Source organism: Tachyglossus aculeatus, chromosome 2 (genome assembly GCF_015852505.1).
Source record: "Tachyglossus aculeatus isolate mTacAcu1 chromosome 2, mTacAcu1.pri, whole genome shotgun sequence".
In the NCBI taxonomy this organism is placed as follows: domain Eukaryota; kingdom Metazoa; phylum Chordata; class Mammalia; order Monotremata; family Tachyglossidae; genus Tachyglossus; species Tachyglossus aculeatus.
Genome location: NC_052067.1, coordinates 69,765,506 through 70,053,863, shown reverse-complemented (window position 1 = coordinate 70,053,863; position 288,358 = coordinate 69,765,506). Strand labels below are relative to the sequence as shown.

At 42.7% G+C, this 288,358-nt stretch overlaps 1 protein-coding gene and 2 non-coding genes across 3 annotated transcripts; 2 read left to right on the top strand and 1 right to left on the bottom strand.

Moving 5' to 3' along the window:
* Positions 1-14,216: 14,216 nt before the first annotated feature.
* LOC119925022 lies at positions 14,217-14,354 on the bottom strand. The gene has a single exon (XR_005449694.1). It is a non-coding gene; the product is annotated as a small nucleolar RNA SNORA7 (small nucleolar RNA).
* Positions 14,355-39,667: 25,313 nt separating this feature from the next.
* LOC119925113 lies at positions 39,668-39,805 on the top strand. Its single transcript, XR_005449782.1, has one exon. It is a non-coding gene; the product is annotated as a small nucleolar RNA SNORA7 (small nucleolar RNA).
* Positions 39,806-83,055: 43,250 nt separating this feature from the next.
* SASH1 (SAM and SH3 domain containing 1) lies at positions 83,056-288,121 on the top strand. The gene is made up of 20 exons (XM_038761304.1): positions 83,056-83,209; positions 136,533-136,661; positions 180,258-180,308; positions 180,436-180,485; positions 203,410-203,450; positions 204,909-204,995; positions 207,856-207,968; positions 211,344-211,445; positions 241,466-241,598; positions 247,211-247,557; positions 254,172-254,246; positions 255,930-256,073; positions 264,823-264,958; positions 266,476-266,645; positions 268,311-268,520; positions 269,470-269,620; positions 273,090-273,203; positions 280,551-281,686; positions 283,194-283,325; positions 284,666-288,121. The coding sequence occupies exons 1-20, from the start codon at positions 83,084-83,086 to the stop codon at positions 284,927-284,929; spliced, it is 3,711 nt and encodes a 1,236-aa protein (XP_038617232.1). The 5' UTR covers positions 83,056-83,083; the 3' UTR covers positions 284,930-288,121.
* The last annotated feature ends 237 nt before the right edge of the window (positions 288,122-288,358 follow it).

The following is a 288,358-nucleotide window of genomic DNA, read 5'->3' as shown; positions in this document are numbered from 1 at the left end:
TACCTCACCTTTCTATTCTCCTACTACAACCCAGCCTGCACACTTCACTCCTCTAGTACTAACCTTTTCGCTGCGCCTCCATCTCACCTGTCTCACTATCAAAACTTCACCCACATCCTGCCTCTGGCCTTGAGTGCCCTCCCTCCTCAAACCCGACAATTACTCTGTCCACCTTCAAGCCTTATTGAAGGCACATCTTCTCCAGGTGACCTTCCCTGACTAAGCCCTTCCATCTTTCCTCTTCACCCACTCCCTTCTTTGTTTCCCTGACCTGATCCTTTGGTCCATCCTCCCTCTCAGCCCCACAGCAGTTAAGTGCATATCTGTAATTTATTTATTGATATTGATGTCTATCTCCCCACCTCTAGACTGTAAACTCATTATGGGCAGGGAATGCATCTGCTTATTGTTGTATTGTACTCTCCTAAGCATTTAGTACAGTGCTCTGCACACAGTAAGTGCTCAATAAATGTGATTAAATGAATGAATGAACATGTCAAAACCAAAACTTCTTATCTTCCCAACAAACCCTGCCTCCCACTGACTTTCTTGTCACTGTAGGCAGCATCACTGTCCTTCCTGTCTCCCAAGCCCTTGTCCTTGGTATTCTCTTCTACTCCTCTCTCTCATTCAACCCACAAAATCAATCTGTCTCCAAGTCCTATCAATTCAACCTTGACGGCATCACTGAAATGTCCCCTTTCCTCTCCATCCAAACCATTATCACATTAATCCTAGAGAAGCAGCATGGCTCAATGGAAAGAGTATGGGCTTGGGAATCAGAGGTCATAGGTTCTAATCCTGGCTCCGCCACTTGTCAGCTGTGTGAGTTTGGGCAAGTCACTTAACTTCTCTGTGCCTCAGTTCCCTCATCTGTAAAATGGGGATTAAGACTGTGAGCCCCACATGGGACAACCTCATCTCCTTGTGTTCCCCCCAGCGCTTAGAACAGTGCTTTGCACATAGTAAGTGCTTAACAAATACCAACATTATTATTATTATTATCATTATTATTATTATTATATGGGATAATCTGATAACTTTGTATCCTCCCAGAGCTTAGAACAGTGCTTGGCACATAGTACGTGCTTAACAAATGCTATTATTATTATTATTATCAATCCAAGGACTTCTCATTTCCCTCCTTGACTACTGCACTTGTCTCCATGCTTACCTCCCTGCCTCCTGTCTCTTCTCACTCCAGTCTCTACTTAATTCTGCTGCCAGAATCATGTTTTCACACACAAAAGACAAACAAAAAACCCCATTCAGTCAATGTTTCCCCACTCCTCAAGAACCTCCAGTGGTTGCCCATCCACCTACACATCAAACAGAAACTCCTTAGCATCGGTTTTAAAGAACTCAATCACCTTGCCACCGCCTACTTTACCTCCCTGATTTCCTGCTACAGCCCTGCCTGCACACTTCAGTCCTCTAATGCCAATTTACTTACTGTACCTAGATCTCAACTATCTAGCTGCCTACCTACTCAGTGAACCTCAGTCTCATCTTTTTTGCTGCTATCCTCTTGTCCATGTCCTGCCTCTGGTCTGGAACACACTCCTCTTCATATTCCACAGACTATCACTCTCTCCACCTTCAAAGCTTTATTGAAGGCACAACTCCCAGAGGCCTCTCCTAACTAGGCACTCATTTCCTCCTCTCCCACTCCCTTCTGTGTCTCCCTCATACTTGGATTTTCACCTTTTATTCACCCCTCCCTCAACCCCACAGGACTTGTGTATATAGCCATAATTTATTTATCCCTTTCTAGAATGTGAGGTCATTATGGTCAGGAAACATGTCTCCCAACTCTGTTATGCTTTACTCTCCCAAGGGCTTAGTATAATGCTCTGCACCCAGTAAGCGCTCAGTAAATATCATTGATTGATTGATTGATTGATTGAGGCAGATTTTAAGTGACTTGCCCAAAGACACAGCTGATACGTAGCAGAGCTGGGATTAGAATTCACAACCTCTGACGTCCAAGCCCGTGCTCTACTAAACCATGCTGTCATGTTTTTTGGTTGAAGGGTGAGAATGCTAATTTTCTTGACTGCTCCACACATTTCAGGATGTCTGTTCACATGAGAATCAGCATTGCCTAGTGGTTAGAGCACAGGCCTGCGAGTCAGATGGTCAAGGGTTCTAATTCCGACACCACCACTTTTCTGCTGTGTGACCGTGGGCAAGTCACTTCACTTCTTTATGCCTCAATCCCTCATCTGTAAAATGGGGATTACATTCCTGGCCCAGGAATCAAAGTCCTGGATTAGCTAACCTGGAGGCCAGAGATTTCTCTGGTTTGGAGCAGCACATTCTGGTCCGGTTAGGTTGCCAACTTGTACTTCTCAAGCGCTTAGTACAGTGCTCTGCACACAGTAAGCGCTCAATAAATACGATTGAATGAATGAATGAATCTGTTGGATTTGGCAAGAAGGAGGACGTTGGTGACCTTAGAGAGAGCAATGTCTCTGGAATGGAGAGGGCGGAAGCATCTGTATATGCCTCTATCAGACTGGCTTATCTGTGTCCATGGAGGCTCCAAGTCTGTTTTATTTCTTCCTGTCTGAGTGCAGCCAGGAGAGTAACACACCCATTCACACACTTTTTATAGCATCTCCACTCTCCATCCGTTCCTCCCTGTGAGGCTGCCTCAGGGCCAAGTTGAACCCCTAGCAAGGATGAGATCCATAAGCATGATGAAATACATTATTAGGCCTTCCCAGACTAAGCCTCCCTTTTCCTCTGCTCCCCCTCTCCTCCCCATCTCCCCCACTCACTCTCTCTGCTCTACCCCCCTCCCCACCCCACAGCACTTATGTGTATATATGTACATATTTATAATTCTATTCATTTTATTAATGATGTATATATATATTAAAAACTATAATTCTATTTATTTATATAGATGCTACTGATGCCTGTCTACTTGTTCTGATGTCTGTCTCTTCCCCCTTCTAGACTGTGAGCCCGTTATGGGCAGGGATTGTCTCTGTTTGTTACTGAATAGTAAGTGCTCAATAAATACAATTGAATGAATGAATGAACATTATGATTTTGCTCCCAAAGTGCTTATCCTCCATCTGCTGTTTCCCTCATAATAATAATAACAATTGTGTTTTTGTTAAGCGCTTACTATGTGCCTGGCACTGTACTAAGCGCTAAGGTGGATACAAGTAAATAGGGATGGACACAGTCCCTGTCTCACGTGGCCATTTTGCAGAGAAATCAAGCAGTCAACGCAGTCTTAATCCCATTTTACAGAGAAGTGAAGTGATTTGCCCAAGGCTACACAGCAGATCAGTGGCAGAGCCGGGATTAGACTCATGTCCTTTTGACTCCCAGGACCGTGGGCTCTATCCACTATGCCATGTTCGTTCTCCCAGTGTGGCTTTCCCACATTGGGACCCCAGGCAGTACACATGCCCTCACCTCCCCTGCACTTTTGCATTCCAAACCAAGGGCTGCAAGTGGAGGGGGAGTGGACTTCCAAGGGTTTGCCCTTGGGATGGCATGGGGGCACAGGCCGTGAAGGATTCGTCAACACCTTCTTCCCAATTTCCAATCCTCTCCTCTCCCACACCTCCATTCACAACTTACCAAAAGTAAAAATCAGAATCCAGGCAATCGTAGATTACAGGCCGTTGGATAGGGTGGTGGAGTTTGTGTTTTACCTGCAAGTTCCATTAATGGCAAGTCCATTGTTTCACAATACAACAACGTTGCCATGTTCTAAACTGAGTAAATCATCCATGGGCATTTTTCAGATTGTCATGAAATTGTTGTCCATTACAACTACTGGGTTTCAGTACATACTCCTTTGAAAGTTCCATCTTCAAGATTGATTTCTCTGCTCTATCAGCTCCAGTTACTTTTTTCCGAGATGTTTATTCTCTGTTCCTATTTTTAGCTTCTCAAGTTCCTCTAGGAATATATTTTTTGTTTCTGTCTGCTACTCGCAACACCTCTCAATTGAGTATAATTGGCAAATTTTGTTAATGAGCGTTTTAACACATTCCCTTTAATGAAGCTGTTAAAACTGATTCCCTTTGGCACCCAGCTGGGACACCTCCCCCATCTAAACAGTTCCTGTTTATTCTCGGTTAACCATTTGTTTGTTGTTTCTTATTTATTGGCAAAATACCCAACTAACCTGTAAACCTGATCTTCTCCCTGGAAAAGAAAGTGCTTATTTTAGGTAGGAAAATATTTAAATGAAAGTAATCGACTTTTCTTCCGTTTTTGTCCAACTAAATAAACTGAAGATTAATGTGAGAGGGGGTTTCACCGAGTAAACATTCCATAATTGTCATAACCGGTGATGCATGCTGCAGCTAGACATCATCTATGGCTGTCGGCTTATGAAACACCAAATACCGAACTCCAAAGCTGCTGGCAACAGCTGTCGTAAAGCGTTTTTGTGTATTTAATTATAACTTGATCTCCGAGGAGGGCATGTGAGTGTTAAGTGTTCATTTCAATCAGAGCAGTAAGAATAAGGATCCCAGGATTTCTCAGTTTCTCATATGTAGTGGGTCCTTCATTATCTCAAATCCTAAGAAACAACATGGAAATAGCAGTATGACGTAGTCACAAGCTAAAAAGAGCGAACTGTGACCAGACATATATTTTCTTCTAAATTGTCATAAAAAGAAATAGAACACTCCCAATTCACTGAGTGGTGTTAAAAATAAAAATAAAATGAAGTAGGACTGTGTAGTCTGCAGTCCCTTTCTGTTTTCCGTTCAGTTGTTGCTTGGGATACTCTGACTGCCTTGTCTTTCCTCCATTCCTTATCTGAGCTCCCCTCATCCAGTGAACAGTTTCGCACTCCAAATAGCTTGTTCGGTGTTACAAGGCTTGGAGGAATCTCTTTTCCCCCAGGCTAATTGCTTTGACAAACAGCTTCCTGTTCTTCTATTCCCTTTTACCTCTGCTCCGGCTCTCTCCCACATCCTCCCTAGAAAGGTCAGGAAAAAGTCCTCAGAATCTGTGAAATTAAGATCTTAAATCTAAAGCATCAGGTTTGACACCAGTCTATGTGGTGGCTCAGTGGAAAGAGCACGGGCTTTGGAGTTAGAGGTCATGGGTTCAAATCCCGACTCTGCCAATTGCCAGCTGTGTGACTTTGGGCTAGTCACTTAATTTCTCTGTGCCTCAGTTACCTCATCTGTAAAATGGGGATTAATAATAATAATAATGACATTTATTAAGCACTTACTATGTGCGCTCAATAAATACGATTGATGATGATGATGCAAAGCACTGTTCTAAGCAATGGGGAGGTTACAAGGTGATCAGGTTGTCCCACGGGGGGCTCACAGTCTTCATCCACATTTTACAGATGAGGTAACTGAGGCACAGAGAAGTTAAGTGATTTGCCCAAAGTCACACAGCTGACAATTGGTGGAGCTGGGATTTGAACCCATGACCTCTGACTCCAAAGCCCGCACTCTTTTCCACTGAGCCACGCTGCTTCCCCAGGGACAACCTGATCACCTTGTAACCTCCCCAGCACTTAGAACAGTGCTTTGCACTTAGTAAGTGCTTAATAAATGCCATTATTATTATTATTATTATTATTTTATTTGTGATCACAGCATATTGTCCTATTCATTTACAGCAAAGGCTAGTCTCTTTAATCAATGGCATTTATTAAGTGCTTACTGTGTGCAGAGCACTGTACTGAGCGCTTGGGGGTGAGTACAATATAACAGAATTGGAATGCCAACAGGGAACGCTTTAACTTTCTCCTTTCTACACATACACATATCTAGGGGTTATTCAGAATAATAATTATGGTATTTGTTAAGCTCTTATTATGTGCCAAGCACTGTTCTAAGCGCTAGGGTAGATACAAGGTAATCAGGTTATCCCATGTGAGGCTTACAGTCTTAATCCCCATTTTACAGATGAGGTAACTGAGGCACAGAGAAGTTAATCAATCAATCAATCAATCGTATTTATTGAGTGCTTACTGTGTGCAGAGCACTGTACTAAGCGCTTGGGAAGTACAAGTTGGCAACATATAGAGACAGTCCCTACCCAACAGTGGGCTCACAGTCTAAAAGGGGGAGACAGAGAACAAAACCAAACATACTAACAAAATGAAATAAATAGAATAGATATGTACAAGTAAAATAAATAGAGTAAATAGAGTAATAAGTGGCTTGCCCTAGGTCACACAGCAGACAAGTGACAGAGTCGGGATTAGAACCCATGTCCTCTGACTCCCAAACCCGTGCTGTTTTCACTAAGCCATGCTGCTTCTCTGCAATTATTTGGTATTACACAATGATTGATGACCGTGAAGCAAAAATTGAAAAATGGTCATCATCATCATCATCAATCGTATTTATTGAGCGCTTACTGTGTGCAGAGCACTGTACTAAGCGCTTGGGAAGTACAAGTTGTCAACATATAGAGACAGTCCCTACCCAACAGTGGGCTCGCAGTCTAAAAGACTGTGTCATACCTTCACAGCGTCTACATAGCACAACTCTGGTTAAAATGTGTTTTATTTCATAGGCCATTAAAGCACCCTCCCCTTCAAGAGCAGCACCAAGGTAGGAATGTCTGCTGTCACTGAGTAAAGGTCTCCATCCTTTTGCAAACTGGTGATCCACAAAACGAGTCTAACCAAGAGAAAACATAGGTTTAGTTCAAGGGTGAAGTCCTACTACCGCCTCCTGGCCTTCCTGCCTTTAAAGTGTTTCACAATCTCAAGTCTATTGCGCATTAGAGCTTTTCTTTGTTAATGTTTTGATTTCCTGTTGACTTTGGGTATTTGCTGTGAAGTGGCACGGGGGAAAGGGCTTCCATCAATTTTAATAGCCCCTGCCTGGCTCAAAATGATTTTGTTTTTAGCAGGCTCAATAGGAGGTCTTTATTGTAACCAATGGTTGTCTTCCCAGCGGGAGGGTCGGCTTAGAACTGAAGGCTTTTATGCAAAGATTTCTTTGAAAACTTAATTAACCCCTAGAGGCATAGAAGAGTGTTAACGATAAGGTTCTGTATGACACAGATAACATCAGAAAAGTAGGAGCTCATAAAGTATTGTGAGTTTTCAGGGAGAGAGGAAGTGATAATATCTTTTCTAACCTGAAATAGATTTAGCTGTCTTGTAGGTATTCAGCAAACTTTTTTTTTTTCCCGGAAATACTTGTTTTGTATGCCACGCAACAAGCATACCCTTTGGCTGTCTAATTTCTAGGAATTTTATTATAAGAATTTTTCTTGTTCAGTGGGACTTTATGGAGAAAAAAGTGTTTGTTCTTGGCTTTAATGTGATTCTTTGAAGGCCTATGAATGTTACTTATTCTTCCATTGGGTCTGATTACTTCCATTGTCCCTTTTGCTCATTTACCTTTCCGTATTTCCCTAACTCTGATTACAGTCACATATAACAGCCCTAGGTTATTATAGAGTAACAATCAGAACCGATACCTATTAATGATAGTATTTCAGAGCTACACCATTTTCTGTATAGAGAAATTGGAGTCACAGAGGATTACTCTTGCAGAAGTATCCCAAGCTGGACAGTTTCTCAGCAGAGTTTTCTATGATTTTAATCAGTTTTAACAAAATACAGATATCATTGTAACTTTGTGTGTACCCTAATACAAGTCGGGGGACTTTGTGAGAATTACCTAATTTTTAACATGGGGTATTTTATGCATAAATTCTTCTGACTAGCTTGAAAGGAAACATATTTGGGCAGGGAGTGTGCTTTTGCAGGCATTGCCAATTGCCAAATTGGTTGTAAATGTGCAACCAATAATAAATTATAGTGGTGGTGAAATTTTGATGCCACTCACCAAGTTAACAGGCTTAAAATGCAAACAGACCAGTAACAAAAATATTTTTCTTGAGCAGTTGAGTAGCAATAAAATGATAAATAATCCAAGATATGTTCACAATGCCATCATAGCAATAGAGTACTATGGGAGAGGTAGGGTGAGTTGGAAAAGTTGGAGACACTAAGAGGAGGATTTTATTTTATTCTCATTTCAACCAAATTGGTGGATGGAGGTTCCAGCTGCTCCTGTGGTGAATGGTAGAGCAAAAAAAAATCGGAGTCCAAGTGTTCTTATTTGGGAGCGTTTGGCCTTTTCCTTCCATTAGCATATTTCCTTTGTGAATGAGATTAAATCAAACTAGGAGCTAATGAAGGGCTGAAAGACAAACAACTGATGGGTTATTTATTCAATGAGAGAAATGAATAGAAAATAGAAAAAAAAGAAAAGCAAACATCTTGTTCAGACCTGGGTGCCTTTGGATAAAAATACAGGAAACTCAATTATCCAGCTGTGGTTGAGTTGTGCTGTTGTGCTGTGGGGGGCATGTTGTGTTCTTGGGGGGAGGAGGGGAATTTGTAAAGATGGAGTGTGCTTTTTGTCATTTGCCTGGCTGCCCTGCAATCAATCAATCAATCAAGTGTATTTCTTGAGCAGTTACTGTGCGCAGAACACTGTGTCTCTTTGGGAGAGTACAATAGAGCTGGGAGACACAATCCCTGCCCACAAGGAGCTTACAGTTAGAGGAGGAGCTTACAATCCAGAGCACTTTATAATGCAAAGAAACTGCTCAACTCGAAAGCACCATTGTAGCAGGAATACCTCCCACTGCCTGTGATGTGTCTTGAGAAATGGACCTTCAGTCAATCCTGGCTAGGCCACTTGTCTGCTGTGTGACCTGCTGTTCTCTGTAACAAATACCACTTTTTAAAAATCCGGAGGAAGGACTCACACTGCCCAGCAGCAAATGTGATGTTTTGCTTGAGCCAAAAAGCCCTCCAGCCTTCTGGTTTTTGGTTTGTGTGTTTGTGTGCTTGCTTTTTATGGCATTTGTTAAGCGCTTACTAGGTGTCAGGCACTGTACTAAGCGCCCTGCTCCAGTCCATACTTCACTCCGCTGCCCAGATCATTTTTCTACAAAAACGTTCAGGACGTGTTTCCTCACTCCTCAGGAAACTCCAGTGGTTGCCCAGCCACCTCTGCATCAGACAGAAACTCCTCACCATTGGCTTTGAAGCATTCAATCACTTTGGCCCCTCCTACCGCACTCACCTCGGTACTCTCTTACAACCCTGGTCACACCCTTCACTCTATCTGTGCCTCCATCTCATCTATCTCTCTCCGCCAGTCCCTCACCCACGTCCTGCCTCTGGCCTGAAATGCCCTACCTCCTCAAATCCGACAGAAAATTACTGTCCCCCTGTTCAAAGCCTTATTGAGAGCATGTCTTCAGGAGGCATGCCTGACTAAGCCCTCCTTTCCTCTTCTCCCATACCCTTCTGTGTCACCCTGATTTGCTCCCTTTATTCATTCCTCTTTTCCAGCCCCACGGGGATTATGTATGTAGCTGTAATTTATGCACTTATATTAATGTCTGTCTTCCCTTCTAGATTGTAAACTCGTTGTGGGCAGAGGATGTATCTGTTTATATGGCACTCTCCCAAGTGCTTAGTAGTACTGTGCACTGCACACTGTAAGTGCTCAATAAATATGATTGAATGAATGAAGATACAAGCTAATCAGGTTGGACACAGTCCACATCCTACATGGGGCTCAGTCTTAATTCTGATTGTATAAATGAGGTCACTAAGGCCCAAAGAAGTGAAGTGACTTGCCCAAGGTCACTCAACAGACAAGTGGAAGAGCCAGGATTAGAACCCAGGTCCTTCTGACTTTTAGGCCTGTGCTCTATCCACTAGACCATAAGATGTCTGTGTGACCTTGGGTACATTACTTAACTTCTCTGTGCCTCAATTTCCTCATCTGCAAAATGGGGATTCAGCATCTCTTCTCCATCGTACTTAGACTATTACCTCCATGTGAGACCTGATTATCGTGAATCTACCCCAGTGCTTTTTTTAGGTTATTTGTTAAGCACTTACTATGTACCAGGCAATTTACTAAGTGCTGGGGAAGATGCCAGCTAATCAGGTTGGACACAGTACACATCCCACATGGGATTCAGTCTTAATCCCCATTTGACAGATGAGGTAACTGAGGCTCAGAGAAGTTAAATGACTTGCCCAAGGTCACACAGCAGACAAGTGTCAGAGCCAGGGTTAGAACCCAGGTCCTTCTGACTTCCAGGCCTATTCTGTATCCATTAGGCCATGATGCTTGACATATAATAAATGCTTATGAGCAGCATAAGCAGTATAAGCAGCAGTGCTGAGCTGCGTGGCTCAGCAGAAAGAGCCCAGGCTTGGGAGTCAGAGGTCATGGGTTCTAATTCCCGCTCCACCACATATCTCAATGCTCTCCGCTACTCTCCCATCCTTCCCAGCAGTATCCTCAGAGGAGCTCTCCTCCCTCCTCTCAAGTGCTACTCCGGCCACCTGTGCTTCTGACCCCATTCCCTCTCATCTTATGAAATCTCTTGCTCCGTCCCTTCTCCCCTCCTTAACTTCCATCTTCAACCGCTCACCCTCCACTGGTTCCTTCCCCTCTGCCTTCAAACATGCCCACATCTCTCCCATCCTAAAAAAATGCTTTCTTGACCCCACCTCACCTTCTAGTTATCGCCCTATCTCCCTCCTACCATTCCTTTCCAAATTCCTTGAATGAGTCATCTACACGTGCTGCCTCGAATTCCTCAATGCCAACTCTCTCCTCGACCCCCTCCAATCTGGCTTCCATCCCCTACATTCCACGGAAACTGCCCTCTCAAAGATCACCAATGACCTCCTGCTTGCCAAATCCAGTACTCTGCACACAGTAAGCGCTCAATAAATATGATTGAATGAATGAGTGAATATCTGCTGTGTGACTTTGGGCAAGTCACTTAACTTCTCTGAGCCTCAGTAACCTCATCTGTAAAATGGGGATTAAGACTGTGAGCCCCATGTGGGACAACCTGATCTCCTTGTATCCCCCCAGCACTTAGAACAGTGCTTTGCACGTAGTAAGTGCTTAACAAATGTCATTATTATTATTATTATTATTAATTACCAGGTATTGTTACATATAAAATTAGGTGATAAATTTTGAAGAATTATGACAAAATGGAAATTTTTGTAAGCATTTGCACACTTAGATTGTGTGGAGGCTGTGCTATTGTTTGGGTCCCGCCCCCTAGGTGGAATGAGTTAATCAATCAATCAATCAATTGTATTTATTGAGCACTTACTGTGTGCAGAGCACTGTACTAAGCACTTGGGAAGTACAAGTTGGCAACATATAGAGACAGTCCCTACCCAACAGTGGGCTCACAGTCTAGAAGGGGGAGACAGAGAACAAAATCAAACATATTACAAAATAAAATAAATAGAATAGATATGTACAAGTAAAATAAATAGATAGAGTAATAAATATGTACCAACATATATACATATATACAGGTGCTGTGGGGAAGGGAAGGAGGTAAGACGGGGGGGATGGAGAGGGGGATGAGGGGGAGAGGAAGGGAGGGGCTCAGTCTGGGAAGGCCTCCTGGAGGAGGTGAGCTCTCAGCAGGGCCTTGAAGGGAGGAAGAGAGCTAGCTTGGCAGATGGGCAGAGGGAGGGCATTCCAGGCCCGGGGGATGACGTGGGCCGGGGGTCGACGGCGGGACAGGCGAGAACGAGGCACGGTGAGGAGATTAGTGGCAGAAGAGCGGAGGGTGCTCCGCTGGGCTGGGCTGGGCTGTAGAAGGAGAGAAGGGAGGTGAGGTAGGAGGGGGCGAGGTGGTGGAGAGCCTTGAAGCCCAGGGTGAGGAGTTTCTGCCTGATGCGCAGGTTGATTGGTAGCCACTGGAGATTTTTGAGGAGGGGAGTAACATGCCCAGAACGTTTCTGGACAAAGACAATCCAGGCAGCAGCATGAAGTATGGATTGAAGTGGGGAGAGACACGAGGATGGGAGATCAGACAGAAGGCTGATGCAGTAGTCCAGACGGGATAGGATGAGAGCTTGAACTAGCAGGGTAGCGGTTTGGATCATCATCATCATCAATCGTATTTATTGAGCGCTTACTGTGTGCAGAGCACTGTACTAAGCACTTGGGAAGTACAAATTGGCAACATATAGAGACAGTCCCTACCCAACAGTGGGCTCACAGTCTAAAAGGGGGAGACAGAGAACAAAACCAAACATACTAACAAAGTAAAATAAATAGAATAGATATGTACAAGTAAAATAGAGTAATAAATATGTACACACTAATCAGGTTGGACACAGTCCACGTCCCACATGGGGCTCACAGTCTTAATCCCCATTTCACAGATGAGGTAACAGGCACAGAGAAGTGAAGCGACTTGCCCACGGTCACTCGTCAGACGACTGGCAGAGCCGGGATTAGAACCCAGGTCCTTCTGACTTTCCAGGCCCCTGGAAAGTCCCCTAGCGGTTTGGATGGAGAGGAAAGGGCAGATCTTGGCAATGTTGTGGTGCTGAGACCGGCAGGTTTTGGTGACGGCTTGGATGTGAGGGGTGAATGAGAGAGCGGAGTCGAGGATGACACCAAGGTTGCGGGCTTGTGAGACGGGAAGGATGGTAGTGCCGTCAACAGTGATGGGAAAGTCAGGGAGAGGGCAGGGTTTGGGAGGGAAGACAAGGAGTTCAGTCTTGGACATGTTGAGTTTTAGGTGGCGGGCAGACATCCAGATGGAGATGTCCTGAAGGCAGGAGGAGATGCGAGCCTGGAGGGAGGAGGAGAGAGCAGGGGCAGAGATGTAGATCTGCGTGTCTTCAGCGTAGAGATGATAGTTGATGCTGTGGGAGCGAATGAGGTCACCAAGGGAGTGAGTGTAGATCGAGAACAGAAGGGGACCAAGAACTGAACCTTGGGGAACCCCCCCTCAGTTGTGGGGTACTAATGGAGTGGCCTTGAGCAACTTCACATCCCAGCACTGAGGGATGGCTATGACATGTGGGACCATCCACCACTTCAGCTCCCTTGAATTGCTTCCTCCTCCATCCATGCCAGGGGAGATTGTTGGACCCTAGAATCAATGTCTCCTGCTCTCAGTCCTGGAAGGGGGTGTCAAGGACCATAATTATTGGACTTGCTAGCTCCACTTTCCCATCTTCCTCTGCCACTAATAAATTCAGGTTTACCCCAGAACACTGACCACTCCTACTCTGTTTTGAATTTAAGGTTTTTCTCTACTCAATTAATACCTTGTCCCCAACTTCCACAACTGTTAATTGTACTCTCCCAAGTGCTTAGTACTGTGCTTTGCACACAGTGCACAATCATGTGTCATTAGCCATTCTGCCAGTTCTTCTTTTCTCATCTGGCTATTGCCGGGAACTAGATTCTGCCCATTTTCAAAATTGTTTCCCATATTTGGAAAGTTTGTTCGATTACTTGCTTCAGAAAATAGTCTTATTAACATAGATGCTGGCAGCATCTGGCAGGATTTAGTCAGATTTTGGCAGACCTGAGAAACCTATTAAACATTGCCTTGTTAGTACTTTTTCCAAGGGGAGAACCACACAGTAGCAAGGTCCTAGTTATTTTCCCCCTCTATACTGCAAGCTCCTTGTGGGCAGGGAACCTGTCTAGTAATTCCATTGTATTGTATTTTCCCAATAGCGCTCTGCACATAGTAAGCCTTCAAAAATACTATTGTTGATATTCACTTGGTGCTCTGCTATTCTGGGAAGAACAGGGCCAAATTAAGACTTCAATGAAGCTACAGCTATCAGTTTGTAGCTAATCGTTTTAAAGTAAACAGCTGTAAATAATCTCACTTAATTATAAGGAGCAACTAACAAATGCAGATTAAGGAATGCAACAGTCATTGTAGCTGTATTTTTCCCAACAAAAGGCTAATCTAAATGATCTCTTTTAGTAATAACAGTAATGGTTTCATTGGGAGCCTGCTGAGTGCAATTTCCTGGATTAAGTATAGCAACAGCCAAAGATGCGTTTCCTACGGATGGATGCCTATGATCCATTCCTATGGATGCCTGTGAATTTTCCATGTATTTGTATCTCATCAATGCTCACTATCTGAGAAATAATAGCATTTATAGAATACCCCACTTGATGCAGTGCACTGTCTTGTCTTTATTATGCTGTTGAGTCATCTCCAACCCATAGCGATGTCACAGACACATCTCTTCCAGAATGCCCCACCTCCATCCTCAATCATTCTGGTAGTGGATCCACAGAGTTTACTTGGTAAAAATTTGGAAGTGATTTAAGTGGAAGTGGAAGTGGTCTCCTTCCTTGGCTCTCTCCCATGCCACTGCTGCCCAACACAGGTGAATTTTGACTTGTAGCAGATTCCCTTCCACTCACTAGCCACTGCCCAGGCTAGGAATGGAATGGATATGCCTCTTCTTGACTCTCCCTCCCATAGTCAAGACTGGTAGAGTACTGGAAACTCTCCAAGTACAACCCTAAGAGGGGCACTGCACTTACTAGTATAGAATAATGAAGTGACACATTCTCTGCCCACAAGGACCTTACAGTTTAGAGGTACCGTGAGAAGGTAATGCATTAGAGGAGCGAAGTGCGGAGGCTGGGTTGTAGTAGGAGAGTAGTAAGGTGAGGTAGGATGCGGTAAGGTGATTGAGTGCTTTGAAGCTAATGGTGAGGAGTGTTTGTTTGTTGCTGGGCAACCACTGGAGTTTCCTGAGGAGTGGGGAAACAAAGTGCTTTGGAGAGTACAGTTAACAATAAACAGACATACATACACATACATTCCCTGCCTACAATGAGCTGACAGTCTAGAAAGGGAGACTGACATTAATATAAATAAGCAAACGAAAGGGAGGCAAACAAAAAATGTTTGCAACTATAGAAAGTTCAAAATAAAATCTGCTGAATGGACATATATACAGAGTGAGAAGGGGGATGTAAGTAAATTAATAGATGCTGCAGTGACTGAAGGGATGATGTGCTTCAGGGCACTGGGTAATTAATGAAGGAAGGCATGTTAGAAGAGGTGGGATTTAAGAAGGGATTTGAATGGGGGGTGGGGGGGAAGGCTGTGGTCTGCCTGAGGTGGGGAGGGAGTTGGGAAACAGCTTAAGTGAGGTGAAGGAATAGGTGGGAGAGCTGAGAATCAGGTACAACTAGAATCTTGGCTTGGTAGGAATGAAGGCCACAAGTTGTGGCATAACAGGTGAAGAGAACAAAAAAGTAAGGTGGGGACAGATGGTGGAGAGCCTTGAAGCAGATTGTGAGGAGTTTTGGTTTGAGTGAATTATTCCCAGAGTGTTTACATTCCCCTTGACTTCTCTCAGACTGCACCTGCAGGCAAACAGTAGTTCTTTCGTGGTCTCCCACATCACTCAAATCACCTCATTCATCTGGAATTATCTGACGTGTTACAATATATTTTCCATACTCCTGCTCCTCTCATAGTGCAATGAACATATTAGAAAGAGCACAAATGTGGATAATGTGAATAGGAAGAAGACCAGAAGTAATGATCATAATAGTTTGCCAATTACCAAAGCCCCCGCCTTTGACCTTGTCATATGTAATAGAGGAATAAAATGCAGCAAAATACATGTAATGAGTTTATAAACATACATGTATTTGATTATAGAAATGATGCAATTTTTATAAACTAAATAATAATTATAATTATAGCTAAGTGTTTTATCACTGAAGGGCCTGCTGAAGGACGTCATACAAATTAAAGTCATAAATCATGAACAAAATATTGCAAAACAATGATCATTCAAGCATTACACTTCAGCTATTTCCGTAGACATTGCAGTTTCACTACTTATATCTGTCTCTACCTTGTTAACATTTTATAGCTCTTACAAAATGCATTGCAGTTCTCCTTTATTCTTTCTTGATCTTCCTATTCATTACCTTAATACCCAGGCCTGATGTTCAAATAATGTGATATTCCTGGTTATCTTTCAGGTCTGTACGCAAATCTGAATTTAACCATCCATCCAACTTATTTCCTGACCCTTAATAGTAGTGAATTTGTTTGTTTAAAGATCTTTCAGCTCTTTTAAACTTCATTAGCATAAACTTTTCTCCTTATAGGTCCTTTCTTCCCATGTCCTAAGCGTATGGAAATGTCTTCTGAAATTCATTTTTCTTCTTCTTTCTTGCTTTGTGTTTGTGATCTGGTTTCTTGAGATTCCACCAAGCTTGCTGTCCACCTTTAACCTCTCAAATCTCCATACCACTTCAAAACATTGTGTAACAATCGGTTTTTCTATTTACTTGCTGTGTAGAATGAGGATCCCCCCAAAATCCAGTTGGTGATAAAGAAGCATGGGACCTCAAAAATAAGCTGAAGTGTCAGCTTTAAAAATCCTTTATTTTCCTACTGGGAAAAGGCATGATACTCTGAGGTGATTGTGGTTTCCTTTATCATATGTCTGATTGAAATCTTGCTGATTCTGGACACAACAAGTTAGTTTTTTAGCACTTCTATAGTTACATATAGTAATAGTGTAAAGAGAATAACACAGTTAAATATGATCTGTTCCAAGTTCCAATAGCTTTGCAGGTATACATGGAGGATGTGGAGTATGTAATTTAATTGGCAGTGTGATAACTTCTATGATGTTATAACCATAGCCCCAGGCCTGAGTGTTGGGTATAAGTGAGTGATCCGTGAAGATGTGCTTTGTTCAATCTCTCTGCTCTCTAGTAACCATCAGTTCCAGAAATATGCCTGGATAAATGTTTAGTTTAAAATCAAACTCAGTTTGCTCATGTATATGGTCAAGTGTAAAGCACACAGCTCTGTGAGTCCAGAGACCTGGGTTTGAATCTTAGCTCTGCAAGTCAATCAATCAATCAATCAATCAATCGTATTTATTGAGCGCTTACTATGTGCAGAGCACTGTACTAAGTGCTTGGGAAGTACAAATTGGCATCACATAGAGACAGTCCCTACCCAACAGTGGGCTCACAGTCTAAAAGGGGGAGACAGAGAACAGAACCAAACATACCAACAAAATAAAATAAGTAGGATAGAAATGTACAAGTAAAATAAATAAATAAATAAATAAATAAATAAGTCAGAGGCCTGGCCTTCAGTGGTGAAGGTTTCTGGTGGAATAGCCACCTAAGGTGTCCCCATTCATTCATTCATTCATTCAATTCAATCATATTTATTGAGCACTTACTGTGTACAGAGCACTGTACTAAGCACTTGGAAAGTATGATACAGCAAATAAAGAGAGACAGTCCCTGCTCACAATGAGCTCACACAGTCTAGAAGGGGGAGACAGACATCAATACAAATAAACAGGCATCAATATAAATAAGTATAACTATAGATATATACATCTATACATAAGTGCTGTGGGGCTTGGGGGAGAGCAAAGGGAGTGAGTCAAGGTGACACAGAAGGGAGTGGGAGCTGATAATAATAATAATAATTATGGCATTTGTTAAACACTTACTATGTGCCAAGCACTGTTCTAAACACTGGGTGGGGGATACAAGGTAATCAGGTTGTCGCACATGGGGATCACAGTCTTAATCCCCATTTTACAGATGAGGGAACTGAGGCCCAAAGTCACACAACTTTGATGAGCGGTGGAGCCGGGATTAGAACCCATGACCTGCCCGGATCATCTTTGTGCAGAAACGCTCTGGGCATGTTAGTCCCCACCTCAAAAATCTCCAGCGGCTGCCTGGGCTGCCTGTCAACCTACGAATCAAGCAAAAACTCCTCACTCTCGGCTTCAAGGCTGTCCATCACCTCACCCCCTCCTACCTCACCTCCCTTTTCTTCTTCTACAGCCCAGCCCGCACCCTCCACTCCTCTGCCACTAAGCTCCTCACTGTGCCTCATTCTCACCTGTCCCGCCGTCAACCCCCAGCCCACGTCCTTCCCCTGGCCTGGAATGCCCTCCTTCCACACATCCACCAAGCTAGCTCCCTTCCTCCCTTCAAAACCCTACTGAGAGTTCACCTCCTCCAGGAGGCCTTCCCAGACTGAGCCCCCTTTTTACTCTCCTCCTCCCCATGCCCCCTGCCCTACCTCCTTCCCCTCCCCACAGCACTTGTATATATACTTGTAAAGATTTATTACTCTATTTATTTTACTTGTACGTATTTACTATTCTATTTATTTTGTTAATGATGTGCATATAGATTTAATTCTATTTGTTTTGACAACTTGACACCTGTCTACATGTTTTGTTTTGTTGTCTGTCTCCCCCTTCTAGACTGTGAGCCCGTTGTTGGGTAGGGACCATTTCTATATGTTGCCAACTTGTACTTCCAAAGCGCTTAGTACAGTGTTCTGCATACAGTAAGTGCTCGATAAATGCAACTGAATGAAGGAATGAATGACCTCTGACTCCCAAGCCTGTGCTCTTTCCACTGAGCCAAGCTGCTTCTCTGCTTTTCTCTTGATGAGAAGTGGGGCTTAGTCTGGGAAGGCCTCCTGGAGAAGGTGCACTTTCAGTAGGGCTTTGAAGTGGGAGAAAGTGACAGTCTGGCAGATTTGAGGGGGGAGGGCATTCCAGGCCAGAGGAAGGACGTGGGCCAACGGTCGGCAGCGAGACAGGAGAAATGGAGGCACAGTGAGAAGGGTAGCACCAGAGGGATGGAATGTGTGGACTGGGATGTAGAAGGGGAGAAGGGGAGTGAGGTAGGAGGGGCCAAGGTAATGGAGAGCTTTAAAGCCAATAATGAGTAGACCATTAATTCATTCAATCTTATTTATTGCATACTTTATTGCAGAGCACTGTACTAAGTGCTTGGAAGAGTACAATATAACAGTAAATAAACATATTCCCGGCCTACCATAAGCTTACAGTCTAGAGGGGGAGACCACAGCAGCTATTGAGCCAACTGCCAGTTCATGTCACAGTTTGGCAACATGCTGTGGTTCTTAGGCTATAAATATCCTTGCATATAAAAATCAGTTGTGGGCACTTTAGACACCTTATTCCTCCTCCCGCTTAACCCCCAACTGAACCACGTGCCTTTTGTGTGCCCTTGGGCAAGTCACCTAACTTCTCCATGCCTAAGTCTCTTCATATGTAATATGGGGATTCAATTCTTGTTCTCTTCCCCCTCTTAGACTTTGTCCCACCTGCTTATCACCCCTAGTGTTTAGTACAGTGCTTGGTGTGTAAACAATAAATCCTGCTATTATTATTGTTATCAATCAATCAGTGATATTTATTGAGTGCTTACAGTGTCCTAAGTGCTTGGGAGAGTACAATATGTCAGTTCATAGACATGTTCCCTGCCCACAATGAGCTCAGAGTCTAGTCTAGCGAATGTTACTCATTCGCTTCCTGTAGTCCAGGACCCAGAGAGAACACAATTGGCGGGATGAGAGAGAGTGTGTAAGTGGTGGTGGCCTGCACAAACCACTATCATTACAATTAATTACTTTGAACAGGTTCTCTGTCCTGAGATCAGTTCTGAAGTCTCAGGACCAGGCTCATCCATCACCCTCAACGAGAGACTCCATTATCATATTATCATCATCCTTGTCACGTTTAGATAGTTGTCCATTGCATTCAGAGTTGCTTCCATTTACAGTGAATCACTCACCATGTGTGCAGGTATGGCTCAGAGATCTATGTGCAAAGACAGTCCTTTCCACATGATTCACATGTGAAACATGAATTTACTGAATATTTCACAGGGCACATAGCACTGAATAGTGTACCTGGGGTGGGTGGGGAAAGGGACCATGCTTAAACACACACTCCTACCCTCAATTCTCTTTCAAACTACTACAATAACAGGGACAAAACAGACAAACACACATCCAAGATAAAAATTTCCATATATTCATTCATTCATTCAATCGTATTTATTGAGCGCTTACTGTGTGCAGAGCACTGTACTAAATGCTTGGGAAGTACAAGTTGGCAACATAAATGATGAGAATGAATGAATAAATAGTGCCTGGCAGGTTGGAGACTGAGGGGGATCATTACAAAACTTCCAGTAGAGGGAATGAACATTTCAATGCTCAATGTTCACAAAATTTTCCTTCAGCCTGCTCATTTGTCCACTCTGCAAGTCTGGAAGCAGAGTCCCTTACAAAATTATTATTGCTGCAGTTTCAAACAAGGCAGTGAATTTAGATTCAGCATGTCTGGCTCAGGATACAGTGAGCCACTGAGAGAGGGTGCTTACCATGATGTACTCTGGCATCCTGAACCTTCCTTTGCAGCTGCTATTTCCCAGACAGCGTTTCCCGAGAATTTAGTTGGAAAGACAGTTAGTCCTGGAACACAGGATGAGTGTGAAACTGCTTCATACTGGTTATGTCGCCAGCCTTGTAATATGGTTCACGTGAGCAGGCATTTTAGGAAATGAACACCACCTTCCTGCCTTACCCCAGAGTCAGTTTGCGTGCACCAGTCAGGAGGTCACAGTGTCCTTGGATTAGTCATAGGAACCTTAAATGGGGCTCCATTATTTGTCTCATTCTGTGTCGTTATTTTGTTTACCAAACAATAACACTCCATCAGTTTTTGTGGGGACAGAAATGCCCGATTTCTTTCTCACCCTGAAGAATTGATCCTATTACTTACAAATTATTTACTAGTATATATATATATATATATATATATATATATATATATATTATGTGTTTCATGATGGGCACTCCAGGCTTTTAACTATGAATAGTGCAAATCTGAGTGGAAATATTCCAAATTGGAGAATGCTTTTAAATCACTATGATCTCTCCATCTAGAGTTCTCATTAGAGAAGTAGCGTAGCCTAGTGGGAAGAACACAGGCCTGGGAGTGAGAGGAGTTGGGTTCTAATCCTGGCTCTGCCACATGTCTGCTGTGTGACCTTGGGGAAGTCAATTAACTTCTCTGTGGCTCGGTTGCCGCATCTGTAAAATGGAAATGCAATCCAACTCCCTCCTACTTATACAGTGAGCCCCATGCAGGGCGGGGACTGTGTCCAACCTTATTAACTTGAATCTACCCCAGCACTTAGAAGAGTTCTTGGCACATAGTAAGTGCTTTAAAAGTACCACAATTGTTATTGTTATTATTATTTGATCAAGAAGTGGATGTCTGTTTGTGCCTCAGCATTACCCAGCTGGGGAAAAGAGATTCAGCTCTGTAGGAAAGTTTTCTTTAACTGTTGAAACTGGGAAAGGGATGAAGAGACCCTCCCTTTTCAATTTTTCTTTTACTTTAACGATCAATTATCTACTCAGTGTTTAAAGAATTGCTGTGAGCTTGGCAGTCTCCTGCCACCAGGGAATTGCAGAGGATTTAGGACCCGGGATTTAGGGAAGCAGCTTAAAATCAGTAGTGTTAGTCAAAAGCTGACTAGCAGGGTTGAGCTGCTGGCCTGGTCATAAACCTGGCATCTGAGTCTTTAATCCTGGCCAAAAGCAGAGGGTCAGAGCCCATTGCCCACCGTATCAAATAAACACATGGTTGCCTTTGGCCCCTCTGATGTATAAGTGCTGAGGACTAAGAAAATGCCCGTGGATACAGAATGGGCATTTTACTCTCAAGTATCTGCTGATATAGCAAAGAGCTACAAGTTCAGGTTTTCAGGGCCTAATTTTGCTTGCTAATCCTAGGATCTGACTCCTTTAAAGATTGCTTATAAACTGCCTCAGAAAAGTACCTCTCCATCCATATAACCCTTATAGCGTATAGATATGTGAAAAGCACTCTGTGCCTAGCACTTAAGAATACGATCCAACGTTTTACTTTGTTCCCAATGCTCTGATCCCAGCCCCGCAGTGAAAGAGCTGAAGTAAACAAATCAACAATAAAGGCATTTTTTTTTTAAAGAATAGATCCATTATTCTGTGGGTTTGCAAGACCCAGATTTTGATTTCTGGGTTTAACACAGCTCTTTCTTTGCAAAGAAAAATAGAGAGACCGAGTAGAACAAGAAATTCTGCACACGAAAGCTAGGCCCCCTTCTTTTAAGTCAGATGGAGAGAAATGTTTGCTGGGATTTGGAAATGCTCGCTGGAATTTGGAATCTGTTGTTTCAGCAAGCAGCTCTGTAGCTCTGAGTGATCTTGGCCAACTTCTCTGGGCCTGGAATTCTTCCTGATGAAAAGACATACGGAAAGCTGCTCACTACGGCATCAGTTCAGCCCCCGGAACCACTGTCTCCAGGGGCTTGTTCTGTTTTGAGGGGAGGCATTTATAGGCACATCAGCTAGTAATGCTGCTCTTCAAACCCTTCCCCTTCCATCCCAGATTGGCAGCCCCTAACCCCTTTAGGTCCAACCTTGTCACCAGACTTCCTTTGGTTTGTAATGTGAATGACAGTCAAGATCATAACACATTCAAGAAAGTGAGATTTTAGATTTTGCCTATCTTATTCTTAGATATAAATTGTGTTACAAAAAGAGTGCAAGAGAGGAATTAAGTATTTATAAAAGTGGAAAGAGAATTGTATTTTAGGATTCAGTGTCAACTTTTCTAAAGTTGTTACTCAACTTGTTTGGCCCAATTGGGAATCTGAATGTTTTCATTTTTCTTGCACACTTTAATGACCTTTGTCCCAAGACATGAAAAGTACATCTAGATAGAGTTTGGCTAGCTTTCATTTAAGACTCAAACAATCCCCTCTAAAAATCAGTCAAAATAAACATAAGATGAGAATTACAGAGAAAGTATTCAAATTGTATAGGAATAGTAAAAACTCAATTCAGGGTGTTAACTTTCCACTAGGCCTAGTTGATAGAGCACAGGCTTGGAAGTCAGAAGGATCTGGGTTCTAAGTGCACTTCTCTACCCCATCCTCAGCCCCACAGCATTTATGTACCTATCTGTAATTTATTTATTTTAATGTCTGTATCTCCCTTTGGGATGTGTCTAACAACTTTGTTGTACTGCATTCTCCCAAGCGTTTAGTATGGTGCTCTGCACACAGTAAGTGCTCAATAAATATGATTGACTGATTGATCAGGATAAAATTTTTAAAATCCCAGTGTCCAAGAAGGACTAGTTTCCTCTGCCCTTCATAGATAAAAGGAAAATTTCTCCCAAACAATATCTGACAGCAGGATAAAAGTCTAAGGCAGAGAAAAATGTTAAGTATTAGTTGATGTAGGCTCTTAATAATAATAATAATAATGGCATTTGTTAAGCACGTATTATGTGCCAAGTGCTAAGGGCTGGAGTAGATACAAGGTCATCATTTGGTCCCACTTGGAGCTCACAGTCTTAAACCTCATTTTACAGATGAGGTAACTGAGGTACAGAGAAGTTAAGTGGCTTGCCCAAGGTCACACAGCAGACAAGCAGCAGAGCTGGGATTAGAACCCACTCCCGCTGACTCCCAAACCCTGCTTTTTCCAGGGTTTCCACACTACACAATATTTCTACCTTGAAAATGATCAGCTTTACCTTTTTAATATTATTATTTTTTTAATGGTATTTGCCAAGCGCTTACTTTGTGCCAGGCACTGTACTAGCCACTGGGGTAGATACAAGGAAATCATGTCCCACATGGGGCTCACAGTCTTAATCCCCCTTTTATAGATAAGGCACCCCTTTTCCCAGACTGAGCCCCCTTTTTCCTCTCCTCCTCCCCATCCCCCCCGCCCTACCTCCTTCCCCTCCCCACAGCACCTGTATATATGTTTGTACAGATTTATTACTCTATTTATTTTATTGTACATATTTACTACTCTATTTTGTTAATGATGTGCATCTAGCTTTATTTCTATTTATTCTGATGACCTGACACCTGTCCACATGTTTGTTGTCTGTCTCCCCCTTCTAGACTGTGAGCCTGTGGTTGGGTAGGGACTGTCTCTATATGTTGCCAACTTGTACTTCCCAAGTGCTTAGTACAGTGCTCTGCACACAGTAAGTGCTCAATAAATACAATTGAATGAATGAATGAATGAAGTTAAGTGACTTGCCCAAGGTCACACAGTAGACAAGGGGCAGAGGTGGGATAAGAACCCAGCTCCTTCTGACTTCCAAGCCTGTGCTCTATCCATGTTGCGTGTTGCACGGTAAGTAGGAGTTAAGGGTTGACCATCAGAGAGGTTGCCAGAATAGGGTATCTCAAATTATGAGCAGTAGTTCCCCAGGAGCCTATGGCCAAACATTGCCAAAAACAGCACACCACCTCCTTCAACTCAGCTCTCTTCCCTCTTAAGATATGGCCTCTCATCTCCCATTCATTTCAGTCTGACTTTCTCTTTACAGAACCGAGTGTGGTTCTGCTGTTTTGGCCTTTTTCGGGAGGTTGGGGAGGGGAGAAGGGACAGTGTGGGTGAAGCATGAGGTGCTTTAGAAATTTGAGATTGTTCCTCAAATAGTAGGAGAGCTTTTAAGTCAGAGAGAAAGGAACCCTGTCATCTTGTGAAAAAGGGCCCTTAGAACACCCAGAAAATTGCCCAGGCCAATGTCCCTGGGTTCTAATCCCAGCTCTGCCACTTTTCTGCTTTGTGACGTTGGGAAAGTCACTTAACTTCTCGGTGCCTCAGTATCCTTATCTAGGTACTCTCCCCTCCCCCCCATCCCCCACCTAGACTGTGTGTCCCATATAGGAAAGGGACTCTGTCCAACCTGATAATCTTTTATGTACCCCAGCACATAGTACAGTGCTTGGCACATAGTAAGTGCTTAATGAATATCATAATAATCATAATTATAATAAAGGCAATTTCTTCTGTGCCTTTTGCTCCATCTGATTCTAGTTAACAGTAGAAATGGATTGGGAGAGAATGGGCTAGAACATATTCCTTCCTCATCCCAGGAGGCATGGCAACAGGAATCAGGTCAGAGATCCAGCCCACCAAGATTCACTCTGGCTGGAAGATTGGTGATGGAAGCAGCTTCTCTTCCTCCCATAGCCACCTGGGACTGCCCACAGCTTCTCAACCACCCCCTCAAACTGTGGCAAACAGAGCCTCTGGACACAATTGGGGTCGTGGCACGATGGGCTACTCACTTGACACGAGGCAGACCCAACACTAGTTAGGATCCTGCTCCTGCAGGCAACAGTGCTTGGCCTGTAGTAAGCACTTAAGAAATACCATCATTAACCATGGCCCGGCTGCTTCTTCCCTCCCTTCTCCCTGCTCTTTGCTCAGGCAGCCTGGCAAAAATGCAACCTGGCATGGCTTACTAAACTTGGTAAGGGGGCCTCAAGGCAAAATTTTCCAACCCTCAGTCTAGGTGGGAGGGACTAGAGAAGGCACTGCTTCTGCTTCCGTAGCAAGAGGCTGTGGCTGAAACCCACCCGGTACTCTTGGGAAGCTCACCGCAAGATTGTTGTTCTAATGCACTCTCCCAGGTGCTTAGTACAGTGCTTTGCACACAGTAAGTGTTGTTGTGAGCTTGAAAGAGGCTGGAAAAGATAGGATATGCCTGTCTTCTCTTAACTGTTGTAAGGTGACCAGGGCTCACTCCATGCACCACCGTATTTTCTTGAATGTGCAAAGGAATCTCAGCCAGACATTCACACCCTTAGATACAATCTCACCCTTAGCAGAGTCACCTTCACACCAAAAGGCAACTCTCTTTCATCTCCTCATGCCTTGAGTGTCCCATCTGTTAAATGGGGCTAATAATATCTCTCCCTCCCAACCTCTGGGGATGTGGGGTAGAAACATATGTCAAAAATACATGTGAAAGGTCTTTGAACCTGTCAGAAGAAAGGTGCCATATAAATACAAGGTATTTTTATATGCGTGTGTATAACAATGTTTGACGTGACCATTAAAGGTTTGAAAACTTTCACAAAGCTGCATTGGATCTTCTTAATTAGTTTTTTTAGATTGGGTAATGAGAGGCCGTGTTTATTTTTTCAATTCCTTAGGACTGTAATTAGCTGTAACTATACAAAGTTGAAGAGATTCTTTGAGTTTAGTCAGAGAATGACTGGCCCTTAGCCTTGACGAGGCTTGCTGGAGGATTGGTACCCCAGGAAAAGAAATAAACTCTGTTTTCATCAAACATTGCACAAGACTGAAAGGTGTGAAGAGTCTTTTTAAGTCTTGAACATATAAGTTATAAGATTCAGCCGCAGGGTATACATTACTGGCTATATTAGCTGCCTTTTAAAATCTTGGTTAAATTTAAATGGGCTTTGCGTGTGGAAGTACTTTCCTTAACATCCATCCTCCAGAGTCTCTTGTGTTTCAGAAGGATTTCTCTTTAGAGTTCACAGATCAAATGAGGACAGAGTTTGTTTTTAAGCGATGAAGCCAGAAGTTTGTTTTTATCAAGTCCGGATCACTTTCTTGGGACTTGAAATGAAAATGTTGTGACCCTTGGCTGTTTGCAGCGGGGAGTCTCTGCATCTACTTTATCCTTAGAAGAGATGGTTGGATCACCATGGCTAATCAACAGTTGGCCCCCTAAGAATAGAGTGAATGTGTGAGTTTTCATGGGAGGTATAGCTCCTTACTTCACACTGGGCTTTTTTGATGCGAACTATCCTTGGATCTTTCTGAGAAGGGACAGAGTTATAGGACTAGGAGCCAAATGGTGTCTGAGGTTTTTGAGGCTTGACAATGCAGTAGTAGTGTTATTTATTGAGTACACTCTGATTACCATACACCATATTAGATACTTGGAAAGGACAACAGAAGCACAAGACACATCCGAAGCAGTGTGGCTCAGTGGAAAGAGCACGGGCTTTGGAGTCAGAGGTCATGGGTTCGAATCCCGACTCCGCCACATGTCTGCTGTGTGACCTTGGGCAAGTCACTTAACTTCTCTGAGCCTCAGTTACCTCATCTGTAAAATGGGGATTAAGACTGTGAACCCCACATGGGACAACCTGATCACTTTGTATCCCCCCAGCGCTTAGAACAGTGCTTTGCACATAGTAAGCGCTTAACAAATGCCAACATTATTATTATTATTATTATTATTATTAAACTCTAGGGCCTTTCCTAGGTTCCAAGTCCATCAAGAGGAGGGGATACAGTGGGCCCAAACTGAGATTCTGGACCTGGAGCACCTCAAGTTGGGGGCAATACCAATATGGCACATTGTTCTAACACCTACTCAGATTACTCTTTGCCATAATTTACTGCTTCCCAGACCTCACCTCCACCTTTATGAACAATTGCAACACTTTTCTCTCTTTCCTTCTCCATCCCTGCATGGATCCTTGGGGACTTCACCATATATGTGAATGTTCCCAATGATGTTCCCACTACCTGCTTCCTCTCACTTCTCAACTCCACCAACCTCCTGCCCCACCCTACCTCACCAACTTGGCCACATGCTCTAGCTCGTCATCTCTACTCACTGTACAATCCCTAACCTCACCAACTCTGAATTCTCACTCTCTGACTGCATCCTTTTGACCTCCCTTCTCTCCCATACTACCCTTCCCCCCAACTATGTCCTCTTCCCCTACCAAGTCCTCTGATCTTTTGATTTTATGAAGTCATCATGCCCAATCTAGTCTCCATACCCAACCCATCTTCTTTATACACAGAATTCCACTATGCCCTCTCAAGTGACCTCAATTCCCTCATTCCCCTGTCCCTCAGCCAATCTCGGGCCACCTATCACAGCCGTGGATTACCTCTATAGTATGCTTCCTCTACTATTGTGCATGTGCTATTGGGTGCTGCTGGGAGAAATCAAGACACCAGGCCAACCTCATCCATCTTAATTTTATCCTCACCAACTTTAATTCTGCCCACTCAACGGCCTGGCAACAATACTATTCCAACCTTATTGACTCCTATGCTCATTGATGACAACAGCTGTTTCAGACTTTTAACTGCTTTCTCAAACCCCCACAGTGCCCCAGACCCATCTCTTGCCACTAATGACCTGGCCACATTCATCATCAATAAATACCACTGATTGATTGTTCCTTGAGCATATACCCGTCATCATTCATTCATTATTCATTGTTAAAAAATACTGTATTAGTTGCTATTGTGTGTAGAGCACTATCCTAGGCACCTGGGGAACTTCTTTTTTCAGTGGTACTTGTTATGTGCATACTGTGTGCCAGGCACTGTACAAAGTGCTGGGGTAGATACAATCAGGTTGGACACAGTCCTTATTCCCATTTTACAGATGAGATAACTGGTGGAGCCAGGATTAGAACCCAAGTCCTTTTGACTCCCAAGCCTGCTGTATCCACAAGGCCATGCTGCCTCCCCAGAAGGATAATATGTGATCTCTGCTTTCAAGGATTTTACAGTCTAAAGGAGGCAGTAACATAAATGGAGGTATCTTTGTGCCAATCATTCCAGAGCACCTTGGGAGTGATGAAAACCATTTGTGGTAGCAGTTGGAAACCCAAGCGAAAGAACCAATCAGCAGCAATGAACGAGAGCTGCTTTTGAGTATATGTGGAACTTCAGGAAAAATATATTCAGCAAATCTGACCACAATTAAGTGATGTCATTTACTAGGAGAGTTGGGCAAGGCCTAACTGGCCTTCAAACCAGAAACCAAGGACTAGGTAGGATCTAAATATGAGCTACAGAAGTATGTGAGGACACCACCAATCAATGGCTTAATTTGGGTTAGGTTTGTTGGTACTCCACTGGCACCAGGACCAAGATGACATATTTGTTAAGCACTTACTATGTGTCAAGCACTATTCTAAGTGCTGGGGTAGAAACCTCATGAGCTAGTGGAAAGAGAACAGGCCCGGGAGTCGGAGGTTCTAGGTTTGAATTCCCGCTCTGACATTTGACTACTGGGTGACCTTGGGCAAGTCACTTAGCCTCTCTGTGCCTCAATTACTTCATTCAATCATATTTATTGAGTGTTTACCTCATCTGTAAAATGAGGATTAAGACTGTGAGCCACATATGGGACAGGGACTGTCTCCAATCTAATTATCTTGTATCAACCTCAGTACTTAGTACAGTACCTGGCACATGATAAGCACTTAATACCATAAAAAACCCATTATATGTATGAAAGCACAAGACTTCCCTTCATGACAACTTTCTTTTTTCTATAACCTTTACTTGATGATCATTTCTGCCTAGTTACTAAGCCCGCTGGATTGAAAGTCAGTTTTTAGCCCTGTTTTCATCCTATTCCTACAGTGAACAGAAGGGAAGTGCCTTCTAACCTCCTCACTTTACCTCATTCTCGCCTGTCCTGCCATCAACCCCTGGCCCACGTCCTTCTCCTGGCATGGAATGCCCTCCCTCCACACATCCGCCAAGCTAGCTCTCTTCCTCCCTTCAAAGCCCTACTGAGAGCTCACCTCCTCCAGGATGCCTTCCCAGACTGAGCCCCCCTTTTCCTCTCCTCCTCCCCATCCCCCCACCAGCCCTATCTCCTTCCCCTCCCCACAGCAATTGTATATATTTGTACAGATTTATTACTCTATTTATTTTACTTGTACATACTTACTATTCAATTTATTTTGTTAATCAATCAATCATATGTACACATAGCTTTAATTCTATTTGTTCTGACTATTTTGACACCTATCTACATGTTTTGTTTTGTTGTCTGTCTCCCCCTTCTAGACTCTGAGCCTGTTGTTGGGTAGGGACAGCCTCCATGTTGCCGACTTGTACTTCCCAAGCACTTAGTACAGTGCTTTGCACCCAGTAAGCGCTCAATAAATACGATTGAATGAATGAATGAACTCTGTAATGAAAGCACGGTGAGCATAGGATGAAATTAACTTAACTCCAACAGCATCACTTGAAGCTGTTGATGGCACCACCATCCTTCCTGTCTCACAAGCCCATAGCCTTGGCATTATCCTTCATTCCTCTCTCTCATTCAACCCACATATTGAAGCCATCACTAAATCCTGTCAGTTCTTCTTTCACAACATTGCCAAAATCCTCCCCTTTCTATCCATCCAAACTGCTGCCACATTAATGCAAGCCCTTATCCTATCTCACCTTGATTACTGTATCAGACTCCATGTGGACCTCCCTGCATCCTGTTTCTCCCAACTCCAGTCCATACTCCATACTGCTGCTTGGATCATTTTCCTTCAAAATCATTCAGACCATGTTTCCCCACTCCTCAAGAAACTCCAGTGGTTGCCCATCCACCTCTGCATCAAACAAAATCTCCTCACCGTTGGCTTTAAAGCACTGAATCGCCTTGCCCCCTCCTACCTCAGCTCGCTACTCTTCCACTGCAACTCAGCCTGCTCATTTCTTTCCTCTAATGTTCTTTGATCTCATCTATCTCACCACCCCTCACTCACATCCTATCTCTGGCCTGGAACACCTTCCATCTTCATATCAGACAGATAATTGTCTCCCCAACTTCAAAGCCTTATTGAAGGCACAGCTTCTCCAAGAAGCCTTCCCTGACTAAGCCCTCCTCTCCTCTTCTCCCACTACCTTCTCCATTGCCCTGACTCACACCCTTCATTCATCCTCCCTCGTATCTCCACAGCACATATGTAGATCTCTGTATATAATTGTAATTTATTATTTATTTATTTGTATTAATGTTTGTCTCCCCCTCTAGACTCTGAACTCACTGTGAGCAGGGAATGTGTCTTGTTGTTATACTGTACTCTCCCAAGCCAGCTAAATGTTGTTTGTGAACCTTGAAGACATACTGGAGGTTGTGGAGAGATTAGTGGATTGATGGAATATCAATCAATCAATCAATCAATCAATCGTACTTATTGAGCACTTACTGTGTGCAGAGCACTGTACTAAGCGCTTGGGAAGTACAAGTTGGCAACATATAGAGACAGTCCCTACCCAACAGTGGGCTCACAGTCTAGAAGGGGGAGACAGAGAACAAAACCAAACATACTAACAGAATATCCTTAGTGAGAGAGGAAATAAAGCAGGTTTTTGAACCCTTACCCAGGAACTCTCTTCAAGATAAAAAGGCATCAGAAATATTTTGGTTCTTGGGGGATTGCTTGATCTCAAAATGCCAAATGAGGAACCATCAAGTTAATAAAACAAAATGTGGAAGAAGGAATAAGAGAATTGCATTTTTGTACGGTGATTACAACATCATGATCCCTTGGGGTTGAGCTAGGCATGGAGTAGTTATTTTTCATAATTTTGCCAAGACCTTAGAATGGTACGACTTCTCTCTGAACTCTTTGAGGCCAAGAGCTTCAATGCCTACCTAATTAGTTGTGGTATCTGTTAAAGTGCTTACGATATGCCAAGAACTGTACTAAACGCTGGGGTAAATACAAGAAAATCAGATCAGACATGGTCCTTATCCTACATGGGGCTCACAGTCTAAATAAGAGGGAGAACAGATATTTAATATTTAGTTCCCATTTTACAGATGAAGAAGCTGAGGCACAGAAGTTTAGTGACTTTGCTCAGGTCACCTAGCAGGCAAGTGGCAAAACTGGGCTTAGAACCTAAGCCCTTTTTCCACTAGGCCATACACTGTAATTAGCTGAACAGCATGATCATATATAGTGCTTCAAAATACTTTTCAATTTGCATCATCTCTGAAAACATTAGAAGAGTCAGGCATCGCCTTTGAACTACAAAGGGAGAAAATGACCCCTCTCAGCAGGGGTTTAATGATGCAATCTGGTATTCAGTGCACTAGTGCAAGCGCACACATGCACACACACGAAGAGCACAGATGAACACTCCACCAAGAGATGATGTTTGGCTTACTGAATGATGTTGGCTAATCAGCATGTTGGTTTGGGTGGCAGCAGTAGCAAGAGCTGGTGTTTCCCTTCCTCTTTGTCGGTGGATGGTGGAAGGGAAAACACTTTCCCACTCACGTTGTTTTTCTTTGGGCTTCTCAAAGCACAAGGTTCACGTTTTTGTGACCTTTCCCCTCTTAAGTTCAATTTTGAGAAACCACCGGGGACGCTGCCAAGCTCAGCTGTAAGCAGAAGTCAAAGATAATGACTACAAACAGGTTCTCCTGGTGATTTTGGCAGGATTGTGGGAATAGATTTTTCATAAGGGGAAAATCACAGCTCCACCCTAGCCCCAGCCCAAAGAAAAATATTTTTTAATTTTTTTTTTATATTTTCTAAGCGCTTACTATGTGCCGGTGACTGTTCTAAGTGTTGGAGATCGTTACAAGTTAATCAGATTGGATATAGTCCCTGTCCTACATGGGGCTAACAGTTTGGGGCTAGGAGGGAGAATAGGAATTGAGTCCATATTTGACATATGAGGAAACAGAGGCAAAGAAAAGTTGTTACTTGCCCAAGGTCACAGGGCAGACAAGTTGAGAAGCTGGGATTAGAATCCAGGTCCTCTGGCTCCCAGATGTGCTATCCCCCTCTAGACTGTAAACTCACTGTGGGCAGGGAATGTGTCTGTTATAGTGTATTCTCCCAAGTGCTTCGTGCGGTGATCTGCTCCATAAATACGATTGCTGCTTGCCAATACTTCTTACTCCCTGTATTTTAAATAGAAATTTCTGCTTAGCATTTGGCCTGAACATTCAAATTCATTCATTCAATTGTATTTATTGAGTGCTTACTGTGTGCAGAGCACTGTACTAAGCACTTGGAAAGTACAATTCGGCAACAGACAATCCCAACCCAGCAACGGGCTCACAGTCTAGAAGTGGGGAGACAGACAACAAAACAAAACAAGTAGACAGGCATCAATAGCATCGAAATAAATAAATAGAATTTTAGATATATACACATCATTAATAAAATAAATGGAATAATAAATATGTACATATATACACAAGTGCTGTGGGGTGAGGAGGGGGTAGAGCAAAGGGAGGGAGTAGGGGCTATGGGGAGAGGAGGAGGAGCAGAGGAAAAGGGGGGCTCAGTCTGGGAAGGCCTCCTGGAGGAGGTGAGCTTTCAGTAGGGCTTTGAAGGGGGGAAGAGAGCTAGTTTGGCAGATGTGAGGAGGGAGGGCATTCCAGGCCATAAGTAGGATGTGGGTGAGGGATCGATGGCGGGACAAGCAAGAACGAGGCACAGTGAGTAGGTTAGCAGCAGAGGAGGAGTGTGTGGGCTGGGCTGTAGAAGGAGAGAAGGGAGGTGAGGTATGAGGGGGCAAGGTGATGGAGAGTTTTGAAGCCAATAGTGAGGAGTTTTTCTTCATAGTAAATGCAGACATTTTGAGGACATGGGTTCTAATCTCGATTCTTCCACTTGTTTGCTGTGCAACTAACCTTGGGCAAGTCACTTAACTTCTCTGTGCCTCAGTTCATCTGCAAAATGGTGATTAAGACTGTGAGTCTTATTTGGGACAAGGACTGTGTCCAACCGAATTATCTTGTATATAACCCTAGTGCTTAGTATAGTGCCTGGCACATAGCAAATGCTTAACCAGTATCTTAAAAAAAAAACCCTACACATTTTGTACCTATCCCTAATCTGGGAGAGGTCCAGGAAGATTGTCTCCACATAAAACATTTTCCTGCCTGTGGTACAAACTGAGTCCTTGAGCCACTTCTGAGGCCTCCCTGCAAGGCACTGAGGAAAGAAGGGAACTGCTCTCTTGGATGAGGCAGAACTAACACTATTTATTAAAAAAAATCATCCAAGAACTGCTCTCTTGGATGATTTTTTTTAATAAATAATATTAGTTCTGCCTCATCCAAGGGTTCAGGAATCTGAAGGCCCACACGCAACCAGGCTTCAAAGGAAAAACATTGGGAGTGCTGAGAATTTTTAGTTGGAGGACCTTCGAAAGCAAAACAATGACGAGCTTGTCTGTGCTCTAACTTCTGGCACTCAGCAAGTGTTAAAATTTTATAGTAGTAGTAGTAGCAGTAGTAGTAGTAGTAGTAGTTGTTGTTGTAGTAGTAGTAGTAGTAGTAGTAGTAGTAGTAGTAGTAGTAGTAATAGCATTATGGTTATCATACCTGTCTTTCTGATTCTGGGTTACCACTAATGAAAAAGGTCAGGCATGAGTGAGGCAGAACAATTTAACTGATTGTGAATTAGTGATGTGTATGAAGCACCAAACTTAGAAAAGAGGGTTTGATCACTCTGCCTGTGAGTTTATTAAGCTCCTTCTATGGTCTGAGCATTGTACAAAGTGCTGAGAAGACTTACAAAGGGCACTGAGGGCCAATCCTTGCCCTCAAGTAGCTTACAATGTTGCACAATGACCTGCTGAAATCTTCCTGTTGACGTGATTTGTACTCACCGGTTGAATCCTCAAATCTGGAAAGCTAAGTAAGTCTCTCTTGTCCCCTCTCCACATCCTCTGGTTCCTGATCAATCAATCAATCAATCATATTTATTGAGCGCTTACTGTGTGCAGAGCACTGTACTAAGCGCTTGGGAATTACAAGTTGGCAACATATGGAGACAGTCCCTACACAACAGTGGGCTCACAGTCTAAAGTGTAAAGTCTAAAGACTCCAGTCTTCCTGATGTGGCCCTCCTTCCCATCTCTGCACTCCAAATGGGCTCCCCCTCACACCCTGTCTCCCTGATCCCTCTCTGGAGCTTTTCTTTCTGTATTATTCAAAGAAAAAGTTTTAGTTGGCATGGCCACCAGCTTCCCACACTCCATTTAGTCCCTGGCAGAGGAGGCCTGAGAAAGAACCAGTACAGATCAACACCCGCATCTGGCCCTGCTTCCCTGGCTTTGGGTGGAGCTGAGTGGGGCCTGCAAGCTGGTGAAGAAGGTGGTACAGCAGCAGTGTATATTTTTTTATTTAAAAGCTGAGTCAGTTGGACTAAGCCCTCCAAGGGGATAGAAGAGGAGGGCAGAGGGCTGGGGTTGTGATGGCTGCCCTAACTTTGAACTAAAATAAAATCAAAGCAGAATAATGAAAACCACAGGGAAGGAAGTAGAGGGGAAACAGGTAGATAGGAGAAGGTTGACAAGTTTAGGGTGCAGAAAGGGGAGACAGGAAAGCTGTGCCAGTAACCTTGAACTGGGGAGAAGCAGGGAAGAGTGGGAAACAGCACTTAACTTCAGCAGGAAGCATGTCATAAATGAGGAAGCACTCTCATCAGATCATCCTGACCGTATTCCCTGATAGGTCTGAGACTTAAGAATTATCATCTCCTTCTTATTCTTTAGAGTGGATACAGGTGAATTGCTAGCTGTTTATTGCTAGGCTTATTACAACAATATTTTAATATGCATATTTTTAATCCACTTTGGAAGAATTCTGGTTGTATACTGACCACTCAGTCCTTACCTATGTATGTAAAAGTATGCTTGAATGCATAATTCGTTCTGATTACCCCACTGGTAAATATTTTTTCCCTCTCCATTAGAATTATGTTCCTTGTGGGGCAGGAATTGTGTCTCATGCATCTCTTGTTCTTTACCGAGTGCTTAGTGTACTGTACCCAGTTGGCAGTCAATCATTAAATACATTTATTACTCCTACCAAAATGTTGTTGAGCTTTACATTTAATCCTTGCAGTTCAGTTAATATCTATTGAGCACTAGGAAGTACCCTAGCATCATTACTGGGTGGAGGTTCATAGTTTAGAGGAGGTACAATCCCTACTTTCAGGGGGGGAAGACAAGCAAATATGCCCAGTATGAACATCAATTAAAATAATAATATTACTTGTTAAGCACTTATTATGTACCAAGTACTGTACTAAGCACTGGGGTATAGACAAGATAATCAGGCTGGACACCATCCCTGTCCCTCCTGGGGCCTCACGATCTAAGTGGGAGAGAGACTAGGTATTGAATTTCCATTCTATGGATAAAGAAACTGAAGCACAAACAAGTTAACTGACTTTCCCAAGGTCACACAGCAGGCAACTGACAGAGCTGGGATTAGAATCCAGGTCCCCTGACTCCCATGCTCTTTCCATGAGGCCATACTGCTTCTATAAGAGAGCATTCTGGAAAATACATAAGCGGTTGAAAACAGGAAAGAGGAATGCGCTTAGTACAGTGCTCTGCACACAGTAAGCGCTCAATAAATACGATTGAATGAATGAATGAATTAGTGAATGAAAAAGTAGAGTGTAACATGTTTTGTCCTTCTATTGTACTTTCAAAGCACCTAGTGCAGTGCATTGCACCAGTGGACACTTGGTGAATACCTTTGCTATTAATAATAATAACAATAAAAAAAAAGGTATTTCTTAGGCACTTACTATGTGCCAAAAACTGCACTAAGCATTGGGTTAGATACTATTCCCACTGGTAAAAGAGAACCAAGTATGGCCATAGGAACTCCTGTCACATGTGGCAAAATACTAATACCCCCACGATATCCCACCTGCTTTCCTTAAGGTGTATTTTCTTCCTTGTTGTCCATAGTCTATGAACTAGCAGTCTCTCCTGTTTCTTCTTTGTGTTTTGCTTTTTCCAAATGTGCCAGCCAGTTAGAATGCCCTAGCCTACACTTGGTAAAAGAAAGAAGTTATGGTGTCATGGATGCTAGATTGTGGCACCATCAAATCAACCAGGACATTACCCTATTTGGCCCTTTAAGGTTTAAGTGAAAAATCAAGTCAAGTTGTCAAGGTGGCTTTGACTGCTCTTAAATTGGTTCCTGCCTAGACCCCATGGGAAAGACCAAGAGCCTCATAAAGAAGCAGCGGGGCTCAGTGGATAGAGCCTGGGCTTTGGAGTCAGAGGTCATGGGTTCTAATCCCAGCTCCACCAATTGTCAGCTGTGTGACTTTGGGCAAGTCACTTAACTTCTCTGGGCCTCAGTTCCCTCATCTGTAAAATGGGGATTAAGACTGTGAGCCCCCCGTGGGACAACCTGATGACCTTGTAACCTCCCCAGCACTTAGAACAGTGCTTTGCACATAGTAAGTGCTTAATAAATGCCATCATTATTATTATTATAATTATTAAAGTCATAGAGTTCAGAGTCATACAGAAGTCTTGCCTCTTTTCCCTGTGTAAACAAGATAAAGTTCCAGATTAAATTCAGGTGTGCGACCTGTCATATTTCCCTGGCCTACCCCCGCATGCCTGTCTACCCCCAAAGTGCCCCCGACCTGACATTTGACCAATAGCAAGGTCAGAGTCTGTGGTAAATAACCGTGCCCAGGGCGGGCAGGACTTGGACATTACCATGGAATGTTGTGGGCAGAAATGTGGTAATCATCCCATTGGTACACGGTTGCTTTCTAGTGGTATCGAGCAGATTGTTGCAGGAAAGATGCCAGCCCCCTTTATCTTGCCATCAAAATGCCTAGGGCAAGGAAGCCTCATTAGCAATTTGTCCAGGTATAAAAGTTTCAAGAGTACCCTGCCAAGCCAGCTCAGGGACTATGCTGGAAGTGGAAGCCGATGTGCCAGCATAGCATATTTGTTGCTCCCGCAAATCAGGACAGATGATTGTTCAAATCCTAAGAGAAAGCTCTTCCAATATGGAGCAAACACTTTTGTGACCCTTGGTGTCCCACAGAGCCATCCAAGGTAGTTCTGAGTTACTTGGAAATCAGGGTAGCAGTCTGGCCTAGTAGAAACAGCGCAAGTCTGGGAATCAGAGGACCTGGGTTCTAATCCCAGCTTAGCCACTTGTGTGCTATATATTCCTGGGCAAGTAACTTCAACCTTCTCTGTGACTCATTTTCCTCATCCGTAAAATGGGAATTAAATCCTACTACCTCCTACTTAGACTGCGGGCCCTATAAGAGACAGGGATTGTTTCCAACCTGAATACATTATATCTACCCCAGTGCTTAGTATAGTGTTTGGCATACAGTAAGCACTTAACAATCAATCAATCGTATTTATTGAGTGCTTACTGTGTGCAGAGCACTGTACTAAGCGCTTGGGAAGTACAAGTTGGCAACACATAGAGACAGTCCCTACCCAACAGCGGGCTCACAGTCTAAACAAATGCCATTATCATTATTATTATCATTATCATTATTATTATTATCAATCTCTCACTCTGAATAACAATTGACACGTTCCTCAGTGACTTCAGGCCATTGGATTGTAAACTCCTCAAGGGCAGGATCCTTACCCTCTACTTTTATTTTACTCTTCCAAGTGCTAAGTGCGGTATTTTGCCCACAATAAGCAATTACTAAATACTAATGATTAATTTCAAAATAATCCCAAATCACTTTGCAATAGTTTTGTGGGAACCTGCTCCCTAAACTGCAGTTTACTGCAGTTTGGAAGAGTGTTAAGCTTTCAGATAACAGCAGAGTATTTATTAAGGGCCTACTAGGTACAGAGCACTGGGAAAGAATACTTGGGTGAGAATTCGACACTGTCCCTGGCTCCTAGGGACTCATAACCAAAGAATAAGGGGAGAAGGGAGATTGGCAGCAGATGTATGTGGAAAAGTCCAAAAATCACACATTAAAAATTGAGGCAGGACACCGATAAATACCAAAGCAGTAGGGCATTGTGGCTAGAGGAGCAGAGGTTAATCCTCCTTTGAGGCTCAGTCCAAAAATTCCACTAGTCACAGTCTCAGCCTTTGCAATGCTCTAAAAACTGGAGAAGACCTCCCTCCTTCTGGAGGTTCCTTCCACTTCCCAGACATGGGGGTCAGCTGTCTTCTGGCCAAGGGGAGCAGTCCGGGGTTTAGAGAATGCTATCAAAACCTTCAGGAAACCAATCATATTTACTGAGCACTTACTGTGTGCAAAGCACTGTACTAAGCGCTTAGGGGAGTACAATATAACAATAAACGGACACATTCCCTGCCCACAGTGAGCTTACAGTCCTTAAACCGTCTGGGGACCCTGGGGTACCCTACGGCCTTCCGGTCTGAAGGAATGGGTGCCCTAGTCCAGTGACTGAACATTTACTCTCAGGGCAACAATTTCCAGTGGCACAGTCCTCGTATTATTAATGTCACCAATAGCCTGAGCAATGAACCCAAAACAGTTCATTGCAAGACCTCCATTGTTGAGTTTACGGATAGTAGCCCCTCGTTTGCATCTCATGTACAGGAATGATACCTCTTGGGGCAGGTTGGAGAGAAAAGTTTGGATGCTCAGGTTAACTGGTTTAGTAAATAAGAACTTGAGAAATGGTGTTAGTGGGTCAGACCAGTAGACTGTTCACATAGTATTCCGTCTCCAAGAACGGCATCAAAGAATAATTGAAAACAAAGTGAGATCACCCTCCTTGTCATCTATCCTCATGACAATGGATTTATGATCTATCCAGTGCTTAGAACAGTGCTTTGCACATAGTAAGTGCTTAATAAATGCCATCATTATATGTATATATGTTTGTACATATTTGTTACTCTATTTATTTATTTATTTATTTTACTTGTACATATCTATTCTATTTATTTTATTTTGTTAGTATGTTTGGTTTTGTTCTCTGTCTCCCCCTTTTAGACTGTGAGCCCACTGTTGGGTAGGGACTGTCCCTATATGTTGCCAACTTGTAATTCCCAAGCGCTTAGTACAGTGCTCTGCACACAGTAAGTGCTCAATAAATACAATTGATGATGATGATGATCTAACATCCTTAACTTTTCCATTAATAATCTGTTGTGGACCTTTTGTCCATTAATTTATCCAATCTTCTCTTGAATGTATTGAGTGCATGCACTTTTTCCAGTGGTAAAGAATTCTACAGTCTTACTACTCACTGTGTGACTGTTTCTTCCTTTTTTTTGAGTTTTGAACTACCAATTTCAAGCTTCAGGCAATCAATGGTATCGAATGAGCACCTATTAAGTATGAAGAAGCTCTCTAGACTGTAATCTGGTTGTGGACAGTGTATGTGTCTGTTGTTGTATTGTACTCTCCCAAGTGCTTATTATAGTGCTTTGCATGCAGTAAGTGCTCAATAAATTTGAATAAATGAATTGAATGAATGAACGAACGAGGAAGCAGTGTATAAGTGCTAGGGGGAGTTCAACAGAAGCTAGATACATTTTTTTTTAAATGGCATTTGTTAAATCATCAATCGTATTTATTGAGCACTTACTGTGTGCAGAGCACTGTTAAATGCTTACTATGTGCCAGGCCTCCTCTGAGGGTTGCACCTGGAGAGTTCCCAGTACTCTTCCAGTCCTGAGTAAGAGAGGGAGAGTCAAGCAGAGGCATATCCATTCCATTCCTAGTTTGGGCAGTGGCTAGTATGTGGAAGGCAATCTGCTACAAGTCAAAACTCACCTGTGCTGGGCAGCAGTGGCTTGGGAGAGAGTTGAGGGTAGAGACTCAAGTTTATTGCACAGAAGGAGGCAATGGTAAACCACTTCCATATTTTTACCAAGAAAAAGCTATGGATATACTACCAGAATGATTGCAGATGGAGGTGGGGCGTTTCTGGAGAAATGTGTCCATGACGTCGCTATGGGTCAGACACGACTCGACAACATAAGACAACAACAACAATGTGCCAGGCACTGTACTAAGTGCTGGGGTAGATACAAGGTAATCAGGTTGCACACCATCCATGTCCCACATGGGACTCGCATTCTTAATCCCCATTTTACAGATGAGGTGACTAAAGCACAGAGGAAGTGAAGTGACTAGCCCAAGGTCACACAGCAGACAAGTGGCAGAGCTGGGTTTAGAACCTAGGTCTTTCAGATTTCCAGGCCCACGCTGTATCCATTAGGCCCTTCTGCTTTTCATTCATATTCTCCATTCTCCAGGAATTTACCCATGAAGAGTTTTATGGGAAGAATTTTTGAATTGTCTGTTGTGCTCTCCAGTTATGATGCTCACCAAATCCCCAAAGAACTATTCGTATTTTTGTAATCTTCAATCATGTCCCATCTCAGCTTTTACCTTTCCAGGGTAAAGAATCCTAATCCTATTAGCCGCCCCTACCAAACAGCAACTATTCCATCTATTTGGCCCTTCTGCTAAGTACCTTCTCTACCTTCTTTAGCTCTGTAATGTCCTCCCCAAGATGGGGCAAACAAAGCAATTTTAGATACAAGTTTACCATGAAATGGGTTTGTTTTCCATGCCCTTCCTGATGCAGCTTTTTCTGCCACTACACATTGAACACCTCTTCTCCCATTTCCTAAAAGAAGCAGCGGTAAGAGTAGGGGCCTGAGAATCAGAGGATCTGGGCTCTAATACCAGCTCTGCCACTTCATCAATCGTATTTATTGAGCGCTTACTATGTGCAGAGCACTGTACTAAGCGCTTAGCACTGTACTAAGCCACTTGTCTGCTATGTGACTTTTGGCAAGTCACTTAATTTCTCTGTGCTTCAGTTTCCTCATCTTCAAAATGGGAATTCATTACCTCTTCTCCCTCCTGTTTAGATTCTGAGCCCCATGTTGGAAGTGATAATTTTGTACCTACTCCAGCACTTACTATAGTGCTTGACTTACAGTAAGCACTTAACAAAGAGCACAATTATCATTATTATTAGTATTATGTCACTCCAGCTCACACTCTTCCCTCCTTTCAAGACCACCTACTTACTGGCTTTGCCTCGTTGTCATCGATCATGCCCTGCTCCCTATCTGGAACTCCCTCTGGCTCCATACTGGACTGACCAGAGCTCTCTCTTTCTTCAGAGCCCTTTTCAGCTCACATCTCCAACAGGCTTTCCCTGAATTAATATCTAAATTCCCTGGCTTTGTATTCCCTCAGTACTTTGGTTTTTGAATGGGGAGGTGATGAGTGCCATTGGCTCTGTGAGCCCATGCCTAGTGCAGAGTCCACTCTGGGGGTGCGGGAGTAAGCGTTGCTGGGCTGGTGCCCTAGACTCCAGAAATCTAATCATAGCCTATTGGAAAGAGCTCAGGCCTGGAAATCAGAGAACTTGGGTTCTCCCTTTCTAGACTGTAAGCTCATTGTGGGCAAGGAATGTGCCTGTTTATTGTTATATTATTACATTGCACTCTCCCAAGCGCTTAGTACAGTGTTTGCATACAGTAAGCACTGAATAAATAAGAATGAATGAATGAATAACCCCGGCTCCTCCACCTACCTGCTGTATGACTTTGGACAAGTCAATTAACTACCTCAGTTTCCTCATCTGTAAAATGGAGATTCACTGCCTGTTTTCTCCCTTTCTTAATCAATCAGTGGTATTCATTGAGCACTTACTGCGTGCAGAACACTGTACTAAGTGCTTGGAAGAGTACAATACAAGAGCATTGGTAAACACATTCTCTGCCCACAATGAGCTTGCAATCCAGAGGGGGAGATAGACATTAATATAAATAATTCATAATTTATAGATATGTACAGAAGTGCTGTGGGGCTGAGGTATTAAATGTCTACCAATAGGGATTGTGTAGCATTTCTCTTGCCCAGTGCAAGTTTTTGTGTTGTTTATATCTTCTTCTGCCACCCTCCCCAACCCATCATCAGAAGTGTGAATGGATGAGAGTACTCCATCCCCATGGTTTGGGAAGGAATTCACCTAAACCCTCCCACATGAGACAGATGAAAATTTATATTACTTTTTAAAGCCTTCTAGAGAAGAGAATTCCTTGGCCTTTATAACTCATTCCAAACAACTTTCACTGCCAGGAAATTTTTCCTGCTAGTAACTCAATCCCTTGTGCTGCCATTTGTCTGCTTCCTTTTGTTCTGAAATCAGCGAGATACAGAATAAGTACAGGCCAGCAATCCTAAACCAGGCTAGGCTTCTGCCTGTGGTTTTCTTCACATTTTTAAAAATATTGTTGTGGTCCATCAGGAAGGTGGGTCCATCAGGAAGGTGGTTAAAATGGGTCACTGATGGTTTACTTAGCCTCCCTCATTCCTGGGGAAAATACCACTGCAAAACTATTTCAGTGACAGCCAAAGATTTCTGTGTGTGGAAATTCTTCAAACAAGTGGTTCTTTGTTTGGTATAAGTAGCCAAACCTGTGGTAAGCCTATTTTCCTTCCCGTCCCCCCTCTCCCACCCCCACAACAGGTGCATAGGTTCTGACATTTGTAGAGCAGATGGGATATTGAATTAATTTAGGGTCTAAGTGACAAGGGCCATGGTGGCTAGCATTCTCCTGGTAACTATTATCCTTTCTTTTACACAGAAAAACAAGAGTGGTAACTGATTAACCAGATGGGAAACAGCATGGGAGTCAGAGGGACCTGGATTCTAATCCTGACTCTACCACTTGTCTACTCTGTGACTGTGGGCAAGTTACTTAACTTCTCTGTGCCTCAGTTACCTCATCTGTAAAATGGGGATTAAGACTATGAACACTACAGGGACTGTATCCAACACAATTATCTTGTATCTACCTCAGCACTTAGTTCAGTGCCTGGCACATAGTAAGCACTTAACAAATGCCATTTTAAAAAGAAACAAACAAAAACAGTTGCTGAACATTATGGAAATTCATACCATTCATTCAATTGTATTTATTGAGCGCTTCCTGTGTGCAGAGTACTGTACTAAGTGCTTGGGAAGTACAAGTTGGAAACATATAGAGATGGTATACCAAAGGCTTTAATTTGCTAATTTCATTTTCTCTCCCATCTGTTACAAAATCTTCAATTTGGGACAAAATTTGGACCTGAAAAACATATACAGTTCATTCATTCATTGATTTAGTTGTATTTATTGAGTGCTTACTATGTCAGAGCACTGTATTAAGCAGTTGGAAAATACAATTCATCAATAAAGAGAGACAAAGCCTGCCCACATCAGATGTCTGAAATTACCCTTGATATAAACTGGGGGGTTTTCCAACAGGATTTTCACAAGCAACTAAGACTGGGGTAGATTTACCACAGAAAAGAACATGTGTCATGCAGAAATGGACTGAAGAGGAAGTGAAAATGAGCGGAAGGCAGTCTAGAAGTCCAGCAGGTATTCTCATCAGCATCTAAACAACATCAGAATGGAAGTCCTTTCCCTCTGCAGCTGTAATTTATTTGATCCTTATTTTTATGAGCCATATGGTGAGTGACTACAGGCCTCTGTGCCTTGGGCCAACCCTCTGGGTCCTCCAGGAATCATCCCCTGCAGTCAAGAGCCACACTGTAGCCACAATTATCTTCACTTTTCTACCCCCAGAAAACCTGCGACCTAGCCCTTATGCTATCCCCAAAGAAGATCTGCTGATCCTTTACCAGTGAACTTAAAAAAAAATGAATTAGGTCTATTGTTCATACAACTCTCATCAAAACAAACAAACTGCAGTTATTAATCATGCCCCATTAGGCCAGGCTAGAAAACAATTAGTATGGAATAAGTACTTTAGGTCCTACATAATTTGCTGCTTAGTGAGTCTGTGCATATAGGCCTCTGGATGAGAGTGATTTGTATTAGGTATTTTTTCCAGGTATCTTTAACACTTCTGCCCGCTACTTTCTAGTTGTCCAGGTGAGCAGTGAAAAATGCTAACACCAGATTTGTTGAATGAAATTGGCAAACTGTTACTTTGGACACGCACATTAATTTATACTTTTCATTCATTTAGTTCTCATTATGACATAAGAATGTTGTGTTATTCCAGAAATCCATTTAAGCCATTTTTTTTTCAATATTCCAGTCATTGGCATAGCAATAGCCATCTGTGTGGCTACATTTTTAAAAAATTTGTCCCTCTTTAAAGTTGACCTATGCTGTACAAGGCATATTTTAATCACTCTTTTTGCACTTAGCTCAGTGACCTAAATCCAAATGTACACCAACAGGAATGACGATAATATATAAAGGTACCAAAACTATTCATGACTCACTGTAGCTGCAAATGCAAATCTCTGAGCACTAGAATCAGAAATTATCATAGAGAGAGAATTTTTTTTTACAATATTTGTTAATCACTTACTCTGTATCCAGCACTGTTCTAAGAGCTGGGATAGATACAAATCCATCAGGGAAGATAATCCTTGTCATTCATGGGGCACACAGCCTAAGTAGGACAAAGAATAGGTATTGAATTCCCATTTTACTTCTTGAGGCACAGAGAAGCTGTGATTTGCCCAAAGTCCCACAGCAGGTAAATGGAGAAGTCAGAAATAGAACACAGCTCCTCTGATTCCCAGCCTTGTTCTCTTTCCACTAGGCTACACAGCTTCATCGGAATAGGACAACAATTCTTTCTCTGTCCACACCGGGGGAAAAGTTCAGATAGAGGAGTGAGATTATCTTGGAATTACTCAATAAAACATATATAATTTTATCTCCATAAAGTGTAAAGGAAATTTTTGTTGGTTGTTTTCAATTTACTCTTTCTGACACTGGAGCTGTAAAAAATTGATAGTGCTCCCTGGCTTCTAAGATAGTTTCAGGTACACAAACAAAAGGAACTATGTTAGCATGATTGTTATTTTATGCAGTGGAAATTAGTAATGCAAAACAATTCAGTGACTGCCATTTACTTGCCAGTTCAGGTCTTTGACACAAATGGTGCCTGGACAATTTGTTTCGTAAATTGAAACACTGTTGGTTGGAACCAAATTTCCTACAGAACAATATTATAAATGGGGCATTAGGTCAGAACTAAGGCCCAATCAATAAATCAATGGTATGTATTGAGTACTTACTATGTGCAGAGTACTATATTAAGTGCTGCAAAGAGTACAATACAACAAAGTTGTATTGAGAAACCATGTGGCCTAGTAGAAAGAGCATGAGCTTGGAGTTCAAAGACTTAGGTTCTACCCCCAGCTTTGCTATTTTTCTGCTGTTTGACTGTGGACAAGTCATTTAACTTATCTGTGCCTCAGTTTCCCCATTTTACAGATGTAAAATCTGTAAAATGGGGATTAGGACACTGAGCCCCATGGGATAGAGACTGTGTCTAACCTGATTATCCTGTATCTACACCAGCACTTAGTACAGTGCCTGGCACATAGTAAGCATTTAAATACTTTAAAAAAAAAAGTTGGTAGACTGGTTCCCCACCTGTTCCTTTTGCCAAACCTGTGCAGTTTTGCATGTTTAATCAATTGTAGTTGAGTAATATGATCATATTAATGTATTTATATTGTAAGCAGCAATCATTGCAATGGCATAAAGTTAAACAGTACATGAATATATAGCATTTTACTATCAAATGATCAAAAAATCTTACCAAATTTTGAAGTGTTTAATTTTAGCACACAAAATAAGGGCAGGTCTGATTGGTGAGCTCCCTGGGATTGGTCCAGCCATTTAAAGCAAACAGACAAGTAGGCCGATAAGGGGTCAAAACATGTGTTTCAGTGCCAAGTTTTCTTTCTGAAATCCCTTCGGATCCAGACCAGCAGAGGCAGAAGATTGTGAGCCCCTTGGGGACAAGAGACTGTGCCTATAACTCCTCTGTGTATTTTTGTCCCAGAGCTTTTATCACATGCAAAATATTGTATTGCACTTAATGAGTACTATTTCTACTTAGTAGTAGTAATAATATTAATTAAATATTTCGTGCAGAGCAATGTACTCAGTGCTAAGAGACTACACAGGTGGAGGAGTAATAAAATTTATTAAGCTCTTATTGTGTGCTATAATAAGTGCTGGGAAAAGTATGCAGGTGAGAATTAGACACAGATTCTGGCCCTCAAGGGGCTCACAATCTATGAATATCAAGTCTCTTGAAAGATGATTTTTGTTCAATATCTCTATTAGTTAATCAGTATTTATTGAGTGCTTACTCTGGGTAGAGCACTGTTTACAATTCTATTTTCAGCTGTACTCTCCAGAGCACTTAGGACAGTACTCTGCCCCCACATAATGTAAGCTTGTTTTGGGCAAGGAAAGAGCCTACCAACTCCATTTGTACTGTAGTAATAATAATAATATTGGTATTTGTTAAGCGATTATTATGTGCTGTTCTTAGTGCTGGGGTAGATATAGTCCTTGTCCCACCTAGGGCTTAATCCTCATTGTACAGATGAGGGAACTGAAGCACAAAGAAGTTAAGTGACTTGCCCAAGGTTACACAGCAGACAAGTAGTGGAACTGGAATTGGAACTCAGGTCCTCCTTAATCCCAGGCCCAGGCTTTGCTTCTCTCTCCCAAGTGCTTAGAACAGTGCTCTGCACACAGTAAGTGCTCTATTAATACCATTGATTGAGTGTACACATTAGGCACTCAACAAATACCATTGATTAGTTTAATGAGGTCTGATCATAACTTTGAACATGCTCAGGACAGCAGTGGGAGGTCATTGGCTCAATGGAGGGCTTTAAGGAGTGACTGGCTCATCCAGGGCCAGTTAACACAGAAGGTTTTGGGGCTGCAGCCCAGGGCCTGGGGATCAGGGAGGGACCAGTATCTCTAGCTATGAGAGTCATCACAGTCACAGCCGGGTCCTGTAGCATAAGTCCTCTTGTGCCTCAGTTGTGCCCTACCTGGCACCAATCCTCCCCTTCCTGTTGGGACTAATGGTGGTGGACTAGAGGATGGGGAAGGGATGAGGGATTTTGTTTTGTTTTGTTTACATGGTAAGTGCTTACTACTAATAATAATAATGGCATTTATTAAGCGCTTACTATGTGCAAAGCACTGTTCTAAGCACTGGGGAGACAACAAGGTGATCAGGTTGTCCCACAGGGGGCTCACAGTCAATCCCCATTTTACAGATGAGGTAACTGAGGTACAGAGAAGTTGTGACTTGCCCAAAGTCATTTGAACCCATGACCACTGGCTCCAAAGCCTGTGCTCTTTCCACTGAGCCACACTGCTTCTCACTGTTCTATGCACTGGGGTAGGTACAAGCTAATCAGTTTGGACATGTATGCTAATCTAGTTGGACAGAGTCCATGTCCCACGTGGGCCTCACAGTCTTAATCCCCATTTTACAGATGAGGTAACTGAGGCACAGAGATGTGAAGTGACTTGTCCAAGGTCACACAGCACAGAGGCAGGATTAGAACCCAGGTCCTTCCGACTCCCAGGCCTGTGCTCTATCCACTAGGCCATGAGGGCTTAAGACCATCCTGAGGCATTTAGCACCTCAGCTGGGAACCATCAGGAATCGGACCCCCAGCTCCTTCAATTGCAGAAGTCTTTGACTAAGCAAGGAGGAGCGTGGGGACAGGAGAGGCAGGCGGGACAGGGTCGAGGGAAGAAAGTCTATTTAGGTCTCAGGGTGGAGGGGTCAGTTCCCCAGGGCTGCCCTTGAGCTCTGGCCAGTTTCTGGTGCCCATGTAGTCTCACTTCAGCCCGCCGACTGCCCCAGCATACTCAGAACATTTATAGGGGGGTCTGAGCCAGAGCAAGAGTGGAAGGGGTTGTCACCCCATGGGTTCACCACTTGTTGAAGCTGGGGGCTGGCGATGTGGGGCCTGGGGGAGGGGCTCATGGGGGCCCGGAGCCATCTGGAGTTTCCCATTTGGATGCTGGAATCCCGCAGAAGGGATTTTTGTCTACCCTCGCTTTGGTGGGACCCCAGAGGAGATGGGGTGTTTCACCCAATTTGGGAATTTCATTCCACCCCAGGCTAGACATCACTGAGGTTATTTGCAGAGAGGTTTGAGAGTCATGGGAGCCTCTGTCAAGAGCTCCTAATGAGCATTAGCAAATTGTTCTTTCCTTGCTAATTGGATTAATCAAGGGGATGGTGTTAATGAAGACCCAGGAGGGCAGTTGAAAAAATGAGTGGTTCTGTGGTCTCCCCACTGCCACAGAGAGAGCCCAGCAAGGTAGAAGTTGAAGGTGAGGCAGCATTCCCTTCTGTCCTTTCTCTTTCCAGTCTCCCCTCTCCCCACCCCAACCCCCTATGGATTAAAGTGTGTGTGTGTGTATGTGTTTGTGTGTGTGTGTGTCTGTCTGTCTGTCTCTCTCCCCTTCCCTGGTGCCTGCTCCAGGGAGCTGTTTTATCCCCCCATCCCACTTCCCCTTCCCACACTTCTGAAGTAGCAGCGAGGAGCAGGATCATTGATCCCACCATGGAGGAGGGACCCAATGTGTCCACATGCAGGTACACATCATCATCATCGTCATCAATCATATTTATTGAGCGCTTACTATGTGCAGAGCACTGTACTAAGTGCTTGGGAAGTACAAATTGGCAACATATAGAGACAGTCCCTACCCAACAGTGTGTGCACGGTCTGACCCCCATCCCTCTCTCTCTTTCTCACACACACACACACACACACCCCACACACACACACACATGTGTCCTCCCTCCCCCTCAGTGCACCCCCACCTTCCTCACACCTCTACCCTGTCCAGATAGGACAACAGGGAGCATGAGCCAGAGCCTTGCAGGGAGTGTGATCTCCACCATTTACACATATCCATGCCCTCAAACACTGCCTCCTTCCCATATCCAACCTCCCAAGCCACTGGCCACATGTGATGGATTTCCTCAGCTAGATTCCTGCAGCACAATCAACAACAACAACAATTATGGCATTTATTAACTGTTATTATGTGCAAAACACTGTTCTAAGTGCTGGAAATGTTACAAGGTGATCAACTTGTCCCCTGGGGGGCTAACAGTCTTAATTCCCATTTTACAGATGAGGCAACTGAGGCACAGAGAAGTTAAGTGACTTGCCCAAAGTCACACAGCTGACAATTGGCAGAACCAGAATGTGAACCCATGACCTCTGACTCCACAGCCAGAGCTCCACAGCTCTTTCCATTGAGCCACGCTGCTCAATCCAGTGATGTCCTATATCATGCATTATGTGGAAGTACCCATAATATCAACTAACGCCAGTCCATCATCATCATGAATAGTATTTATTGAGCGCTTACTGTGTGCAAAGCACTGTACTAAGCACTAAATACAACAGATTTGATAGACACATTCCCTGCCCACAAGTTTACAGTCTAGATGAGTGGATGGGCTGATGTGACCCCAGACATGTCTAAGAGACTGGTGTGAAAGACAGCCTTTATGGCAACCAGAAATAGAACTAGGGCCCCTAGGCACAGGCTGATTGTGGATCCAACACAGGTGGGTTGTCACACCTGTAAAGCCTGTTGCTGTCAAGCTAAATCCCTACCCCAAGGCCAACATTCTGTCAAAGAGCAGCTTAGTAAGGGCATCTCCCCTCCTGAAGAAATACCCCCAACCCTACTATCCCAGCCTTCCCAGGGCTTCACCTGGCCAAAGGTGAGAGAGGCCAAAAATCAAATAAACGTCATAATTAACATGGATGAACCCAAACTATTTGTTAAAAATATATCACCTGTTACCTCATTACTACTAATAATAATGATGGTATTTTTTACGTGCTTATTACATGCCAAGCACTGTTCTAAGAGCTGGGGTAGTTACAAGGTAATCAGGTTGTCCCATGTGGGGCTCAGTCTTAATCCCCATTTTACAAATGAGGGAACTGAGGCACAGAGAAGTTAAGTGACTTGCCCAAGTCACACAGCTGACAAGTGTCGGCACTGGGATTAGAACTGACCACCTCTGACTCCCAAGCCTGGGCTCTTTCCACTAAGCCATGCTGCATCTCCTAATGATGGCAAGTGACATTTTCTTAGACCAAAACGTGTCAACCTTTATTACACAGTGTCTAGGGACATGATTTTCTGTAAACCCTGTAAATAGAACTGTAAGGACTGGAGCTCAGAACCCTCACTACTCCAACTGTTTAGAGAGCCATGTATCGCCCTTCCCACTCACACTGCCAAAGGCACAATAATCCTCTCGTTTGAAAGTTTCCAGAAGCATTAATGTTCATATTAGAATCAAAACATGCTGAGACTTGCTGCTGCTTGTCCACACTTGTAATTTAACTGTTATTTTTTTAAAAAGTCGTTTTTGAAAACCATAGGAGATATACCATTTGAGAGCTATCTTTACTTTCCTCTTGAGCTGTCTTAACTGGAAGCAGGTAGGTTTTTTTTTTAATTATCATCTTCAAGCTTCTTTCTCTATTACCTCCATTTTAATTCTGTTCCCCTAACCTCAGACACTTTATTGAATCATCTAGTACACTAGAATAATAGAAAAGCAGCTGGTATTCAGTCTTTGAGGAAATGAGGAATATTGTCCTATGTTTTCAAATTGCTGGAAATTAAGGGAACCACTGTGTAGTTTATTAATCTAGATAGGATCAAATAAATTCCACAAATAATAAAATAATGTATTCTAGCCCAAGACAAATTAAGTGGACAGAGTACATAGATCCATGTCCTGCTCAAACTGCTTTTCTATCAATTAACTGATCAGTGGTATTTACTGAATATGTTGCTGACTTGTACTTCCCAAGCACTTAGTACAGTGCTCTGCACACAGTAAGTGTTCAATAAATATGATTGAATGAATCAATCAATCAATCAATTGTATTTATTAAGCACTTACTGTGTGCAGAGCACTGTACTAAGCACTTGGGAAGTACAAGTTGGCAACATATAGAGACAGTCCCTACCCAACAGTGGGCTCACAATCTAAAAGGGGGAGACAGAGAACAAAACCAAACATACTAACATGAATGAATGAATGAATGAACACTTACTATGTGCAGGACACTGTACTAAGTGCTTGAGAGAGCTCAATGAATTAGACAGATACATGCCTACCCTCAAGGAATTGACCTAGTCATTCAGACCACAGTGCCTGGGTTAATTGATTTCTTGCAAATGTACCTATGACAGCGCCTGGGTTAATTGATTTCTTGCAAATGTATCTATGATCAGTAAGCATTCTATAAACACAATTGAATGAATGAACTAAATTCTCAGGGATTTTCCTGCAACGTGTAGTCACTCAAGGATTTATTTTCTGCTCCTGAAATGCATTGGAGAGTGGGTTCTGGTGCTTAAATGGATGAGATTAAAAACTCACCATAGATGCTCAGAAAATATAAACTGTCAACAAAGGGAAGGGAGGCTAGGAACAAGCTAGTGGAGGGAGGAGCTTAATCCTGAGCCATGGGAAGGGGGAAGAGGTTTGGTCAGAGCAGGGTGGTCTATCCCTCTCCTCGCCTTCTTTCCTCTTTCCCCCACTTTTGGACCACCTTGTGTTGGGAAGGACTATGCCCCCTGCCAAACATGGCAGCTGCAGCTACAAGTCCCAGCAGCCCACAGAGACAACATGCATAGCCTTGTTCTCCCTTTATTCTCTCCCTCCTTCCCCAGGAGTGGTGTCAGGCCAAGCCAGGTGCTGGCTGGGGCCGGGCTCCCCACTCTGAGGGCTTGGCACAGACTTTGCCCCAGATGTTCAGTCTCTACCTGCCTCAACCAGCAGCTCTCAGTGTGTCTCAGCTCTCGTCTTTTGGACCAGTGGTACTAAGAAATCTTTCCTCTCCCTTCTAGATTGTAAGCTCATTACAGGCAAGTATCTGCTAATTCTATTGTATTATACTCTCCCAAGTGCTTAAAACAGTGCTCTGCACACAGTAAGCACTCGGTAAATAACACTAATTTCATTCATTCATTCATTCAATCATATTTATTGAGCACTTACCGTGTGCAGAGCACTGTACTAAATGCTTGGGAAGTACAAGTTGGCAACATATAGAGATGGTCCCTACCCAACAGCGGGCTCACGGTCTAGAAGGGGGAGACAGACAACAAAACAAAACATATTAACACAATAAAATAAATAGAATAAATAGGTACAAATAAAGTAAATAGAGTAATAAATATGTACAAACATATATACATATATACAGGTGCTGTAGGGAGGGGAAGGAGGTAAGGCGGGGGGATGGGGAGGGGGAGGAGGGAGAGAAGAAGGAGGGGGCTCAGTCTGGGAAGGCCTCCTGGAGGAGGTGAGCTCTCAGTAGGGCTTTGAAGGGAGGAAGAGAGCTAGCTTGGGGGATGTGTGGAGGGAGGGCATTCCAGGCCAGGGGAATAACGTGGGCCGGGGGTCGACGGCGGGACAGGCAAGAATGAGGCACAGTGAGGAGATTAGCGGCAGAGGAGCGGAGGGTGCGGGCTGGACTGGAGAAGGAGAGAAGGGAGGTGAGGTAGGAGGGGGCGAGGTGATGGAGAACCTAGAAGCCGAGGGTGAGGATTTCCATCCCCACCTCTTGTTTCGCTGCCAGGTCATACCCAAAGTCAGGATTTCTGAGCCTTCTTAACTTCAGAGAAGCAGCGTGGTTCAGTGGAAAGAGCACAGGCTTTGGAGTCATCATCATCATCATCATCATCATCAATCGTATTTATTGAGCACTTACTTTGTGTAGAGCACTGTACTAAGTGCTTGGGAAGTACAAGTTGGCAACATATAGAGTCAGAAGTCATGGGTTCAAATCCAGGCTCTGCCAATTGTCAGCTGTGTGGCTTTGGGCAAGTCACTTAACTTCTCTGGGCCTCAGTTACCTCATCTGTAAAATGAGGATGAAGACTGGGAGCCCCACGTGGGACAACCTGATCACCCTGTATCCTCCCCAGCACTTAGAACAGTGCTTTGCACATAGTAAGTGCTTAACAAATGCCATCATCATTATTATTATTATTGTCAGAGAGGCCCCTGATCATAACACTGTGTTGAGAAGAATATGATGCAACTGGTTCTTGAATTGTTTATTTATCTGGTCACTTCTTCAGGTGCTGAGTTAATTCTGTGTGCCAGCAGAATATTTCTTTCTGGAGGCTAGCTGCTGAGGGTAACCTTGATCATAGCTTTATTTGGGCGGCTCTGTTCTGGGCAGTTAAAGATTAGGACGGCTTTCCAAGGAAGAATGTCTGGCACTATTATTGCTGTACAGAGGGAAAAAAAATGAATGGAATTCTTTAGATCATCAGAGCTACTGAAATCTCCTAATCCTCATGAAGAAAGAAACTGTTTGTGCCTTGAGGTTGTGCCCTGGTAATGAAGAAGTTACCTTCAATCAATCATATTTATTGAGTTCTTACTGTGTGCAGAGCATTGTACTAAGAACTTGGTAGGATATGATACAATAGAATTAGCAGATACTTGCCTGTAATGAGCTTACAGTCTAGACGGGAGAGATTCATTCATTCATTCAATCGTATTTATTGAGTGCTTATTGTGTGCAGAGCACTGTACTAAGCGCTTGGGCAGTACAAGTTGGCAACATATAGAGACAGTCCCTACCCAACAGTGGGCTCACAGTCTAGAAGGGGCAGACAGAGAACAAAACAAAACATATTAACAAAATAAAATAAATAGAATATGCACAAGTAAAATAAATAGAGTAATTGATACATAAAAACATATATACATATATACAGGTGCTGTGGGGAGGGGAAGGAGGTAAGGTGGGGAGGATGGAAGGGGGAGGAGGGGGAGAGGATGGAGGGGGCACAGTCTGGGAAGGCCTCCTGGAGGAGGTGAGCTCTAAGTAGGGCCTTGAAGGGAGGAAGAGAGCTAGCTTGGCGGATGTGCGGAGAGAGGGCATTCCAGACCAGGGGGATGACGTGGGCTGGGGGTCAACGGCGGGACAGGCGAGAATGAGGCACGGTGAGGAGATTAGCGGTAGAGGAGTGGAGGGTGCGGGCTGGGCTGTAGAAGGAGAGAAGGGAGGTGAGGTAGGAGGGGGCGAGGTGATGGACAGCCTTGAAGCCGAGGTTGAGGAGTTTCTGCCTGATGCGTAGGTTGATTGGTAGCCACTGGAGATTTTTGAGGAGGGGAGTAACATGCCCAGAGCATTTCTGGACAAAGACAATCCGGGCATCGGTGTGAAGTATGGATTGAAGTGGGGAGAGACAGGAGGATGGGAGATAGGAGAGGAGGATGATACAGTATTCCAGACGGGATAGGATGAGAGCTTGAATGAGCAGGGTAGCGGTTTGGATGGAGAGGAAAGGGCAGATCTTGGCAATGTTGCGGAGGTGAGACCGGCAGGTTTTGGTGACGGCTTGGATGTGAGGGGAGAACGAGAGAGTGGAGTCGAGGATGACACCAAGGTTGCGGGCTTGTGAGACGGGAAGGATGGTAGTGCCATCAACAGTGATGGGAAAGTCAGGGAGAGGGCAGGGTTTGGGAGGGAAGACAAGGAGTTCAGTCTTGGACATGTTGAGTTTTAGGTGGTAGGCAGACATCCAGATGGAGATGTCCTGAAGGCAGGAGGAAATGGAGCCTGGAGGGAGGGAGAGAGAGAGAGCAGATGTAGATAAGATTCCTTAGAAAGCTGAATGTAAATAGTTCAAAATATTTCTAAGAAAAATATAGAATAAAAGAATAAGTGGTGAGCCTTTGGCGAGTTCTTCCCTGGGTTGCTTTGGGTAGTCTAGACTGAGGCTATGTGTAGATGTTTGTCTGTGTCTGGAGGGGCAGCCTGCCCCTCTGTCTCAAAATAAGAGTTGGATGGTGGATGGTGGTATTCTATTTATTTTATTTTGTTAATATGTTTTGTTTTGTTGTCTGTCTCCCCCTTCTAGACTGTGAGCCCGCTGTTGGGTAGGGACTGTCTCTATATGTTGCCAACTTCTACTTCCCAAGCACTTAGTACAGTGCTCTGCACACAGTAAGAACTCAATAAATACGACTGAATGAATGAATGAATGAACATGCTAATATATGTAGTGTTAGAGAGTTAAGCCAGTCTCTCTTGGGATACTCACGTGACTGCAAGACCGATGCCTACGGCTCCTTCCAATACGTGTTCCCATTAGATATAAATTAGACTTCTCTACCAAATGTGTTAGGGATTATCACTAGTCCCTGACCAATTGCACATATATATAATCTCAATTTGCTTCTAGGTGAACAGATCCCATAGAAGCTAAGGCAGGACTTGCCTTGGAGAGGGAGCTCTCTTCTGGCTATGACACCATTCTTACAGTGGAACTGAAAAGCCAAGAAAATTTGACTTGCTTTCAACTCTCCAAAAAGACCTGCCTGAATATAAGCTGCAGGCAACTCTCTATTATTAATAAGCATTATAATAAAAATCCTGGAGAGAGGTAAAGCGATGGATCTCTAAGGGTTCCTGAAAATATTGAAACTGGAGTTTAGAATGGTTTTGTTTTTGCTGGCTCTTTTCAGCACCACTTTGGCTTTCATTACAAAACATTTATGATTGGCTATAAAGTGCTCTCCTTACCTCAGCACAGCAAGTCCCTGTGGGACACTTGAGGAGAATGAATGACAGCAGGCTACCTAAATAACTTTTATATGGAGAGGTGAAATTTAGAATCAAAAGAAGGAGGGCAAAAGAGGCATTTTAAAGGCAAGGTAAACCAAGGCCTCAGACTGTATACCATCTCACCTGAAAACTGGGAGTTAATTGCCACAGTTAGACCAGCCTGGCTCACTGCTCTCAAGAAAGGAGTTACTCTTTTTGAGAAATGCTCTGTAAGGAACAAGAGACAAGGAGGCATAAGTGAAAACAGCAGCAGGTGCTGTGAACCTCAAATCTGACAAGAGACAACTTATTTGGATGAACCATTTGGCGGGGGGCTGTGGGTCCTGCATTAGTCTTTTCAGTCACTTATGTCACTCAAGTGAATTTCAAAGTCATTGTCATCTTTGAATACAAAGGATAGACAGACAGAGCACATTCCTTAACAGTCTCCTCACTGCACTCCCTGCCTCCAGGCTCTGGGTACTGGGATAGAGAGAGCTTTCTCTTTAGGAAAGAAAGATTGGGTGCACACTGAATGTAAATGTTTCCTCAGTATTCATTCATTCAATCGTATTCATTCATTCATTCAATAGTATTTATTGAGTGCTTACTGTGTGCAGAGCACTGTACTAAGCGCTTGGGAAGTACAAGTTTGCAACATATAGAGATGGTCCCTACCCAACAGTGGGCTCACAGTCTAGCAGGGGGAGACAGACAACAAAACAAAACAAAACATATAAACCAAATATAACCATATAACCAAATAAAATAAATAGAATAAATATGTACAAGTAAAATAATTCTCTGGGCAGACAAGGTGTACCCATTTTCATGGGGCTCACAATCTCCATCCCCACTTTCCAGATGAGGTGGCTGAGGCCCAGAGAAGTGAAGTGAACTGCCCAAGGTCACACGGCAGCCAAGCGGGGGAGCCAGGATTGAGCGCTTACTGTGTGCAGAGCACTGTACTAAGCACTTGGGAAGTACAAGTTGGCAACATGGCAACAAGTTTCCAGGTTGGTGGGGCTGGCTGTAGCGGAAACAGACATTCTGATTTTCATGGGGCTCACAATCTCCATCCCCGCTTTCCAGATGAGATGACCGAGGCCCAGAGAAGTGAAGTGAATTGCCCAAGGTCACACGGCAGCCAAGCGGGGGAGCTGGGATTGAGCACTTACTGTGTGCAGAGCACTGTACTAAGCGCTTACTGTGTGCAGCGCACTGTACTAAGTGCTTGGTGGGATGCAGGGATTGCCAAATTCAGACAATTGAGAAACAGCATGAGAGTGGCCTAATTAGATTGAGCACGGGCCTGGGAGTCGGTTCTAACCCCACCTCCACAATTTGTCTGCTGCGTGACCTTGAGCCAGTCATTTCACTTCTCTATACCTCAGTTACCTTATCTCACCCCCTCCTCTCCTCTCCTCTCTATACCTCACCCCCTCCTACCTCTCCTCCCTTCTCTCCTTCTACAGCCCAGCCAGCACCCTCCTCTCCTCTGCCGCTAACCTCCTCACTGTGCCTCGTTCTCGCCTGTCCCGCCGTCGACCCCCAGCCCACGTCCTCCCCCTGGCCTGGAATGCCCTCCCTCCACACATCCACCAAGCTAGCTCTCTTCCTCCCTTCAAAACCCTACTGAGAGCTCACCTCCTCCAAGAGGCCTTCCCAGACTGAGCCCCCTTTTTCCTCTCCTCCCCCATCCCCCCCACCCTACCTCCTTCCCCTCCCCACAGCACCTGTATATATGTTTGTACAGATTTATTACTCTACTTATTTTACTTGTACATATTTACTATTCTATTTATTTTGTTAATGATGTGCATTTAGCTTTAATTCTTTTTGTTCTGACGACTTGACACCTGTCCACATGTTTTGTTTTGTTGTCTGTCTCTCCCTTCTAGACTGTGAGCCTGTTGTTGGGTAGGGACCGTCTCAATATGTTGCCAACTTGTACTTCCCAAGTGCTTAGTACAGTGCTCTGCACACAGTAAGTGCTTAATAAATACGATTGAATGAATGAATGAACGATTAAGACTGTGAACCCTATTTGGGCCAGGGACAGTGTCTAACCTGACAACTTTGCATCTACCCAAGAGCATGGTACAGTTCCTGGCTCATAGTAGGGGCTTAACAAATACCATTTAAAATTTAAAAAACTTCAGTCATTATAACAACCAGACACTTCCCTGATGTGCCTGCCATTGGCCTTTACAAATGTTTTGGGATATTTTTGTTTTATTTTAAAATTGAGCAGCCTAGGTAGGAAGTGAAGGGGCCCTTGAACTGAAACTAGCTCCATATTACTCCCAAAAGAGGCTATGGCAATCTTTGGGGTCCAGGTGTATAAGAAAGGGAAAAGAGAGCAGCTTTCCTGCTGGATGGGAGACCAAACAGACCAAGCCAGGGATAGCCTTACTTTTTCATAATCATTCATGTAGTTTCCCATGAGTTTCCTGGAGCGACACAAACTCCCAGACTCATTTCACATCAAATTCACTTAGATCCACCCACTCTAGACTGTAAACTTGTGAGCAGGGAAAGTGTCTGCCAACTCTTGTATCGTACTTCCCCAAGTTGCTTAGTTTGATGTTCTCCACATAGTAACTGCTCAATAAATACGATTCACTGATTCATTCATTCATTAGCTCAGAAAGGGAGCTATGATATCTTTGTTCCACCATTCAGAATTACTGTTATGAAGCAAATTGAGTTGCTTTCTCAAGGTGTTTTGTTTTTTGTTTTTTAACATCACTGAAAGGCGCTCTTCCTTTTAACCATTTCTATTGTCTGTAATAGCTTCTTAACTTTTCAGTAATCAAAGGTTCGTAATTGTTTTTAAGAATGTTTTCTCATGTGTCTCCCATTAGATAAGGAAATTGACATTTAATCTCAGTAAACTCTGTCCAGATGTTTGTACACTGGCTGAAAGAATTATTACCTGCCTTTATAGGTGATCCCAGTTAGCAAAATGAGCTTTTCATTGTGAATAGACTAGTCAGTTCAAGTGACCTCATTTCCAGAATAAGGATTCTTTGTGGTTATCTTAGTACTGAAACCAGTGTCATTTAATATGGGGACAGTCCCTTTGATATAGAGTAAAATATGTGTGCTTCTTTAACAACAAGGAGAGTATTTTTGCTAGGGTAATTATTTTTTCCCTCCAGAAATGAGTTAATTTTGGTTTTTAGATACAAGAAAATCCAAGTTGTCACAAAAGCCCAGATTCTGCTAACATTAAGTACGACTCTCCATTTATGTTAGGCCTAATTTTTCATTATTATCATTATTATTTATAGTGGTAATAATAATAATAATGGTATTTGTTAAGTGCTTACCATGTGCCAAGCACTGTTCTAAGCACTGGGGTAGATGCAAGGTAATCAGGTTGTCCCATGTAGGGCTTACAGTCTTAATCCCCATTTTACTGATGGTTTAACTGAGTCACAGAGAAGTGACTTGTCCAAAGTCACACAGCAGAGAAGAGATGGAGCCGGAATTAGAACCCGTGACCTTTGACTCCCAAGCCTATGCTCTTTCCACTAGGCCACGCTGTTAAGCATTACAGGCACTATATTAAGTGCTAGGGTAGATACAAGCAAATCAGGTTGGATACAGTCCCTGTCCCACATGGGGCTCACAGTTTTGATTCCCATTTTACTGATGAGGCAACCAAACTGAGGCACAGAGAAGCTAAGTGACTTGCCCAAGGTCACCCAGCAGACAAGTAGCTGACCCAGGATTAGAATCTAGGTCCTTCTGACTCCCCGGTAATTTAAGCCTGCCTTGCATATTCCAGGCCAAGGTTTTAAACAGTGATTGTCATCTGTCACCTAACTTTTCAAGAGAAGGACAGAGACCACCAAATTTCTGTCTTCATATGAAGAAGTTGCATGGGACTCTCCTGATGAGTTTGCTTTTGAGTTCATTTACACTCATATTTAATTGTTTAAGAGGTTGGGTAATCAGAAAGAGCCCAGATAAGAGTGCCTTTGTGTTTTTGTTTGCATGTGTCACAGGAAATAAGCAATTTCTAAAAACACCAGAGGTGATAATTGCTCTTAGGGCTGGAGAGAGCAGAGAAGCCTGCTGTAGGTGTGAAGGGTGGAGTACCATGACATGAGGAAGAAGATTTGTGTTGATCTGGATCTTTTGTCAACAAGAATGAGGGAGACAATTTGTAATTTTCTACAGTTGTTGCAATATTGTGAGCAACCTGCTTCTGCAAGGCTATCTGTAAAAAATGAAAGCGAGATAGTGTAGGACATTTTAAAGACATTTTTCTCATAATTACACTTTCCATATTAAGTAATAACTATGTGTTATGGGAAAAAATAAAACCTGGTCCCACCTTTAAGGAGTTTACAAAGTAATTAAATGTCTACTTCTTTTGTTCAGGGAAACCAGGATGTTGCCATTTCCTTTTTTCCAGTGAGTCAATGAACATCAGTCTAAATAGGTTACAACAGACGATGTGATCTTCATTTAGATTTCTTTTCCTCTATAGTGAGTCAGATGTCCATGTCATTCAGCGTTCTAAACCCAAATCCCATGATGGTATTTTCAGATCTGTGGGTAAAGTTGTAATGCTCTTAAGTGTTTACAGCGACTTTTATAAAGCATTTTTGTTGGCCTAAGGGTGGGTACTAAGGAAATTCAAAATTGAGAAAGTGAAAGATGGATGGATTAATCTAGAATTTTCAAACCTTAATCAAAATAAAACAATTCATTCTTTATAACCACTTTCCAGTGGTCGAATGATATCAGCCAATTCATTTTGGTTTATGCTGGGGGCATGAATGCAAGTTTCTAGAAATAATGTGATATTCTATAGTTACAAGGTTAGCAATAATGTTTGAAGCTGGCTGCTAAACCTCTGAAATAATTAGTGAGAGATTTCTGCTTTCTCTGCGGAGCAGAGTATGTGGTCTGAATGGTAATTAAAAAAAAACAACTGAATGCTTATTGTCAAAGTACACAGCTTGTAAAATAGGCAAGATTGATGAAGTGATTGGATTGATGGGTGGCAAGCTTTTGAATCTTCACTGGAATGAGTTGAAAATAATTTCATCATCTTTGTCTTCTTATTGACATGGTTCTCTCCACTCTCGCTGAACAGAAAAGATAATATTAGGGACTTAAAAGATTGTTTCTTCTCCCAACTTATTGTTCCATCACTTTCTTTACCCTATTCCTAAATCTTCTCTCTTCTTTCCCCCTTCCCACTTACCTCCAAATAAAGTGTTTAAAATGATTTCATATACTACCTTTATAAAGCAAGGTACTCTGCTATTCTACAGGATTGGCCCTAATCTCAAGAATGATCTGGTGAGTTATATTAAGCCAAGCTTTCATCATAAAATAACTTGGTAGCATCTAGATCTAAGCAGACTAGTTTTTATTTCAGTTTTCCCCTCTTTGACATTGTCAAACAGTCCTCCAGGTTAACCATAATGTAAGGTGGCCTCAGATGTCCAGCATATATTACTGCTATGCACTATCTTGCAATATAGGCTAAGGTACTTTAGCATGTCTGACAAGGACATCCTATCCCGTCTGGACTACTGCACTAGCCTTCTCTCTGATCTCCCATCCTCGTGTCTCTCTCCACTTCAATCCATACTTCATGCTGCTGCCCGGATTATCTTTGTCCAGAAACGCTCTGGACATATCACTCCCCTCCTCAAAAACCTCCAATGGCTACCGATCAATCTGCGCATCAGGCAGAAACTCCTCACCCTGGGCTTCAAGGCTGTCCATCACCTCGCCCCCTCCTACCTCACCTCCCTTCTCTCCTTCTACTGCCCAGCCCGCACCCTCCGCTCCTCCACCACTAATCTCCTCACTGTACCTCGCTCTCGCCTGTCCCGCCATCGACCCCCGGCCCACGTCATCCCCCGGGCCTGGAATGCCCTCCCTCTGCCCTCCGCCAAGCTAGCTCTCTTCCTCCCTTCAAGGCCCTGCTGAGAGCTCACCTCCTCCAGGAGGCCTTCCCAGATTGAGCCCCTTCTTTCCTCTCCCCCTCGTCCCCCTCTCCATCCCCCCGCCTTACCGCCTTCCCCTCCCCACAGCACCTGTATATATGTATATATGGTTGTACATATTTATTACTCTGTTTATTTATTTATTTATTTATTTTACTTGTACATTTCTATCCTACTTATTTTATTTTGTTGGTATGTTTGGTTCTGTTCTCTGTCTCCCCCTTTTAGACTGTGAGCCCACTATCGGGTAGGGACTGTCTCTATGTGATGCCAATTTGTACTTCCCAAGCGCTTAGTACAGTGCTCTGCACATAGTAAGCGCTCAATAAATACGATTGATTGATTGATTGAAGGAGAATTCCTGGGCAATATTCAATACCGACTTAATTTGCTTGGGACAGAAATTAAAGTTGACTATCCCTGACCACAAGCTTTCCTAAGACCAAGGACACGGGAGGGAAGATGGAGTAGGACAAGGAAATGGAAAAATTGAAGGTCTGTACAGACAACTTTGCCTTACTATCAGCCCTTCCTTTCTCCCCACTCTCCCTCCAATACTCATTTCCTTTGCTTGTGTCTTCACCCAATTTCTCCATAGCTCTGGCTCCGTACCCCCTCAGCCTTGCTTAAGTAAACACAGGCTCCAAATTTAGATATGTGAACATCAGAAGGTGTAAACAAAAGCCAATGCTAATAGAAGACTTGAGGAGTAAGTTTTGAATTCAGGGGAAAAGGTAGCATTTTGCTTGGAATTGTAAAAAAAAAATGTTTTGGCATTTCAGCCTCTCCCTTCAGTGTTTTCTCCCTAATGTTGTGTCATTTCCCTAACATAGAAATACCAGGAGGTAGAACAGGCTTTTGGCAAAATAAAATCTACTTGTCTTGTTTTCATTGCTCAATTTAAGTGGTAGCCAAGAAACAGTGAGATTAAATAGATTATTGATATTCCTCAAACTCACCTATATTAGTAATACAGACGTATATTTCATGCTATACTTGGGTTATAATCATCACAACTGTATTGGTATAATGTGCTTTGATTTCCTGTAGACAGACATGCAATTAGTTAGGGCACACTCCATACCAACCCTGGTGTGAAAGATGCACTCTTCAGGTATGTAAGAATGCCTTGGTAACAATGCATCCTCCTCCTGGCACCGCCTCTCACCTTTTTCCCTTCCCTGTTTCAAGCAGCTTTGTTGCTGTTCCCCTCCCTCCTGTCTCACTCCCCACCCCACTTCAGTTTTTTTTTTTCTTTGAACTTTCATCATGGCAACGGATGTTACTGCAGGCCTGGTCACCACTGCCAACTCCATGTTACCTTCCTTTCCATTTCCCTTTTCTCTTCCCGGCTTATAACCCCAACTCTATAGGGATGGTTAGAATGGGGATAAAGATGATCTGGGCCTCATTCCCCCGTCTCCCCACCTTCCCAACCTCATCCCGTCAAGCCTCAATCCTGAGGTTTGGGCTGGGGCAGGATGATGGGGCTAAAGACTGGGAGGGGGAAAGGGAGGAGTGTTGTGATGCCACCAGTCTCTCAGCAACAACCACTGCTGTAATTACAGTTCTGACAAAAAAAAAATGCTAGAGTACAGGAAGTGGTTGGAGAGGGTGAGGTGAATTGGTGAGACAGGTGGGGAGGAGCCGGGTGAGTTCAAGATGTGGGAGGAGGGGCAGAAGTATCACTGGTAAAAGGGAGAGTAGGGAGGAGGCAGGATTGGGAGAAGAGGGAACAGAGGGAACTGACTTACCTTACCTAATATCAGAGCAGGGCTCGCTTTTGCTGGGATCAGTTAGGCAATAGAGTGGTCAGGGATCATGTCTACTTATTCAGTCATACTTTCCCAAGTGCTCGGTTCACTGCTCTGCACACACGAAGTGCTAAATAAATACTATTTAATGAGTGATTGATTATACATCCCTGCATTGTACATACTGTGGGATGGATGCAACCCAAGATATACCTGTACACCTACTAAAGTTTTCTTTAAAAAGAAACATTTTCACCAGGCATGATTCCAAAGATTGACACTATTCCTTTTCATGACTTAGCTTCCATCGTCTAATTTTTAGATATATAGTCATTCAATGTTATTTATTGAGCACTTACTGTGTGCAGACCATCCCATCATGGTAGATGATACCACTATCCTCTCTGTCTCAGAAGCCTGTAAGCTTGGCATAATCCTTGAACTCATCTCTCTCATTCAACTCACATATTCAGTCTGTCACCAAATCCTGTCTTTCTACTTTCACATCACTAAAATCTGCCCTTTCCTCTCCATCAGTGGTACTACACTGATTTCTCACCGTGACTATTGCATCTGTTTTGTTTTGTTATCTGTTGCCCCCTTCTAGACTGTGAGCCCATTGTTGGGTAGGGACTGTCTCTAATATGTTGCCAACTTATACTTCCCAAGCGCTCAGTACAGTGCTCTGCATACAGTAAGCACTCAATAAATATGATTGAATGAATGAATCAGTCTCGTCACTGACCTCTTTGCTTCCTGCTTCTTCCCACTTCACTCTGCTGCCTGGGTCATTTTTCTAAAAAAAAAAAATTCAATAATAATTGTGGTATTTGTCAGTCCATGTTTCCCCACTCCTTGAAAACCTCCAGTGGTTGCCATCCACTGCCTCATCAAAAGGAAACTCCTTACCATCAGCTTTAAAACACTTAATCATCTCTCCCCCTCCTACCTTACCTTGCTGGTTTTCTAGAACAACCCAGGCTGCAAACTTTGCTCCTCTAATTCCAACCTACTCACTGCGGGGTTTGATTGAAACAGTATCCCCAGTTAAACAGAACTGTTGGTGCATAGTACTTTCTGTCATGAGAATAGAATATTACATTGCTTATAGAAATATAATATGTAAAAATCATAGCTGATAATAATAATAATAATAATAATAAAATTATAATTACCTTGATCTCATCTATCTTGCCATTGACCTCTTGCCCATGTTCTCCCTCTGTCTTGACACTCCCTCTCCCTTCACATCCAACAGATCACCACTCTTCCCACTTTCAAAGATGTATTAAAATCACATCTCTTCCAAGAGGCCTTCTCTGACTAAACCCTCATTTTCTGTTCTCCCCTCCCTTCTGCTTCACCTTTGCACTTGGATCGGTACTTTTTAAGCACCTGGTATGCACCCGGCCCTCAGCCCCACAGGCAAAGACATATCCATAGTTCATTTTAATGTCTATCTCCCCTTCTAGACTGTAAGTTCCTTATGGGCTTGTCTAGCAACTCTGTTGTATTGTACTCTCCCAAGCACTTATTGCAGTGCTCTGCACACAGTAAGCACTCAATAAGTGCCATTGATACACAGGCTTTTTTTATTTTCATCTCAACCAAGGTACTTATTTCTGTTGTCCAAGATTAGATGAAAAAAACTAAGGAAGTTGTTCTTTTAATCCTGTGTGTTTTTAGCAAGCCTAGCAGCGGGAGAGAGGCTATTTGAAGAAGACCTCAAACAACCTAAACAAATAAACACTCAGATAAAGAGAGACAATGAAGACCACAGAGTTGAATAAATAACCAGAGAACTGACAGTGGTAATTTTGTTTGATTGCTCAATTAAGCTACCTAGTGTTGAGCTCTGCATCTAACCTTCCTTAGAATTTTGTTATTCATTCATTCATTCAATCGTATTTATTGAGCACTTACTGTGTGCAGAGCACTGTACTAAGCGCTTGGGAAGTACAAGTTGGCAACATACAGAGACGGTCCCTACCCAACAGTGGATTCGGTACTGTCTGAGTGGGCAAGTGGCTGAAAATGCTAATGTATGGATGGCAGTTCCTTTCACAGGTGCATATATGACCTTCATCCTTGGCTGTGCTATCGTATCTGCCACTTGCCAAATTTTGGACCATTTCTGATTCTCCCTTTTGCTCTGCTCTGGAAGAACCACACCATTTCTGGCTTCTGCCAGGCCAACTGTTTTGCCTGTTGCTGTTGCCTTCTAGCAGTCCACATCTGTGCCACATTGAGATGAAGCTATACAATGTCTCCTAGCCCCTCATCACCTCACCTTAAGGCAACGTCTTATCTCTCCCGCTGTCCTCCATTGCAGCTGGGATCCGACATGAATGACCTCAGTGCTGGTGTGCTGACTTCCAGGATCTTTCGTTCTGTCTTGAATCTGGTGTTTGGGATAGTGGAGGGGATCCTGCTCAAGAAGTTAGATGTGCTTTCTGTGGAAGACTGTTACAATTGTTCTGTAAACTTCAACTATTCTTCAATAATAATAATAATAATGTTGGTATTTGTTAAGTGCTTACTATGTGCCAAGCACTGTTCTAAGCACTGGGGTAGATACAAGGTAATCAGGTTGTCCCACATGAGGCTCACAGTCTTCATCCCCATTTTACAGATGAGGGAACTAAGATCCAGAGAAGGTAAGTGATTTGCCCAAAGTAGCAGAGCTGGGATTTGAACCCATGACCTCCGACTCCAAAGCCCGTGCTCTTTCCACTGAGCCACACTGCTTCCCAATAGTTTTAATAATTTCCTTAATCACCTACTTCCATCTTTTCTCTGCCACTCAATCAATACTAGCTATTTTTATTCATCCATTCCCTCATGCTGTTCCTTATTTTTGGTCCATTCTAGCCAGCGTGCCTGGAGTAAGTGTCCGATTCAGAGAGTCACAGCTCCCTCCTCACCAGCCAAAATGCTCATAACTGAGGTGGGGAGGTAAGAGAAGGGGTTTGTTGGCAAATTCTCTAGTCCCATAGGGCATAAGTAGATTCCCTTTCCATTGAAACTCAGTTCCTTTATTCCTTGACAGTCCGCCATTCTCACACCACCACCCCCCAGTGCCGGATCACCTCCACAGGACACTTCCTCCAGTTCTATTCTCATGCCATGGAACCCTGCTAGTGGAAATTAAAACACTAGGCCTACTTCAACCACTGTAGATTCATCCTTACGTGCTTTAATTCAGCCCTCTCTTCTGCTCAGCAATACTACTTCTCCCTCATTGACTCCCATGCCCATTACCTGCATCAAATCTTCTAGGCATTTAACTCCTTCCTGAAACCCTCACTACCCCCACATCTCACTTATTTCACCCCTGATGACCTTAGTCATCTATATTATTAAGTTGAAACCATTAGGGGTGAACTCCTCAAACTGTCCTCTCACTTCCTTCCCACTCTACATTCACTCCCATCTATCTCATCTCTCCAGAAAAGACTGACCATCTTCTTTGAAAACCTATCTCCTCCACCTGCATCTTCAATCCCATCCTTTCTCACCTTCTATAAACACTTGTGCTTACTCTTCTTCCCTTTCTGATCGCCATCTTCAACCACTTACTCTAGAGTAGCTCCTTTTCTCAGTCTTCAAACTCACCCACATATTTAAAAAACAAAACTAAATCCTTCCATACACCTTTATCATTTGTATTATATTTGTCATTATTAATAATAATAAAGACTGGTATTTGTTAAGCTCTTACTATATGCCATTCAGCTATTGGTCCATCTCTGTCCTCCTGTTTCTGTCCAAACTTCTTGAACAGATTATATACAACAGACAGCTGTTTCCACTTCCTCCCCTCCTACTCCCTCCTTGACCCTCCCTAGTTTGTTTCTGCCCCCTTCACTCCACTGAGACTGCTTTTATTAAGGTCACCAATAACCTCCATCTTGCCAAATCTAATAGACTCTAATCTGTCCAAATCCCCCTCAGGTGCTCAGCTGCCTTTGATACTGTGTACCACTCCTTTCTTCTGGAAACACTCTCTAAGCTTGTTTTTTCTGCTGACTCTCCTCTTACCTCTGACTGATCCTTTTGCCAGTTCTTCCATTGCCTCCCACCTCCAAACTGAGGGGATCCCATTCTTCTCTCAATGTACACTCACTCCCTTGGCAACTTATTGCTCCCACTATTTCAACTATCATCTATATGCAATAACCCTATCTTGTTATCCCTTATCTCTCTATGCAGGTCTCACGTTTCCTTCTGCCCCCAAGACATCTCCACCTAGCTGTCCCATCAGCACCTCAAAAGGTTGAGAACTGAGTGGGATGGACTCTTCTTCTTGGCATGTGACAAAAACAGAGAGGCACAATGCTGTTAACTCCTTCTTAGTCCTGAGCTTTAGGTGTTTTTTTTTTATAAAACTGCCTACTATAATAACACCTTGAATTTGTAAACTGTTTTATTTTTCAAAAATGCTTTGAAATCAATTTTCTCCTTTTGTCTTTATACCCTACCTGGTAATAAGGAGAGGCTGGTATTATCCCCATTCTATAGTGCTTAGAATAGAGTTCAGCACATAGTAAGCACTTAAGAAATATCATTATTATTATTATAGATGGGGAAATTAAGGCCCAGTGAGGCTAAGTAACTTGTCAGAGGTGTTACATTAAACCAGTGGTAGAACTGGTACTAGAACTCAGGCCTTTGACTTCTACAGTTGTTTTCCTACATTTTGAAGGAAGCTGAAACTTTTTGATTTCTTAATAATTACACCTCCATCTCCACATCAAGTGGAAACTCACCATTGGTCTTAAACCATTCAGTAGGCTCTCTTACTCTCCTACCTTACCTTGCTGATCTCCTACTTCAACCCAGCCTGTACACTTTGCTCGTCTAACTCCATCTTGCTCCTCTTTGTAACTCTAACTCCCCCTGGCCTGGAATGCCCTCCCTCTGCACATCCACCAAGCTAGCGCTCTTTCTCCCTTCAAAGCCCTACTGAGAGCTCACCTCCTCCAGGAGGCCTTCCCAGACTGAGCCCACTTTTTCCTCTCCTCCTCCCCAACCCCCCCACCCTACCTCCTTCCCCTCCCCACAGCACCTGTATATATGTTTGTACAGATTTATTATTCTATTTTACTTGTACATATGTACTATTCTATTTATTTTGTTAATGATGTGCATCTAGCTTTACTTCTATTTATTCTGATGACTTGACACCTGTCCACATGTTTTGTTTTGTTGTCTGTCTCCCCCTTCTAGACTTTGAGCCCGTTGTTGGGTAGGGACCGTCTCTATATGTTTCCAACTTGTACTTCCCAAGTGCTTAGTACAGTGCTCTGCACACAGTAAGCCCTCAATAAATATGATTGAATGAATGAATCTTGGCTTTGTTGCCACCAATCCCTTGCCAACATCCTCTCTCTTGCTTGGAACTCCCTCCCCCTTCAGATATGACAATACACCCCCTTTCTCCCCATCTTCTAAACACTACTAAAATCACATCTTCTCCAAGAAGCCTTCCCTAACTAAGCCCCTCCTACTTCATCTATGCGCTTGGATCTATTCCCTGTAAGTGCTCTGACATTCACCCCTCCCCCGGCCCAAAGAACTAATATACATAGCCATCTGAAATTTATTTAATATTTCCCACTCTAGTCTGTAAAGCTCCTTGTGGGCAGAAAATGTCCATATATATACTTTTCTTTATTGTACTCCCCCAAGTGTTTAGTATAGTGGTCTGCATATGGTAAACACTCAATAAATACCATTGATTGATTGAACTGTCCCTAATCCTTTCCTTCATCATCATCCACATCACCCTCTTCTCCATCTCCTCAACCTGTAAGCTTGCCCGCTCCTCCCTCTCTTTCAGTCCTATATTCAGACTGCTGACAAATCCTGTCTGTTCTTTCTCCAAAACATTTCCAAATCTGCCCCTTTCTCTCCATCCTAACTTCACCATCCTGTCCAGGCACTTGCCTTACTTAATTACTGCTTTAGCCGCCACACCAACCTTCCTGTCTCCAGTCTTCTCCCTCTATCCATACTTCATTCAACTTCCTAGATCATTTTTCTAAAACAAAGCTCTTCACATATCTTCCTACTTCAGTGATTGTCCATTCCTCACTGCATCAAACAGATACTTCTGACGATTGGTTTTAAGGCATCCAGTCAGTACCTCTGTCCCCACTACTTATCCACTTTCTTTTCCCAATACATCCATGCTCGCACTCTTCATTCTTATCTCATTCTCATCTGTCCCGCTGCTGGCCTCTTACACACAACTTTCCCCACTCCCTGGAACTTTCTCTCCATTTATGTCAGACAGACCATAGCCTCTCACATTCAAACTTTTGAAATAACATCTCCTCCAAGAGTCCTTCTCTGATTAATCTTTCATGTCCTCACTTTGTAGTCCCTCCAACTACAATTTCAACATCTCGCATTCAGGTGAGTATTTGGCTAATTCCAACCCCATTTCTATGCATATTTTATATACATATTTTATGTACACAAAATATTTATGTACACATTTTATGTACATGTCTTATACTCTATTACTTCCTCTTATCTATAATTTCCTTTCATGTTTATCTCCCCTGCTAGTTCGTAAATTCTTTGGGGGCAGGAATTATGTCTACTGATTCTATTGTACTCACCCAAGCTCTGTAGGGTCTCAACAGATACTATTGATTGATTTTATGATGAGTTAATCCCTCCTCCACCTTATGTAAATGTGCTTATTTTCCTAAGCCAAAAGGTGAGGGCTGTTTTATCTTGGGAAGGAACTTAAATATCTTCCCCTTGTTTGGGGGACCTTAGGCCTATGGCAGAAACCTGTAAAGTGCCATCAAAAGGCAACTAGCCTCAAGAAGATTGACACTTTACCAGTCTGCCTCGGGAAGTCCTTCCCACAGTCAAAGATCCTCACGAAGCTGACAGTCCTCACTGCTACTTCAGCAGCAGAGTGAAAAGTGCTAATAAACCAAGTGCTAATAAGCGAGATTGAAAGCTGTATCTTAGAGGCCACTTTCTTCCTTTAGAGACAATCCAACAGTGCCATTTGCCAGCTGTGTGACCTAGGGCAAGTTACTTAACTTCTCTGAGCCTCAAGTTCCTTATCTGTAAAATGAGGATTCAGCACTTGTTCTCTCTCCTACTTGGACTGTGAGCCTCGGGAGGAACAGGGTCTGTGCCTGACCTGATTATCTTGGATCTACCCCATCACTTAGTATAGTCCTTGGTCATAGAGAGCACCTAGCTGGTACCATGATTATTATTACTGAGAGGTTATTATGTGCAGATCAGAAAGTAAATTCTTGAGAAGGAACAATAGAGTAAGTAAAAATAATCTCTGCCCTTGAGGATTTTACAATCCAGTGGACTAGTTTGGTCCATGACTAGTTGTCACGAGACCAGACACTTGTATTCTGTGCATTAACAGCAGTTCCTGTGACCGAAAACGTTTTAAATGAATAGGGCGATTGGAAACTTGGCCGCTGAGACATATTTAAATATGAAACACTCTCTCTCTCTCTCTCTCTCTATCTCTATCTCTATCTTTATTTTATCCTAGAGGGTTATGTCTGGGGATTTCTGTGCTGCAAATTTCTAAAGCACCTTTATTTTTCCAAAGTGGTTTCCCATCAGCTAGCTGATTTTTGTCTTCACAACATCTTGAGAACAAGGAGAAGAAAGCTCATCATGGACAGGGAATGTGTCTTCTAACTCTGTTGTAGTACTCTCCCAAATTCTTAGTGTTCAGTACACATCAAGCATTCAAGAGATGCCACTGATTGACTGATTATTCAGATCATGGAGAAGAAAACTGAGGTACAGAGATAAGGATTTGCTCCAGGCCACACAGCAGAGTGAAGAAGCAGGAACTGAAACCAAGGTTTCATGGCTTCTAAGCACATGCCTTTACATCAAATTTGATGCCATTACATCAAATATGCCTTTCTGCATTTCACTCCCCGTTTTCTTTTTCTCACTCTCTCCTAGCTCACATACTCCACTTTCCTCCCTCCTCAACCTCTCTACTGAGTGGCACAAGTGGTAGTTGAGACTGCAAGCTTCTTGTGGGCAGGGATCTTGTCTACCAACTCTATTGCATTGTCCTTTCCCAATCACTCAGTACAATGCTCTTCACACATGAAACACTCAATAAATGCCATTTGTTGATTGAACTAATGTAGACACCTGAAACTTAACAGCATAAGGAGGAGTTGGGGATATTGAAAACATTGGGAAGCTGGTGAGTAGTGGGTGAAGAAGAAGCCAGATAAGTAAGAAGGAGAACACATTGAAGTCAGTGATCACCTCCAGGAGGCCTTCCCAGATTGAGCCCCCTTTTTCCTCTCTTCCTCCCCATCCCCCCCCACCCTACCTCCTTCCTCTCATTCATTCATTCATTTACTCATATTTATTGAGCACTTACAGTGTGCAGAGCACTGTACTAAGCTCTTGGGAAGTACAAGTTGGCAACGTATAGAGACGGTCCCTAACCAACAACGGGCTCATAGTCTAGAAGGGGGAGACGGACAACAAAATAAAACATGGGGACAGGAGTCAAGTCATTAGAACAAATAAAAGTAAAGCTAAATGCACATCATTAACAAAATTAATAGAATAGTAAATATGTACAAGTAAAATAAAGTAATAAATCTGTACAAACATATATACAGGTGCTGTGGGGAGGGGAAGGAGGTAGGGAGGGGGGATGTGAAGGAGGAGAAGAAAAAGGGGGCTCAGTCTGGGAAGGCCTCTTGGAGGAGGTGACCTCTCAGTAGGGCTTTGAAGGGAGGAAGAGAGCTAGCTTGGCAGATGTGCGAAAGAAGGGCATTCCAGGCCAGGGGGAGGACGTGGGCCAGGGGTCGACGATGGGACAGGCGAGAACGAGGTACAGTGAGGAGGTTAGCGGCAGAGGAGCGGAAGGTGAGGACTGGGCTGTAGAAGGAGAGAAGGGAGGTGAGATGCACTTGTGTATATTTGTACAGCTTAATTACTCTATTTTACGTGTACATATTTACTATTCATAGAAGCAGCATGGCTCAGTGGAAAGAGCATGGGCCTCAGAGTCAGAGGCCATGGGTTCAAATCCTGGCTCCGCCACTTGTCAGCTGTGTGACTTTGGGCAAGTCACTTAACTTCTCTGTGCCTCAGTTACCTCATCTGTAAAATGGGTATTAAGACTGTGAGCCCCACGTGGGACAACTTGATCACCTTGTAGCCTCCCCAGCTCTTAGAACAGTGCTTTGCACATAGTAAGTGTTTAATAAATGCTATCATTATTGTTATTCTATTTATTTTGTTAATGATGTGCATATAGCTATAATTCTATATTCTGATGATTTTCACACCGGTCTACATGTTTTGTTTTGTTGTCTGTCTCCCCTTCTAGACTGTGAGCCTGCTGTTGGGTAGGGACCGTCTCTATATGTTGCCAACTTGTACTTCCCAAGCGCTTAGTACAGTGCTCTGCACACGGTAAGCGCTCAATAAATACAATTGAATGAATGAATGTCAAGTTATTGTTTGACGCACATGGAAAATTGTATGCTTTTGAGGAATATTAAAAATAATGGCATTTATTAAGCGCTTAAGATAAAGATCTGGACAGAATGCCATTTAAAGAAGATGATCCAGATTGTAGAGTATAATTAGACTGAAGAGGGGAGAAATTGGAGTCAGGGAGAACAGTGAGCTGGCTGATATGGTAATCTAATCAGAAGATAAAGAGATCTTGAATGAGGATGATTACTCTCTGACAAGACCTGAGAGTTTCCAATCCCGGCTGAAGAAATTTGAAGGCTGTTAGCTCTTTGAAGTTTGACCTCCTCCCAGGCCTCACCCCACCTGAAAATCCATATACCTTTCATCCTTACACATAAAATGAAAAGTTGACACCTTGTATTCCATTTTCAATATTACTGTCCTAAAGCAAGACTTTTGACTGAAAATAGAATGTATGTAGCTCCAAGGGCTCCTTTTATTTCAGTAATGTTGTCTGACTTGTTTGACCATAATTTTGTCTTTAAATAGTACCTATCCTTTTAGCCAGCCAAAACATGATATCACCAGTGAGAAGGCAGGCAGTAAGTCTCATTGTACAGATGAGGAAACTGCAATATAGAAAGGTTACACAGGTTTTTCCAAAGGTCACAAGGTGAGTCAGAGGAAAAGTCAGGATTTTTCATCCTAGTTAGCCCTCTCTCCTACGCAGCTAACCAAAGTATGATGATGTTTGAATGGAAAAAGTCACTACCGCTTGCAAGGAAAGTTTGTCTGCACACAGTAAGCGCTCAATAAATACGATTGAATGAATATAGGGAATTATCATTCCTTGATAGAGCAGCAAAAAGTTCTTTTACCTAGAAGATATTTTCCATAATTTGTTGAACTCCAAAGAAAATAGCACATTTTTTGAATTAAAAAAAACCCCAAATACCTAAGGTATTGAAACCCAAAACTTAACTATCCAGGTTTACCTTTCTGCTGTATTCCTAACCCCTATTCCCCATCACTCGTATGTCACTGTGAAAAAACTTCAGTTTATTATTTATCTTGTCCTAACTTGACGTTGTTCTAATAGGTGTGGAACATTTAATTTCCTTTCTCTTCCAACAATAAAAATCTATCATTCGAACTGAAAAAAAGTAAACGAACATAAAGCAATCAAGAAAACAGTTTGTTAAATACTGTTGCAGTGGGTGTGAAGGGATGGATTGTAATTTTGAACTGCTCTTCAGTACTTTAGCATTAAAATAGTCTGGTACTTTAGCAAAAGAGGTTGGGGAATTCTGACTCCTCAAAGAGACAAGAAAGCATGTGTCTCCTCTACTGAAGGTTGAATTTTTACTTTTTAATTTCCAGCTCCCTAGGGCAACCTACATCCTTGTGCAACACACTCCCTTACGCATGCACACACATGTTGACTTGTGGTTCCCTGTACATGCGGTGATTAATTTACAAGCTCAAGTGCGGCACTCTCTTTAGAAAGACCACAATGCAGAAACAGCAAAAATAATCCCTTTTTAAAGGATCAGGAAAACCATTCCTTGCCACATATGTTTCCATAGGCTGCTTCCTTCAAAAAACGGTCCATCTCAGATCTTTCCCTGAGAAAAGCACACACAAATAATTGACTGTTGACCGAAAACGTAGCAACCATGGCATTTACTTCTAAAAATAACCCTGCCCGCTTCACATAAAGACACCATTGATCCTAAATGAATGCTTGCCCAGGTTAGGTGTGGAAAGTTGACCTAGCCGCGGTAATACATGTGTGGGTGCAGCAGCAAAAAACGCAACCCGATAATAAAAGCCGAAGGCTTCTCCATGCCTAAGCTTTCAGTGCTTGATATTTTGCAAACATCTTGCCCAACCAAGGCAGGGTTAGGATTATTTAAGCACAGTAGGGTTAGGAAGGTGGGGAATCGCCAAGGTGGAAGCAGCATGGCTTAGTGGAAAGAGCACGGGCCTGGGAGTAAGAAGTCATGGGTTCTAGTCCCGCTTCCGCCACTTGTCAGCTGTGTGACTTTGGGCAAGTCACTTCACTTCTCTGGACCACAGTTACCTCATCTGTAAAATGGGGGTTAAGACCGTGAGCCCCACGTGGACTAGACTGTGAGCCCGTCGTTGGGTAGGGATCGTCTCTACATGACGATTTGTACTTCCCAAGGGCTTAGTACGGAGCTCAGCACACAGTAATAATAATAATAATCATGGCATTTATTAAGCGCTTACTATGTGCACAGCACTGTTCTAAGCGCAGGGGAGGTTACAAGGTGATCAGGTTGTCCCACAGGGGGCTCACAGTCTTAGCAGTAAGCGCTCAATAAATATGTACGATTGAACGAATGACAACCTGAGAACCTTGTATCAACCCCAGCACTCAGAACAGTGCTTGTCACATAGTAAGCGCTTAACAAATGCCATCATCATTATTATTATCGAACGACACTAAGTCCCTTGTTAAGTCTGCAGCCGGCGGTAGTTTAAAGATTCACTTTCCGCAAGTTCTTCTGACCGAGCGGCGCTTAGAACAGTGCTTTGCACATCTCTGTCTCCCCCTTTTAGACTGTGAGCCCACTGTTGGGTAGGGACTGTCTCTATATGTTGCCAACTTGTACTTCCCAAGCGCTTAGTACAGTGCTCTGCACACAGTAAGCGCTCAATAAATGCGATTGATTGATTGATTGATTGATAGTAAGCGCTTAATAAATGCCATCATTATTATTATTATTATTAGTGAGCCCACTGTTGGGTAGGGACTGTCTCTTTATGTTGCCAACTTGTACTTCCCAAGAGCTTAGTACAGTGCTCTGCACACAGTAAGCGCTCAATAAATACGATTGATTAATTGATAGTAAGCGCTTAATAAATGCCATCATCATTATTATTATTATTAGTGAGCCCACTGTTGGGTAGGGACTGTCTCTTTATGTTGCCAACTCGTACTTCCCAAGAGCTTAGTATAGTGCTCTGCACACAGTAAGCGCTCAATAAATACGATTGATTGATTGATTGATAGTAAGCGCTTAATAAATGCCATCATCATCATTATTACTATTAGACTGTGAGACCACTGTTGGGTAGGGACTGTCTCTAGATGTTGCCAACTTGTACTTCCCAAGCGCTTAGTACAGTGCTCTGCACACAGTAAGCGCTCAATAAATACGATTGATTGATTGATAGTAAGCGCTTAATAAATGCCATCATCATTATTATTATTATTAGTGAGCCCACTGTTGGGTAGGGACTGTCTCTTTATGTTGCCAACTTGTGCTTCCCAAGAGCTTAGTACAGTGCTCTGCACACAGTAAGCGCTCAATAAATACGATTGATTGATTGATAGTAAGCACTTAATAAATGCCATCATCATTATTATTATTATTAGTGAGCCCACTGTTGGGTAGGGACTGTCTCTGTATGTTGCCAACTTGTACTTCCCAAGTGCTTAGTACAGTGCTCTGCACACAGTAAGCGCTCAATAAATAAGATTGATTGATTGATTGATTAAGCGAATAGAGCAATTGGAAACTTGGGCATGCCAGGGGCTGCTCTTTTCAACAGGCGATCTGTTCTCCTGTCCGGGGCTCATTTCCATGCAAAAAGCCTGACATGAGAGTACCTTTTGTTACTAAAAGCTTTCCTTAGCTGGGGGGGATGGAGGGGAAAGGGAGCAATCATGTGAAGTTGGAAGAGCTCATTTTGAAGACAGGGGTCCTGGGGAGGGAGGGGGTCCCTAAAAGTTGCAAAGGAGGCCCCGGGCGGCCCCCTATTTCTCCAGGATTGCCGGGAGGGGTTGGAAAGGGGTGGCACTGGGTTGAACCTCAGTTTCCCTTCCAGTCCCTCGGAGAGACGCCTTGCCGGGGGCTTTGGGAGGGCCCCTGCCCACGCTTCCAGCCCCTTGGCCCATCCTTTGCCTCCGGCTACCTTGTCACCCGGTGTGGCACACGAAGGAAAGTGGTTTTTTTGTGGTGGGGGGCAAAGGGAAGGTGGGATCCTGATAGCTGCCATGCCCCAAGGGGCATGTTGGCCTGGCCAGGCCCGGGGGGAATTAAGGGCCTGCCCTAAGGCCGGTTGACCGGAGGCTCGGCGTGTGTGTTTGTGCTTGTGTGTTTTTGTGCTTGTCTGTGTGTGTGTGTGTGCTTGGGTGTGTGTGTTTCTGCTTCTTTCTCTGTGTGTGTGCTTGGGTGTGTGTGTTTGTGCTTGTCTGTGCGTGTGTGTGTGTGTGTGTGTGCTTGGGTGTGTGTGTCTGTGCCTGTCTCTGTGCGTGTGTGCTTGGGTGTGTGTGTTTGTGCTAGTCTCTGCGTGCTTGTGTTTGTGCTTGCCTCTGTGTGTGCGTGCTTGGGTGCGGGTGTTTGTGCTTGTCTCTGTGTTGGGTTTGTGTGTGTGTTTGTGCTTCTCTGTGTGTGTGCTTGGGTGTGTGTGTGTTCGTGCTTGTCTCTGTGTATGTGTGTGCTTGGGTGTGTGTGTTCGTGCTTGTCTCTGTGTGTGTGTGTGCTTGGGTGTGTGTGTGCGCGCTTGGGTGTGTGGGTTTGTGCTTGTCTCTGTGTGTGTGTGTGCTTGGGTGTGTGTGTGTGCGCTTGGGTGTGTGGGTTTGTGCTTGTCTCTGTGTGTGTGTGTGTGTGCTTGGGTGTGTGTGTGTGCTTCTCTGTGTGTGTGTGCGCGCTTGGGTGTGTGGGTTTGTGCTTGTCTCTGTGTGTGTGCTTGGGTGTGTGTGTTTGTGCTTGTCTCTCTGTGTGTGTGCTTGTCTGTGTGTGTGTGTGTGTGCGCTTGGGTGGGTGTATTTGTGCTTGTCTGTGTGTGTGTGTGTGCGCTTGGGTGTGTGTGCTTGTCTCTGTGTGTGTGTGTGCTTGGGTGTGTGTGTTTGTGCTTGCCAAGCAATCAATCGTATTTATTGAGCGCTTACTGTGTGCAGAGCACTGGACTAAACTCTTGGGAAGTACACAGTCTAGAAGGGGCTCACAGTCTGTGTGTGTGTGATTGTGTGTGTGTTTGTCGCTCTGTGTGTGTGCTTGTGTGTGTGTGTTTGTGCTTGTGTCTGCGCGTGTGTGCTTGTCTGTGTTCATCCACTCAATCCTATTTATTGAGCGCTTACTGTGTGCGGAGCCCTGTACTAAGCGCTTGGGAAGTACAAGTTGGCAACATATAGAGATGGTCCCTCCCCAACAGCGGGCTCACAGTCTAGAAGGGGCTCACAGTATGTGTGTGCTTGTCTCTGTGTGTGTGCTTGTGTGTGTGCTTGTCCCTGTGTGTGTTTGTGCTTGTGTCTGCTTGCTTGTGTTCATCCACTTAATCGTATTTACTGAGCGCCTACTGTGTGCGGAGCCCTGTACTAAGCGCTTGGGGAGTCCAAGTTGGCAACAGATAGGGGCGGTCCCCACCCGACAGCGGGCACACAGGCTTGTGCTTGTCTGTGTGTGCGTGTGTGTGTTTGCTTGTGTGTCTGTGTGTGTGTCTGCTTGTCTGTGTGTGCGTGTGTGTGCTTGCTTGTGTGTGTGTGCTTGTGTCTGCTTGCTTGTGTTCATCCACTTAATCGCATTTACTGAGCGCTTGCTGTGTGCGGAGCCCTGTACTAAGCGCTTGGGGAGCCCAAGTTGGCAACAGATAGAGGCGGTCCCTCCCCGACAGTGGGCTCACAGGCTTGTGCTTGTCTGTGTGCGTGTGTGTTTGCTTGTGTGTGTGTGTCTGTGTGTGCGTGTGTGTGTTTGCTTGTGTGTGTGCTTGTGTGTGTGTCTGCTTGCTTGTGTTCATCCACTTAATCGTATTTACTGAGCGCCTACTGTGTGCGGAGCCCTGTACTAAGCGCTTGGGGAGTCCAAGTTGGCAACAGATAGAGGCGGTCCCTCCCCGACAGCGGGCTCACAGGCTTGTGCTTGTCTGTGTGCGTGTGTGTTTGCTTGTGTGTCTGTGTGTGTCTGCTTGTATGTGTGTGCTTGTGTGTGTGTTTGTGCTTGTGTCTGCTTGCTTGTGTTCATCCACTTAATCGTATTTACTGAGCTCTTGCTGTGTGCGGAGCCCTGTACTAAGCGCTTGGGGAGTCCAAGTTGGCAACAGATAGAGACAGTCCTCACCCAACAGAGGGCTCACAGGCTTGTGCTTGTGTGTGCGTGTGTGTGTTTGCTTTGTGTGTGTGTGCTTGTGTGTGTGTTTGTGCTTGTGTCTGCTTGTTTGTGTTCATCCACTTAATCGTATTTACTGAGCGCTTGCTGTGTGCGGAGCCCTGTACTAAGCGCTTGGGGAGTCCAAGTTGGCAACAGATAGAGGCGGTCCCTTCCCGACAGCGGGCTCACAGGCTTGTGCTTGTCTGTGTGCTCGTGTGTGTGTTTGCTTGTGTGTCTGTGTGTGTGTGTGTCTGCTTGCTTGTCTTCATCCACTTAATCGTATTTACTGAGCGCTTGCTGTGTGCGGAGCCCTGTACTAAGCGCTTGGGGAGTCCAAGTTGGCAACATATAGAGACAGTCCCCACCCGACAGCGGGCTCACAGGCTTGTGCTTGTCTGTGTGTGTGTGTGTGTGTGCTTGTGTGTGTGTGTTTGTGTCTGCTTGCTTGAGTTCATACACTTAATCGTATTTACTGAGCGCCTACTGTGTGTGGAGCCCTGTACTAAGCGCTTGGGGAGTCCAAGTTGGCAACAGATAGGGGCGGTCCCTCCCCGACAGCGGGCTCACAGGCCTGTGCTTGTCTGTGTGCTCGTGTGTGTTTGCTTGTGTGCTTGTGTGTGTGTGTGTTTGTGCTTGTGTCTGCTTGCTTGTGTTCATCCACTTAATCGTATTTACTGAGCGCTTGCTGTGTGCGGAGCCCTGTACTAAGCGCTTGGGGAGTCCAAGTTGGCAACAGATAGAGGCGGTCCCTCCCCGACAGCGGGCTCACAGGCTTGTGCTTGTCTGTGTGTGCGTGTGTGTTTGCTTGTGTGTCTGTGTGTGCGTGTGTGTTTGCTTGTGTGTGTGTGTGTGTCTGCTTGCTTGTGTTCATCCACTTAATCGTATTTACTGAGCGCTTGCTGTGTGCGGGGCCCTGTACTAAGCGCTTGGGAAGTCCAAGTTGGCAACATATAGTGCCGGTCCCTCCCCAACAGCGGGCTCACAGGCTTGTGCTTGTCTGTGTGTGTGTGTCTGCTTGTCTGTGTTTGCTTGTGTGTGTGTGCTTGTGTGTGTGTGTTTGTGCTTGTGTCTGCTTGCTTGTGTTCATCCACTTAATTGTATTTACTGAGTGCCTACTGTGTGCAGAGCCCTGTACTAAGCGCTTGGGGAGCCCAAGTTGGCAACAGATAGAGGCGGTCTCTCCCCGACAGCGGGCTCACAGGCTTGGGCTTGTCTGTGTGCTCGTGTGTGTGCTTATGTGTGTGTTCGTGCTTGTGTCTGCTTGCTTGTGTTCATCCGCTTAATCGTATTTACTGAGCGCTTGCTGTGTGCGGAGCCCTGTACTAAGCGCTTGGGGAGTCCAAGTTGGCAACATATAGAGACAGTCCCCACACGACAGCGGGCTCACAGGCTTGTGCTTGTCTGTGTGCGCGTGTGTTTGCTTGTGTGTCTGTGTGTGCGTGCGTGTGTGTTTGCTTGTGTGTGTGTGTCTGCTTGCTTGTGTTCATCCACTTAATCGTATTTACTGAGCGCCTACTGTGTGCGGAGCCCTGTACTAAGCGCTTGGGGAGTCCAAGTTGGCAACAGATAGGGGCGGTCCCTCCCCGATAGCGGGCTCACAGGCTTATGGTTGTCTGTGTGTGTGTGTGTGTGTGTGTGTGTGTCTGCTTGTCTGTGTGCGTGTGTGTGTTTGTGCTTGTGTCTGCTTGCTTGTGTTCATCCACTTAATCGTATTTACTGTGTGCGGAGCCCTGTACTAAGCGCTTGGGAAGTCCAAGTTGGTAACATATAGTGCCGGTCCCTCCCCGACAGCGGGCTCACAGGCTTGTGCTTGTCTCTGCGTGTGTGTGTTTGCTTGTGTGTCTGTGTGTGTGTGTCTGCTTGTCTGTGTGCGCGTGTGTGTGCTTGTGTGTGTGTGTGTTTGTGCTTGTGTCTGCTTGTGTTCATCCACTTAATCATATTTACTGAGCGCCTACTGTGTGTGGAGCCCTGTACTAAGCGCTTGGGAAGTCCAAGTTGGCAACATATAGTGCCGGTCCCTCCCCGACGGCGGGCTCACAGGCTTGTGCTTGTCTGTGTGCGTGTGTGTTTGTTTGGTTGTGTGTCTGTGTGCGCGTGTGTGTGTTTGCTTGTGTGTGTGTGTGTGTTTGTGCTTGTGTCTGCTTGCTTGTGTTCATCCACTTAATCGTATTTACTGAGCGCTTGCTGTGTGCGGAGCCCTGTACTAAGCGCTTGGGGAGTCCAAGTTGGCAACAGATAGGGGCGGTCCCCACCCCACAGCGGGCTCACAGGCTTGTGCTTGTCTCTGTGTGTGTGTGTGTGTGTCTGCTTGTCTGTGTGTGCGTGCTTGTGTGTGTGTTTGTGCTTGTGTCTGCTTGCTTGTGTTCATCCACTTAATCGTATTTATTGAGAGCTTACTGTGTGCGGAGCACTGGACTAAGCGCTTGGGGAGTCCAAGTTGGCAACAGATAGAGGCGGTCCCTCCCCGACAGTGGGCTCACAGGCTTGTGCTTGTCTCTGTGTGTGTGTGTGTGTGTTTGCTTGTGTGTCTGTGCTTGTCTGTGTGTGTTTGCTTGTGTGTCTGTCTGTGTATTTGCTTGTCTGTGTGTGCGTGTGTCTGCTTGTCTGTGTGTGCGTGCTTGTGTGTGTTTGTGCTTGTGTCTGCTTGCTTGTGTTCATCCACTTAATCGTATTTATTGAGAGCTTACTGTGTGCGGAGCACTGGACTAAGCGCTTGGGGAGTCCAAGTTGGCAACATATAGAGGCGGTCCCTTCCCGACAGCGGGCTCACAGGCTTGTGCTTGTCTGTGTGCGCGTGTGTGTGTGTTTGCTTGTGTGTCTGTGTGTGCGTGTGTGTTTGCTTGTGTGTGTGTGTGTCTGCTTGCTTGTGTGTTCATCCACTTAATCGTATTTACTGAGCGCCTACTGTGTGCGGAGCCCTGTACTAAGCGCTTGGGGAGTCCAAGTTGGCAACAGATAGAGGCGGTCCCTCCCCGACAGCGGGCTCACAGGCTTGTGCTTGTCTCTGTGTATGTGTGTGTGTGTGTCTGCTTGTCTGTGTGCGTGTGTGTGTTTGCTTGTGTGTTTGTGCTTTTGTCTGCTTGCTTGTGTTCATCCACTTAATCGTATTTACTGTGTGCGCAGCCCTGTACTAAGCGCTTGGGAAGTCCAAGTTGGCAACATATAGTGCCGGTCCCTCCCCGACAGCGGGCTCACAGGCTTGTGCTTGTCTGTGTGTGTGTGTGTTTGCTTGTGTGTCTGTGTGTGTGTGTCTGCTTGTCTGTGTGTGCGTGTGTGTGTTTGTGCTTGTGTCTGCTTGCTTGTGTTCATCCACTTAATCGTATTTACTGAGCGCCTGCTGTGTGCGGAGCCCTGTACTAAGCGCTTGGGGAGTCCAAGTTGGCAACATATAGTGCCGGTCCCTCCCCGACAGCGGGCTCACAGGCTTGTGCTTGTGTGTGTGTGTGTGTGTGTTTGCTTGTGTGTCTGTGTGTGTGCTTGTGTGTGTGTGTTCGTGCTTGTGTCTGCTTGCTTGTGTTCATCCACTTAATCGTATTTACTGTGTGCGGAGCCCTGTACTAAGCGCTTGGGAAGTCCAAGTTGGCAACATATAGTGCCGGTCCCTCCCCGACAGCGGGCTCACAGGCTTGTGCTTGTCTCTATGTGTGTGTGTGTGTGTCTGCTTGTCTGTGTGTGCTTGTGTGTGTGTGTTTGTGCATTTACTGAGCGCCTACTTTGTGCGGAGCCCTGTACTAAGCGCTTGGGAAGTCCAAGTTGGCAACATATAGTGCCGGTCCCTCCCCGACAGCGGGCTCACAGGCTTGTGCTTGTCTCTGTATGTGTGTGTGTGTGTTTGCTTGTGTGTCTGTGTGTGTGTGCTTGTGTGTGTGTTCGTGCTTGTGTCTGCTTGCTTGTGTTCATCCACTTAATCGTATTTACTGAGCTCTTGCTGTGTGCGGGGCCCTGTACTAAGCGCTTGGGGAGTCCAAGTTGGCAACATCCAGAGACAGAGGGCTCACAGGCTTGTGCTTGTCTGTGTGCTCGTGTGTGTGTGTTTGCTTGTGTGTGTGTGTTTGCTTGTGTGTCTGTGTGTGTGTCTGCTTGTCTGTGTGTGTGTGTGTTTGCTCTCATCTGTGTGTTTGTGTGCGCGCGCGCAGGGGCGTTGTGGTGCGCTTGGGGAGGTTGTGCGGCGCCGGGCGGTTGCGAGGCGCTGGGGGAGGAGTGGCCTCGGACATCACCGGGAGCCCCGGGCGAGCGGGCGGGCCAGTGGGCCACCGACCATGGACGACGAGGAGGAGGAGGCCGCGACGGCCCAGCCAGCCCCAACGGAGCCGGAGCCGGAGGAGCCCCACGGCCTCATGGCCGAGGCTTTCTCCAAGCTCTGGACCGATGTCATGGGGATACTGGTGAGTCCATCCATCCATCCATCCATCAATCCTATTTATTGAGCGCTTACCGTGTGCAGAGCACTGGACTAAGCGCTTGGGGAGCCCAAGTTGGCAACGTATAGAGACGGTCCCTACCCGCAGTCTAAAAGGGGGAGACAGAGAACAAAACCGAACATACTAACAAAGTAAAATGAATAGAATAGATATGGACAAGTAGAATAGAGTAATAAATATGTCCAGACATATATACAGGTGCCGTGGGGAAGGGAAGGAGGTGAGTCGGGGCGGGGGGACTGGCTCAGTGGAAAGAGTCCGGGCTTTGGAGTCAGAGGTCGTGGGTTCGAATCCCGCTCCGCCACCAGTCTGCTGTGTGACCTTGGGCACTTCACTTCTCTGAGCCCCGGTTCCCTCCTCTGTAAAAATGGGGGTTAAGACTGTGAGCCCCACGTGCACCAGTCTGCTGTGTGACCTTGGGCAAGTCACTCCACTTCTCTGAGCCCCGGTTCCCTCCTCTGTAAAAATGGGGGTTAAGACTGTGAGCCCCACGTGCACCAGTCTGCTGTGTGACCTTGGGCAAGTCACTTCACTTCTCTGAGCCCCGGTTCCCTCCTCTGTAAAAATGGGGGTTAAGACTGTGAGCCCCACGTGCACCAGTCTGCTGTGTGACCTTGGGCAAGTCACTCCACTTCTCTGAGCCCCGGTTCTCTCCTCTGTAAAAATGGGGGTTAAGACTGCGAGCCCCACGTGGGACAGCTTGATCCCAGCGCTTAGAACAGGGCTTTGCACATAGTAAGTGCTTAACAAATGCCATAACTATTATTATTATTATTATTAGGACAGGGTTAGCCCACTGTTGGGTAGGGACCGTCTCTATGTGTTGCCAACTTGTGCTTCCCGAGCGCTTAGTACAGCGCTCTGCACACAGTCAGCGCTCAATACTATGGGCCAAGTAAGGATAGCTCTATAAACAAAACATATTAACAAAATAAAATAAATAGAATAAATATGTACAAATAAAATGCCAACCCCTCTCCATCCCCCCCGCTTTACCTCCTTCCCCTCCCCACAGCACCTGTATGTCTATATGTTTGCGTGTGTTTATTACTCCCCCTCGTCCCCCTCTCCATCCTCCCCATCTTACCTCCTTCCCTTCCCCACAGCACCTGTATATATGTATATATGTTTGTACATATTTATTACTCTATTTATTTATTTATTTATTTTATTTGTACATACCTATTCTATTTATTTTATTTTGTTAGTATGTCTGGTTTTGTTCTCTGTCTCCCCCTTTTAGACTGTGAGCCCACTGTTGGGTAGGGACCGTCTCTATGTGTTGCCAACTTGTGCTTCCCGAGCTCAGCTCTTAGTACAGTGCTCTGCACACAGTCAGCGCTCAATACTGTGTGCCAAGTAAGGATATCTATATAATAATAATGATGATGACATTTCTTAAGCGCTTACTATATGCAAAGCACTGTTCTAAGCGCTGGGGGGATACAGTGGGATCAAGTTGTCCCACGTGGGGCTCACAGTCTTAATCCTCATTTTACAGATGAGGGAACTGAGACTCAGAGAAGTTAAGTGACTTGCCCAAGGTCACACAGCAGACAGGTGGCGGAGCCGGGATTCGAACTTATGACCTCTGACTCCAAAGCCCGTGCTCTTTCCACTGAGCCACGCTGCTTCTCTATATAAACAAAACATATTAACAAAATAAAATAAATAGAATAAATATGTACAAATAAAATACCAACCCCTCCCCATCCCCCCCGCCTTACCTCCTTCCCCTCCCCATAGCAAAATAAAATAAATAGAATAAATATGTACAAATAAAATACCAACCCCTCTCCATCCCCCCCGCCTTACCTCCTTCCCCTCCCCACAGCACCTGTATGTCTATATGTTTGCATGTATTTATTACTCCATTTCATTTGTACGTATTCTATTTTATTTTGTTAATATATGTATATATGTTTGTATTTATTACTGTATTTCATTTGTACATATTCTATTTTATTTTGTTGATATGTTTTGTTCTCTGTCTCCCCCTTCTAGACTGTGAGCCCACTGTTGGTTAGGGACCGTCTCTAGATGTTGCCAACTTGTACTTCCCAAGCGCTTAGTACAGTGCTCTGCACACAGTAAGCGCTCAATAAATACGATTGAATGAATGAATGAATGAATGAATACGATTGATTGATTGGTTAAGCGCTCAGCAAGTACCGGCGATGGAGGGTCCAAACAGCTCCCCCGACAGCACCCACCTTTTGGGCAGGGAATGTGCCTGCTAATTCGGTTGTAATAATAATAATGGCACTTATTAAGCGCTTACTATGTGCCAAGCACTGTTCTAAGCGCTGTTCTAAGGTAATCAGGTTGTCCCACGTGGGGCTCGCGGTCTTCATCCCCATTTTACAGATGAGGGAACCGAGGCACCGAGATGTTAATGATAATGATGATGGCATTTGTTAAGCACTTACTGTGTGCCAAGCACTGTTCTTAGCGCTGTTCTAAGGTAATCAGGTTGTCCCACGTGGGGCTCGCAGTCTTCATCCCCATTTTACAGATGAGGGAACCGAGGCACAGAGAAGTTAATAATAATAATAATAATAATAATAATGGCATTTGTTAAGCGCTTACTATGTGCCAGTCACTGTTCTAATGGTTACAAGGTAATCAGGTTGTCCCACGTGGGGCTCGCAGTCTTCACCCCCATTTTACAATGAGGGAACTGAGGCACCGAGAAGTTAACAATAATAATAATGATGATGGCATTTGTTAAGCGCTTACTATGTGCCAAGCACTGTTCTAAGCGCTGTTCTAAGGTAATCAGGTTGTCCCATGTGGGGCTCGCAGTCTTCATCCCCATTTTACAGATGAGGGAACTGAGGCACTAAGATGTTAATAATAATAATGATGATGGCATTTGTTAAGCACTTACTATGTGCCAAGCACTGTTCTAAGAGCAGGGGTGGATACAAGGTAATCAAGTTGTCCCACTTGGGGCTCCCAGTCTTCATTCCCATTTTACAGATGAGGGAACTGAGGCCCAGAGAAGTTAAGTGACTTGCCCAAAGTCACACAGCTGACAAGTGGCAGAGCAGGGATTAGAACCCATGACCTCTGATTCCCAAGCCCGGGCTCTTTGTACTCTCCCAAGCGTTCAGTACAGTGTTCTACACACAGTAAGTGCTTAATAAGTACCATTGCTTGATCGAGGAGATGAAGTCCAAACATCTCCGAGATCAGCACCCGCCTTTTGGGCAGGGAATGTGTCTGCTAATTCTGTTGTATTGTACTCTCCCAAGTTCTCAGTGATAACAATAATAATGATGGTAATTGTTAAGCGCTTACGATGTGCCAAACACTGTTCTAAGTGCTGTGTTCTGCACACAGTAAGCGCATAAGTATCATTGATTAATCGAAGGGATGAAGAAGCAGCGTGCTTTAGTGGAAAGACCACGGGTTTGGGAGTCAGAGGTCATGGGTTCTAATCCCGGCTCCACCACCTGTCAGCTATGTGACTTTGGGCAAGTCACTTCATTTCTCTGTGCCTCAGTGACCTCATCTGAAAAATGGGGATTAGGACTGTGAGTCCTACGTGGGACAACCTGCTTACCTTGTATCTTTCCCAGCGCTTAGAACAGTGCTTGGTACATAGTAAGTGCTTAACAAATACCATCATTATTATTATTACTATCTCCGTGATCAGCACCCAGCCTTTGGGCAGAGAATGTCTACTAATTCTGTTTTATTGAACTCTCTTAAGCGTGCAGTACAGTGTTCTACACACAATAAGCGCTTAATAAGTACCACTGATTGATCCCACCTCCCCCACATGTCTGCTGTGTGACCTTGGGCAAGTCACTTCACTTCTCTGTGCCTCAGTTCCCTCATCTGTAAAATGGGGATTAGGACTGTGGGCCCCACACGGGACAACCTCATCTCCTTGTGTTCCCCCCAGCACTTAGAACAGTGCTTTGCACATAATAAGCACTTAACAAATACCAACATTATTATTATTATTATTATTATTATTATTATTATTATTATCATCATCGAGGGGATGGAGTCCAAACATCTCAGAGATCAGCACCCAACTTATGGGCAGGGACTTTGTCTGCTAGTTGTGTTGTATTGTACTCTCCCAAGTGTTCAGTACAGTGTTCTGCATCCAGAAAGCACTCATCAATCAATCAATCAATCGTATTTATTGAGCGCTTACTATGTGCAGAGCACTGTACTAACCTTTGGGAAGTACAAATTGGCAACACATAGAGACAATCCCTACCCAACAGTGGGCTCACAGTCCACTCATGAAGTACCATTGATTGAGGGGATGGAGGGGAGAGTCCAAACATCTCCGTTCAGCACCACGTTATTGGCAGGGAATGTGTCTGCTAATTCTATTGTAGTGTACGCTCCCGAGCGCTTAGTACAGTGTTCTGCACACAGAAAGAGCTTAATAAGTACCATTGATTGACGAGTACAAACCTCTCCGAGTTCAGCACCTACGTTATGGGCAGGGAATGTGTCTATTAATTCTAATGTATTGTACTCTCCCAAGCGCTTAGTACAGTACTCCACACGTAGTAAGCGCTCAATAAATACTATCAATTGATTTATATATGTAGTACTGACGCCAAAGCCCTTTGCTTTTACGCTCACGGTCAGCGTGGTCATACTTTTACTTTGTTTGAAGAGCAGGATGGGCGCTTATGAGGTTTAACCAAGTGGAATTGGGTGTCGGTCCCTGAAAACTGACCATCCTCCATAGATCATTGGGAGATCAATAGGTCTAAAGGTCTTTAAAGGAGTGGGAGTGGAGAGTGTTTTAATCTTGCAGTACATGGCAAGAAGGTAGTCTGGCAAAAACTAATTGTCATGTAGAAGGCTCATGTAAATAAAGTGTCTAACTTATTCTGTTTAAACACTCTTTCAAAGAAGATGCTATTTGTCAGCGAAAGTTTCCTTGCTCATTTGCAGCTGTCCAAGCCAGAAGCCTTTCTCTTGTACTTTGTTTACACCCTCAAAGACACTCAACAGTTGAATTTGCGGCTTTGTGATGTATTTTGAATGCCTAGTAATCAAAACATCCTACAGTCTGGGGTAATCGTTGAAACTTTGTTTTATGAAAAGAGGATGAGGCCAATCTTCCGTGAACTTCGGGATCGTAAGCTTATGGGTCTGTGGGAAGGAGGAGTAGCCGGATTTGCAGGGTGGTGTCTAATTGTCATCCAAATGATAGGTTAAATTTTAAAACTGGATAAATCCTTAGTTGTGTTTTCAGATATTTGTTTACTTAAAGAAGTTCCACGAGTTAAAAAGATTGGCATGTGTGTCATTATTTTAATCATGCTCTACATTTGTTTTCCCTCTCTCCCCCCAGTCAGACTCACATAATCCCTTCATACTGTCAATTATTTTACCAGTGGTATTATTGTACCTAATGTAAAAAACTGAAGGACGAGTCATATTTTTTTACAAACTTCTTCATTGCCAATACTTATATTTTTAGAATATTCTTATGTGATACCAAGGCACCTGTTTTCTAACTTTTAAGCAGTTGTGATTTTTTGGGTAAAATTCTTTGCATACCATTGTGTTTAGAAAGAGTGCTTTACTAGGCTGCCCTTTTTAAAAAAAATTCCGAAAGCAAGAAAAGCACTTCTGATATTACTGTTAGGTGCTACCTTGGGAAGTCATCACTGGCTGAGAAAATCAGTTTAGCAACACCCTAAACGACTTCCACCACTTTTCAGTCAGTGGCTTTCAAGTGTAAGAAATGGGATCAAAGTTAATTTGCAGGTTTTTATGAAGCCCATTTGGCACGTTTCTGAGGAGCAGTTTTCTCTTCCCTGGTCGGTTCCAGCTTTCTGTTGCCCAGTTGTAGTGAAGAACTGTTGGCTTACTCAAGGCCGGGGTGGGGCACAAGGAGACCAAACCTGTTATTCAAAGGGCCAAAGTGTGAGGGAAGAAAATATGTACTTCTTGCAAGGCTAAATAGTATGGGGCAGGGTTTGAAAGCATTTAAGCCGTGGCATAAACAGGATGGTTTCCTATGTGAGTTCCCTCCCTGTACAGCTTGTTTTTCAATAGGCTTACTGAGTCATTTACATTCTGTCCTACAGAATGATGTAGCTAATTGACTTACAACTGAGGTTCTTATTCCTTGGGTTTAGGTGTCTAAAAGATTCAGGTTGGAGCAAAGAAGGGACATTTCAACTTGGCTGGTATCCATTGTATTTTAAAGCCTGTTACAAAACCTTTGCTGTCAAGAACTAATCTGTCCACTTGAAAATGTGGCGTTGGGTATGGTTTGTGTGAGTCACCTTTAACCAATACCCCTGGAGCCACACTGCTCATAGATTAGCTGGAAGGCTGCAGAAGGCTGCTCTGAAGTTTATTGAAGTGGCACAATGCCAATCCCTTCCTCACTTTTAGATTGTGAGACCCTTGAGGGACAAGAGACAGTGTTTAATTCCCACCTGTGTACTCTCTCCCAGCACTTAGAATAGTGCTCTGCACAAAGTAAACACTTAATAAATGCTACTAGTACTTTTCTTTTTTACTTATGGTGATGTGGATGCGTGTGATGGCCTAGTCAGCCCTCAGAACAGCATAGTTGGTTCATTCATTCATTCAGTCGTATTTATTAAATACCCACTGTATGCAGAGCCCTGTACAAAGTGCTTGGAAGCTGCCCACAATGGGTTTACAGTCTAGAAGTGGGGAGACAGATATCAAAACAAGTAAACAGGCTTCAATAGCATCAATATAAATAAACAGAGTTAAAGATATACACACATCAAGACAAGCAAACAGGCATTAATGGTAAATAGAATTATAGATGTGTACATATATAAATAAGTGGGGTGGGGAGGGGGGTAGAGCAAAGGAAGCAAATCGGGGCCACGCGAAGGGAGGGGAAGCTGAGGACAGGGGGGATTAGACTGGGAAGGCCTCTTGGAGGAGGTGAGCCTTCAGTAGGGCTTTGAAAGGGGGAGTGTGATTGGTGGATTTGAGGAGGGAGGGTGTTCCAGGCCAGAGGCAGGACGTGGGCCAGGGGCCGGTGGTGGGACAGGTGAGAACGCTGCACAGTGAGAAGGTTAGCACCAGAGGAGCGGAGTGTGCAGGGTGGAATGTAGAAGGAGAGAAGGGAGGTGAGGTAGGAGGGGGCAAGGTGATGGAGAGCTTTGAAGCCAATAGTGAGGAGTTTTTGCTTGATGCAGTGATTGATAGGCAACCTCTTGAGATTTTTGAGGAGGGGGTGACAGGCCCAGAACGTTTGTGTAGAAAGATAATCCAGATAGCAGAGTGAAGTGTAGATTGAAGTTGGCAGAGACAGGAGGTTGGAAGGTTAGAAAAGATGCTGATGCAGTAATCGAGTCGGGATAGGATGAATGATTGTAAATGCCAGAGTTGTAATATTCATTCATTCAATCAATCATATTTATTCAGCACTGTCTGGAAAGTACAATTCTACAACAGAGAATCCCTACCCAACAACTGGCTCACAGTCTAGAAGGGGGTAGACAGACAATAAAACAAAACAAAACAAGTAGACAGGCAAAGTAAAAGTGTATGGAAAAGGCTTACATTGGAATTTGTTTGTTATCTTTAGTTTCCAGTGATTCCAAAAACCTGCTGAGAAGATAGAAGGTCTGGGAGATAGATTTGGTAGTTGCTAACTTCAAAGAATCCATGAAGGTGGAAGAGAATCTCCAGTTTAGGACTTCTATCATGGTTATTGTGTGGGGCATTGTGAACTGAATAACATAAGGTTAAGTTGTATTTCTAAAAAAAAACAACCCATCATAGATGATGGTGAATATTGTCGAAGCCTTGGATTTGAAAGCAAATATCATGCCTGGAGAACATTGTGGATTGTGCTTTTAGAGAAGAATCCTGATGTATGATTACATCTTTCAGTCATATGAAACTACAAATTAGAAGAACTTTTGTCATTTATTACAAGTGAAATCCATTTGGAGTCATGTTCAACTCTGCAAGGTCAAACCATTGATGCTCTTAATAAATGCTAGATAACAGAGCTAAAGGTAAGTAGAATTAAAAGAAAATGAAAAGCCATAGAAGTTAAAATGTCAAATCACCTGGCAAAGTGGTTCTTATAAGAAAATTCTACTTTGATCATATGCCATTCACCACAGCATTATGTTGACTACATTAAAAAAAAATTGGCTGGTAGAAGATCAGACTCCCCCATGGAACATCCATAAAGTCTCGTAATGCTGTTTTTTCACTTCTCTCACTTTATTTGTTTGTGTTTCTTCATCTTTGGGTCTCAAACTGCTGTCTCTACCCCTAATTCATTTAGTAATTAATAATAATAATAATTATGGTTTTTATTCAGCACTTACTATGTACCAAGTACTGTATTATGTGCTGGGGTAGATACAAGATCACCAGGTCCTATTTGGGGCTCACAGTGTAAATAGGAGAAAGAACAGGTATTGACTCCCCATTTTGCAGATGAGGGAACCAAGACACAGTGAAGTGAAGTGATTTGCCCAAGGTCAGGCAAGTGGCAGAGCTGGGATTAGATCCCAGGTCCTCTGATTCCCAAGTACTCTCTTTCCACTAGGCCCCACAGCCTCTCTGTTTCTCCTGCTCTTTCTAGGTCTCTCTTTGGTTGCACCAAAATTATTTCAAATATGGCCACAGTAGAGAAACACTAAGAAATTTTTTTTTTGGCGTCGTGATGATATTTAGTGGAGAGGATGATGGTGAAGCTATCAGTTCGGCAATTTCTCAACGAAAGGGTGGTCTTTTTGGTGGGAAAACTGAAATGGTTGTGAGTTTTGGGTGGTTAAGGAACCATATAGTGTAGGTTTAGGACTTTGGAAATGCAAACAACCAATGTTTTCTTAAGAGTGAAATAACATTTTTAAGTCTGTCATTGTCTGGAACCTCTGGTTCTGAGAACGACAGTCTCTTGGAGAAACACACTTGATTTTTTTTTTTTACCAGATAGGTACCAGATTCCTGAATTTTCCTTAGGGAATTATTTTTAAGCAAAACTCTTATGGTAAAAAAAAATACAGTTAAATAGGTACTTTAGAATTTCAGTAATCTAGATTTTGGGAAATTAAGTGCTATAGTTTGCTTTTTCTTGCTCTTGCCTTTTCATCATTTCAGGTTCATTGGGGAAAGGAGTGAACACTCCAGTAACCCCTGTTAGCTTGGTCAAAAGTTTTGGGAGCTAGAAAAGATGGTAAGAATGAGTTAAAAAAAAGTTTAGGATTAACTGCAGATTTCAATGATCTATTCTGCCCTTGTCTTTTTTTCGCCCCTTCCTACCCCCATCTTTTAATGCCACAGATAATTAAGAGATAGCAGTATTATAATCTGCCATTGGCGGGCTCTTTTCTTTGCAGGGCTACTTGGATTTCTTTAGGAATGAAGGGCAAAATACTGGTTATCTATTTTCCTTCCTGTCTCTGGATTGGGTTTAAAGAAGTCAAATATGTTTCCTTGAGGAGTGGTGTCATTACAACAAAGTACAAAAAGTAGCATTTTACTTAAAGATGTTGAGATACAGTATCAACAAAAAGAGTAGATGGCATTTCATTTTGTGTACTTTAATTTCTGTTTTAAGGACATTGAAGCAACTATAAATCTCAAGGAAGTTTATAACCAGAACATTTTGTTAAACAATAAATAAATGAATTATGTAGTGTATTGTCCTTTGTCGTAAAAGGAGGCAGTATCTGTGTGGAAGAAGAAAGCTCTATTTGTATCTGCCTGCCACAGATTCCAGCATTTGAATCACAGCAGTGACTTTTTTTTCCCTGTCAAGCTATTTTTCAAATATGGTAGGCAAAGTTTTTAAATAAAATTTTACATTTATTCCCTCTAGTAGTATACCATTGAGTTGCTATGTGGAGAGTGGATTACTAAGTGGAATAAGTTTGTATGACTAAAAAAGAGTAAAATAACTTACTATGCAGTTCTTATGATAAAATGTATTTTTCTGAGCATGTAGCTTTTGTGAATACACCCCCAAATAAGTGAATTGTGACTTGCTGGCCTGCCCACTGTTGGGCAGGGACTGTCTCTATGTGATGCCAATTTGTACTTCCCAAGCGCTTAGTACAGTGCTCTGCACATAGTAAGCGCTCAATAAATACGATTGATTGATTGATTGATTTTGACTACTTATCTGGTCTGTTCTGTGGCTAGCTAATAAAATGTTAATAAAATGCCAGCACTAATCCTTTATGAGGGAAAGGCCTCTTGGAGATAACCTATCTTGTATCTTTTCCTTGCTTGTCAAGTCACATAATACAGATGTCGCCATCAAAGCATCTATGAGACAGGGCTGGCAAAAGGTTGATTAGCTTTCTGTTTCAATATGTTTTTAAAAGAGACATTTCACAGGTGCCTTTCATCGGTCTCAAGAGATGGCATTAGAATAGGAAAAAGGAGTTTGTACCTACAGTCTCATAATCAGGATTGTTCTCCAAGCTGGTCTAAAAGTAATTTATAATACACTGATTCCTTAAGTTTCTCCGAGTGTGGATTTTCCTCTTCAGCTCCCCACTACCTTCCCTTCCTTTCTCTTTTCCCTTCCCTTGCCTCCGTAGAGATTGGATAGGTGTGGAGGAATATAAAATCGTGAAAAATCAGCACTCAAAGGGAGCAATAATGAAAACATATCAAGTCCTGGTTACATTTTGATTGGAGTTGGGGAAACTTCGTTGAAACCTAGTCAGTCCCTAATTGAACTTTATTTTTTATCATGGATCTAGATGAATAGAAATGTTAATAAAACTGCTTTATTTAAATTGGAAACCTCTTAAACAAATGCCTTCTAATGTGAGTTTATTTGTATTTTTTCAGTCACTATTTAACAGGAACAGGGAACAGTAACACTAAAGGAACAACACATGCATGCAATAAATATCATTGATTGATTTACTCACATCCCATTGACATACCAAAGTTCACATGACTGTAGCTTCAGAATTTAGTGGTGACCAAAAACTTTAGATACTTGTAGTATGAAGTTTTCAAAGGGCTGTATTTTCAGGAAGATGGTATGTACAAAAGGGTGTTAGATTTTTGTTGATTATAGTTAGAACTTTGGAAATATCTATAATCACATATAAGGTTGCCATGAAATTAATTTTTCATTTGAAATTAAACAATAATTGTGGTATTTGTTATGCACTTACTCTGTGTCAAGTACTGTGCTAAGTACCAGGGTAAATAAAGTGCAAACTGGATCCCATAGAGTCCCTCTCCCATATAGGTCTCCCAGCCTAAGGGGGAGGGCCACAGTCAAGATTTTCCCCACTGCTTCTTCCCTTGCCCTTTCTGTGGTTGTGTTACTGGTTCTAGTTTTCCAATGTGTAAGGGCTGCTTATCTTTGAAATTCTGGATTGCCCTACTTTATTTAAATATATTTGCTTTCTTTGAACCAACTCCTTTTGCATAAAACTCATTTTTTTTTTGTTTGTTGTGGTAACATTTGAAGTCCTTTTACATTAAGGAATACTTACAGAAATACATTCCTAGGTATAGGGTAGTTTTTGTGGTACTAAGCAGATGAGAAGCGGCGTGACTCAGTGGAAAGAGCATGGACTTTGGAGTCAGAGGTCATGGGTTCAAATCCCAGCTCCACCACATGTCTGCTGTTTGACCTTGGGCAAGTCACTTAACTTCTCAGAGCCTCAGTTACCTCATCTGTAAAATGAGGATGAAGACTGTGAGCCCCACGTGGGACAACCTGATCACCTTATATCCCCCCAGTGCTTAGAACAGTGCTTTGCACATAGTAAGCGCTTAACAAATGCCATTATTATTATGTTAATACAAGAAGCACATGCTCTCCATTACAGGAAGTCCTACCCCTCCCTTCCTTCCTTTCAGCCAATACTGTAGTCCTATAAATCTCCATAGTTTAAAAACTCAGTTGCTAACTGAGGTGATCAGGATACTTGATCAGTTGGGATACAGAGTTTGTTTTGTATACTAAGCATTTAGTAAATTCATAAAATAGCAAAAGTGGGTCACCCAATGACTTTGAACCATATATTGAGCTGTTACGTAGTTGCGCTCTCTTGAATGGAATAGTTTCCACATTGTCATTTGCAATAACTGATAAATCTTTGACAGTTGCTAGTCAAATCTTTTTTTGGATCTTGTTCCAGTTAGGTGGTGATCTAAAGATATCATGTTTGCTCTTGCTAGATGTGACAGGTCCTAATCAACCTGGAAATTGTGCAGCATTGTGAAAACCCACTTCAAGACAGTAAATCTATATATTGTTTCAAGGGTTCACAGAGCTTTACCCAATAGACTGGAAGCCTCTGGAAGGCAGGGACCAGGTATTTTGCTTCTCCCAAGTGCTTAGCACAGCCTCTGCACTCAACTTCTATCGGTTATCACACATAAAATCTGTTAAAACCAATGCTTTGATGAAATGTTCATTCACACTTCATAGTCTGTGAAACATAAGTAGATGTTATATTGTGGTTTTTCTTGATAATTGACCATAGGGAGAGGAATCTCAGGGGGCTTTTTTTTTTCTTTTTTGATCTTATCTGCTCTATCCTCAAAGGTTTCAATGCATGGAAACACTAGTCATTTTTGTATGTGCGACTTCACCCAGTGCTTAGGACAATCCTCTCCAGTCCCTCCCTCCCCCTGCCTTTCTTCAATTCTCTCATTTTTTTTTTTTAGCAGTATGTCAAGAGGGGATCTCCCGCCTCCTTTCAAAGTCCACCACCTCTACCTGCACCTCCGACCCCATCTCTCTAGACTGTAAACTTGTTGCGGTCAGGGAACATGTCTGCTGATTGTGTTATATTGTACTCCATCATGTGCCAAATCATTTGATTTGATTGATCTCTTCTCATCTCATCAAAACATATATCCCCTTCATTCTTCCCTCCCTGACTGCCATTTTCAACTGTTTACTTTATAATGACTTCTTCCCTACGGCTTTCAAATTGCTCATCTAGCCCCTGTCCTAAGAAACCCTCCCTTGACCCCACAGCTCCCTCCAGTCGTCATTCTATCTCCATCCTACCCACTGCTTCCCCTTTCTCTCCTCCAATTCTCTCCTTGACCCCCTCCAATCTGGCTTCCGTCCCCTTCAGTTCAAGGAAATTGCCCACTCGAAGTCACCAATGACTTCCTTCTTGCCCAATCTAGTGGCTTCTATGACATTCTAATCCTGTTTGACCTCTCAGCTACCCTCAAAACTGTGGACCACCTACTTCTCCTGGAAACATTATCCAACCTTACCTTTACTGACACTCTTCTCGTCTTATTCTCCTGACTCTCTGGCCACTTATTCTCAGTCTCTTTTGTGGATTCCTCTTCTGCCTCCCACCCCCCAAAACTGTGGGAATCTCTCAAGGCTCAGTTCTTGGTCCCCTTCTATTCTCCATCTATACCCCCTCCCTCGGAGAACTCGCTTTCTCCTTCAGCTTCTACGCAGATGATTTCCAAATCTACCTTGGGAAGCAGGATGGTCTAGTGGTTAGAGCACGGGCTTGGGAGTCAGAAGGTCATGAGTTCTAATCCCACCTCTGCCACTTGTCTGCTGTGTGACCTTGGGCAATTCACTTAACTTCTCTATGCCTCAGTTCTCTCCTATGTAAAATGGAAGTTAAGACCGAACCCCATGTGGGACGGAGACTGCGTCCAACCCAATTATCTCTACCTCAGCAGTTACAACAGTGCTTGGCACACAGTAAGCACTTTTACAAATATTATAATTATTATTATTGTTATTATTACCTTTCCAGCCCCGACTTCTTCTCTGCTGTCTTGCACTTCCTCCTGCCTTCAGGACATCTCTACTTGGGTGTTCTGCTGACACCTCAAACTCAATGTGTCCAAAACAGGAATCCTCATCTTCCCACCTAAATCCTGTCCTTTTCCTGTCCATCCTTTCCTGTATTCAGCACAACTATCCTCCCGACTTACAAGCCCATAGCCTTGGCATTATCCTTGGACTCATCTCTCTCATTCAACCCACAATCTGTCACTAAGTTCTTTTTTTCAGTTCTACTTTCATCACTTTGCTAAAATCTACCCTTTCCTTTCTACCCAAGGTGCCACTCTGCTGATCTAAGCTGATCTAGAGAAGCAGCATGGTTCAGTGAAAAGAGCATGGGCTTGGGCGTCAAAGGTTGTGGGTTCTAATGCCGGCTCTGCCACTTGTCAGCTGTGTGACTTTGGGCAAGTCATTTAACTTCTCTATGCCTCAGTTATCTCATCTATAAAATGGGGATTGAGACTGTGAGCCCCATGTGGGACAACCTGATTAATTTGTATCCCGCCCAGTGCTTAGAACAGTGCTTGGCACATAGTAAGCGCTTAACAAATGCCATCATTATTATTAAGCACTTATCCTATCCTGTCTTGATTTCTGCATCAGCCTCCTTGCTGACCTCCCCCTGTATCTTCAAACTCCAGTTGATACTTCATTCTGCCGTCCAGATCATTTTTCTAAAAAAAAAAAAAAAATCAGTTCACACCTTTCCACTCCCCTAAGAACCTCCAGTCATTGCCCAACCACTTCTGCATAGACATAAACTCCTTACTGTTGGCTGTAAAACACTCAATCAGCTTGGCCCCTCCTGTTTTACCTTGCTGACATCCCACTACAACACAGTTCACATGCTTCACTCCTTCATGTCATCTTAATCACTGTACATTGATCACATCTACCTTCCTGCTGGCCCCTCACCCATTTCTCGCCTCTGGCTTGGAAATCCCTCTCCTTCATAATAATAATAATAATGATGGTATTTGTTAAGCACTTACTATGTGCAGAGCACTGTTCTAAGCGCTGATCATATCAAACAGACCACCACTTTTCCCACCTTCAAAGCCTTATTAAAATCACATCTCCTCCAAGACTTCGTCCCTTACTTAACCCTCATTTCCTCTACTCCCTCTCTATCACCCTTGCACTTGGATTTCTACCCTTTAAGTCTTTAATATTCACCTCAACGTATGTACATAGCTGTAATTTATTTTAATGTTTGTCTCCCCCTCTAGACTGTAGGTACCTCTTGGGCAGGAAACATATCTACCAACTCTGTTGTACTATTCCAAGTGCTTAGTACAGTGTCCTGCACACAGTCAATATTCAATAAAGGGGCACACAGTCAAGTGTATAGTCATCACTAAGGGGAGGGTGGAGCTCCTTGTCTCTTCAATGCCTGTGGGACAAACTGCCTACTCATGGCCTCCCCTCACAGCTATGTGGAGAGAAGGGGTCTGGAAAGGAGTGTGGGACTCATTTTTATTGAGCACTTACTGTGTACAGAGCACTGAACCAAGTGGTTGGGAGAGAAGCAGCATGGCTCAGTGGAAAGAGCATGGGCTTTGGAGTCAGAGGTCATGGGTTCAAATCCCAGCTCCGCTAAGTGTCAGCTGTGTGATTTGGGGCAAGTCACTTTACTTCTCTGGGCCTCAGTTCCGTCATCTGTAAAATGGGGATTAAGACTGTGAGCCCCGCCATGGGACAACCTGATCACCTTGTAACTTCCCCAGTGCGTAATAAATGTCATTATTATTATTATTATTACTACAAAATAACAATAAACAGACAAATTCCCTGTCCAGAATGAGTTTACAGTCTTGAGGGAGTTTCTGAGAGCTGTGGCATTGGTCTGGTCCTTTAGGTGTTTTCTGTAGAGCCAACCCCATTTGGCGGAGGGCTTGTGGTGCGGTGACCAAGTTCTCTAACCAAAGTCACTAGTGTCAGCAGTGAAACTCTTGGCACAGTTCTATCTTTTGTTCTTCTTCTTCGCTTTATGTCAAAGTACAGGCCAGGACTGGTGTCTGAGGTACTGGGTTTATTCATGCTCTGATGGGCTTCAAGCAGTGCTATTCACTGAGGACCTGCTGTGGACAAATGTGGACAAATTTTTAGACTGTGAGCCCACTATTGGTTAGGGACCGTCTCTATATGTTGCCAACTTGTATTTCCCAAGCGGTTAGTACAGTGCTGTGCACACAGTAAGCGCTCAATAAATACGATTGATGATGATGATGACAAATGATTGTACTAAGCAATTGGGAGAGTGCGGCAGAAATAAGACACAATATTCCCTGCCCTCAAGGAGCTAACAATATAATGTAAACTCATCAAGAGCGGGGAATGTGTCTGTTATACTGTACTCTCCCAAGTGCTTAGTTCAGTGCTCTGCACACATTAGGCTCAGTGGAAAGAGCAGGGGCTTTGGAGTCAGAGGTCATGGGTTCAAATCCCAGCTCCGCCAATTGTCAGCTGTGTGACTTTGGGCAAGTCACTGAACTTCTCTGTGCCTCAGTTACCTCATCTGTAAAATGGGAATTAAGACTGCTCCCATGGGACAGCCTGATCACCTTGTAACCTCCCCAGCGCTTAGAACAGTGCTTTGTACATAGTAAGCACTTAGTTGTAACCTCCCCAGCACTTAGAACAGTGCTTTGTACATAGTAAGCACTTAGTAAATGCCATTATTAAAAAAATACGATGGACTGTTTGATTAATGGTCTTCAGGGACAGCGTTTTTTTATATCTTAACGAAAGGGTCCAGGCTCTGACTGCCCAGGATGTCATCCAGGAGGACTAAGACAAACTGCTGGGTTCCCAGTCTCCATGAACACAGAGTTTCTGGAGTTTTGATTGTTCCCCCAGGGCTTTTTCCTTGGGGTTCCAGCTTCTCTAATGCCACTGATTAGGATGACATCCTTGTGCAATCTTCAGGGCCCTGCTATGTTGGAACTATGTTCCCTGACTAAGCCCCCCCCTTTCCTCTGCTCCCCCTTCCCTCCCCATCACCCCCACTTGCTCCCTCTGCTTTACCCCGTCCCCACCCTACAGCACTTCTGTGTATATATGTACATATTTATAATTCTATTTATTTTATTATTCATTCAATCATTCAATTGTATTTATTGAGCGCTTACTGTGTGCAGAGCACTGCACTAAACACTTGGGAAGTACGCAAGAGAGAAGCAGCATGGCTCAGTGGAAAGAGCCCGGGCTTGGAAGTCAGAAGTCGTGGGATCTAATTCCAGCTCCGCCACATGTCTGCTGTGTGACCTTGGGCAAGTCACTTAGTTTCTCTGAGCCTCAGTTACCTCATCTGTAAAATGGGGATTAAGACTGTGAGCCCCCCGTGGGACAACCTGATCACCTTGTATCCCCCCAGTGCTTAGAACAGTGCTTTGCATATAGTAAGCGCTTAACAAATGCCACTATTATTACAAGTCAGCAACATATAGAGATGGTCCCTACCCAACAATGGGTTCACATTGATGTGTATATATCTATAATTCTATTTATATTGATGCTATTGATTCCTGTTTACTTGATTTCTTTCATTCATTCAATCATATTTATTTAGCGTTTACTGTTTGCAGAGCACTGTACTAAGTGCTTGGGAAGTACAAGTTGGCAACATATAGAGGTGGTCCCTACTCAACAATGGGCTTTGTGTCTGTCTCCCCACTTTTAGACTGTGAGCTCGTTGTGGTCAGGGATTGTCTCTATTAGTTGCTGAATTGTACTTTCCAAGCACTTAGTACAGTGTTCAGCGTGCAGTAAGCACTCAGTAAATACAATTGAATGAGTGAATGAACTCTAATCCTTGATCAGCATGGGGAAAGCTCGGCTCTGGAAACTGGCTCTTATTTTCCTTAAACATTCAGCTTGGACTGATAGGAGTGTGGGTCTGGATCAAAATTGTAACTAGGTCCCTTTGTCCTCAGAGGTCCCCTACTCATTCATTCATTCAGTCATATTTATTGAGTTCTTACTGTGTGCAAAGCACTGTACTTCATGCTTGGGGGAGTTCAGTATCGCAATAAACAGACACATTCCCTGCCCACAACAAGCTTACAGTCTAGAGAGGGAGACAGACATTAATATAAATAAATAAATTACAGATATGTACTTAAGTGCTGTGGGGCTGGGAGGTGAAGTTGAATAAAGGGAATAAGTCAGGAGGATGCAGAAGGGAGTGGGAGAAGAAGAAAGGAGGGCTTAGTCAGGGGAGACCTCTTGACTTGTTTGTCCAACTAACAAGCCAGTCAGAAAAAAATTGGATTCTAATTTTCAAATTGAGACATAAGATATGTGGGCAAGGATTTTAAATAAGCCATGAACTTTAAAAATGTGTACTCCTTGGGGACAGGGATCCTGTCTACCCAATTCTCTTGCATTGTACTTTCCCAAATGCTTAATACAGTGTTCATTCATTCATTCAATGGTATTTATTGAGCGCTTACTGTGTGCAGAGCACTGTACCAAGCGCCTGGTAAGTACAAGCTGGCAACATATAGAGATGGTCCCTACCCAACAACGGGCTCTGTGCATAGTATAAGCACTCAATAAATATCATTGATTGATGAATTAAGTTCTATTTCAGTAGGGGCAGCTTATTTCAAGTTCTTACGCATGGAAGAGGAAATCCAAGGCAGAGTAGCTTAAGGGCAAGATTTTACAGTTGATTCCATTGTATCAAAGAGACCAGTCAAGCAAGAGAGAGACTGAGCTTGAATTCTGATTTTGCTAGTCCAGTCAAGGTAAGTATGGCACTTTGTAATGTTATTAAAATGGTAGGTTAGAGTGATTCAGCAAGAAGGCTGAATGTTGTCTTGGTAGAAAATGATTGAAGAAAATGGAAGCTGGACGGGAGAGAGAATTGTCCCATTGTTACACTAAGGGGAGGCGGGGGAGAGGGGGGAGAAGAGAGAGAGAAAGAGAGAGAGAAAGAGCGGTTTCTATAGAGAAGTAGTGTGGCTCAGTGGAAAGAGCCCGGGCTTTGGAGTCAGAGGTCATGGGTTCGAATTCCGACTCCGCCACGTCTGCTGTGTGATCTTGGGCAAGTCACTTAACTTCTCTGGGCCTCAGTTACCTCATCTGTAAAATGGGGATTAAGACTGTGAGCCCCACGTGGGACAACCTGATCACCCTGTATCCTCCCCAGCGCTTAGAACAGTGCTTTGCACATAGTAAGCACTTAACAAGTGCCAATTATTATTATTAGAGAAGCAGTATGGCTCAATGGAAAGAGCACGGGCTTTGGAGTCAGAGGTCATGGGTTCAAACCCCGGCTCTGCCAATTGTCAGCTGTGTGACTGGGCAAGTCACTTTTAACTTCTCTGGGCCTCAGTTACCTCATCTGTAAAATGGGGATGAAGACTGTGAGCCCCCCGTGGAACAACCTGATCACCTTGTAACCTCCCCAGCGCTTAGAACAGTGCTTTGCACATAGTAAGTGCTTAATAAATGCCATTATTATCATTATTAAAGAGAGAGAGAGAGAGCGAGAATGAATGTACACATGCATGTACTTTCTGTTTTTTAATCTTCTCGGGAAAAAATCATAGTGGAAAGTCTCAGGGGACACTAAACTACATTTCAAGACCAGAAGCTTTAGGGTAGCTCTGGAAACTTGCAGCAGCTCAATTGTGATGAGACTGTGAAAGTTACAATTGTCAGAGCAAGAGGAAACTGTTGATCATCAGTTGGCTAGCCAGGTGAGAAGTGAGAGTCAAAACTTGGTAAAATAACTTTAGGTAGAAGCCTGGCTTGGTGAATTTTTTTTTCCACATTGACCAGGACTGACCCTGAAGTACAAGATGATCTGAAACTAGGGAATGGAAGGTAGAGAACCAGACCCTATCCAACTCAGAAATAATTATAATAATTAATAGTAATAATGATGGCATTTATTAAGCACTTACTATGTGCAAAGCACTGTTCTAAATGCTGGGGAGGTTACAAGGTGATCAGGCTGTCCCACGGGGGGCTCACAGTCTTAATCCCCATTTTACAGACGAGGTAACTGAGGCACAGAGAAGTGAAGTGATATTTGGTGATAATTGTGATATTATATATATATATATTATTATAATTGTGATATTTGGTAAGTGCTTACTATGTGCCATGCAGTGGAAAGAGCACGGGCTTTGGAGTCAGAGGTCAGGGGTTCGAATCCTACCTCTGCCACATGTCTGCTGTGTGACCTTGGGCAAGTCACTTAACTTCTCTGAGCCTCAGTTACCTCATCTGTAAAATGGGGATTGACTGTGAGCCCCACGTGGGACAACTTAATCACCTTGTATCCTCCCCAGCGCTTAGAACAGTGCTTTGCACATAGTAAGCACTTAACAAATGCCATCATTATTATTATTACTAAGCGCTGGGGTAGATACAAGATAATCAGGTCCCACAAGGGACTTATAGACTAGGAGGGAGAACAGGAAGATGTGGCGTCATCATCATCATCATGAATCGTATTTATTGAGCGCTTACTATGTGCAGAGCCCTGTACTAAGCGCTTGGGAAGTACAAATTGGCAACATATAGAGACAGTCCCTACCCAACAGTGGGCTCACAGTCTAAAAGGGGGAGACAGAGAACAAAACCAAACATACTAACAAAATAAAATAAATAGAATAGATATGTACAAATAAAATAAATAAATAAATAGAGTAAGTCCCTTGAGCAGCAGAGCTGCAGCTCTAGACAAGGCCAACTGAGATTATTCCAGTATTAGTGCCTATCATCCCTGCCCTCATCTCATTCTCTGAGGGGACAGAGTGGAAGAGAATGTATTGGGCATATAAAGAGCTCATCTCAAGTCTGCTGCCAGGGTTTTCTGGAAATTTGTGAGTTCTAGAACTAACCCAGATTCTAGATTGTGTGCCAAAAGTCCCAAGAGCTGGAATGACTGCATACCAGCCTTTGCCTTCTGGGCTGTCCATGTCTCCCACTATGGACTTTAAGTTCCTTGAGGATCGTGTCTACCAAGTCTATTATAGTGTTCTCTTCCAAGTGCTTACAGTTCTACACACAGTAAGCATTCACTAAATACCATTGATTGATCCATTCATTCATTCGATTGGTTGAAAAATTCCTAGGTTGCAGGGACCACTCCATGTCACTTGGCCAATTTTGGAGAATGTGGGCTAGACAGTAAAAACGTTTTTCACCACCATTCACATGATTTGCTGATGGACTACCATCAAATTCCTGCAGTTTTGCCACTTGCAACTGAACTCTCCCATTTAGTGCTGATCTAAAGTTTTGTTTTTGAATTATAATTAGGTTGCCCAGTGACTGTTCACCATGGCTTTTGGTGTTCTGTATCTGAGGCAAGCTCTCTGGGTCACCCCCTTACAAACCAGGGGGCTGGTGGCGGAGGTTTGGGGGGGGGGTTGGCAGAAAGGGAAGGGGAAGGCTAGGAGAAGTGCCAGACTTCCTACAATTCCCCAGGCCTGTCAGGATAAGATATCACCTGCTAAATGGCTCCTGATTGGCCCAACTTGTACTTCCCAAGTGCTTAGTACAGTGCTCTGCACACAGTAAGCGCTCAATAAATACGATTGATTGATTGATTGATTGTCTGGGCTCCAGTGGAATGTGCTCATGGTACTAGATTGGGCATGACTTGAAGGTCCAACAGATTTTGGTAAATCTTCAAGCTCTTAAGCCAAAGCAGCTACTGAAGAGTCCTACCGAAGACTTACTGTGTTTAGAGTGCTGAATTAAGTGCTCAGTAAATACCACTGGTTGATTTGATGGTTGATTTTCTTTAATGGCATTTGTTAAATGCTTACTGCAGGTCGATCACTGTTCTAAGCGCTGAGGTAGATGCACATCAATCAGGTCAGGCACAGTTCCTGGCCCCCATGGGGCTCACATTCTAAGGAAAAAGCAGGACAAGTATTCTATTTATTTTATTTTGTTAGTATGTTTGGTTTTGTTCTCTGTCTCCCCCTTTTAGACTGTGAGCCCACTGTTGGGTAGGGACTGTCTCTATATGTTGCCAACTTGTACTTCCCAAGCGCTTAGTACAGGGCTCTGCACACAGTAAGCGCTCAGTAAATGATTGATGATGATGATGATGATTCTCCATTTTAAAAATGAAAAAACTGAGGCACAGAGATGCTAAGTGACTTGCCCAAGTTAACACAGCAGACAAGTCGTGGAGCTGGGATTAGAACTCAGGTTCTCTGGATCCCAAGTCTGTGTTCTTTCCCCTAAGCCATGCTGCTTCTTTTGAGGGTAATTCTGTAATGTCTTTTTATACCGGCATGTCTCTTCATTGCGAAGATGGAAGTAGCTAGTCCACTGAAAAACATCAGAGAACTAGGGAGGATATCTTGGATGTGCTTTTTTTTTTCTTTTACTGAGGCATTCCTCTGGTAAAAAATGTAGACTTGGTTTGTTCATATAGCTTGTTGAATTTCTGATATCCTTGGCACTCAGTCACTTTTCACCAGATCTGGCTGTGAAAGAAGTATATGTTCCTTTTGTGGATAGAAGGAAAATGGGTAGTAATGAAGGAGGTTTCTTGCAGACCAGAGAAACTTGGAATCCCCATTGTCAGCACATTCTTTGGACATGCCTCTTTGCTGTTTGTACACATTTCTGCATTCCACATTTCGCTGATGTTCCAGAGCCCTGTCTTAGGAAGCCAGCCTACTCATCTGGGGGAAAAACAGTGATTCTGTTTTTCTTAATTAAGTTTTCAACCCTTTTTTAATGCAAGAGTTGTTAATATGTTTTCATTCATGGATGCTGATGCATTTTGGGAGAAGATTTTATTTATGGGTTTTTTTTTCATTTTGGGGGGCATTTTTATTTAACCTAAAAGACCACTGCAACTCAATCTCATGTGGGGTGGAGCACCCGAAGAAGGGTGCTTCCTCTTGAACCCTCTATTAGCCCCCTGCATTGTTCGGTTCCTTTCTGGGGGTAGGGCTGGAATGGAGGCTGTCTTTGGAATGAGGACCTGGTTGGTGTCCCAAGTGCAGGTTTCAAGGGGTCTGCAAGATAAGACACTGCACAGCATTTTCCAAAGGAGGAGATTGTTTCCTGGATTTGAGAGGACGGACTAGGGAGAGAACCATTCATTTGTTCAATCGTATTTATTGAGCACTTACTGTGTGCAGAGCACTGTACTGAGCACTTGGGAAGTGCAAGTCGGCAACATATAGAGACGCTCCCTTCCCAACAACGGGCTCATAGTCTAGAAATGGGAGAGAGAAAGTAAAAGAGAGTGTGCGCAAAGTGGCAAGAGGAAGTAGGGCAGAGTGGCCTAATAATAATAATGATGGCATTTATTAAGCGCTTACTATGTGCAAAGCACTGTTCTAAGCGCTGGGGAGGTTACAGGTTACAGGTTCATCTGTAAAATGGGGATTAAGACTGTGAGCCCCACATGGGACAACCTGATCACCTTGTAAATGCCCCAGTGCTTAGAACAGTGCTTTCTACATAGTAAGCACTTAACAAATGCCATTATTATTATTATTATTCTTGTTATTACAAGGTGATCAAGGCCTAGTGGAAAGAGTACGAGCCTGGGAGTCGGGAAACCTGGGCTCTTACCCGGACTCCACCCCTGGCCTGCCTGGTGGTCTCGGGCACATCGCTTCCATGCCTCAGTTTCCTCATCTGTAAAATGGGGGATTTGCTACCTGTTCTCGTTCCCACTAAGACTACAGAGTCCCACCTGGGAATCAGATCACACCTTCATCAAAGCAGCCATTAACACTAATGACATTTATTGAGTGCTACTTGTCTGCTAATTATGTTGCATTGTACTCTCCCAAGCACTTAGTACAGTGCTCTGCACATAGTAAGTGCTCAATAAATATGATTGATTGCTACTATGTGCACAGTAATAATAATAATAATGATGGCATTTATTAAGCGCTTACTATGTGCAAAGCACTGTTCTAAGCGCTGGGGAGGTTACAAGGTGATCAGGTTGTCCCACGGGGGGCTCACAGTCTTAATTAATCCCCATTTTACAGATGAGGTAACTGAGGCCCAGAGAAGTGAAGTGACTTGCCCAAAGTCACACAGCTGACAAGTGGCAGAGCCGGGATTTGAACCCATGACCTCTGACTCCAAAGCCCAGGCTCTTTCCACTGAGCCGCAGTACTGTACTAAGCGCTTGGGAGTGTACATTGCAACCAAGTTGGCAGACCTGGTCCCTGCCCATAATGAGCCTACAGACCTCCCTTGATCAAACTCCCAGCACTCCTTAAATCCACTCTTGTTCCAGCCAGTCAGTCAGTCAGTGGTATTTATTGAGTGCTTACTGTGTGCTGAGCACTGTACTAAGCACTTGAGAGAGTAGAATACAATAATAAACGGACACATTCCCTGTCCACAACAAGTTTACAGTTCCCCTCTCCCCTCTCAAAACATCATGACTTCAGCAGTGGGTCAGAAAGATGGTTAGAACAACTAAATCCAGAAATCCTTCTTTTTTCCCACTGAAGGACAGACCAGAATGGAGAAAGAATGGAGAAAACCATGTGGGTTTGTAATAATGAACGCCGTGCTCTGGGGATTCTGTGCAGTCAGTTCTTCGGTAATGTGACAGTTGTGCTCTCAAAGAACTTGACGTTGTCAGTCATTCATTCAATCGTATTTATTGAGCGCTTACTGTGTGCAGAGCACTGTACGAAGTGCTTGGGAAGTACAAGTTGGCAACATATAGAGATGGTCCCTAGCAATCAATCGTATTTATTGAGCGCTTACTGTGTGCAGAGCACTGTACTAAGCACTTGGGAAGTACAAGTTGGCAACATATAGAGACAGTCCCTACCCAACAGTGGGCTCCCTACCCAACAATGGGCTCACAGTCTAGACACTCATGCCTTGACCAACACTGGATGCATGCAGAAAACCATTCCTTCTGGCACTGTAGCGCTTTATATGTCTCGACACTGGGAAGACAAGTCTATAGAGAAGCAGCATGGCTCAGTGGAAAGAGCACAGGCTTGCAGAGGTCATGGGTTCTAATCCCAGCTCTGCCACTTGTCAGCTGTGTGACTTTGGGCAAGTCACTTAACTTCTCTGTGCCTCAGTTACCTCATCTGTAAAATGGGGTTTGACTGTGAGCCCCATGTGGGACAATCTGATCATCTTGTACCCTCCAAAGCACTTAGAACAGTGCTTTGCACATAGTAAGTGCTTAACAAATCCTATCATTATTATTATTCTTATTATTACCTTGCACTATCCAAAATGCATAATGAAAGCACACGTTAAATAAATATTTTAACCGTTCTAAGTATTTCTTTACTTCCGTTGAATTCTGCAGAGGCTTCATTTTAAAATATTATGGGGCAGCTGAAAACCGTGTTTATTACTCTGCTTCAGTGTTAAAAGTTGGACACTTTCAGAGAAGCCACACCACTGGCTAAAGTGAAAACACAAACAAGACCTCTTAGCTCATCTGCAGCTCTCCCTTCAAGTGTAGGACTATGCCCTACAGGGTAGTTTCCATCTCTCCATTACTTTTTCCAGTCTGAGTTAAGTGACTCAATCAAAAAGCATCATCATTTCCCCTTGTAGCTTATTAATACAGCCTAACATATCCCTATTAAGTAACTTTTCCTGATCCGCAGAGGAAACGGAAGGATTCAAATGAAATTTTTAGTAGGTGAATGGGGATGATTCACCATCCCAGGGGCAAAGAGGGTCCCAAAAGTTATATGAGAGAATCAATGTCACCATGTATTTTTTACATTCACACGAACACACCCTTGACTGGAGTGTGCAGAATAGCACTGTGGAGTTGGAAAACATTTTTTTTAAATGATGTGAATGGATGGAAGATTAGAGATCTTCCAAGAAATCCCTGGGAAAGTGAAAATCAGTAGGTTAACTCTGTAAAGGGCCCCAAAGTGGTTAGGAAACTGATGAGAGTGATCGAAGTAGACCGGAAAAGCCATAACATTGCCTTGCTTTAGCATTCTAGGCTCCTAAAGTTTAGAGTCAGAATTCAGGAAGACCATAAAACTGGAAATTGTCATTGTTGGGGCAGGAAATGAGTCTGACTAGGAAAAAGATTTCTGCATAAGCAGGGTCAAGGTTAATATAAATTCTGCCGGTGTTACACAGCCAGAGATGGGCAGGTTTACTGACCAGCAAAACGAGGAAGGAAACCCAAGTGCAGGGAGGGTCATTGTTGATTCCCAAGGATTCTGGGTGTGGAGCAATTTTAAAGTGACTGTGCAGTACTCTGACCCTGAAACTCCAAGCAGGGGCAAAAGCTTCACAAGTCACAGACCTTTTCATGATTAGCCAAGTCCCTTTTCCTGCTACTTTGGGCGCTGCAGGAGAAACACAAAACAAGAACGCAACTATCCCTCTAACTCTCCTGGGAGGTGCCCTCCTGACTGGATCTGTTGTAGGAGGATCCTGAATCAAATAGCTTTACCCACTGCAGAGGCCATAAAAGGGTAAGAAGAGGGCATAAGAGGCAAGAGAAGCAGCGTGGCTCAGTGGAAAGAGCCCGTTCTTGGGAGCCAGGGGTCGTGGGTTCTAATCCTGGCTCTGCCACTTGTCAGCTGTGTGACTTTGGGCAAGTCACCTAACTTCTCTGTGCCTCATTTACCTCATCCGTAAAGTGGGGATTAAGACTGTGAGCCCCACGTGGAACAAGCTGACCACCTTGTATCCCCCCAGCGCTTAGAACAGTGTTTTGCACATAGTAAGTGCTTAACAAATGCCATCATTATTATTATTAAGAAGGGAGTGTTCCCATTCTCACACCCCAAGACTCAAGGTTGCTTTCTGAGTTTGCAGCTGCAGTTACTTTTCAGATCCAAATGAAGCTCACATGATGTTTAGAGGATTGCTGAAGCAGTTTGCCCCAAGCTTTATTATGCAGGTGCAAATGGTCAACAGAACAGCCACATCCATTGTTCCCAGGCTAGGACTCTTATGAAGCCTGGAATCAGTTAAATGACTTGGTGTTGGGACTTGGGAACCCTGTGGCCCAGAGGAAAGAATGGTGGGTCTGGAAGTTAGGAGGCCTGGGTTCTACTGTGTATTCTAATACGTAACCCTGGGCAAGTCACTGAACTTTTCTGGGCCTCACTTCCCTCTTCTGTAAAATATTGATCAACCACCTACTTTTCCTCCTGCTTAAAGTTCAAGCCCCATGTGGGTTGGAGACTGTTTCTGATGAGATGATCTTGTATTGCCTACAGTGATTAGCATGATACTTGGCACAAAGTAAGCACTTAACAAATATCACAATTATTATCGTTTGGAAGAACTGTCATGGTGGGCTAGCTCACCCTTTTTGAAGATGAGTCCCTCACTGTCCCTTTGAATTTTTGTTTTATGGTATTTAAGAGCTCACTATATGCCAACCACTGTACTAAGCTGCCTTGCTGTAAGCAAAGTGCGGGTACTGACCAGAGACCTGCTGCCTGTTACCATGTATAGTGAAAAGAGGTTATCTGACCAGGAGCAAGAAAAGACTAGCTACTTGACAGTGCACCATTCAAAACTAGCGTCCTGTAAAGTCCATGACAAGTCAGGCCCCCTCCTTGAATTTAGATCTTGCAGAGTTAATGGTAGTCCCTCCAGACTGTAAGCTCCTTATGGGCAGGGATCATATCTGCCAGCTCTGTTACGTAACGTACTTTCTCTCAAGAGCTTAGTACAGTGCTCTGCACACAATAAGCACTCAATAAATACCATTGATTGAGTGGTAACACATATCGCGTTTTATTTTGCACCGTTTTTTCCAAATCAGTCTTTCTTGGGCACTCACTCTGTACAGAGCACTGTACTAAGCACTTGGGAGAGTACAGTACAGCAGAATTGGTAGACATGTTTCCTACCCACAGTGGGTTTACAGTCTAAACTAAATGACAGAATGTGGGCCTGATGCTCTGCTTGACTGAATCTGAACTCGGGATGGACCTTTCCTCTCTGTGATTCCTTACCTATCCGAAGGTGCAGTGACAGCAGCAGAGACTTGCAGTCCTCCTCAATCAACCAGTGGCATTTATTGAGTGCTCAGTGTGTGCATAGCATCGTACTAAGCTTTGCAAATACGCCTGTCCCCAAAAATGAACTGTAATGGGGAGAAGGTGTTGATGATGGTGACGGCCTGTCCCCTGACCCATGCCTCCTCATTCCTAAAGATGTGTCCTTTCTCCTTGCCAGCAAGAATTGGGAGTGGCTGAAGCTGGCCTGTCTATTGAAACATTGCACTGGTCATGCCCCCTTTTTTATGGTATTTGTGAAATGCTTACTATGTGCCAGGTACTATATTAAGAGTTTAGGAAAGATACAAGATAATTGGATTTGACACTGTCCCTGTCCCACAAAGTGCTCATGGTCTTTTTCCCATTTTACAGATGAAATAACTGAGGCACAGAGAAGTTAAGTGACTTGTTAAGAGAAGCAGCGTGGCTCAGTGGAAACAGCACGGGCTTTGGCGTCAGAGGTCATGGGTTCAAATCCCGGCTCCACCACTTGTCAGCTGTGTGACTTTGGGCAAGTCACTTAACTTCTCTGTGCGTCAGTTACCTCATCTGTAAAATGGGGATTAAGACTGTGAGCCCCCTGTGGGACAACCTGTTCACCTTGTAGCCTCCCCAGTGCTTGGAACAGTGCTTTGCACATAGTAAGCACTTAATAAATGCTATTATTATTATTATTCCCATTTTACAGATGAAGTAACTGAGGCACAGAGAAGTTAAGTGACTTGTCCAAGGTCACACACCAAGCAAGTGCTGCAGAGAAGTAACGTGGTCAAGTGGATAGACCCCGGGGCCTAGGAGTCAGAAGGACCTGGGTTCTAATCCCAGCTCTGCCACTTGTCTGCTGTGACCTTGGGCAGGTCACTTCACTTCTTTGTGCCTCATTCCCCTTATCTGTAAAATGGGGATGAAGACTGTGAGCCCCATGTGGGACAGGGACTGCGTCTTACCTGACTAGCTTGAATCTACCCCAGCACTTAGTACAGTGCCTGGCACATAGTAAGGGCTTAAAAAATGCCAGAAAGGAAAAAAAAAGTGATGGAGCAGGGATTAGAACCCAGGTCCTCTGACTCTCAGGCCTGTGGTCTTTCCACTAGGCTAACAGTGCTTCTTGGCACATCTATGCCTCTGTCTCCCTATAAGATCAGCTAGACTGTGAGTAGGGACCATCTCTATATGTTGCCGATTTGTACTTCCCAAGCACTTAGTACAGTGCTCTGCACACAGTAAGCGCTTAATAAATGATTGAATTTATTATGAAATGAAATGCACCTGTATATATGTATATATGTTTGTACATATTTATTACGCTATTCATTTTACTTGTACATATCTATTCTATTTATTTTATTTTGTTAGTATGTTTGGTTTTGTTCTCTGTCTCCCCCTTTTAGACTGTGAGCCCACTGTTGGGTAGGGACTGTCTCTATATGTTGCCAACTTGTACTTCCCAAGCGCTTAGTACAGTGCTCTGCACACAGTAAGCGCTCAATAAATACGATTGATTGATTGATTGAATTAATTAATTAATTAACTGGGTTTCCAGGACATTAGTGGAGGTGTAGAATAAAGCACAGCGACTAAAGTAAAACTATTGTACTGGCGTAATCCCCAGTGAGCTGTGGTAGTGATAATCAATATTCACTGATTTTTGGAGCAGAGGAACTACCCTCCTGCTGCTTGGAAGCCACTCTGTTTAGGCTCATTACCAGGCACTTTAGATGGTGATGGAGCAGTATGGGTCAAGTGGGAATATAAAAAGTCTACCTTCTAATCACATAGGACGAAAGAGTGGAGTGCATAAATGAAAGCAGTAAATCCCGGAGTCCAGTGTGTCAAAAAATGAGCACTTTCCTAATCAAATTAATATCTTTAACTGATATAAAGAAGCTCTGTGCAAATCTGTGCTACTGAAGGCTGTGCATCTCAGTAATATTAAAACAGTCTTGCATTTTAAAACCCCTTGGGAGTAATTGTGTTGACTAAATTAAATGAACAGAAAACCTCCCGTAACTCAGTCTTACTGCTCCTAAGTGAAACACTCATCATTTGCAGGTTTCACAGGGCATTTTTATATAATCAGTATTTCCTCCTGCTAAAGTAGAGCTCTATTAATTGTTGATACCCCTGTGGTGTGGTATACCTCTACTGAGAACTTGGCAGCAATGGAAATTATAGCCTATACAGTGATGTAATATTTGCTCCTCTTTCTTCATTAGATTTTCTTTGTCTTAAAGGGTAGGACTGGAGGCTGTGATGGACATCTTGAGGGTCAAAATCTGGAGCAGTTCCTACACCTGGCTAAAAATCCCCAAAGTGCATTAGGTCCCCATGAAGTCCTAACATTGAATCAGTCTGATAAAGGGTTTTGGTCAGGAAATCCATCCCACAAGAGTGCTTAGTACAGTGCTCTGCACCTAGTAAGTGCTCAGTAAATACGATTGAATGAATGAATGAACTTTCTTGCTGACATTTGATATTATGAAAAAGGTAGGGAGTATTATCAACAGCTTAGAGCTGGGGGAGGCAGAGGCATTCTTGATGTAGTTGGTGGGGATAGTTGCTCTTGACCTTTAGTTGTTGCCGACTTGTACTTCCCAAGCGCTTAGTACAGTGCTCTGCACTCAGTAAGTGCTCAATAAATACGATTGAATGATTGAATGAATGGTAAGGAACTACGAGTAAGGGAGTGAAGTGGAGGTGGGGCATGCCAACAAAAGAAATAGCTCTTTAAAATCTCCTTCCTGCAGAATCCTCTCTTCTCTCCCTCTCAGAGCACCCATTCTAGGTGGGAAAAGGCTGGAGAAAGGCCACCAGACCTTTGATGGGACTGTAGGATCTTAATAATAATTGTGGTATTGGATGAGCACTTACAATTTGCCAAGCACTGTTCTAAGCACTGGGGTAGATACAAGGTAATCAGGTTGGACACAGTTCCTGTCCCACAGAGTCACAGTCTTAATCCCCATTTTCCAGATGAGGTAACTGAGGCCCAGAGAAGTTAAGTGACATGCCCGAGGTCACACAGCAGACATGTGGTGGAGCCGGGATTAGAACCCATGTCCTCTGATTTGGGTGGGGATAGAGGCTCTCAACTGTGGGGCCTGAGAAGAATGCTTGGCCTATGCCCAAATGAAATCAGTCAATTCTGTTTATTACAGAGCACTATACTAAGCCCTTGGGAGATATAGCAGAGTTAGTAGGCACTTTCCCTGCCCACAAGGAGTTCACAGTTTAGAGGGAGGAGCTTACAGTCCAGTGCTGTATAAAGGAAGTTATTCAACTCAAACGGTCTCCCCTTTAGGACAAGTTGTTAGCACTATTTATTCTTCGTAATGAACCAACTCTCCCCAGGTGATGCTAGAGCCCAAATATTTTTTTTTGTCCAAATGGTTTAAAGGCTGTTTCTTGTGTATAATAATAATAATGGCATTTGTTAAGCGCTTACTATATGCAAAGCACTGTTCTAAGTGCTGGGGAGGATACAAGGTGATCAGGTTGTCCCATGAGGGCTCACAGTTTTAATTCCCATTTTACAGATGAGGGAACTGAAGCACAGAGAAGTTAAGTGACTTGCCCAAAGTCACACAGCTAACAAGTGGCAGAGCTGGGATTAGAACCCATGACCTCTGACTCCCAAGCCCGGGCTCTTTCCACTGAGCCACGCTGTTTCTTTGGCTGTGTATACCTATACTGGGGATGACAGTGCTAAATACCAAAGTGGAATCCACATTTAGCCTGCCACGATCTAAGCTCATGTATTATGATTGGAGGAGGTATTTCTACCCTTGTCTGTCTTCAACATAAAAGCTTGCGTACAGTGTGGTCAAAGAGTGTGGGAAATTCTGGGAGCTTTTGTGCAAGTCTAGCCCACAAAACCTTTGGGAAGTCATTTTATCCTTCTGCTTTCAGCTTTGCTATCTTTTAAAGAGCTATGATAAATCTTATCTAGTGTTTATTAATTGCAGTGTTACTCCATAGAGTTGCTTTAGGATGGGACTGTAAAGCCTCTTAAGATTTCTGGCTGAAAATGCAGTGCAAGTGGCATACTTTTATTTTTATTATCACTACCAAAATACTGAGTCAAAACACCATCGTTATCATTAAGGAACGCTGTGATCCACAGAGTCTTACTTTCTGAAAAGGCTAGTGCTAAACCGTTCAAGCCACAATTTGGTCCTGGTTTTTTTATTGATGTCTTTGCCAAAGATTGTTTCTCTGGGGCCTTACCCAGGGCCCCGGGCAGCTGGATAAAACAAAGTGCTGCTGTTTACATCCTTTCACCAGAGCCACCCATTTTTCTGTAAGAGTCAGGATTTCCTCAGGAAGCATTCATGGGAGAGGGTGGACCAAATCCAGCCGGGACACAAAGCACAGCCCTTCAAAAGCCCTCCGTGGGCCCTGTTGACTTGAGCCAGCGGGGCTGGCCTTTGCAGGTCGAATGCTTAAGGAAAGGGACTCTTGCCGTATCTGGATTGCTGAGGAATACTGCATTTCTTCCCGTTTCATACTGGCTCCTTTTCATAACACATGACAGCAGATAGCAGACTGAGCCCCCTCCTCCCAGACTGAGCCCTCTCCTTCCTCTCCCTTCCACATCCCCCCTGCCCTACCTCTGTCTCCTCCCCACAGCACCTGTATATATGTTAGTACAGATTTATTACTCTATTTATTTTACTTGTATGTATTTACTATTCTATTTATTTTATTTTGTTAATGATGTGCATCTAGCTTTACTTCTATTTATTCCAATGATTTGACACCTGTTCACATGTTTTGTTTTGTTGTCTGTCTCACCCTTCTAGACTGTGAGCCCGTTGTTGGGTAGGGACCGTCTCTATATGTTACCAACTTGTACTTCCCAAGTGCTCAGTACAGTGCTCTGCACACAGTAAGCGCTCAATAAATACGATTGAATGAATGAATTAGTGAATAACAGAACCTGGGTGTTGGGGATGAGGGGCACCTTCAGTGGAGGTGTGCTGTTGTAACCCTAGGAATGTGTAGCTCCCTTATCCTGCCCAGTGACTAAACACTAAAGCTGGTAGGTCATCTGTAAGGTGGGCTTTAGTAAGAAATGATGGATAGGACTCTTTGGCCTCTAATCCTCCCTAGGCAAACACCAGACAAGCATTTCCCTGGGTTAAAGTAAACGGAGTTCCCAGTGCTTGGGTAATAATAGTAATGATTGTATTTCTTAATTGCTTACTATGTGCCACACCCTGTTATAAGCACTGGGATAGATGCAAGGTAAATATTAGATCCAGTCCCTGTTCCACATACAGTGAGAAAGATGAGGAAACTGAAGCATAGAAAACTTAAATGATGCCCTCAGGGTCACAGAGCTGGGGCAAAGGATGAAACTAGAGCTAGATGTGTCTCCTGATCTTGATCCCAGTCCCCTGCTGTCTCCACTGGGCCATGCTGCCTTTCCTCATTTAGTTACTGTAAAAAGATGCTCTAGGCTTGATAATAAATAACAATAATAATGGCTTTTGTTAAGTGCCAAGCACTTTTGTTATGTGCCAAGCACTGTTCTAAGCACCGGGGGAGATACAAGGTAATCAGGTTGTCCTTCATGGGGCTCACAGTCTTAATCCCCATTTTACAGATGAGGTAACCGAGGCCCAGAGAAGTAAAGTGACTTGCCCAAAGTCCCACAGCGGACAAGTGTCGGAGCTAGGATTAGAACCCATGACCTCTGACTCCAGAGCCCGGGCTCTTTCCACTGAGCCATACTGCTTCTCTATGCTTCTTGATGATTTGGTTTTAGATTGGAGCTGAGTTTAAACTTTGAGAAGAAAACAATCTGAACAATTGTTTTTTGTTGATGCATTTCATCATCCTCTGGAGAAAAATGATTGTCAGCTAAGACCCAAAACCAGGGTAATAGAAACAAAAAGCTCTTTGATCATCCTTTATATCTTTTTGACAGTGTCTATATTTTCATTTTCTTCTATAATTTTAGAACTCAGGGCTGAGTATTTCTGTGTTTCATAACTGAATGTGAATACCAATTTGGTTTCATCATCAGAGTAATAACAATAATGATAATGGTGTTTAAGTGCTTACTATGTACCAAGCACTATACTAAATGCTGAAGATAATTTAGTTGGACACAGTCCCTGTCCCACATGGGGCTCACAATCTAAGTAGAGGAAGATTTAATCCCTATTTTACAGATGAATTAACAGAGGTGCAGAGAAGTTTAGTGACTTGCCCAGGGTCATCAAGCAGGCAAGTGGCAGAACCAGGATGAGAAACCAAGTCCTCTGACTCAGTCCATGCTCTTGCCCCTCAACCATGCTGTTTCTCTTGCTTCAGATGATTGAGCATTAAATTTAATTTCATCACCGTTATTTCCTTTAATTTAGGTCAGGAAATTTACTGTTTCTTTGGTTTGCTTTTTTATTGTGTCTTCCAAGAACCTACTCTGGCTTAGAGAACTATACACATACACCCATTTCTGAATGACCTCAGGGCATAAAATCTGGATCTACATCATGCACTAACTGTAGCTCAGGTTCCATGAGCCCTGCTCTACATTACATCCAGTCTCTGCAGAGAAGACAGTTCTTTCCTCTTCCTTCCTCCCCTCACCCTGCCTCTGCTAGTGTGTTTCCCAGTCAGTGACTTGCAGGCTGGTTGCTCCAATTCTGCAGGATCTTGGGAAGGAGGTTAGGTGGGGATGGAAGGGGTGGAAATCTGCTCTTCTCTTCTGATCTGGTCTGTGCTCCCTTTTGGTCCAAGAGAGAGCAAATTCCTCCCTTACGGATTCCAATTCATTACCTGCAACCTCCTCTCCTGTTCCAATTCTGTGCCGCCTTTGGTGAGGAAAGGGAGGCGGAAGCAAGGGCTTAGTGGGAAATTGCTGATATCAATGCGAGCTTCCTTTCGGGTTCTGAGTAGCTGGAAATGTCCCTGGAAGCGATGTCTGGTCTTCACGGTGATGAGTGGGCAGGTAGCTAACGGTGGGGTCAGAGCTGCTGCTGGGAGGAAATAGAGCTGAGCTGCCAGAGGATGGCAAGAGGGATGGTGGCAAGGTATCCCGCTGCTTGGGGCAAGGAGGAAGGGCCAGGACTCAGGGATCTGGCCATCAGGGTCCCAGCTGAGAACCTTAAAACATTTTTCTGCCCTTTTTTTTTAAAAAAGTATTTGTTAAGCACTTGCTATGTACCAGGCACTGTACTAAGTGCTGGGGTACAGACACACAAGGTTTGCAATCTTAATCCCCACTTTATAGATCAGGTAACTGAGGCACAGAGGAAGTGAGGTGACTTGCCCAAGCTCACACGACACACGTGGTGGATCCAGGATTAAAACCCAGATCCTTCTGATCCCTAAACCTGTCCTCTACCTCTGAGGCCACACTGCTTCCCAGTGTAGTGACTGCCCTCTGTCTTCTTCCTGTTGGATACAACAGCGATGGCTCAGGTTGAGTGGGGCGCTTAAAGAAAAAAAATGCTGGGTAATAATAATAATAATAATAATTATCATATTAAGTGCTTTCTATGTGCCAGGCACTGTACTAAGCACTGGGTAGGGTGGAGGGCCTCTTCTGGGAATATGTGGAGGTCAAGAAAGCTCTAGCAGTAGTGGAGGGTGGAAAGGGCTAGTCGTACATGTAGCTAAACCCATACCTGAATATGACAAAAAATGTCTTATTTACAATAGGGGATTTAGGTTATTGCTATTACCAAAAAAATGTTGTTATACTAAAATCAGGTTGATGGACTGGGTTGTCTTGCTTCTGATTTTATATTCCTATTTATCTCACTCTCAAATGTCCTACAGTGATTATTTCAAGGGTTATCTCTGATAATTCTGGATATCTGGGTTTTGGTCATTTCACTCTTTATTAAAATATTGTTCTGTGGAATTAGGTGAAACCCCAAACAAGTAAATATTGCTTCCACTAGTAGTTTTGGTAGTGAGAACAATCTCTCCTTAGATTGTAAGCTCTTTGTGGACAGGGAATGTGTCTGCTATATTGTTACAGTGTGCTCTCCCAAGCGCTTCGTACAGTGCTCTGCACACAATGCTGTCTGACTTTGGACAAGTCATTCACTTCTCTGTGCCTCAGTTCCCTCATCTGTAAAATAGGGACTGAGACTCTGAGCTCCATGTGAGACAGGGACTGTAACCAACCCGATTTGCTTGTATCCAAATCAGCGCTTAGTACAGTGCCTGGCACATATTAAGTGCTTAAAAACTACCATAATTGTTACAGTATTGTTCAGAAACCATGTTCAGAGACCAGTGGTAAGAAGGGATAGGGACTGAGTTGTTTTTCTGGTAGTAATGACAGCTTGCATTGAATCATTCACACCCACCCCCATGCTTCTCTGAAAAATGATGTGTACTGCAAGACAGCTGGTAGAGAGAGCGGGTTCAGTCCTTAATCACAGAAGACAATATCTCTGAGACCTCAGTGGCAGCAGGCATTATGAATTTATTCCAGCAAAAATGAAGTTTTCAGTTTATAGATTTCAGTGCATTCAATTTCTTTGAGTTCTGTTATCAAACACAGAAAATGTTGAGTAAACACTTTTTATACTGATAATTGAGAGATGGCTTTATTTATCTTTATTACTAGCAGTTATTGGCCTCATGGTAAATGGCTCTTTCCAAGTCAAAAGACTTAGAGAAATTTATGAATCTGCCACTAAACTTTACCCTGAATAAGTTAGTAATCACAAGTACAGTTTTCTTTTGTCTTTATTTCTTGTAAATGAAACACGCTGTCTGGTTGTCTTTGGTAGACTTCTAGAATTCATTCATCTATATAATTATGGCCCTTGCCTTTTATGTTGTTTTATGTTTTTAACTTTTTCGTCCTTTATTATGTGCATCACTCGTACCCTCTTTTCTCCCTTATTCTCAGATTGTAAACTCTTGAGGGCCAAGGACTGTATCTATTAATCAATCAAAGGTATTTATTGGGTCCTTACTGGGTGTAGAGCACTGTACTAAGTACCCTGGAAAGTACACTATAATAGAGTTGGTAAATGCCATCCCTGTCCATAATGAACCGATGGATCCGGATTTCTTGGGCAGGACGGTCAGGATAATCCCCATCCCCCTCCTTCCCTCTGTCCTTCCCCCTTCCCCTCCCCACAGCACTTGTGTATATTTGTACATATTTATTACTGTATTTTATTAATGATATGTATATAGCTATAATTCTATTTATTCTGTTGGTATTGACACCTGTCTACTTGTTGTTTTTTCTGTCTCCCCCTTCTAGACTGTGAGCCTGTTGTGGGGTAGGGACCATCTCTATATGTTGTCGATTTGTACTTCCCAAGCGCTTAGTACAGTGCTCTGAACACAGAAAGCGCTCAATAAATGTGATTGAATGAATGAATGAATGAATGAATGAAAAATGGTGGGTAATTTTCTCTAGTGTATCTTTTCATAGCACCTAGTAGAGTGTTTTGCACCCAGGAAGTCCTGAATAAATACCATAGCTAGGAATTAAATTTGACTCAGTAAATAAGTTTCTATTGAAGGCCTATGTAAAATCCCAGGATGGTTTTATTTGGTCTTTAAATAGACAAAATCACAGCTGTATGGTCTTCTAACTATGAACTTGAACTAAGCTAATGAAGCTTTTCAGCTTCCCAATAAAACATTTACATTTTCAAAAGATCCTGAACCACCACTCACCGTAAATTGACATCATGGCTTATGAACGCTTGTTTTGAGCTACCTCGATTTTCACTTTTAGATTTAAGTAATTGGAGCTAGAAAATGCCAAGGTGGTGATTGAATTTTGCGGTGCTTTGCTTTCTGTGTTCCCCCGTCTCTGCACTTAAACAGTAATAAACAGGAACTTAAAAGAACTGTGTTGTGATTCACACCTTTTCAGGTTTGTGATTTAATAAGCACACATAATTAGCACCATGAACTTTGTTCCATTTTAGGTTGGTTTTTTTTAGTATGTAAAAGACTTAGTAGGACAGACATAAGGAGGCCCCAGCAACGCTAACTCTGGTTTCACTGATTTTAATCATGAGTGCGTTTTAGAAATTGTGACTTGACAACTCACTTTTCAGTCATTCAATCGTATTGAGTGCTCACTGTGTGCTGAGCACTGTACTAAGCACTTGGAAAGTACAATTCAGCAGTAGAGACAATCCCTGCCCACACCACTGGGTTTACAGTCTGGAAGCAGCATGGTGTAATGGATAGAGCACTGGCCTGGGAGTGAGAAGGCCATGGGTTCTAATCCCAGCTCTGCCACTTGTCTGCTGGATGGCTTTGGGCAAGTCACTTCAGTTCTCTGTGACTCAGTTACCTCCTCTGTAAAATGGGGATTGAGACTGTGAGTCCCATGTGGAACAGGGACTGTGTAACAACCCATTTAGGGAAGTAGCATGGCTTAGTGGAAGTGGGAGTCAGAGGATGCGGGCATAAATAGGCATAAATATAATTATAGATAGATACACATCAGAACAAGTAAACAGGCATTAATATAAATAAAAAGAATTATAGATATGTACATATCTATATATATGCTCAGGGGTGGGGAGAGGGGAGTAGAGCAAAGGGAGTGAGTTGGGGGCGATGTGGAGTGGGGGAACTGAGGATAAGGGGAGCTTAGTCTGGGAAGGCCCCTAGGAGGAGGTGCGGCAAACCATCATCTTTTACCAAATAAACTTAATTTGCAGCTGATGTGGCATGGGTTTTGTGTTTAATGAAGATAAAGACACTCCTTTTTAGTCCACATCACAGACAAGAAGTGAAACGGGCACTTTTATAGAGCAACTGCCAGACCTAAAAAAGTTGGGCGAGCTGATAGTCATGTTTTAAATATGTCATTTGTTTTTATGAGATTGGTTCCTTGTAAATTCAACAGCAAAACTGGGCAGAAAGCAGCCTCTCAGTCCAAGGCAGAGGAAGAAAAGGCAGACAACATTTTTAAAGGGAAGTGAATTGGACAGTCTATTTGAAAAAGATGCTTTTTCAAAGAGAGTGAACTGGACAGTTTTTAAAACTACACAGAAGTGATGAATTTTTTAAACTCTGAGAGAGGTGGTCACATGAAAGGGCTAATTACAGCTTTGGTAAATCCCCAGCTTGTGAGAAAGTTGGCAAAATAAATGGCTTTTATGGTAGGAGGTGATTAGATTGACGCATGAATTTATCTTGGATTTTTCCTTTCTCTCAGAATCGAAATCACCATCAGGATTACATTACAATTTTGACCATGAAGTGGTTTCTCTAGTTTGAAGTGTCAAGGTGTTTTTCATCTAAAAGTTAGAATGAAACAATGAATTTAATATGCTTCTGCAGAGATGTCTCATTTTGTATTCTTGGCAAAGCAAAAAGTGTTTTATGATCAAAATTGAGATCATCTTTAAGGGAAATGATGTAGTTGGGAAAGAACTTCACCTCAGGAAAAAAGCTAAAATGAAAATATTGCCTTCATGTACTGCTATGTGTGTGATATAGATCAGCTAGATAGAGATAGATAGACAGATATTAGCTGCTCAGAGAAGCAGTGTGGCTTAGTGAAAAGAACATGGGTTTGGGAGTGGGGGTCATGGGTTCTAATTCCGGCTCCGCCACTTGTCTTCTGTGTGACTTTGGACAAGTCACTTAACTTCTCTGTGCCTCAGTTACCTCATCTGTAAAATGGGGATTAAGACTGTGAGCCCCACGTGGGACAACCTGATAACCTTGTATCTACCCCAGTGCTTAGAACAGTGCTTGGCACATAGTAAACACTTAACAAATACCGTTATTATCATTATTACACATGTGCACATGTGCTAAAGATCAAATACATAAATGGATAATAAATTGCTCGATTTGGAGCGGAACAATCCTCTAAAAACCAATTTTCATCCACCATGGAATGATTAGACTTGTATTTAGGCAACATTCTCGCAAAATGATTTTTTCATTTCCCCATACTAAAGAATTCTTCCTGTAAGATTGCTAAGGTGAAATGACACAAATCCACATGAACCTGACAGGGAAAAGTCAGAGTGGAGAAGGGGGCATAGGAGAAACTGGCCTTCAGAATATGAAAATTCCTAAAAGGAAGAATCAAAAACCTAGACAAAGAGTCAGGTGTGCAGTTTCAGTTGTTTCTGCATTCCTAGCCGAGATCCTCAAACATCATGAGATCCTCAGACCCTACTCTGGGCAGAGCACCTCACTTGGGAGAATATCAGGGAAATCAGAGACATGATCCTGCCCTCCAAGGACTTACAATCTAATGATTGCGATGGACTGAGCTCTTCCTCACTTTAGGAGGAATGTGCTTGATATCAGTTAATTTGTATTAATGTCTACCTACCCCCCTATAGACTGAGTTTGTTGTGGTCAGGAATTGTCACTCTTTATTGTTCTATTGTACTTTCCCAAGCACTTAATACAGTGTTCTGCATACAGTAAGTGCTTAATAAATATGATTAAATGAATGAATGAATGGAGGTGTTTCTCTCTCCCGTCCCGTCCCCTGCCCCAACCCTCTGGCCCTACATGGATGGTGTGCTCTTTAAGAGCCACAATATATTAAATGTAAAAAGAAAAACTTCCATTCAATTTAACTTCCCTTTAACCCATAGAGGGGTGAAACATCTTTTTAATGACCCAAAGTCTATAGTCATGCATTTATTAGTGCAGGACCTAACCCAAATCCATGTGTTTTCTCTCATTTACCTGTTGTTTTCCAACTTTGGTCTGTCTAATTGTGACTAGGGCAATCATTGCTGCGCCTATATTTTTGTTCATTGTTTTTGGCATTCCCCCTGGTTTTTGCAAGAAAGACTCCTCAGCCCTTATCTGCCCACCTTGAGTATTACACTCAACAGTGGCTTTAATGGACAAGGTAAAGAAGGGGTCTCCTGCTGTTGAGTTCTCAGAGATATTTGGTTCTGGGCTGACAGACTGCACTGATTCTCCCCACTGACTGTTTGCCCAGCATGCTGATGCCCAGAGCAACCTTTACCACTATTGCAAATAATAATAATAATGGTATTAAGCACTTACTATGTGCGAAGCACTATTCTAAGTGCTTGGGGGTTACAAGGTGATCAGGTTGTCCCATGTGGGGCTCACAGTCTTAATCCCCATTTTACAGATGAGGTAACTGAGTCACAGAGAAGTTACGTGGCTTGCCCAAGGTCACACAGCTAAGTGGCGGATCGGGATTCGAACCCATGATCTCTGACTCCCAAGCCCACACTCTTTCCACTGAACCAAATGCCACTTGCATGGATAATAATGATAATTATGGTATTTTCTAGGTGCTAGGTGCTTACTATGTGTCAAGCACTGCAATAAGTGTTGGGTAGAAACAAAATAATTCATTCATTCAATCATATTTATTGAGCACTTACTGTGTGCAGAGCACTGTATGAAGCGCTTGGCAAGATAATCAGAGGAGACACAGACCCTGTCCCATGTGGAGCTCACAGTCTGAGAGCTTCTATAGTAAGATCTTTTTTTAACCTGTGAGAGTAAGAAAACTGGGTAGCAATTCTGAGCTGTGATGCATCATTTAGTAAATATGACTATTCACGGTTTTTTTAATGATATTTATTAAGTGTTTACTATGTGCCAGGCACTGTACTAAGCACTGGGGTAGATACCAGTTAATCAGGTTGGACACGGTCCCTGTCCCACGTGGGGCTTACAGTCTTAATCCCCATATTACAGGTTAGGTAAATGAGGCACAGAGAAGTGGAAGAGCTGGGATTCGAACCCAGGCCCATGCTGTATCCACTAGGCCACACTTCTTCTCTGTTTACTCTCCCAGGAAACCCTATCCTTGTGCTGGGAAGCAAATACCTAATGATTTCTTCTTGTCTATATTTCTGTTTCTGATTCCCCACATGGGACAACTTGATCACCTTGTATTCCCCCCCTCCCCAGCGCTTAGAACAGTGTTTTGCACACAGTAAGCACTTAACAAATGCCATCATCATTATTATTCATTAAAAGGTTTAGGGGTGGAAACCCCTGCGGCTGATTTATTTTGGATCTCAGCGCTGCAGAAATAGTGACCATTGCTGCCCAGGACAAGCATAGCATACTCTTTGATGTCAGCTTTTTAGAATAAAATATTACATTTGGACAAGCATTAAGGGCTAATCTAGGGAGTTAATCAGGATAAATAAGAATAAATCTGGGGAAGTGAAAGACCTGCCTCTGAGCTTTTACTGGGAGCAACTCAAAGACGAGCTTGAAAATAGCTTTTCAAACCGTTCAACTTTCCAACTCCAAGCACACACTCATTGCCATTCTGGAAGGCTCATCAGGGCAGTCTCATCCCAAGTTTGGGCAAACTGGCAGCAGAGTAAAGACTGGAGGGTAGCGTTTAACTTCTAGACTGTGAGTCCGTTGTTGGGTAGGGACCGTCTCTATATGTTGCCGACTTGTACTTCCCAAGCACTTAGTACAGTGGTCTGCACACATTAAGCGCTCAATAAATACAATTAAATGAATGAATGAAAGTTTAACAGCCAGCCCTCCTTGGGTGAACTCTAGGGTTAATTAAAAGGCTGTGTAAAGTTGCAAACTCCCAGAAAAAATATTGTCCACACAACCCCAACGTATCGTTTTCAACTCTTTTGGGCTGAAAAGCTACAGAAATTACTGGTTGCAAGTACCACTTGCCATTAACCAGCAAATGAGTCATAGATCATTAGGGCTGGTAGGGGACAAACTCTCTGAAATTTTTTTAACCTGCTGTTTTGCCTTTGGCAAATAACAGCATCCATCTCAGGGAATGTGGTTGTACATCTATTGTAATATACTTCATGACATTATATTTTTAAGGATAATATTGGGGCCTGGAGTAATACAACTGATGTGTTTAGCTTCAGTTGTACTATAGGACTGAGAAACTGAAATTAGAAAGAAAAACTGGACTTTAGGTATGTTTGGTTAGGTTTCTTTATCTTCAAGTAGCAAATTCACCCACAAGGTTTTATAAAGCATTTACCACCACAATCTGCAATCACAGTCTGAGATGCATTATGGCCTTGTGAGAAGAGCACAGGTGTGGGAATCAGAGGACCTGGGTTTTAATCACAGTTCTGCCATTTGCCTGCCATGTGATGTTGGGCAAGTCACTTAATTCTCCATGCCTATCTGTATAATGGAGATCAAAAAATCAAGTTATCTCATCTCCCTTCTACTTAGGCTGGGAGCCCCATGTGACAGACACTGAGTCTGACTTGTTTATCTTTTATCTACCCCAATGTGCTTAACAAATATCACAAATATTTCATTCTCAGTCTCCATAGCGGGCTCCTCCTCCCCCTCCCATCCCCTTACTGTAGGGGTTCCTCAAGGGTCAGTTCTTGGTCCCCTTCTGTTCTCTACACTCACTCCCTTGGTGAACTCATTCGCTTCCAAGGCTTCAGCTATCATCTCTACGCTGATGACACCCAAATCTACATCTCTGCCCCTGCTCTCTCTCCCTCCCTCTGGCTTGTATCTCCTCCTGCCTGCAGGACATCTCCATCTGGATGTCTGCCCGCTGTCTAAAACTCAATATGTCCAAGACTGAACTCCTTATCTTTCCTCGCAAACCCTGTCCTCTTCCTGACTTTCCTGTCACTGTAGAAGGCACTACCATCCTTCCTATCTCACCAGCCCGCAACCTTGGTGTCATCCCCAACTCCGCTCTCTTGTTCACCCCACACATCCAATCCATCACCAAACCCTGTCGGTCTCACCTACACAACATTGCCAAGATCCGCCCTTTCCTCCCCATCCAAACCGCTACCTTGCTGGTTGAATCCCTCATCCTATACCGGCTGGATTACTGCATCAGCCTCCTCTCAGATCTCCCATCCTCCTGATTCTCCCCACTTCAGTCTATATTTCACTCTGCTGCCTGGATTATCTTTGTACAGAAACACTCTGGGCATGTTACTCCCCTCCTCAAAAATCTCCAGTGGCTGCCTGTGAACCTACAAATCAAGCAAAAACTCCTCACTCTCGGCTTCAAGGCTGTCCATCACCTCACCTCCTCCTACCTCACCTCCCTTCTCTCCTTCTACAGCCCAGCCTGCACCCTCCGCTCCTCTGCCGCTAATCTCCTCACTGTACCTCATTCTCACCTGTCCCACCATTGACCCCCGGCCCACGTCCTTCCCTGGCCTGGAATGCCCTCCTTCCACACATCCACCAAACTAGCTCTCTTCTTCCCTTCAAAGCTCTACTGAGAGCTCACCTCCTCCAAGAGGCCTTCCCAGACTGAGCCCCCTTTTTCCTCTCCTCCTCCCCTACCTCCTTCCCCTCCCCACAGCACTTGTATATATTTGTACAGATTTATTACTCTATTTACTTGTACATATTTACTATTCTATTTATTTTTTTAATGATGTGTCTATAGCTATAATTCTATTTGTTCTGATGATTTTGACACCTATCTACATGTTTTGTTGTCTGTCTCCCCCTTCTAGACTGTGAGCCCGTTGTTGGGTAGGGACTGTCTCTATATGTTGCCTACTTGTATTTCCCAAGCACTTAGTACAGTGCTCTGCACACAGCAAGTGCTCACTAAATACGACTGAATGAATGAATGAATAAAATATTATTATGCAACTTAAGACCTCTGCCCTCCCCTTACTGTGGCTGCCTCACTGTCTGAACACGGCCACCTGGGTTCTAATCCCAGCCTGCCACTTGACTACTGTGGGACCTTGGGCAAATCACTTAACTTTTCTGTGCCTCGGTTACCTCATCTGTAAAACGGGGATTAAGATTGTGAGTCTGTCTCATGTAGGACATGGACTGTGTCCAACCTGATTAGCTAGTATTTACCCCAATACTTAGAACAGTGAGTGACATATTGTAAGCACTTAAATACCATTCAAAAATGCTTACTGTGCCCTAAGGACAGTGCTAAGCATAGGGGGAGCTTCAGTCCAATCAGATCAGACACAGTCCCTGTCCCACATGAGGCTCACAGTCTAAGGAGGGGGACACAGTCTAAGGGGGAGGTAGAATTATGAGTTATTGTGTGGTAATATCCTACAAATAATGCTATTGTTTTCTGAGGATCTAAGGAAAAGGATCACCAGGTCAGCTAAAAACCTCTTTTACTCATCAATTTTGCATCCCTGCTAACACACAGCGGGAGCCAAAGCACCAAGGTTTGAATTGCCTGAATAATAATAACTGTGGTATTTGTTATGCATTTACTATGTGTCAGATACTGTACTAAACGCTGGGGTGGATACAAGCAAATCGGGTTGGACACAGTCCCTGCCCCACATGGGGCTCACAGTCTCAATCCCCATTTTACAGATGAGGGAACTGAGGCAAAACGAAGTGAAGTGATTTATCCAAGCTCACACAGCAGACAAGTGGTGGAGTCGGGATTATACCCCATGACCTTTTGACTCTCAGGTCCTTGCTCAATCCATTATGCCATGCTGCTACTCAGTGTGGGGGGGTCTTCACTAGAATTATACCCAAGAGCCAGATGGTTGTGTGAAACATTCAAGAAGCCATATGTTTATGTACATGTATTTGCATAAGCATAAGCAGATTGTGTCTTGATTTATCTCCAGTCAACCCCTAGGGCTGTCATTTCTCTTTGTCCTTCTTCATTTTCCTCCTCCTCCTCCAATCCCTGCACAGGGCCTGGTATACTGAAGTTCCAAGGTCTTGATGCTGATCAGGCCTGTCAAATGGAGACCCACTTAATAACAACAACAACAACAATAATAATAATAATAATAATAATAATAATCATGGTATTTAAGTGTTTACTATATTCAATCGTATTTATTGAGCACTTACTGTGTGCAGAGCACTGTTCTAAGTGCTTGGGAAGTACAAGTTGGCAACATATAGAGACAGTCCCTACCCAACAACGGGCTCCCAGTCTAGAAGGGGGAGACAGACAACGAAACAAAACATGTAGACAGGTGTAAAAATTCTTAGAACAAATAGAATTAAAGCTATTTGCACATCATTATCAAAATAAATAGAATAGTAAATATGTACAAGTAAAATAAATAGAGTAATATTCATTCGTTCAATCGTATTTATTGAGCGCTTACTGTGTGCAGAGCACTGTACTAAGCACTTGGGAAGTACAAGTTGGCAACATATGTCAGACACTGTACTAAATGCTGGGGTGGATACAAGCAAATCGGGTTGGAGTGTGGCTCAGTGGAAAGAAGCACGGGCTTGGGAGTCAGAGGTCATGAGTTCTAATCCCAGCTCTGCCACTTGTCCGCTGTGTGACTTTGGGCAAGTCACTTAACTTCTCTGGGCCTCAGTTACCTCATCGGTAAAATGGGGAAATAAACTAGTTCCAAGCTCTTGATCCTGATCAGGCCTGTCAAATGGAGACCCACTTAATAACAACAACAATAATAAGAAGAAGAAGAATAATCATGGTATTTAAGTGTTTACTATATATCAGACACTGTACTAAATGCTGGGGTGGATACAAGCAAATCGGGTTGGAGTGTGGCTCAGTGGAAAGAAGCACGGGCTTGGGAGTCAGAGGTCATGAGTTCTAATCCCAGCTCTGCCACTTGTCCGCTGTGTGACTTTGGGCAAGTCACTTAACTTCTCTGGGCCTCAGTTACCTCATCGGTAAAATGGGGATTAAGACGTGAGCCCCATGTGGGACAACCTGATTACCCCCAGTGCTTAGAACAGTTCCTGGCACATAATAAGTGCTTAACAAATGCCATCATTATTATTATATGGGCTCACGGTCTCAATCCCCATTTTACAGATAAGGTAACTGAGGCCCAGAGAAGTGAAGCGATTTGCCCAAGGTCACAGAGCAGACAAGTGGCAGTGCTGGGATTAGAACCCATGACCTTCTGACTTCCAGGCACATTCTCTATCCAGTACACCATACTGCTTCAGTTAGTGTGCAGAAGGTTCTGGGTTTAAGTCCCAGTGATGTGCATCATTGGCTCCCCTTTTCCATCAGGGGATGGAAGAGTTTCTGTTTGAGGATAGACTGAAAAGATCAGGGCTCCTCAGTTGGGGAAGAAGAACGAGGAGGGTCTTTTTCTCCCTCACAAAAGCACCTAAACAATGTGGCCTAGTGGAAAGAGCAAATGTCTGTGGAGACCCGGGGTCTAGGCCAACTCTTCCCCTGGCCTGCTGTTTGACTGTGGCAAATCATTTCTTGATGCCTCAGTTTCTCCATCCATAAAATGAGGAAAAAATGCCTGTTCTCCCTCCCAGATTGTGAGCGTCCTGTGGGATAGAGGTAATGTCTGATTTAATAATCTTGTATCTATTCCACCACTTAGCACAGTGCTTAGCACATAGTAAGCACCACAATATTATCTCTCCTTCCCCTCTGTTAGATGAGGGGGTGAAACCTCTCTCCCACCTCGTAGATTGTGAACCTTTATGGCAGACAGGGATTGTGCCTGATCTGGTTATACGGTATCTATCCCGGTGATTAGCACATAGTTAAGTACTTAATAAATACCATTATCAATCCAGGGTGGGTGCAGAATTGAACCCCATGTGGGACTGTGAGCCTGGGACTTGGATTTTGTCCAACCTGATTATCTTATATCTATCCCAGTGCCTAGCACATAATAAGAGCTTAGTGTAGTCTCCTAAGTGCTTAGAATAGTGCAGTGCACATTATAAGCACTCAATAAATACCATTGATTGATTGATTAACAGAATTATTGTTCACCCAAGTTTCACAAGACCTGACAATGGTTAGAGTTTGTAAATCCTTTAGCACTTGTGGAAGCTAGAGAAGCTAACCATCACCTGTCTGCCGGGGACACAAACTGTCATCAATCATATTTACTGAGCATGTACTGTGTGCAGAGTAATGTACTAAGTGTTTGGAGAAGTACAATATAACAGAGTTGGTAAGACACGTTCTCTGCCCACAATGAGTTTACAGTCTAGAGGGGAAGACAGACTTTAATATAAACTACAGTTGTAAACATAAATGCTGTGGGGCTGAGGGAGGGGTGAATAAAGGGTGCAATTACGAGTGCAAAAGTGATGCAAAAGGGAGTGGGAGAAGAGAAAATGAAGGCTTAGTCAGGAAAGGCCTCTTGGAGGAGATGTGACTATTTTTAGGCTTTGAAGGTGGGGAGAGTGATTGTTGGATAAGAAGAGAGAGGTCATTCCAGGCCAGAGGCAATATATACATTTACTATTCTATTTATTTTATTTTGTTAATATGTTTAGTTTTGTTGTCTGTCTCCCCCTTCTAGACTGTGAGCCCGCTGTTGGTAGGGACCGTCTCTATATGTTGCCAGCTTGTACTTTCCAAGTGCTTAGTACGGTGCTCTGCACACAGCAAGCGCTTAATAAATACGATTGACTGAATGAATGAATGATGTGGGCAAGAAGTCATCTGTGTCCAGGTGTTTATGACAGTATGAGTAGCAGTGGAGTCCATCAGTGGTAGCTATTCGCCATCAGGTGCCATAAATTGAGAATCTTCTCACCCATCTCCCCACCACATACTTTTCACTTCTTCTGGTGAGTGTAGAATGCTGAAGTGCTAGAAAGAGTTGGTAAAAGCTCCAAGCACTGGATTTTTGCTTTCAACAAGCTATCCTGAAAAATGAAGGTGAAAACAGGTAAAGATAACCCTACTGTGTTGTTTTGTAATGTTTAGCATTTGCAGATTCCTATTAAAGCTTCCTATATAAGATCTCTCTATATATGGAGGATATTGGGCCCAGCCCCCTCCACTCTATATGGCACTATAATGTAACTCATATAGGGCCCTCTGTAACAATTGACGTGACTCAAAATATTTTTAACTTATTTTATAAATGATTTAAAAATGATTTCCCTACTGTTCCAGGACTCGAACTAGGGATGATATCTTTCCTGAACACTAGGAAGGGAAGCAGCATGGCTTAGTCAGAAGAGCACGGGCTTAGAAGTCAGAGGTCCAGCTCTGCCACTTGTCAGCTGTGTGATTTTGGGCAAGTCACTTCACTTCCCCGGGCCTCAGTTGCCTCATCTGGAAAATGGGGATTAAGACTGTAAGCCCCACTTGGGGCAACCTGATAACCTTGTATCTACCCCAGCCCTCAGGACAGTACTTGGCTCATAGTAAGTGCTTAACAAATACCGTCATCATTATTAAATGAAACTAAGAAGTGAAATTGATCAACCACATTACAAGTTTCCAACTCTGGAATGCTTGTAGTAGATTTTCCAATAACTTCTTCTTCTTCTATTTAATCACCATACCAGTACGGAGTACTAGTTTTGAGTCACATATATATTTACAACTGTCGTTATCTTTATAAGTTCTTTCCATACAGTGCCCAAAAGACAATGCTTCTATAATCAGAATGCATAGTGCCTGGTTGTAATGAAACAAAGATTATAATCTGCTGTCTGTGAAGTGCTTGGTTCTTGGTAGACAAAAAGGTGACATGTAAACAAAGATGCTGTTAATAAGGAATTCTAGGAGGGATTTTTCTCTGACTTCTAATTTTAGGGCTCTGTATGCTCTAAGGTCTGGCTGACCGTGAGGTGCGTGACAGCTCTGTTTTGATAGATTTAAAAGAGTTACCACTCTAGGCGGATCCTAATATTTTCATTGAATATCTTATTGAATGACTTAACAAAAGCAGGTTAGGTAGCATGTTGAGTCATCGTGAAAAATGCAAGGAATCACACCCAGTGATCCAAATGACCTTTGCGTAGTCCCTTCTCAGTCCCAGTGTTTTGGAGCCACAGTTGGCCCTTTTTCAAGAGTGGCCAACTAGACTTCTCTCTTTGGGATAGGTCTTTCCTGTCATTTAAATGATCAAGAATATAGTGATAATTTTATGTGCATTTAGCTCACATCTGGAAAGCAGTTTGAAAAAGCATAGAGCAGATGTTCTGCCCTTTCCAGGATTATTATTTGCTGGGTAACTAATAGGAGTGGATATTGCAGAGTGTGAAATGTTTGCTGTCTTTGGCCCGAGTTGAGTTGCACAGCTGGGTCTCCTCATTTGCAACTAAGACATTTTCAGTCCCACCAATTAAGGGGGGAGTTGTGGTTTCTGGGGGTGAGACAGAGGAAGAGAATTAAAACTTCACCAAGTGGAAACAAATTGTTTCCTAGATAATCTCTCCCCAGTAACTTGGAAACAATAGAGAAGCAATATGGTGTAGTGGGTAGAACACAGCCCTGGGAGTCAGAAGGTCATAAATTCTAATTCTGGCTCTGCCACTTGCCTTCAGTGTGACCTTGGGCAAGTCACTTCAATTCTCGGTGCCTCAGTTCCCTCATCTCTAAAATGGGGATTAAGACTGTGACCTCCACATGGGACAAGCTGATTGCCTTGCATCTACCCCAGCGCTTAGAACAGTGCTTGGCACATTGTAAGTGCTTAACAAATACCATTATTATTATTATTATTGTTATTAAAATGGAGATTGAGGCTGTGAGCCCCATGTGGGTCAGGGACTGTGTCCAACCTGATTTGCTTGTATCCACCCCAGCACTTAGTACATTGCCTGTCACATAGTAAGTGCTTAACAAAGACCATTATTATTATTATTATTATTATTAATAGAACTGAAGTGCCTTGGGTACTTGGGTTTCCTTGTTTCCTTGAAAAGGGCCCTTTAATCAGAGTGGGGGAAATGACCCAACAGCTCTTTGTGTTAATGCTGGGGGAAGGCTTGGGGGAAGTGCGAAAGTTCCTTGCAGTTCCATTGCAAAGAAGCTTCAGGTGTTCTCTGTAAATGGACCTGCAACAACCTTAAGTGGAACATGCAGCTCAGAGGGAGGCCTTCGCTCTGGAGTACATTTATGAAGCAAGAAAACTATTTAGACATGACAGAATGGAAATTTAGGAGAAACTTTCTGTGATTTTTCTATTTAGGGTTCAGATTGCTCTGTGGGCTGGGTGGCCACTCAGTGCATTAAACTACAAGGGCAACTCTGAGCAAGTTTCTGCCTCTGCGTATGTAGCTCTAAGTCCCACTAGTAAATTCATTCAGGGGTGGCATGACGTTGATTAGGATCTCTGGTTTCAGGCAGGGGTATTAAGCTGGCCTTGAGTAGGGGGTGGAGTTGCAGGGAGTTTTCTTATTGTACTCCGATAATAAGTCATGCACAGCGGTAGCCAAGAGAGGAAAAAACAATACACAAAATTCCTTGCCTAAAATCTGCATACATCAGTTTCAACTAACTAGACATTTCCATACCTGGTCTCAGCTGTTGAAGAGGGTAGTCAGACTGTGATGTTTAGTGTGCTACAAAGATCCTGGATAATCACTAACTTTTTCTTGTACATTCATGTTTGGAAAAAGCAGTATGAATTTACTGGATTGAATACTACAGAACCTTGTAGGAAATAGATGGTAGTTAAAGTTAGCATGTGGAAAAATGAGCGTGTAAGTAGATCTTTTAATAGTTAATTAATCTTTTAATACTGTTTTGCATCTAATTAAATGATGTGGCTTTGAGATCTTTGTGAAGTTACATTTTAATTTATCAGAGGAAGTTATGCAGTATTGTGCTTCAGATATGTTGGCAGTGCCTCAGTTTAAGTGGGATAATTTTAAAGTCTTTGGCTTGTTAGATTTCAGTTTCTGTTGACTTTCAATCTTGTCTCCTAAAGTCATATGTGAAAAGATGGTTCATTATTTTGTTTAATAAAGAACTCTGATTTCTTTAACAAATTAAAACCAGATAACTTTAAAACCACACTTGCAAATAGGGATTTCCTGGGATTTTGTATGTGATTTCCTTTTGAATGTACTCATTGGATTCTGGATCAGAGATGTGTGAATGAAAATAACCAGGTCTTTTTTTTTTTAAAGTAAGAAACAGAGGTAAAGGAACTAAAAAGGGACCACCTAAAGTATATCTGTCTGCTATTATAATACTTGGGATCTTTTGCAAAATATTAAATTCTAGACCCTTCCACATTCTGCTACCACCAGAGGGTTGGAGATAAGTGTAGTCTCACACACATACCCAATGACACACACTAGCCTGGGAAACTCTTCAGAGAGAGGCACCTTAGAGCTAGTTGAATCATATCCAGCATCTCTTGGATCCAGGTTGGATAGATGAATATGTGAAAAGCAAAAATCAGTTATCTTAGTGTTTTAGCCTAACTTGCTGGGGCACTGATATAATGCTGGATAACATTTTAGCTACCCCTTTCAGCAATCACAGTCTTTTCATGCAGTCTTAACTCCACACCACACAAAAGTCTTTTGTCTATGTGATTTTAATCCTTCCAACAGTAGGAAACCTGTCATTACTCTAAAGTCCGTCTGTCTCATACCTGTACAAATGGAAAAGCTATAGATAGAAACCATTTTTTAAGACCATTGAAACTGGACACACTGAGAGAGTAGTTTGGATAAGCAAGACAATGGGTTTTCCTTTTTTTTTTCTTAAAAAAAAAAGCACAGGACGTGACTTCTCTCCAAAACATGGTATTGGATTATATCATCTGTGCATTGTGTGAATTCAGATAGTTCAGGGACAGGCCTTTCGTTTTATATTTAAACTTTGTACTGCAAGTTGATTTACTGAAAGAAGCAAGTGAAAGACTAGCAGCCCTGGCTTTCAAAACCCTTCCCTGGACTAATACCTGATTTATAAGAAAATCAACAGCCCTAAAAGAATCAGGTTAAAAGGAAAACCCTTTAAACAAGGAATGTTGGCTAGGTCTATCTAAATGGTCTTTAGGTACTAATCTCATAAGGCACTAAAAAAACTAGCCCAAAAGACTGCCCTTATCTGCTGGAAGTATAATTTGCCTGGACTGATTTCTATGAAGGGTTCTATTCAATTATCATCGAATTGTAGGCAAATTGATTGCATGGCATGAGGAAGCAGCCTAGCTGCAAACTAAAACTTTAAAACTAAACTATTAGATTATAAACTCCTTGAGGGAAGGGAATGTGAACCTTTTGCTCTCACTGTACTCCTCTAAGTGCATCGAATAGTACCTAGCATTCAGTAGATGCTCAACAATTACCACTGAAAATCCTCCTAACGTGTTTCACAAATCTACCTTTTGCTTCTGTTATTCTTGGGAGATTGGTCCATTTCATTAAAATTAAATGTGTTTTACAATTGTAATTTGTGAAGTTTCTTTAGGGGGAGATCATGCAGTTCTGTCCTTTTGTATGTGCTCTAAGGACAGTGCTTTGCACAAAGGAAGTACAGGGCCTGACATATAGTAAGCACTTCATAGATGTCATAATAATAAAAGAAAGTGCTCAATAAATTCTGCTGACAGTACTTTGGTCTTTGAGTGACTCTATTTTCTCAATAGTCTCCTTAGAACTAGCAATGTGTAATTATATCTCTTCCCCATGTACACAGATTATCAATTGCAGTCTTAATTTCTTTTGGGGACAATATTACTCTTAAAGTGAGTTAACTTTTACTAGTGAAAGAGTTCAATATATGTCTTCACCCTTTCCTTTATAGTAATAGTAATAATAATAATATTAATTATGGTATTTATTAAGTGCTTTATGTTATAAATGAAGTAAAATACATTTCAGAATTTTGGAAAGTTAATTTGAACTGTGGCTTTTCTTATGTTTCTCTTTCCTCCAGGATGGTTCCCTGGGAAACATCGATGACCTGGCCCAGCAGTATGCAGATTACTACAACACATGTTTCACTGACGTATGTGAAAGGATGGAAGAGCTGCGCAAAAGAAGGGTTTCCCAAGACCTTGATGTGGTAAGTAAGGTGGCAGCAGTATCTGTTTAGGATTTATTCTCAGTTGCCCATTTGTGGATGTTCTTTCCAAGACAAAATTATCCACATATGAACTGAACTGAAGGCCCCCAAGTCGAGAAAGCAGCGTGACCTAGTGGATAGAGCACGAGCTTGGGAGTCAGAAGGACCTGGGTTCTGATGCCGGCTCTAAAGCTTGTCTGCTGTGAAACTTTAGGCAAGTCATTTAACTTCTCTGTGCCTTTGTTACCTCATCCGTAAAATGGGGATTAAGGTGGGACATGGACTGTATATAACCTGATTAGCTTGTTTCTACCCCAGTGCTTAGTACAGTCCCTGGCACATAGTAAATTCTTTACAAATACTATATATATATATATATATATATATATATATATATGTATTTTAAGGGGCTAATCCAGTCACAGCCTGTTCAGTCCATCATTCATTAAAGGGTGGCAAACTCATATCGCTTGGAAGGAGGAGGCAGTCCAGCTGTAAACTTAAACTTTAGAACTAAGCCATGAGGTTGTAAGCTCCTTGAGGGCAGGGAATGTATTCCACAAGTGCATAGACTAGTATCTAGCATTCAGTAGGTGCTCGTAATTACCATCGAAAATCATTTTAATATCTTTCAAAAGTCTACATTTTGCCCATGTTATTCTTCCCTTCTACTCTTGAACAGTATGCTATACGTTCCTTGCTGCCCTAAATCACAGTGGGAGCTACATTTTGGAGATAATATTTTATGTCTCTAATTTGAGGAACACTTGGGAATAATTTGTAACTATTATTTCTTTTAGATACACAATATATATGAATTACATTTCTGAATTCTACTTCTGAATACCCAATATATTAAAATATATAGTGATTCTAAGATTCTTAAAATGTCTGTATTTTTTTTTCCTCATTTTCTCTTTCCAACTCCGTTTTTGCTCCCCTTTTCCCCATCCACTAGATTGTAAGCTCCTTATGTGCAGGAATCATGTCTAGCAACTCTGCTGAACTCTCCCAAGTGATTAGTAATAATAATAATAATGATGGCATTCGTTAAGAGCTTACCATGTGCGAAGTACTGTTCTAAGCGCTGGGGGGATATAAGGTGATCAGGTTGTCCTATGTGGGGCTCACAGTCTTAATCCCCATTTTACAGATGAGGTAACTGAGAAGTTAAGTGACTTGCCCAAAGTCACACAGCTGACAAGTGGCGGAGCTGGAATTAGAACCCATGACCTCTGACTCCCAAGCTCATGCTTTTTCCATGGAGCCACACTACTTCTCTAACAGTACACCATGCAGAGTAAATGCTCAATAAATATAATTTGACTGGTCTTCACTCTCCCTCTATTTACTTTGTTCCTGCTCTTCTCTCTTCCCATTCTTTCCAGTTTCCATATTTTGCCCCATCGTCTTCTCACTCCTTTCCCCATTCCTTCTCTTTCTCTCATCTCCTTTACTCCAACATTTCCTGCCTCACTGTGGCAGCCAGTTCATGCCAGGCTTGGAGCCTTTTCTAGGCTACTCAGATGTTCTGCAGGATACAGTAGTAGTATTAGTAATAGTAGTAGTACTAGTTAGAGTAATACTAATAGTAGTGGTGGTATTAGTAGTACTAGTAGTAGTCATACTAGTAGTACTAGTAGTAATAATTATGATAATTGTGGTATTTATTAAATGTTATTATGTGCCAAGCATTGTACTAAGCACTGGGGTAGAAACAAGATAATCAGTTTCTGTCCCACATAAGGCTCACAGTTTAGGAGGGAGAACAGGTATACTAATCCCCATTTTAAGATGAGGCAACTGAGGCACAGAGAAGTTGAGTGACTTACCCAAGGTCACACAGGAGGGAAGTTTTAGAGTTGGGGTTAGAGCTCAGGTTCTCTGATGGCTCTTTCTACTAGACCACATTGGTTCTGCCATTGGCTCAGTGGAAAGAGCCCGGGCTTTGGAGTCAGAGTTCATGGGTTCGAATCCTGGCTCCGCCAATTGTCAGCTGGGTGACTTTGGGCCAGTCACTTCACTTCTCTGGGCCTCAGTTCCCTCATCTGTAAAATGGGGATGAAGACTGTGAGCCCCACGTGGGACCACCTGATCACCTTGTAACCTCCCCAGCACTTAGAACAGTGCTTGGCACATAGTAAGCACTTAACAAATGCCATCATTATTATTATTATTATTATTATAAAGGATCTACTGTGTCTTCAAAGCACTGTATTAATGGAAAATAATACACTGATGAAAAGTAGACTTGGTCTTTGGTCCCCAAGGGAAGAGGGTCCAGAGTCAGTCATAAGGAAAGATAAAACAATACGAACACAGGAACAACCCTAAAAGACAAAGACAGATATAAATACAAGAGTCAAAGAAATGGTAGGGTACTGCGGTTAGAAGAACAGAGTTTTAGGCTTCTTGCTCAGAGTTCAACAGCCACAGCCAGAGTAACCCACCACCACTGCAGCCTTCCCAGAAGCAGCATGGTGTAGTAGATCGGCCTGGGAGTGAGAAGGTCGTGGGTTCTAATCTGGGCTCCGCCACTTGTCGGCTCTGTGACCTTGGACAAGTCACTTCACTTCTTGGTGCCTCGGTTACCTCATCTGTGAAACGGGATTGAGACTGGGAGCCCCATGTGGGACAGGGACTGTGTCCAACCCGATTTGCTTGTCTCCACCCCAGTGCTCAGTACATTGCCTGGCACATAGTAAGTGCTTAACAGATACCATAGTTTATTATTATTATTATTCCACATTTGGGGGTGGTGGCGTGATGCTGCTGGTGTTTCCACCTGTTTGGAGCAAGACAAGGGGTTCCAGGAAGGGGTCCCCAGATGGTGCTGTGTTACAGGTGGCATGGGTTTCCAACAAGGCCGCTCAGCTATCCAGTGGGTTGTAGCTGTTGCTGTTTCTGCTCCTTGTGTCTTTCCCAGTTTGCCCTGTGGCCTCAGTTATCCCTGACCTGCCCCACGACCCCAGCAGGCATTCAACTGTGCAGTCTCACTAAACCAACCTGTCCTTCCCCTTGACTCCACCCCCAGGCCATTTAGTTCCTTCTCCTCCTTGGGTATTATTTATGCAGACAGGAAACTGAAATAGACATTTATTGGGCTAGGTGGTTTTCTTTTTTGTTGATTGTACCTACAATCTTAAATATTTTTAATAGTGGTAAGAACTATTAATCATACGAAAAATTCCAATTTCATGGTGTGATTTCTGTGTATTTCTATCTGAGTAGAATGCAAAATGAAGAATCTCCAGATCTGGAATAAGATCATATCATATATTTGCTTTCCTTCCTTTTTATTGGCAGCTTTTATAGACTGTGAGCCCGTTATTAGGTAGGGACTGTCTCTATATGATGCCACCTTGTAATTCCCAAGCACTTAGTACAGTGCTGTGCACATAGTAAGTGCTCAATAAATTCGATTGAATGACTGAATGAATAGCTGTCTCTGTGTATAGTTACCATTAGCAGATTTAGCCCTGAAACATCTTTGTTGAGAACTGTGAATCAGTTCTAATTCTAATCCTGATTCTGCCACTTGTCTGCTGTGTGACCTTGGGCAAGTCACTTCTCTGTGTCTCAGTTACCTCATGTGTAAAATGGGGATTAAGACTATGAGCCCCACGTAGGACATAGGCTGTTTCCAACCTTATATCTACCTTATATTCATTCAATCATGAACACTTACTTTGTGCAGAGCTCTGTACTAAACGATTGGAAAGTACAATTCGGCAACAGAGACAAATCTACCCCAGCACTTAGTACAGTGTCCGGTACAATCAATCAATCAATCAATCAATCGTATTTATTGAGCGCTTACTATGTGCAGAGCACTGTACTAAGCGCTTGGGAAGTACAAATTGGCAACACATAGAGACAGTCCCTACCCAACAGTGGGCTCACAGTCTAAAAGTGTGCGGTACATAGTAAACGCTTAACAAATACCATAAAAAGAACATAAAAATGCTTGTCTTTGGAGGTAGACATCGTGGAGGAAAAGCTACTACTTAAGGGGCTTCTTTTTGACTGACTGCTACTTAAGTTTAACATGGAAGCAGTTGGGACTGTTTTGTGCTATAATAACTAGCCTCATGTGGCAAAGAACTTCTGCCCTCAGTTACAATTAGTTACTCTTGTTGGACTGTTTTAATAAAAAAAGTTTTTGTTTTTGGTGAGATAGGTATATAATTTAAATGTCACTTTTTTTAAAAAAAAAAAGAAAAGCACTTAACTTCAGTTTTTAACTTGAAAACTTGCAGGGCTATGCACCAGGGTCCTGATGACATTCCACAGGGCAAAAAAACCTTTTCCTGTGAATTGGTTTCATGCAGTATACTGAGACACTATTCTTAAAATTACATAATTGCCAGGCCAGATAAGAGGTTGGGGGGAAGGGGGGTAATGAAATCATCTCTGCAGCATTTGGGAATTTTAGAAGACAGCTTCTGTATGGGGAAACAAAGCATGCCTTATGGCTGGAAGGAACTCAGTCCCATTCCAGACAGATGGGACTAATTTGGTGGGCTCTGTTTCAGAGCTGTAAAAGACAGTCTGGGGAAAAGAACCACATGAGCTTAATTAGTTCACATCAAAGGTGTAGGAACTTGGTGGTGGGTTAAATTGATGGGAGATAATTTGAGCCAGACTTGTAATTCCGCTGCTTATCTTCCAAAGTGCAGTTAAGGAAGCAAGTACCTAAAATTGGTATCTTGAACCTCACTTGCTCTCCCACTCTCACTTTCATTTTCTTAGCTGAGAGTAAAGTTGTGATCTTAATGTTTTATCTATCTGTCATCCTGAAGAATAAAGGATTCTAGAAACTTATCAAAATGTGTTTTTTATACTTGCAGCTTTGGTGCACATTCAATTTTTCCTGGGAATTTATTGGAGAGTATTACTATACCCATAACGCTGGGCAAAAATGGAAACAACGATATTTTTTGATAAACATTATAATTAATTTTTTAATTTTGGAATATTTTAGTATTTTTGGAGCCTCATTATAGACCCTTTTTCTTCAATGATTAAAATTTGATCAGATACCTACTGCTAAAACTAATCAATATCCACTTTTTGGGAATGAGAATCAGAAGTATATTCACATGCATGAGACCTAAAAGTTTCTGTGCATGCCCATTGTTTATTGCATGTATCTGTACTGTTCTGTAATAATACTAATAATAACGATGATGGTATTTGTTAAACGCCTACTATGTGCCAAGCACTATTCGAAGCACTGGGATAGATACAAGGCAATCAGGTTGTCCCACGTGGGGCTCGCAGTCTTAATCCCCATTTTACAAATGAGGTAACTGAGGCACAGAGAAGTTAAGTGACTTGCCCAAAGTCACACAGCTGACAAGTGGCAGAGTCGGGATTAGAACCTATGACCTCTGACTCCCAAGCCCGTATTCTTTCCACTAAGCCACACTGCTTCCCAGTGTGGCTTCTGTACTGTCCAGACCTTACTACCACAGGAATCTTTAAATCATCCATGGGAATAAATGATCATAATTAAATATGAATTAATATATTCAAATTTCTTAATACTGGTCTTTACAAAACAGGTGAAATTTGAAAAGAATCAGAATCAAAGTTTTTTGTAAAGCCTGAATTTTTAAAACATTGATATAAGTCCAAAACAAAGGATGCTTGCACCTATTCAAATGGAATTATATCTGTGAAGTAAATCAGTACCATTAGTTTGATAGTTTCAGAAAATGAAAATCTGAAGTGATAAGTGAATTATCTAACATTACTTAAAGCAGTGACCGTAACATAACTTAAAGCAGGGATGGGAATCCAGATGACCGTTCCTGTTGGTGAGAGGAGAGGGGATGTCTTATGTTCTACAAGACTGCTACAATGGTCTCATTTAGTGCCATGGAAGGCACTAAATAGTGAATAGAGCTCTTATAGGGTGAAAGAGTTGATTTTCTTCCAGAAAATACGTCTTCCCTCTTCCCTTTTTTTTAATGTTAGTTGTTAAGCTCTTATTATGTGCCATGCACTATACTAAGCACTGAGGTAGGTACAAGATAATTGGATTGGACACAGCCCCTGTCCGACAACAGGCTCACAGCCTTAATCCCCATTTTACAGATGAGGTAACAGAAGCACAGAAATTAAATGATCTGCCCAAGGTCACTCAGCAGACAAATGGTGAGCGGGGATTAGAACCCAGGTCCTCTGACTCAGGCCCAGGCTTTTTCCAATAGGTCATGCTGCTTTCCTCTCACCAGAATGCTTAGGTCCAGTGTTAAATCTATCCTGTGTTCTGCCTTAACAATAGTATTTTTGAAGCATCATGCCAAGTACTGGGGTAGTAATAATGAGAATAAGTATGGCATTTGTCCAGCGCTTCCTATTTGCCAAGCATTATACCAAGCACTGGGATAGTTACAAGATAATCAAGTTGGACACAGTTCCTGTCCTACATTGAGGTCACACTCTAATAGAGAGATTGAACAGGTATTTAATCCTCATTTTACAGATGAGGAAACTGAGGCACCGTTTAAATTAGGTGATTTGCTCAAGGTCACCTAGCAAACTTGCATCCCAGTTTGGCTGCTTTGCTTTTAATGCAAAGAAAAGTAAGAAAAACTAGCATTAAATGCAGGGTTAGCTGCTGACATACTGCTAGTAGTTTTGGTAACACCAGTTTGAGTAAGAAGTGGTTGGGTCCAATTTAATAAAGAGACCAGGAAAAGAAGGAAAAGAGGCATGTTTGGTAGTTGTAGTGTTATAACATTTTTTAAGAGGATTTATCCTGTTTGATAGGGCATTTTTCACAATATAACCTAATTTCTTATACTCACTCTCAATTTTTAAAAATTATGTATAGGCCTGAAATTAATTTTTTAAAATGTTAAAATTATTTTTAATATAAATTTAATTCAAGGTCTTAACATTTTTCACCACCAAAATGAAATTTCTACTTCATAATCTATCCTACTTCTTCCATTGTCAACTTAAATCAAGTGAATATATTTGGCACATGAATCGACACGATCTAAACTGCTCTTAAAAAACTCAACATGTATTTGGTCATTTTAAGATTTTATTTTTAAATGTCATTTTATGTAACCTGGAGCTTTCTCGGTCATGGGTTTATCTCTCCGGTGGCCATTCTAAGTACTGTATTGAACCCTTGCAGGAAATGGAAAAGAAGTTTCATTACCAAGAAACACTTTCTATGTAGATGTTGAATGTGAGTCTTTACAATAAAACCCCCAATTTCTGAAATTTAAATTCTATTTTAGCACTTTTTAAAACCTGATAACTATCCCCACAGGAATTTTTCTTCCATCTTCTTATTTCTAGTCAAGAGGAGAAGCCATGAAGTTTCTTCAGGTTCTTGAGAAATGTAATGACTTCAAGGACGGGTGCCCCATAAGCATAGTTGGAGTCCCATAGTTTCAACTTGAACAAAGTGTCTCAGAGGCCAGTTTAATTTGCTGCTGTGAGTCGTGCTGATAGTAGTTGTAGTAATAGTATTTAGAATATATTCTAAATAAATTTAAAATAATATTTAAAATCTGCTCCTCCCTGTCCACTTTAGCTGCTACCATATTGGTCCAAGCGCTTGTCATATCATGTCTCTATTACTGCATCAGCCTCCTCACTGAAACTCCTCTGCCTCCCACCTCTCCCTTCCAGTCCATACTTCACTCTGCTACCCAGATCATTTTTCTAAAAAAATCCTTCTGTCCTTGCCTCCCTACTTCTCATAAACCTCCATTGTTTGCCCATCCATCTCTGCACAGTGCCTTACCACTGGTTTTAAGGTACCTGTCTGGTCTACCTTTCCTAAGTAGCCTCACTCCTCTCTGACTCACTTCACTTCACTCCTTTACACCCACTGCCCCTTGATCTCCTCTGTCTTGTTGTCGACTCCTTGCCCATGCCCTCCTTCCTGCCTGGAACTCTCCCTCTTCATATCTGACAGACCAACAATTTCACCATCTTCAGAGCCCTATGAAAATTAGATCTCTTTCCTGTCCTGTCTTCCCACCCTATTAATAGTAATAATAATAATAATGATGATGATGACATTTATTAAATGCTTACTATGTGCAAAGCACTGTTCTAAGCCCTGGGGAGGTTACAAGGTGATCAGGGTGTCCCACAGGGGGCTCACAGTCTTAATTCCCATTTTCCAGATGAGGTAACTGAGGCACAGAGAAGTTAAGTGACTTGCCCAATGTCACACAGCTGACAAATGGTGGAGCAGGGATTTGAACCCGTGACCTCTGACTCCAAAGCCCGTGCTCTTTCCACTGAGCCACCTGCTTCTCTATTCTCTCTCCCTTCTGTGTCACCTTCTGCACTCTTGTCCATTCCCCTTAAATCTTTTGATACTCAACCCCCAACCCCCACAGCACATATGGATATATCTTGACTCTGTTTCTTCTCATGTTTGTAATGTATTTTATTAACTGTAATTCTGTCTCCCCCACCACACTCCACACCTGAAAGATTCTAAGCTCTTTGAGGGCAGGGATCACAATCGCTTAGTACAGTACTCTGCACACAGAAAGTGCTCAATAAATACAATTGAATGAATGAATGAGAACCAACTCTGTTGTATTGTAATTTTCCAAGTCGTAATACATTGTCCTGCACACAGTAAGTACTCAATAATTACCATTGAACCATTGACTGATTGATTGATTGATTAAGTGCCCACTGAGTGCAATGCTTTGTATAATTGTTTGGAAAAATGCAAGAGAAGGACAAGGCACTTTCCCGCCCATAGAGCTTGAACGGGAAGGCAGACATAAAATACTTAAGCAAATGGAGTCAGAATAGATAATTGAGTGTACAATCAAACTCATATACAAAGTGCAGAGAAAGGGTGTTACTTGTCCGTGGTTTGAACTTCATGAGAGTATTTTTCTTGAAGTCCAAACTCCAACCCTTGCTACTCGGCATTGAGCATTGAGGTCTCATTTTCTTGAAAAGAAAATATGAAATATTTTTTTACATTTTTCTCTGTAATTAAATTGTTGATATTGTGTGTTACTGCCTCAAAGGGGGATAAAACATAAAAATGCTTTCAGAATCAGAGTAGTAGGTGTGCAGATGGGTGAACAAATGAAGCCGATTAGGTGGGGTGTTATTACTCAGAATTACCACTGTGGGAGAATATTTACTTCATCCCCAAATGGGTCTTAAGTGACATCGTATTTGGCTTTAGACTTCTTCCATTGTAGGGTGTGAGGCATCCGTGTTTATGAACAGCAGGGGAATTACCCATATCCCCACACATTTGGCTGATTCTTGTGCACCATGCGTTTTTTTGGCTGGGAAAAGTTGCAATCAAAAATGATGATGGCTTTCCAAGCCCATAATGGATCTGTTTCTCGTAATATTAAGCTTCACATCTGTCAAAGTGGCATTGTAGCTAGAATAAGGACTTTGTAAAGGTGGTCCCCCTGTTACCAACTGTCTCCGCTGCCTTTGCATTTTGGAGATGGATCTATTTAGGTGTGGAGATGGATCTGCTGGCAAGAAAAAGTTTGTGCTGCAGTTGGTTCAACACTGTGACGACGATAGCAGGCTCAGGGACCACAAGCTGGGCTCTGCCATCTCATCCATCACTAACAAAAGCACTGGTCATGTTCTAATTATGAATCATCATTATGGGTGGTAATGTACAAGTTAATGAGACCTGCTTGAGATTTAGACACCCTGTTGCTCTGCCAGAACTGGAGAGTTAGGAAGAAATGTTTTGCCATATAAATGGTGCCAGAGCGGATTGGAAACTCATTACAGAAAGTGTATGTTCCACGTGGAGAGACTATTTTTTCCCGCTATACTTCCTTTTGGTATCAGTCATTTAATCTTTTCAGGTAGCTTTTAATATTTTCAGGTTGTGGAAAGTAGTGTGGCCTAGTGGAAAGAGCATGGGCCTGAGAGCCAGAGGACCTGGCTTCTAATCCTGGCTCCACCATTTGCCTGCTGTGTGATCTTGGAAAGGTCACTTAACTACTCTGTCCCTTAGTTTCCTCTTCAGTAAAACCCAGATAAGATACCTGTTCTCCGTCTCCCTCCCAGACTGTAAGATCATTATTGTAGTATCTTATCCCAAATGCTTAGTGCAGTGCTCTCCACTTTTTAAGCACTCAGTAAATACCATTATTTGGATGATTAGAGTGTGAGCCCCATGTGGGACAGGGGTTCTATCCAATCTGATTATCTTTTATAAAAATAATAATGATGGCATTTATTAAGCACGTACTATGTGCAACGCATGGTTCTAAGCACTGGGGAGGTTACAAGGTGATCAGGTTGTCCCACAGGGGGCTCACAGTCTTAATCCCCATTTTACAGATGAGATAACTGAGGCCCAGAGAAGTTAAGTGACTTGCCCAAAGTCACACAGCTGACAATCGGCCGAGCTGGGATTTGAACCCACGACCTCTGACTCCAAAGCCCATGCTCTTTCCACTGAGCCACACTGCTTCTCTTTTATCTGCCCCAGTGATAAGTACAATGCTTAGCACATAAAAAGCAATGTATATACATTCACTATATATGTATATATATTTACGTATATGAAGAAATTTTTAGTATTTTTTCTCAGTGTTTTTTAAGGTTTAGATTATTAACTATATTGAAAAAGGCTGTAGTAATGTATTCTTGCCCTTCAGAGGGCTCCTAAAACAAGAAGCAGTTGGAAGCCATTGGTATAGGATACTGTTTAAGCCCAACCTTGGTTTGTTTGTGATAGTAGAGAGGCACGTGCACGTGTCCCTGCCTAGTTGTCTTTATCTGCTCTGCTTTTCTAATCTGCCGTAGACACTCCATGGTGTGGAAGGCAGGGTTCTTGCCTTTGACAGTCTTCCAAATGATTAAGCAGAAGAGATAGTGAAATTAGGGATGCCACCAGAGTCAGTCTAGAATCACCCCAATTGAGAAAGAATGGAGGGGTGGGTTTAAGAATGTAAACTGAGCTCACAAATGGATTTCATTTTGGTCTTGGAATTTCACCAGAATTTAGCTTTGATCTTTAGGAAATAAGAAAATATGGCTGAACATTGTTTTTCAGTATTTAAATAATAATAATAGTAACAGTTATGGTCTTTGTTAACCACTTACTATATATCAAGCACTGTACTAAGTGCTGGGGTAGATACAAAATAATCATGTCATACACTGTCCCTGTCCCATGTGGGGCTCAAAGTCTAAGGGGAGGGAGAATAGGTACGTAATCCTCATTTTACAGATGAGGAAACTGAGGCACAGAGAAGTCAGTGATGACTCAGCCATTGATTACTTTTGTGGCTTTTTCACTATAATGGCTAGTTGGCATTTGGGGTTTAAATGGATTTGTAGAAAATAGTAATAATCATGGTATTTGTTATGTGCTTACTCTGTGTCTTTTGTAAGCGTTGGGGTAGATACAAGATAATCAGGCTGGACACAATCTCTGCACCATATGGGGATCGTAGTCTTAATCCCCATATTACAGATGTCAGCTGAAGCACAGAGAATTTAAGTGATTTGCCCAAGGTCACACAGCAGACATGGGTAGAGCGAGGTTTAGAACCCACATCATCTAACTCCCAGGCCTATGCTCTTTCCACTTTTTAATATAAGCAGAGCAGACACAGTCCTTTTCCCAGGTGAGTCTCATAGTCTAAGGGAGAGGAGGTATTTAATTCCCATTATGCAGATGAAGAAACTGAGTCACAGAGATGCTAACTGACTTGCCCAAGGTCACACGGCCATCAAATGGAGGAGTGGAGATTAGAATTAAGGTCTCCTGACCCATGCTCTTTCTGTTATATTGTTCTCTCCCAAGTACTTAGCACAGTGCTCTGCACACAGTAAGCACTCAATAAATATGATTGATTGATTTGACAAATACTGAGTTACCTGTGTTTCAAGCATGACTTTAATTAAAATAAAGTGGATTCTAACATTTGTGCCTCCCCAGAATGATACCACATATCTTTGTGTTTTTTTGACTTACAAGAAATTCAGAATTTTGATCAAATTGACATGATCTGGATCAGTTAACAGTATAAGTAGGTGGCCTGCAGAAGTGTTTGTGGAAGGAAAAAGGAAGGAGAGGAATGATGACATTTGTTAAGCACTTACTATGTGTGAAGCTCTGTTCTAAGAACTGGGGGGGATAAAAATGCCATCATCACCATTATCATCATCAAGGTTTTCTCTAACACATCTGTAATAAATACCTTATAAAACAAGGTAATTATGGATTTCCTATCTCTGTCTTTCACCATATATTTTTACATATACATATATGTATGTTCACCTATTTACATACATATATATATGTAAGGTAAGCAGCATGGCGTAGTGGATTCTAGACTGTAAGCCTGTTGTTGGGTGGGGACCGTCTCTATATGTTGCCAACTTGTACTTCCCAAGCGCTTAGTACAGTGCTGTGCACACAGTAAGTGCTCAATAAATGCGATTGAATGAATGAATGAATGGGCCTGGGAGTTGGAAGGTCATGGGTTCTAATCCCGGTTCCACCTCTTGTCTGCTGTGTGGGCTTGGGCAAGTCAGCGTAATTTAGTGGAAAGAGCACGGGCTTAGGAGTCAGAGGTTGTGGGTTCTAATCCTGCCTCTGCCACTTGTCATCTGTGTGACTTTGGGCAAGTCACTTAACTTCTCTGTGCCTCAGTTTCCTCATCTGTAAAATGGGGATTAAGACTGTGAGCTCCACATGGGACAACCTGATTACCTTGCATCTACCCCACTGCTTAGAACATTGCTTGGTACATACTAAGTGCTTTACAAAAGCCATTATTAAGCACTTAGTGCAGTGTTCTGCACACAGTAAGCACTCAATAAGTATGATTGAATGAATTTAACTTCTATGTGCCTCAGTTACCTCATCTGTAAAATGGAGATTAAGACTGTGAGCCCCATGCAGGACAGGGACTGTGTCCAACCCGATTTGTTTGTATCCACACCAGTGCTTAGTACAGTGCTTGGAACATAGTAAGGGCTTAACAAGTACCATCATCATTATTATTACATACACATACATTTACACATGTAAAATCTTTTGGGCTCAGTAACAATATCCCAGAGAGGTATCCCGTAAACGCTGACATTTCATTTTGGGACAGGGACCAGAAAAGCGGCAGGGACTTTAAAGAGATGAGAAGTTGGAGGGGAGAGGCAGGCTTCGAAGAGATAATAGAGTGGAAAGAGCCCGGGCTTTGGAGTCAGAAGTCATGGGTTCAAATCCCAGCTCTGCCAATTGTCAGCTGTGTGACTTTGGGCAAGTCACTTAACTTCTCTGTGCCTCGGTTACCTCATCTGTAAAATGGGGATTAAGACTGTGAGCCCCACTGTGGGACAACCTGATCACCTTGTAACCTCTCCAGCGCTTAGAACAGTGCTTTGCACATAGTAAGTGCTTAATAAATGCCATTGTTATTATACAAGGTGATCAGGTTGACGTGGGGCTCACAGTCTTAATCCCCATATAACAGATGAGGTAACTGAGGCCCAGAGAAGTTAAGTGACTTGCCCAAAGTCACACAGCTACGTGGCAGAGCTGGAATTAGAACACATGACCTCTGGCTCCCAAGCCTGTGCTCTTTCCACTGAGCCACTCTGCTTCATGTTTGATAATATCCTATAATCTTGTTCGTTCTCTGGCATTTAGAACGGTTTGTGGCATGTAGCACATGTTTAATAAATACCCTAGTTTAGCTCACTGCCTGAGAGGTTGTAGCCCTTCCAGATGAGCAGCAATAGGCAGTTTTCCTATCTTTGTTGTCGATTACTGCTCCCTCACCGGGAATGACTACATAAACCCTAAACCTCCACAGTCCTTCCCTCCCCCAAATTCAAAAGTTACCAAACTTGGGCAAGGGCACGAGTTAGGAAGTGTTGAGGCCGAATGGATGGGAGATGCTAAGGCACCTAAAGACAGCAGGATTTCAGGTGATAAACTTGGCTTTTGCTTTCCAGGCCAATATCTCTAAAAATTAGATCACTTTGAATTGAGCGTAGTACCGTCATTTTTGTTTAGTTTCTACTCTTAATTTTTGTGGATGCAGTGATGCACTATCAAAGGAAATAATGTAACAAACATGTGTTATATTTTAACTGACTTCTCTGACCTTTTGTATATGTTTGGTATCTATAGCAACAGCTGTGATCAGAATAAATATAAAATATCTTTTTGAAATAATGCCTGACCCTTTTTTCTTTTTCTTTTTATTTCACTCTGTCCCAGAATCTGAATTTTCAAAAATTGTTGTCCTAATATTTCAATGTTTCTGAGTATTAGCATTTCGGATCCAGTGTTTAGATAATGTAGCATTAACATTACAATGTAGGTTTTGAATGAATGTTAAATGCTACCTTCTTAAGCTAGTATGAGATTTGGGCATATTTTGGGGATACTTTGGATGTGGAGGACCAGTAATTAAGATATTCCAAATTTTTAGCAGTTAGTGGCAGCATTAATCTCAGGGACCATTGCGGAAACTGATAGAGACTAATCAAAACTAAATAAAGAGCAAGTCCAAACTGAATTGGGAGCATGTCATGAATATTCGTGAACATCTGGATGGGTTTGTGTGCATGCATATTTTTTATTTGTAATAGTAGGGATATTTTTTTTATTACCAGAGATGCCAAAGACTGATTTCCACCTGTGATTTCAAAGGAATTGTTTTTTATGTTTCTGTCTTTTCTCCTCTGGTCTGAGTTTTTGCTTCTACTGATATATTCATTCCTTTGAACTCTCTCATCTTTCAATGTCTGTTTTATTTTATCCCACTGCAAAAATTCAGTGGGAGCATTGTAAGAAAACCTACTTTAATACTCTGTGATCGTTTCTTGGAATCCCAGATAATTACATTGTGAAAATTGAACTAAAAAAAAGTGTAATGGGTATTTATTTCATTATCCTGCCAGAAAGGGTTACTCTGAAGAATAATTCTATATAGAGGAGTGAAGTTATGCAGAGTGTATGTTTGGAGACAAAAGGTATTACTTTAAAAATCTTTATTCATCTCCTTTTAACTAGTTTTCCCCAGTAATAGCAGTTCCTTCTCACAAGACTCTAGGAAAAATGATTGTAAATATCCCTCAAGAACAAATTGAAAAGGTTTAAAATGAACAAAAAAAAGTCATTTGGTCTCAAGTACTTACTGAGTACAGAGAACTGTAATAAGCGCTTGGGAGAATACACTATGAAAGAGTAGGTAGACACATTCCTTGTCCACAGTGAGCTTACAGACTGTCAATCGGGCATTTTTATTGAGTTATTATGTGCAGAACACTGCACTAAGTGCTTGTGAGAATACAATACAACAGAATTAGCAGACACGATCCCTGCCCATAATGAGCTTACAGTCTAGAGGGGGAAACAGACATTAATATAAATAAATAACTTATATGTAGAGATGTGTACATAAACAAGATGCAGCAGGGCCTAATAGAAAGAGTGTAGGCCTGGGACTCAGAAGATCTGGGTTCTAATCCCAGTCTGCCACTTGTCTGCTGTGTGACCTTGGTAAATCATTCTCTGTGCCTTAATTACCTCATCTGTAAAAGGGGTATTAAGAGTCTCAGACCTATGTGAGACAGGGACTGTGTCCTGATTAACTTGTAGCTACCCCATTGCTTAGTATGGTATCTAGCACAGGGTTGATGGCGAATGCCAGAAGCTCAAAAGTCAATTAAAGCAAACATTTGAAAATTAGAGCTGCTATGACAACTTGACCAACTCTGACAACCCTAGAAAATGATGAGTTAATTGTCAGTTGAATAACTAGTTACTGCCCTGTAGTGAAGCTTTACTTAAAACCAGATAATGTGTTGACGCCATCTCTCTCGCACACATTTTCCCATGAAGAGGTCTGCCATTTGTTTGTATCACTCCGTTCTATTCAGAGTTGTGTTAGGTAAAGAGGTTAGATAGCTCAGGGGCAAAGCTATGTATAGTTGTGTATTTATAAGAGCCATCATTTGTTAAGCACTAGCCAGCCATTTTAGCCTACAAGAAATACAGTTCAGGGTTTGATCTCTATTAATATTTTGGAGAAAGGCCAAGAGGAAGAGCATTGTGTTATTTTCTTGTTGAAGTTCAATGAATTGATTTAATCAAGTAATTGTGCTTTTGCCAAAACTCATCTTAAGAGAAGTATAGTAGCTCATTACAGCTGTTTCATTAGAGAGACACTGGAAATGTGAATGTCCCACACTAGAAATTGTGCCTGTAGTGAATGTGTGCCGCTGAACTGCACTTATGTGAATGTGAAAAACTTAAAGACAAATATCAATTACTAGAACCTATTGAGAGCCTACTATGTGCAGAGCTCTGTACTAAGCACTATGAAGAATTAGAGGAAAAACACTCAAGGATCTTAAAATTTAGTGGGGAAGTCAGATATTCTGACTTTGTGTCTGACTTGACTGTCTTCCCCGGTGCTTAGTACAACGCTTGGCAAATAGTAAGTGAATACAACAGTTCCTGTTTCTCTGCCAGTCTCTGCCTGCCCCAGCCTCCAGAGAATGACAAACTAGACTGAAAGTGAATCCAGTCTTTTACAGAAATAAGCCTAGGTGCATTTCTGTGAATGCTATTGTACGTGTGTTACTGCTTCTAGGGACTCCTTCGAGATATAGTCCCAGCAGCGAGGGCAAAACTACACATGTGTAGAGCAGTCATTCAAATCAATGGTCTCTATTGAGTGCTTGTTGTGTGCAGAGCACTGTGCTAAGACCTTGCCAGAGAAAATACAAAAGAGTTGGTAGACACATTCTTTGCCCAAAACAAGCTAGCAATCCATCACAAAAAAATCACAAGTGAAAACACTTCCTGAATACAACAGTCACTGGCAGAAGCTCTCCTGATCTAAATTCATTGTCGTATTTATTGAGCATTCATTCATTCAATCGTATTTATTGAGCACTTACTATGTGCAGAGAACTGCACTAAGCGCTTGGGAAGTACAAGTTGGCAACATATAGAGATGGTCCCTACCCAACAACTGGCTCACAGTCTAAATGCCATAAGTGTTTGGGACTTAAATAAAATCAAGTATGGATAGGATATGTATCTTCTCCCCTTTATCCTTTGCCCCTTTTCCAGGTACATCTGGTACGATTTCTGAAACTAAAATGATTAGTTCTTCCTCCAAGTAGTCCATTTAACTAGAAAAAGAAATGTCTGTTGGATAAAGCAGTGGATTTAAAGCCTATAGTTAACAAGGAGATTATTTGTCCCTAGAGGCCTGGAACAGTGTGGTGCTTATGTTCTATGCACACTATGGCTACACAGTAAAAAACAACTAGGAATACAAATAAGTTGTCACACTCACTCAAGGTGTTTTGAATTGTCAACTCAATCTCACACAAGGGTTAGGGTCCAGGTGGTCACTCTTCAAAATGATTTCAGATTCTAAAAATACTCATGAAGCATAGATTTTTACCTGGGAAAACAATGTTGAGAATTACTTTCTTAAATGCCATACTTTAGCCCATCTGAGCTGCAATTTTCAGAATCTTTCAGACTATTGCTTCTTACCTACCGTTCTGGAAATATCTGTAATATCTTCCCATGCCCATAAACTCAGATACAAGTTACAGCAAGTGATGAAAGAAAAACCATTTTAATCAGCCTTCATATTGTAAAGTGGTAATGTACAGGATCAGTAGGGCTCTTAGGTATCAGTGAGAAATGATAAAAGAATGATGGTTTATGAGTATTCACAGGTGTTTAGCGAATAATAGCCAGTAATACTCTTTGCCTGCATAATACCCTATGGTATTTTTATTTGGTAGTTACTACAGTTCATCTAAAATGCTATTTAAGGTAACTATCTCTTATGTCAATGGTCAATGCTTAAGTACCTGAACCTCATCTTGGCTGAAAAGATACTGGTTTTTGTTCATTTATCAAAAATGTATTTCACAATCACAAAAACACCATTTTCATCTCCCCCTGCCCCTTCTTTGACTCTCCCATCTTTCCCAGCAGTATCTCAAGAAGATATCTCCAATTCATCTTAAAATCTACTTTCTTCACCTGTACCTCCAACCACATCCCTTCGTACTTGCCCTCTTCTGTAATTCCTCCTTGTCCTCTCTCCCACTCCATCACCAGGGGCTTCTTTCCCACTGCTTTGAAACATGCTTATGTATTCCTATCCTATCCATGGCTTCCTCCAGTTAACACCCCTTCACCCTGTAGCCCAGGCCTGTGAGCCAGAAGGACCTGGGTTCTAATCCCAGCTCTTCCAGTTGTCTGCTGTGACCTCAGGCAAGTTACTTAACTTCTCTGTGCCTTAGTTATCTTGTCTGTACAATTGGGATGAAGACTGTGAGCTCTGGGTGGGACATGGATAGTGTCCAACTTGATTAGCTTGTATTTACCCCAGTGATTAATACAATGCTTGGCACATAGTAAGTACTTAACAAATATGTATCTTCTCCCCTTTGTCCTTAGCCCCTTTTCAAGGTACATCTTGTATGATTTCTGAAACAAAAATGATTATTTCTTACTCTTAACATATATTTAAGCATTTACTATATATCAAGCATTGTTCTATTCACTGGGGAGATACGTAGTAAGCACATAGTTTGGACTTAAGACATACATTATTATAATGATGACATTTTGTTAAGCGCTTACTATGTGCAAAGCACTGTTCTAAGCGCTGGGGTTACAAGGTGATCAGGTTGTCCCACGGGGGCTCACAGTTTTCATCCCCATTTTCCAGATGAGGGAACTGAGGCCCAGAGAAGTAAAGTGACTTGCCCAAAGTCGCACAGGTGACACGTGGCGGAGCCGGTATTTGAATCCATGACCTCTGAGTCCAAAGCCCGAGCTCTTTCCACTGAGCCAGGCTGCTTCTCCATTATTATTATTACTATGATTATGATTATTATTATATGAGATACTACATTTTATATATATATATATATATATATATATATTATATGAGAAGCAGCGTGGCTTAGTGGAAAGAGCACAGACTTGGGAGTCAGAGGTCGTAGGTTCTAATCCTGGCTCTGCCACTTGTCAGCTGTTTGATTCTGGGCATGTCACTTAACTTCTCTGTGCCTCAGTTACCTCATCTGTAAAATAGGGGTGAAGACTGTGTGAGCCCACGTGGGGCAACCTGATTACCTTGTATCTACCCCAGCACTTAGAACAGTGTTTGACACATAGCAAATGTTTAAAAATACCATCATTATCATAATTATTATTATGAAGCAGTGTGGCTCAGTGAAAAAAGCTCAGGCTTGGGAGTCAGAGGTTGTGGGTTCTAATCCTGGCTCCACTACTTGTCAGATGTGTGACTTCAAGTCACTTAACTTCTCTGTGCCTCAGTTACTTCATTACTTCATTTATAAAATGGGGATTAAGACTGTGAGCCCCACTTAGGACAACCTGCTTACCTTGTATCTCCCCAATGTTTAGAACAGTACTTAGCACAGAGTAAGCGCTTAACAAATACTATCATTATTATTAATATTATTATTTGGCTCAAGATGAAAGGGTGGATTTTAACGATGTCAAAGTAGAAATGACAGGATTTGGTGACAGATTGAATGTGTGAGATGAGAGAGTATAATCAAGGATAATGCCAAGGTTGTGGGCTTGTGAGACAGAGAGGATGGTGGTGCTGTCTACAGTGATGGGGAAGTCAGGGAGAAGACATGGTTTGGTATGAAGATGCGTTCTGTTTTGAACATGTTAAATTTTAGGTGTTGGTGAGACAGGCAAATAGAGATGTCCTAAAGGCAGAGAAGCAGTGTGGCTAAATGCAAAGAGCTCGGGCTTTGGAGTCAGAGGTCATGGGTTCATATACCGGCTCTGCCAATTGTCAGCTGTGTGACCTTGGACAAGTCACTTCACTGGACCTCAGTTACCTCATTTGTAAAATGGGGATGAAGACTGTGAGCCCCACGTGGGACAATCTGATCACCTGGTATCCCCCCAGCACTTAGAACAGTGCTTTGCACATAGTAAGCACTTAACAAATTCCATCGTTATTATTATTATGATTATTAAATATGAGACTGCAGAGAATGAGAGAAATCAGGGCTGGAGATGAAGATTTGGAAATCATCTGCATAGAGATGGTAGTTAAAGCAAAGAAAGTGAATGAGTTCTCCAAGGGAGTGGGTGTAGATGGAGAATAGAAGGGGCCCCAGAACTGAGCTCTGAGGGATTCCCACATTAAGAGGTGGGAAGCCGAGGAGGAACCCATCACAGAGACTGAGCATGAGCAGCCAGAAAGACAGGAGGAGAACAAGGAGAGGACAGTGTCAGTGAAGCCAAGGTTGGATAATGTTTCCAGGAGAAGAGGGTGGTTGACAGTGTCAAAGGCAGCTGAGTGCTAGAGGAGGATTAAGATGAAATAGAGGCAATTTGGATTTGGCTCGAAAGAGATCATTTGTGACCTTCAAGAGGGTGTTTTTGGTGGAGTGAATGGGATGGAAGTCAGATTGTAGAGGGTCAAGAAGAGAATTGGAGGAGAAGAAGTGGAAACAGTGGGTTGGTAGAGTTGGTAGGATCGATCCTTGACTTCAAGGAGTGGACAGCCTGGAGGGAGCTTACAGTCTACTATCCCTGAGCTTTGCTCTCCAGTCATCATCTTTCATAGGCATCTAATCTCACCACTGCCCTCCCGCCCACATCCTGCCTATGGCCTGGAACGCCCTCCCTCTTTATATCTGACGGATTGTCAAGTCTTCCCACCTTCAAAGCCTTATTAAAAGCACATCTCCTCAAAGAGGCCTTACTTGACTAGGCCCTCCTTGTCTCCCACAACCCTTCTGAGTCACCCTTGCACTGGACTTTGCACCTTTTATTCACCCTTTCCTCAGTCCCATAGCACTTATGTACATATCCATAATTTATTCATATTAATATCTGTCTCCCCCCCTAGACTGTAAGCTCAATGTGGGCATTGAACATGCCTTCCACTCTGTTTTATTGTACTCTCCCAAGCATTTAGTGCAATGCTCGGCACACAGTAAATGCTTAATAAGTATGATTGATTGGTAAGCAGGCTACTAAAGACTGGTGAAGAGTAAGTCCTGAAACTAGCCCCCACCATACAGGCCCTCTGGAGACAGCTATTAATGTTCCCCTGGCCGAAAGCTTGGAAGAAGGGGAGAAAGCCGGATGGGAACACAGAATAATTTTTTTCTCCTCTGTTCTCCTGGAAGTCATATTTCCCATAAACTTCTGGTGAATGTAGTCCATGACATGAATACTTAATGGAAACAGTCCTTAGTACTAGCGATATTAATATCAGATATTAATTTACGAGCCTCTCCGGTTACATGGTAGTTTACTCAACAATGAAAGGATTTTAGGTTTTAATACCCTGACACAAAATATAGTGTTACTCAATGAGGATAAAGTGCTCTTTTCAGGGTATAGATGCTGACAATAAATAATGGTTCCCATTAAATTAAGTAGCTTTCAGATAAAATTGAAATTAGCTCCTAAACCCCAGAGAACTGAGTTGATGGAAATAACCTCTCCTAAGTCCCAGTGGTAGTACATGGGTAGGACTTCCTGTTGTCAAATAAATCTTGAAATTGAGAATGGGATTTACTTGAGCTGAGGAGGCAGTTAAATTTGGTCACACCTTCATTTGCAATTTAGCCAAGCAGACTTGCCTTCCTGGAGAGATGTGACACTAAGTAATGGCCAGGATTCAGCTTGAAATTTTAGTCAGACTGAATCGCCTAGTGGGGGCAGAACAGTTTTCTCAAGTTGATTGACACTGCCAAGCTTGTTCAAATAGCCATACTGTTGGCCCCTACCTGATGGGGATATTGTTAGAGTCAAATTAACATTAGAAGCAGTGTGGCTTAGTGGGAAGAGCCCAGGACCAGAAGTCAGGAGACCTGGATTCTAATCCCAGTTCCATCACTTGCCTGTGTATGTCTTCAGGCAAAATGCTGAACTTCTCTGTGCCTCAGTTTCCCCATCTGTAAAATGGAGATTACATGCTTGTTTTCCCCCATACTTGGACTATGAGCCCTTTGTGGGAAAGGGATTGTGTTTTATCAGATTATCTTGTAGTCATTCCAGTGCTTAGTACAATGCATTGCACATAGTAAATGCTTAACATGCCATCATTTTTATTGCTATTATTAGCCACACAATCTTTGGAACAAAGCATTTGTCTTTTATTTTTTGGTAATGTCTTTTATTCATTGGTATTTATTGAAGGAGTGTTGTGTTGTGTGTGAAGCCCTATGCTGGAGGCTGAGGGAAATTGTAAAATTCAGTTGAATTTTTTGAACACATTGTATGTAGAGCACTCTACTAAGTGCTTGGGAAAGTAGAGTATAGCAATATAACACACATTCCTTGACCACAATGAGCTTAACAGTGTAGGGTGGGGGGGCGGGCATTAATATTATTTAATAAGATTACAGACTAGAGCAAGATCCTTACTTTGGAGTTTGCAATCTAATGGTTATAAAGTCTACTTTGTAAAAGTGATTTTGTGGATTCAAAATAGAAACTTTACTGAGGGAATACTAAGGATTCTGTCTTGCCCTGTGGACTTCGGAAAATGAAAGGCAATACAGGTAAGATTGGAATTGTGTAGGAACCCAAATGACAAAGCAACTGGGCAGCAGCTGTGCATTCAGAAGTCAAGATGAGATGTGGCAGCAAATGGATTCCTCCCTTGGAGGCTCTTCTCAGAAGTGGATAAAGTACCACCACAGATCAGGACACTGCTATCTTTTTAAAACCTGAAGCATTGAAGTATTTTACTGTTCCTGCAAACTTCTCTAAAACAGCTAAGCCAAAGGAATCTATTAGTAGAGTTCCTTTTGGCAGAAAGGAGGCTACCTTACCAAAGAAGGAATTACTGACCCACCCTCATTAGCCGAAAACAAAGCTTTTTTCTTGAAGCCAAAAACGCTCTGTAATTACAGTCTGTAGAGGAAAAGAATACCCACACTCACTTTCATAAATCAAGCTGGGGTTATATACTCTGCATTCCCTGCAAGAAAGCAACGCCAGGATTTTAAAACCTTGGCAGTTATTATAATCTTACTCTTTAACTCAGAAGTCTCTTTTACAATGCACCAGTGCACTTATAGGACCCAGAAATGCACCGAATCACCATCTATAACACTTGGGTGACTTCTCCCTAAACAAGAAGCAATTTGTTTTGGGAGGTTTTTTTTTATACTTGTTAATTACTTGTTTGCTTGGAAAAAGTAGATGAAACAAGATGGGCTTTCTGTGGTCTCTAACTCTTGGAATATCAATTAGTACTAGTTTTTGAAAAAATACTTTTCACAACATTAGTGTTATTTTGTCATTAAGCACCACTCGTGGTGGACTCCTTTTGTGGTGGTCTCAAAATGAAGCATTTAATGTGTAGTAAAAACCCACTAGTTTGAATTGTCTAGGCCCAGTTCAGCTGGCTTTTGTCTTTTAAAGTGCTGAATATAACTTAGGCCTGCCTTGTGTTTAATATGGGATTACACTGTTTTCAAAGGTGTTTGCAAATGTTATTTTATCAAGCCATATAGATCCTTACATGGCAGGTCCTTCATTGGGCTCACATGATAGAGAGCAGATGGCTTCAGTGCAATTGAGGTGCGCTGTCAGATGGTAATTTTTTATTCTCAGGCTATTCCCCTGGAGGAAAAATTGGAAAGTCTCAGCAGGATGAGGTAGAAATATCTGAACACCCCACCCTGCGGTACTCTGGCAAAAACATCATGTTGTGATTAAGGATGTCACAATACAGTATTATGTGTTGGTGAGCTTTCGTTAAACACTTGCTGGTGATGAGAGCAGGCCGACACACTGGTTAGGCAGTGTGGAGAAGTTAATAGATCAACTACATATAATTTATATACTAGCATTTGTTAAAGACAAGCAAGTTTGAATTGGTTAGTTTAAAAAGAACTTTGGCTCACTGATTCACCAGCTATATTTTTTTTCCACAGCTTGAAAAGTTTAATAAAAAGTATTATAGCTACTGTTATTTCACTACAAAAGAATTACCCTATAAAGAGGTTACAAAAAGCAAGCAAATAGATCTTTGAAATAAACTTAGTTTTTATTATATTTGTCACAAAATAATACATTCTATAATGGATCTCTGCTCACCTTGCTGAAAAATTCCACATAGTTTCAAAAAAACCAACCTTGTCACGTTTTACATTTGGAAAGGAGAATTGAAGGAGGAGGCTGCAGGAGGCACAAATCCTCTTAACTCCTCACCATCCACCAGTAAGTTTAATGCTTTGTTAGATTCCCATTGGATTGTAGTCACTTTGGGAGGAACAGAGACTCTCTCCCATCACTAGGACCCCCATCTTAAATATAGAGTTCTAACGATATTTTAGCAGTAATTTAATTTATGCACTAAGCCTCCTTGCCAGCCTCCTTGCCTCCTGTTGCTCCCCACTCCAGTCCATACTTCACTTGGCTGACTGGATCATTTTTCTGAAAAACAAAAACAAAAACAAAAAAAACCATTCAATCCACATCTTCCCACTCCTCCTGTACCTCCAGTGTTACTCAGCCCTCCTCATCAAACAGAAATTGCTTACCATTCACTTTAAAGCACTTAATCAGCTCACTTCCTCCTACTTTATCTCTTTGATCTTCTACTACAACTCAACCCTTTCTCCTCTAACCCCGATCAACCTCATCTTTTGCATGGCTAATCACTGCCCCATGTCCTCCCTCTGGCCCAGAACCTCTTCCCCCGTCAAACCTGTTCAGACAACCACTATAGAAGCAGCGTGGCTAAGTGGAAAGGGCACGGGCTTTGGAGTCAGAGGTCATGGGTTCAAATCCCTGCCCCACTACCTGTCAGCTGTGTGACTTTGGGGAAGTCACTTAACTTCTCTGTGCCTCAGTTACCTCATCTGTAAACTGGGGATTAAGACTGTGAGCCCCCCGTGGGACAACCTGATCACCTTGTAACCTCCCCAGTGCTTAGAACAGTGCTTTGTACATAGTAACTGCTTAATAAAAGCCAACATTATTATTAGTATTATTATTGTTATATCTTCATCTTCAAAACACTACAAAAATCACATCTCCTTCAAGAGGCCTTCCTTGACTGAACCCTCACTTCCTGTATTTACCCTCCCTTCTGTGTTGCCTATGTACTTTGATTTTCACACCACCCCCCAAGGACTTATCCATCTGTAATGTATTTTGTATTAATGTCTGTTTTCCCCTCTGGTCTGTATGCTCCTTGGAGGCAGGGATCATATCTATTATGTACTCTACTGTATTTTCCTTTTGAGCTCTTAGTACAGTGCTCTGCACAAAGTAAGCATTCTAGAAGTACCATTGATGGATTGATTGAAAAAAATTATTGCTCCTACCTCAACATTGTTTCACTGCCAGGGAGAACCTTTCAGTAGGCTCTAGTCCATCCAAAGTTTAAAGTTCAAATCATTGTAAAACTATTAATCCTAAATAACCAAAACTTTATATACAATCCAGGAACCCTTATATGTTTGAAGTTCAGGTTTACCCAAGAGATCACATTTGAAAGTTAGGAATCATCTGAGCTGTTTTTATTTTGAAGGAATGTTCTGTCATCTCTAAGAATGGGGGTGGGGAATGTTGTTTATAAACTCAATAAACAGTTAACAATGAATAGAAGAATGTGAAGAATAAGGGTCACATCTAGAAACAGATGTGAAAATAAACAGAAAGTAATAATAATGATGGCATTTATTAAGCACTTACTATGTGCAAAGCACTGTTCTAAGCACTGCAGAGATTACAAGGTGATCAGTTTGTCCCATGGGGGGCTCACAGTCTTAATCCCCAGTTTACAGATGAGGTAACTGAGGCCCAGAGAAGTTAAGTAACTTGCCCAAAGTCACACAGCTGACAAGTGGTGGAGCCGGGATTTGAACTCATGAACTCTGACTCCAAAGCCCGGGCTCTTTTCACTGAGTCACGCTGCTTCTCTAGGAAGAAGGGTTTGTAAGAACTGCCTTTTCAAACCTGTCTGTAAAGCCTCCTGGCTCCGGGACCAGTATTACTGAAGACTCTTACTCCTCCCTGCTATCTCCTACTGAGAGCTCACCTCCTCCAGGAGGCCTTCCCAGACTGAGTCCCCTCCTTCCTCTCCACCTCGTCCCCCTCTCCATCCCCCCCCATCTTACCTCCTTCCCTTCCCCACAGCACCTGTATATATGTATATATGTTTGTACATATTTATTTCTCTATTTATTTATTTATTTTACTGTACATATCTATTCTATTTATTTTATTTTCTTGGTATGTTTGGTTTTGCTCTCTGTCTCCTCCTTTTAGACTGTGAGCCCACTATTGGGTAGGGACTGTCTCTATATGTTGCCAACTTGTACTTCCCAAGCACTTAGTACAGTGCTCTGCACACAGGAAGCGCTCAATAAATACGATTGATGATGATGATGATGATGACGATCTCCTAGTTAGGTTTGGCTCTGCAGTCATGGGGCAGCAAAAGACGTAAACAGGGTCGTTCCTGCCTCAGGCTCACAGCTCGTACATTATTGTATTTTGCTTCCAACAGTTGCTCCAACAGGTGCCTAAAGGAATCTTGTGGTCATTGCCTTCCTTGGCATCCTTCTGACAGCCCTAGCTTCTTTCTTCAACACCCTCGATTTTCTCTGTTGTCCATGGATTTAATCACAGCCTTTTTTGATTCTATTGGCATTTCCAACCTATGATAACTAATTCATATCAGTTTTCTATTTAATTTTCTTTAATAAAATTAATACCTAATGTGATGTTATGATTTTAGCTTAAAAATCTAAAACCCAAATATTGAAAATATACAGTCTGTCTTGCATGTGCATGAAAATTGTAATTTCCGTTTAGACTTATTAAGATAAATGGGCGACATCTTTGGATTGTTAAAAAGAGGGTTTTTTCGAGTCTGTGAAATGCACAAACTGAGCATCATTCAGCTTTGAACTAGTCTAGTATACAAGGAAGTATATGAGGAAGGATCAGAAAGATCCTTTCTCATCTCCCATCCTCCTGTCTCTCCCCGTTACAGTCTTTACTTCACTTTGCTGCCCAGATTATCTTTCTACAGAAACACTCTGGGCATGTCACCTCCCCCCTCCTCAAAAATCTCCAGTGGTTGCCTATTAACCTTCTCATGAAGCAAAAACTCCTCACTCTCCTCTCCCCCATCGCCCCTACTCCTCCCCTCTACTCTACCCCGTTCCCCACCCCATAGCACTTGTGTATATTTGTACATATTTATTAATCTATTTATTTTATTAATGATGTGTGTATATCTATAATTCTATCTATTTTAATTCTATTGATGCCTGTCTACTTGTTTTGCTTCGTTGTCTGTCTCCCCCTTCTAGACTGTGAGCCCGTTGTTGGGTAGGGATTGTCACTATCTGTTACCGAATTGTACTTACTAAGCGCTGCGTGCTCTGCACACAGTGAGTGCTCAATAAATAAGCTTGAATGAATTGAATGAATGAATGATTTAAGGGGTGGGAAAATAACATAATCATATAATGGAGTTGAGTACAGTGCGCTGCAAAGTAAGTGGTAAAGACCATTGATTGATAGTTTGAGAATACCTTTGGATTAAATCTGATTTTAACACAACCTATCTGGGGGACCACTTTATTGCACTAAGCATGCATTAAGCTCTTTAATAGCAAACCTATGTGTCCAGTTCTGCCATTTAATAATCATATGGAACTATTAGGGCGTTTTCTGCTCTGATTCTCTAAACAGAAAAATATATTTAGCAGTCATCATCGCCATCAACAATTTTTCATTAAGCTCTCTACAATGTGCCAACATGTATCCTAGACAGAAAGGGAAAAATACAGAATAAATTAGTGGGCACAGTCTCTTCCTTCAAAGATATCACAGTGTAAAATGGGGTGATAACACTACTTCCTTACTTCCTACTACAACCCAGCCAGCAGACTTTGCTCCTCTAAATCCAGCCTACTCACTGTACCTCAATTTCATCTATCTCGCTGCTAACTTCTCGCCTACATCCTATCTCTGGCCTGGAACACACTTCCTCTTCATGTCCACTCACTCTGGACACTTTGAAGTTCTTATTGTAGGCACATCTTTTCCAAGAGGCCTTCTCCAAGTAGGGCCTCATTTCCCCTTCCTCAGTGTCTTCCTTGCACTTGGATTGACATTCTTTATTTATTAACTCCTCCCTCAGCCATACAGCACTTATTATTTATTTATATTTAATGTCTGTCTTCCACTTTAGACTATCAGCTTGTTGTGGGCAGGACACGTGTCTACCTACTCTGCTGTAAAAAGGGTCTACTTACTCTGTTATTTGGTACTTTCCCAAGTGCTTAGTATAGTGCTCTGCACCCAGTAAGCACTCAATAAATATGATTGATTGATACCTCTAGGAAAAGTTAGGCTTTTTCTGTTTCAAAAGGAGACAGATAAAAGCCATACTACCATAGTAGCAGTTAACAGTCACCTTGACACACAGCTGAATTTTCAGTAGCCTTTTTAGGGAAACTACTTGCTGTGACCCCAAAGTGTCCCCTCTTTTTTTAAGCATTCTAACCCCCCTTAAAGGCCTGCTTTCATATTCCCCATCACTCATCTTGGTGGATTTTAAGTGTGCAATGATCCACATCTGCTAGCTGCCCAAAGCCCTAGCATACTTCCTGTTTGCACTCCAGATTGTTTTTGTTTGTTTGTATATCCTGAGATAAATGCTGTCAGGGAAAAATTGGCTCAAGTCAATGTTTGTGTACACACACATTTTCTGGGTCCATAAATGTATTTACAAAAAGGCTTGCAAACATTTTAAGGGGATATCATTTTTAAAGGTTTACATATGAAAGAGTAGAACTACTTTCAAGGAGTTCAGAAATGTGATCTCTTATTTGTTTTTGAAGAGCTCTTAGATTTGTAAGAGACTGTTTTTTTTATGGTATTTAAGTCATCATTATGTGCCAGACACTGTACTAAGTGCTGGGATAGATATGTCCCACATGGGGCTCACAGTCTTAAACCCTGATGTACAGATGAGGTAACTGAGGCACAGAGAAGTTAAGTGACTTGCTCAAGATCACACAGCAGACATTGTGGAGCCAGGATTAGAGTCAGAATAGCCGGGATTTATTGACTTGCTTTTCTATACTTTTCAAGGCATAGTTACCAAGATCCTATAATACGCTAGATATTGCCCCAAATAGAAAAGGACAGCATGCTCTTTGTCCATGAACCTGCACTCATCTCAGTGCAGCAACCTATTTGGTTGATCTGGGCCAGAGAATGTCAAAACTCAGTTTCACTGTAAACCTTACATATTGAATTTAAGTACACATTAATTCTTAGCTACTTATATTGGCCCGATGACTTTAAAATTTTTCTAGTACAAGATCTCATCCCAAAATATATTTTGTTAAAGCTGATTGGAAAATTTCAAGTTTCTGTTCATTTTGATATTAACTGGATGTAATTTCAGAGACATGTTTGCTAAATGGAGCATAAGACATCATCACATTACCTGTGTGCCAAGCTTAAAGCAATGATGATGATGATGGCATTTGTTAAGCGCTAACTATGTGCAAAGCACTGTTTTAAATACTGGGGAGGATACAAGGCGATCACGTGGAGCTCACAGTCTTAATCCCCATTTTACAGATGAGGGAACTGAGGCACAGAGAAGTGAAGTGACTTGCACAAAGTCACACAGCTAACAATTGGTGGAGCCAGGATTTGAACCCATGGCCTCTGACTCCCAAACCCATACTCTTTCCATTGAGCCACGCTGCTTCTCTGCGTGACATCAGCTGAGTCTGGTATCTGTATAGACTGTATAGACTTTTAGACTGTGAGCCCACTGTTGGATAGGGACTGTCTCTATATGTTGCCAACTTGTACTTCCCAAGCGCTTAGTACAGTGCTCTGCACACAGTAAGCACTCAATAAATACGATTGATTGATTAATTGTATAGCGGATCATTGGCCATCCTGTTGATGATTTCTGAATCTAAACTACAAATGCATGTTAGTAATTGTTTTAAAAGAGCTGCAGGAAGCCTGACAACTCTGTCAGTAGATTATATTTTTGATTATTGTGTGCCGAATTGTATTTTCCAAGCACTTAGTACAGTGCTCTGCACACAGTAAGCGCCCAATAAATGTGATTGAATGAATGGATTAATTATTGAATGGCATGTAATGGTGCATTATGGGGAATAACCAAAAGATTTGTATACGATAGGGTAAGTCATTTACTGGTATGTTACAATCAAGATATGTATTTCAGTTGCCTTGAATTTTGCCTCCCATTGGAGAAATCTTGCTGAATGGAGGTCTTAAAAAATAAAAATCCATTTTTCTTAACTACAACTAAGGGAAAGAAGAGTATGTTCTATTATTGTTACTCCCTCCTTATGACTAACTGCTAATTACCTTTTTAAAACAGGGATAAGTCAAAGGCACTTTTCAAGTTTTAACTAAAAAAATGAACAATGTGAGGAGATGTAAGTTGAAGAAATGAACCAACGTTGCTAAACAGTGAATAGAACAACTTACAAATCACAGCAATTTCAGCTTGGCAATTTTGCTGTCTATTAAATGGGTGTTTTGGAATTCATTTAGTTAGGGAAACTGGGTTCAGCAATTTATAGAGTAGGTCACTGAAAGATTAATGCTCAGAAGGAATGGAAATCACCATGTGAGAGCATAAACACATCATTTATGTATATTACAGTCAAGATTGGTCTGCCAGAATTTCCATTATAAACCTAATTTTGCAAGCATTTATAGGACAGCTGTAAAAGTTTGCTCAAGGCTGAAATTTGGCACTGGTCTTAGCCTGGTATTCAATTTTCCTCTCTAGCTGTCCTATTTCCCTTCCCTTCTGCAATATAGTGTCTAAGAAATGCCATTTGGGATTTTTTTTAATATTCTCTGAGAAAGAAAATAGCCTTAAATATTAATTTGATCTTGAAATTAAAATTTTCCTAGCTCCCTATCTGTATAAAACAGGGTTGATATTGTGTTCCGTGTGATTGCCATGATTTTAGTTAAATTGGTTCCAAAAGTCACGGAAAAATTAAAAAAGATGGTGAAATGACTTGCTGTCCTAATAGCATGGCTATGCTATTATCTAACGTTGTGTCTTAATTGGATAACCCTTATAATGAGCATAGCTGAAAAGTAGCACTCGAGGACCTAATTTTTTTTAAATCCCTTAAATACCATGATGATGGTATTTGTTAAGCGCTTACCATGTGCCAAGTACCGTCCTGAGTGCTGGGATAGATACAAGGTTATCAGGCTGTCCCATGTGGGGCTTGCAGTCTTAATCCCCATTTTACAGATGAGGTAACTGAGGCACAGAGAAGTTAAGTGACTTGCCCAAAGTCACTCAGCTGACAAGTGGCAGAGCTGGCATTAGAACTCATGTTCTCTTACTCCCAAGCCCGTGCTCTTTCCACTAAGCCACGCTACTGTAAGCATCTATCCAGTTTTATGCTATAGTAGGATATTTAATTTTTTAATTATGTGATTTTTTTAAAAAATAGATAACATTCAAGAAACCTATACATAAAAATATAAAGTATAAATTGTAATCCCTTGATGATAGAAAAATAAAGAAAAAAATTCTTGTCTTTTGATGTGTTTCCTGCCACCCAACTAGCACCTGGGCTGTTTCTTCCACTGTTTCTCCCCTTTCTCTTTCCCCTCTCTCCTCTTTCATCTTTTCTCCATTTTCCTTCCCACCCTTTGCTCCTTTCCCTTTCCCTTACTCTCATTCTCACTTTTTCCCATTCCATCCTGCCCCCTGCCCCCAACTCCTATCCTTGTGAGTCCCCTGTAAGCCAGGAATCTTGTCTGAGTGAATGTTCTTCTCCCTTTCCTTGCTTAGTATATAGTGCTTTGTACATTGTAAATCCATAGTATATATTATTACTCTTCATAATAATATTTATAATTATCTGAACCATACATCTTGCTGTTAACAGGGGAAGTTGAGGGAATATTGTTATAACACTATCACCCTGATTATTTTGCTGATAAATGGTGTATTTAAGAGGAAATCCAATTTCAAATCAGTTGAAATTCATAAATTCATGTCATCTTAGCTTTTGATAATATAAAAGGCCTAAAATCTCTTCTAGTGTATGTCTTCACTGACACTGTCATCTCCTAGTTCTCCTCCTATCCATCTGCTCCTTCTTAGTCTCTTTTGCAGGCTTCTCCACTGCTTCCTACCCTCTAACTTTGGGAGTCCCTCAAGGCTCATTTCTGGGTCCTCTTCTATTCTCTATTTACACCCACTCCTTAGGAGAATTCATTCATTCCCATGGTTTCAACTACTTTGTGGGTGATTCCCAAATCTACATCTCTGGGCCCAATTTCTCACCTTCTCTGTAGTCTTGTATTTCCCACTGCCTTCAGAACAATTGTACTTGAATGTCCTGCCACATGACCAAAACAGAACTCCTCATTTTCCCTCCCAAACCTCCTAAATTTCCCATTACTGTAGGTGGCAACATCATCTTCCCTAGCTCACAAGTCCATAACCTTGTCATTATATCCTCAATTCATCTCTCTCATTCAACCCACATATTCAACCTATCACTTCACAGCATCACTAAAGTCCTCCCTTTCCTCTCCATCCAAACTGCTACAATGTTGTTCCAAGTACGCATCCTATCTCTCCTTGATTACTGCATCAACCTCCTTCTGACTTCCCTGCCTCTTGTCTCTCCCCTCTCCAATCCATACTTCACTCTGCTGCCCAGAATGTTTTTCTACAAAACCCCTTAGTCCATGTTTCTCCACTTTTCAAGAACCCACCCACCTCCGCATCAAACAGAAACCCCTTACCATTGACTTCAAAGCACTCACTCAACTCTACCCCTCCTATCTTATCTCACTGATTTCCTTCTGCAACTCACCATGGTCACTTCTCTCTAACACCAACATATTCACTGTACCTCAGTCTCATCTATCTCACCACCCCATCCTTGCTCACATCCTTTCTCTGGCCTGGAACTCTCTCCTCCTCCTTATTTTACAATCACTTTTCCCACCTTCAAAGCCTTATTAAAATCGCATCTCCAAGAGGCCTTTCCTGATGGAAGTCCTCATTTCCCCTACTCCCTCTCCTTTCTGTGTGGTCTTTGCACTTGGATTTGTACCCCACCCTCAGCCCAACAGCACTTATGTACATATCTGTAATTTATATTAATGTCTGTCTCCCCATTTAATCTAAGCTCTTTGTGGTCTAGCCACATGTCTACCAAATCTGTTATATTGCACTCTCCCAAATGGTTAGTAAAGTGTTCTGCACACAGTAAGTACTCAATAAATAGGGTTGATTACAGTATTCAGCATTCAGTAAGCACTTAATAAATATTTTTACTACTGCTGCTACTTCTGGAGTATCGTCCATACTGAGGATGTGTGGGGAGAGGGAAGGAGGGATTAAAAAGTACAATTCCCCCTAGACTCTATGCTCATTGCAGGCAGAGAAAGAGTCTACCAACTCTATTGTGTTGTACCCTCCCAAGCACTTAGTACAATGCTCTTCACACAGTAAGTGCTCAATAAATATGATTGATTGGTTAGCTGACCTGGTCCAGAGCAGAAAAGGAGCTTGGCCTTAAATTTTTCAAGAACTGGATCTGAGCTGCTTCTCTCATATTTAGCCCAGTGCTTAGCATCTAGTAGGTTTTCAAGAAATACCATTCTTGCTGAAGAAGCTTGGACTAGGGTCAGTTTTATTTTTCCATCCAAGAGAACAGTGTATATCCCAGCTCCCCTACCCTCTGCTGATTTGTCTCACATTAGCTGTTGATGAAGGTTACTTTGCAATAAATGATCACTGGAATAGACTGGTTCCTGGTGCACACGCTCTCTCTCTCTCCCCTCCACCTCACTGGGGAGATTTTTCGGGGAGGGGTCCGTTGATCTTGAGCGGGGTGTTAGCAGGTCAGCTGCAAAACATTGTGACTTAGTGGATAGAGCACAGACTTGGGAGTCGGAGGACTTGGGTTCTATTTCCTGCTCTGCCACTTGCCCGCCACTTAGTAGTGAGTCATTTACCCGCTCTGGGCTTCAGTTACTTCACCTGTAGAATGGGCATGAAATATCTGGGGTTCCTCAAGGGTCAGTTCTTGGTCACCTTCTGTTCTCTATCTACACTCACTCCCTTGGTGAACTCATTCGTTCCCACGGCTTTAACTATCATCTCTACGCTGATGACACCCAAATCTACATCTCTGCCCCCGCTCTCTCTCCCTCCCTTCAGGCTCGTGTCTCCTTCTGCCTTCAAGACATCTCCATCTGGATGTCTGCCCACCATCTAAAACTCAATATCCAAGACTGAACTTCTTATCTTTCCCTCCAAAACCCTGTCCTCTCCCTGACTTTCCCATCACTGTTGACGGCACTACCATCCTTTCCGTCTCACAAGCCTGCAAACTTGGTGTCATCCTCGACTCTGCTCTCTCGTTCACCCCTCACATCCAATCCGTCACCAAAAACTGCCGGTCTCAGCGCCGCAATATCGCCAAGATCTGCCTTTTCCTCTCCATCCAAACTGCTACCCTGCTGGTTCAATCTCTCATCCTATCCCGACTGGATTACTGCATCAGCCTCCTCTCTGATCTCCCATTCTCCTGTCTCTCCTCACTTCGATCTATACTTCACGCTGCTGCCCAGCTCATCTTTGTGCAGGAATGCTCTGGGCATGTTACTCCCCTCCTCAAAAATCTCCAGTGGCTACCAATCAACCTACACATCAGGCAAAGACTCCTCACTCTCGACTTCAAGGCTGTCCATCACCTCGCCCCCTCCTACCTTACCTCCCTTCTTTCCTTCTACAGCCCAGCCCGCACACTCCGCTCCTCTGCCACTAACCTCCTCACTGTGCATTGTTCTTGCCTGTCCCACTGTCAGCCCTCGGCCCACGTTCTCCCCCTGGCCTGGAATGCCCTCCCTCTGCACATCCACCAAGCTAGCTCTCTTCCTCCCTTCAAATCCCTACCGAGAGCTCACCTCCTCCAGGAGACCTTCCCAGACTGAGCCCCCTCCTTCTTCTCCCCCTCACCATCTCCCCCGGCCTACCTCCTTCCCCTCCCCACAGCACCTGTATATATATTTGTACAGATTTATTACTCTCTTTTACTTGTACATATTTACTGTTCTATTTATTTCATTTTGTTAATATGTTTTGTTTTTTATCTGTCTCTCCCTTCTAGACTGTGAGCCCACTGTTGGGTAGGGACCATCTCTATATATTGCCAACTTGTACTTCCCAAGTGATTAGTACAGTGCTCTGCACACAGTAAGTGCTCAATAAATATGATTGAATGAATTGAATGAATGTTGTACTTCAGCTCTGCCATACAGGGTATTAGAAGTCTTTGAGCAGGAAGATGTTTCTCCTAGTTTTTAATCATCTTTGATATTAATCTGCATAATGTAACTTTTCTTCAGCTCCAATTTAATGAAAACTGAATGAAAAGCTTAATTTTACATAAAAGTTAATTTTTCAGATTTTTATTAGAAAGTTTTGACACTAATATTGAAGTAGAAGTTGAAAGTGTTATCTTTTTGAGGTGAAAAACGTCACTGAGACATTGCAAAATAGCTTGTGTGTTTCATAGAATAGAAGTAGAGGTGGGCACAGGAACATCAAAAATGATTAGATTGAACTGAAGTGCACCGACTCATGCATTATTGTTGTTTCATCTCCTCGAGATAATGCATTTCTGGTGAACCATCTGCAAGGTTCTGGTCCAAGATTGTTAATACTATGGTCACTTGAACTGGTTCTTACAAATTCCATAGCTTAACCCTTCTTTCTCAAATTTACTTCGTTCCCTCTGTACCCTATCCTTCAATATTTTTTATTTGTTCTACTCTTCTTAAATTATTTCTAGTGGGAAGATATAAAGGGAAGAGAGCATAAAAATCTGACTATTCTACCAGAACACAGAAAAACTCTGATGGGAGATGCTACTTGGTGTTAGGAATCACTGATTTGGTTCATTCTAAGGAAACAGCCTTAGGAATAAATTTGAAAAAGTCCTATTGATTTATTCCTGACTAGTTACAGATTAGCAGTTCTTTAATGATTTTCTATTTGGGTTGCCATTTGCTGTTCAAATGTTGGATGTAATTGACTTAGTATATCTGGGAGGAGCACTTTACAAGGTGCTGTAGAAACAGTACTAAGAAATGGCAAAACATTCTGGCCTCAAGGGTCTTTCAGTCAAAAAGGATAATGACAAATACACAAACTATGGTCTTGATTGAGGCAGGTGAGGTTAGGCTCTGGAATGGCAGGGTTCTGATACCAAACCAGATTCAAATCAGATCAGTTGACAGTTTTGTCGTCGGTGATATTCTGAACCTCCAGAACTGAGGGAGTAGCTTTTCTATGAATCACCCTCTTACGGTGTCCTTCCTGTTCTTTGCACTTTCTCCGCTGCCCATTCCCTTCCCTAACCATTCCAAGCATCAGGCTGTCGAGTCCCTGCCTGATCATCCCCCGCTCCTGTGGAATGACCTGACGGTGCCCCCAATTCAGGACTCTCTTTGATGGCTATCAGCAAATGTAGTGTCTGTGGAACACTCCTGCACAGCATACTCAGAGAGACTCGGCCTCAGGTTGGCTCATCTGGAATTGAGGCTAAAGCCCTGTCAGGGTTTTAGACCAGGAGAGGTTTCAAGTGAAGAAGATAAAATACCATGAAAGTTCAAGTGATGGAAGAACACAAATCTTTTTATTTGTTCTTCAGTGGTATTTATTAGTGTTTACCCAGTGGCATGTACTGTATTAAGTTCTGGGGTAGATCTTCACTCTCGGCTTCAAGGCTGTAAATCACCTCGCCCCCTCCTACCTCACCTCCCTTCTCTCCTTCTACAGCCCAGACCTCATACTCCGCTCCCCTGGTGCTAACCTTCTCACTGTGTCTTGTACTTGCCTTTCCTGCCATCAACCCCTCACCCATGTCTTTCCCCTGGCCTGGAACACCATCCCTCCTCAAATCCACCAAAGAATAATTCTTCCCCCCTTCAAAGCCCTACTGAAGGCTCACCTCCTCCAAGGGGCCTTCCCAGACTGTGCCCCCCTTTTCCTCCCCATCCCCCCTCCCCAGCTTCTTCCCCTCCCCACAGCACTTGTATGTATATACTTGTACAGATTTATTACTCTATTTATTTTACTTGTACATATTTACTATTCTATTTATTCAGTTGATGTGCATATAGCTATAATTCTATTTGTTCTGATTATTTTGACACCTGTCTACATGTTTTGTTTTCTTGCCTGTCTCCCTCTTCAAATTGTGAGCCCGCTGTTGGGTAGGGACCGACTCTATATGTTGCCAACTTGTACTTCCCAAGCACTTAGTACAGTGCTCTTCACACAGTAAGCGCTCAATAAGTATGATTGAATGAATGAATCATCAGGTTGGACACGGTCCTTGTCCCACATGGGGTTCACAGTCTTTAATCCCCATTTTACAGATGAGGTAACTGAGGCACAGAGAAGTTAAGTGATTTGCCCGAGGTCACACAGCAAAGTGGCAGAGCTGGGATTAGAACCCAGGTCTTCTGGCCCCCAGGCCCATGCTCTGTCCACTAGGCCATGCTGCTTCTCTTATTTCGAAGCTCTAGGTGGGCCGGAGTGATCAGGATGGCCAGAATTAGATGAGGTTAGTCTGGAAGGGCTTTATGAAGTTGTGGAGTTTGGGTGGAATATTGGTGAATTAGACTGCTAAACAGGACATTCTAACACTTAGTTCTAAGCTGTGTCAACTGTGCATCTCCAATCAATCGTGTTAATAATAATAATAATAATGTTGGTATTTAAGTGTTTACTATGTGCCAAGCACTGTTCTAAGGTCTGGGGGAGATACAAGGTCATCAGGTTGTCCCACGTGGGGCTCACAGTCTTCATCCCCATTTTACAGATGAGGGAACTGAGGCCCAGAGAAGTCAGGTGACTTGCCCAAAGTCACACAGCTGACAAGTGGCAGAGCCGAGATTAGACACACAACTTCTGACTCCCAAGCCCAGGCTCTTTCCACTGAGCCAAGCTGCTTCTCTAATTGAACACTTACTCCAGTCAGAGCACTTTTCTAAACACTTGGGAGAGTAAGGTAGAGTTAGTAGCCCTGATCCTGACCCTCAAGTACTTTACAATATAACGGGCAGAGACAGACACTGAAGTATATTTCAGGTAGGGGAAGCAACTGAGTAAGAAGCTATGCATGTAACTTCTGTGGGAAGAAGGGATCAGTACCTAAGTGCTTACTGGGCAAGGATTAATAAATAGGCAGTGAAATAGGGAGGGGTAAAAGGATGAGGAGTTGCGTATTAAATGGTGAGGTGGGCAGGGAACATGTCTACTAGCTCTCTTGTATTGTGGGCAGAGAATGTGACCCCAACTCTTGTTACTTTGTACTCTTCCAAGTGCTTAGTACAGTGCTCTGCACACAATAAGCATTCAGTAAATACCATTGATGAATGGTGATGTATTCTTCCAAGTGCTCAATGCACTGCTCGGCACATATTAAGCTCTCAGTGAATACCATTGATTGACTTGATTGATTGATGAAGGATCACGCTAAACTTGGAGAAGCTGGAGTCAGAACTGGCATGAGAACATCCCGCTTCTCAGATTGCTTATTTTCCTGTTGTAGAGCCTGGGAAGAGCAAGGCAGAAGAGGAAACCCAAAACCAGTAACAGAGCTGGGGAAACGGTCTTTATGGCTTGTCCCATCCACTGGAATGTGCTGCCTTTTTCTTCCATGTTCTGCAAGGCAATGGGCATGTTGGGAATAATAGTATCAGTATCAAAAGTACTTACTGAATACCTCTGTATGCTAAGCACTGTGCTAGTAGATGCTTGGGGAACATGCAGTAGTGAAATGCACATTCCCTCCCCTTAAGGAACTGATCATCAACAGAAAGACAGGACAAGAAAAGGTGAAGTTAAGTCCAGGAATGTGTTGAACAGGATACACCTGGATATTTCTCTGTGAGAATTAGTCAATTTGACCTTCCTTTACACAGACCTCTATCACATAAAGCTATACAGAGCTTGGGCCATTCTAAAGGGTCTTGTAAGTGAAAGAGTATATGACACTGCAGCATCTTAAAAAGTTATTTATGCACCGTGAATTTTAGGATTAATCTCAGCAACAGATTTTCCTTTCAAGCCTATATCCAACAAATAGAGATATCCTGGCCTCTGCCATGCTAGTGGCATGTGAAGCAACATTAGAAGAGATGTGGCAATTTGTTCTTCAGCCTGAGTGTACATGGTTTAAAATTGTTGGAACTTGTGAAATTCTTCCTCTCTCCTGGTTCCATCTCCTTCCTGTACCCCATGTGGAGGAGGAGAACTTGGCATCAGAAATGTGGCTGTTTGTGTTTGGGGGCCTAGTGTGCTTCCTTCCTTGTGAACCATAGGTCAGGAGAAGAGTTTATCCCTCCTGACTCTCCAGCTGGCAGACTCATTTTGTGTCCCGTATTGATGGAAGTGACAGAATGGAGGTGGAATACCACAAAATAGATTTTCACAGAAAAAAACAAACCCAAAAACAAAAAGTAGGAGGGGAGAATGAAAGGCTTGCGGCTTTTCTAGAACTTTGCTCCTTAACCTTGGGTCCATTCTTTGGGCCCTGGTACATTTGCAGAGGTGGAGGAATGGATGCTTTTAATGGTAGATGCATTCGTTTGGGTTGAGTTGAACTTTATATCTTTTGTTCTGTTTCCTGTTGAGGTCTTGGATGGAGGTTTAGGATGTTGTTTTTGGCCATTCAGAGCTTTTCTGGAAGTTTGGCTCCTTTGTCTCTGTGTTAGGCAAAAAGTACTCAGGTAACGCAAATGTTTGTGCAGTAGATAGCAGGAAGCTTACTCTAGGAAAGTCTTGCATTGGTAGGAATAGATATCTCTAAGTTTTCTGGGGTCATTTGTCTTCTTGCTTGTTTGTTTGGAGTTCATCAGTGCTTAAGGCTTGGGTACACAGTCATTTTGTAGAGTAGATTTTCTCACCTTTCCTGTCTGCTATCTTCACCCACTATTCCCCAGCCCCTTATCTTCATTCCTCCCTAGTGTTTTCTTCCCTCATTTGAGTATAGGGTAGGGAACAGGGAATGTATCACTTACGTTATTCTGTACTTTTGTACTTCCCAAGCACCTAGTACAGTGCACAACTATAGTGAAGGTCCAATTCCATTGCTTCCTACCTGACTTTGTCGTAGGCTAACTATAAACTATAAGTTTAGTTCTTAGTGCTGTCCCTTATTGTAAGGAAAAAAATATCTTGTGGTCATAAAAGGAATCCTCTCACCTTAGGCCCTACAGGCTGTTGCAATGTGCTTATATTGTAGGTTGCAAATTGCCCCCACCCACCCTCCCCAACAAAAGCATACATATTCTTATTATACAACTTTTTCATTTTTAAAATTTTGGTTGTTTTAAAAGTTGCTTTAATAATAATAATGATGGTATTTAAGCGCTTACTTTGTGCCAAGCACTGTTCTAAGCACTGGGGTAGATCCAAGGTAATCAGATTGTCCCACATGGGGCTAACAGTCAATCCCCATTTTACAGATGAGGTAACTGAGGCACAGAGAAGTTAAGTGACTTGCCCAAAGTCACACAGCTGATAAGTGGCAGAGCCGGGATTAGAACCCATGACTTGACTCCCAAGCCCGGGCTCTTTCCTCTAATCATGTTGCTTCTCTGCTGCAATCCCAGCACCCCCATCCACCATAAGAAAAGAATTGGCTACCCTAGGTTGGCCCTTATAGGGCTTACTGATAATTTTACCATGGTAAGCACCTCAGGAGTCTGATATCCTGTAATACTGTGAGTTAACACTATATTGTTTGCAACTGATATGCACTGTTAATGCCTAAAAATGCCTATCCTGGCAGAGGCAGGAGAGTATTTTCATTTAGCTATTACCCCAGTGAAACAAGTTTATACATTTCCTGAAACAGTTTTTAGTTTCTGCTGAGAATTAAATAAGGAATTCCCCCGTCCACTGTACTAAACAGCTTTTAGGAACTGAAAGTGTTGTTTTATCTCAACATATTCAGGAACATCCAGAATTAGTTTTGTCATCAAAACCAAGAGCTCTTTTTCCCACCAGTCATCCAGAATAATCCCAGGCTTCCCACGGCAGAAGCATATTTTCCCCGACAGCTGCCCTTTCACTCAAAGACACAATGATTTCATGGTATATGTGGATAAATGTTGACCACTGTGGTCAGTCATGAAGTTTCCGTTAAAAGAGACATAATGTATTACAAATATTCATTTCATTAATCTGACCATCCAAATAAAGGATACTAGGCTGTAAGCCCCCTCTAGACTGTAAGCTCACTGTGGGTAGGGAACGTATCTACTAACTCTGTTGTACTCTCCAAGGTGCTTAGTTTAGTGATCTGCACATAGTAAGCGCTCACTGAATATCGCTGATGGATTGATTTCTTCTTTGAATGTCTGTATTGTCAGTAGTTTTATGTTTTCCACAGGGAGGTAAGATGAGTTGACTTCCCAGGTGATCATTCTTGGTATTTTTCCCCAGATGGTATTGGCCCCCACCTGCCAGGCTCCCCTAGGATAACCACCTGTCTGTTTTTCCGCAGCTGGTCATCCTTCTGCCTGGTATTGATACACCACTAATCAATCAAGAGTATTTGAGTACTGTAAATAAGCCCTCAGGCAGCAATGTAGCCTTCTGGAGAGAGCAGAGGATTGGAAGTCAGAAGACCCACATTCTGGTTCTGGCTAAGTTAGTTGCCTGCTATGTGACCATGGTCAAGTCACTTAACCTGTGTGCCTCATTTTGTAAAATTGGGTTAATATTTCTGTTCTTTCCCCTTGGACTGTGAGCCCCAAGAGGAACAAGAACTTTATTCATTCATTCACTCATTCAATCATATTTATTGAGCGCTTACTGTGTGCAGAGCACTGTACTAAGGGCTTGGGAAGTACAAATTGGCAACATATAGAGATGGTCCCAACCCAACAACGGGCACTTTATCTAATCTAATCTCTCATCTTCTTCAGTGCTTATCATAGTGCTTTCCACATAGTAAATTATTAGTAAATGCTATCATTGTCATCATCATCAATGGTATTTACTGAGCACCTACTGCATGCAGAGAGAGCACTGTGCTAAGCATTTGGGAGAGTACAGTGCAACAGAGTTCATTCATTCAATTATATTTATTGAGTGCTTACTATGTGCAGAGCACTGTACTAATCGCTTGGGAAGTACAAATCGTCAACATATAGAGACAGTCCCTACCCAATGAAAGGCTCACAGTCTAGAAAGGGGAGACAGACAACAGAGGATTGGTTTTTTTATTCATATTTAAAAGGGGGAGACAGACAACAAAACACGTAGGTGTCAAAACCGTCAGAATAAATAGAATTATAGCCATAGAATTGAGTTGGCAGACATGTTCCCTGCCCACAACAAGTTTACAGTCTATCACTATTGTGGTAGAGGTAGAAGGCACACTCCTTGCCTTTAAGGTGCTTAACAATGGGGAGACTAACCCAAAATAAAGACAGGAGGAAAAGGAAAAAGAAAGATTGATATGCAATGGCTTAAATAGTGGAGAATGACAGTCAATATGTAGAGAAGTGTCCCGGGGTGGTTTGGGTATGTAAATGTTGAGGTGGTATTGTTTGGTGGGTATTTTTATTTTGTATGCTTGGCTTTCCTCCACCTCAGCTCCTGTTGCCAAGCCTCTGTTTAAGAAACCACAGTGATGAAAACAGTGGCTCTACATTGAGGGAGGAGATATAGGCTCTCTGGTGACTTGCCTAATGTTCTGTGGATTTCAGTGAAACGTTCTATGTGATGACATTATGCTGCATGGCATAACATGTGGAATGTGACATACATCAGTTGTTCCATTTTGACAAAGGAGAGTCCAGTACCCTGAAGTGCCATCAGTGCTCTTCCTAATTCCTGTCTGTGCCCCAGGAAGCCTTTTCCCCTCCCAGGTTGGTCTTGGCACCTGGAAAGACAAACCATCAGGACTAATGATGTGGATTAGATCCTTATTCTTTATTGAAAAATAAAAGGCAATTGGAACTAAAGGAAATTATTTGGAATGAATGTTGGTGTCAGCAGCCTGGTGACAATTTGAGCCATTCCCACTAGTTTGTGAGCCACTTTGTGTTGTACTAATCTAAGAGCATAATACAGTGCTCTGCACACAGTAAAGTGCTCATTAATACTATTGATTCATTGATTCTACAATGTTATTTTCCCTTTAATCTCTGCCACTCTTCAGTTAGACTCCATGGGTGTTATGTAGACTGGTAATTTCTCCTGCGATAATCCTGTCAACAACTTTGTCTTGGGCAACTGGGAAAAAAAAGAGGTTCTCTTTTAAAACCTCAAGGTTCCTATCTTAAAAGTAATGTATGTACTTGAGGTTTTTTCAGAGTCATCTCCTCCATTCCATCTTTCCTCTCCTTCCTCCCTTTCCTCAAGCCCTCCTCTGTCCCCTCTTGCCCTTGTATTTGTTGTTCTGGTTCTTGCCACGTTTGGATATTTCATTAACCCAGCATCTGTTCTGTTTTAGGAGAAACCCGATGCCATCCCCACGTCACTACAGCTGCGATCCCAGATTGAAGTAAGTACAGTGACTTTCATCATCTATTTTTGCATCTGCGCTTTTTTTTTTTAATTTGATATTCTACACAAGTCAGAAAGAGTCTGCTGTTCTTCCTGCACTTACGGACATGAATCTTCTCTTATAGGAATCGCTTGGCTTCAGTAGTGCGGTTTCAACACCAGAAGCAGAAAGAAAGTAAGTTTGCTTTTTTCTAGGGACAGAACTTCTAAGTAAGGAGCCCTTTCTAGTCAATTGGATCTGATTTTATGTAATTCCTTTAGAATTGCTTGTTGAAAACTAAACTGACACATGCATGGAAGCATATGATATATGATTATGTAGATATTCTCCATCTCTCATTTGTACGTACATTTATTTATCTTTGTAGTGAAGGATGAGTGCCCTTTTATACTTTCAGCTGAATCTGGCTGAGGATTCTGGGAGGATTAATTGATGTCACACTTGGTTTTAGATAGAACTAAAGAAGAGAAAAATCATAGGTAAATATGCCCAAAAACATAGACAAGGGGGGAAAGTATTTCAACTACCAGAAATACTTTTCCCCTTTATAACTCACCTTTTTGGTATAGTGAAAGTTATTAATCTTTACTGATAGTGGACTGTAAAAAAAATGCGTGTAACTTAAGCCAAATTGTATATACCAGTGCTTCCTTCTACAGGGAATGACTGTCTTTCGGTGCACCTCTCAGCTTTATAGTGAATCTGGAATACATAGTAATTTAAGTTTTGCCAGTATTCCCCTTATGCAATTAAATATCCATTAAGGAAATATAATTTCTATATATTTCTAAGATAGTCCCACCTCTCATATTATTCTGCCTTAAACTGGATAGTTCAGTTTTGAGCCATCTGAGGCAAAAAAAGGCTGAAGAGAAGATATACCTTAAAACCTCTCACCAGACAATCATTTGGGCAAAGGGCCATTTTCAGTCTTTAATGCTGAGAGACATATAAGCGGTTTAGAAATAAAAGTATTTTAGGAATGAAAAGCACAGAGACAGAGAGAGAGACAGAGACAGAACGTGTGTGTTTGGTTTACAGTCCAACTCTGCTAAATCCATCCACATATGTGTGTTGTTGGCAGAGTCAGAACTGAATCAGGAAGTTTGCTTGGCCAGAACACAGACAATAGCCTGCACATAAAACTATCCCGTGGTTGAAGAAACATCAGGAATAATAGTCCAAGGTGAAAAACTGGAGGCCTGCACTCACTCATAGTGATAGGTTGTAGCAGTCATGAGAGTTTGACTTTACTTTTTACACTTCATGAACTCCACATCACAGGGGGCAGATTAAAGCCATTAAAATTCATTTCCTCACAAATGGATTTCAGATTTGGGATCCTCCAGGTAATTGCTTCGGATTCACTTGGATTGGATTACATTTGGTGTATTTATTTGGACCTCTTTCTCCCAAACAACTTCCCAACACTTTGTAGCAGGTTGATTATGGAATTTATTAAGTGTTTACTAATTTGCCAAGTTCTGGGCTTAGCCCAGGGATAGAAGCAGGATAATCAGACAGACATAGTCCTTGTCCCACACTGGAGGGGTAGGGGGGAGACATGCACTTGATTCCCAGGAGGAAATGACTCACTGAGTTTGGGGGCAGTTTCAAAGTCATCTTGGATATATATTACCATCCCTAAATTGTCGAGTCATTTTTTCCACCGTTTTTCCTCCCACTTAATGGCAGTGTTGGGTGCATCCTGTGGCCAAGGAAGACTGATGATCTGTGCTATGATTATGGTCCCCTTCGATCACACACAAACACATGCACACACACACACACTTTTGAGCTCTTTTTAATTGCAGTATACTATTTTTTTCCCTTCTGCATCTATCTAGTGTTCTTTTCTTAATGCATACCCTTCAGTTTTAAAAATTTGTCCCATTTTTATTTCTCAATTTCCCTGTTGATAGCTTTCAGAGATTGCTAATGGAGTATGCTTAAATTGAGGTCTTAACATTTATGGTCATTAGAACCCCCATAAGTAAAATATATTTCCTGGTGATAATATGTTAACCCTGGTGTGCTGGGCCAGATTCCAGATTGTGTAATTGTAGTCTGCCCACCTAAATTCCTCTGAGATCTCAATTGCTTCTTCCTAACATCAGCTGTTGTTATGGTAGAAGGATATTCTGAAAGTGGATACTAAATTTTTCACCCCAGAATCATCTGTATTTCAGCTCAAATTGCAGCGTTGCCTGGAGATTTCATCCCCAGATTCCTTTTAAAACCACTTTGGAATCCTTCATGATGAAAATAAGTGCTGTGTAAGTTCAGGGCTGGTTATTCCTTAGCCTCAAGGAAAACCAGTAGAATAATTAGTCATTTCCATTCATTTCTGCTAACCAAGGTTATTTTTTGGCTAGCTCTGAGCTGGTTGATGGCACAAAGCATCTATCAGGTGAATGAGAAGTAGTAGCAGTAGTAGTAATAGTAGTAGTAGGAGCAAGCAGCAGCATTTGAGTGCCAATTTGGTACACAGCAGTCACCAAGCTAGGTGCTTAGGAAGTACAGCATAACCAAGTGATATGTTTCTTGCCCACAAGGAATTTATACTCTAATGGATAATAAAACACAAAACTACTACTAGGATAGTCCCTGCAGTAATATCAGGATAAAATCTCTGGGATCCATCCTCTGTACATTTGTGCCCTGCTTATCTCCACCTATGAAGATCATCTATTTTGAGGCACTTCTTATTTTGTAGATGGAACCTGGCTCATTGCCCAGTGCACAGTATATCTCAATGTGTTTTGTCCACTTAGGTATATCATGTGACTTGTGTGGGCCAGTGGACAGAGCACAGACCTAGGTTCTGGGTTCTAGTCCCAATTCCATCACCTGTCTGCTGTGTGAACTTGGGCAAGTCATTTAACTTATCTATACCTCAATTACGTAATCTGTAAAATGAGGATTAAGACTGTGAGCCCCTTGTGGGACTTGGACGGTGTCCAAATTGATTAGGTTGCATCTCAGTTCTTAAGAACAGTGCCTGACACATAGTAAGCACTTAACAAATATGACAATTATTATTATTATTAGAAGACAGAGGGTCTGGGTTCTAATACCAGCTCTGCGATTAATCTGCTGTTTCATCTTGGGCAAATCACTTAACTTCTCTGTGAGTTAGTTTTTTCATCTGTAAAATGGAGATGTTATGGGGCCAGTGTCCAGTATAATCATCTTGTACTCCCTTGTACCTCCCCAAACATTTAGTACAGTGCTAATCACTTAGTTCAGTGCTAAGCACTTAGTACAGTGCTTTGCACACAGTAAGCCCTAAATAAATATGATTGAATGAATGATTGCTTGGAACATAGTAAGCACTTCATGGCCTTTGCTAATGAAATTTACAGTGGAGTGTCAGTTAAAATTCAATTTTTTCTGAGGAAACTAGTTGAGACAAATAAACATCTCAATTCAGAACTTGTCCATGAGCATAAATTTCAGCAGATACCTATAAAATTACTCTGGTATCTAAGAAATACTCATTTCTAGATAAGTCCAGGTACAATAATCTAGAAGGAAATATTATATGAACAGTTGGAACTTAGGGAGCATAATAATAGTAATAATAATAATAATAATAATAATGGTATTTGTTAAGCACTTACTATGTGCAAAGCACTGTTCTAAGCCCTGGGGAATACAAGGTGATCAGCTTGTCCCACCTGGGGCTCACAGTCTTAATCCCCATTTTACATATGAGGGAGCTGAGGCACAGAGAAGTTAAGTGACTTGCCCAAAGTCACACAGCTGACAATTGGCGGAGCCGGGATTTGAACCCCTGACCTCTGACTCCAAAGCCCGTGCTCTTTCCACTGAGCCACGAAGGTGGTTTAGTAGATAAAGCACAGACTGGTAGTTAGAAGGATCTGGATTCTAATCGTGGTTCCACCACTTGACTGCTGTGTGACCTTGGGCAAGTCATTTCACTTCTTTGTGCCTCAGTCACCTCATCTGCAAAATGGGGATTAAGATTGTGAGCCCCATGTAGGACAGGGACTGTATCCAACCTGATTATCTTGTCTCTACTCCAGTGTTTAGAACAGTGCTTGGCACATAGTAAACATTTAACAAATACCATCATCATTATTATTAGGAAGAAAAAAATGCATTATATAAAGCACATTTCTAATACAACCTCCTCTAAAAAAACACAGCTGAAGCTTATTCCCTATAGCCTTGAAACTATGCAAAGTAGTGCCAAGAGTTTTAATTGTGTTGATCAACATTAATGAAGTAAACTTAATTCACAAAAATCCTTGGACTAATTAAAAAGCTGTTCTGGAAAGATGGTCTCATTCAAATGAAACTTGTTTTCCATACCTACTTAGTCGGGAGAGGGACAGTACTAGTAAATGAAATCCACAGAAATTCCAAAAGCTTTCTTTCAATTACTAGTTTCAGCTTCCCCAGCAAGCTTTGAACCAAGATCCTAACCAGAAACAAAGCTAACTGCTTTGACACCCTGTCCCTTCTCCTGTCCATCCCCTGGAGGTAGAGCTAATAAGCAGAAAAAGGGTCAATCAAAGAACAGGCATCAGTGAAGAGAAGGCAGAGTTGCCAAGGACCTTGTTAGATGGCAAATGAGGCATCCACACCCTTAAATAATCGAGAGGCTTAGTGGCAGTCAGCATGTTATTTACAATGGGTAGTGGTCTGGGTGTGATCAAAACAATTACAATGAAGCAAACCTGTTTTCAGAACATTTCATTGCATATCCTATTGAGTCAGTTTTGAACAGTAAGGTTCATGTGTAATGTGATATTAAAGAAATATAATCTACTTTTGACACAACCTGGATATCAGAGTTACAAGTGGTCAATGAAATATTGGTCCTTAGAATGGGGAGCAATGAAGGTCCAAAATCTAGAAGGGGAGAAACTGGTGACAGTCATATGGAGGAAGAAATGGCAAGGTAAATAGAGCAAAAAACATGAATTATCAATGCTAATGAGTAGTAGTAGTAGTAGAGTAATTAGAGTAGGGGAGTATAATTGCTCGAGGAACAATCCTCCAGTATTCCAATAGTTGGGAAGTCAGGCTAATGACTTCTATTTGGGGGTGAGAAAGGGGAGGTCTGGTGGAGAAGGAGCCCCAGGCCACAAGGCTGCGGTCCCACCCCCGGGAGGCAGAACATCATTCCAGGAAAATGGGCTTTAGTCTGCCTTTACTGAGAATCGATCAGCTATTGAGCCTGCGAGGCATTTCAAGTTGAAAGAATATATAGAAAATTCCAGTGAGTGACCAGGTCTTTCCGCCCCAATCCTCTTGTGGTTCTCTTCATGCCATCCTTCTTGGTCTCTTTCACCAGCAATTCCTCTGTTCCCAGCCTTCTCTCTTCTCAGTCTGTGAGAAAAGACTGTGTCCAACCTAATTAAGTTGTATCTATCTACCTCAGTGCTTGACACAGAGTAAGGGCTTAACAAATACCACAATAATAATAATAATGCCCAACTGCCTCTTTCCCCAGGTAGCAGACTTTCCAGGTCCAGTGGCCCAAATGCTCTGCCTATCAGTGATGATGATGATGATTGTGATAGTTGTTAGTGCATACTATGTGCCAGCCAATGTACTAGGATCTGGGGTTGTGGGGCTCACAGTCTCAATACCCATTTTGTGGACAAGGTAACTGAGGTACAGAGAAATGGAGTGACTTGTCCAAGGCCACACAGCAGACAAATGATGGAGTCAGGATTAGAACCCATGACCTCCTGACTCCCAGCCCTTTGCTTTATCCACTATAGTAGGTTAGTTAGGGAGGAGGCACTCCATCACCTTGCCCCCTTGTACCTCACCTCGCTACTCTCCTACTACAATCCAGCCTGCACACTTCACTTCTCTAATGCTAACCTTCTCACTGGGCCTTAATCTCTCTATTTTGCTGCTGACCACTCGCTCATATACTGCCTCTAATCATTCATTCATTCATTCAATCATATTTATTGAGCGCTTACTGTGTGCAGAGCACTGTACTAAGTGCTTGGGAAGTACAAGTTAGCAACATATAGAGACGGTCCCTACCCAACAATGGGCCCATGATCTAGAAGGGAAGGTAATCAGAAATCAGAAGGTAGTCAGAAGGTAATCTAGAAGGTAATCAGAAATACCCTCCCTCCTCTAATCCGGCACATAGTTACTCTCCCCAGCTTCAAAGTCTTATTGAAGGCACATCTCATCCAGAAGGCTTTCTCTGCCTAAGCCTCCCTTTTTAATAATTTTGGTGTTTGTTAAGTGCTTATTATGTGCTAGGCACTGTACTAAGCGCTTGGGTGGGTACAAGCAAATCAGGTTGGACACAATCCCTGTCCCAGAGACTTCATCCCCGTTTTACAGATGAGATAGCTGAGGCGAAGAGAAGTGAAGTGACTTGCCCAAGGCCACACAGCAGACAAGTGGCAGAGCCGGGATTAGAACCCATGAATTTCTGACTCCACTATGCCATGCTGCTTCTCTCTTTCTCCCACTCCCTTCTGCATCATCCTGACTTGCTCCCTCTGTTCTTCCCTCCTCCCAGCCGTACAGCACTATGTACATATCTGTAATTTATTTATATTAATGTCTGTCTCCCTGCCTCAAGACTGTAAGCTTGTTGTGGGCAGGGAATGAGTCTATTTATTGTTTTATTGTACTCTCTCAAGTGCTTAATATAGTGCTCTGCACACAGTAAGCATTCAATAAATACAATTGAATGAATGAATGAAGTCTCACATTCCATTCTGCCTCTAGAACTGCTCTTCATGGATGATCTGTTGGTACCTCAATCAATCAAAAGTATATTTATTGAGTACTTACTGTGTGCAGGGCAGAGCAGTGCTTCAGTGCTTAGAACAGTGCTTGGCACATTAGGTGCTTAACAAATGCCATTATTATTATTATTATTACTAAGCGCTTGGGAGAGTACCACACAACAATATGAGACACATACCCTACCCACAATGAGCTTCCAGTCTAGCAGGGGAAACAGACATTAATATAAATAAAGAAATTACGGAAATGTACAGAAGTGCTGTGGGGCTGGGTGACACAGAAGGCATTGGGAAAAGAGGAAATAAGGGCTTAGTCAGGAAAGACCTTTTGACTTTGAAGGTGGGGAGAGTAATTGTCTGTAGGATATGAAGAGTGAGGGCATTCCAGACCAGAGGCAGTATGTGGGCGGGAGGTTGACTATGGGATAGATGAGATTGAGGTATAATGAGTAAATTGGCATTAGAGGAGCCAAGTGTACAGACTAGCTTGTAGTAGCAGAGTAATAATTATAATTATGGTATTTGTTAAGTGCTTACTGTGTGCTAAGCACTGTTCTAAGCACTGGAGTAGTTACAAGTTGTCCCACGTGGGGCTCACAGTCTTAATTCCTGTTTTTACAGATGAGGTAAATGAGGCACAGAGCAGTTAAGTGGCTTGCTCAAGGTCACACAGCAGACAATTGGTAGAGGTGGGATTAGAACCCATGTCTTCTGACTCCCAAGCCCATGCTCTTTCCACTAAGCCATGCTACTTCTCATGAGGTGAGGTAGGAGAGGGCAAGGTAGCTGAGTGTTTTAAGGCAATGGTGAGAAGTTTCTGTTAGATGTGGAGATGGATTGGCAACCACTGGAGATTCTTGAGGAGTGGGGAAAGATGAACTGAACGTTTTGGTTAGAAAGCTTTTGTATTAGCAAGGAGGCTGATACAGTAATCAAGGTGGGATAGGATAATTTTTTGGATTAACATGGTAGCAGTTTGGATGGAAAATAAAAGGACAGATTTTAGTGATGTGAAGGTTAAACTGACAGGATTTAGTGATTGAATATGTGGATTGAATGAGAGAGAGAGTCAAGGATAATGCCAAGGTTATGGGCTTCTGAGACAGGAAGGATGATGGTGCTGTCCACACTGATGGGAAAGTTGGGGGGGGGGGCAGGGTTTGGGTGGGAAGATAAGGAGTTCTGTTTTAGACCTTAAGTTTGAGGTGATGGCAGGAATTCCAAGTAGAGATGTCTTGAAGGCAGGACGAAATATGAGACTGCAGTGCTCTGCACACAATAAGCGCTCAATAAATGAGATTGAATGAATGACTGCAGAGAGGGAGAGATCAGGGCTGGAGATGTAGATTTGAGAATCATATGCATAGAGGTGGTAGTTGAAGCCATGTGAATAAATGAGTTCTCCAAGGGAGTGGATGTAGATGGAGAATGGAAGGGGACCCAGAACTGGACCTTGAGGGATGCCCACAGTTAGGGAGGAGGAGCCTGCAGAAGAGACTGAGTGGACAGAGAAATAGAAGGAGCACCAGGAGAGGACAGTGTCAGTGAAGTCAAGGTTGGATGTTTCCAGGAGAAGGGGATGGTCAACAGTGTCCAAGGCAGCTGAGAGGTTGAGTATGTCAGAACTCTCAAATCATCTCCTCCACTGAGCTTTCCCATCGTAGTTGATGTCACCATCCGTCTCTTCTACCAAGCCTGCAAACTGGGCATTATAACGCCTGTATAAAAATCCTACCATTACTTCAACCCCTATATTTAGTCTTTTGTCACATTTTGTTGATTTTTCTTCTAAAGCATTCCCAGGATCCCTTCCTCTCTGTTCAAACTGCCACTATTGGTCCAGGCACTGTCATTTCCCAATCTGAATGCTACATCAACCTCTACTGAACTCACAACACCCAGCCTTTCCCCTCTCTAGTCCATACTTCACTTTGCTGTCTGGATCATTTTTCTCATTGTTCTAGGCACATCTCCCCACTGTTCAAAAAACTCCCATGATTACCGATTCCTCTGTCCATCAAGTAGAAACTCCTGACCATTGGCTTTATGGCCCTTATGCAGCTGCCTTTCCCTATTTAACTTTGCTCTTCTGCTATACCCCTCCTTGCATGCTTCATTCTTCTCAAGTCAACCTTCTCTTTGTGCCTCGTTCCCCTCTCTTCAGTAGGAGACCGCTTACACACACCTTCCCCATCCTGTTTCATATTTGGCAGAGCAGTACATTTCCTCTCCTCAAAGCCCTATGAAATTACATCTTTAGGAAGTCTTCCCTGATTCATCTCTTATCTCTCCATCTTCTATCACTCCCAAATTCCACATAAGCTAAGCAGATGGCTACTCACAGACCACTCCCCTCTTGCCCCACACTGTAGCTCCTTTGTACCTGTCTTTTTATTATTTTGGCATCTGTTTTCCCTGATAGACTTCGAGCTCCCTGAGTTCAGGGATCATATCTACTAATGCTATTGTACTCTCACAAGTGTGCAGTACAGGGCTTTACACACAGTAGGTTCTTAATATATGCTACTAATTGATTCATGTTCAGGGAACCTAAAGCCTAGTCCTTAATCAAACAATCTTTCAATCAGTTGTATTTATTGAGCCGTACTGTGTGGAGAACACTGCACTAAGCACTTGGGAGAGTACAGTGTAACAAAGGAATTAGTAGACACATTCCCTGCTCACAGTGAGCTTACAATCTAGAGAAGGAGACAGATATTAATATAAATAAATAAATTATGGATCTATACATAAATTTTGTGGAGCTGAGGGAGAGGTGAATAAAGAGTGCAAATCTAAGTGTAAGTGTGACACAGAAGGGAGTGGGAGAAGAGAGAATGAGGGGCCTGTTGGGGAAGGCCTAAAGTAGTCTGAGACCTACCCTCTATGTGTACCAAAAGTAACACTATTCCTAGTCTCCCTGCTAGAATTAGTGACTGTAGAACTCAGTTCATCACATTTTAGAACAGTTAGAATTTTATTCACCTTTTAAACTTGGATGTTTTCATCTGAAATGTATGATCAAAGAAACGTGGCTCAAGGGGAAAAGCTAATTAATTTTTTTAAAAAAACATTCCAATAATAGAAGCAATCACAGGAAATGGATTTTATAAAATGTATAAATTTCACTCTTGTTGGTTTCAGCAATGTTTACCTGCTGGCTCCTGTAACTGACAGTGCATCCTGTAAACAGGGGCTGTGTTTTCTTTAGGGATGTTTAGAGAGGGCAGGGCAATTTGGGATGAGAGTGGAGGAGAGCCAAGTCAGAGCAACAGAAGCAATATATGCTCTTATAACAATGGAAACTAACTGGCTGCTAGCTTTGAATCCTCTTTATATGCCCACCAGCCTCAGCATTACGGGTTGATGATTTCTTCACATTTGCCAGGAAATTTAGGTCAAGCCCAGTTGCCTGGAACTGAGCCTCCTGCATCCTGACTCTCATCCTGTTTGTAATAGCATTATGGGAAAGAGTTGGAAAATAAATTGGTTCCCAAGGGGAATATGTGTGTGTGTGTGTGTGTGTGTGTGTTTGCTCCTTCAAAGGATTATCTTTGCTGCCTAGTCTATGATTTTATGCCCTTATGTCTCCTTACAGAGGTGCCTGTTAGTAATAATGGTAATAATAAAATAACTGTGGTATCTGTTAAGCACTTACTATGTTCCAGGCACTATACTAAGCACTGGGGCAGATACAGGCTAATCAGGTTGGGTGCAGTCCATGTCCCACATGGGGCTCACAATCTTCATTCTCATTTGACAGATGAGGGAACAGCGACCCAGAGAAATGACTTGCCCAGATCACACCGCAGACATTTGGAGGAGCCTGGATTAGAACCCAGGTCCTTCTGACTCCCAGGACCATCTTCTATCCATTAGGCCATGCTGCTTCTCACAGTAGTCACAGAAAAAGGGTAGGGGTTAGATACCCTCACAAAAACACTCTTAAGGCTGGGGAACAACATTTTCAACCAAATGGTTTTGTTCATCCTTCTATGGGCCAAGAGAGGAGGAGAACAGTGCTTTGCACATAGTAAGTGCTGAATAAATGCCATTAAAAAAAAGAATAGCAGCTAGTTTAAGGTTAAAAGAGACAAGAAAATAATAGTTCATGTAACACAACCAACATGAACTCATTGTGCTATCTTCAGTCGATCAGTGGTGCTTATTGAGTGCCTACAGGATATAGAGCACTAGTCTATGGACTTGGAGATGTAAAATAGATGTAGAATATGCAGATCCTTGACTCCAAGAAACAAAAAAGGGGGACACAGACCCAAATTAATGTACAGCCAGGAAAAAGTGCTTATGTAGAAGAGCATGTTATTAATCAACCAGTGGTAGTTACTGAGCACTTACTGTGTGCAGAACACTATACTAAATGCTTGGAGAGTACAGTAAAACCAAAATAAATTGTGAATCTGTATGTGCGAAAGTACATCAGGAAGTGTGATTGTGTGAAGTGTTGAGATGATAGTTGGTAGGATATGACCTGGGGAGAAAGTGAAATTGGGGAACTGCTCCTAGAGGAAGTGTGATCGAAGATATGGTCTGGTGGATTTGAAGAGGAGGGAGTTCTCGACAGGAGGATGGGGTGAGCCAGGGGTCAGAGGCAGAAGAGTGAGGCCCAGAGAGCATTTATTCTTTCTCAGTGGTCGGTTCCCTAGTGGGTCACTTGCCTTGCCCTAGGCAATATGCCTAGCTCAGTTCTTACTGCTTTGACATTTTGCCAAGGGCGTAGTGTGATCTGGCATAAAGAGGATGTGATCATATAAATTATATGACTCATGAAATATTGATATATCAATTAGAGTTACCCCAAGTCCAACAGTGCACTCCCCCCACCCCATGCAAGGGCTCTCATTTTAAAATGAATGACCTCCATGTTTTTTTTCCTCTTGTTTGGTCTAAATTGAGATAATAGGAGGGGCTACTCCCGAAGAGTTGCATATGACTGTATGCACACTTCCTCTCTTCCTCATGCATTGTCTCTAAAATAAATATAAATAATGTATCTGCTTTCATTAGCATGTAAGCTACATGAGGAGAAAGTCCATGTTGCCAACGTTTCAGAGTCAGAGGTCATGGGTTCTAATCCTGGCTCCGCCACTTGTCAGCTGTGTGACTTTTGTCAAGCCACTTAACTTCTCTGTGCCTCAGTTACTTCATCTGTAAAATGGGGATTAAGACTGTGAGCCCCACATGGGACAACCTGATTATCTTGTATCTACCCCAGAGCTTAGAACAGTGCTTGGCACATAGTAAGCGCTAAACAAATCCATCATCATTATTATACTGATTTCTGTGCCACTCAAGGACCTTAATTAATATATAATATATATTATTGATACGCCACATGGTCCTGTTCTCTTTTTCTCTCACATATATATATGAGAGACAGTCTGTTTATACAAACTCTATAAATGATTAGTTTCTCTTCAGAGCCTTAATTAAGGGGGATTAGAAAACAGTGACATGCTCTGTACCTCAAGGACAGGCTCAGGAGGTAAGTATGCAAGTGTTTATGGTTGTCTAAATGAGTGTGTGATCCCCATCCTGTAACACAGCTGAAGGTCTCTGCATTCCAGGTCGAAGGGCCCCTGGGCCCCTAGCAGCTGTGTGCTAGACCACCCCTCTTCAGCTGTTCAGAAGTTTAAATCCCACAGCACTTGAGGCATGTCTGGCTTGTGAGTCTCCAGCTGACCTACTCACAGCTTTAGCCCCCACACTATGGCTGTGTCGCTGGGCTGGAGCACTGTTGTTGTGATTGCTGGAGACAGGAGCTGCTGTCACTGGGAGCTACTTAGCATAGTGCCTGAGCTACTGCTGCTGTGTCTCATCATCAATCGTATTTATTGAGCGCTTACTATGTGCAGAGCACTGTACTAAGCGCTTGGGAAGTACAAATTGGAAACATATAGACAGTCCCTACCCAACAGTGGGCTCACAGTCTAAAAGGGGGAGACAGAGAACAAAACCAAACATACTAACAAAATAAAATAAATAGAATAGATATGTACAAGCAAAATAAATAAATAAATAAATAGAGTAATAAATATGTACAAACATATATCATCACCATCATCAATCGTATTTATTGAGCGCTTACTATGTGCAGAGCACTGGACTAAGCGCTTGGGAAGTACAAATTGGCAACATATAGAGACAGTCCCTACCCAACAGTGGGCTCACAGTCTAAAAGGGGGAGACAGAGAACAAAACCAAACATACTAACAAAATGAAATAAATAGAATAAATAGAGTAATAAATATGTACAAACATATATACACATATATATGTATACATATATACATATCTACATATACATATACATATATATACATATATATATATACATATATACAGGTGCTGTGGGGAAGGGAAGGAGGTCAGACAAACATCAAGATAACAAGGCAATCACTTTGAACTTGTCTCATCCCCCCAGCCGAGGATGGGAGCTGAGGGTCATTGTGTAAAATGAGCCCCAAAGGCAAATAAACTGTCCCCACAAACCTGAATGCCTGAAGCTTTCTGCAGGAATAAAGAACAGTCACAATTGAGCCTCTCTGTGGTGCCCAGATTGATCAAGGTGTTTGCTTTCTCTTGGAAACTAGTTGCTTCTGTTTCTTACTAAAAGTTCAGATTTGCCCTTCATAAATCCATTTTGGGTGCTGAATTTTCCTGGTAATGCAAGCTAGAAGAGGACCATGGAATGTCCTCTTTTGCCCACCTTTCTCCAGTAAAAAAATTTCACATTTTTAAGTGTGTACAGATTGGACATGGGGGTGGGGAAGATAGGCGTAGAATGATTGTGGAGGGTACCAAATTGCAGGAACTGGTCCCTGAGATGCCTTAATCCGGTGGTTGTTGGCAGAGGTATCCCACATCAGGCTACTAATCCTCTCCCATCCCAGGTGGCCATGCATACACCAAACACTGGAAGGGTCCCAAATGATTCTCTTCTAGGTCATTTGACCACTGTGGGGAATGGACAGCTATCATTTTTGATTCTGTAAAAACTTGTCATGGTTTCCAAATGAACATGGCCGGTGATCTGGATAAACATGGAGAATTAGGAACGAAGGAGATGGAAAGCCACCAGGGAGCTGAAAGGTGAGACCAACAAATGAAAAGACAAACAATCCGAGATTTCCAGGGTAGCACCAGATTCAGTAGAAAGATTGAATACTGTTGCAACTAAATCGATTTTCAAAACTGAAATGGTTTTGAAAAGGACACTAAGAAGAAAGCTTTATCACCTAGATTTTTCACAGCATTTAGGATAAAAATTTGCCATCAGCTGTGCTAGGAGGAATCAAAAGGACTCCACAGAAGTGGGCATGTCGCTGGACTCAGTTGTTAGAGCCCAGATTCAGTGGAAGCCAAATTACTCATGCTGCCTGCAAACAGTCTTCTCTAGAGAAGTAGGGCAGGAAGCTCCCACAGTTCCCTTCACAATGGAGTGAGAGGCTAACGGCATTCTCTCTCCAACTTGTGATGAGCGAAACCAGTGTTGTGCCCCTCCGGCAGCTGGAGGGAGGGTTCTTCTTGCCAATTACAGCATATGATTGCCTACCATCAGAGCTGCCCCAGTGCAGTGGAGCTGACTGGTGAGAGGTTTGCAGGGAACATGCCCTGGGAGTGGCCAAGCCTGGGACCAGGTTTCTGCCATAGAAATCTCTCTTTGGTTTGATTCATATAGGCTTCTTCTCATAGATATCTCCTGCTTCTGTGCTCAGGAGCCTCAGGGATGAAGGAATTGGCTTTAATTCTCTTTGTTCTGACGACTTGACACCTGTCTACATGTTTTGTTTTATCTGTCTCCCCCTTCTAAACTGTGAGCCTGTTGTTGGGTAGGGACCCTCTCTATAGGTTGCCAACTTGTACTTCCCAAGCGCTTAGTATAGTGCTCTGCGCACACAGTAAGCGCTCAATAAATACGATTGAATGAATGAATGAAAGCAATATATGGCTATTGGTCCCATGTATCTCCCTGCGGGTTGGGTTGTGCTCAGACTGCACAAGCTGAGCCAACGTTGCCACCTCCGTTCGGGCAATGGTGAAAGAGAGCTGGTGTTTGTTTCCACTGAGAAAGTTTTGACCTGCTTAAAGAGCCATCACCATGGAAACGGAATGAGAAGATAATTGAATGGAGCCTCTTTGCCTCCCATTTCTCTTGCTGTCTCCCCCCCGCCCCCCCACAAACACACACACACACACTCATTTCCCTTTCTCTGCCTGTTCTCTCTCCCTCTCTTAAACCAATGCCAGTTGGGTCAGGGGTCTTACGGGCCTGCTTTCCCTTCAGGTTCATGCAAATTTGATAAGAATACTAAAGGCTCATTTTCTTCACCGTGCCAATCTCTATAGAGATAAATTACTGGTGTATTCACCCTGCAACAGTTATATTGACAGTCGGTTTTCACACCAATTATGGATCTGGGTCTTGCCTCACGCATGCAGATAACCAAGTGGCCTTCCAAAGGAGCATGCAAATGCTTTTTGTATTGATTCGTTCAGGGCTCAAAATGTGGTCAGCATTTCCATGTAGAAAAGGTCTCCCTATACTGTTCCCTTCACATCTGCAGTAAATAACTATTTTGAGGGTAGGCAGGGAAGTCACAGGGGAGAAGGAGAAAATGATATTTGATCTGCAAACTAATGAAATTAATTTCATTTTTTAATGTAACTAAATGATAGCTTTAGTTTTGTAAAGCAACAGTGTATGTTACACAAAAGACCATATGAAAAACCTAAGAGAGGATTTCATTTTCCTATGCTTGGGTTAGGCTTTGTGGTTTAAATGATGTGCTTCAGAATGTCGGAATGTTTTTTTAACAGGATTTGATTTTATTTTTCTCCTCTCACTCACATATGGTACAAACCTGGAATCAATTCAGACCTATGGGTTGGGCCGATATCGATTACTCACTCATATTGATCCCAGAAACCAGACCCTGTGATGTCTTTGGAGAACAAGGAGTGGGGGCTATGAACAGCTGTTTTGTTAAAGGCAGGATACATGGGAAATCGTTCCTCCCAGCATCTCTTCCTATTGTAATGATTTGCTGTTTCGAAGTTGATGCTGTTGAATGCCTTTTGTGTACTCTTTTCACTGACCCATTAACGGAAGCACTGTCTTCCTATAAAAAAGTCTTCTTTATATCAAAATCATAAACAAAACAAAAAGGAGAAGTTGCTCCCTAAGCTCATTTTCTCTATATACATCTTTTGCTTCAGGCCTTTGAGAAGAATCCTCTAGCACATTCAAAAATTGCTAACTGGATTCCCGAACTGAATAAAAAGCTAAAGTCTCCTGGCCAATACCTCCAGCCCCAGCCTGAGGAAAATTTGCTCTCCAATATCTTTGTTTATAAACAAGGAGGACAAAATTATAAGCCACCAGGGAGAATAGGTAGAGATCTGGCCCAGGGCTTAAATCTGGGTCTTATTCCTGGATTCCCAACATGGGTGAGCAAATGGAAGCAAGAGTCCCCTCCCCTCCATATTTCCCATGGAGTTTATGAGGATTAAAACATTTTAAAAATATGTAAAGCTCTTAGAGCTGGGTCCAGAAATGAAACCCTTTGCGGGTTTTATGGAAAGTCATCTGGAGTAAATTAGACTCAACCTGGGTGAAGGCGGTTCTTTCTTCTTTTTCAAATTTTTCTTCTTCTTGGATGTGAATGAGCATGTCTCAGCTCCGAAAACTGACAAAATCAGTCATCCAGTGTATGCAGAAAATAAGCTCAGATTGTGTCCAAACTCTTCAAATGAACTGCATATTGTATTTACAGTGGAGGTAGAGCCTGTCATCAAACTGGGGATGTGCTGTTTTATTCAGCAGCACCCATTCCCACCTTAGACCCAGGTGAAGATGGAGGCAACCCCTTACATGCTGAGAATTTGACAGTTGACTGCAGTAAATTTGGTTTCTGTCTTTTATTCCCAGTCCTACACCTCCAGATTTCTCCCGTACTGTTTGCTCTTGCAATTCCCAGGGTAGCCACACTAATGAAATTGTAGATCAGAGCACTAGAAAACCACCCTCACAGTGGAGTAATGGCATTTGGCTGCCTCTCAGACATGCAGCTCTTAAACTTCTGCCAAGTGTCACTGCATCATTAACTTTCAGAACAAGCTATCAGTCTGTGAATGGAAGAACACAAATCACTCTCGGTGCATGGTCATGAAGGGTCTTCATGTTCAACAGTTAGAGTGTTGCAGTTGGCAGATCATACTTGAAAGCTACTCTGAGATCCCATTTAATCTTCCCCCAAAATATCACTGAAGTACAGTTTTGATAAGTTTCAAAGGGAATTTGACACTCCTGAAGTAGATGCCACATTGAGATGTGCACATACTAGGTTTGTCAACACTTCCAACCTTCTGATTTTGGGTGACGTCCAGCTGTCTCCCAGAACATAAGGAAATAAGGCTTCACATTGCATTGAAAAAGAGAGCATGAGTCTATCAAGTGCTGTTTGGAGGCAGTAGGCTGAACAAAATTGCCTATGATGTCTCTGTCAACTTTGTGTTGTGAATACGGTAAGGAGATAGATGGAAACATTAGAAAGTGCCTGGATTCACTGATGCAATTGTCTGCCTCCTTTTGCTTGAAGTTCTTCCTTTTCATTTTTTTCTCGTTCTGTTTGTTTAGCCCTCACGCAAAGACAATCTCTGTAAATCAGTGTTACAAATGGGATTTGAGCTGGATTCTCACTCAGCCGTCGCTCACGTCCCTCTAGGTGCACACCCACATCACAAACCCTCTTATCAGATAATAATAAACCTCATTAGAAATCTGATGAGCACAGTAGAAGCAAGTAGAAGGAATATGAGTCTCTGCTCTCTGGGAGATTGCGATTTAAGGATAACAGTAACGCAATCAAAGCAGTAGTGCAACATTATGAAGGCAGTACAACACTAAAAATCAAGACTTAGCTATGCTCTGCTAAGTTGAAGTATGTTTATTTGTTCAGGAATTCCAGAGTAGTGTAAAAGTTTCAGATCCAATTATGGCAAAACAGTAGAAGCATGAAGTAGTTGGGGATTGCTAAGGGAAGTGGGGCTTACTTACTCCAGTGAGCTACAAAGACTCTGGGAATGAGACTGGATTTCCAAAGACCTTGCAGTGAAAGAGGCAAAAGCTTGGCAAGCTGAAAGAAAGGAGATTCCAAACATGTAGTTTGAGTGAAGGGCCCAAAACAGAAATGGGAAGGAATTGGGTGTAACAAATCATTACTAAACTGGCCTTAATGGAACTGGGATGTGGAAAGGGAGAATCGGGGAGGCAAAATGTTAACAATAGTGACTCAGTGAAGGGCCTTGAAACTGAAATAACCTGTCACAGGGAAGATCTGAATTTTCACATGCATAAAGGAAAAAGTCCACGGACGAGGAAGCAAGTGAAGAGGTATGTACGGCATCTGTCACTGCTGCCCATTCTTTGAATCATCAGTAGTGTTGTTATTAACTGAACACCTACTGGGAGCTTGGGAAACACACAAAATAACTAAAGGACATAACGTCCGCCCTGGAGAATTTACAATCTAATGGGGGAGATGAAAGACGTAACTTGACAAGTATAATGTAGTGAAGAGAGATGAAATAGATATAAATAATATGCACACAATCAAAAATTAGATAAATACCTGAATGCTGTTGGCTAATGGAATGGGATAACTGAGAAGGTAGCCGATAATAATAATAATGATGTTGACATTTAAGAGTTTACTATGTGCACAGCACTGTTCTAAACGCTGGGGGGGGATACAAGGTGATCACGTCCCACGTGGGGCTCACAGTCTTAATTCCCATTTTACAGATGAGGTAACTGAGGCTCAGAGAAGTTAAGTAACTTGCCCGAGGTCACACAGCAGTAATATGGGGGAGCTGGGATTAGAACCCATGACCTCTGACTCCCAAAGCCATGCTCTTTCCACGGAGTCACGCTGCTTATCTATGAATCAGGAAGTGCCTCTTAGAGGAGGTGATTATTTTTAAGAGCACTTTGAAAAGGGGAAGGAGAAGCAGTAGGAAAGGCAGGACAGTGGGTCAGAGGAGGGAAGCTGCATGGCCTAGTGGATAGACTCTGGGCCTGGGAACCAGGAGGATCTGGGTTCTAGTCCAGCTCTACCGTTTGTCTGCTATGTGAGCTTGGGCAAGTCACTTAACTTCTCTGTGCCTCAGTTACCTCATTTGTAAGATCAGGAGTAAAACTGTGAGCACCATGTGGGACATTGACTGTGTCCAACCTCATTAGCCTATGTAATAATATTAATCATAATGATAATAGTATTTGTTAAGCATTTACTATGTGCCAGGCACTGTACTAGGTGCTAGGATGGGTTAGACATATTCTAAGCAAATATAAGCATAAGCAATTAGGTTAGACATAGTCCCTTGTCCCACTTGGGGCTCACAATCTCGATCCCCATTTTACAGATGAGGTAATGGAGGCACAGAGAAGTTAAGTGATTTGCCCAAGGTCACACAGCAGACAAGTGGTGGAGCCGGGATTAGAACACCATGACCTAATGTCTACCCCAGCACTTAGTGCAATGCCTGGCATGTAGCGCTTAACAAATGCCATTAAAAAAAAAGAGGGAGAGTCTGCTAGGAAAGAGCGTGGGCCACTCTCACTATTTGTCATTTTGTGTATCTGTTCTCATTTAAGCTTCCTGTAGGTAGGGGACGTGTGTTTTGTTTCTGGTGTACTTTACCGACTGTACCCACTTGGTTGGTTGGGTGCTCAGTAAAGACCATTGTTTGAGCAGCTATTAACAGTCTCATAGTGAAAGAATGGGCACTAATGAAAAGATTGGGAAAGGGCTAAATCCAAATAAAGCAGTAATCAATAACTATGGGGCACTCACTGTTTAAGGCATTGGTTTTTATATGAAGAAATATGAGATTTATTAGACTCTAGCAAAGATGTTGTGACTGTTTTATTATTACTCTCCTGCCACATTTATTGAAGTGTGCTAGACATTGTACAGAGTAATGGGATAGATTGCAGCGATCCTCTGCCTAGAGAGGCTATGGATCCTAGGCCTACCCTGAAGTTCACAAACAATCTCTGAGACAAAGTGTTGTGGCCTCTGATCTTACAGCTGGTGGCAGCAAAGGGTGGCAGAGAGAGTCGTGGTTTAGCTGTAAAACAAGAGCTCTGAAAAATATCTTGAAATCTTTAGCTAGAATAAGGCAGGTAATATAAGTGCCCTGGCCAAATTCCATTTTGAAAAAATTATGTGCAGTTTACATAAATTCCCATTATTCATAGTCAGTCAGTTCCCTCAAGAGGAAGGTGCATTCATTCAATCATATTTATTGAGCGCTTACTGTGTGCAGAGCACTGTGCCAAGCACTTGGGAAGTACAAATCAGTGCAGTGGTGCCATAATTAGTGTGCCTGTTTGCAACACACAGAAAATGGATAGGGTTCTTGAGGAAGACAGATTTTGTGTAAAGTTTTAACTAGTTACTATTAAAAGTAGCCATAACAAAGGTATATTTCTAAATAGCAAAGTCTCTACAGAGACCTTAAGGTGCAGTGAGAATTGGGTTTTAAAAACTGAAACAGAGAATTAGTTTTTCCCTCTTTGCTACTAAAATACGTAGTGCACTTTAACAATCTTCATAAAATTCACCCCCTACTTTTTGATATTACACTGAAGCGGGGATGATTTCAGAACAAAAAACTTCCCTTTTGAGCATGTTGTCCATGTTCTGCAGGTGAATCCATCTTTTGTCTCCAAGGGTAATGACTGCTAGCTCTGTTCCCTCCCTATTCTTCCAAGTGTTGACCTTACCCACTGGAAGATTAGATGTGTCCACTTCCACCTGGTGCAGTCTAAATCCATAATTTGGTTGCATCACTTGATTTACAGTTCATCCTGGATTAAATTTCTTTATCAGTCTGCAATGGGAAGGATGTATTTCACATCCCTACTGTGACAGATTCTATTTGCCTGCATGAATTACTGAATCAAAATTAAACTTCATTTTCCCCTTTGCAAATTGATGAGGAGGGTTTTCCATGCTTGTAAATGCAGGTTTCTAATTACTGAATAGTGCAGATATTGAACCAGGGCAGACAAACCCCCACAAAAAACTCTCTGCTTTCCCTTCAGTGATTTTTCCCAAGTGAACAAAGAAACAGCAGTGTCCTCTGCTGGCCGTCTAAGAAAACACCAGAGAGAGTCGGCTCACACAAACTTTCCAAAATCTTGTTTTCTGGAATAAAATGTGAGGGGAAATTATTTTTCCTTCCTGGTACCTACTGGCAGTACCTGTCAAATGAAATCAAATGAAACCAGTTAGCTCATACTCTTATAGAAACAGCTTCTCATTTTCATGAAATGTCATACATTTTCTCAAATGCAGAGCTGACATTGCCTTAAATTCTTTTCCTCATACTTGCCTGTTTTGAATAATGGGAATGGAGAAACATAGAAATAATAGCTCTTTGGAATTCAGGAATAAAAGAAATCTGTGACTCCACCTGAAAGTAGTAGGAGTTGCACTAGGTAATGGCACCGTGTAGATGGGGCCAAACCTTTGAGTTCTGGCACCGTCAATCCTGTCTCAAACCTCACCGCAGAATTTGTAATATGAATGCATTCTCCTGTGACAGCTGCATTTTGGGCTTTTCCATGTCCCTGCCATTCTAGAATGGCCTTGGGGCTCTGCAGAGGTCAGTCAGGGGCTGGGCAGTGGGTGATAGAAGCGCGGAGCTATCATCTTTTAGACTGTGAGCCCACTGTTGGGTAGGGACTGTCTCTATATGTTGCCAACTTGTACTTCCCAAGCGCTTAGTACAGTGCTCTGCACACAGTAAGCGCTCAATAAATACGATTGATGATGATGATGATGATCTTCTCCATCCCTGGAGAGCAGTTGGGGGCTGGTTGAGGGGGAGGTGGGGGTGGGATGGGACTCCTTGGTATGGGACTCCACAGTACAACTTCTCAGAGAAAATGCCGTGTGTACCACTCACCTGGTGTTTTGGTCACACTGGTTTGAATTGACACAAAAGGACACGAACATCAAATTCTTTCAATTTTAGCTGATTCAAGGACGAGCCGCAGCTAAGATACAAGTAGATTCTATGATTTTTTAAAGCCTCTCTTTAGATTTTGCTAATTCATTCCGGGCCTGAATTGAGAAGTAGTGTAGCTTAGTGGAAAGAGCATGGGCCTGGGAGCCAGAGGACCTGGGTTCTAATCTTGGCTCTGCCACTTGTGTGCTGTGTGACCTTGGGCAAGACACTTAACTTCTCTGGGCCTCGGTTTTTTCAACTGTAAAATGGAGATTCAATTCTACTCCTTACTACCTAGATTGTGAGCCTCATGTGGGACAGGGACTGTGTCCAACCTGAGACCTTTGTATCTAATCTAGCCTAGTGGTTAGAAGCGTGCTTGTGACATAGTAAATAGTTTTAAAAAAACTATAAAAAATAGCTAGTGCTGGGTTTTAGGCAATTTGCTTAAATTAGGCTAGAAACAGGAGACTGCAGGCATGCATCCCTATCCTCCAAGTACAGAGAGATTAGGATGGGAAAGTGTTTGATTCCTGGTCTAATAATTCTTCAGTGTGCTCCACCAAGCCCCTGTTTTCAGTAATTTTCTCTTCCCACTTTCTCCTTTTTTTTTTTCCTTTTGTCTTTGTTCTCATTGCCCTCTACTGGCAATAGATGATCCTGTAGACTCTGTCTTCTCCCTTCACAAACCTTTCCCAAGAACTACCTCCTCCTGGTTTCCTTCACCTAATCACAATAGTAATCATAATAAGAAACCATTGTGATATTTGTTAAGGGCTTAATATGTGCCACTGGGGTAGAGGCAATACAATCAGCTCAGATACAGTCCCAGTCCCACACAGGATTCACAGTTTAAGTAGGAGGGAGAACAGGTATTGAATCCCCATTTTAGAGCAGAGACTGAGGTGTGCAGAAGTTAAATGACTCAGGGCCACACAGCACACAAGTGGCAGACCTAGGATTAGAACCCAGGTCTCTTGACTCCCAGTCCTGTGAAAGGTATATTTAGTGCCCAGAACATTGTGTTCTGCAGTGATTTAAAAGGGAGGGTACTGTCTTGTTCAAAGTAAGAGCTGAATAGCAAACAATATCCCTTTCTGCCCATACCAACCTCCCTATACCACTGTTGGACTTTGGTTCCTTGCAGACTCTTTCTTGGCATGCTTTCGTAATCTCCTCCCAAACCATCCCTCCCTCTCAAATGTCAGTTCAGATCATTCATGCCATTATTTGGGTGGTACTACCTCCCTGAAGAAACCAGAGCTCCTTGGTAATCGGCTTTCTCTGTGTTCTAGGCTCCCTCTTCATAAGTCCAGTTCAGAAGAGGGTTCTTTCGGTAAGTATCATTTTCATGCTTTTAATCATCCTGAATGTGCTTTGTGCTCGGTCTGAAGGTGGCAGGAGCAAAGAGACTTGTCACTTTGCGTAATTAAGTTGTTTCTTTGAACTTGCATGGTCAGAACAAGCAAGGGCAGATGCCCATTTTGACAAGCAGAAGAGGCAGGCTGGTGAGCCAGAGGCCGTGTGGCTTTTCCTGAAAGGTGTTCTTGTCCTGTCTGTGGCAGCAGCCTGTTGTTACCTGGCATCTTCAATTTAGGCCTCATTGAAAGCAGTGATATAAGGAGTGTGAATGAGCCCTACTCATTGTAGAGTTAGAGGGGCAACCACTTTTCTGGGTTTGCAGGATGACTAATGTCCACGTAGTGTAGTATCCCACTTAGGGAAATGGTTCCTGCTCCTGTCTACACACACACACACACACACACACACACACACACACACACACACACACACACACACACACACACACACACACACACACACACAGTCAGTATAATGGACAATCAATATAATGGACACAACCAATCTTCCAAACATTAATGTAAATAAATAAATTACAGATAGTCATACCTGTTTAGACTAGATAGGGAAGGTAGTAGCTGCCTCAGTGCATGATCATTGAATACTACATAAGTGATTTTACAGTAACACAAGTAGGGTAGGTAGAACTATAATTTCTTATCCCACCATTGATATAGGGTGATCCTCATGATTTATCATTTTACTTGTGGCTCAACGTTTTAACATATCTGGAGGAATGTCTGTTAATTGTTGTACTGTACTCTCCCAAGTGCATAGTACAGTGCTCTGCACACTGTAAGCGCTCAGTAAATACAATTAACGGACTGATTGGAGATAGAACAAATTGGGTAGGAATTATTGGTGAAAGTGTTTGTCTCATGAAGTATGGCTAAAAAGAAAAACACATTTCTTTGGGTGTAGGGAGGTGTGGGGAGGCAGGTGTGTGTGTGTGTGTGAGAAAGAGAGAGAGAGAGAGAGAGACAGAGAGAGAGAGAGAGAGACAGAGACAGACAGAGGCATACTTGGGGTTTAGTCTAAATAACTGACTTGATTCTACAGGGGGATAAAATACCACTGCAACAAAAATTAGGCCAAGCTTGACATACTAGTTAAACCAATCTCAAAGTTTATGTAAGTGGGTATACATGTAGAATTTTTAAACTGTTGTTTTGTGGCTTATCTTAACCTCTTAACCCCAAGAACCTTTCTTTGCTACCAGAGAGTTTACATTTCTCTTAGACTTCTGTGTTGGCATTTACCAGCTCTTTTTTTTTGGTGGGGTTGGGGGGATGTACGGGGAGTTGGAAATGGAAAGATTTTTTCAGACCTTTTGCAAATAGACCATTCAAAATAATATTTCAAGTCTGAATTTTGAATGAGTATCTTCTTTTCCCATTCATGTATCTAGCATATATCTTTTCTTTCTTTACAGGAAAAGGGGACTGGAAGAAGAAGAATAAGTTTTTCTGGCAGAACTTCCGGAAGAACCAGAAAGGCATAATGAGACAAACTTCTAAAGGTACTGTAGTGCACTTGGTAGGGTGGGAGTCTCTTTAGCCTAGTAATGTTAAGAAATCTGTTCCATTAATTAAAATGAATGCAACAAGGATTTTCTTTGTTAGTTTTTAGTTTTTAGTTTAGTAGTTAGTTTTTAACACTTTCTGTGAAGAGCATTGTACTAGGCATTCGGACCCACCAAAGATGTTCAAGGCATGATAACCACCCTAGAGAAGATAACATGCGCTTCCTCTGCACATCCACCAAGCTAGCTCTCTTCCTCCCTTCAAGGCCCTACTGAGAACTCACCTCCTCCAGGAGGCCTTCCCAGACTGAGCCCCCTCCTTCTCCTCCCCATCTCCACCCCCCCACCTTACCTCCTTCCCTTCCCCACAGCACCTGTATATATGTATATATGTTTGTACATATTTATTACTCTATTTTACTTGTACATATTTTATTTATTTTATTTTGTTAATATGTTTTGTTTTGTTCTCTGTCTCCCCCTTCTAGACTGTGAGCCCACTGTTGGGTAGGGACCGTCTCTATATGTTGCCAACTTGTACTTCCTAAGCACTTAGTACAGTGCTCTGCACACAGTAAGCGCTCAGTAAATACGATTGAATGAATGAATGAAGCTAGTGTGGAAAAATAAAGAGGCGTGAACTGATGAAAATGCAGCTGTTAGAAGAGTGTGAAAGTACATAGAAATAATGAATCTAGGGAGATGAATCACTAACAAATAAATAATAAATAAGTCAACAAATACATACCTCAGAATGCCAAGAAGGCTGTGGCAATGGTATGACTAGAAAGACAGGGGAATTGATTGGGGACTGTGTCCTGGAGGTTGGGAAGGTTGGAGCAAAGAGGCATGTTTTAGCAAAGCTGAGTTAGGCATTTCTACAGAGAGTTTGGAGGTGGGGAGGAAGCAAGTTAGTGTAATTTATTTCAGGGGTCTCTAGTCTTCTAAACTTTTGACAGACATCTTGCACCAAGGGAAAAGGCAGGTAGGAAGTTTGCGGTGTTAAGCAAAGTGGCAATTGACCCTTCACATTTCCCTGGAGCTTTATTGTTTCATGTCCCATTCACTCAACGTCAGAAAGGACTTTAACTTGTTCTGACCAAAAAGTCCTCTGAAGGGTCTCTTCATGTCCTCAGACCCCCGTTGTCATTTCTCTTGTTGGTAGAGTTGCAAACAAGGATCTGATTTCCAATTTTGATGTGTGGTGATCCTAGTTAGAATCGTCTCTGTTGTGTATGACTGAACTTATGTGCTCTGTTCCTGTATCAGCAGGGACTCGCTTGAGATTCGAAACTTATTTTGGGTCCTTCACTGGGCATAGAAAAAAAGTATAAATTTATTTACCAGACCACACAGACTTTTAGCATCCTACTCTAACTTCCAGAAGGTGCACTGGTGAACGTACAGTTACTTGTAATCTGCTGATTACAAGTGAACGTAATCAGCAGTCTAGTCATATTTATTGTCCATCCATCATACCCTGTTATATGCCTAAGATATTTTAAGGCTGTCCTGCAAAACCTAACAAAGAAGAGTTATACCATAATTCCAAGGTGATTTGCTATAAAAAGGTAAGGAATAGGAGCCCAGAGGAATATCATCTCTGGAGATTTGTCCCTACAAGTTTATAAACACACTCTTCAGCCCGACCTTTCTGTACCAATGCCAAATTGTTGGTATAGTTAAGACTATAGTTATGTTGTTATAGTTATAGTTAAGACTATAGCTGGTAGTCTTAAATAGCCACACAAATCAGTAATGAATGAGAGGGTAGAATAAGGAAGATTGACTGGTGTACTGGCTTGTTAAAGTCCATCAGCTTGTTAGAGTATGCACAGATGATCTTTTCCCATAGACTGACTTAGGGTACAATACATCCTAATGTGTTTCCAGTATACTAAACATGACAGGGATCTGTTTGCAATATAGAAAAACACTTCAAAAGTAGTCTAACAAGGGAATTTTCTTTTCCTCTGCAGTTCTGGCTACTTTCAATATTCAGTAGGAACCTAACAAGGTTATATTCAGAAGCCTTTTCATAATAACAGTTTAAATTGATATAGTGCCTTTTTTCTAGTGAGTTCAAAGTGTTTCCCACATGAGGAAGCTGTATTCACTAAAGAAAATAACTTGCAAAGTCAACCTTCCCCTGGCACGAGATTTTCTTCTTTCTGGTCCACAAATGATACTGGTTGAACTGCATCACAGAAGACCACCACAGGCTTCCCCAGAAACTTCTGTTTAACACATGTTTAACAGCATAACACTATCCAGGTTTATTTTAAATCCAAGTAAGGGAAATGCAAACAGTGTTTTTTTTTTTGCAATATTTGGGGGTTGAATGAAAGCTGGGATACTAAGAGGCAAGTTCAAAAACAGAGACGTGCTCTGTGTGAGACAAACCCTTTAGCTTACCATAGGTTTATATGTAAAAACTATGCAAAAAGAGCTATTTGAACCACACTTGCATATTTGGATCTCTAGACTAAGTTCATTATGGTTAGAGAAAGTATCTACCAACTTTGCTATAGTATATTTTCAATATATACATAAGCTCTTAAGAAATATGATTAATTGAGATGGATAGGCCTTCTCCTATCCTAGCATCATCACTGAATGGAAAGGAACCTTTAGATGTAATCTTTCACTAACAGTAATGCTTAATGTGTTTTCCCAAAGTTTCCTTCCCATATCCTTTATTAGGAGTAAAATAAAGGCCTCCTTTGCTTTTCTGATCTACCAGTAACATGTAACTGAAGGAAATTCTGCTGAATAAGATTCCTCCACCAGGTCCACTGAGGTCTTTTAGTGGCCTTTGGTCTCATGTCTGTTTTTCCTCCCTTCTTCTCATCTCCAGGAGAGGATGTTGGCTACGTGGCAAGTGAGATTACAATGAGCGATGAAGAGCGTATTCAGCTGATGATGATGGTCAAAGAAAAGATGATCACCATTGAGGAAGCACTTGCAAGGGTAAGCCACAGTACATGGTCAGTCCAGATCTTCCATGCCTGCTGGACTGCTCCTGTCTGAATCTTTTGAAGGAATGGTGTTCTCTGGCTGTAAAAGATGCTTTAAATGAGAAGGACGTTTTAGTGGAAATGAGACCATGTATCTGAGAAAGGTTATCATGTTTAATCTCTTTACTTAGCAAAACCACATCCCAACATCCTAATGAAGTTTCCATGATCCTGTGGTTCAGATCTGGGTAGTTCTAAGCTTGAAACTTGCTTAGCCTTGAGGTCTAATTATTTTGAACTCCAGTCTTAGTATTTAAGTTGGCATGCTGCTACTAATTATTATTTAATGGGCCAGATTTTCCCATATGTATGCTACTACTAGCAAGTAAGTTAAGGCCCTCATCAGCTGCATTAACTGTTTTAGACCATTACACTGAAATAGAAATTTATCAAGTGGTAAACCTGTGATCTGAACTTGGCTATGGAAAGTGTCTAAGTTACTTTTACAAATTGCTTTTATATTGGACAGTGTGGCTCATGGAGTTTCCATGTACTAGACAGTTTTCAAAACATAGATGTAGAAATTGAGAGGGTCTTGGAGTGGGCTCCGAGGACAAAAAAAGGATTTGGAAATAGGATGATTAAAATTTGGAAGGGAAGCAGCATGGCATAGTGGAAAGCAAACAGGCCTGGGAGTCAGAAGACCTGAGATAATATAATAATAATAATAATGGCATTTATTAAGCACTTACTATGTACAAAGCACTGTTCTAAGTGCTGGGGAGGTTACAAGGTCATCAGGTTGTCCCACGGGGGGCTCACAGTCTTAATCCCCATTTTACAGATGAGGGAACTGAGGCACAGAGACATAAAGTGACTTACCCAAAGTCACACAGCTGACAATTGACAGAGCTGGGTTTTGAACCCGTGACCTCTGACTCCAAAGCCCGGGCTCTTTTCCATGGAGCCATGCTGCTTCTTCTGTAATCCCAGCTCTGCCACTTGCCTGCTGTGTGACCTTGGGCAAATCACTTAATTTCTCAGGGCCTCAGTTTCCTCATCTCTAAAATGGGGATTCATTACAGTTCTCCATCCTGCTTAGACTGTGAACCTAATGTGCCTAACTTGATTAACTTATATCTACCCCAATATTTAGTTCAGTGCTTGGTACAGAATAAGCAATGAACAAATTTTAGTATTGTTATTATTATCACTATTATTCAGCTCAGTGGAAATAGCACGGGCTTGGGAGTCAGAGGTCATGGGTTCTAATCACAGCTTGGCCACTTGTCAGCTAAGTGACTTTGGGCAAGTCACTTAACTTCTCTGTGCCTCAGTTACCTCATCTGTAAAATGGGGATTAAGACTGTAATCCCCATGTGGGACAACCTGATTACCTTGTATTCTCCCCCCCCAGCACTTAGAACAGTGCTTGGCACATAGTAAGCACTTAACAAATGCCATTATTATTATTGTCTTTAAGAAGGGAAGAGGCCAAGGGACAGCTCAGTAACTTACTTTGAATATATGAAAGGTTATTCTTTAAATTTAGATTCTTTAGATTTAGATTGTTCTCCAAGAGGCATTCTCATGACTAAGCCCTCATTTCCCCTATTCCCTCTTCCTTCTGCATCACCCTTGCACTTGGGTTTGTGCCCTTTATTCATCCCACCCTCAGCCCCACAGTACTTACGTACATAGACAAAATTCATCTTAATGTCCTTCTCCCCCTCTGGACTGTAAGCCTCTTGTGGGCAGAGAACATGTCTTCCAACTGTGGTATATTGTACTCTCCCAAGCACATCGTACAGTTATCTGCACTTAGTAAAGCACTCAATATATGTGATAGAGTGAGTGATTGATTTAAAGGTTACTGACCAAATGGGCTTTATCTCCTCAGTGGAAAGAATAATAAATTATAGCAGAAGAGATTTGGGTTAGCCATGAAGAAGAGAACTTCTAGACAGAAGGAAGTTCGAAACTGGAGCTTCCTAGAAATACTTTCCCTGGAAATTTTAAGACATTTCTAAGGACACTCATCTGTGTGAAATTAGCATCAGCCACTGGGTGAACTGGATGATTTCCGAGGTCTTCCCAGACCCCTCATTTAGATCCTAATCAAAGAGGATTTGGATAGGCAAGGCATATATGTATTCATGAAGTTTATTCAAAACTATTCATTGAGCTTATTGTGTGCCTAGCACTGTACTAGGTTCTTGGAAATACAAAGAGATATGGTCCCTGCACTTGAGGTACTCATAATCTAATGAAGGAGACAGACAGACTGACAAAAATTGATATACAAAAAGGATGGAAAATTGACTAATAAGTGGAGTATGAAAATCAAAGTGTATATGTAAGTGCTGAGGGTGGTTGTTGGAATGACCCAATCAAGTTTGGCAGGTTTAATTGAGGAATGGCCTTGGAACAGGTGAGTTATCAGAAGAGTTTTGAAAATAGGAAAGGGTGTGGTCTGTGGATTTGAGTGGAGAGGGAGTTCCAGGAAGGGGAAATGGCTTGAGCATTGGAGTGAAGATGGGAGAGTTGAGAGAGAGGAACAAGAACCCTCAGGACGTAAATAGAGAAGAGAGAAATATACCCAGCAGAAAAAGACGTAGGCGTAATCCTCTTCCCCCCACAAAAAACCCTCCTGTTTGAAAACAGATTTATTTAAATATTAGTTTGATGTTGGTTATACTCATTGATTTACCTAGTTCCTAAATGGAAGCAAAGTAAAGGACTGGGTGCCTCCGGAAATCATGAACAAAATAGTATTTTCACAACCAGGGAGCAAATACTTCCTCTGGCAAATTTGAGAAAAATTTAGTTTGGCAATTAGGAAGTCTCGGTAACTTAAAAACAGTTTCTTCAGAACTGGAGAGCTGTTTGTACACCCAAAAAGTTACATTTCTGGAAAGATACTTGAGATGTCGTACAGTCTTGTTATTTTCCTTCCTATCCTCTAGGGTCTTCACAAAATTCTTTTGGAATTAGTGCGTGAGTCTGAACTAGGGACGAGAGTAATCTTTAACCAGAAGGGATAGTGTTTAAGGGATTACTGAAGAAAATTAAGTGATTTGACTTGATTTCTGATTTGTTGACCAGAATCTTCAGGTCATACTGTACCCTCATAATTCAAGCCTCCGGATTCAACTAAAAAAGAGTTTTATAGTGGAAGTTGCAAATAATTGGGAAGAAAATCAAGAGCTTTTATGAATACAGAAGTTCCTTTATGTCTATTTGTCAGATTTAGGCTGTGCATTGTGCTCTCCTCGAAATGCCTTGTCGGCCTTCAATTGTTAATAATAGCATGAAAGAGAGCCCTAAAGCGTTGATTTGACTTTCAGTGGGTGTGTCAGCCTTAACTTCAAATGCCCTTTCATTGCAGCTTAAGGAATATGAGTCCCAGCATCGGCAGTCCGGCTCCTTGGATCCTGCAGACTGGCCCGATGGCTGTTTCCCGACATTCGATGGATCGTCGAACTGCAATGTAAGTGCCCCATTTGCTGGGTAGCTATCCTCCCAGGTTTTCTAATGAAGTCTACGTCAATTGGGCACTAAGAAGTTGAATTATACAAATGATTTATATGTGTAAATGTGCTCAGCTTGTCAGAAGAAGCCTGTGAATGTATCCCTGGCCTGGGCTGGGGCCTCCAAGGATATTCAGTGAAGGAATTTAATTTCTTCATTTCTCTGTGGTAACAAGTAATAGATTCCCTCCATCCAGCTAACTATTCTACTGACAGTTTTTCCATGGTGTGAAGGTACCTGTATGATTTCACTTGTGTTGTTGTTATTATTATGAAGCATTTATTTAATACAATCAGGGGGCTAAGGACTATATTCCACAAAGAAAAGATTGCCTATCTCAAACTTTCCTTCATTCAGGCTTCTTCACCCTTCCTACCCTTCAAATCGATGTGCACTAGAGGAGGGAGGGGAGTAACTCCCTCAGTGTTTACCTCATTTCTCCCCTGGGCTGCCTCTCCTGGCCTTCTTGAGGAAAGTGAAATCCCCCAAAGTCCCCAAGCAGGGGTCACCGGATCTTTCCACATTTCCCTGCCTGTGGTCAGTGCTTTTCAACACAATGGGGCTTCAAAGTCTCCCCAGTGGAAGTGGATGGAAAAGGACCAAATGATCCTTGTTGAATGAGGTTCCTTTAGGTATATGTGGAAATGTACATTTGTCCACTTAGGCCTCCTGAAATATAGTATTCTCACTAACTCTGTCCATATAAAGCCTTTAGGGAAATTGCTTGAGAACTGATTCAGTGAATCGGAATCTGGGAAATTCCTGTCCTCTGGATCATCTTTTGCCAATGTGACATATTTATATCTAGTATTCTTTTGGTGCATTTTTTTCAATCTGAAAATAAAATGTTGGGGGTTCTGGGTTAAATACTATAATTTAACCTGATAGTTGCATGAAGTTGCAATGTCATGGATAATGTATTCCCCACACCAGTGACCTGAACCGATCAGGCAATCAGTCAATCAATGGTATTTATTGAGTGCTTTCTGGATGCAGAGCACTATACTGTTTGGGAAAGTACAATACAATAGAGTTGTTAGACGCTATAAAAATAACTGTGGTATAAGTTAAGCACTTTCTATGTGTCAAACACTGTATTAAGCTCTGGGGTAAATCCAAGATAATCAGGTCCCACATGGGGCTCACAGTCTAAATAGAAGGGAGAACAGATATCAAATCTCTATTTGTAGATGAGGGAACTGAGGCACAGAGAAGTTAAGTGACTCTCCCAAGGTCACACAACAGGTAAGTCGTGGAGACTGGATTAGAATCCAGGTCATCTGACTCTCAGGACCGTGTTCTTTCCACTAGACCGTGCTTCTTCTCTTACGATTCCTGCCATGGAGGAGTCTAGTGAGGAAAGCAGCAGAATAAACTGAAGCTTTTCAAACCTTTGCAAAGCAAAGTATCAGATCCCCTGTTTTTATTTTTAGCTGAGAAGAGTCAGGTATTATGAGAGCCTTTACAATTTTAGCGAATTCCAGGAAAATATTTCTCTCTCTGCTGTAGCTGTTCAGTTGAAACCATATTGTTTGGAAAGAGAATGCCAACACATTCAGTGGCTAAATTTTCCTTTTTCTAAGCCACCCAAGAATATTTTCATTAGTGGAATGAATCCGCTGTAATTTATGAAAAACTTTTTTATGGTTAGCTCCAAAGTGGGACAGCCCTAATCCCTTCTCCTGGAGGAAAGTGTAGACTAAAACAGGCTAGAGGGTAAACCTTCCGTGTTCTTGGGTATTTGGCATGGATTCTGGCTTTGGATTCATTAGCCTCCCCTTCCTTTCCTCTGAAAGTCCTTCTACAGTGGCCTCTCTGAACATTTTATCAGTTAATAGTATTTACTGAGCGCTTAATGTGGGCAGAGCACTATAATAAAAGCTTGGGAGAGTACAAACAACTAAATTGGTAGACATGATCCCTGCCCAGAAGGAGTTTACACTTTACACGAGTAGACAGACATGGATTAGGGAAACCCTAAAATGGCTTAGGGTTCTCTTTGCATCTGAAAAAACGAGGAGTCTAGTTATTGGCTGTAAGTGTAATTCTCTGAGCTTCTTCAGTGTCTCCACCATCCCACCCCACTTTCCTGTGTTTAATAAACTTTTATATGTATACTTTCCCTCACAACTGCAAGGAGAGAGGCTTTTTAGCTGGCAAGCCCTGTTTGACCCTCTCCCTCCATGGAGTGAAGGAAGCTGACTTGTTACCATTTATAATAATAGATGAAATGATATAATAATGATAAATAGATGATATGTCCCTGAACTAAGAGGTAATCAGCGACCAGAATTTTAAATGTTCTTTCTGGGTTTTTGTATACCCAGTTTCTAAAGTATAGTGTAATGCAACCTCTTGAGGAAAAGGGAATACCATCAAATGAGTTTAAACAAGTAGGGGGCCAGGATGAAAAGTAATGACTGTGTCCCCTCTCCCCAAAGGCTTCTGCTGGAGGTGTTCATGGCTAGTGATTGGTTGGTTATGGGAAATAATCTAGGGAGTTCAACTAGTGACCAGTATAGTGGTTTTACTCCTTAAACTGCTGCCTTGGGTCAAGCTGGGTGGAACTTCTTGCTTTCAGGGATCCTGGTGTCAGATTTTTTTTTTCTGCAGTTGAAGATCCCGAGTGGGCAGGGTTGACTTCAGGTGGGGAAAAAATTTGTTGCCCTATCCAGTTCTGCATGATTTCATTATGCAGTGGAACATAATGACATTTGCAGAAGTTTACCCAAGCCCAGAACTTTGCTCGGGATTGGTGTGGAATTGAAGGTGGGGTGGGGGGAACCTCTGATCCAAATAATAGCCAGATGATGATGATGATGATAATGACATTTATTAAGTGCTTACTATGTGCAAAGCACTGTTCTAAGTGCTGGGGGTATACAGGGTGATCAGGTTATCCCACATGTGGCTCACAGTCTCAATACCCATTTTACAGATGAGGTAACTGAGGCCCAGAGAAGTGAAGTAACTTGCCCAAAGTCACACAGCTGACAATTGACGGAGCCAGGATTTGAAACCATGACCTCTGACTCCAAAGCCCGGGCTCCTTCCACTGAGCCATGATACTGATTCTGAGACTAGGCACAGTCACTTGAGTTAACAAAACTCAGTCTTGTGGAGAAGGAACAAAGGACAAACTCTCCCTACTGGATTGCTATGTCTCCATATCCACCTGAAACTTCTCCGACATTAAGCATTTGAAACCAGGGACTACCCAAACCCTGCTGAAATCAGATGCTTGCTTGCTTCAGTTCTACTGTAACCTGTTAAGGGTTCAGTCATAATCACTTTTGCTAGCAACTTTTGTTTCTGCTGAGGACTACCCTGGAGCATTATTATTTTTATTGATAAATGTTATAATTATGGTAATAATAGTACCTAGAATTTATATAGGTAGCCTTTTCATTTTTCAAAGGACTGATCCAAGCACAAGCCTCCAGAGTTATCCCTGTTCCCAGGCCGCACACACTCCTCTCCCCTCATGCTCCCAAGATCCAAGTGAGGGAAGGGAAAGGCGTATACATAGTCTTCACAGTACTGGGCACAGCGTGTAGCACTTCCAACCTTGCCACTTATTACCCAAGAGCTCTCACTCGACCTTCACTCACCCCAATATTAATTCAGGAAAACAGGATAGCTGGAACGTCATAGCTGGGCTTTGTGCTGACAATTTGGCCATATACTGGACTCTAGTGCCCATATTTCAGGCTCCCATCGGTATGGAGAGGCCCTGAACGGCTGTCTGTCCTCTGCCCCTGCTATACTGTAACCTCCACGAGGGCAGGGATTGTATTTACTATTTACCATTTCCCAAGTGTTTAGTATAATATCCCGCAAAATAATCACTCAGTTCTGGCCCATAGTAAGCCCTTGACAAATACAGAGAGGCAGCGTGGCTCAAGGGAAAGAGCCTGGGCTTTGGAGTCAGAGGTCATGGGTTCAAATCCTGGGTCTGCCAATTGTCAGCTGTGTGACTTTGGGCAAGTCACTTAACTTCTCTGTGCCTCAGTTACCTCATCTGTAAAATGGGGATTAAGACTGTGAGCCCCACGTGGGACAATCTGATTTCCTTGTATCCCCCCAGTGTTTAGAACAGTGCTTTGCACATAGTAAGTGCTTAACAAATACCATTATTATTATTATTATAAGAAAAAGAAAATAATATTGTTGGTTGATTGTTCGATCACCAGGTGAGCAGTAGGGAAGGCATCAACAACAGCATGTTGCCCACCAACTTATCCCTTTCCATTTGCTTATCAAATCGATAATGATAACAGTACAACTGTATTGTTGTTGTACAACTGAGAAGCAGCGTGGCTTAGTGGAAAGAGCGTGGGCTTGGGAGTCAGAGGTCATGGGTTTTAATCCTGTCTCCCCCACGTGTCTGCTGTGTGACTTTGGGCAAGTCGCTTCACTTCTCTGTGTCTGTTACCTCATCTGTAAAATGAGGATTAAGACTGTGAGCCCACGTGGGACAACATGATTACCTTGTATCCCCCCAGTGCTTAGAACAGTGCTTGGCACATAGTAAGCACTTAACAAATACCATTATTATTATTATTATTATTATTATTATTATTATCAATTAAGTGCTTACTATGTACTAAGCACTGTACTGGGTGCTGGAGTAAATACAGTAATAATCAGATTGGAAACAGTCCCTGTCTCGTATGGTGCTCACAGTCTAAGTAGTGGGTAGAACAGGTATTGAACCTCCATTTCTCAGATGAGGAAACTGAGGCACAGAGAAGTTAGTGACTTGCCCAAGTTTATACTACAGGCAGGTGGCAGTGCCAGGGTAAGAACCCAGGTCCTCCGACTCCCAAGTCTATGCTCTTTCTTCTGGGCCATGCTGTTTTTTCAAACAATCAGTAGTATTTATTGATCACCTACTGGGTGCAGAGTGCTTTTTCAGAGTGCTTCAGAGAGTAAAACTGAAACAAAAGATACAGTTCCTGCCTTCAGGGTAACTGCAGTATACCAGAGCACTTAGTACAGTGCTCTGCACACAGTAAGTGCTCAATAAATATGATTGAATGAATGAATGAACAGAGAAGATGTGGAGGCATGGGGGTAAACTTTTATTTACAAACAGTGAAAGCAGGAAGAAGGAAAAGGTTACAACTGTTAGTAGCAAGAATATGGAAAGATGATCCAGGAGGAATGAATAAGTGAATAAATAATAATGAGTGATTGAACAAGTATTTTATATAGATGGCTATAAACACGTGCTGCTGATGGAAGCATGACAATCAGTGTTAAAATTGGCCACTGGACTGATGAAACTTGGAGTGATGGAAATGAACTGGGGAAGGCTTTTCTGTAAGAGATGGGATTTCAGGCAGGCTTAGACAGTGGGCCCCTACATTCCATTCTCCAACTGAACAGACTCTGTCCCATGTAGGGCAGACTGTATCTATTGCAGTTATCTTGTATCTATCCCAGTGCTTAGCACAGTGCCTGACATAAGGTAAGAGCTTATAAGTTGAAAATGGCCAGAGATATGGTCTTGTGGATTTATAGAGGAAAGATGTTTCAGATAGAGAGAAGGGCCTGAATAAAGGGTTGGAGGAAGAGTCAAAAGTGAGGTTCAGTTAGAAGATTGGCTTGGGAGAAGCAAAGCACGTGAACTAGGGCGTAGCATGTGAAGAGAGCAGAATTGTAGGAAGGAGAATGTGGTGGAGAGCTTTGAAACCAATGTTAAGGACACCCTGCTTGATGAGTAGGGAAATGGATAGCCATTAGAAAGATGATTTGGCCAGCAGCATGTAGTAGAAGAGGCTGAAGAGGAGAGAGAGACAGTAGGCTGAAAAGAGTGATACCGTAGCCAGATTAGTAGATTGTTAGACTGGAGAGAAAGAGATGGAGCCGAGACATGTGGGGATAGAAAATCCACCAGGATTTCATCACTTGAGGTGAATGCAAGAGAATGGCACTAAAAGTGTGAACTTCCAGAACAGGGATGATAGCGGTGGTGGTGTAGGTGGAGATGAGAAAGACTGAATTTAGAAGAGAGCATGAATAGTAATATTACAGTATTTATTAAGTGCTCACTGTGTGCAGAGTGCTACAGTGAGTTTCGTGTAATCATGTTGAGTTTAAGCTGCTGGCAGGACATTATGTGGAGATGTTCTGGATGCCAGGGGTCAGTGAGGTAGATTTGGGAGCCATCCCACAAAAATGGTAGTTGAAGCTCTGTGAACAGATAAACTCCCTGGGTGGTGGACAAGGAGGGGAGATGGGAGTACAGGAGAGGGAAGGGGAAGAGAGGGAGAGAGAATGAAGAGAAGAATAAGGTACCCAATATAGAACCTTCTGGGAACAGCTGTAGTTGATGCAGAGAGATCAAAGAGTCAACTAATGAGACTTGAAAGGAGCAGTTGGAGAGGTATTGTGCTGGCAACACTAAGGGTGGATAGCAGTTTCAGGAGGAAGGGGTATCAACAGTGCTGAAGGCAGTCAAATGGGCAAGGAGAATTACACCTTGAAAAAGGATGGCCCCGACACCAGAGTTGGCTCATTGTTTGGAAAAAAGTCAGGCGTGTCACCAGGACCAAGCTCTTCCTGTCACCTCTGATGGAAAATACGGGCTATTGGGGGAACAGGGAAGAGACAATAAAAGTTTTGGGGCTCAGGGTCCAGCAGGGATGCTGTCTCTTCCTAAATCCTGTCCTGCCTTACCCCTTCAGCCTCCCCTGCCCCTCCTAGCCATGCCCTTACTCACCCAATCTCACCAATCCCAGATATGCCTCTCCAAACACTATGGTACCCTGCCTCTCCCTGCCCTGCCTCTTCAAGCCCTGCTCTGCAACTTCCTCTCCAAGCCTCACCTTTACATGTCTCATTAAACACTACTGTGCCCTGCATCTCTTAGCCATACTCTTTCTGGCCCCATCCTGCTCCTTCCAGCCCCTCCCTGCCTGGGCCCTTTCTACCCAATCAAATGGACACTTGATCAAGTAGGGATACATGATCCAGTGCTTTGCACATAGTAAGTGCTTAACAAATACCATCATTATTATGATCCCACTAGATTAAGCTTCTTGTGGACAGGGATTGTGTCTACCACCTGTATTGTATTGTACACTACCAAGTTTTTAGTACAGTGCTCTGCACACAGTAAGCCCTCAATAAATATCATTGGTCAGCTGACTTGAAGGCACAAGCCCAAGTTGTCTTCGTTACCTGGATCCCCCAACTGAGAACTCAGAGGACTTCAACCACATAATCTCTGAATGGTGGTTCTGGTGTTGGAAGTAGTTTTTCCTGGATTCCTTTTCTGGCAAGAAATTCCCACTCCCTCCCCTATTGGTAAACAGTAGGCCCTTCTTTCTATGTCTTTTCTGGAACCCAGATCTTCCTTCCCTCAGCTGCTGCTGGGCTGCTGAAAGTTGGGAGCAATCCCATTGCCCTCCCAGAAGTAGGAACCCAAAGACCACGGGGCTCTGCATCACCAAGTCCAAATTCTAGGATTGGTGATTGATGTGTTTTAGGATTCAGTTTTCATTGATTTGTTTTTCAGCAGTCTCTTTCTCATTATTGAAATTAGGTTATTACCTGTTGTCAAACAGTATATCCAGAGCCACATCACAACTATTTGGAGAATTAGATCCTAAGGGCAGGATCAGAAACATGTCCCCCCTCTGTGGAGCATGAGGACAGTCTGCCCTCTCTTGTTTGTGTTTCATTAACATAACTTCTGTTGGGAGCGATTGGTGTTTGATTCTGGGCCAAATCCTTGAAATCTGGCTTTTGATCTCATTAGTTGAGGTCCAGTTTGTCTTGCAAAAGGGTGACCTGCTCCCTGTGTAGCTAGAGGCAGGAAGAGATTGTTATTTTTCCAAGGGATTTCTCACTTTGTATGGCTTCTTTGTGCTTTGCTGTTTTTCATCTCCCCATTGGTGAAAAGATTGAAATAATTGTTTGTGTCATGTTGGCTTTAAGGCTTTCCGGGGTCACACATCTCAGGTGGAAACTGAAAGGTTCAGTGATCTTTAACTTGTGCCCAAACATTAAAGAAAATACTTAAAGAAAAATGCCTTTAAGGTTGGGAGCTGTGTCTTTTCCATGTTCTGTTGTGTTTCTGTGTGAAGTGTTTCTGTTGTGATGCTTTACACATGTGATTCCTCAATCTGTATTTTTGGATGAACATGAATCTGGAAGAGGTCTTTTACCCAGAAAAACAATTTTCTGAGAAGTGTATGTAAAATTTCATCAGCTTTCTGTTCAGTATTTTTCATCATATTCATCCAACCATCACTGTTACTAAGAAGAATAAATTAAGGAAGGTAAAGGTGGTGTGGTACAGCAAAACGTTTTTAAAAAATCTCTTTTTGGTGACCTTTAAAAATAAAGTGCCATGGTACAATTTGCATCAATGTAAGAATACACAGTAAATATTAGTAACAGTAGTAGAGGTAAATTAGTACTTATTAAGCACTTCCGGGAATCAGTTAATCAATCAGTATAATTTTTTGAGCATCTACTCTGTGCAGAGCACTGTCCGAAGTGCTTGGGAGAGAACAGTACCAACAGTGTAGGTATGAATTTTTTTTTAAAGGTATTTGTAAAGGATTTACTATGTGCCAGGCACTTTACTAAGTGCTGGGGCAGATACAAGCTAATCAGGTTAGACGCAGTTCATGTCCCACATGGGGCTCATAGTCTTCATCCCCATTTGACAAATGAGGGAACTGAGACCCAGAGAAATGACTTGCCCCAGATCATACAACAGACAAGTGGCAGAGTCAGGATTAGAACCCAGGTCTTTCTGATTCCCAGGCCCCTGTTCTATCCATAGACCATCCTCCTTCTCCTCCCCACAAGTATCTGACAGTCTAGATGGGGGAGTCAGACATATAAATGAATTGAGTCCTGGAAAAAAATTAACAGGTAGGAGTTGGACATTGTCCCTGGCCCTCTAGGAGTTCACAATCTAAAAATAAGATGGGTAAGGGATTGGCAACCAATGCAATAGGAAACTTGAAATAGTATAAATGTAAAATGAATCTCAATAATAAGTTTGGAATTTAAGTGCTTACTGTGTGCCAAGCATTGTTCTAAGCACTGGGATAGACAAAGGTTATCTTGTTGGACGCAGTCCCTGTCACGCATGGGTAATTTGCTTCATAAAGATCTATATACCCCCTGCTTTTACTTTGGCATTCTCTGAGGGGCAGGGTGACTAACACCAAATGCTCTGCATAAATAAAAGGGACGAGGCACACAAACAACTTTTTACAAGTGACTGTGTAAGGCCCTTGCCAAGGAAACATGGGGGCTTTCAAACTCCCCTTCAAAAGATACCCAAATGCATCCTTTGGTAGTATAGTTCAAGGTTGTCTATATTTATGGGGCTTTGCTAAACATTTAGTGTATTTCCATAGATATATGCAATTCCTTCTGCTCCAAAGGGTGTGTTTGCTTAGGGCCCCCAGTATATGATAATCCATTCTTTCCATAGGCTTTGGTGACTGCTGCAGTTGCTGAGCCAGAGGCTGCAGGTTTTTTTTTCCAGTTGCCATAGCCATCATTTAAGGTGGCATTATTTTTCTAGACAATAACCTACGAATTCTGATTAAATCCCCCAAACCAGACTATAATGAGAAGCAAAAGTCAGTTGTACATTTAATGTCTTTTCTGTTGCTCTTCAACATCATCATCAGTGGTTTTTATTGAGGGCACATTCTATGCAGAGCACTGTATTAAGCTGTCAGGGAGTACAATACAACAGAGTTGGTAGAGACAGTCCCTGCCCACAATGAGCTTAAAATCCAGAGGGGAAGACAGACATTAATATCCAGTTCCCCCTGGCCTGGAATGCCCTCCCTCCCCACATCCGCCAAGCTAGCTCTCTTCCTCCCTTCAAGGCCCTACTGAGAGCTCACCTCCTCCAGGAGGCCTTCCCAGACTGAGCCCCCTCCTTCCTCTCTCCCTCTTCCCCCTCTCCATCCCCCCACCTTACCTCCTTCCCTTCCCCACAGCACCTGTATATATGTATATATGTTTGTACGTATTTATTACTCTATTTATTTATTTACTTGTGCATATTTATTCTACTTATTTTATTTTGCTAATATGTTTGGTTTTGTTCTCTGTCTCCCCCTTCTAGACTGTGAGCCCACTGCTGGGTAGGGACCGTCTCTATATGCTGCCAACTTGTACTTCCCAAGCGCTTAGTACAGTGCTCTGCACACAGTAAGCGCTCAATAAATGCGATTGAATGAATGAATGAATATCCAGCACTTAGAACAGTGCCCATCACGTAGAACAGTGCTCCAGTGCCTAGAACAGTGCTTTGCACATAGTAAGCACTTAACAGATACCATCATTATTATTAATAAGTAATTTAAAATACCTACACTGAGTAACTTGACTTCTGTAATACAGAATAACTTGAAGATTTAATCATTTTTTAATCTGTCGGATAGTGTTGCAGCAGACCAATGGTTAGCTCAAGAGATTTTGTTGTTGACCAACTTGCATTTAGTCAATGGGCTATAATGTGAGTCATCTGGTCAGACCATTAATCCGTTAGAAAGGCGGGATTGCTTAGTGGATAGGTCATGAATTCTAATCCTGGCTTCCCCACTTGTCTGCTGTGTGACCTTGGGTAAGTTAATTCACTTCTCTGTGCCTCAGTTACTTCACCTATAAAATTGGGATTGAGACTGAGCTCCATGTGGGACCTGGACTGTGTCCAACCCTATTTGCTTGTATCCACCCCAATGATTCGAACAGTGCCTGGCACATAGAAAGTGCTTAATAAATGCCACAATTATTATTATTATTATTATTCAGTGGTTTCTTTATGGTATTTATTAAGCAATTTTTATGTGCCAGGCACACTAACTACTAAGTGCTGGGGTACAAGATAATCAGGTTGGACTCAGTCCCTGTCCCACATGGAACTCACAGTCTTAATCTTCATTCATTCATTCAATCATATTTATTGAGCACTTACTGTGTGCAGAGCACTGTACTAAATGCTTGGAAAGTACAGTTCAGCAATAAAGAGAGAAAATCCCTGCCCCCATCAGGCTTACAGTCTTTACAGATGAGGTTACTGAGGCACAGAGAAATTAAGTGACATGTCCAAGGTCACACAGGAGACAAGTAACAGATTCAGAATTAGAACCCAGGTCCTCTGACTCCCAAGTCCATATTCTTTCCACTAGGTCATGCTGCTTCCCACTGAATTTTTCTTATTTCAAAAAGACGATCTGGTTAGTGATATAGCAAAATGTTTTTAAAATATACTTCTCCGCTTGCCCACTCACACTCTCCTGATGCTTAATTATGTCACCAACTTGTACTTCCCAAGAGCTTAGTACAGTGCTTTGCACACAGTAAGCACTCAATAAATACGATTGATTGATTAATTTGTTTTGTTCATCATATATATTCAGCCATTTAGGGGTTAAACCTTGAATTATGGTACTCCAGTTACTGTTCTTCACCACAAGAGAATTGCTCAGACGTTTCTTCTTTATTTCTACTTCCATTCATTACTGTTTCTTAATAAGGGGAAGCTAAAGAAAAAATGGATTTCCAGTAAAATAGTAACTACTTTCTGAATAAACCTTTTCTCTGTAGTTCTTGGAATTTTCCAGGGGGTAGTTTTTAATTTTGGGTAATCCTTAGTGTGTGGTTTTATTTGTCTTTTAGCAGGATGAATAGGGATGAATTGATTTGCTAATAATGATTTCATTTTCTTTTTTCTTAATTTGTAGTTAAAACATGGCCTTCTTTGGAGTAGCCCTCTGTACATGCAAGCTTTCCTTTCAGAATTTTCACTTATGAGGCTTTTTCACTCTGATCAAAAGCTTTGTTCATTTAGCTTTTTAAGTTAACTAGGATCAAAGGAGGTGGAAAAATACTGAGTAATAATTTGCCGGAGCCTTGTTTTGTCCTGTAGCTCAAGAATAGTTTTAACAGCTTTTTTTTTAATCACACTGTCTTATCTCGCACTAAAGTGATCAACATTTTTCTGCTTATATTCAATTTTAACTGCTACTTTGTTGATTCTTACTTTGACATCCTGAAACTTTGACAATTGTTCAGATTATTATGAGTAATTCCTATGGGAATCCCTACTTTTCAATCTGAATATAAGTGCTGTTCCTTGTTTTTTAATAATGTAATAATTCTAAAACTAGGGTGTCAAATATGGAGGAACTCAATAATCTGAATTGGTAATCTGTGGTTAATTTGTGGAAAAATAAACGTATTGAGAGACAAGTGATAGATTTGAACTATTGGAAATCTGATTTAAAAAGCATTGTACTAACTCAGGAAGAGAGGGTGGGTCCTCACATTTACTATTGTAAGTGACGTTTTAAAAACTGGGGAGAATCTATGTCATTATATCCTTATAGCCTGCCATTCCCCCCCATTTCCCCTATCAGATGTAATTTATTTCATTGTCCGTCCCCCCCCTAGACTGTAAACTCCTTGTAGGCTGTGACTGTGTCTAAGTATGATTAATTAATTGTCAACTCATAATGTATTCTCCCAAGTGCTTAGTATAGTGGTCTGTACACAGTAAACCAGGGAATATGTTCGAACTGATTATCTTTTTTTTTTTGATGGCATTTACTAAACGCTTACTATGTGCAAAGCACTCTTCTAAGCGCTGGGGAGGTTACAAGGTTATCAGGTTGTCCCACGTGGGGCTCACAGTCTTAATCCTCATTTTACAGATGAGGGAACTGAGGCCCAGAGAAGTTAAGTGACTTGTCCAAAGTCACACAGCTGACAATTGGCAGAGCTGGGATTTGACCCCATGACCTCTGACTCCAAATCCCGTGCTCTTCCCACTGAGCCACGCTGCTTCTCTGTCTTGTGTTTAGTGCCAAAGAGCAAGGCATAGTGGGCTGGAACTCGGCTCTCCAGGATAAGGAAAAGGACTAGAACCACCATCGTGGTCTGTTTGGGTGACAGCAACCCTTTTGCCCAGTGGGGAGCATTCTTCAGCCACCGGTTTTGCATCCCCCCATTATTGCTCCCTGACTGCTTCCTGAGCCTAGATCCTTGATCCTACTACTCTCTCAATCCTACCTTCCTGCCACTGCTGGTGCCATCACCATCACACGGTCTAGGCTGGAGAAGGGAGATGGTGGGTCTCAGCAGGAGGGTGGGTCCAGCCCAGCGGCCCCTGCACTACCTGCCCAGGGGGTCCATGCACCCTTCCTCCCTTCAAGGCCCTGCTGAGAGCTCACCTCCTCCAGGAGGCCTTCCCAGACTGAGCCCCTTCCTTCCTGTCCCCCTCGTCCCCCTCTCCATCCCCCCCATTTTACCTCCTTCCCTTCTCCACAGCACCTGTATATATGTATATATGTTTGTACATATTTATTACTCTATTTATTTTACTTGTACATATCTATTCTATTTATTTTATTTTGTTAGTATGTTTGGTTTTGTTCTCTGTCCCCCCTTTTAGACTGTGAACCCACTGTTGGGTAGGGACTATCTCTATGTGTTGCCAATTTGTACTTCCCAAGCGCTTAGTACAGTGCTCTGCACATAGTAAGCGCTCAATAAATACGATTGATGATGATGATGATGATGCTCCCACTGGGTGCAGCGGGGAGAAGCAGGGAGAAGAATTGCCTCTTACGCAGGGTTTCCGTTGCCTGCTCAGCAGCTAGCCAACAAGGGTAAAGTTTTATGGAGCCTAACCTTGGTCCCTGCCTGTGACATCATCACGTAACACTGCATGCCCAGCATAGCGTGCTTAATGGTAGGAGCATTCCTATAGGAAATTTTTATAGTTTCACAGCTAGGATTGATCCCAGCATCTAGCACAGTCCTTGGCAAATAGAAGCACTTAGCAAATGCCATCACTAACTAGCTGACCGTGGCTAAATTAACTAGCCAGACTATAATAATAATAATAATAATAATAATAGCATTTATTAAGCGCTTACTATGTGTAAAGCACTGTTCTAAGCGCTGGGAGGATACAAGGTGATCAGGTTGTCCCACGGGGGGCTCACAGTCTTCATCCCCATTTTACAGTTGAGGCAACTGAGGCCCGAGAAGTGAAGTGACTTGCCCAACGTCACACAGCTGACAAGTGGCGGAGCCGGGATTTGACCCCATGACCTCTGACTCCAAAGCCCGGGCTCTTTCCACTGAGCCACGCTGCTTCTCCTAGTCCTGGAACTATAGACCATGGTCTGTCAGCTATTCAAAGTGCATATTCAAAATGCATGGGGAAGCAGCATGGCTCAGTGGAAAGAGCACGGGCTTTGGAGTCAGCGGTCATGGGTTCAAATCCTGACCACTTGTCAGCTATGTGACTTTGAGCAAGTCACTTAACTTCTCTGTGCCTCAGTTCCCTCATCTGTAAAATGGGGATTAAGACTGTGAGCCCCACATGGGACAACCTGATCACCTTGTAACCTCCCCAATGCTTAGAACAGTGCTTTGCACATATTAAGCACTTAATAAATGCTATTATTATTATTATTATTATTGTGAAAGATTGAGTATTTTCTTATAGTTTTGATCAGTTTTTTGAATCCTGGAACTGCATTAATGTTGGAACAGTAGTCAAGCCTGGCGATACAGTGGGTGACTGAACCAGGAGAGTGACCATTTGGATGGAGGGAAGAGGGTGGCTTCAGGAAATGTTAATGTTGTGGAGGAAAAACAGACAGGATTTAGTAATAGACGGAATGTGGGGATTGAAAGAGAAAGTCGAGTCCCAAGATATTGCCACAGTTGCAGGCTTCAGCCTGTTGTTGGATAGGGACCGTCTCTATATGTCACCAACTTGTACTTCCCAAGCGCTTAGTACAGTGCTCTGCACACAGTAAGCGCTCAATAAATATGATTGAATGACTAAGGGAGGATGGTGGTGTCAGTAGCAATGGGAAAGTTAGGTGGAGTGGGGGAAATGGGAGGGAAGATAAGGAGTTCAGTTTTAGAAATTCAGTTTCAGATATAGTGACTCAAAATGCCAGTGGGATATTTTTATAGATATGTTCAGGTAATTTTTATAATGATAATTGGAATAATGCACGTATTAAGTGCTTACTTTGTGCCAACCAGTTTACTAAGCACTTGGTAGGTTCATGATAATCAGGTTGGATGGAGTCTCTGTCCCACAGGGGGTATAAAGTCTAAGGAGGAAGGAGAACAGATACTGAATCCCCATTTTACAGATGAGGAAACTGAAGCATTGAGAGATTAAGCGACTTGCCCATGGTCATAAAATCGGCAAGTCTCAGAGCCAGGATTAGGATCCAAGTAGTCTGATGTCCAGGTCTGTGCTTTTTCTAATTAGGCCATGCTGCTTTTATGGAAGGAGGTTTGTTTTTTGTTTTTTGTCGATGCAGGGAAAAGCACTTGACAATTTGAGAATGAGAGTGAAACTGTCTGCTGTATTATCACTATGCCAAATGGCCATTATTGTCTTGGAGGTATGAGATTGTTTCAAAGACAAGAGCTTTGCGAATACAGCATCCCTTTGGCTGCCATTCAGCATCTACATTTGGTTGGGCAAGGATAGTAGCTTCATGTGAATAACACACCATGCCTACTATATGAATCAGCCTGTAGGAGATGCCATTATAGTAATTTGGTTTCTCCTCCACCACCACCCAATCCCTTCTGAGGCTTATTGCTTCTGGACAAAATTTTAATCAATCCCAGGAATGGAGACAACCCCCACCCCCACCATCCCCATATGCCTTTCTTGTACCGTAATTGCCCTACTTGGCAGCCTCATTTTGAAGAAGCAGCGTGGCTCAGTGGAAAGAGCCTGGGCTTTGGAGTCAGAGGTCATGGGTTCAAATCCTGGCTCTGCCACTTGTCAGCTGTGTGAATTTGGGCAAGTCGCTTAACTTCTCTGTGCCTCAGTTACCTCATCTGTAAAATGGGGATTAAAACTGTGAGCCCCACGTGGGACAACCTGATCACCCTATAACTTTTCCAGTGCTTAGAACAGTGCTTTACACATAGTAAGCGCTTAATAAATGCCATTCTTTGTCTTCCCCTTCTAGACTGTGAGCCCACTGTTGGGTAGGGACCGTCTCTATATGTTGCCAACATGTACTTCCCAAGCGCTTAGTATAGTGCTCTGCACACAGTAAGCGCTCAATAAATATGATTGATTGATTATTATTATTATCATATTTTTCTGTGGCAAGCTGAAATACTTTCTATTTACCACTTTTTGCCCTAAGAAATTGACGTTTCTTTGTTCTAGGTTGCAGGGGAGTTTGTAATACAAATCCCTCCTAAGTGAGGGAACTGTATTGTTGAAGTCAACCATCTCTGACATTTTTAGGGAGGCTCCTTAACCCTGACTTGCTCCCTTTTCTCTTCCCCCCTTCCAGCCCCACAGCACTTTTGTACATATCTGTAATTTTATTTATTTGTATTGATGTCTGTCTCCCCCACCTAGACTGTAAGCTAGTTGTGGACAGGAAATGTCATTGTTTATTGTTGTATTGCACTTTCCTAAGTGCTTAGTACAGTGCTCTGCACACAGTAAGTGCTCAATAAATATGATTGAATGAGTAGAAAGTTCATGGGACTAGGAGTTAGGAGACTTGGTTCTTGTCCCAGCCCGGTCACCAACCTGTGGTGCAACTCTGGACAAGTTCCGTAACACTTGAAAAGAGCATAGTCCCGAGAGTCAAAGGATCCGGTTTCTAATCTTGCTTTGCCGTTTGCCTGCTGTGTGACTTCAGGCAAGTCACTCAACTTCTCTGTGTCTCAGTTACCTCAACTGTAAAATGGGGATTCAAAACCTGTCCTTGCTCCTATTTGGAATGTGAGCCCCTGTGGGACAGGAAGAGTGACTGACCTAATTACCTTGTATCTACCCCAGTACTTAGTATTGCTTGGTACATGGTAAATACTTAAAGCACCACAGTTATTATTGTCATGAGGTGGGTGTCCCAAGGTGCTCCATCCCTGGGCCTAGGATTCAGTTGTTTCAGCCCTACTTGTTAGGGGTGTTTTGAGGGTTCTTCCATAGTCTCTTATTTGGAGACAAAAAGTTCAAGACCCATAAGGTTAGGTAGTGAGTGAACTTGACTGCAGCAGCTACAGTATTCAAAATATTTTTAAAAGGAATGAATCCATCTGTCCTTTCCCTTGTAATGCTTAAGTTATGAGTATGCCATAAATGTACACAGAACAATTACAGTATCACTAAACATTGCCATATTCCCAACAACATAAAAACTGAACACATTTTCTGTTGAGTTGTCTTTTTTTTCCACTAGACTTACTGCAACTAGTTAAAATGTGCAGTTGCCTAAGAGATTATTTCAGCTTTTCACAGAACCCCAGGGAGAGAATGGAATCTCATATTTTTCCCATATTTCTCACAAAATCTCTCCCTAATTTCTGAGGGCAATGATGTCAACAGATAATGAGCAAAATATTTCTCACTAAAGAGACTTGAATCCTTTTCTGACTCTGTAAATAACACAATGTGTTTCATATTTTGCACATTACTTCTGGTCAGAAACATTTTTTTTTTCCCCTTCCTAACTTACTTATATCAGCAGGTCTCCTTTTGGTTAGTTCAATTCATTAGCCACGTTGCTGTCTGTTTCTCACTGCAGTCCCCTGCCATGGCAATCTCTTTGCTTTGTTGTCAGTAACATTTGGGAAAATGATAGAGCTTCCAAGAGGTGGCTAGCCAACCATATGGTGGGATAGCAACCGGCACGCTACCCCCAAGGTAGGGTGTGACCTCGCACTTTATCACTCCTGGGACCAGGTCAGGCGTGTTGAGGAGGATTGTGAAATCAGACTTGGAAGACAGGCTATAGGGATATTGATGGGTCTCATGGGCCTTTTACTAGCAACAACACCACACCACCAGGAGATCTTCGCATCAATCTTTGGGGATATCTGCGTGAGATGAATGTGTTTTGGGCAGCTAAGATTTCAGTAGAAGATGCCATTTTAAAGCAAATCTTCAAGGGGCAAGCTTCATAATTAGCATTCTCCTGACATTAGCAACGACTGAGATTTTCAAATAAACCAGACTTCAGGGAGTCGTATACAAATGATAACAAATAATAATTATGGTATTTGTTAAATGCTTACTTTGTGCCAAGCATTGTTCTAAGCACTGGGGTAGATACGAGGTAATCAGATTGACCCATGAGGGGTTTACAGACGTAATCCCCATTTTACAAATGAGGTAACTGAGTCACAGAGAAGTTAAGTGGCTTGCCCAAGGTCACACAGCAGACAAGTAGCGGAACCGGGATTAGAACCTATGTCCTCTAACTCCCAAGCCCTTGCTCTTTCCACTAAGCCATGCTGCTTCTCATATAATAAATATAATGTAATATCTCATATAGTAATAATTATGATCATAGTAATAATAATGTTAATGTATGTCTTAAGTGCTGACTATGTGCTTAGTATATGCTAAGTGCTGGGGTAGACATAAGCAACTCGGGTTGGACACAGTCACTGTCCCACATGGGGCTCACAGTCTTAATCCCCATTTTACAGATGAGGTAACTGAGGCATGGAGAAGCAAAGTAACTTGCCCAAGGTCACACAGCAGACAAGTGGTGGAACTGAGATTAGAACTCAGATCCATCTGACTCCCAGGCCCAAGGATCTGGTTTATAATGTCCCACCTCCAAACCTGTTGCCAGACCTCTGATGTCATCCTGTGACCCAGATTGACAGAGAACATTTTAGACTTTCTGTACCCCAGTCCTGCTTCGGGCTTGGGTAGCCTTATGTCAGTGCCCAGAGTTTAGTAAAGACTCAGTTTAGGAGGAGGAGAAGGAGGGAAAGCAGCCCTTTAGGTTACAGATATCACCTGGGCACACATGGCTCCCATTCCTCAAAAGCTTCCAGTGGTTGCCCATTTCTTCCTGCATAAAGCAGAAACTCCCGACGGTTGGCTTAAATGAACTCTCCTGTGGGACAGGGACTATGTCTGATCTGATTATCTTGTATCTACCGCAGTGCTTAGTGCAGAGCTTGGCACATAGTAAACACTTAACAAATATTGTTATTGTTGTTATGAACTCTCTCCCTATATTTGTCAATGTTCCTTTCTTGCTACATCCCAGTTTCGCTTTTCTTTGCCCTAAAGCTAACCACCTCATTATGCCCTACTCTCATCTCTCTCTCTCATCTTTGCTCGCATCCTTCCTTCTGCCTGAAACTCTCCTGCAGCCCACAGCTTTCCCCAACTTCAGACATTTCAGAAATCCTATCTTCTCCAGAACGCTTTCCCTGACTCATTTCTCCTCTCCCAACTCCCATTTCATCCTCCCAACTGCCACCTTAGCACTGATAGTACACATATGTACTCACAACCACCTTCAGCTGTCTTGTACGTATCTATTACTGAAGCATTCACCTACAGTTTTACTTCTAGCTGTAAATTATTTTAGCCTCCGTGTACCCCTCGGGATTGTAAACTTCTCAAAGGTAGGAATCGTATGGGTAAATTATTGCCTTCTTTCATTCATTCAATCAAATGTATTGAGCGCTTACTGTGTGCAGAGCACTGTAATAAGCGCTTGGGAAGTACAAGTCGGCAACATATAGAGACAGTCCCTACCCAACAACGGGCTCACAAGTGCTTAGGATAGTAGACACTCAGTAATTTTTTTTGTATTTGTTAAGCACCTACTGTGTGTCAGGCACTGGACTAAGCTCTGGGGTAGATACAGAGTAATCAAATTGGACACATTCCCTTTCAATCAGATTTATTGAGCACTTACTGTCTGAAGAACATTGTGCTGAGGGCTTTGGAGAGTACAATATTACAGAGTTGGTAGACACATTCCCTGCATACATTAAATTTATAGTCTAGAGTGGGCTTACAGTCTTATAAATCCAGTGCCCCAGGTAGGGCTCACACTCTTAATCCCGATTTTACTGACGAGGTAACTGAGGCATAGACCAGTTAAGTGACTCGACCAAGGTCACACAGCAGGCAAGTAGCAGAGCTGGCATTAGAACCTAGATCCTCTTGAGTACCAGGCCCGTGCTTTTTCCACTAGGCAACACTGCTTCTCACTGCTTCACACTCCTTCTGCTATTGATAGATTGATTAGCTGCTGAGCCAGTAAGAATGCATTCACCAGGAAGCTACAACAAATTAATCAATGTCTTACTGAGCACTTACTCTGTGCAAAGCACTGTACTAACCTCTTGGAAGTAAGGAGCCATATTCCTGCTCCGAAAAAGCCTAAAATCTAGCAGGGGAGACAGATGTTAAAATAAATTACACAGACAACTGAGTATAACAATATGTACAGAAGTGATTTTATTAGCTTGAAAATGATGTTGATATGCTAACACTGTTAAGACAGGTGGAGTTTGTTGACTTCCTCATTTTTTAATCAACCTGCAGTCAGGGATGTCCAGGCAGAAATATATGTTGTGTCTCATTGAAAATGTATGTGGAGGTAAATCGAAAGCTATTTGAGAGTTAGTAAACCTCTTGATGATGCTCTACCTCATATTTCTTTCTGTTCCCATACCTGCAAGTTGCTGGTGTCATGCTTCTTTAGAATCTAGATGAGTTAGAGCAAAGATGAGAGTAATTTCCCATTCTCTGCACACAGTAAGTGCTCGGTAAAGGTGATTAATCTCTGTAGCAGTCAAACCTTGGGCATCAGTTATATTTGTTCAAGTTTGGTCATGTGCTAATGTGAATGAAGATGTCTGCTGGGAAGCATTTTTTGACATTTTTCAGGATTAAGCTTCTAGGGTGCTGAAAGTGGTGTGGGGCTCCAGCTCCATAATAATAATAGTAATAATAATTGTGGTATTTTTTTAGCACTTACTATGTGCCAGGCACTGTTCTAAGTTCTGGGGTAGATGGTAATTGGGTTGGACACAGTCCCTGGCCCACATAGGGCTCACAATCTTAATCCCCATTTTCCAGATGAGGTAACTGAGGCCTAGAGAAGTAAACTGACTTTCCCAAGATCACACAGCAGACATGAGGTAGAACCAGGATTAGAACCCAGGTCCTTCTGACTTCCAGGCCCGCTAAGCCACGCTTCCTCTCTGTATGCATGGAAACATGTTTTCCAACTCTGCGGTGATGGTCTCTCCTAAGTGCTCAGTACAATGTTCTGCACACAGTAAGTGCTCAGTAAATGTCATTGACTGATTCATTGATTAAAGAGTCTTCGACAATCTGATAGGGTCACGCCAAGGAACAATGTGGAAACTTGTTCTTTCTTGTCTGAACAGTTTGGGCTTGGGGAGTGGGTGGGGTCAGAAGAACAGAGCAACGGGACCCAAAGAGGACAGGATGATGGGTTCTGTTCAGTGCTTAATTTATCAATTGTTGTGTCAGTCAACAGGACAGGAAACCTAGTTCCATGGGAATCTGAAGAACAGCTAGGGCAGCTCTGCAGGAATCCCTCTAATAGTAATAATAATAATACTGTAATGATAATAATTGTGGGATCTGTTGGACTCCTGCTCTATGCTGAACACTGTTCTGTGCTAGGACATAGATACGAGATAAAAGATGATCAGGTCGCACACAGTATCTGTTCCACATGGGGCTCACAGCCTAAAAATAGGAGGGAGTGCACCCTGGCTGAGCCTGTTTCCCCTCTCTGAAATGTATTTTCATGTAGTCTCCGCCCCCCCCCCCCCCCCGCCTCCACTCACCCCACCACTGGACTGTAAGCTCATTTGAGGGTAGGGATCAGGTCTACCAACCCTATTGTATTGCACTTAGCCAAGAGGTTAGTGTAGTGCTCCACCCACAATAAATATTATTGCTCGTTGTGTGTAGATCTTACTAGGGGAAAAGGTTGTTACCAACAGAAATGTAGTCTAGGAGGTCAGTTATGGAGTTGCAGCCTAGAACCATCATGAGAAACAGCGTGACTTAGTGGAAAGAGCACGGGTCTGGGAATCAGAGGACCTGGGTTCTAATCTCAGCTTTTCCAACTGCTTGCTGTGAGACCATGGGCAAGTCATTTAGCTTCTCTGTGCCTCAGTTCTCCTTTTATTCCTCCTGCTTAGACTGTGAGCCCCATGCGGAGCAGGGGCTGTGTCCAACCAAATTCATTTGTAACTATCCCAGTGCTTAGAACAATATGTAACACATAGTTAAGTGCTTAACAAATGCCATTAAAACACACACACATGCGCACGCACACACACACACACACACACACACTAAAATAAACTACCTCCCTAACGTGAAGAGTCATGGTTTGAAAAATGGATAAATAAACTTTTGTTCTTTCCTTCTGAGGTTTGAAATTCAATTAAAGTTAGGGTAGTTGTTTTGTGTGTTGGACTTGGCGATGAGAGTCAATCTTACGTGTACTGCTTTCAACCAAAGCAACAGTATTTGCTGGATGTTGCCCAGAGGCCTTAAGGAAACGATGAGGCTGTCTCGAAGCACTGTCCCCAGACACAAACCTTAAGGGAAAAAGAGGATTCAGCAGCCTGAAATGACAATGAGAACAGTTTTGGAGGAGGAAAACACAGTCCGAGTGAGTGTAACTCTAAAAAGAGAAAATGGAAAGGATGGTTTGAAAGAGTGATCGTTCTCCGCAGGGATAACCAAAATCACAAGCTTTCATTTGGTCATTTCAAAAATACCCTCCGGAAGGCACTATTTTCAACATGCAGTTTTCCTGCAGAGAATCTTTAGGAGACCATCTGAAAAAAGGATTTTCTTTTTTTAAGTTGGTGCATTTCCTCTAGTGGTCTTCAGCAGTTCCTTTTTCGGGATTGGTCCTTGTCCTGCCTTTGCACAGATTCTCTGTCTTTCTTTCATCGAAATTCCATAGACAGTAATTAAGGAACTGGAGGCCAGCAAGAGGTCATCGAGCCTTCGTCAGTGAAAACAGGGATTGTTTGCCATGTACAACACTCCCTTTTTTCCTTGTGGTGAATAGAAGATTTGCTTAGAGCCGATGACTTATGCCTTTCTTGCAAGTTATGCAGTTAGCAAGTTACGAGGGAAACAGTCAGTGAGGAGAAAGCAGCTAATTGAAGCCGGTACCGTCGTTGTTTTCGTCTTCCTCTGCCTGGGTCCGTTGGATAATGTAACTTGGGAGAAGTTTTGTGCATGGACTGGCACTCCTGTTTAATGCTAAAAGGAGTGCCTGATACACCCTTGGAAGCTACATCGCTGACGGAACAGGATTCAGATTCAGGGAAGTTGGGGGCTCTCTTTAGCACCTATCCTTAGGCCTACCTCATGCCGAAGCCGGTAAGTCACAAAGTGCACATGGAGGAATGCAAAAATGTGCTTCTAATCTTGGAGAGAAAAATCTTCTTCACCGTTCTTGGACATCACACTACTCTTTCACATCCTTGATTTATCTCTTTCTTTCTTTCCCAGTCTCTTTTCCTGTTTATTCCTCTCTCTGACTACCTCATCTACCCTTCCAGGGTGACATTCCTGATTGTTTTTTTGCCGATGATGTGGATGATTTCTTTTGGGACGTTTCTTGAGCAAAGAGAGAGTAGCCTTGGATACTAGTATTACAGAGGTGGTTTTTTGTTTTGTTGTTGTTGTTGTTTTATTCCCAGAGGATCAGAAGTAACACAGGGCTATGCTGTGGCCTCATAGTCACATTGTAAAAAGATATGTTTCTCTGGTCTTCTAAAAATAGCATTATTAAGGCAAACTAAACATTAGAAGCATATCTGGCCGTGTCTAAGATTTTTAAAAAATGGTTGCAGACATGAAGCTACTTTCCAATGCCAGTTTTAAAATATTGTGCAGTTTTCTGTTTCTGGACCAAAGGAGATTAAGACAACTGATCTGGATTTATGTGACATTTAAACTGAGGAACAAAGATAGAAAGCAGTGAATGAATGTATTTTGAAAAGAGCGTTTTTGTAAATCCCGTTCAGTAAAATGTCTCGGCCAGGATTTGGCTAGAAAATGAGTTGCTACTACATCATCATCAGTGGTATTTATTGAGCACTTATATGCTGAGTGCTTGGGAGAGGACAGTACAATAGAGTCAGTAGACATGTCTCCTGCCCACAGTGAGCTTATAGTCTAGAGGGTGAGACAGACATTAATATAAATAGTTTCTAATATATATTTTATAGATGTGTGCATAAGTGCTGTAGGGCTGAGGGTGGGGTGAATATCAGTGCCCAAATGTCACAGGTCCAAGTGCATAAAGTGGGAAGCAGTGTGGCTCAGAGGAAAGAGCACAGGCTTGGGAATCAGAGGTCATGGGTTCTAATCTTGGCTCTGCCACATGTCTGCTGTGTGACCTTGGGCAAGTCACTCAACTTCTCTGAGCCTCAATTACCTCATCTGTAAAATAGGGATTAAGACTGTGAGCCCCACGTGGGACAACCTGATCACCTCGTATGCCCTCAGCACTTAGAACAGTGCTTCGCACATAGTAAGTGCTTAACAAATGTCATCATTATTATTAAGTAGCCAATGCCTCTATATGACTCCCCACTTGTTAGCGAGTGGTAATTCTGCACGGGAACTGCTGTGCCGTACAGGTTTGGGGCATAAACGGGCTGTGGTGTCCTGACTGTAGGAATCATTTAACGTAAATGAATGGGGTATCCCTGTTCCCAAACTTGCAACAGCAAGTTGAAGTTTAGCCTTTAATAGCAATTTGGTGCAGAACAGATGCAGCTGGCAAAGTACTGTACCAATCTCAGTATTTACAGATGCTGTTGATTTTGTTCCTGTTTCCCTGTAGTTCTTCATGTGGTTGTGTAATAAAGGCTTCTCCAAGCTGGCTCAATGTCTTCTGTATTAGAACATTGCAGATGTGTTGAGGATGCACTTGTTCCAAAAGAAGCTGAGAACGAAGAAGTCTCCGCCTCAGTATTCATGCCAAATGGGCCCCATAGGCTTCTCATTCAGCACTCTGGCAGCTGAATGGTGCACTATCTCTTTAAAGCAAGTATAATTTTGTGTATTGACTTGGTCAATTTGTTATGGTTTAAAACTGTGGAGCCAGCTGTCTGCAAGCTGATGTAATGTTGCTATGGAAACAAGAAAGGAAACACTCCGGCATTTACCACAGAATTACTACATATAGCACTAGCCAAAATAATTAAAAGTTGAGCCCAAGTGGGCTTTCTGGTGGAAAAATCTACAGCAGTGAGGCTGGAGTTGAAGCTGTTTCTATTTACGATACTGTACATCCCCTTTTTCTCATCGTTTGGGATATGTGGGTTGCCCTTCTCTGGCGCTGCCTGGGCTGGGAGTGGTGAGGAGGGAGGTTCAGATGATGGAGGCCAATTTGTGATAGAAAGGAGCTGAACCATAGCAAAATTCAGTGCGATCCAAAAGCATTGTGCTGCATGCAGTGAAACCCTTCTACACAATAGCTCCTGGACTTCCAGGTGTCTCTGACCACAGGACACCTGCTATGTAGAAAATTACAAAAAGCTGTTCTTTTCCAATAGCCCAGGAGACCATTTCCTGCAGGAAGCTATTTATTGACATGCAGGTTTTCTTCATTTCCTCCTGCTCTGGAAGGCTTGTTTGGGAGGAGTCCCTGGTTGAAGGAGGGAGGGAGACTAACTGTTTCGGTATATTTGCTATTGTTTTCTAGAGTTGATATGTCCAGAAAACAAGGCCAGTGGAATGGGGGACATGACTTTAAGTCCTACCATCCCAATCACATTTAAACATCAGATCTAAAGATGGGGATTTTAGGTTTCTTTCCCAGTGGAAAATATATGCTATCCGTCGTCATGTTAAAGAAGCAGCTTGACCTAGTGGAAAGAGAATGGGCCTGGGAGTTAGAGGCCCTAGGTTCTAATCCTGACTCTATCATATGTCTGCTGTGCGACCTTGGGCAAGTCACTTAACTTTTCTGTTTCTGTTTCCTCATCTGTACAATGGGATTTGAATAGCTGTTCCCCCTACAACTTAGACTGTGAATCCCAAGTGGGACAGGGACTGTGTCCAAACTGATTAACTCGTACCATCCCTAGTACTTAGAACAGTGGTTGGTACAAAGTAAGGGCTTAACAAATACCATAATTAATTGAAACTGTGATGAAGTGTTATATTTTCCATGCTGCACCATTTCCCTTCAAAACAGTCATGTTTTGAATTTATATTTTTCCCCCAAGGTGGAGAAGAAGCATCATCTCATCTTCATCAGTAGACGTGTTCCTTCAGATTAATTTTGAAGCTGTCAAGAAGATACTTGGCCCAAAAGAGACCTTTCCAAAATGATTTCACATTCATTTAGCATATCTTATCTTAATCTCCTGTATAGTTGTACAGTTGCTCTTAATGTGAAAAGTTGCAGCTGTGGCAATATTGTCTAGCATCCAAAGGCAAGGAACTGAAAGGAAAAATTTTGACTTGTGATTTCTGAGCCTTGATTTGGAACACACACCTTCAGAATCTTTTTTAGGGAAGTAAAAGTAATGTTGGTTCGAAGACCTATAGAGTTCATGTTTCGCCAAAGGAGATGCAACATTTGACAGATTTAGCAAGAACCTGGAATATATTATATTTCTAAACAAAATGAATTTGGGTGGGGAAAAACAGCCTTGAAAGGAGTCATCGCCTGTAAATCTGGTGTCATGATTTAATTATGTCTACTTTCTTCTCCAGAGATTTTGCTGACATGAGGTACTGAGCTGCCTTTCTTTGTGCACTTTTTTAGACATAAAACAGCTCCTGTACTTGTTTCCTATAGTTCAGTCCTCCCTTCTTTTGATCTGTACTTCCCTGTTACTGTACTTACTAAAACTATGATGTGCTTTAACCTTTAGTACCCCCAGCTTCGTCTTGAAGAGTAATTTAACATTATTTGACGGATAATGTTAATCTGCAGTTATTTCATGCTTTTTACTTCAGATGAGGTTAAGTAAAAGAAAAATGGCATTTTAGAATATCTGCAGATATACTAGATCTGTGCAATTAGAGCATCTGTGGATTACCACACTTACCCTTCTTTGGAATCATTTACCTTCTGACCCGTGTTGTGAGATTTAAGGGTTTAGATGACGGACTGTGATGTCAACTCAATTATCAAGGGGAAGATTTTTCAGTGTGAGGTTATCCAGCTTCTATTTCTTCTTCTTCATCCTCTAGCTTCTCACCTTTGGTCCATGCATTTACTCGTGAACACTACATCAGCGAGGTCATTAGCACATCCACCTAACTGGGATCCTAGACAATAACAGAAAATGAGAGAATCAAGCCAATCTCCTATACTTGGTGTTAAGTGTGTACTACTGATACAATAGCAAATCGGTGCCTGGGAATCAGTGAGTGGTGGTATCCTTCAGGGCTTCAAGAGATTTGCATGGTTTGGGGGTGGGGATCATGAAGCTGCCATTCTACCCACTTTACCCTCCCTCCCCTATTGCCCTGACACTCCAAGCCCCTCCCCCAAAATTAGTGATGTTTACTGAACACTTACTGTGTGCAAACCACTGTATTGAGCACTTGGGAGAGTTCAGTAGAGTAAGTAAACCCAATCCCCACCCTCAGGGAGTGTACAATCTAGGTAACAAACCAAATAAACCATGGGACATTAGGTTTTGCCATCATCTGAGGAGGGCTGCCAGGGGGAGCATCAGTTCTTGGGTGCTAATTTTTAATGGAATAGGGAATAAACTAGGAGGTGGAAGAGACTGAAACTACATTATACCTTTGGAGTGTAATCAGATCCAGCTAGTGTAGAGTTTGTACTTGTCCCACCCTCCCCTCCCTGTTCTACTCTTCATCAAGCCAGGCCGTTCCACCCCCCTCACCTTGCCAGTCATATCCCCAGTGGTATCCCATAACCCATCTCCTATATCTAGGCCCAGTCTAGGGCCAGGACCACACTGCTGTCTTTGAACCCTTCAGGAAGGCATGGGGATGGAGAGAGAGAGAGAGAGAGCAGTCTCTCCTTGTGAGTCAAGGCAGTGAGTTCCCCAGGATCAAGGAGCCTGACCAGACCCCTGCCAGTTTGAGCCAAAATGATTCCACGTATTGTCCAAATTTGGCGATGTCACTAGCGTTCAAACCACTGCCCTCTTTTAGGATAGTTGGCTCCAGGGGAGAGGGGTTGTTGCCATTTTTTTCCACAAAAGTGGGGCTCCAGTAGCCTCAGAAACTACCAAAGTGGAGGCAAAGGCAGGATAGGGACTAGAGGAGTGAAGGAGGTCTCAATTTTATTGAAGGGGAAAATATAGAGGGCTTGCTCTGCTTTCACTCCTCCTGGCAACCGTACCCTGGATTTCCATTCACCCCCTTCCCACCTTCTTGGTCCCAGCTTTGTGTCTTGAACTCTCCCTTCATCTTTGGCATTGAGCAGCCCACAATAAAGATGTTTGGACAAACCAGAGATCCAGATAAGTGTGGGGAAAGGGCCGGGAGAGGAAAGGCATATAAACGAGATTGTTCTGTGTTGGCTGAAATGAAGTTTTAGGATCATCCCTGGAATAAGTTAAACATCCTATTCCTGTCCCCCAGCTCACGCACAGTCAAGATTTGGTCCTAATCTTGACCATATGTAGAGCATTTCTCCAAGATTGCAAAACCCTTTGAAGATGCATATTATTCCATTTCATGTTGGGAAAGTGATTGATTCATGGTTGAACGGAGAATCGGCGAGGAATGAAATCCAGCACCCTTCATTCTTCATTTTTCCACTTTGTCTTTTAAACTGCTATTCTCCGACTAATTGATGTCCAACTACCGTGTCCACTACAAGATTACTAACTGCTGGGGTATTTTTTGCCTTGAAAAAAAGCATCTGCAGTCTTATTTGGCTGTCCTTTAAAAGTCTTTTTTAACCCTGAAATGATGAGGGGGAGTGTGTGTATGTGGGTTGTTTTTTTTTTTTTTTTGGAGGGGGAGGTGAGAGGACAATCAGGGTTTATTTAAGGATCTACTATATTGCTATGGCTTTGGTGATCTAAGTTCATTACAAGGAAGTGGAGTAAAGATTGCAACATTTTTAGGATGTGAGAGGTTAGATAGGATTGAACATAAAAAACAAAGTATGGTATACAGCTCGTGCATTCCTTCAGCTGCACTCTGCACTCCCTCACCCGGAATGTTTCGTGTACAGTGCCAGTGCTGTGTTGTCATTTGGGGGAGAGTGATTTTTTTCTTTCACAGAAGATAAAACAGAGGAAGTCACATATTGAATGTTGGAGCTGGCTTGGAAGTGAAGCTCTCATTTGGTGCACAAGGGGAGAATTGTTTTAGCCTGTGTCACTGCTGCTAGAGAGTGAATTTTTTTTGTCTCTGTAATGTTTGATACTTGAGGGAAAACAGCTGGGATGGAGCATACTTGATCAGATGTGAAACGAAACGGGATGCTGGGGAATATGGACTGTACTGTATAGCCGAAAAGGTCAGCATTTTCCCTTGGTCACTGTTGGAGGAATGCTGGGTCTGGCCTCCTGCTGGCTTTTGTGCATCTTCAGAAAGAGTCAGAAGGGGGAGAGCAGTGGCTGCCGAGTGGCAGCTCTTTGTCAGAGCTGGTCGAAGATTTTCTTTTGCGTCTCGTCCCTTTGTCGCCCTGCTGTTTTGATTTTTCTGGGATGACTGGAAAAAGTCAACAGAGCTTGGGTTTGGAGAAGCTGTTGGTGACCACGCGAAACAACCAGTTCTGATGGGCCAGACAGATGAGTGCCTGACCCAAACCACAGCAGCCTAACTGGAATTACAAGCACAGCCCTGGAGAGGAAAGCCCTGCCCGAGCCACTTGAAAAGAGGACATGGAAGTAGTTGAGACAAAATGTGTGGAACGCAAGGGCTGGAATTTATGTGTGTCAGTGCTTAGGACTTAACACAGACTTAGATGTTAAAATGGTATGTGGAGCCTGCTAGCCCTGGCCGTTCACTTAAAATCCTCCTGCGTTAGTTCCTGTCAAAATCGGGGCCACCGACTCCTTGAAGAAATTGCCTTGCTTCTGATTGGTCCTGGGATGGGGTTAACTTGGTGGTAGCGGTGGTGGCAGCAAGGATTAAGCCATGGAGCAATTATTTGATTAACGTTTCCTTTGTTTCTTTGCCAGTCAAGAGAACAATCGGATGATGAAACCGAGGAGGCGGTGAAGTTTAAGAGGTTACACAAGCTGGTTAACTCTACTCGCAGAGTCAGGAAGAAACTAATTAGGGTGGAAGAAATGAAAAAGCCCAGCACTGAAGGTAAAAAGCAAACTGCACGCTGGTTATTCCAAAATAAAACCATTTGGGTGTATGTTTCTATTGAAGAGTGTCTTTCAGGAAGAGGGACCATGGGCCAGGCTCTAGGTAAGAGCTGTGGAGAGGGTGGAGTATTTGAGTAAGGTGGTAGAACAATGTCATAAAAACTCTGAGAAAGGGCATTGTTATTAGAGAGGAACTGGTAGTACTCCACTTGATTTGATTAATATACTAGGAGAGGGAAATGTCATGCGTCACGTCAACATTGAAGATCCATTTATGTAAATCTGCTTCTCAATATTGGGGCTGTTCCTTGCCACGTTTTGCACCATGTTGACATTTATTTCTACGACTTTCGGTAGTGCACGAGGTCCACAATTTAGAAAAGTATAACTGGACGCGGTTCCCCTCCGATGGACTTAATCTAAAATCTTGAAAAAAAGTTGGGACAGCAAGAATCTGCAGCATGCAGGCATTTAAAGTGTCCCTACAGATTTCTAAACAATATTTGCTCACTTTTTAAAAATTGGCATTTTAAGTCTCTCAGAACTTCAATTCTAATGAGTCCTGACAGTGTTAAAGAGATACAGTCTTGTTTGTCTAAGATGTCAAAATGACTGAAACATATTTACCAACAGAGATGGGAATCTATTCATCTTAATGAAAAGTTACTCCTTGAGACTGAAGTATACTAGTTTATCAATATTCCTAACTTTTCTTTCCGGTGATCTGAGGAAAGCGTCTAGTTAGTGTTCCCTTTCAGAACAGCTTAACATCCCATAAAACTGTATAACTCCATTGTTATAAAACAGTGCCTGTCAGAAATAAAACTTTTGAGTTTTCAGAATACTATAAGGGCATATGGAACACTTGGCTATTTGAGAAGATAGCTATATTGAGCATATATGTTAAAAATGCACTTATTTTGTCTAAGGGGAAAGACTCTTTGGCCAATTAGAATGAACAAAACCTGTTAATGAATTAATGTGTTCATAAAATCTCTATCAAACAATTGCTAAAGTGTGGGAGTTCCTGTTGTTTTTTTTATTTTTAATGCAAATTCCCCAGAGACATTTCAGACTATATTACAGAAGTCATTGTGTTTTCAAGTAGTGCTCCATGGCTAAATTCAGAAAGTTGCAGTTTTATGATGAAAAAGTATTTTGGGAACAGGGCCACTGGGTAAACGTGGCCTGGCCACATAGGGGAGAGGCCACTGGGAGCCAGCAGCCCTAGGTGGGGGTTATGGAGATGTTGGAGGGTGGCAGTCCTGAAGTCTATAGACTGTAAGCTTTTTGTGGCAGGGGATGGATGTGTCTGTTATATTGTTATATTGTACCTTCCTAAGCGTTTAGTACAGTGCTCTGCACTCAGTAAGCACTCAGTAAATATGATTGACTGGCTGACTGAAGTCAGGCCTGGGAATTTGGTGCCCCCTCCTCTGGGGTTCAGCTCAAGCCAATTCTCTGGCTTAAGAACAGAGATTCCTCCATGCTCTGGAGGCTATTTGTTAGCCTCACAGCCACATCGAACAACCCATCATGAAGAGTCCCCATCATGACCCAGGGATCCCACTGGGATTCTGCTTGGCAGGGAAGGATCCTGGATTTCCCTGCTTGGTTTGGGACATCCATGGCTATGAGGGCCCAGAAAGAGGGGGCCAGTTCCATGAAAGGGGCTCAGGCACTATCAATCTGGGGCCTAGCTAGCATCCTTCTCCCTTTTAGACCCAAAGTCCTGGCCTGAGGTGCTAAGGTCCTTTTCTGGACCTTTGTCAGCCAAGTGATTTGAGGGGAAAGTGGGATGTGGTCACTGTATTTCAGGGTTTTGTTCGTTCAATTCAGAGGCAGTTGTACATACTGAGACACTTGCCACTCTGAATAGTCTACCTAAGTGCATATCTCAGCACAGCGTGGATTATTCTTGAATCCTAAAATGCTTCCAGTTCTCCAATTCTGCAGGAGAGCTGGGAATTCCCCTTGTCCAACTTCTGACTGGGGATAGGGCTCCGCAGCCTCAAGTGGGCTAATCCCCCCTTGGCCCCCATGGAGCAGAGGGAAATGAATTCCTTGTGCTGCCATAAACACTGACTCGCTTTGAAATTGTGACTAGTCCCAGCTCTACCATTGGCCTGCTCTATGACCTTGAGCAAGTCATTTAACCTCTCTGTGTCCTGGGTTCCTTACCTGTAAAATGGGGATAAAATGCTGTTGCCCCTATCTTACAGAGGGTGAGCCCACATGACTGTCCGCTATGATCATCTACTCTCTCAGAGCTCAGTACAATGTTTGGCTCATTGTGCTGAGCGCTTAATAAGAACTATACATGTTATATGAACTACACTATAGCAGGGCCAATGCAATTTTTGAGTGTCAGCTGTACAAGTAAGCAGCATTGGGATTAAAATCCATGGAACTACTTAAGCAACATCCCAGAGGCCATGACTTCCTGATGCTTTTATATAACACAGATTCCTTTTAACCGCAAAATTACAACTTAGTAAAAATTAATTTTGTTGGCTTGAAGGATTCTTTAAGCAATTTGTGCAGCCTAGGGTTGTAATGCAGGTAGTAATGACCTCTTGATCTTTGAGAAGTCTAAACACTTTCCATTTCTGTTTATCCATCTCCTCCTGGCCCCTTACCTCTGGATTCACACTTGTGGCCCTCAAGACAACTTTAGAACAGTTCTCTGCCCTTAGTAGGTGCAGCATGGCATAGTGGCTAGAGAACTGGTCTGAGAGTCAGAAGGTCATGGGTTCTAATCCTGGCTCCACTACTTGTCTGTTGCGTCATCTTGGGCAAGATGCTAGACCTCTCTGTGCCTCAGTTACCTCATCTGTAAATTAATAATTATGGTATTTGTTAAGTACATACTATTTGCCAGGCACTGTACTAAGCACTGGGGTTGATACAGTCGGGTTCACATTCTCAATTCCCATTTTACAGATGAATAAATGCCATTATTATTATTATTATTATTATTATTATTATTATTATTATTATAACTCAGTAGACATCTTGGACCCTCTCAGGTACCTTGGCCATTCTTTGAGAGATCTTCAGGGCTCACCAGTAAGTGCAGATGAATGAAATAACTCCTGAACTATAAAAACCGAACAGGACTGCTGGATTTGGTCAACTACATGAGCCTCCTAAGCAATGCCTCTGCCTCAGCTGTTACACTTAGTGCTGTCTTTTTGTTCCATACTCCTATCTGATTTTCCTCCCTAAAGTTCAGCTGGTGGAAAGCTGTGGTGCTAGAAAGTTTCCTTCTTATAATTAGAGAAGCATAGTCAGGCTTGGTACACCCACAGTTTGACCTACTTCTTTTCTTACGTCTGTTCTCATAAAGTGAGTTCCTTTCTGTATGTCTTCTCTGCCAGGAAGGCCAAGCCTTTCCACTGGTCCTGCAGAGTTTCACAGCTACCTGGCACCAGGGACTGCTTTAGGGCAGGGTTGCAAGTGGAAACAGTGAAACACTCGATGTGTCCGCTTACGTGCCAGTGGCTAGTATACTCTTTTGTCTCACTGCTTGTATAGCAGCGTTGATATGGATGGGGATGCTTGGCTTCTAATATGGGATTCCCTGAGCTATTTTTGGTTTGCCAGTTGGACATTGTATATTGATTGCAGTTGTGAGGCAGATATTACCCTTTTCGGCACCTCCATTCAATCTCTCCGTTATGGAAGTTGTTCAAACTGTTACCTGCTGTGTGACTTTGGGCAAGCCATTTAACTTCTCTGTGCCTGAGTTTTCTCATCTCTAAACTGGAGATTAAATACCCATTCTCCTCATCCCAGTGGCTGAGAGCCCTATATGGGACAGGATCTAATCCTATCTGATGATCTTGTATCTACGGAGAAACGAGCAGTAACACATTAATAAAAGCATAACACATACTATAATTATTATTACATGTGTTACTTAAAAGCATTATTAACAACTTTATCAGGGCATGCAAGGGTGGGTGTGGACCTGAGGGAAGGGCATTTCACAAAGGAGGAATGATTCTGACTCCCAAGCACATCAGGGCTGAGCTTAATAAAGGTGGGAAATAAAGTTACTTGTTAAATACTATTAAAATACCTTGCAAATAGTTATATTTGTATATTTTCATGGCATTTTAATGAGAGGGAAGACAAGAAGCCTGCCCTTGGGTAAAGGATTAGAAGAGATCAGGGATCACCATAGGAAGTCCAGGGATCTGAGGATAATTTCACAACTAGGGAGGAATGGAAGCTTATAGATTGTGGCCGTCTCTGAAAAGCTATAGACAGAGATGAGAAATAAGAGTAAGCTTGAGAGACCTCTGTGTTATAATGGACTAATTAGGGAGCAATTCCAAAACACTTTGATCAAGGTTTTGATCCCCAGGCCCATGTCCTCCCCCTGGCCTGGAATGCCCTCCCTCCGTACATCCACTAAGTTAGCTCTCTTCCTCCCTTCAAAGCCCTACTGAGAGCTCACCTCCTCCAGGAGGCCTTCTCAGACTGAGCCCCCTTTTTCCTCTCCCTCTCCCCATTCCTCCTGCCCTACCTCCTTCCCCTCCCCACAGCACCTGTGTATATGTTTGTACAGATTTATTACTCTATTTCACTTGTATATATTTACTATTCTATTTATTTTGATAATGATGTGCATCTAGCTTTACTTGTATGTATTCTGATGACTTGACACTTGTCCACATGTTTTGTTTCGTTGTCTGTCTCCCCCTTCTAGACTGTGAGCCCGTTGTTGGGTGGGGACCGTCTCTATATGTTGCCAACTTGTACTTCCCAAGCGCATAGTACAGTGCTCTGCACACAGTAAGCGCTCAATAAATACGATTGATTGATTGAATGAATGAATGAATGAATGAAAGGTTTGTTCCAGATCCTTAATGTGTTTCTCAAAAGTTTGGGTTGCTTTGTTTTTTTTGTTTCGTTTTTCAGTATATGCTCAGGATGTATTTTGGGGAATATAAACCAATCAGCTGTCTGTGGTCCAAGACCTAGATAGAACGTACACATATTTTGGCATCAGTAATGTGCCAGGTCAAATTTGGGCCTGGAATAGGTAGGTGGGTCTCGGGCAGGACCAAAGCAAGAAGCTGAAACAGTAGCTTTCCCTGATTACTGCCAGCCAATGGCCTCTCCCACCTGAGGTGGACAGAGAGAGTAGGCAGACAGGCCCTCTGAAGTGGCAGAGGTTGAGCAGTTGACCTAAGGCCATGTATGAAGCATGGCATAGCCCCTCCTGGCTTGTGTGCTAGAGGTGCCATTTCCTTATAATTACTGTGGTAAGCACCTATTATTTGCTCAGCACCATACAAAGTACTGGAGTAAACACATCAGCTACAGTTCCTGTCCTCTACAGGCCTCCCCGTCTACGAGGGAGGGAGAACAGGCAGTCAGACCCCGTTTTTACAGATGAGGAAACTGAAGCACAGAGAATCGAAGTGACTTGCCTAAGATCACACAGCAGACAAATGACAGGGCTAGGATTAGAATCCAGGTCTCCTGATTCCCAGGCCTGTGCTTTTTTCCCCAAGGTCATGTTGCTTCTCAGCGTGACCCTGGTCTAGCAGTCAATAAATTTGGTAAGTGCTCATGTTGACTTTTGTCCCCATTTAGGTGTGGAAGAACAGTCTCTTGACAGCTGTCCAATCCTGGATGACAGGTCAGCGCTTTACTCTGGAGTTCACAAGAAGCCATTCAGTTGTGACGGCTCCCCCGAACAGCCACCAGAGGATGATTCGGACCCCCTGACCCCCTCTCCTTCGTCCAGCAGCCTGGACACCTGGAGTGCCAGCCGCAAACTGGTCAAGACCTTCAGTAAAGGAGACAGCCGGGGCCTGATTAAGCCTCCCAAGAAGATGGGGACGTTTTTCTCCTACCCAGAGGAGGAGAAGGCTCAGAAAGTCTGCCGCTCCCTCACTGATGGGGAGATGAGGAAGAGCCTTGGCTCTCTGAGCCATGGGGTAAGTACCGAGAGCGTTTGCTTTTATGACAGCAACAGACACAAGCACCACCTTCTGGTGTCCCTAGAGGAGATTCAGAGTGTCAGGAAGCAAATCCGGTTGAAGAAAATGGATACTAATTATTCCTGTTCCAGAGCTTTCCTCTGCCAGCGCCCTTCCAGGAAAGGAATGTCAGCCACAACTTGTGACCTCCAGCTGCTCCGGCAGAAAGCCAAAGGAGGAGGCAGCTGTGGCTTCCCCAACAGAAGGCTGAGAGGGCGCACCTCTGTCAGTGAGTTCAATATCACCTATGTGGTGGAGAGAAGTCTGTACAGTCACCTCAACCTGACCCAGCTGGTGCGTCCTGTAACTGACAGGACCCTCAGTAAGGCCGACAAGCAGGACCTGAGGCGGTGCTTGCTGGAGGAGGAGGAGGCGGCCAAGAGAAAATGGGCCGCCACAGTGGACCGCTGTACTAAACGGGTTCTTTTGAGAATCCACCAGAAGTCTGTGAGTCAAAAACTCAGCTGTGTAGGTAGCCTTGTGGTTTCCATGGGGATGAAGCTAAGCATGATCAACTCCTTCTACCATTCCACCATCTCATTTTACCTTCTCTCACCCAAGCTAACACTTTTCCTTCCGTCTTCTTCCCCACTCCCTTAGCGATACCCCAAATCAGTCATCTGACTTTATCAGTTTCTTCTCAGTTTTTTTCTTACCAAAGAACCTAGTGTGTTTAAATGAAAATTAAATCAAGTGGGAGCTCCATTACAGCTGGAAGAACTAACATCATTCTTTTGATGGTTATTTGTCCTTCCAGGCTATATCCAAAGCTACCTTTGTGATGGACCAGTTAGAAAAGAGCACCTTGGTGGATTTTTTGGGGTCGGCGGGAGGAGAGGGGCTAGAAGAGAGCCTCTCGTCAAATATTAAATCAGTGGAAACTAGCTTGGAAGATGCTTCCTGCAGTTTTACATACCAGTTTGTTATGTTTTTAAAGAGTTCTGTTGAGCAAGGTTCCTTTATGGTGAGGAGAAAAATCCCATTTTTCCAGTTAGAGGAGGAAAAGAACCCATTGGGTTATTAAGTATACCTAGAGTGATTTTGGATTCTGCTTTTCAGTCCAAAATGTACATGATGGGTGGTTACAAGAAAGACTGAACAGTTGTTCTCCACTTCTGAAGACAGACAAGAAGTGACTGGATTAAACTGGAATAAGAGGGATGTTGGAAAAAAAACCCCCAAAAAACATTACCACAGATTCTGACCTGTTAGAAACCTGTTGAAGAGGAGAGGGTATTTAATTGGAAATTAATGTGTAATGTCAAATTCCTCCATTGTGGGAAGATTTACTAATAGATAACAATAATAATAATAATAGTGGTATTTAAGTGCTTACTATCTGCCATGCTAAATGCTGGGTTACATTTAAGTTAAATCAGGTCAGCTAGATACCCTGTCCCATGTGGGGCTCAGAAGTCTAAGTAAATTCAAGATTTAATTCATCTAAATTTTCAAGATTCCTTTAACACGTTTGGGTTATTTTAAACTTTATGACCTTTGTAATTTCTTTAATCAAGTCCCTCTCTATTATCCTGAGAAAAATCCATCATCCAACAGGCAGGGGTCTTCTCTGACCCTGCCAGTGTGGGCCTTTCATCATGTATGAACAATAGTGGTTGGATCTGTAAAGAGACCTCAAAGGTCATCTGCCTTAGCCCCCTGCCTCGGGCACATAAACATTTAACATTCAAGAGAGATGGTTGTAAATCCTATTTTTAAAGGAACAGGATTTTCCCAACATCTCTTTGTAGCCTGTTCCAATGTTTAATCACCCTTACTGGCAAAATGTTCTCCCTTATGTTAAACAGATTGTCTCTTGCTGCGCGTTTCATTCCATTTCTCCTTCTGCCTTCTGTGGAAGTGGAGAGTAACTGGTCAGGGAACTCCTTTTAATCAATCATTAGCCCATTAGCTTATTCTTTGCCAGCCTAATTAACTCCAACCTATCCTTGGACATCTAGATACTCTCATTTAAATTATTTATTCACTCAGTTCATTCAGTCGCATTCATTGAGAACTTAACTGTGCTCAGAGCACTGTACTAAGTGTTTGGAAAGTACAATTCAACAACAAAGAGAGACAATCCTTGCCCACAACGGACTCACAGTCTCCCATCTGGATACTCTCCAGTTGTTCCCCAACTTAAAATGTGATGAGCAAATGGCTCTTTTAAGGTTGAGTACTCCATAAGGACAGTCCTCTGCCCACATTAGGTGCTCAATGAATACAATTGATCATTTCCCATTTCTTGTAGGACACGTTCTTGTTGTACTCCATGGCATCATGTTGTGGCATCCCACCACCGATGCCTTTTGCCAGGTCCAATGAGGGTCCAGCTTGTGCCCAGGTTGGCGGGTGGGGAACTTACTAGCTGCCCTGGAAGCAGGTGGCATGGCAGTGAGGAGGAAGAGGAGTGAGTAGAGGACTGGCAGAGTTAGCATTTGGTGTTGCCACCTCTGCGGCTTACCGGCCCTCCCCAGGGTGATCATGGGAGGTTCGGGACCTGCTGGAGTGCAGTGTTTCAGATGACACTGGAAGTTCCTCACAAGACCAGTTCAGCCATAGGACTAGTTGGGGTGTTATTGATCCCTCTGTAGCCATATTCAGCAATGGGCAGAGGATAGCAATACTAGATTGGTGAGTTCCTCCCCACCCCTTCCCATTCTCTCTTCTTCCCCAATCTCATTCCCCTTCTCTCTCTTTCCTCCTTTCTTCTTCCAATTTCTTTCCATCTTACCTTCCCTGTGTCTTTGTCCCACTCTCCGCTTCTGCCCCACTTATCTCTTTCTGTCCTCCCTTACTCCTCCCCACTTCCTTTGAAGCCCTCTCACTGTGAGGATCTGTCATTCTTTGGATAATCCAGAAGCCTGGACACTTGGACACTCTATTCATTAATAAATAGCCCTTCACTGCACACTCATATTCAGCTTGATTTGCTCTGAGTCCCAAGTACCTCAATGCATCCTTGAGCTTAATAAGCCCTTTCCCATCTTCTGTCTGTCATTTATTTCTTGACCCTAGTTATCTGAGTCTCTGGAACAAAATCATTTATTTAATGTCATTAATTCAAGTGCCTCAAACTGAGGCACATAGTTTTATGATGACCAGTTTGGGACACTAACCGTGGTGAATGACATCTGTCCAAAAAGACCATCCCTATAAACCCAGCATTTCTAAGTTGCAGCAATTAACCATTACAGAGTGATTGTTCCTTACTGATATCAAAGTGCACCTCCTGAAAAGGCAGTTTTCAAAAGCAGGGTATTCATTCATTCATTCAATCATATTTATTGAGCGCTTACTGTGTGCAGGGCACTGTACTAAGCGCTTGGGAAGTACAAGTTGGCAACATATACCCTTCAAGGGTAGTCGTTGAAGATGGTCTCATTCACTATAAGTTGCCTCATATCTCAACACACATGCACTAGACTGTAGAGTCTTATGGCCAGAGGTCCTGGGTTCGAAACCCACTCTGCCACTTGTCAGCTGTGTGAACTTGGGCAAGTCACTTAACTTCTCTGGGCCTCAGTTCCCTCATCTGTAAAACGGGGATTAAGACTGTGAGCCCCACATGGGACAACCTTGATCACCTTGTTTCCCCCCAGTGCTTAGAACAGTGCTTGGCACATAGTAACCGCTTAACAAATACCACCATTATTATTATTATTATTATTAAGCAGTTTGGCCTACTTGGTAGACTGTGGTCCTGGGAGTCAGAAAGACCAAAGTTCTAATCCTGCCTTCACCACTTATCTGCTGCGTGACCGTGGGCAAATCACTTCACTACTCTGTTCCTCAGTTTCCTTAACTGTAAAATGGGGTTAAAGACTGAGTGCCCCATATAGAACATGGATTGTGTCCATCTGATTAGCTTGTATCTACCCAGTGCTTAGTACAGTGCCTGGTACCTAGTAAGCGCTTAACAAATACCATAAATAAAATTTAGCAGTGAGGTGAATTAGAAATAAGGAGTTGTTTTCCTAGAAACCTTAAATTCGACTTGATTTCCTACTGAGGTTTTTCTCCTCAAAAACATTGTTAATGGAAAATTTGTATCCACTTCAGAGAAAGAACTGTAAGGAATTTTCTTTTTTTTTAAGGGTTCAAGTTTACTTCCACCCCTGGTTCCTTTAAAATATTTCCTTTCCACTCACTTTGCACTTAATTCTTTTTTTTCTTGCCAAAAGCTGAACGACTTCTTATAACCTTCAACCTAGAAAACTCTTATCTTCTAAAAATGTGGTTTGTGCTTAGCTGCAATCTCAAGGAAATCGCAAGTCTTCTGCATTTAGTGGAAGTGATCACCTATGTTGTCCACTTACCATTTTATGTGGTCATTCCAATTTTGTTTCAGTGGCCTGGGCATGCCTAACTCATGTCCATTGGGGTTTCTTTTAGTAAAAATAAAGTGTGTTTTCAACTGCATGACCATTACACTGAATGGCCCTTTTCATCCCACAGGCCTTTTAGCTCAATGAGAATCAGAAATGACCAGAATTCCTTTAATATCTGTACAGAATTCCTGTTTTTCCTTATTTGAAAGTTGAACTCATTTTTGCTGACATTGCTGGTTCATTTGCTACCCAGAGGAGCAGGCCTGAGACTCAGAAGGTCATGGGTTCTATTCCCGGCTCCACCACTTGCTGGCTGTGTGACCTTGGGCAAGTCACTTTGCTTCTCTATGCCTCAGTTTCCTCATCTGTAAAATAGGGATTGACACTGTGAGCCCTCCATGGGACAGGGACTGTGTCCAGCCCGATTTGCGTGTACCCATCCTAGCGCTTAGTACAATGCCTGGCATACAGTAAGTGCTTAATAAATACCAGAATTATTATTATTATTAGAGGGAGGAATGAGTTCCACCTGGTTCATTAATAAGGACAGAATAAGGACACTCTCTGGCCAGCAGTCCCAAGTCATTACTGACAAAGACTACAGGAGGACTAAGTGAACTTCCAAACCATTTCCTGTCCCTGATCAAGCATGAGCACATTTCTGGACAAAGGAGCGGGGCTAAAATAAAAGGGGGACTTAATCATTCACATGCTTATCTGGCATGTAAGAAACCCTAACATATCCCCTAGTTGTCACCCAGGATCTTTGGAAACTCAGGTGCATGAAAAATAACATGCTGGGTGCTGATATCTCCATTCATTCATCAAGTGGTAACTATTAAGTGCTTACTGTGTGCAAAGTACTGTACTAAGTGCTTGGGAGAGTACAATGCACACAAAAAAGGCACAGTTCCTGCCCATAATGAGCTCCAACCACTACTACAGATGATTGGAAAATGGGACATTAGCAGGGCATTAAGCTAATTAAGCATCTGCAAGCCTTACTGTGTTTGTGTAATGCCCTGTCACAGAAGAGAAAATGGGGAAAGTTGAAAATATTGAAGCTATATTCTCATTATTGCCTTGTCAAAAATTAATGAAAGATTGTCCTCGATGAGTCCAATCAATGCTTTGCAAAGATTGATTGATTGGTGGATCTTGTTTCTGCCAATAATTAGCTCCTCTTTTTTCAGGCGACAATCACTGATGGCTGGAAAGCACACCTCAACTTTTTTGGGAATAGATCCTAAGTTGTCATTCTGTTCAACTCTTCCCCGTGGTTCCCAAAGAGTCCCATTGTACCTGGATTCAGCAGCTAGTTTGTTCCTTTTATTTTCCAAGTCTCCAGAGGCCAGCTTTTCAGATTTATGGAATCCAAACAACACACTTTCCAAAACACCGCTGAGTTAATAAAATGCCAAACAGCTGCAGGCTTTGGGGGAAGGCCTGCTTTCTGACTTTGTAATGAGGCTGTAGTACCTTTCTAGAGAGTTCCAAGGGGTCAGTCCCCCTACGAACCACTATTGGTGTTAAATAATCTCCAGAACAAAGCACTTTCTTCCATTCTTGGGAAATGTGACTCTGGCTTGGGTCAGTGGTCCCTCTGCCCAATGGACGGTGGGGAGAAAACCACTGTTAAGTGGGAAATGGATATTACAGCCATGTTTCTGGCTGGGGCAGAAAAGAAATGTTGAACTAATTCATACTTTGTAGAGCTCTACTCTTCCCTCCTGAGATAACCAAAAACAAATTAGAGCATCCAGGGTCAGGACCTTTCAAGAGTTAGTCCACAGCTCTTACCCTTGGCCCTCTGGATTTGATGACACTCTTCCGAAGGGTATCCTGGCTTAGATATGATCAATGAGAGCCAGACTTTGGGGCTTGACATTAAAATTAGTTTCACAGAGAGTTTGAAAATCCCTATGTCTGCAATAAATGTAGGATTTCCTTCATTTATCTGTTTTTAACCTCTCTTGGAAAACTCGAGACATGGATAAGCTCAAAGGGTCTGTAAAAGGGCAAGTTGAATCATGTCTCTTCAGTCATGAATCATAGTGATGGTGTTTCTTAAGCCTTAAGTTTCTCATCATTCCTCTGCCCTACTTCATGCCTTACACACATTTGTGATTCAGTGATGTCATGCAAATACTCAGAAATGAATTCATCATTTGGGTTAATACAGGCCTTGTTGATTTATGTTTAACTGCATTATTGCACCCTACCCTATCCTTTCCACAGAGAACCTGCAGTTTTGGAGGATTTGACTTGACAAATCGTTCTCTGCACATTGGGAATAATAATTCTGACCCAATGGTGAGTACAAGGCAGAGTAAATGAGTGATTCATCTTCAGGTGATAGCAGTTATTGACAACATTTCAGATTTTATTCATAGGAGGCCTAAGCGCTTTGGTCAGTGCACCCCTTATCTCGGTTGGCCCATTGTGCATTTGAGTGCCGCACAGCAAATACTGATTTTTCCAAGATTAGCCTGTTTCTTTTTTTTGGTTCGTCCCCACGGTCTTTCCTGAAAGACAAAACCAAAGACCAAACTATGTGTCCCATCTTTTCTTATCTGAAAAACAGAAATGGTTTGTTTCCTTAGATTTCTTTATACAAAATTTTCTTTAACAAACTGCTCAAAAGCATGCAGAAAAGTCTGACGGAGACTAGAATTTTGTCAGGTGAACAGCCATTCACGTGGGGCCCTGCTTTATCCCAAAGGGGTGAGTGTTTCCAGGCCAGCCCTAGGGTGGTCAGGACCATTGAGTTCTGTATCCCCATCCTTAATCAGTCACTCCCCGTAAGTCACCTTGCAGCTTTGAAGTGTTCGGTTGACTGACCAAGGTTTCTGGGACAGCCAGCCTGATCTGCTGTAACTTGGCCCACAGTTCAGCAGCCTCTAGGAGTTACTAACTTCCAGGTTCTTGCCTGGCCTGGAACAGTTCTAGGAGAGCCAGTTTGGGGAGAGGGGTGGGGACAAGAGGGCTTTTGGAGATCCATCCCAAAGTGACCAGTCCCACTTACCTCTCTACAGCCTGCCAACTCACATCCACCTAAAATAGAATCAAATATAATCTGTTTTGGCAGGGAATGTGTCTTTTATATTGTGATATTGTACTCTTCCAAGTGCTTAATACAGTGCTCTGCACACAGTAAGCACTAAGTACAATTGATTGAGCAATTTTTCTCCTAAACCAACTCCATGCCTACTTTTTAATAATTCCATACCTTACTGATGATAGCATTTGGGTTAGATACAAAACCAGAAATTTGCTGATTCTGGCCAGGGAATAGCAGTTTCCACTCCCTCCTGCATAAGAGGGAGAGGAAAGGGCTGTGCCATATAGACGTGAGGAAGCGGGATTTAGCTGGAGATGAGGAATAATTATTTATACAGATAGGCTGAAAAGATGAGGACTCATCCCTTAGGAAAGATGAAGGCTACTGTGAGAGGACCTGAATGACATTAACGTAATCACAGTAGGAGTGAGCAGGGCGAACTCTTGATGTGTCTTTTATTGAATCTCACAGCCACGGGATATGGGAACATCTGTGAGGTGGTAAGTTCAAAGCAAACAGAAGGTGAACATAGACTGAAATGACCAGTAGGTTTGAGGTTCGTCTAAATCCATGGATGAAGGGAGTCACTAGAAGGGTAGGTAGGGTTAAAAGAGGGAAAAATCAGGGATGTTAGATTATATATCCAGATGGCATTGGAGAGATTGAGAGAGGTGGAAAGGAAGGGAGCAATCAAGAGTGCCCAAATTGGCCAGGGCACTATAGGAAACTTTCATTCCTCCATAGCTCACCCAAAGCCTTCTGTCTACTGAGGTATTAAAAGGGGATAAGGAAGGAAGGGGGCTTAGAAGAAGGTTCCAGTTAGAATGGTTCATTCTGATCTGCTCTACTGGACAGGAGTTGGTTATAATGCCTTCTGCTGAATTAAATTTTTGTGAATTTTTTTAAAAAACAACATGATGTTTCATGTTTTGCAGGACAAAGGGGGAGATTTTGTGTACAAAGAAGTGATCAAATCACCCACCACCTCCCGGATTTCTCTTGGAAAAAAGGTGAAGTCAGTTAAAGAGACTATGAGGAAACGAATGTCTAAAAAATACAGCAACTCTGTGCCTGAGCAGGTATGTAAGGGAAAGGTGGGTTAGTTCACACATGACTATAATATAATTAATTAAAATAGAATCAGACCTGATGCAGTTTTATATGTTCCCTGTCCACAAGAAACTTACAATCTGGAGGAGGAGACAGACATTAAAATTAAGTGCAGATGTGTACATAAATGCTGAGTGAATGAGAGTGGGGTGAATAAAAGGTACAAATCCAAGTGCAAAAATGACTCATTCATTCATACAATCTTATTTATTGAGCACTTACTGTGTGCAGGGCACTATACTAAGCACTTGGGAAGTAATAGAGACGGTCCCTATGCAACAACGGGCTCACAGTCTAGAAGGGGGAGACAGACAACAAACATGTGGACAGGTGTCAAGTCATCAGAATAAATAGAAGTAAAGCTAGATGCACATCATTAACAAAATAAATAGAATAGTAAATATGTACACAGAATGGAGAGGTTGTAGGGGAAATGAGGGCTTAAGGAAGGCTTCTTGGAAGAGACGTGATTTTAATAAGTCTTTGAAGGTAGGGAGAGTGATCTTCTGTCAGATACGAAGAGGGGGGATTTTCTGGACAGATGCAGGATGAGGGCAAGGGATTGGCAGCAAGTAAATGAGAAAGAGATAGGGCAAGTAGGTTAATTCATTCATTCATTCAATTGTATTTATTGAGCGCTTACTGTGTGCAGAGCACTGTACTAAGTGCTTGGGAAGTACAAGTTGGCAACATATAGAGACGGTCCCTACCCAACAGCGGGCTCACAGTCTAGAAGGGGGAGACAGACAACAAAATAAAACATATTAACAAAATAAAATAAGTAGAATAAATATGTACAAATAAAAGAAATAAATAGAGTAATAAATACGTACAAACATATATACATATATACAGGTGCTGTGGGGAGGGGAAGGCGGTAAGGCGGGGGGATGGGGAGGGGAAGGAGGGGGAGAGGAAGGAGGGGGCTCAGTCTGGGAAGGTTGTCATTAGAAGAGTGTAGAGAGAGTGCTGGATTATGTAGGAAATAATTGAGGTAAGGTAGGGGGCAAGGTGTTTTGAGTACTTTAAAGCCTATGGTTTGGTAAGCACCATAACCTAGTGGATAGAATACAGACCTGAGAGTCAGAAGGACCTGGGTTTTAATCCCGGCTCTGCCACTTGTCTGCCGTGTGAACTTGGGCAAGTCACTTCAATTCTCCTTGCCTCCGTTACCTCATCTGTAAATGGGGATTAAGGCTGTGAGCCCCATGAGGGACAGGGACTGTTTACAACCTGATTAGCTTGTATCTACCCCAGCGCTTAGTACGGTGCCTGGCACATAGTAAGCGCTTAACAAATACCACAATTATTATTATATTATTAATGATAAGGAATTTCCATTTGATGCAGAGGTGGATGGGAAACCACTGATAATTCTTGATGAGAGTGGACTGTTTTTTAGAAATATGATCTGAGCAGCAGATTGAAGTGTGGGCTGGAGTAGGGAGAGACAGGATGCAGGGAGACTAGTAAGGAGGCTGATTCAATAGTCAAGGCATTTTTTTTTAATGGCATTTATTAAGCGCTTACTATGTGCAAAGCACTGTTGTAAGCGCTGGGAAGGTTACAAGGTGATCAGGTTGTCCCCCGGGGGCTCACAATTTTAATCCCCATTTTACAGATGAGGTAACTGAGGCACAGAGAAGTGAAGTGACTTGGCCAAAGTCACACAGCTGACAATTGGCTGAGCCGGGATTTGAACCCACGAACTCTGGCTCCAAAGCCCGGGCTCTTTCCCACTGAGCCACACTGCTTCTCCAAGCAGTGGAGAAAACATTTCATAGATGTTTTCTCTGACTATATGGAAGCCAAATATGCCTTCCTCATATATGCATTCTTAAAAAAAGGGGGTGCTACTGAAACTAAACTGAAAAGATTTCAGGGTAGTGAGTGTCCTGTTCTGGAACGGCACCTTGTTTCGTTGCAGTAGGTTGTCAGAATTGCAGTATCCAATTGAAAGTTTCATTCATTCATTCAGGCGTATTTATTGAGTGCTTACTGTGTGCAGAGCACTGTATTAAGTGCTTGGGAGAGCACCACACAACAACATTCCCTGCCCACAATGAGCTTACAGTCTATAGTGGGAGAGAGACATTAATTTAGATAAATAAATTGTAGATATGCACATAAATGCTGTGGGGCTGGGATCAGGGATGAATAAAGGGATCAAGTCAGGGTGACACAGAAGGGAGTGGGAGAAGAGGAAAGGAAGGCTTAGCCAGGGAAGGCCTCTTGGAGGAAGTATGCCTTCAGTAAGGCTTTGAAGTCAGGGAGAGTAATTGTCTTTTGGATTTGAGTAGAGAGGACGTTCTCCCTCCCAGTCTCACAGCACTTACGTACATATCTGTAATTTATTTTTATTAATGTCTGTCTCCCCCTCTAGACTGTAAGTTTATATTAATGTCTTTCTCCCCCTCTCGACTGTGGGCAGGGAATGTGTCAGTTTGTTATTATATTGTACCTGGCCAACCCCTTAGTACAGTGGTCTGCACACAGAAGGCTCTCAATAAATATGATTGAATGAATGAGTTCCAGGCCGGAGGCAGGACATGGGCGAGGGATCGGCAGCAAGAAAGACTAGATTGAGGTACAGTGAGAAGGTTAGCGTTAGAGGAGCAGTGTGTGGGCTGGGTAGTAGTGTAGCGAGGTGAGGCTGGAGGAGGCAAGATGATTGAGTGTTTTGAAACCAATGGTGAGGAGTTACTCTATTTATTTTACTTGTACATATCCATTCTGTTTATTTTATTCTGTTAATATGTTTGGTTTTGTTCTCTGTCTCCCCCTTCCATACTGTGAGCCTGCTGTTGGGTAGGAACCGTCTCTATATGTTGCCAACTTGTACTTTCCAAGTGCTTAGTACAGTGCTTTGCATACAGTAAGCGCTCAATAAATACCATCATCATCATCATCAATCGTATTTATTGAGCGCTTACTATGTGCAGAGCACTGTACTAAGCGCTTGGGAAGTACAAATTGGAAACATATAGAGACAGTCCCTACCCAACAGTGGGCTCACAGTCTAACAGGGGGAGACAGAGACCAAACATACTAACAAAATAAAATAAATAGAATAGATATGTACAAATAAATTAAATAAATAAATAAATAGAGTAAAAAAAATATGTACAAACATATATACATATATACAGGTGCTGTGGGGAAGGGAGGGAGGTAAGATGGGGGGATGGAGAGGGGGACGAGGGGGAGAGGAAGGAAGGGGCTCAGTCTGGGAAGGCCACTGATTGGAAATACCACTGATTGATTGATTGATTGAGTTTTAGTTTGATGCGGAGGGTTTCACCGGAGGGTATTGACTCATCTTGTCGCAGCTCAGAGCCCCTAATGAAGCACAGAATTGATTTTATTCTGATGGTTCTTTCATTCGGAAACCAGAAACTTTGACCAGTTTCCGTCTTAACTGCAGAGGATGGAGAGATTAATTGCTGAGTGAATACCTCTGTCAAGTTGGATTTTAGACAATTCTGATCATTGGTTTTTTTAAAGAAATCCCCCTCTGCCAATATTGTAATTTGTTTTGGTGGGCTGTCAAAGCATCTCATGCATAGTTGCCGTTTTTCCAGTCTTTCTATGTGAAATATGTAAGTAATCGTCGTTAAACCATGAAACACAGCAACTAGGACAGCAAACTTTTTTCCTCTTCCTGATGTCGCCCCCTGGTGTACCTTGTCATACCGCCAAAGTTCAAGCTAATTACTAGGAAAAATACAATATAAATCAGTTGCAGCATCAAATATTTTTTATCAGTTTTTAGTCTTTTCAACCTGCAGGGGATGGTTGTTCTCATTCCATAATGTCCACTCCATTCTTGTCTGTCTTCTTTAAATGTAGCCGTTAGAGCAGATGGGGACTGTGATCCGTAATTTTCAAATTCCCAAAAATGACGAAATCCATGCCTGATATTCTGTGAGGTTAAACTGGTGCTAAGCCATTGTAAGGGAGAACCATCTCAATTGGAAATCACCTCATTAGCAGTTTGCTTTTCCTGATTAATTGGAACGATCACAAATGAACTGTTTATAAACCAGCTGTGTAGAGTCTCTAATTTAAGTCCACCTTATCATATCATTGTAGCATAATTTTGAAAGCTTTCTTTATTTTCATTAACAACCCGGAGAATGTCTTCAGCCTTTTATTGTAGCCAGGGACTTCTTCCGGTGGCAATGGGGACTAATTCCAATTAAATTCAATCTTGGGAAATTTACCCATGTACTCAGTGGTTTATATTGTGCTCTTACAAGAATGCTAGGAATCTGGGTATACATGTGGACTATGTTTTTTGTTTGTTGTTTGTTTTTAATTGCCAAAGAAAGTAATTGGGAAGTTGTATTGTGGTTGTCATTCATGGTTCTTTTTATGGAAAAGAGTGGAGAATAAACAGCAGTTTTTCTGAAGGCATTATGCATGAGAATCTAGTTGACCTGCCAATGCCATGTTTGTTTTTATTTGTCTCTAACTGTTTTTATGGTGTATGTTAAGCACTTACTATTTGCCAAACACATAGTACAACCAAGCCCTGGGATAGATACAACAAGCTAATCAGGTTGGACACAGTCCGTGTCCCACATGGGGCTCACAGTCTTAATCTCCATTTTACAAAGGAGGTAACTGAAGTAAAAAGATATTAAGTGACTTGCCCAAGGTCACACAGTGGACAAGTGGTGGTACTGAAATTAGAACCCAGATCCTTTTGACTCCTAAGCCCATGCTCTATCCCGTAGGCCATGCTATTTCTACATGCAAAAACAGAAATGCAGATTTTTGTGGCCATTCTGAGAACTATCATGCCTCCCCCTCTAGACTGTAAGCTCACTATTAACAGGGAACAAGTGTACTAACTCCATTGAACTGTGTCCTCTCTCATGCGCTTAGTACTGTGCTCAACACACAGTAATTATTCAATAAATTCCATAGATTGATTACTACTCGTTGCACATTTTTGCATAGCCTATGCCATCATATACTTAAAAGGTACTCTCTGGTGAGGTTGCACCAGGCAAATACACCCAGTTCTCCTATGCCAAGAGGTTGCATTCTTTCAAGACCTCAAGAGTGGAAAAGATAGTATTAATATTCACCCTGTTTGGTACACACATTCATTCATTCATTCAATTGTATTTATTGAGAACTTACTGTGTGCAGAGTACTGTACTAAGCGCTTGGGAAGTACACATCGGCAACATATAGAGATGGCCCCTACTCAACAATGGGCTCACAGTCTAGAAGGGGACATGCACATAATCAATCAATTAATGGTATTTATGAAACATTTACAGTGTGGAGAGCACTGCATTAAGCACTTGGGAGGGTACAATACCACAGAGTTAGTAGTCCTGCCCCTTGTTCCTCAGGCATTCTGCATATGGTAAGCACTCAATAAATACCATTAGATTGATGAGTTTTATTTCCAACCCTCTGGGTCCATTCATTCATTCATTGAGTACTTACTGTGGGCAGAGCACTGTACTAAGCACTTGGAAATTACAATTCAGCAATAAAGAGAGACAATCCCTGACTACAATGGGCTTTCAGCCTAGAGGGGAAGAGACAGCTTCAAAACAAGTAAATGGCATTAATATAAATGAGTAGAATTATAGGTATATACAAATATACATAAGTGCTGTGGGGCAGAGAGGAGGGGGAAGAGCAAAGGGAGTGAGTCAAGGTGACATGGAAGGGAAGGGGAGCTGAGGAAAAGAGGGTTTAGTCTTGGGAAGGCCTCTTGGAGGAGGTGTGCCTTCAGTAGGGGTTTGAAGTGGGGAAGAGTGATTGTTTGGTGGGTTTTAGGAGGGAGGGCGTTCCAGACAGTGGTAGGACGTGGGCCAGGGGTCAGTGGCAAGACAGGTGAGATCGAGGCATAGTGAGAAGGTTAGCATCAGAGGAGCAGAGTGTGTAGGCTGGGATACAGAAGGAAAGAAGGGAGGTGAAGTCAGAAGGGGCAGGGTGAAGGAGAGCTTGGAAGCCAATAATGAGAAGTTTTTGTTTGATATGGGGGTTGATAGGCAACCACTGGAAATTTTTGAGGAGGGGGGTGGCATACCCTGAATGTTTCTGTAGGAAGATAATCCAGGCAGCAGAGTGAAGTATGGACTGAAGCGGGGAGAGACAGGAGGATGGGAGATCAGAAAGGAAGCCGATGCAGTATTCCAGTCGGGATAGGATGAGTGACTACACTAATGTGGTAGTGGTTTGGATGGAGAGAAAAGGGAGAATCTTGACGCTGTTGTAAAGGTGAGACCAGCAGGATTTGGTGATGTATTGGATATGTGGGATGAATGTGAGAGCGGAGTCAAGGATGACACCAAGGTTGTGGGCTTGTGAGATGGGAAGGATGGTTGTGCCATCCACAGTGAGGGGAAAGTTTGGGAGAGGAAAGGGTTTGGGAGGGAAGATAAGGAGCTTTCTTAGACATGTTGAGTTTGAGGTGGTGGGAGGACATCCAAGTAGAGATATCCTGAAGACAGAAGATGCTAGCCTGGAGGGAGGGAGAGAGACCAGGGGAAGAGGTACAGATTTGGGCGTCATCTGCATAGAGAGGATAGTTGAAGCCGTGGGAATAAATGAGTTCTCCAAGGGAGTGAGTGTAGATAGAGAATAGAAGGGGACCAAGAACTGAACCTTGAGGAACCCGTACAGTTAGGGGATGGGAAAATCTCCAGTGGTTGCCTATCAACCTCCATATCAAGCAAAAACTCATATCAGCTTCAAAGCTCTCCATCACTTGTCCCACTCCTACCTCACCTCCCTTCTCTTCCTAGACCTCAGCCTACACACTCCGCTTCTCTGCCACTAACCTCCTCACTGTACCTCGTTCTCAGCAGTCCCACCATCGACCCCTGGCCCACGTCCTACCCCTGGTCTGGAATGCCCTCCCTCCTCAAATCTGCCAAGCAATCACACTTCCCCACTTCAAAGCCCCACTGAAGGCTCACCTCCTCCAGGAGGCCTTCCCAGACTAAGCCCCCCTTTTCCTCAGCTCCCCCTCCTTTCCCCCTTGCCCTGACTCACTCCCTTTGCTCTACACCCCCCCATCCCACAGCACTTGTATCTATTTGTACATATCTATAATTATATTTATGTTAATGCCTGTTTACTTGTTTTGATGTGTATATATCTGTAATTCTATTTATATTGATGCTGTTGATGCCTGTTTACTTGTTTTGATGTCTGTCTCCCCCCTTCTAGACTGTGAGCCTGTTGTGGCCAGGGATTGTCTCTTTGTTGCTGAATTGTCCTTTCCAAGCACTTAGTACAGTGCTCTGTACACAGTAAGCACTCAATAAATACCAATGAATGAATGAATGAGGGGGAGGAGGAGACCACAAAGGAGACCGAGAATGAGTGGCCTGAGAGATGAGGAGAACCAGGAGAGGACAGAGTCAGTGAAGCCAAGGTTGGATAACATACTGTGGAGAAGGGGTTGGTCCACAGTGTCAAATCATCATCATCATCATCAATCGTATTTATTGAGCGCTTACTGTGTGCAGAGCACTGTACTAAGCGCTTGGGAAGTACAAATTGGCAACACATAGAGACAGTCCCTACCCAACAGTGGGCTTACAGTCTAAATGCAACTGAAGGGTCCAAACAGGCATATATTATTGGACAAACATGCCCATAAATTCTTCAACCCAAAACACTTAGAGCTAGCATGTCTTAAAGCATAGGCTTTATTTTAATGATTTTAAGGTAGGTCTCAGAGACTGTCAAATGTTTTTGAATATCTGTGTCTCAGGGTCACTTTTTAAGGCCCTGCCCCACTGCCAGCCAGCCCAGGGGCAGCAGTGACTGAGCTGACTGCCCATAGCTACCCACAGTGAAATGGATTGCTCTCTACTTCAGAAGGTCTAACTGACTTTCAGAATTCTAATACAGCTGAGACGCTATCAAACTGGCTGTAATGTTGGGGTGAAGACAGCATTGAATAAGCACACAGCTCATTGAAGAGAATGCAAAATAATGCAAAGCAAAGCTTTGGCTTATTTCTGGGAATCATTTTTAACCATTTCCATGGTAGGGTTCCTAAGCCAACCCAAGCTAATTAGTGGGGAGGTATTTTCTCAAGTTAAATTTCCTTTGTTGCAATTAAAAATTCATTCCTTTTCAAGGCATAAAAATATTTCTTGATTCTATATTAGTAGAAAGAAAACATAAATGTCATCTAAAAATTTAAACCCATCCAGAACAATTCTAAAAAATATTTTCTACAAAGTCTACTGAATATCTGATTTAAAATAATTGCGGTATTTGCTAAGCACTTACTACGCATCAAGCAATGAAATAAGTCCTGGGGTAGATGCAAGATAATCAGTCTAAGTAGGAGGGAGAGCAGATACTGAATTCCCATTTTGCAGCACAGAGGCACAGAAAAGTTAAAGTGACTTGCCCAGGGTCAGACAGCAGACAGGTGGTGGAGCCAGAATTAGAACCCAGGCTCATGCTGCTTCTCGTGGCCTAGATTTTTAAGGAACGTCCGTTGGAGCAGACCAAATATGCCAGTAGCGATTCTCAGCATAGTTCACTGACTGCAGGAAACAGTTACTTCAAGGGTACAACTGGGGAAGGGGGTGATGGTAGACATTGACTCTAAGCAGCCTAGAGACACATCTTAAGGTCTGAGATGTGTCTGACAGGCTGAGGTTCTGGGAAGGACTAATTCCTTCCAGCCTTGAGAACCATGTTTGCTTTGATCCATTTTAGGACTGCAGCCCTCATGGAATGCCCGGTTCCCCTCAACCTGCTCAGCCCGATACGGATTCCCTGGACAAGCCCAAGCTGAAAGCAGGTGGTTCAGTGGAGAGCCTGAGGAGTTCTCTGAGTGGCCAGAGTTCGATGAGTGAGTTCAGTTTCTAATCTACTTGCTTTTCTTGGGCTTCTACGTGTTTGCCTCAGGTCTGGGATTTTGGAGTTTCCACAATAAACATCAGGCCCTCAAAGGACTGTGATGCAAATCAGATATGCCAATGGCTAAGTCATTAACAGCTAGCAGCATTGGGGATTTTAGGTTTCATTCCAGAACTTCCATTAAGAACCAAGAGGCCACCCCTGCTTCAAGCGTTTCTTTACTAACCCCACGCAAGCTTGCCTCCTTCATTCTTTCTGAGAAGGAGGAGGGAAAAAATGATAGTTGACCTCCTGGGAGCCTCTGGTGTCTCTCCAGAGCTTTCCTGAGCCTACAAGGATTCTCAGTAGTTCAATTATAGCCATCAGTAGAATACCCAGTGAGAAAGGTCAGTGAGATTTCCCCCCATGTGAGGTTGCAAGGGTTTGGCAGTAATTGGAATGAACTTCAAGGAGATCAGATAACAGCAGACAATTTTAATAAGAACTAAAAACTGCACCCCACCGCCCAGGAACTGCTGGTCATCAGATGCACAACCACTACAGACTGCGTGGAAAAGGCTGGGGTGAATTTGGATGGGTTGGCATTAAAGATTTTGGAAGCTGGTTTGGCTCTGAGAAAGGGAGGTTTCTTTTGAGTTTGTTTTTCCACTACCCCCCAAGACTGCTCTTCCCAAAATAAAGTTTGGGAGGAAGACATAACTGTCTCTCAAAAACAGAGCAGTTTAAAAAAAAAACAATTTGGAATTTAAAATGACTATCCCCACGCTTACAATACTATTATGTGCTTAATGAGTCACAAGGTGGGAGTTCAACAAGTAAGTAAAAAAGCATTTAGCCCTGCCCCCTGACTTAAGACTGGCCGCCAGAATTCCAGCGTTTCCAGTGCTCTGACTATTAGGTGGAGCTTCCTGTCAGGAACGGTGGCTGCGCCTCGGTTTTGGGACTGAGAGCTTGTGCAGAGGAATAGATTATAATAGCAGTGGCCTGGGTAGCATCACTCATACTCTCTCATCCCTGCCAGTCATGTTCCTGCTGGCATATGGACAGCAACCAGTAAGTAGGTGGGCAGGCATGCAGTGTGAAATGCATGTGTGGTCTTTGCCTGCCTTAGCCAGATACAGGTAAAATGGGGCCTCGACCCCAGCTCTCTTTTCACTGTACCAAGAGCTCAAGACAGAACAGGGCATCCCATATTTGTCTTCTGTTTTGCTTGAACACCTGGGAGAGGATTATCACTGAGTATCACAAAGCAAAGTCCTTGCCCTCAACTTCCGATGGGGGATAGAATATCAGAACAGCGGGTAGGAGGAGGCTGGAAAGATGAACAGAATAAATATGTTACAATCTATGAATCGGAAACTAGGATATAGCTGATGAGAAAGTGTGTACTTAGCTAAGGGTAACGTTATATATCTATTTTTCAAGTCATCTCTGATCAACTGCTCTCTGGCTGAGAATAGTTAGATGGATGTTTAATCCACTTTTCCTTCCTGTTTATTTGCTCACTAGGTGGCCAGACGGTGAGCACAACAGATTCTTCAACCAGTAACAGGGAGAGCGTGAAGTCTGAAGATGGAGATGAGGAAGAACCTCCCTATCGTGGGCCGTTTTGTGGGCGAGCCAGGGTGCACACTGATTTTACACCTAGTCCCTATGATACAGACTCCCTGAAACTTAAGGTATTGTTTCCCAATTCCAAGGGTCATAAAGCAAGATTTTTGGGTTTTGCATCGAGTCTTTCTTTGGTTTTGTATTACCAAATGTTTAAAAAGCTGGTCTCTTCTTTAGGATGCTGTGTTTGGACTGAGTCAGAGGAAAGTCTTATCTCTCCCACAAATAACAATGGTGGTATTCATTAAGCGCTCACTACGTGCCAAGCATTGTACCAAGTCCTGGGGTAGATACTAGTTAATCATGTTGGGCACAGTCCCTCTCCCGCATGAGATCTACAGTCTAAGTAGGAGGGAGAACAGGTATTGAATCTCTACTTTAAAGATGAGGAAACTGAGGCCCAGAGAAGTTGTGACCCAAGGTCATCCAGCAGGCAAGTGGAGGAGTCAGTATTAGAACCCAGGTCCTCTTACTCCCAGGCTCGACACTTCTCATTAGGCCACACTGCTTACGTACAGCAAGGAGCAAGATAATAATAATGATAGCATTTGTTAAGCGCTTACTATGTGCAAAGCACTGTTCTAAGCACTGGGGAGGATACAAGGTGATCAGGTTGCCCATATGGGGCTCACAGTCTTCATCCCCATTTCACAGATGAAGTAACTGAGGCACAGAGAAGTTAAGTGACTTGCTCAAAGTCACACAGCTGACAGTTGGTGGAGCCGGGATTTGAACCCATGACTTCTGACTCCCAAGCCCGTGCTCTTTCCATTGAGCCACGCTAATGAGTCTATATTCACTGCATCAGCTAACTTCCTCCATCCTAGATGACATACCCCATAACATGGAAGTTACATTAACCATTATCAGTCAATGGTATCTAATTATTTTTATGGTATTTGTGAAGCACTTATTAGCTAACAGTGTTCTAAGTGTAGGGGTACATATAAGTTAGGTCGACCATCCCTGTTCCACATGGGGCTTATAGTAATAGGAGGAAGAACAGGTATTAAATCTGCATTTTATAGTGGAGGAAACCCAGCCCCAGAGAAGTGAAGTGATTTGCCCTGTTCATACAGCAGGGAAGTGATGGAGCCAGGACTAGAACCCAGGTCCTCTAATTCCCAGACCCTTGCTCTTTCCACTAGGCAGCACAGCTAGAGGGTTTACCGTGTGCAGAACACTGTATTTGTGGGCATGGAATGTGTCTGCCAACTCTGTTGTTTTGTACTCTCCCAAGCACTTACAGTGCTCTGCGCACAGTGCCCTGAGAAAAGAGAGACAAAAGCCAGTGGCGTGGTCTTCACAGTTCCAGAATGAGACTGGCAACATGCCCTGAAGCGCAACCACCTTCAAACCTCATCATCATCAATCGTATTTATTGAGCGCTTACTGTGTGCAGAGCACTGTACTCAGCGCTTGGGAAGTACAAGTTGGCAACATATAGAGACAGTCCCTACCCAGCAGTGGGCTCACAGTCTAAACCTCCAACGCCCATCAGGATCCTGTTTCTGCACATACATTTATCCACACCAGCTTGTTGGCTTGATATGGCCTATGTGACAATTTCAAGACTCAGACATGTGCTCATCAGTTGGGTCTAGAACAGTGTCCTTTAGAAGTAGGTATTATCACAGAATCCTTTTTCAAATCATTTCACGGTCCTTGGACACTTGCGTGGATTTTGAAAGGAAGGGCTTCTCACGGGGGGTTTTTTGCTCTCTGGTCTGCAGAAAGGCGACATCATTGACATTATCAGCAAGCCTCCGATGGGAACCTGGATGGGCCTGTTGAACAACAAAGTTGGCACTTTCAAGTTCATCTACGTGGATGTGCTGAACGAAGAGGAGGAGAAGCCCAAGCGTCCCCACAGGAGGCGGCAGAAAGGAAGACCCCCACAGCCCAAATCCGTAGAGGACCTGCTTGACCGTATCAACTTAAAAGTCAGTTATTTTGGAGTCCGTGTCGTCTGTCGTGAGAAAGGGGAGGAGGAGCCTGGTGACTTCAGGAAGAGTCAGTTCATTGGGTGTAGTCAATTTGTGGACAAGATGTAGCTAGTCCTTTCAGCTTTAACTGCCTATTTGGACACGTGTGTATGCATGTCCTGTCAACCTGAGAGGGGAGATCAGTCCTGGGGGACATAGTTTGAGCTGGAACATTTCTTTTGGGATTCTCCCACCTCATCTCATAATTCATTCAATTGTATTTATTGAGTGCTTACTATGTTCAGAGCACTGTACTAAGTGCTTGGGAGAGTACAATATAACAATAAACAGACATATTCACTGCTCACAATGAGTCTCCTCACTCCACCCATTCACTGCAGCGCTATTGCTTGCCTCTACCCTATGGTAGCCAGCGTGGCATAGTGGAAAGAGCCCAGGCTTGGGAGTCAGAGGTCGTGGGTTCTAATCCCGGCTCCCCCAGTGATCAACTATGTGACTTTGAGCAACTCACTTGACTTCTCTGTGCCTCAGTTCCCCCATCTGTAAAATGGGGATTAAAACAATTTTTGGAAGCAGCGTGGCTTAGTGGAAAGAGCCCGGGCTTGAGAGTCAGCGTTCGCAGGTTCTAATTCCAGCTCTGCCACTTGTCAGCTGTGTGACTTTGGGCAAGTCACTTAACTTCTCTGTGCCTCAGTTACATCATCTGTAAAATGGGGATTAAGACTGTGAGCCCCACGTGGGACAACCTGATTATGTTGCATCTCCCCCAGTGCTTAAAACAGTGCTTGGCATTTAGTAAGCACTTAACAAATACCATCATCATCATTATTATTATTATTAGCCAGAAGTTCCTACCTAATCGTGACCGTATTGTTTGTTCGAATGGTGTCTGTAGAAAACCAACTTTTGGTAATGTAGTTTGACGCGCCCCATGTTTCTCTGACAGGAGCACATGCCCACTTTCCTGTTCAATGGCTATGAAGACCTGGATACCTTCAAGCTCCTGGAGGAGGAAGACTTGGATGAGTTGAACATTAGAGATCCTGAACACCGAGCTGTTCTCTTAACCGCAGTGGAGCTGTTACAGGAATATGATAGTGAGTGAGCCATTTCTTACCTCCTCTTTAGATTGTGGTTTACTTCATTGGTTTGTGGAATTCCACCCAACTAATTTCTTGAATTTTCATTCCTTAATTGCTTAATATTTTCTGTATTGGCCATTTTCTCTATGCCAGTTCAAGTCTAAAAATATTTCAGGGTGATTGAACACTGAATACTAGAGCTGTGGGTGACCTAGCTAATGCCTTTTGATTCATGTGGGATCCCTATATTGACCTTTGGATGGCTTTGGTTGACTGTATTCTGAGAGAGAATGTAATTTCAGGGCAGAATGCTGTGAGGCTTGTGGCTTGGGTTCATAGGTTCAAGTATCATTGCTGTCAAGAGAGAATGATGCATGCTGCTACAGAACTCCTTGCAGAAGTAGTGGGTATCAGGAAGCACTCTTGGAAAAGCAAGTCAGTGGAAAAAGAAAGTCATTTCTGCACTGTATGGGGTGTGGAAAGGGAGAGGGCCTTAACCGGGCTACCCTCCAGGCTGAGGAGCTCCCACTGATCTAATAATGAAGAGGGGGTCCCGGAACTTGGGGGGCGATGGGGGAGTCAAGTGAGCATTTTGGCTGGACCCAAGCATTGAGTAGGATAGGAATCTCTTTCCAAGTCCCCTCTCTCCCTTGGGAAGGGTGAAAGAATGAAGTGTGGTAGTACGGAAGCAGCATGGCCTAATGGAAAGAGCATGGGCCTGCGAGTCAGAGGACCCAGGTTCTAAGCTCAGCTCTGCCACTGGCCTGCTGTGTGACCTTGGGCACGTCGCTTAACTTCTCTGTGCCTGTTTCTTCATCTGTAAAATGGGGATTCAATACCTGTTCTCCCTCCCACTTACACTGTAAGGCCTCTGTGAAACAGAAACTGCATCCATGCTGATTAATTTGTATGTACCACAGCGCTTAGTACAGTGCTTGACACATAGTAAGCACTTAACCAGTACCATAAAAAAGCAGTTTGAAAACAGAATGACGTGAATCCACCTCCTTTTGAAATCTCTCATGGCGCCCAAGCATTAGTGCTCTTTCCAGCCATTTTAGGAGACCAGAATCAATGGTATTTACTGAGTGAATACTATATGCAGAGCACTGTACTAAGTGCCTGGGAGAGAGAAGCAGCGTGGCCTAGTGGATAGCATAGTCCTGGGAGTCAGAGGGACCTGGATTCTAAACCCAGTTAGGCCTCCTGTCTGCTGTGTGACCTTGAGTAAGTCACTTCACTTCTCTGTGCCTCAGTTCCTTCAACTGTAAATTGGGGATTAAGACTATGAGCCCTATGTAGGGCATGAACTGCGTCCAACCTGATTAGCTTGTCTCTACCCCAGTGCTTAAAATAGTGCCTGGCATATAGTAAGCACTTAACAAATACCATAAAAATCAACAAAACAGAATTAGTAGACCAGGACCAGTGCCTTGGATAAATACTTTCGGTCTGTGCATCTAAAATACATCAACTCCTTAAGCAAAATGGCAGTGGCCAAAATGGCATACCATTTAAAAACAGGGAACAGCTCGAGCAAAGCCAGTGAACTGGGACTGACACATTGAAACTCTCTCACAGCCACTGAGGGGACATAGGTCTTATTTTAGGACACCTTCCGTGTCCTCAAGAAGCTCACAAACAACATGAGAAAGAGGAACAAAGAAACCTCCATAAACTTTTTTTAAAAAGTTACAGATGTGGGAGGGATGTGGGAAGGAGTTGGTTAGAGGCTCTGGTGGAGGGAAAGGGCCACAGCTCCTGAGCTCATTCACTTTTGCGGGGCTCCTTTGGTATGGCTCAACTTTCGTGACACAAGATGCAAGCACCAGGACTGTCATGGCTCCTCTTAGCCCCAGAGAAGAGGATGCAGGATGACAGTTGCTTTGGCCTGACTCCTCGCCATTGGATGATTATCGTAGCTCTGAAGCATCTGATCCTGATCCTCTAGATTGTAAGCTCATTCTTTGCAGCGAATGTGCCTGTTTATTGTTATATTGTACTCTCCCAAGCACTTAGTACAGTGCTTTGCACATAGTAAGCACTCAATAAATACAGTTGACTGACTGCTTCCTTTAATTTAGCTTTTACCAAAAACTGCTCAGAATACACACAGCCAACCCTATCTGGGCAATAGCAAGGACAAGCCTATTGTCTAATGCAAATTCCCAAGAGTGTTGTAGTATGCTTCAGTCTTTAATACCACCATTAGGTCCAGACCTGAAGCCTTTGGGGAGCACCACTCAAGAGCAGGCTGTGATCTCCTTTACTAAATGTAAGGCTTTGGAAAATACTAATTTAGCCCCAAGTTACATCCAGTAAGCGACATCATTTTAGACACTTTTCCCTTCAGGAATTATAAGACTCTTTCACTTTTTCCCTCGGACCTGGATATTTTGCTCTGCATTAGTTAATTTTATAAGAGGATTCCTCCTTTGAGGCTCTCTCACTTTAGAAGTCTTGTACCAGTGTGGATTTACTCTCAATGATTCCCATATGAGAGAGGTGATGGACAAATAATAAGCACAGATGGGATATGTATGGTGGGACATCCTCCTGGGAACAATATTTTTTTATTTATTTTGATGATCACAGATTGATGGTTCTTAATTTGAAGGAAAAGATTGCAACTCAACTGATGCTAAATGATTACAACCAGCATTTGAAAAAGATTGAGCCAATCACTTCTCTGTGTACACAATTACTTTTACCCTTTTCTTTTCCTGTTGAGATGAGATGTGGTTGTCAATCCCGCTTTGGGAACTGGGTTTGAAAGAAAAGTAACCGCTGCTAAGTTAAAGATCTTGAAATAAGAGCCTTATGATGCTCTGAAAAATCCCCAAAGGACTGATTCTGCAAGGAAGGAGGAAACTCTAAGCAGCTGCTCTTTTCTACACACTAGAAGTAATGGCCTGAATAAATTAATTCCACTCTGTCATCAAGAAGTATTTCTTGACTTCCACAAAGTGCTTAGGTTACTGTAGTTGACTCGCGGTTAATGGGTACTGAAAACCTCTTTGCCTGTGGAAGTCTTGGTATTTGAATTCAAGTTCTCATACATTACTATGGGTTCTTACTTTTTGTAGATAATTATTTTTATATGCTCAACGTCTCTGTGCCTCAGTTTCCTCATCTGTAAAGTGGGGATGAAATGCCTTTTCTTCCACCCCATTAGAGTGTAAACCTTTCGTATGTCAGGGATTATGTCCAGTCTGCATATATTGTGTTTTCGCCAATGCTTAGTATCATGCTTGACAAATAGTACCACACTTAATGAATACCACAATTATTATTACATCTCCTAGTGGGGACTTTCAGATGATTTTTTAAAACACTGAGATTATCCCTTATTCTCTACTTTGTCCTCTGCTCTGATTCTAACCCAGAGACTTTTTTTCTCAGGCATATTAAAACATGCTAATTTCTGATGGGCCTAGGAGTTTAGGAGGGCTCTATTTCATTCTGGTTTTCTATCTTCTTCTAGGTAATAGTGACCAGTCTGGATCTCAAGAGAAGCTTCTGATCGACAGCCAGGGCCTGAGTGGATGCTCTCCCCGGGACTCTGGCTGCTATGAGAGCAGTGAAAACCTGGAGAACGGTAATGGAGGCCATGGGGCCCCCTGACAAGCACTGCTCTGGGGCCTCGCAGCTTTTGTGCATTTGTGCTTCAGCTATCAGAACTGCTGCATGCTTGGCTTCCACGCTACCTTGCATGTACTTCTCTTCCACTCCAGCCAGTACTTTGGGCATCAGCTTGTCTTCTAATCCCATCCAGATGCTATTTAAGTATTTGCAACCATCTTCAGGGGTTCTGCAGGGTTCCCAGAAACCAAAACTATGTTCAAGTAGTAAGAGGAGCAGAGCTCAAAACTGATGCTCAAAAAGTAACTATTTGTACTTTTCTATAAGAGGTGGTTAGAACTGTTCCTGAATTTAGGGTTCCTCTCTGCTTTTCGGCATATATGTAAGCGAGAGCATCATCATCGAGCGCTTACTGTGTGCAGAGCACTGCACTAAGTGCTTGGGAGAGTACAGTACAACAGAGCTGGCTGTCATGATCACAATCCACAAAACCAGTTTACAGACTAGAGACCACTCTCTCTTCCACTTCCAGATTGAGAAAGATCCTCTATTTTGTGCTCCCCGTTGGATTGGAAAGGGCTAGGATAAGTCTGAGGCAAGATTACTTAGGCCCAGTCAATGTTTCCTTGTTCTAAAGGTATATGTTCCCTGGTCCTGGGACCTTAGCTTACCCTAGAATATTTAACCATTATAAATAAACAAATAATTCACCTTGATTAATGGCCACAGCATGACAGTCAGACCATTTGGCCCTGGTGAAATAAATGCTACTTAGAGTATAGCTGTTAGATGTATTCTAATAAAATGTAAATAAAGATTGTAAATGTAGGTGATCCTTCCTTCTTCCCTTATAGGGAAATTCAAGTATAGGGTCCTTGTTTTGCAATTACATTTCAGAAAATTTGGTTGAACTAAAATAAAGTATTTGTAATGTCCTAGAATTGTTGCCTACTTTCTTTAGAAAGCTTAGTGTTGTGTGAGTGTTGCTTTGCATTTTGTGCTTGTGTCTTTCTTACTATTAAGCCTTTTGTTTCTTCCACAAAAATAGCCACCAGACAAAAATGAAACTCATTGGCTTGCTGTGTAAAAATACTATTTTGTATTGGATTTGACGTTGCAGGAGCTAAATCCAGTGGAGAAGGATGGGAGACCCTTGGGCTGGGGTTTTTTCTGAAAAGATTCTCTTTTTACCACAGGAAAAACTTTAAAAAGCCAGTGTGAAAAATATATCCAGGGGGAAGAGTTCATACTAATTTAAAATGAGGGGTACGGTTTTATCTCAAAGTCTATTTTGATATTTTCCATTCCCTACTCAATCTGCTCAGTTTTCTGTTCTCCCTCCTACTTTACTTTATGAGCCTCATGTGAGATCCGATTTCCTATAATCTATCCCAATACTTAGTATAGTATTGGCCCATAGTAAGCACCTAAATACCAATCAATCAATCAACTAATGGTATTTACTGAGCATTTACTATGTGCAGAGCACTGTACTAAGTGCTTGGGAGAGTAGAGTGCAACAGAATTAGCAGACATATTCCCTGCCCATAATGAGCTTACACAGTTATCATTAGTGTTATTATTTATAATCCTGACTTTTGGGTAAAGATATGTTTTACTACCTTCCAGCATTATCAACAGCCTTTAATTTATACCTATTTTTTTCTCTAGTGAGAATATATTTATGCGTACAATGTAAACATGAAAATTTGAAATAGTGAAGGCTATCTTATGATGAAAGCTCTCAAGCCAACAGATTTACTCAACAGAGTAAGGAGCCAGAAGTACTGGGGCTTGAGTGAGAATGTCAAGCGCGTAGTACAGTGCTTTGCAAGCAGTAATGCTCAATAAATACGATTGAATGAATAAAAGCAAAGCAAAGACCTCTATTTTGATAGGGGGATTCAACTCTTACGGTTCACCTTACTAGGCATTTTTGGAATAAAGGAGGTCACATTTTGGAATGGCAATGAAAATGAAAGTATGCATGCTGATCTGTCCCAGGCATCTAAATTCTCTCAAAATATCTCATTCCTCTGACTCCAGTCTATTTGGGGCAACCCTAACCTGGGACACAAGCTAATGCCAGCAGAAGCTACCACCTTGCAGACAAGATTCATGAAGCCCCATGCCCCACCTTCAAACCTGGCCCAGAAACCCTGCCATCAGCACATCTGTGAGACTGCTGCTGTCCCATCCAGAGGAAATCACTTCTGCTCTGCGTTTTCAAATTCAATTAGGAAGTGATTTCTTCAGGCTGGAAAGCAAGTCATCCCGGCTGCTTCCAAGACTGACAGGAAGCTGCAGTGCCTTAAGGGACCCAGAAGCTTGGGAGCTGAAGGAAAACAGTGGGAACTAAGGGCCAACATCAGGATAATGGTTCTTTGCATTATATCTGAGGGGCCCTTTTCCTTAACTCTATGACCTCAAGACCTCCATCACTTCACCCCCTACTACCTCACCTCCCTTCTCTCCTTCTACAGCTCAGCCCGCACCCTCTGCTCCTCTGCCGCTAACCTCCTCACTGTATCTTGTTCTCGCCTGTCCCTCCGTCGACCCCCAGCTCACGTCCTCTCCCTGGCCTGAAATGCCCTCCCTCCACTCATCCACCAAGCTAGCTCTCTTCCTCCCTTCAAAGCCCTACTGAGAGCTCACCTCCTCCAGGAGGCCTTCCCAGACTGAGCCCCCTTTTTCCTCTCCTCCTCCCCATTCCCCCGCCTTACCTCCTTCCCCTCCCCACAGCACCTATATATATGTTTGTACAGATTTATTACTCTATTTTACTTGTACATATTTACTATTCTATTTATTTTGTTAATGATTGCATCTAGCTTTACTTGTATTTATTCTGATGACTTGACACCTGTCCACATGTTTTGTTTTGTTGTCTGTCTCCCCCTTCTAGGCTGTGAGCCCATTGTTGGGTAGGGACCGTCTCTATATGTTGCCAACTTGTACTTCCCAAGCGCTTAGTACAGTGCTCTGCACACAGTAAGCGCTCAATAAATATGATTGAATGAATGAAAAGACCATCAGTCCCCAGCATCCAGCAGGGAGACAGGGCTGGGGGCATCAGACAAGTTTGAACGAATCCGTTGTTTACAGTTAGGGGACAAACTGATTTGTTGAAAATAAGGCTTCCCCTTAAGCAAGGGTTGTTCGTGTTTCCACTGGTCTCCAGCTGCTTAGACTCAATCTAAATTGCACATTCTTAGTAAAGAGTGAAGAGAATCAGTACCTCAGGTAGCAGCACTGCAAGCTCTTGGGCCAGGTCGGAGTCCTACCTGAGGAGGCAACCCTGATGGAGTCTCCCACGGGGAATGATGGAGGAGCCTTGGTTCTGAAACTCCAGGATGGAGAACCTGCCCAGAGGAATTGATTATAGCAATAGTGGCTCACGCAGCATCTCAGGGCCCTTTTTTAATGGTATTTGTTGAGTACTTACTATGATCCAGGCATTGTACTAAGCACTGGGTAGATACCAGCTAATCAGGTTGGACACAGTCCATGCCCCAAATGGGGCTCACAGTCTTAATCCCTGTTTTACAAATGAGGTTACTGAGGCCCAGGGAAGTTATGTTACTTGTCTAAGGTCACACAGCAGACAAGTGGTGGAGCGGAATTAGAACCCAGGTCCTATTGGCTCCCAGGCCTGTGTTCTATCCACTAGGCCATGCTGCTTCTGCCTTCTGTCCATCCTGGGGCACAGGATGCAAAAAGTGAGTGTGCTGATGTGTGTACCACAATGCCCGTGCTGTCTTTGCCCAATTTAGCCAGCCACAGGCAGTACCAACACTGTAATCCTGATTTACCATGATCTCTTTCCACTGGACCAACAACAGGACTTTTAGAAGCAACCATGTGGAAAAATTCTCAAGCTAATTATTTTCATTGTTACCCACTAAAGTGTGTAAGTGATCTCAGCCCAGGAAATGCCCTTGGTAGTATGTAGGAAAGGAAGTTGTTTTTAGGAATGTGTCAGTTCTGCAGGGGTTTTTTTTCCATAAAGACATTTGTATGGCTCCCTGCAGACTGACCAGGGTGTTCAGGTTCTGTTGGCAAGAAGACTTACTCTTGGAACAGGGTTGACTTCGTGACTGCTGAGGTAGTGAAAGAAACCAAACCGTCCCCACGTCTCATCAGCAGAGACGGCTTCCATATCACTGGACCATAGCTGGAGTGCTGCAGCTCTTTGCTCCCAACTGGAGTGGCAGTGTAAAACAGCTGGCTGCCCTGAAACAGATTAAAATGGGGATCAGAACATGAGAACTTTATGAGATTAAAGCAGAGAATCGTTTTGGACTAACATATTATCTGAGCACTTTATGAGCTTTCTACCAACATTTTCCAGGTCTCCAATCTTCCTTGACTTGGTCTGACCACTAAACCCTTTTTCTCAAGCATAAAAGCTGTTAAAAAAATTAAAATGAGAGATAGGCTATTATAGCATGAACTGTTCTGTTGCATTTTTCTTGTGATCTAGACTGTAACCTCCTTAGGTGCAGGGATCACGTCTACCAACTCTGTGTTATACTTTCCCAAGCACTTATTACAGTGTTCCGCACTCAGTAAAAGCTCAATAAATCCTATTAATTGTTCAATTTAAATGTCCTAACCAGGGATTCACTCCTATTGAAATTGAGTCTGTGGGATGCAAGAGTCAGTGTTGAATCGCAGGCACTACTGGATTCTAATCTATTTCAGATGACCACTTGCCACCTGGAAACACATTATTATTCTTTGCCTTTGGCAATCTCTTTATTCCTCAGTTTCTCCCCTTCTCCTCTTACTGGCTGCTAAAGAGAGATGCCAGTGCTTCGTTGAGTGTGGTGGAGCAAGGGGGTAGAACAGGAAGACTTCAAAGATCTAATGGAATAGAAAGCCTTGATCTGTGGCTCTGTCCAGGATCTCCATAGACCTGGAACTGGAAGACTAAGTGCCCGGCCCAAAAAACTGTGTGAAACTAAGCAATGGTTTCATATCACCTCAGCCCCCTATTCTGCTGAGTTGTTAATTCCAGATTAAATCCCTTGCATCAATAGAGATGGTACCTTGTGTATCATTTTATCTCTATGAAGGTATTTGATGGCTGGAACCAATGAAAACTCTACCGATCAGGTAATCTCTTGGGCATATTTTATAATGATCTTCACAGTAAAACCTAGATAACATGACATTTCAAGAAATAAAGTCCTTCCTTCTCCTCCTACCTAAGGCTGTAGGATTTATTTTCAATAAAGAAGTAGTTTTAGGGCAACATACCGTCTGAAAGAGGCATGTCCATCCCAAACAGAATACAAAACCAGACTCTATCCATTCCTAAGGAGGAGACTAGAAGCAGCGTATCATTTTTTTTTCCTGCTCCAACCTAGCAAATACTGTCCTGGAAAATGAGAGGAGAGGATAAAAGCATCCTTTCTAAAGCGTATAATTGTTTAAAAGATTTGAAAATTGCAGTTAAACATGCCCAGATTTCATGATTTGGTAAGCACTGCAATCAGTGTACATTATTTATCCCAGTGCCAGATCCTTAATACATCCCAGATAGATCTCTTCAACTGTACCAGAAAGATATATTAGGAAGTTGAAATTGGGCTGAAATCAAAGAAAGAAAACCTTCATGAACTCCCAAACCTTCATGCAGCTATGGCACCTGCAGTATTTCATTTCTTGTTCATTCTTTTACACTGCCAAGTGTAGAAGATGAACTAGATTGGAGTTTTTTTGGCAGGGAGGATGAAGGGGGATGGGGTTTGTTGGGAATTTAATTCATAATGCCATTCAAGAAATGGATCCCACTAAGAATTATATGTGCTTTCTGAAGATTATTACCCAAACTATGAAAATCCAGAAGTGTCTCTTGTTAATCCAGTATGCTTTTATGTGTTTTAATGTAAGAGTAAAACATCATCATCATTACAAAGTACTCCGACCATCGGCTTAAGGGAAGCAACATGGCCTAGTGGAACAGTCAAAAGGCCTGTTCTAGTGTGGCTCCACCACTTGCTTGCCCTGTTACATTGGACAATTTGCTTAACGACTCTGTGCCTTGTTTTCCTTCTGTAAAATGGGTGCTAAATACCTGTTCTCCCTTCCCCTCTGACTGTGACACCCACCGGGGACAAGAACTTTGAGCTATATATATATATATTTTGTACCCATCTCAGTGCTTGGTACACCTGTGAGCAAGGAGGAAGGGTAGAAGGTTGGAAAGGGTCAGGAAGTTTTCAGTGCTCTTCACACTGTGTGGCACTTATAGTTAATAAATGCTTAACTATAAGCACGTTTCTGTGGCCTCCCCACTTCAGTCTATACTTCACTCTGTGGCCCGGATTATCTTTGTACAGAAACGCTCTGGTCATGTCACTCCCCTCCTCAAAAACCTACAGTGGTTGCCTGTCAACCTATGAATCAATCAGAAACACCTCACTCTCAGCTTCAAGGCTCTCCATCACCTCGCCCCCTCCTACCTCACCTCCCTTCTCTCCTTCTACAGCCCAGCTTGCACCTTCCGCTTCTCTGCCACTAACCTCCTCACTGGGCCTCATTCTCGCCTGTCCCGCTGTCGACCCCCAGCCCACGTTCCCCCCCCGGCCTGGAATGCCCTTCCTCCACATGTCGCCAAGCTAGCTCTCTTCCTCCCTTCAAAGCCCTACTGAGAGCTCACCTCCTCCAGTAGGCCTTCCCAGACTGAGCCCTTTTTTTCTCTCCTCCTCCCCATCCCCCCGCCCTACCTCCTTCCCCTCCCCACAGCACTTGTATATATTTTTACAGATTTATTACTCATTTATTTTACTTGTGCATATTTACTATTCTATTTATTTTGTTATTGATGTGCATATAGCTTTAATTCTACTTGTTCTGACAATTTTGACACCTGTCTACATGTTGTGTTTTGTTGTCTGTCTCCCTGTTCTAAACTGTGAGCCCATTATTGGGTAGGGACCATCTCTATATGTTGCGGACTTGTACTTCCCAAGCGCTTAGTACAGTGCTCTGCACACAGTAAGCAGTCAATAAATATGATTGAATGAATGAATGAATGAATGGAGCTAGCACGCTGTGCCACAATGACTTCCAAACGAGGCTGGCCTCACGTTAAACTTTGTACCATTGCCTCTTACAATACATGTTGTGGTAGGTCAAAGTTATGTTAATCTCCTTTCAACCACTGGGAAACCCCTACAAATAAAACCAAAAACTCTTCGTCCAGTAACTTGTGAAAGAAGGCCACTTTCCTGAAATATATCAAATAAGCACAAAGTCTTAATGCTCTTGGTTCTGTCAGAGGGTTATTTTAAGCATTGTCTCTAGGGATTTTTTATGGCAAAAATCCATTGAAAATGATTGTTTTGATTTGCAGGCAAGACTCGGAAGGCTGGACCTCTGCCCACCAAATCATCGACCGAGCCCAATTTTAGGGACTTCAGCAGAAATCAGCTGGCCAACTACCCAACGCTGCCTTTAACAAAATCAGTAGAAGCTTTAAAGGGGGAAGAGAAGGAAACCAGACTCTGTGGCATCCACACCTCTCCTGCCTCTAAGAGTGGCGTCCAGCCCCCTTGTGCCACTGTGGCAAAGAAAAACCGCAGAAGCCTACCCGTTTCCATCTGTAGGAGCTGTGAAGCCCTGGATGGCCCTCAGGCAGTGGAGAGCTGGCCAAGATCACACTCCCTCGATGACCTCCAAGGGGAGCCCGATGCTGAACACGATGGGCCTGGCAAGGAAACAGAGTCCCCCCATCAGGGCGGGCCAGAGGTGCCCCTAAAAATGACCTCCACTGGGAAGCCTAGAACAGTTCTTGGGAACCGCGTACTTGAAGAGGCCCCACCGCTGACCCAAAGCAAGAGATCATCTGAACCTCAGAAGACACAAACAAAGAAAGTGGACTGTTCAACTGGCACTTCTGTGCATGGGACTCCTCCTCCGCTCCTGCCTAAAAGCTATGAATCCCACCCTTCTTCAATTAAACACGCTTTAACCAGGATGCCTCTACCGTGCCACCTAAAAATTCAAGGAGGAACAAATAATCTCCCGCTACCCACAAAAGGTGCAGAAACAGAGCAGAAGGGGTCACACGAACTAAGAACTCAATCCAAAAATCCTTCCCAGCCGCCTCCGGTTCCTGCTAAAAAGAGCAGGGAACGCCTGTCCAATGGGCTACACCATCTTTCCGTGCCTCACGCTGGGGCTGTTCCCTGTCCAGGTGCCCCATACCTGCCAGTTAAAAAGAGCAGCCCCAGTAGCCCTGCTGACTGTCACTCCGTGCCGGCGGGCAGGCCATCCTCAGAGCAGGAGCCCGGCCCTCCAGCGAGCATTCGGCCACCCTGGCTGTCGGAGCTCCCAGAAACGGCTAGTGTTCAAGAGCACGGAGTCCGGCTGGGCCCTGCTTTGACGAGGAAGGTCTCTTGTGCCAGAGGGGTAGATCTGGAAATGCTGATTGAAAATAAGCTACAAGCTGAGGAGATTGATCTCACTGAGGAACCATATTCAGATAAGGTAGGGACAAGAGCCACCCACCATCTTAAAATACTCTGTTCCTAGCTTCTTTTGGTTGTAAAGTCCTTGGGAGCGGGGATTTGTATCTTCTAACTCTGTTGCTCTCTTAGACACTTACTGCAGGGCTCTGCACAGAGTAAGCACTCAATAAATTCAATTGGTATTTTTTTCCTTTATTAAATCAAATGTTAAATATAAGAAAATGATCAACTTTATTTTCACTAATTTTACATGTTTGTTTTCCCATTTCAAAGACCCCTAGGAAATAAAAAAGATTTTGTACTGAAAGATTCCCCCAAACTTCTTTCCCTTTCAACAATTGTGATCCCTTTCCAGGTTATTTCAACTCTCTCCACAAATTCATGGACTTCACTGTCCCAGCTCCAATTTTAAGTCACTTTCTGAGGAAGCTATTTCAGTGCAGTTTTCTTTAAAAGAGTAGGTAGCTTCAAACTGCCTCCTTCTTATTGTGAATTTTCTAACCCTAGATGATTTGCCTTTTGTATAGACTTATTTAGTATTTAAAGATGAACAAGGAGTTTGTGGCACACTGGGCAGCATATCCCAAAGCAACACAGTTCTTTTATGTTTAACATATTTCATTTAAGAGAAAAATCAAAACATTTCCCAGAATAGGACAAGAAAAATATTCTCCCTTCTTAGACTGTAAGCTAACAGTGGGATACGGACTTTGTTCAACCCAATTAGTTTATAACTACTTTAGTGCTTAATACAGTACTTGGCACATATTAAGTATTTAACAAATACCAAAGTCATTATTATTATAACTAAATCTAATACCATAGGAAGAATTCTACAGATGCCCATATACTTTCAATTTGAAACTTTATTTGGAGAATTTTGAAAATATTGATTCCTAATTACCTTTCAAAAAAAATCACAGTGATTGAGCCTTTATTGCAAAAATTACTTTTAGTACATAGGACAGATAGCATGTCTAAGCAGTAGAATTGTCCAAAAATTATATATAATTTTGCCTGTAGCCTGCCATCGTACAAATGCTCCCTAAACCGAGACTTATCCTCTGAAAAACTGCTAAAGGAGTGGAGCGATATGACTCATTCTATGCCTATTGTAGTCCATGTCTGTCATTTGTTTAAGAATTCCCTTCAAAATTCAGAAAATGGAAGCTAGGAAAGAGATGTTTTTATATCTTGAGGGTGAGCCCTCCAAAATATCCTTTCTAGAAAAGAAAGCATTAGGTGAAGCTTTCGTTGTTCTTTGTAAGCACCTCCTCTAGACTTTAAGCTCCTTATGGACAGGGAACATGTTTACAAACTCTATTATATGTACTCTTCCAATCTTTTAGTACAGTGCTCTGCATACAATAATCATTCAGTAAGTACCATTGATTGGTTGATTGATTTGACCATAGCCAAGAGTCAACACCATTATATTTCTTTGTGTTTGGTGAGTGTACGTAGAAGTATATTACTTATCATCATGTCTTCATATTCCCTGGTCTCCCTACTCTGGAAATTTGTAGCATGGACGCTGTGGGATTCCTGAAGCTCTGGTCCAGAGATATGCTGAAGACTTAGATCAACCTGAGAAGGACATTGCTACAAATATGGACCAAATCCGGGTGAAGCAACTGAGGAAACAGCATCGCATGGCAGTAAGTACAGAGCGCGTACACATTTTTCTTAATGAAATACGTGACTTTGCTAGGTACTTGCTACTTAGAAACTGTCAGTATATTAACTATCCAAACTCTGAAACAGGTACAATCTTCCCATATCACCTTAGCAACATGACTTAGTGTTTCATCAAAAAGACCCTGCTGAGATATACTGGCAGGAATGGACATATGCTTTATAATGAAGAGACTTGAAAACATGAGGGAAGGAATTACAGTCTTCATTTAGCACCTACTATGTGTCCAGCACTGTTCTAAACACTAGGGCAGATGGAAGTTAATTAGGTTGGACAAAGTCCCTGTCCCACGTGAGTTTCACAGTGTATATAGGAAAGAGAATAGGTATTGAATCCCCATTTTACAGATGAGGAAACCAATGCACAGAGAAGCTTAGTGACTTGCCCAAGGTCACACAGCAGGCAAGTGGCAGAGCTGGGATTAGAACCCAGATCCTCTGACTTCCTGGCCTGTGCTCTTTCCACTAGTTTTAGTTGTTGGTTGTTCTGTAAAACTTAACACTTGGCCAAGAAGGTTATCTAAGTCTTATCCTTGTGGCTATAAATGGCTCCTTGAGCCATAAAAAGCTCTCAGATTTCCTTAGAATAATGCTAGGTAGATATTGAAGGGTTACTTCCCCCACCCTTCTCCCCTAAGTTTTGAGTCATCTTTTGAAAAGGATGAAGTGACAAGCACAAAGCTGCTATTTTAGACTGTGAGCCCACTGTTGGGTAGGGACTGTCTCTATGTGATGCCAATTTGTACTTCCCAAGCGCTTAGTACAGTGCTCTGCACATAGTAAGCGCTCAATAAATACGATTGATTGATTGATTGATTGCTATGACAAAAGTCACTTAGGAAAACAGTTGATCATATCACCGTCACACTTTGCAACCCACAAAAAGCATAATAATTATAATGATGGTATTTGTTAAGTACTTACCATGTGCAAAGCACTGTCCTAATTGCTGGGAGGATACAAGGTAATCAGGTTGTTCCACATGGGGCTCACAGTCTTCATCCCCATTTTACAGATGAGGTAACTGAGGCACAGAGAAATCAAGTGACTTGCCCAAAGTCACATAGCTGACTAGTGGCGGAGCCGGGATTAGAACCCATGACCTCTGACTCCCAAACCCAGGCTCTTTCCACTGAGCCACACTGCTTCTCCAAAACATGCTAGGAGCTCAGGAAATGCCTCGATTTATCTCGTCAGAACAAAGATTGGCGGCATTCATTTTGTGGAAAAATAGGATGGAGACAATTAGCCAAGTGTGACTTTGAGTGAAAATCTTGACATTAGCCTCTCTCCCTCTATTCAGATTCCAAGTGGAGGACTCACTGAAATCTGCAGGAAGCCAGTCTCCCCCGGGTGTATAACATCCATCTCCGACTGGCTGATTTCCATCGGTCTGCCCATGTATGCCAGTACTCTAACTGAAGCAGGATTCACCACGCTGAGCAAAGTGCCTTCTCTGTCACAAACTTGCCTACAGGAGGCTGGCATCACAGAGGAGAGACACCTAAGAAAGCTCATGGAAGCTGCCAGACTCTTCAAACTGCCCCTGAACCCAGAGGCCATGTAACATGACGTGAAACTGGTGCTGCCCAAATGAGAGTCACCTTTCACTGTGCTTACTACTCTGATGCAATTTCTCCAGATCAGGGCCCCAGTGGGAGACAACAGGTGAATATGAAAAAGTGAAAATCTCTTTCCTAGTGGACTGGGAATCTTTCCTCTCTCAAGAGGAGCCGCCACAAGGTAAAAGAGGTGTGGTATTCTAACCCCCAAAGAATTAAGACAGATATTTTGCTTCGAAGCACACTTGAATCAAGGTGCAACTTGTCACAGATGCTGTTCCTCAAGTTTGTCTTGCGTGGAGTAGGGACAAGGGAAGGGGGAGCTATCCACCTGCTTAAAATGCCCATGTCTTCATCATCCTCTTGGGCCGTAAAGAGAGGTTTAGGACCATACAGGCTGTAGCTAGGCCAAAGTAACAGACTCTGAAATTAGTTTATGGCATTGACCACTTCCAGTCATTCAGGTACATTAAATCAGAATGCACCAGGAACTTTTTTTTTCCTTTGATAGGGAATAGAGTCGTTTTTGTAACTGCTTCCCGCAATCGGCTTTTATTTTCTTTAAAATAAGCTTTTGAGTGGTTGTCTAACTATTGTTCCACTGATCTGTAACTATTTCCAAATCCTCAGTTTAGACTTCCATCTAATATACTTGGGATGATTTCGTAAGAAAATTTGCTTTCTGAAGTGCTTCATTTGAACACACTCCATGTACTTAGAGGTGCTTTTCAGAGACAAGTATTATACTGGGTTTCTGTTGATAGTGACTAACTAAAGGTTCAGTAGAGTCAATCTAAGATTTACAGAAACATCATTCCTTGTGTGTATATATATGTATAATAATGGCTTTTCATTTTAATCATTTTAGTACTGTTATATTGTCAATCATTATTCTCAATTTTCTGCAGCTTTGACTTGGTATCCTGACCATATCCATTCCAAATTCTTTGAGTTTTAGCTAGGAAGCCACCTGCATAAACTAATTTAATTTCCCAGTAATGCGTTTCAGGATTAAAAACTTTGTGGCACTTTGAATTAGATTGTCAAAGTATATTTAATTCCCCCATTTTTCATTTGGAGATGGCTAGTGGTTTAAAACATTGTATTATATGGACCGAAAAACATGAAAAGTAATTTCAAAAGATTTATCACATGTAAAAGATTTCATTTAGTTCTGGCCTCTTCAACAAACTTCAAGAAATATGAGCTGCAGCTAGATGATTTTACTGTCATTAATACTCTACATTTCTTTACTCTTTACCATGAGCATTGAACCAGGCATAAAGCGTCGAGTTCAAAATACAGAAATGGTGCACTAGGGACTTGATTAAAAGTGACTAGTACTTTTAATTACTAATGAAATAAATAAGATAAATTTCCCAGTAAAGTTCACTATTGAATCTAGTGCATCTCTTCATTTGCTTTCAACCCTGTTAGGCATGCATCTCAGGAAACTGGAAGAATATGAATGAGACAAGTTTGAAAGTTTTGTTCTGTAACGAAGAATGTTTCCACGTAGCTAATTAAACCAGACCATATCCTGGGATAAAGACTTGGAAACAGTGTGTTTGTTCCTCAGGAACGGCAACGGTTTTCGGAATGCCACATGAAAAGAAAGTTGCTGGGATGTAGCATGACAGCAGTTAAAGCCACCAGGTTTTCCTTGAACCTTTAGAATTTTCCCCAGCAAGCGATCTGAAGTCTTCCATTCATGTGCCTTACCCAGGGTTTACCACTTGGAATTCACAAGAGTGGGAGATTGCTCACATGATTAGGTAGATTTGAAAAGATTTGAGGGGACATTTAAAAACGTGTGGAGAAATTATCCCTCCAGCCTGCCTTGATGAAGTTTGGAAATAAGAATATGAGAGTGAGAGTGAGAGTGGGAGAGAGCAAGCGAGAGAGAGAGAGATAACCTCTGTATAGCTGTAGTAGCTACATACCAGCTATATCTGTATCAAGCCAGATATATTCTATATTAATCCCTGTGAGATCCAAGACAGAAGTTTATGTTGTATTTGTCAAAATTCAGGGAAGCAAGCCTCCTCATCTGAATTACTGAAGAACATTTGCTTTTCCAGAGGTTTTAAAGACTATATACCTCTGAAGAGCAAAAACTATCAGGATTCAAGTAATTCACAGAATCAGTCTGTACTTCCAGAGCTTTCTTTGCCTTTGAAACAATTGCTCTGCCTCGAAAAAGTCAAATCCGCACCCACAAGTATTTCAGTGAGACGGCCTTTTCAATTTGAAGATTTTTTTTAAATATTACTTTTTTATGTGGTTTTGATACTCTGTATTTGTTCAGTCTCCTTTTGCACTGTACTTGATCCTACAACAGCCTTAAAATTCTCTGTGTGAACTTCTGCCTAGCTTTAATTGGCCAAGCCTGTAGATGTCAACAGACAGACTACAGGAGACATCAGCAATGCTGTATCCAGGTTTCAATCAGTTTACCTAACTATAAAGTTCTGAGCAAAGGTTCACATGGTGTTGGCTTTTGGGAAGCACAAAAAAACTCCTGAGAAGATTCTACATGTCCTTGATGGGCAGTCTCTGACTTCAGAAGCTGATTGGCAAGGAATGCAACCAGCCCCTGATGTTTCTCCCTTTGCCAAATGATTTGATAAGCCTCATTAGTGTCTTGAGGGCCTGTTCTCCTTGATCCTGGATTTGGGTGGAAAGGGAGAGCACTGCCGCATGGGAAACGATTACATGCTATAGCATAGTCATGGTCTCCAAGTGCAGCAGTCGAGGTCAATTCACCAAGTCACCGCTGTCCAGACTAGTAATACTGTATTATTTGCCGATGCATAGTACTCGAAAGTTCAAGTTACCGTTACTCTCAATTGACAACGTTAGGGGAAACAAGAAGTGTCAAGCAAGTCGTATAACAACTAACAATGTTGCACTTTCTGTATATGAAATCAATATTTAAATAACTTATTTTTCTCCATTGCTGTTCTTAAACAATGTAAGTAGCTGTAATATACCAGTACCGATATGTTCTTGCAATTTGCTTCCGCCCAAGAAAGCTGTGTATTGTTAAAAAAAAAAAGAATGAATGTGTAAAGATTATTGTGCTGTTTCTTTTAGCAAAATATGGTGGACAAAAGGGTTTTCCTGTGTATCAAAACTTGTCTATAATTATGTCATACTGTTCATAGAAAAAAAAGTAAATAAATTTCTCCAGTTGCCTGTGTCTCATTCTTTTTATCAGTAGAGCTGACTCAACAGGTATCTATCAGAAATAGTGATCTTAACTCTTTCATGAGGCAAAATCTAGTCAACTACTCTTAGATAGCATACATTTTCACCTAAATTTCTCCAAGAGGCTTTTCCTGACTAAACACTCATTTCCTCTTCTCCCAAACCCTTCAGCATCATCCTTGCACCTGGATTTGCACCCCAGAGCATTTATGTACATACACATA

Bases quoted from the DNA above. Each gene is read 5' to 3' on its own strand.
- SASH1 (XM_038761304.1), top strand. From the start codon at position 83,084: ATGGACGACGAGGAGGAGGAGGCCGCGACGGCCCAGCCAGCCCCAACG. The intron at 256,074-264,822 runs GTATGTAAGGGA...GATCCATTTTAG, and splicing joins GCAACTCTGTGCCTGAGCAG to GACTGCAGCCCTCATGGAAT. The intron at 283,326-284,665 runs GTAAGTACAGAG...CCCTCTATTCAG, and splicing joins GGAAACAGCATCGCATGGCA to ATTCCAAGTGGAGGACTCAC.